The following is a 287,244-nucleotide window of genomic DNA, read 5'->3' as shown; positions in this document are numbered from 1 at the left end:
CAAATTGTTTGTTTTCTTATTGTTGAGTTTTAAGAGTTCTTTGTATCTTTTGGATAACAGTCCTTTATCAGATGTGTCTTTTGCAAATATTTTCTCCCTGTCTGTGGCTTGTCTTCTCATTCTCTTGATCACTGTATTTTTCTCCTTTTAGTGATTTCACTTAAAAAATTCTAGGGGTTCCCTGGTGGCGCAGTGGTTAAGAATACGCCTGCCAATGCAGGGGACACGGGTTCGAGCCCTGGTCCGGGAAGATCCCACATGCCGCGGAGCAACTAAGCCCGTGCGCCACAACTACTGAGCCTGTGCTCTAGAGCCCGTGAGTCACAACTACTGAGCCCACGTGCCACAACTACTGAAGCCCATGCGCCTAGGGCCTGTGCTCTGCAACAGGAGAAGCCACCGCAATGAGAAGCCCATGCACTGCAACGAAGAGTAGCCCCCGCTCGCCACAACTAGCGAAAAGCTCTCGTGCAGCAATGAAGACCCAACACAGCCAAAAATAAATAAATAAATAAAATTAAAAAAAAAAATTCTTATTTGCTTGCATCTATTGAACTCCTATTCCATGCCAAGCCTAGTTGTAGTGATACTGTACGTTGGTGATTCCCTGTCATGATTACTGGAGAAGTAACAGCTACCTTTGGTGGAAAGTTATATAGGATGAGCTCTAAAGTCCCTGTGACTCTAATGTCTTAGGGTTCTAAAAGTCAATAATTCTAAGATTTTAAAATTCAGTAATTCTCACACTTTGTATATTTTATCCTAATATTCTATTAGTTTAGTATTCTAAAATTCTATTCTTCCCTGATCTTATGCAATTCTAAAACTTCTAGGAAACATATGCTCACCAAGGGGGGAGGGGGGGTGGGATGAATTGGGAGACTGGAATTGACATATCTACACTATTGATACTATGTATAAAATAGATAACTAATGAGAACCTACTGTATAGCTCAGGGAACACTACTCAATGCTCTGTGGTGATCTAAATGGGAAGGAAATCCAAAAAAGAGGGGATATATGTATATGTATAGTTTATTCACTTTGCTGTACAGTAGAAACTAACACAACATTGTAAAGCAACTATACTCCAATAAAAATTAATTAAAAAAAATAAAACTTCAAGGATACAAGTCACCTTAAAGCTAGTTTATAAACTTAATTAGGTTAACATTCTAGAATTTAAGAATTCTGAGATCTTACTCATTGCATTTTCTAAAGTTTTATGATTCTTAGGTTCTATAAATTAAGAGCTGTGAGACTTCAGGGGTTCAATTTTCAAAGATTTCTCTAATTCTGAAATTCTATGGTTCCGAGTTCCTATAAAGCTAGGATTTTTAGATTCTCTTGGTCTAATATTTAGAGCTTGTAATTCTCAGATGCTGTTGTCTTATCTCCTAAAATTCTAAAATAACGTGGTTGTAAGTTTCTCTTGAGCAAATATTCTAAAATTCTCTTACTCCAAGATTCTACGATTTGAGATTAGGCCTCTTGCAGAATCTGCAGCAGGAGAGATATCTCTGAAGCCAAATAATCACCCTCCCAGCCCTTGGTCCCAGTACAACCAGCTCCATCCCAGATTCTCCTGGGACTGACCAGTCCAGTTCTAGATTCAGACCAGGATCCAGCACCTGGCACTGGAATAGAACTCAAAGATCATCAGCTCTCGATGGCCAGCTTCGCCACATCCTTGTGCCAAGACGCGAGAGGCTCCTTAAATGCACTGAGGGCTCGTTCCCGTGGACCCATGAGCTGTCACAGGCATGGAGAAGCTGCTTAATTAAATGAGCGGCCAACATCTGGTAGATGACAGGTCCTCGAGAGAATAGAACACAGGACCAGTAAGTTGTGTTGAAGGTTTCTTAGCTGGCAGGCTTCCGAATCTGGTGTAGATGGAGAGCTCATTCTTCAGACCCTTTTCCTCCTTTCCTATTTTGAAATTTTGCCTGGAGCCAGTCCTTGCTAAAGGCCAATTTTCTTCCCCATCTACTTACGATTTATGGTCCCTCCGGGTTGCTGTCTTCGCTGGGTAATAGAGATGAGAGAGCAAAGTGGGTGATCATTTTGAGCAAGGGGGGATGTCAAAGCTATTTCTCCCAATCCTTCCAGTTTCTTCTTCTCACTTTCCTTACAGCTCTTGGAGAAGATGTATCAGGCAGGGTTTTTTTCAATTTCAAATACAGAACCCCACTCTGCCAATTAGGATCGTATTTGGCTGCGTGTAACAGAAATGCAAGTACAATAGTTTAAACAAGCAAGGGGGTTATTTTTTTCACAGGTGAAAAGAAATCCAGGGATAAACATTGCATTTGTAATCCAGACAGGAAAAAGGTGGAAGGGCAGAGAGAAAGGGCAAAGAGCCTTCTTCCCAGGCTCCCAGGGTCTTGGCTTTTTCCTTGAGAATGAATGTGCCTGCCAAGGACTGCCACTCATCTCATTGCCTAGAACTGGGTCACAGGGCCACTTAGAGCTGTGAAACAGTCTGAGCAAATATTTCAGTTAGCTGCACTGCTGTCTCAAACAAAATCAGGATTCTGTGGATAAGGAAGAGAGGAAAAATGGATCCTGATAGGTGACCAGCAGCATCTGCCATAACAGTTAAAACTTATGTAACTAAAAAAAAAAGAAAATCCAGGTGTAAACGGGTTTCAGGCACAGCTGGATCCAGGTGCTCAAAGACTGTTGTTCGATATTGCGGTTACTCTGTATGGTTCCACACCGGGTGGCAAAATGGCTTCTAGCAACTGCAAGCTGACTTTGTTGTTCTAACAGGTTAGAAAACCCAGGACAGGAGAACACTTCTCTCTTAGCAGCACTGGGACCATACATCCATCTCTGGCTACTCCACTATGGCTGGGAACAGAACTTGTGGTGGAAAGTATACTCTAATTGACCAGGCTTGGGCAGTGTCCCTTCCCTGGAGCTGCAGGTGGGGTCAGCTCCAGTGAAACCACATAGATGGAGACCATGGGGGTGGAGGCAAGCACAAGTAGGGAGGGATATTGGGCAGGTAAAGTCACCTGTTTCCACTCTAGGATGGACATGTGCTTTCTCCATTACTCCCAATGAGTGTCAACAGAGGATCAGCCAAGTTATTGAATCCTGAGTCGTGAGTCAGAAGATTTGGGTTTCATTCATTCATTCATTCATCAAATATTTCTTATTCTTTCGGTGTGATTCCAAGTTCATCACATCCCTTTTTAAAGACCTCAGTATCCCTTCTGGGAAAGGTGCAGACCTTCATAAAACACTATCATCATTAACACTGTAGGCTCTGGGGTCAGAAATCTTCGTTTCATTCTAGGCTCTGCTGCTTCCCAGCTCTGTGACCTTGGACAATTCACTTCCCCATTTGGAACTTCAGTTTCCCCAATCTCTATAATCTTACCTACTCTTAGAGCTGTTGTGAGGAGGATAAAGGAGGTCATGCATGTAAAGCATGTAGCTAGATGCCTGGCCCATAGTTAGCATTCCATACATGGTGGCAATCATCACCATCATCCTCATTATTAATATTATTACCTGCCTCGGGACCTTGCTCCAGGAAGATTCCCATAGAGTCTCAAAGCATCATAGTGATTAAGAATAAACCCTCAAACACCAAAGCTCAGTTCCCCCTGCCTACCCCTCATCTCGCCCCCAGTGACCAACTGCCTTTTCTAGCTTTTGCTTGGGCTGAGAGTCTCCCCCACTAGTAGCTTGGGGGACAGTGGCTGACCCCTTCTTTAAATTCATCTCCCTTAGTGTTCCAGGGCCATCCCTGTTGGAAAAAATGACTCTCACAAAAGATCCCTCAGCAGCAATTATCTAAATGGGAGGCTGGGAGGGGGAGAACCATTTAGAATCCACTTCATTGCGGGATTAGCTAATTAATTAACGGTTTCACTGACAACTCGTAGGAGAAGTGTGTGTTAAACAGGAGCTCAGTGGGGCGTGATTTATAGACTCTGACACCCCCCATCCCTGGCCTCTCCAGCCAAGCCCCCTCCCTCCCACCGACCCATGGCCCCCACCCTTCTGCTCACCCCCAGAGCAGGGAAGCCTGCGGAGACCCTCTTGGGAGCTCCCCCTGGAGTTCTGGGGCTGGACTGCTGGCTGGCTTGGGGGGGAGGGCACGTGGAGATGACAGAAGGGCGGCTGGGGAGGGGGTTGGGCTGGGGTGACAGGGAGACAATGAAGAGATAACAAGGCAGCTGAGGCTCCAGGGGTGGCTGCATCTGCCCCTTGCCCCCAGCCCAGAGCCACTCCATCTGTGCCCGTCCTGGCACCCAGGGCCCCGTAGGCACCTGCTGGTCACGGCTGCTCCCTGCCTCCCAACAGTCCGGGGCTTTTCAGAGCCCCACCCACTCTATTCGTGGAAAAGGGAGCACTGTTCAGGGAGCTTAGAGACCGGGCTTCGACTTTCTCTCGGGAAGGGGGTTTTCAGAGGACTTAAGGTAGGTGAGGGATGACGAAGGGCAGGGCGCCAAAGCAGGGTGAGAAAGGGAGAAGCCGGAAGTGAGGATGGTGTATGCCTGCCAGGGCATCCTGGATCAGGGTTTCTCCAAACATGTCCCACAGGCCACCTGCATCAGCATCACCTGGGGGGCCGTGGGTCAACCATACGCTTGACCCAGATAGAGCATGTACCAACGCGATATCAAACTCGGGTGTGGGGTCAGGTGTGTATGCTTTTAAAACCCTGATTCTGAACGCGTAAGTGCCTGACTGACACATCTGCTAAAGGAGACCACCGATTTGGTCCACACCATGAGCCAGGTAAAGCCCAGCCCCGTATTCCAGCTTTGCATTCTCTTTGGTACCATGGAAGTTCTCAGCCGGCTGCGGGGTGAATGTGGAGGCCCTGAAGTTGCAAGGCAAATGTTCTGCGTGCGGACAGACAGGCTTTTTCTGGGAAGAGGATCTGGGGCATCCATAGACGCTCTTAAGCTGTGTGTGACCTCAGAGGACGTGAAGCGTCTTCAGATTAGCTTCTCTGAATTTCAGTTTCCTTGTCCGTGATTCTGGAAGAATCATCTCAGTCCTTCACACCGTGGGCCGATGTGAGCAAGGACACCAGCAGAGAGATGGATGCTCCCCAGGGCAATGCATGAGACTCCCCTGAAGGTTCTTTCCATCGGTCCCCCATCCTCTCCCCCCTCCAACCAGCACCCCGACACTGAATCGGGGGCCCCACTGAATCTCAGTCTCTAGGGGTTTTTTCACCAGGTGCTGAGAGAGGAGCCTGGCCTGGGTCATTTCCCCCAGGGAGGTCCTTTCTCCAAGGAGATGGACTATATCGTGGGGGTCTTGACGGGAACCATCCCGCCAGGGGCATGGGGGCATGAAAAGAGAGGAAAGGGGTCCATGCCTGTCAGAGCTCGGCACAGAGCCTTCTGAAAGAGGACCTGGGGAGTTCATGCTACCCTATGGGGTAGGAACCATTGCACCCATTGCACCCATTGAGCAAACAGAGGCATTAGATTAAGTAACAACGTTAGTGAGAAATGGAGTTCAGTAAATGTTTTACATACATATAAACATGCATATGTTATATATGTATTATGTGTGTGTATGTAAAATACCATGAAACATATATCCCCAAATTAGAACAGTTCTTGGCACATAGTAAGGACTAAGTACATGTAATTATTATTATGCTTTATGTATATGTAAAGCAGATGACACTAAGAGCCTGACATTCATCACTTCCTTTAGTCCTCACAATGGCTCCCTAAGGAAGGTAGTATAATGCTTCCCATCGCACAGAAGAGTCAAGGGAGGCACAGAGAGGGTAGGAGACTGCCCCAAGGTCACACAGCTAGTGTTGGTGGAGCTGGACTCTTCAAAGTGGGTGAAAGGGGTAGGTTGGCGGTCAGAGCCTGACCTCATCACTACCAGACCCAGAGCCCCCATGCTGCTGGGAAGCCTGTGTGAGCTCCAGGCCTGCTCACCCTGCCTCATCTGTGCGACCCCTTCCGGTCCCTAGTTTCAGCCTCCCAGACCGAGTCAGGCGGCGACCTCCGCCCTCTGAGTCTGCAGGTGGGGAGGTGAGGCTCAGAGAGGGACAGGGACTTGCCCCAGGTCACACAGCACATGGGGGCAGGGCGGGAGGAGAACCTTGACCTCCCGCCGCCCTTGGCCCTCCCCAGCTCAGAGTTCAAGGATGCGGAGAGGACCAAACGGGGGTTAAAACCCACTCAAACGCGAAAAGCAGTCCCGGCCGCCCCCAGCACAGGCTCGCCCCCAGACCGCCGCCTCCACCGCGGCCGGCCCGCATCTGGGCGCAGGGAACAGATTTCCCGTTTCACACAGCGCACAATGGCCCGCCTCAAAGGCGCGCCGCGGGCATTGTTCCGCCCAGCGCCCGCGCGTCCTACCTCCGCGCGCGAATTAACCCCCGTCACCCCCGCCATTGTCGCCGCGCACTTCGGGGCCGGCCACAAAGGCGCCAGAAAACCCTGCCGTGTTCGGAAGGACGGGGGTGGGAGTGGGGGTGGGGTGAGGGTGGGAGGGAGCCGCCGGGATGCGAGGTAGGGAGGGGGCGCAGGGAGGATGGGGAGAGGACCTGGAGCAGGGGGTGGGAGGGAGGGAAGCAAGCCGACGAGGCGGTGCGGAGGGCAGCCTGGACGGTGGGGGGGGGGGGGTGCAGGGGAGGGAGCTGGAGCAGGAAGCGGGCTGGGGGGCGCAGCAGGATGGGGGAGCCTGGAGCAGGGGTGGGGCACAGGCAAGAAAAGAAGGGGTACTTGGAGCAGGAGAACGGAAGGGAAAAAAGGGGGGCAGAGCAGGTTGGGCAGGCAGGATGGAGGGTGCTTGGAGCGGAGGGAGCGGGCTGGCCGCATGCGGGCGGGGGCGCAGACCTGACTGCCTTCCTATCCACCCCCTGTCTTTGGGTCTCGGGTCTCGGATTAGCTTCCTTCCTTCCTTCCTTCCTTCCTTTCTTTCCTTCTTCCTTCCTTCTCTCTTTCTTTCTCTCTTCCTCCCTCCCTCTCTTTCTCTGTTCTTTCTCCCTCTGCCTGTGTCTCTGCCTCCCTGTCTCTCTTTTTGATTGTCTATCTCTCCGTCTCCCTCTTTCTGTCTTGATCTTTGTGTCTCTATTTCTTTGCCTCTCCCTTATCCCTTTTCATTCCTCTCTGCCTCTCTGATTGACTGTGTCTCTATCTCTGACTGTCTCCATCTCTGGGTCTATCTCTGTATTTCTTATTGTCTCTATCTCCCTGCCTGTCTGATTATCTCTCTCTGTCTCCCTCTGTCTCTTTCTCTCTGTTTCTGATAATCTTACTCTGTCTCTCTTTGCCGCTTTAATTCTCTGTCTCTGTGCATGTGTGTCTGTCTGTCCGTCTCTCTCCAGGACAAAGAACGATGCCCCTGGTGGGGACTCTCAGGCCCTGCACTTGGGTTGCCCACCACCCCCCATCCCCCCCTCCTCCCATAAATAGTTCTGTTGATACCTCAAGAAAGAAGGGCATGGGTGGGGGCTTCTTGGAGCCCATTGTACAGATGGGGAAGCTGAGGCTCAGAGGGGTCGTACAGTGATTACATGCCCCACCCTGCCCTATTTTCCAGAGTCAATATTCAGAAAAATAACCAAGTTGTCCAACAGTGACCTCTAGCATCCTGGGACATTTTCCCTCTGTAGCTGGGCCCATGCCTTGGGTCTCCCCTGCAAGAAGGCTTCCAGGTCCCCAGCCCCCAGCTCTTGAAGACTCCAACTCAGCATCCCCTACTCAGCTGTTAATGCTTCCCAGACTGATCCTGCCCTCTTGCTGGGGTGGGTCCTTCTCTGGGGCCTCCTGCTGCACTGCCAAGGGGGTGGGGTAAGGGGGTGGGACTGAGGAGGGGGGCACGCTGGCTGGGGTGGCTTCTGCACTGCTTCTTCCCCCCGGGGAGAGACAGCCCCCAGCCAGGCCTGCTGCGGGTTAGATAAGGAGCAAAGCCACACTGCTCACCCTCCTTTTTTGTAATCTCCTCCTCCACCACTACCCCTCCCCAGCACCAACTCCCCCATTTTTTTTATATCATCTTTATGGCTTTGGAATTATCTGGGCTGACACTGCATTCGTTGAGCCAAGGGCAGGTTGGGTCGCAGGAGACAACTTACTCTTATGTGTATATATTCTCTGTGTCCCCCAGCTCCCACTCCTTAGTGGGGACATTGGGAAAGAGGGAATAAGGCAACTGGCTGGAGGGGAGGTTGGGGACAACCAGTTCAGGGCAGAAAAGAGATTTTGAGTGCCAGAAACCATGTGGTGGCAAAGGCCAGTTCTCAGGCAGCCATGGTTGAACCTCCGCCCGTCCCCCCAGGTCACCGCCTACCCCTTTGATGAGGAGAATCCTCTAAGGTCTAAAGAGGCACTACATGACAAAGGAAGTAAGTTTTATCTGTAAATATTCATTCCTTCCTTCTCTCTTCCTTCCCTCCCTTCCCCTCTCCCTCCCTCCCTCCCTTCCTTCCTTCCTCCCTTCCTTCCTTCCTCTCTTCCTCTCTTTCCTTCCTTCCTCCCTTCCCTCTTTCCTTCCCCAAAATAGACTTCAAATTTCAGAACGTGGGTTTGATTGTCACCTGGTTTGAGTCCTGGCTTTTGCAGGCTGTGTGACCTTGGGCAAGTGGCTTCACCTCTCTGAGCCTCAGTGTCCCCATCTGTAAAATGAGGACAACAGTAAAGCCCATTTTCTTTCGTATTATGAGGATTAAATGGAAAATTAATGGAAGTGCTTGGTACGTCACTGAGTACATAGTGAAGGTAGAATCATTACTGCCCGTAAAAATTATCACTTTTCTCGCTTGCTGTGTGCTTGCTGTAACCAGTGGCACCCAGAGACGACTTATACAGCCTCTGCCCCTAAAGGTGCTCACTGACACGAAAGAGTGGCCCTCCTAGCAACCCATTAGGTTTTTTGTTTTGTTTTGTTTTTGGGGTTTTTTTTGCTATGCCGCACAGCTGGCGGGATCTTAGTTCCCCAACTGGGTCTGAACCCGCGCCGTCTGCAGTGAAAGCGCCAAGTCCTAACCACTGGACCGCCAGGGAATTCCCCCAAGGTAGGTTATTTTGAATAGTATTTTATTTCTGGACAGGAATACAGATGTGTTCACAGTGCTTAAAAGTGATACCGAACTTCCGAAGCAGATAAGTTAGGGGTGATTATTCTCATCACAAAAGGATACACTACAGGGATTTTTGAAGTGGTGAGGAAGACTGGAAGTGTGGAAATGTTAGCTGGAGCTTGCTCAGCCTGGCTCCGCCTGGACCAGTTGATGGCACTGAAATGAAACAGCGCCTGGCCTGAGATAGGAGCTCTGGGTTTGCAGGTCCCCACTGACCGGCTGGGCAGCCAGGGGCAGGCAGCTCCCCTCTGAGTCTAGTTTGCCCTCTTGCATGATTGGACTGGATCCCATGTCTGCAAGTGTCTCACCTTCACCCTTGGCCAGGGCGCTTTCACCACTTCCCTGGACAATCGTCTCCCCACTGACCTCTCTGCTTCCTCCCCTCCCCTCCTCCCTGTCCCCTCCCTTCTCCATATGACAGCCACAAAGATCTTCCAAAAACCTGAATTAGTCTCCTCTGCTTAAAACCTTCAAAAGCTCCCCTTTGTCTTCAGAACCAAGTCCTTATTTTGGCCTTCGAGGCTCTGCATGAGCTGACCCAACTCATCTCATCTCCTCCCACTCCCTGCCTTGCCCACCTAACTCCATCCCCTCCAGCTCATTTCTACCTCAGGACCTTTGCACTTGCTGGTCCTTACTGGGACACTTTACCCCCGGCCACCCTGGCTCGCTCTTGTCCTTAAGTTCCCAGTTGAAATGTCATCATCTCATGACCACCCAATCTAGCAGACCTTTAATACTCATTCTCTCCTCTTTGTCTTATCTTTATTATCTTAGTTGTACTTGGCACTATCTGATATTATCTCGCGTCTTTGCTTGTTTCGTGTCTGTTCCTCCAACCAGATTGTCAGCCAAGGGCAGGGACTGGATCTGTCTTGTTCAGTAGGCATCCCAGCACCTTATACAGGGCCTGGTGCATAGTAGGGCTCAGTGGGCACTTGTCAAATTAGTCATTGAACCTTAATGCTTCAACACACACCTTCTAGATGCATTTTTAGTTATTCATAAGAAAGTGAGTGGTTTTCCTAACTTTTGAAAAACAGAATGTGGCACACGCAAATCCAGTCACACAGGACAGTCTCCTTGAGCACCTGCTTGCAGGCTGCCATGCTGTCTCGAGCAGAGGACGAAGGAGTGGGCTCCCAAACAGTCCCAAGGTGACAGGTGACCCTCAGCCCAGCCCACTCTGCCACAGCTCAGGAAACATTTGCTGAGGTCCCATCGCCGGCAATCTTGATGGCAAATTATTGTTTTCCTTTGCAGGATCTGGGCCTGCCCGCCGTGAGTCCCATGATGGAAAAATGGTCACCAGCAACCTTCCTGGACAGTCCCCTCAAGTCAGCTTGGCCACACAGTTCTATAGTGACTTTAGTCAGCCAAGAAACTGGAGATGCAGAATGAAATAAAGGCTCTCAGAGAGGCTCATGGGAAATGCTGAAGGTCTGTGGGAAAAGGAGAGGGTTATTCCAATGTGGAGGGTCTGGAAGGATGAGGCTGGGACAAGGTGGGGAAACGGTAGGCAGACAGAGTGCATATATGGTCCCTTGCTTGGGGAGGTAAGACTGGATCTTTGCTTTCTGATTCTCTTGCTTTGAGTTGATTCTGAGACTCTCAGAACACATTTGCCTGATCACCTTGAAATGATCATGTAAAGTAGGTGCTGGAAGGGATCAATATTTATTGAGGAACTACTATGTTCTGGACCCACATAAAATATCTTATTATGTCATTTTCTCTAATCTTCACAGTAGCCAGTGCCAGCCAAGTATTGGTATCCTCGTTTCAGGGACTAGGAAACAGAGGCTCAGAGAGGCTAAGTGACTTTTCTAAGGACACACAGCTAATGAGTGCTGAAACTGGGATTTGAATCCAAGTCCGTCTGTTTCAGAGCCAGTGCTTGCTTTTTTCATTATATCAAGATGTGTCCTAAGCTCGGGAATGGAGATAATGGAGATGTTGGGAGGGAGGAGGGACAGAGGAGGGGTGATGCTGGGCAGTGTGATAGTGGGGATAAGATTTGGGAGGGCTGGAGGGAGAAGGGGTTTGGTTCCTAGGAGATATCCTGCATCGGTGTTCTCTGCCCCACTCGGCCCTGTCCTCTCTGTCCCCAGCCCAGAGCCTCTGCTGGGGGGGTGGGGGTGGGGGGAGGGGAACTAAGCATCATGTAATTGCCCTGGCTCTTCTGTGAAATTTGTTTTGGGACACATTAGTTCCAGTGAATTTAGCTGAACAGCGGGGAGCCCTGAGAAATGATTTGCAATTAGCCTCAGCCCCACGGCCCCCCGTTGGGACGTGAGACTTGGGCACCGCGTGGGGAATGGCCAGGGGGTGGGGCCACCGCCCAGTGCCCCGGGAGATGATGCAGCGGTGGCTGAACTTGAACATCTCAGACCTGACTTCTCTCTGAGCCTGGTGGGGCCTGGCTGGAGCTGAAGTAGGGGCAGTTTGCTCCCAAACCGTCAAGGCCGAGACCTAGCCATGACAGAGGGGCGTTAGGAATGACCAGATCTGATCTCCCCCTTCGCAGAGTGAGTGCTGGATGGGCCTCCTATCCCAGCGCTCTAACCATTGCACACTCCTACCTCTGTAGGGATGGCACCCGGAGCATCTCTTTGCAATCACTGTGCCCCTCTGTGTCCTCAGCACTGTGCTGGGTGCTTCCCCTCTGATCATAAATCCTCCCTAACAGGGAGGCAGGGAGATGACTCCTATTTGCAGGTAAGTGGATGTTCAGAGAGGTTATGGGATTTTTGCAGGGTCACCCAGGAAGTGGCAGGAGGAGGACTTGAACTCGGGCCTGTTGGACTCTCCAGGTCATTACAGCTGCCTCTTATGGTGACCCCTAAGTGGAGGCAGAAGAGGGTGGTGATTAAGGCCCACCTGGTACAAGTCCCAGCTCTGCCACTTTCTGGCTGTGTGATCTCCACCAGGTCACTGTGCTCTCTGAGACTCAGTTTCCTCATCTGAAAATTGAGGGTACTACTACCCATGTCCTAGGGTTGTTTCTAGGATTAAATGAGAATATAAGGCATTATGGCAGCAGAAAGGGCTCAATGAATGACAGATATTTTATTATTATTATTATTGCATCCCAATCAAGCTTAACTGGAGAAGAGAGAAGAGGGGGAAGCATCCTGTGGGGTCCAGTGGGTGGACTGCCTGCCTGCAAACGTACCCTCCCCAGCAGTCAGGCCCCTCTGCCCAAGACCAGGCTTTGAGTGGGTGTGGAAGTAATCAAGATAGCCCTGGCCTCACATGAACACTCTCTAATGCTTCTGGAGTGAGCCAGGTAGGAGGGACCATGAACCATCATGGCATGCAGAAGTGAGCTGAGGTGGTCAGGGAGGCCTTCCAGGAGGAGGTGGCCTTGATCCAGAATTGTCCCTTTAAGATTGGGAGAATCCATATTGCACAACCCCAGGGGACACCCTTCACATTGTGTTCCATGTCATACAACACAGCGACTCTAATTTTGATAAAGATGGCAAATACTTGCCCCATGCCAGGCACTGTCCTATGCACCTTACAAATATTATTAGCTCATTTGTTCCTTATAATAATCTTACAAGGTGGCTCCTATTATAAGCCCACTTTTCAATGAGGAGGAAAGTAAAGCAAGGAAAGCTTTTTTCCCTGGTCACACGGCAAAAGGTGTTGTTGGGAATCAACCCAGGCCTAGATGGTTCTAGAACTACCCTAACCACTACACTCCCCTGCCTGCTTTCCCAGTGCCTTTCTTTCTCCATTCTGCTGGTCACTTGCCATGCACTGTCCTCCCATGAATAAGCAGGCAGGGCAAGAATATCAGTCGGGCTCCCCACATGTCATGAGAACCCCGGGTTCTCAGGAGTGCCAGGGACTCCATCCTAGAGTCTAACCTCAAAGCCAGCCTGCTTCCTTTTTGGGGTGGGGTGTGGCCAAGCATTTTTCTAAGGCGGGGGCCCAAGACGCTGAGGCTGTTTAGGGATTCTCATGTGAAAAGGAAGGAATAGCTGTTAGCTGTCAGCTGTCATACCTCCCACCATTCCTGGCACAGCACCTGGCACATAGTAGGCCTTCAGCAAAGTGAACTTAGCAATCTCAGGGAGAACATTTCCCACTTAGCCAGGCATCTCAGAGACTTGCCCAATCCCAGCTGGTAGCAGAGATGGGAAGTGCATGATTTCCAAGCCAAAGTGAAGGAAGGAAACGAGCATTTCTTAAACTGCCTCTTCTGTGTTACTCGGTTTTAGAAGAAAAAGCCAGGCAGTTGCTGCTGGGGGCCTTCATGGCACTCAGAGGTCTCCGTGAGCTGGGGTGGTCAGGGAGGGCTTCTGGGAGGAGGTGGCCTTGATCTAGAATCGTCCCTTAGGATTGGGGGCTAACATGGCACAACCCCAGGGGGCTTTCACCTCCCTCCCCATCCCAGGCCAGAGAGGTAGGGCAGTCCTACAGATGAGAAAACTGAGGACCAGTTGGTTTGATGTCATGCAGCTAAAATGTAGGATGCCCAGCCATCCTCTCTTGACTGAGACTGTCTGTTTTTAGCACTGAAATTCCAGCATCCCAGGAAACCCCTGAGTCTGGGCAAACTGGGATGGTTGGTCACCCTGATTTTTAGCCACTGGACTGGAATTTGAACCCAAGACCACCCGACCCCCTCAGCCCCCCTCTCCCCAGCGCCATCCTGCATTTTCCATCCTGCTCCTCCTTCTCTTCTGAATTCATCAGCTCCAGTGCCCCTGGTCCCCGGAGTACTGCCCTGTCCCATGCCTTCTGCGGATTTCCCCAATGCCCAGGGCTGTGCTTTCTCTCCCTCTGGCTCCTTATCTTCCCTTGTCTTTTTGTGGAAGAAGAGATAAAAGTAATTCTTATGGCCGCTTCTCCACCGGCAGCGGCCAGCCCCGTCCCCCTCCTGCTGTATTTCCCTGGCCCGGCCAGATAAAGGGTTAGGCCTAAGCACATGTCATTTTCTTTGTGCGAAATCAATATTCAGCAAAGTTTATCTGCCCGACATAGCAGAAAGTGCTAATTTCATCCGCGTCAATTATTTTGATGAATGTTCATAATGCCCAGGGTGTGAGAAGTAGATAAAAGAATTACTGGAATAACGCACACATACTCCACACACACACGCGTACACACACACACACACACACACACACTCGCCCAGGAGTTCACACTGGGGCACCAGCAGACCCGACAAGGGGAAGGAGTTAACTGACAGCTGTCCCATCCGCCCAAGCCGCTGACGATTCAAAACATCTTGGGAAGAGGGAACAGGAGTGGGGTCTCTGTACCAGGGTGTTAGCGGTCTCTGATTTTTAGGATAGTGCAGTGATTCTCAATCTCGGGCAATTTTGACCCTAGGAGACATCTGGCAAGGTCTGCAGACATTTTTGGTTGGGGAGGGAAGATGCTGCCAGCGTCTCATGGATAGAAGCCAGGGATGCCGCTAAACATCCTCCAATGCCTAGGATGGACCCCATCGCAGAGAATTATCCAGCCCACATTTCCATAGTGCTGAGGCTGAGAAATCCTGGCTAGAGTTATTTTTAAATTTTATTTTTAAAAAGTATCTCTCCATAAATATATGTCTCTAATTTCTAGCAGTAATGACAAGGAAGTACATGTGGGTTTGTACATACAGTTTTTAAAAGACAGGATTAAGAAACCAGAGGTCCTATGCTAAATACAAGAAAAAAAATCTGTATTTATTTAGGTAATGCCACCTCCTTGGTGATCCCCTAGGAAATTTACAAAAATAAGGACAAATCTGTTTTAAAAATACTGGCCTGATAGAAATTCTCACAGCCTATAAGCCCCTGGCCAAGCAGTTGTCAACCGAGTGGAAATGCATGGCACTTGCGGGGAACTAATTCTGGAGGTTCTGAGAATCTTTCCTGGGGGTGTATGTGAGACTGAGCAGGTGAGAGGGCCCGGCCTGCACTTGGGTGCCCCTGTCACATGAGGGTGGAGTCACGCATCACTCTTGCTTGTTCGCCATTTTGAGCCAGACACGCATAGAGACCCGGAGGACCCTCTCCCCTATACTTAGAAGCAACCAAATCTGAGCATCCTGTCCGACAGTACTTCTTAAACTGTCATGTGCTCATGGATCACCTGAGGATCTTATCAAAATGCAGTCTGATTCTGCAGGTCTGGGGCTGGGCCTGAGACTGTGCATTTCTCACTGGCTCCCAGGTGAGTCAGGCTTCTGGGAGGACCACACCTTTCTTAGTGAGGTCAAAGGATGCACTATTGTCATCAAGGTTGGTTAACATCTTAAGTCACCTTTTGGTCTATCTCTGGGCGTAGTAAAAATACTTGCAGGTAAATATTTCTAAATCATGCATGTCTAGGAGACCACGCAGGGAAGATGTCCTTGACTGCTAGCAGGTGGTGGGCCAGACAATTATGACTTGAGTTAGACTTCTTGGGCTCAAGTTTCCACATCTTGACTTACTTTGGGCATTACTAATTTTTTGTTTATTATTTATTGTCTGCTTCTCCCTGTAAAAATGTAATTTCCACGCAGACAGGGACCTTTGTCTGTTTTGTTTGATTGCTATACCCCCAGCCCCTAAGACAGTGTCTGCCTTATGCAGGCCCTTAATACCTGTTTATTGACTGAATCCATGTGCCTTAGTTTTCTTACCTGTAAAATGGGTATGATAACAATCACATCAAATTCATAGGGTAGTTTAAGCACTCACTAAATGTTGGTGATTATTATTATTATCATTAACGATTACTATCCTCATTTACATCTCTACTTAGCCTCCATGCATATTTTCCAGTTACTATCGCTGCCTAACTAAAAAATCCCAAACATAGTCGTTTAAAACAACCCCAGATTTTATGGGATGGGAATTCAGACAGGGCACAGTGGCGATGGTTTGTCTCTGTTCCATACTGTCTGGGACCTGGGCTGGGGACCCTTGAAGGCTGGATATAACACAGCTGCTGGGGGCTAGAATCGTCTGGAAGTATCTTCACTCACATGTCTGGATGGAAACTGGGCTGGAGTGACTCAGAGGAAAGGTCTGTCAACTGAAACACCTACACATGGCCTCCTCGTGTGACTTGGGCTTCCTCATAGCATGGCGGCCTCAGGGTAGTCAGACTTCTTACGTGGTGGCCAGCTGGTTGGTCTTTTATGACCCAGTCTGGGAAGCCACACGTCACTTCTGCCCTATTTGATTGGTCAAAACAGTCACATGCCCACCCAGATCGAAGAGGCAGGACATAGATGACCTCCGCTCAGTGGAGAGCTGTCAAAGAATTTGGGGACCATGTGTTAAAATGTCCACTTGAGGTATCTGATATATACATACTGTGCAACCAGTTTTATTTTCCCAGGATTTGAGCACACGAAGGCAAATGCCTTTTCTATTTGTCCAGCCTAAACTATACGTCTTGGCTGAGGAGCTACCTGCAATGTTGTGTTAGGGTCCTTCTAAGTCCATTCAAGTCAGCCTCCGGGACTTGTAGAAAACGCCCCACCTTCTAACAAAAGTCAGCAGCACTTTTTTTTTTTTAAAACAAATATATCTGAGGACGCTCCTTCTAGGAGGAAATGCTGAGTGTCGATCACATAATATATGATGTTGTGAGCAGATGTCATGATATTATATGATAAAATATTATGAGCAGATGATATGCTATTTATTATGAGCAGGTGATATATGATGCCATATTATGATTACGGATGATGATGTATTGTGTATCCTGGCATATGCGGGAGATTATGTATTCACACGCTCCGGTGTGAAGAGTCTGATTTAAGAACTCCCTTCGACTTAACCTACCTCTGGCTCTGCCAATCAAAGTCTCTTTCACTGAGTGGGACAAAGGATCAAAACTCTTCAATCCTGGGCACTAAGCTACGTGTGGATTTGGGATTTCTGGGGATTTTAGGCCCATGGGCCACAAATTCTGAACATCCTGCCACCTGCCCAGGGCTTTGGGTCTACAAAAGCTGCTTTTCGGAAATGTTTGTAGCAGGAGTAATACTGAGGATGAAATTGCTGTGAGCCAATGGCTGGTCCAAGATATATAAAGAAAAAGCTGGATATACTCACGATCTTGAAACTAAATTATAAGGAACAAAAATGGAATCAAAAAGGAACATGTGAGAGTCAGAGCAGGATCCCTTTAGAGTTCATTTCATCAAAGCAACCATCAGGTGAATACCAATGCAAATACTCTGAAGATAAACAATCACTCCTCTCCAATTTGGAGGGATGGAGAGAGCAAAGAGGGGTTTGAATGAGTAGCAGGTCTGAAAACTAAATATCCCCCAATCAATAAAAATCCATTTCTTTCATATAAAATTCTCAATGAAGGCCTTGCATTTCTAAATGCAGAGATAAAATTCACTGGGAAATAACAATTGCCAAGGTAATAAGGTACAGTGCCTTGGGATGTGGGCTCCGAAGGCAGGTGGCCTAAGTTCAAATCCAGGTTCAACCACTTCCTGGCTGGGTGACCTCCAGCAGGTTACAGAACCCCTCTGTGCCTCCATTTACCCATCTGTGTAATGGGCACGATGGCACTTCCCATCTCACAATGTGGTTATGAAAATTTAAGAGAGGCAAAGTGCTTTGGGCAGTGCCTGGCATGTACAAAGCACTCAGCAAATGCCCAATTTCTGTATTATCACCAATGAGCCTATTTAATCAGCAATTAAAATGCTACGTTCCTTAAAGACAATTCCTCTTCTGACATAGCTGAAACATGCTCCCAGAAATCTTGCTGCAACACCAAAGCTGGGCCCAGTGCATTGCTCTCATTGCTGGAGCAGAGGTGGATTTATGCCTGAGGGAGGTGGCGTTATTGCAAATGGTAGATTGAGTGGAGACTTCGGCAACTTCGGTGTAAATGAAACACTTAAACTTGTGGACAGGGACTTGCCTGGTGGTCCAGTGGTTAAGAATCCGTCTTCCGATGCAGGGGACGCAGGTTCAATCCCTGGTTGGGGAACTAAGATCCCACATGCCACGGGGCAACTAAGCCCGCGCGCCACAACTACTTAGCCTGCGTGCCTCAACTAGAGAGCCCTCGCGCTGCAACGAAAGATCCCGCATGCCGCAACGAACATCTTGCGTGCCGCATCTAAGACCAAATGCAGCCAAAACCGCCCCCCCCAAAAAAAAACAAAAATAAAAACAGAACAAAAACGTGTGGACAAACTACTATGTATAAAATGGATAAGCAACAAGCATATATTGTATAGCACAGGGAGTTATAGCTATTATCCTTTAATAACTTTTAATGGATTATAATCTGTAAAACTACCGATTTGCTATGCTCTCCACCTGAAACTGATATAATACTGTAGATCAACTATACTTCAATGTAAAAAATTTTAAAAAAAGAGAAAAAAAAAACTTGTGGACATTATGGTCCCCATTCGTGAAGCCTCTACTTTTTTTTGCAACCTAAGAGCTAGACTCTTAAACTCAGAAGAAAGGGCTCTGACTGATTCTCATTAAAGTGGACATGACTGCCTTTGGTGATTCAGAGGAAGGACCCAAAGACTGGTCCCTTTTCATTCCCAAACTCTCTCTGCCCCCTCTCCCCTGGTGCACAATCCCATAGGGGATAGTCCTTCATCTAAAACAGGGTTGCACAACCTTGGACCAGATAATTCCTTGCTGTGGCGGGATGTCCTGTGCATTGTAGAACATTTAGCCTCATCCCTGGTCTCTACCCACTAGGTGCCAGTAGCGCCATCTTTCTTAGTTGTGACAACCAAAAATGTCTCCAGACACTGTCAAATGCCCCCTGGGGAGACAAAAACCAACCCTCCCCCCAGTTGAGAACCACTGATCTAAAGATTTCCAAGGTCTTCAGAGTCCCCAGCTGCCACCTTTATGGCGACCAATGAGTACCTTTCTTGGTGGGCCAAGGCAGGTTTGGTGGGCAAAAGAGGGGCAAATCCATAGGCTAGGTTTCCACCCATGCCATTGGAGTGGGAGGCTCTTAACACAGCACTCTCAGATTTGATGGATCAATTAGATAACAAAGAAAACGTCGGGGATCTGAGCAATTAATAAAGATCAATGAAGAGAGGTAGTGAGTATGATGGAGAAAGGAAGGATTTGGGAGACAGAGTGGGCTTGCACCTTGGCTCGAGAAACCTTGTTATTCAACTTCCCAGGTCCAGTTTCCCTAACCATAAAGTGAGGATACTGGTGCTAAAGACTTCTCCGGAGATGGGGATAACTGCACAGGTAGCTTATATGGCCGTGCCTGTATGTTCTAAGGTGTTCAGTACTAAGAAGCTGTTGTTATAGCTTTATCTACACAGTTGCAAACCTCTGTATCCTGCAGACATTTGTAACTATATAATCACTTATATCATTTTAATTTCATGTCTGTCTCCCCACTGGAGCCATGTTGGACTTACTGTCGAATCTCTACTCCCAGCACAGAGTCAGGCCCGTAGCTGCTATTCTGTGTTTGCTGAATGATTGCTAAAAATTGAATAAAACTTTCAGGTGCGTCGTACACACAGAGGGAGCTCAGATCCTGCCAGCAGTTAGATTTCCATGCCAGTGTCAGGGCAACATGGAGGTGTCTCAGTGTTAATACCCTCAGCCGTGCTTTGTCAGCACTCATTATGTACCAGGCTTAATATGAGTATCAGTTATCCATTGCCCCATAACAAATTAACCTAGTAGCTTTAATCAATACACACGTATTATCTCACCTCTCTGGGGGGGGGGGGCGGGCGGTGAGGGCTCCAAGCACAGCTTAGCTGGGTCAGAGTCTCTCACAAGCCTGAAATCAAGGTGCTGGGGTCTCATCTTGAGACTCGTCTGGGGAAAGATCTGCTTCCAAGCTCGTGTACCTGGCCGCTGGCAGGATCCCATTCCTCATGGTCTGTTGCTGCCCACAGGCCCTCGCCACATGGGCCTCTCCATAGGGCAGCTCACAACTTGGTAACTGGCTTTATCAAAATCAGCAAGAGAGAGGGTCGGCTGGCAAGATGCAAGTGACAGTCTTATGTTATAGCATCAGGGAAGTGACATCTACCACCTTTGCTGTATTCTTTTGCTTAGAAGCAAGTCAAGGCCCCGCCCACCCTCTAGGGGAGGGGACTCCACAGGGTGTGAATCCCAGGAGGCTGGCATCATTGGGGGTCAGCTTGGAGTCTGTCTGCCACAGCATCCTATGAGCATTATCTTGTTAAACCCTCACCACAGCCCCGTGGGACCGTCTTATTACCATCCCCATTTTACGGATAAGGAAAGGCAGTAAGTTGCAGGTATCACAATGACAGCGTGGTTCAATCAACAATGACCCAAGGGGACAGTATTGCAACTGTAGTATCTGTGATCAGTTAACATACTTGAATGTTTTACTATTCATTCTAAATTTTAAACAGATCTTTACCAAACGGTTAACAATGGCAAGGACCAGGTGGAGGGATGGGGAATGATTTTTTTTTTCACATCTTTATTGGAGTATAAACGCTTTACAATGTTGTGTTAGTTTCTGCTGTACAATAAATTGAATCAGCTGTAGGTATATATATATATCCCCATATCTCCTCCCTCTTGAGCCTCCCTCCCACCCTCCCTATCCCACCCCTCTAGGTTGTCACAAAGCACTGAGCTGATCTCCCTGTGCTGTGCGGCTGCTTCCCACTAGCTATCTATTTTACGTTTGGTAGTGTATATATGTCCATGCCACTCTCTCACTTCGTCCCAGCTTCCCCTTACCCCCCTGTGTCCTCAAGTCCATTCTCTACGTCTGCGTCTTTATTCCTGCCCTGCCCCTAGGTTCATCAGTACCGCTTTTCAAAATTCCATATATATGCATTAGCATACGGTATTTGTTTTTCTCTTTCTGACTTACTTCACTCTGTATGACAGATTCTAGGTCCATCCACCTCAGTTTCGTTCTTTTTTATGGCTGAGTAATGTTACAAATATTACTCAGTTTCGTTCTTTTTTATGGCTACAAATAACTCAGTTCCATTCTTTTTTTATGGCTGAGTAATATTCCATCATATATATGTGCCACATCATCTTTATCCATTCATCTGTTGATGGACATCTAGGTTGGTTCCATGTCCTGGCTATTGTAAATAGTGCTGCAATGAACATTGTGGTAAATGTGTCTTTTTGAATTATGGTTTGGGGAATGATTTTTTATGAATCTCATTATGTGTTTGTCTTAAAAGGAAAGCCAACAAAAATAGTATTTCTAAAACAACACACAGAGATCAGATGAGTAGAGGGCAAGGCTGGCCTTGAGGAGGTCCAGGGCTGATAATCCCTTTGGCAATCGGGTCAAGGGCGGGGGTCAAGGCTTACCTTTCTGCAGTCTTCCCAGCGCTCTGTCATCTCATTCAAAGGCCAGATTCTCACCCCAGCCTCTCAAATTCTCTATTCTAGGGAGACAGAAACCAACAAGGAATTTCCTCATAGGCTCAATAGCATCCCGAGAAATCCAAAGACCAAGGGATTTTCTTATTAGTTTTGCTGTTATTGTTGCTCTGTTGTTTCAAATAAGGGAATGACAAATGTCATACAAATTACACAATTAGTTCAGAATGTAGTTTTAGCCCCCAAACAACACTAGAAGCTGCCAAGAAAAAAAAAAAAAAAAAAAAAAAGAAAGTCAACAGTCTATTGAAGAACAATTTCATTTAGCAGATAATTTAGAATCTTGTAATTATTTTCTTAGTTTTCTTCGAGCCAAAAATGCGAACAGTATTGCAGAGATCTCACTGCTGTTGCTAGCTAGGAGAGTGTTTGCATAATTAGCAATGTGGCTCTTTGGAAGCGCAGTATAGCTCTTCTTGTTTGGAAAGAGGGGAATGAATTCTCTGTGGTGTCGTGTTTGTTGATGTGGGTTTTTAAAAGTGTCACAACTAATATGTCTCTGGACTTGAGCCAGATCACATAATGTTTGGCAGGCGGCGTTTGGTACAGGCAGGGAGGAGGAAGTTTGGTGAAAGGCTGGAATCCTTTCTGTAAATCTTGGGTGGTGAGGCCTGAGTCTTAGTTTCCCAACTGGGTCCCACGTCTGGACCATGCGTGAGATCACCGTCTGGTTATGAGTTCAAGTTCTGGGGGCACAGGAAGGTTCATGGCCTTGGTGGGTCTGGAGCTGATCATTCCTTCAGCGATGGTGTGAGGTGCAGCACCAATTTAGGAGCAAACCTAAATTCTGCTTCTAATATGCAGCCTTTGGGAAAGGGCTAACTGCATTGTATTAGTCAGGATGGGCTAGGTCTTGCTGTCACGACAAACAGTCCGATGATCTCGTGGTTTAAAACAATGAAGGTTCATTTCTCATTCATTCCACTTGCCCAGGGCAGGTCAGCTGGTGCACCTCTGCTCATTGGATTCACTCAGGGATCCAGCAGGAGGACGCTGAGATCTCACCATTTTACGATATTGACATCTCAACATACATTTCCAAGATCTGTACACCAGAGGAAGAGGACAGTGGGGGCTAAGCATCAGGAGATAAATGCTTTGGCCAGGAAGCAATGCAGTTACTTTTGCTTATTTTTAATTTGCCAAAGCCAGTCACATGATCACACCTAATTTCAAGGGAAGGGGAACTTGTAACCCCCTTGAACCTGGAACTAGAGACCTGGATATTGATGGATATTAAAGATGTCTACTACATGGTTCTTAGAATGTTGGGGATCAGAGATTTGGGGGGAGGTCTGGGAAATGGGGTGCCCAAGAGTAACTTCCTCCAGAATATTAAATTTCTCAGTTATCAGTAGCAACATTCCCACCACCATCCTTATTGTTTTTGTAGTTCTTTATATTCTCTACAGGGTGTCCACAAATATCTTGCTTAATCTTTCCAATGCTCACAATAAGAACTGACATTTTCTTTTACCATGAACCACATACCAGGTACTTTACATAAGCTGTTTCACCTAATCCTGTGAGCACTATATTACCATGAATCCCCATTTTACAGGCAGAACAGCTGAGGCTCAGAGAGGTTAAGTGACTTGCCCAAGGTTGTACAGCTACCAAGTGGCAGAGTTAGGGTCTGAACCGAGGCAATAAGTGGCTAGTCATGCTCCCAGCACTGGCCCTGCCTTTCTCTAAAGGAGGAGAAAAAAGAAGTATGAAAAGTGACTGGCATGGCTGATTACAGAAAAATCTTACTTTCTAAGCCATCCACCTTTTCCCTTCCCCTTAGTTGTATCTTGGTCTTTCTCTAAGACAGGCATTAATAGGCATTTGAGTTGGTTTTCTGGATGCTGCGTGGTGAGGAGGGGGAAGAGACCTTGAAGAGATGTAGAGTGGCCTCGCTCTCAGGGAGACAGCAGCAAGAGGGTCTTCTCTCTAAGGATCCAGAGGTGGGAGGGGGCTTCTTGGTGAGCTCCAGAAGGGCAGAGGTGATGCCGCATCTGCCTCATTGCAGCCTCAGCCCCATCTGTTTTCCTGCAGTCTCCAGAGGCTCATGACCTGACCCCTTTCATCAGCACTTAGAGAAAGGAGTTTTGAAACATGCTTGTGTCAGTAAGCCCCCCAAAACCCTGAATCAGAAGGAAATGCCTTAGAAGAGCGTTGTTCTACAGAACTTTCTGCAGTGATGGAAATGTTCTGCACTATCCAGTGTGGTAGCCATTAGTCACTTGTGGCTATGGAGCACTTGGAATACGGCTAGTGAGACTTAAGAGCTGAATTTTTCATGTTATTAAATTTAAATTAATTTAATTGTAAATAGCCACATGTAGCTATGGCTATCATATTGGTTAATGCAGCTTTAGGACAGCGATTCCTAAAAACAGAACACGCCCTTAAGTAGTTCACAGAACTTTAAATAATCTTGAATTACAGGGTGAGAAATTGTTCCCTTTTTCTCTTGTCTTCCTCCAACCTTGGGATTCCAGCGAGGAGAAAGTCTCCACTAGTGCTGATGGGTCTTTAGCATCTTTCTAACAACTGCTCACCTCTCTTTTTAACGAAGGAAGAGCAGAAACAGCCTGGAACAGCCTGGAACCTTCAGCAGGGAAAAACATTTGGCTTAAATTAATAGCATAATTTTGTTGTTGTTATTTGTACTTATTTATATGGTTACTATCAACTTGTGACAAGAGAAACTGGTTTTCCATTTATGATCATGACATAGTTTCATCTTAAATTAAAATTTTAAAAGTTAAAAAAAAAGTTCAATAGCAGGATGACTGGAGTTAATAATTCTGTATTGTATACTTGAAAGCTGCTATGAGCATAGATCTTAAATGTTCTCACCGTAACACTTCATCCCTATCAGATGTTCATCATGAAATCTCTGCTTGCATGCCACCAGTGATGGGGAGATCACTCCCTCCCAAGGCAACTCCTCTCGTCTTTGGACAGCTCTGAATTGGATTCACAGGGCTCTCCCTGTCTCTCTGTGTTATGTGCTCATTGACTGTCTTCCAAGGGACAAGTAGAGAAGTCGGGTCTTCAAACCCAGGTCATCTGGCTCCAGAGTCTGTGTTCGCGAGGCCACGCCAAACTCGTGGTTTCTTCTGGCCTCCTCTGTGGCATTTTCCTGAACTCTTCTCCACCCAGCGCCAAAGTGATCTTGTAAAAATGCAGATGGATCCCGTTTATGTCACCTCCCTGCATGAAACTCTCCAGTGGCTACTTCTGGGCTTCCGGTTTAATAAAGCTCCTCTCCCAGTTCCTACCAGCTCTCCAACCGGATCTCCTGCAGCTTCTCTCTGAAGCTCTGCTCCTTCACACCAGCTCCTTGCCTCCTTGGGGTCTTTGCACTTGCTGGGCTTTGGAGAACCCTGCCTGTGCCTGGCTCTTCACAAGCCTGGTTCCTTCTCAGCCTTCTGGGACACCTTCTCAGGGATGCCTGCCCTGATTCCTCCAACACTGCAGACCTCCCTCTGCAGTCTTGACTCCTTGTTAGCCTCGGTCAGCGCGCCCTGTTGATGCCCGTTATCTCAACCTCACAATCGGCCGCCGTTTCCTTTTATTGGTTGATTTCCCTGCCTGTGGCCTAGCTCCCCTACTAGTCTGTGAGCTCCAAGAGGGGATGGGGCTTGCTCGTCCCTATGTCCAACCCCTAGCAACCAGCACAATGCTTGGCCCATAGCAGGTAATTAGAAAAAAAAAAAAAGAATGAAGTAACCATTGCTATTTTGATTCCCATTTTACACAGTAGAAAATTGAGGTTCAGCAAGCTTGAGGAACTCTCCTAATCACCCATATATAGTGTGTGTGTGTGTGTGTCTGTATGTCTGTGTGTGTGTGCATTGCAGGGGACGGGGTGTGGGTTCCCAAACTTCACCCCTTACGCAGGACCGCCTCACCTAGACCATTCTGCCTTTACCTGTGACCCTAACGCACCAGAAAAGCTGTGGCTAGGAAGAGATTGGCCTGGGGGTGGGGGGTAGAATCAGAAAGATAGAAAGGAGTGAGAGAGAGGCAAGGACACAAGAAAGAGAGGCCGAATTTGGAGCGTGGAGAGGTTGTGGGATGGGATACATAGGGGGAGAGATTTTTCCCATCAATTAACACAGGCTTCATAGAAACGGAAAGTATTCCTGGCGGCCTTGCCCTCTTAATACATCATATCTCTAATCCCCGGCGCCCTCTGACCTTACCCATAATCCCTCCTCTTTTGTGCTGTTGCCTAAAACCTTCCTACCCGGGACCCAGCGTTACATCCCTGGTGAGGTCTGAGCCGAAGAAAGACGGTGGCAGGGAGCGGGGGTGGGGCGGTGAAAGAATACATTCTCCCAAGTGTTTGACCAACAAAATCCAGCTAAATTCCCAGCCCGCGCAGTAAACTGTTCTTCTGAAAGGCCCAGGAGCCTCACCCCGTCTCTTCGGAGCCTCCCCAGCCCCTCCCCTTCCCTCCTTGGTCCCCTGCCGTCGCAGAGACACAAAGCTGGGCCCTGGATTATCTTAATTTCCATATGGAGAGCTGTGTAAGCCAGTTCAATGCATGGCCAGTCATTTTGTTCACAACTTTGCAGCAAGCAGGAGCAAAAGCCGCTGGGAAATTAGCCATTCATCCTATCTCACCTTGTGTGCGCATGCATAGATCAGTAAATACAAGGCACGGGGAAATCGAGGCTCCTTTGTTAATTACCAGGTCGGGTCCTGGTGCGGGGTCTTCCCTGACATTTGCTGCAACTCTTGATTTTAAAGGAAAAAAATACATGTGTGTATATATACTTTTGCATTTGCTTTTAAGCAGCATTGGGGCAATCAGGTTTTTATGCATGTGTGTTTCTTATAATTGGGCAGGCAAGAGGAGTCTTGTTTGTAGTCTTCTTATATCTCCTTCCCTTACTTACACACACGGGGAATCCAGCTCGGCTTACCGCCTTACACATACACACACACACCACATCTCCATCCTATGTACACATACATGCACACCGTCTCCATCCTAGCTACAAATGCACACAATCACACAGTCTACACCTCCCCTCAATCCCTCCCGGGTCAATTAAACCTCTGATTTGGGTCACGCCAGTTGACAGTGCCTCTGGGCCCCCTCTCTCATGACCCCCGCAGGGTCTCCCACCTTCCATGCTGCCCCTGGCCTTTCCCACCCTGGCATTCTCCCAATGGGTGAGTGTCCTGGAGGGCTTCTCCGGTCAGCCAGCCCCCCCTGCTGTCTCCCAAGTTCCCTGCACCTCCGTGGACCCCTCTTGCCTCCCTTGGAGCTGGAGGCCTCCCCAGCTACCCCTCCTGACCCCCAGCAAAGCTCCTGCCCCCAGGGAATCCAGGATCTCAGAGGTGGTAACTCCCGTCCCCCTCCCCTCTCTCTGCCTTCCTGGGGTCTCTGCACAGCGTCGCGTCGGCCCCACCCCATCACCAAACTCAGGACCAGGAAGGTTCTTGTGCCTGGGAAAGGGGAAGAAGAAAGAGCAATGGGGGTCTTTGGGGGACAACGGGAGAGAAAAGGGAAGACGGCTAAAGAAATAAAAATACCGCTGGAAAAAGCTTCCAGGAGGTTCAGAGAGGTGCAGACAGAGAGGGAACAAAGAGAGGACGGGAGGGCTGGGGTGGCCTCCTGGGCATTTGGGGTTGGCCTTTCACAGTGGATGAAACTCGATGTCATCCGTTCAGGCCAGGCAGTGCTTGGGCTGGATCCAGAGGCTGGAGTGCAGCTGGCCACTGGTTCCACAGGCCCCTACATCCATCTGAGCACCACTTGCCTCATCTGAGAAGTGGGCCAAGGACAGGACCTAGCTGGGGGGATTGCTGTGAAGATCAAGTGAGCAATTAACCAGGGCCAGTGGCTGGTACGTTAGGCACACTCAGTGAATGGGGGAAGCAGAGGCGGCAGAGTCTGGAACAGAGGAAGTGCTCAATTAATGGTAACAACCGAAGTCTTTCTTACCACAGTGCCTGGCATCAAGCAGGTGCTTAAAAAGTGAGCGCGATTACTATCATGGCTGTTAGTGTTATAATTACTAGTCTAAAACCTCTATGACTATTACTATTTCTGCTACGTTACAATGCCTGGAATGTACTAGGTGCTTAATAAATGGTAACTAATATCAGACTATTAATCAAGAAACCCAGGAAAATGGCCCCAAGCACAAGGTGCCCTTCACAGGGAGAAATGACTCCGAGGGGATCAATTTGGCCAAGAAGGCTTCCTGGGGTGGGCACATCTCAGTTGGGTCCTGCAGGATGAATAAGAGCTGACTGGCAGAGGGAGGCAGGGACCCTCAATGATGTGTATGACTAGGACAGGACAGAGTGAGGCCACTGGGAGGGTGGGAGGAGCGTCCACAATGGCTGGTGAGGGAAGACTCTGCCCCAGCCGCCCGGGGAAGCCCCCTAGGCAAGGAGGGCCTCTGCTTTTTGCAGCAGCTGAAAGTTTGGGCTCTGAAGTCAGATGCCTGGCAAGTGACTTTACCTCTCTGAGCCTCAGTTTCCTCATCTATAAAATGGGGGTGATAATGGGACCTCTCTAATAAGAATGATGGAAAGAGATTGATTGAGTTGGTGTGTGTAAAGCATGAAGCACAGTGTCTGCAACCACTACGTGTGCGAAGAATGGTGGGTATTGTAAGTTTGATATTGATCCCCCCCCCCTCCCCAATATCCCATTTGAGCATTTCCATGCTGACTTATTTATGAAGAACTGGAACTTCCCTTTCGTGGACGCAGGCCTGTTTGTGAAGCTGATTTGCAAACCCCAACCATTGCTGAGACCCCACCTCCTTCCGCTCCCCGCCTGACACCCTCAGCTTCATCCTTGCCCCCTTCCCGGCCTTTGCACATACTGATGCCTTTGCACATACTGATGCCTCTGCCTGGAACACCATCCCCCCTCTTCTCTCTGGTTTGCTCCATCCCATCCTCTGGGTCCTGGCTTAGAAGCTGGCTCCCCTTGGAAGCCTTCTGGGCTCCCCAAGTTAAGAGGGTCCCAGGCCCTCTTGGGAGCCCCTCTGGTTCTCCATGTTTTCCATCAAGCACGTGTCACTCTGCATCATAACCATCCCTGCTTGACTGTGGGCAATATAAGGTCAGAGAGCACACAGCAGGGGTCTGGCACACAGTAGGCGCTTAATTTTAAAATGTCTAGCAGGGTAACTCATCCCTGGGGAACCATTTCAAGATTTCTGGGCCACCTCCTGCAGAGCCCCCATGATGAACTCAAATTAATGGCCATAATGTCTTGATTTTCTCTTTCCGTGAGTCTTTAGCTACACAAGCTGCTCCAGAGCCCCTGCTGGACTTAGGCATCATCTCCAGGGGTCCACATTGAGCCCCTCCTCTTCCTCTTCCTCTAGGAAACCTTCCCTGACCCCCTCAGTGGCACATACTTGAGTTCTCCTCTATCTGCCAAAGCCTGTTGGAGTGGCTTTTCCATCTGGGTGGCTTTAATTCTTCACACCCTAATTAGGGGCCTCCACAGCTGACCTTCCCCTGCGAATTCAGGGCAGGAAAGAGTGCTCTCAGGTGAGGAGATCTGTGTCCCTCCATTTCTGGAGTAAGATTTCCAGGGCATGGTCCTGGATGCCCTAGTTATGGACTCCGAGATCGTCCACCAGTTACTTAACCTCTTGGTGCCTTGGTGTTCTAATCTGTAAAATGGGGATAATGACTCCTACTCTGAGGGTTGCTGGGGGATTAACTAAGCTCAGCTGCTTAGCAGAGAGAAGAGCTCCTGATAAACCCAGTGGCTGCACAAAGGCATCCTTTTGTGGCTCTTATAGCACTTAGGACAAAGCCTAGCGTGCAGGAGATGCTCAAGTAATGCCTAAAGAATGCACAAGGAAGAATGTTATTTTGCTAGCTGGATGATCTCAGGCAAGGTTCTGAGCCTCAGTTTCTGCATCTGTAAAATGGGATGGACCTACCTTACATGGGTTTTTTTATTGGGCATATGGCATAAAGTAAATAAAACATCGGGCCCCAAGTAAGACCAGAATGAATAGAAATACCTAACATGATATTTCCTAAGTGCCAGGCCCTTCCATTAGACATTGAATCCTCCTAGCAATCCCACGACAGAGGGACTATCATTATAACAGATGAGAAAACTGAGGCACAGAGAGGTGAAGCTATTTGGCTAAAGTCACACAGCTTGAGTGGCAGGGCCGGAAGGCAAACCAGGCGTCCACGACGACACTCTCTTTCCTACCATGATAAATATTCCTTTTTGTGCCCCCCATGTTCTCCCATTAGACCACCAGCTTCAGGATGGAGTAGAGGGATATGGCTGGTGTACGTCTCTTCTAATAACTGCATTCTCAGTGTCTACAACATGGTCCTGAAGATACTGGGACCATCCTGTGTCCTGAACACGTACAACACTTTGCCGTCCTGCAAAAGCACGTTCTGGGAAAAAGCATCTCGGGTTATTTAAGACTACAGGCTTTGGGGCAGACAGACCTGGGTTCAAGTCTCAGCTATGACTCTGCTGTGTGAACTTGGGCAGATGACCTACCCTCTCTGAGCCTCAGTTTCACATTTGTGACCTGGGGAAGAATAAGCCACCTTTCCCTGAGAGAGCTGGAGCGTAGATTAAATGTGCTAGAGCCACGAGGCTCCTTAGCACATCACAAGAACCAGAAGTAGCCCATGGCCCTCCGGCTGGAGAGAGAGTCCACAGTCACCTCGTGCAGGGTCCTGGTCCTATGTGTGGAGGGGCAGGGTGGAGATTCCGAGAGTGGCCCCAGAGGGCTTTCCGTCTGCTGCCCGCGCGGTGTCAGGCGGCGGGTGATGGATCGGCCCGGACACACTCCACAATAGCTCGCAGACACTCTATTACCCGGTGATTGTCCGCCGGGCGGCCCCGCTCGGGCCGCGCTGCCACAGATAATGGCTCAGAACAAAGATGGCAGCTGCTTTGTAGGGGAACAGATTTGTGGCCAGTTGAGATAAAATAAAGAGGAAGGAGAAAAGGGAGTGGAGACTGCGGTGGGGAGCAGAAAACATAAAAGGAAGAAGGAGGGAGTGAGGCGAGAGAACGGAGGGATGGAAGCCAAGGTGTCTCGGGGAGAGAAGGGTGCTGGGGCTCAGGCTGAGGACAGAGAAGGGTGCTGGGGCTCAGGCTGAGGGCAGAAAATCAGAGGGCTGGCTCTGTCCAATAATAATGACGGTAACGGGGGTGATAATCATAATGGGGGTACTGTGCCGCAAGCTCTCGGCTCTGTCTGTGGAAAGGGCCCCTGAGGAGTAGACTGAGCCCGTCAATTTCTTCCTTGTCCTCACTCAGCAATAGCAGTGCTCCGGCCGCTTGCCTGGGGCTCAGGAAGGGGTGAGGTCCGGGCCACGAGGTTCCTCCCCAGTTAGGAGGTCCGGTTTCCAGGCCCCCATCCTTATTCTAGGCTCAAAGAAGGCGGAAGGCTGGAGCAGGGTGAGGGTGTAAAGGGACGCTGATCCAGCTAGGGTAGCTCCTTTTTGTTTTGTTTCATTATTATTATTATTATTTTTTCCTTTGGGGTATAGCTCCTCTTAAAGAGCCCTGCAGATCTCTACTCAGTGACTTCGGTTGATATCTCATGGGCCGGCCTAACCACAAGGAAAGCCAGAAGATACATTCTTTCCACTGGCCCAAAACTGCCGGGAATAAAATCCAGACTCTTTAGCAAGGGAGGTAGGGAAATGATGGTGGGTAGGCAATTAGCTGTCTCCACCACAGGGGCTTCCTAGTGAGCATTTATTGAGCAGGTATCGTGTATCTTGACCTAGAGTAGCTGATGGAAGGCCTCAGCTAGAAAAGAGGCACCATGATCATCCGTTTGGCAGATGGGGCAACCGAAGCTCAGAGAGTTGGAGTGTACTGCCCAAGGCCACACAGCAGAGGCGGCACTCACACCCAGGACTGTCCCAGGCTGAAGTCCATTCTCATAAATACAGCGTGGTCCAGATCCCTGCTGGTTTTCTCTTTCTTCACTCAGAGCGGCTTCGAATGAGGCGATCATCTTAAAATTCAGGGCTGGGCTGGGGTGGGGCAAGAAAATGGATTTGGGGTTTTACGGAGGGAGAAGCAAGCATGCAGGAGGCGTGGAGTGAGGGCAAGGATGGGGTGATGATGGTGACAACAGTGACAATCATATATCTGCCGATCATTTCACTTTTCAAACCACTTCCTGGCTAGTATCTCAGTGGAAGTTGACAGCTGCCTGTGACTGAGTGAGGGCAGCTATCAGCAGCTCCATGGAACAGGTGGGGAACTGGACACCAGCACCCCCAACCTGAAGGAATGAGTCAAGCCCGGATCTGCATGTGCCCATGCTGTTTTCTGTGCCTAGAAGGTCCTGCCCTGTGGTGTGCCCCTCCTCCTTCTTCAAGGCCTGGCAGGATGTCCCTTCCTCCAGGAAGCCTTCCCAGATCCCTCTGCTTCCTCTTGGGCTTGTCCATACCTGAGAGACCTCTGACCCTGGAGAAGGACGGTGAGCTTCTGGATGGCAGGGATGATGTCTCCTTTCCCCATGTGTCCCCCATGCCCTGTCCAGCCTGCAGGTCTCTGGGTTTGCAGGAGGTGGAGTAGAGCACCTGCCCTTTGGTGACTTAGGGACGTGAATCCCATGAGCAGGGCGACCTCAGGTGAATCCCTTCAACTCTCTAAGCCTCAGTTTCCTCATCTGTCCACTGGGGGTAATGATCCTGTGGACCTTGACCGTGGGGATGAGATGAGGGAGTGAGCACTGAGTCAGCGCAGAGCTGGCACATAGTAAGTGCTCAATAAATGTCAGCTCTGCAGCAATGTGGGGACGAAACTGACCCTACCTCTCAGGGCAGCTGTGTGGCTAAAGGAACAAGGCCACTTGAATAATGTGCTCAGAGTGGAGCCCAGAAGCAGAAAATATTCCTGGCAGCCTTCCTCTCTTTCCCTGGTGTCTTCTGACCTTACCCACAATCCCTCCTCTTTGGTGCTGTTGCCTAAAACCTTCCTATCCCGGACCAAGCATTACATGCCTGGTGAGGTCTGAGCCAAAGAAAGATGGTGGCAGGGCGGGGGCAGGGACGTGTGTGGTGGAGGAATACATTCTCCTGAGTGTTTAACCAGCAAAATCCAGCTAAATTCCCAGCCCTTTCAGTTCTTCTGAAAGGCCCAGGAGCCTCACCCCATCTCTTTGGAGCTCTGAAGCCTGGCCTGCTCAAGGGTATGGTCTGCACTGAAGACCCACCATGGGGGTGGAGCATGGGGGTGGCCTGAGATCCAGGCCTCCCCGCATTGGCCTTTCGAGATAACTTTGCAGCAGGCCAGCTCTTAAACGTTGGAACAAATTCCACTCATTTGCTGTACTTTTAACCAAACAAGTACGTGCCATGTGATCTAAGCGCCTACTGTGTACAGGACCCAGAGTCTAAAGCAGCACCGATGATAGAATCGGAGTCACGTGTTATCCTTCCCAATGTCCCGTATCCCCATTTTTAAAAGTAAAAGAAAATGGGTGCCATGAATTTTACTACTATGCTTGATTTAACTCAATACATTGTATTTCCCAAATATTGCATTTCCATTTCAATCTGCAATCAATAGAGAAATATCTTGACTGTGACATTTTACATTTTTTTTCTTTTCCCAACTAAGTCTTCAAAATCCACCGTGTAGCTTGCATGAACAGCCCTTCTCAATTCAGGCTCCCCACAGGTCACACACTGAGTCACCACATCTGGCCAGTGGCTACCATACTGGGCAGTGCAGTTCTAGGTGGAAATGGTGTTCGCACTGGACTGTAAACCAAGTAGTTTGGGGATTTTTAAAATTTCATTTTTTGGGGCTTCCCTGGTGGCGCGGTGGTTGAGAGTCTGCCTGCCAATGCAGGGGACGCGGGTTCGGGCCCTGATCTGGGAGGATCCCGCGTGCCGCGGAGCGGCTGGGCCCGTGAGCCACAATTACTGAGCCTGCGCGTCTGGAGCCTGTGCTCTGCAACAGGACAGGCCGCGATAGTGAGAGGCCCGCGCACCGCGATGAAGAGTGGCCCCCGCTTGCCACAAGTGGGGAAAGCCCTAGCGCAGAAACGAAGGCCCAACACAGCCATAAATAAATAAATAAAAACAAATTCTTTAAAAAAAAAAAAAAAAGCAAAATCTCCTCCTAATATAAATGGCATATAAAACTAACATATTAAAAAAAAAATTCATTTTTTTTTTTCCCCCCCAAGGAACTCCTTTATTTATTTATTTATTTACGGCTGTGTTGAGTCTTCGTTCTGTGCGAGGGCTTTCTCTAGTTGTGGCAAGCGGGGGCCACTCTTCATCGCGGTGCGCGGGCCTCTCACTATCGCGGCCTCTCTTCTTGCGGAGCACAGGCTCCAGACGCGCAGGCTCAGTAGTTGTGGCTCACGGGCCTCGTTGCTCCGCGGCATGTGGGATCTTCCCAGACCAGGGCTCGAACCCATGTCCCCCGCATTGGCAGGCAGATTCTCAACCACTGCGCCACCAGGGAAGCCCCAAAATTCATTTTTTTAAGAAAGGATACACTGCACTCCATTCTGTAGCCAGTATCTCTCCCTATATATAGATCTCTTTCTCTCTATCTCCCTCTCTTTCTGTAGATAAGATAGATAGATAGATGATAGATAGATAGACAGGTAGATAATAGATCTCTCTCTCTATATATATATATTTATAGTTCTCTCTTTCTGTCTGTATATAGCTGTGCTTGCTTTCTTTAAAAATAAAATATATCTATATCTATCTCTATAGAAAGATTGTATATATATTATATATATACATATTTAAAAAATTTTTTCTAAAGTTATACAATTTTTATTTATTTATTTATTTATTTATGGCTGCGTTGGGTCTTCGTTTCTGTGCGAGGGCCTTCCCTAGCTGCGGCAAGCGGGGGCCACTCTTCATCGCAGTGCGCGGGCCTTTCATTATTGCGGCCTCTCTTGTTGCGGAGCACAGGCTCCAGACGCGCAGGCTCAGTAATTGTGGCTCACGGGCCTAGACGCTCCGCGGCATGTGGGATCCTCCCAGACCAGGGCTCGAACCCGTGTGCCCTGCACTGGCAGGCAGACTCTCAACCACTGCGCCACCAGGGAAGCCCCTATTATATATATATATATATTTTTAAGCTGTTGAACCAGAACATTCTTTGAACTGTCCCTGAATTGTTAGGCGATTTCTTGGTCCAGAGGACGGGGCCACCGGGTCCCCTTCAGGAGGAATTGCGGCGTCCTTCTCACCCCAGAGCCGGAGTGCAGTGCCTGACTCTCTTCTCTGGAGAAAAAAGATATATAACGCCGAATGTTGTGAAATTTGCCGCTGGGAGAACAGCTAATTTTTCACACCCAGACGAACTGGCTGGGTTTGTTAAAGCCCAAGATAATCAAATAATCATTATAACTCATCTTCGCCCCTCCTGTCTTTCGCTCTTTGTACCATTAATGTCCCAGTGGGGAGCAGCTCTGGTGAGTTCAGACCTAGCCTATTTAGATAACCTTCCGGTTGGTCTTCTGAGAGCGAAATATCCCTCCTGGAGTATCTTACAACAAATGAACCAATCCCCTCTAATCTTCTTATCGTTGTAGCCTCTGCTCCAGGCCTGGTTATCTCGCAGGCTTGCAAGAGAGAAAGAGTGAGAGATTTATACATATATATTTATGTTTGATAGAAATTTCTATAAATATATGTATATGCATGAAATAATAAAAAGGAGGCACCAAGCAAGAGGCTAAGCTCTTTTCTCTCTCTGCCCAGTGAGGCAGCCCGGCTGCAGCCAGCTGGCCCCTCTGCCTGGCCCGGGAAGCGTGGAGAAGGTTCTAGAGACTGGTGCGTGCTGTGCTTCCTCTGCCTATGTTGGTGAGGCTGCTGGCAGGGCTGGGGAGGGGGCTGGACTGGTCAGTGGGGTAGGGGACCAGCACCCAAGTGGTCGGCTCCCCTGGAGACCCGCCTCCCTCTGGCAAGGAGGTTCACACGTTCACAGCTTTCTCTCCCCTGTTTTCCTGTCCTCATTGCCGTCTGTATCTCTTCTTGTCATCCTTTTTCTTTTCTATGTTTTCTAAAGCTCTCTAGAGCTCCCTTCCCTCCACCTTCTCTCTCATTCTCTCCCACTCTGGCTGTTTCTCTGCCCCCTCTCTCTCTCTGTGTCTCTCCCCCCTCTCTCTCTGGTCTCTCCTGTCTCTGTCTGCTTCTCTCTCCTGTGTTTCTTTCCCTATGTCTCTACCAGCTCTCCCACCTCTGTCCTAGCCCATTCCTCTCTCTTTCCCTCCCCACCCTCCCTACCAGCCCTTCCCTGCATTTCCCTCTCTCCAGACCCTCCCTAGAGTCCTCTATTCCCCCCTCCCCTCCCCTCCTTTCAGCCCCCTGCATCCTGGTCCCTCCAGCCTCCCTCTGCCACCTGCCCCAGCATCTCCTCACACTCGCTTTATCTCCCTCCACACCCCCTTCTCTCACCATCCCCCACCGGTCTCACCTCCATTCCTCCCTTGGCCTTAATTTCTGATTAATATGTTCTTAGCCAAGGAATGAGAGAGAGAGAGAGAGAGAGACAGAGAGACAGAGAGAGAAGGAGGGAGTGAGAAATCTTCTAAATAAATCATTTCGTCATGTGAAGAGCTAATCTGCAAATGACGGTCGCTATTTATCGAGTTTTTAGCAGTGCATGTTAAATAGTGATATGGAAGCTACATTTACAAAACCCCATCGGAGCTCTGGAAAGGGATTTTTAACTTCACTGCCCAGAAAGAAAAATGGTGAAGACCAAGATAAGACCGCTTCGAAGCTTTGGCCCTGAACTGTTAGTGGGAGCAATTAAGCAGGCAGGGGTGAGGGGGCAGGGGCTTGCAGCAGCTCCCCACCACCCCCCTTCATCCCCCAGCCAAGGGCAGTCCCCTCCACCCCCGCCCGACTCACCCCTTCCCACCAGCCGCTTCTATTTCATCCCGGAGCAGTGAAAGTCCAGGTCTGGAGTCAGAGCCGGTGGGGTTTGAACACAGCCAGTGCTGCTAAGTGTGTCTCATTGGGCAAGAAACTTCATCTCCCTGGGCCTCGGTTTTCCCATCCAGTTCCTCAAACAAGAGTGCTTGACACTGAAGGCAAAGAAATGTTACCTCTCTTATACGAAGGGGAACTTTCAGAATCAAAATTAATGGTAATATCCAAAGCAAAATTGCAAAATTCCTTCCAAATGATTTTTTCACAGAAAATTGTCTTTAATGTGGGATGTGGGTGCATTTTCACGTATTGGATACGCTGTGGGGTGGGCTTCCAGTTGTGACTGTGCTTAGGGCCCCCTGCCCCAAGTTTCTTAAATAGCTCCAATGCTGCTGCTACTAATAATAATCTAATAATAATAATAATACAAATAATAATAATGATAATAATATGTTTCCCTCTTTTTATGTGTGTGCCATGTGCTGGGGACACTGAGCTGGGCTTTGCATATGCTATTTTATGTGATTTTAGCTTATTTCTTTGTCTCTCCACCTCTCCGTCGAGAGATTAGGTGGAGATTATCGTGCCTCACAGGACAGACATGGATAAGATGTGAAGTTTACAAGGGAAGAGACTGCAGCTCAAAATGATCCCATCCATGAAGGTCAGGCCCGATGCTGGGCTCTGAGGATTCTTAGTTGAATGAAACCCAGGCTTGAAGCTCGGAATCCTCATATGCAACCAGGGAGAACCCAGCTAGAGCTGCCCAGCAGTGGACCAGCATGCTTTGCAAGGTAGGGAGCCCCCCATCAACTGGAAGCAATCAAGCTCAGACATCCTAACCCAAATTCCTCTGTTGAGCAGGAAGGTGGATTTGATTCTGGGGTCAGACTGACCAGGATTTGAATCCTGGCTCTGCCCCTTGCTTGGAGAAGAAAAGTAAATCTGTTCCTGTCAGTCTTCCTGGCTGTGAAATGGGTGCGCTAACACCTCAGAGGGAGGATGATTCGAGGGCTAGAGCTAGTTTATGTAAAAGGCCCTGGCAAGTAGTAGTTGCTCACTAAATGGCAGTGATCATTATTTCCAGGTCTTCTGCTTGCTGGTCTCCACAGGGCTAACAGAGCAGACAGTGATGGAGGCTGACTCACAGGAAGGTAGCTGACTTGGGTCTCTGAGTCCAGCTATTGGCTCCCACTTGCCCTGTGATCATGTGCTTGCTGGTCCTCAATTTCCTCACCTGTAAAATGGGATGATTAGGGGAGATGTAGGGACTGTACTCACATGATGGGAGGGTCATTGGCAGGAATAACATTAACAGCTACCACTAATGGTGCACTGCCAGGGATTTGCAGATGCAGGGTAAGTGTGTGGCCCTGGGTTCAAGCCCCAGCACTGCCACTTCTAGCTATATGACCTTGGATAAGTCACTTCACCTCTCTGTACCACTGCACCTCATTTGGGAAATATCCCTGCCTCTTTGAGCTGTTCTGGGTGTTTGAGTCTGGGCTCCTTACCTAGTTGTTCTGCTCCAGGTGGGCAGGGCAAAGGTCTTGGGCTTCTCTGTGATCCTCAGGGCTCAGGGCTGAATGCACAGTCAGGGTTAGGAAATAGAGTATTTGTTGGGTGACTGATAAATATGCAAATATTAACTACAGCAAGAAGCTGTAGCAGATACTGCTGGCTGCCATGCATGTCACTCAGCCCCACCCCGGGGCTTCAGAGGACAGTTCTCAAACAAGCTGATGGGGTCTTACCTCCAACACCTGCCTCTGTCTGCCTGAGGGCTTCCTAGGGCTACAGGGATGAGCTCCATCCCCACAAACGGTAGGTCAGAAGTGCCAGGAAGTTAACGCTCCCAGAAACAACCCCCATCAATGACCGATGAGAGTGAGTGGACAAAGTCCCGGCTTCCTTGCCTCTCAGAGGCATGTTCTCTGAGGCCTCCCAGACATCTCCAGTGGGACTGAGCCCCCGTGGCCCACAGCAGCTCATGAATTCATCCTGTACTGGTTTTCTTTTTTTCCCTGTCTTACCGTCTCGCTCTCTCCTTTATGCCTTTTGGCATCATCTCTCAAAGAAACTACTTGCTCCCAATCTTTGTCTCAGGATTTGCTTTGCAGGAACCCAGCCTAGGAGAGTGTTTTACATCTGCATTCCACAGAGACTCCTAAGTTAACAAAAAATGTTTTTACATTTACAGCTCTGATCAGCACTGTGAAGAGATACAAGGGATGCTGAGAACTTCTAAAGAGTAGGTCGGCCCTAGTCTCAGGATGGAGGTGACGTCAAACAGAGATCTTAAAGGAAGAGAAGTTTACAAGGGGGCGGGGTAAAGGGCTGCCCAGGCAGGAGGAGCAGCTTGGGCAAAGGCCCTGTGGTGGGAGGCACATGGTACATTTTTGTCAGAGAGTGAGGGGGACATGTGCCCCCCAACTTACTGTGTGATCTCTGGGAACTCACGTCACATCCCTGAGCTTCAATTTCCCCATTTATCAAATGGTCCAAAGCTACCTGCTCCTTCCCATCAATTCCCCAGAACGTGATGTAGGAACTTAGAGGTTGGAAATGGTACAAGTGGCCCAAGAATAATAATTCATGTATTCTCTTAATGGCCACTGGTTGAGTTTTTAACCACTGAGGCACCATGAAGGGCCCATCTTTGTTCCCTGCATTTTCTCCAAAGCCTTTTCCCTCATGGCGTGACATTCCAGTGGAGGAGAGTGTCCAAACAAACCAGATACACAAAGAGCTGCAAAATATTTATATATGCAGTGATGAATTTTATGAAGCAAAATGAAGCAGAAGGTGGAGGCAGTGTGGGAGAGGGGACCTACTTTAGATAATAAGGCCTCTGGGAGCAGAGACTTGAAGCAGATGGAGGGACCCACCATGCAAATATCAGAGGAAGAGCAAACCAGGTAGCATGGACAGCAGGTGCAAAGGGCCTGAGGCAGAGTGGCTTGTTGGAGGTGTAGTGAGGAGGCTGGTATACCTGGGACACAGTAAGCAAGGAGGTGTGGGAGGGGTGATAGGAGTGGAGGTCAGAGAGGCTGTGGGAGTTCAGATCCCACAGGGCATGTGGGCCTAAAGTGAGGAGTTTGGCTTTTAATCTGAGGGAGTCGAAGATCTGGGAGTCGAAGCTGGGGTGGGTGACATCATGGGATTTATATTTAAGGATCATCCTGGCTGCTGTATGGAGAATGACCCATCAAAGATAGAGACAGGGAGGTGATTGATGAGCCCCCTCCCTAATCCACTTCCCACCCGGTTACATTGGATCCTGCTTCCCACACACACGTCCCTCCAATGCCCAATCCCCAGGCCACGCGCTGGCCAGGGAGTGATGGGCTACAAATGAGTGGGCAGGCAAGCGCCTCTAATTTCTGCAAGCGCCGTGGGTAAAGGCTGTGGCGATGTGCAATTAAGCTCTGAGCTTTAAAAACACGGTAATAAGGGGCTACGGGCCGAGGAGGCGGCCTGGTAATTTAAATGACATCCAGCTCGAATACGGAGTGTCTAAATGTTCCCTTCCAGAGATTTATATCAGCATAGACCTGCCTCATTCATTTCTTTAGTTAACTAGCCACTTATTGGCACGTCCTCCCAGCCGCTCTCTGATGAAACAGACAGAGGTCTGGGTGGCCGCCGGGGGCAACTCCATGCTAGGCTAGCCGGCGGGGGGGAATAATGACTACGGTGATTATTCGCTTGTGCTGAAAGCCTACTGTGTGCCTTGCATTCAGAGGGTCTATTGCAAGAATTAGAAACGAGGCTGTACATGTCTGTATGATGTATCTGCTTGTGCACATGAGGCACGGGGAGGAGAAATGACAAGTTCAAGGTCATGTAGCTAGTGAATGGGATAAAACCCAGGTCTCTGGGTACCAAAGCTGGAGCTTTGCCAGTGACATAACACTGAATATCAGTTCCCTGCTTTGGGTCCTGGGATGCATGGCGGTTTCCCATCTAATGGCTGTGCAGCCATCAGAATTTGTCTCACCACCTCTTTCAGGTTCTCCAACCTGGGTGGGACTTTATAAATCCCATAGGCCAGGGCTCTTAAAATCAGATGCCTCTAGGAGCTAATAAGGTGATGAAAGAAATCTAAGAGGGACGTGTGCGAGAAGTGGTTATACCTCAATTTTTAAAAAAGGGGGAAAAAATTAACACAACATTGTCAATCAACTATACTCCAATAAAAATTTTTTTTAAAGATATAAAAAAGAGGAAAACTAGAAGGTGTCAAAGATGAGGCAGCATCGAACTGAGCCTTTCTCTTCAGTGGCATGAGAAGGGTCAAGAGAATTAAAAAGGAATGAACAAAAATCTATAAAAACTCGCAAAAGATTTTCTATGCGCGCAATCTCCTCTGAACTAAAAAAAAAAAAGGAATGCCTTTCTCATTCTGCTGCTCATATTAGTTAATGTTCCTTCTCTGGACCACTTAAAATTACTATGCATAAGTACATGGTTCCTGCCCCACACTTTAGAAACAACCGTACAGGAATAACCCTGTGCCCTGGGCTGAGTGTTCTCCCCACCTCATCTCATCTGATTGGGAACACGCACTTTCAAGGCAATTATTATTATTGCCCCCATTTTACAGATGAGGAAACTGAGGCTCAGTGAGATGAAAGAATTTGTCCCAAGTCTCCCAGTTACTGAGTGGCAGAGCTGAGATCTGAACTGTCCAGAATCTTCAATGATTTTGTCACCCCTTCTCCTCTGAAGCCTGGACACCCCACAAGAGCCCTGCCAAGGTGTCATCCAGGCTCTGTGCATACCTCGGGGGGTGGAAGCAGACTACCACTCCAGGTGACTTGTTCCGTAGTTGGATACTGAGTGAGCCCTGGCCCTGGTGCCCTCTGTAGTCACTCTTAATGATATGTCCACCCTGGTGGCATCTGGGGGTTGAGGTCACCAATAATTCCAGCTGGAGGAAGGGAGAGTCCCTGCTCCCGAAACAGACCCCAATGGCCACACCCCAGCCACTGCATCCAGAGTCTACTTCTGCCCCGGGAGCTCCTATCCTGGAGGTCTGGGGTCCTCAGCTTGAGCAGAATCTTAGGCTGTGTTGAAACTAACATCCCTGTGGCCTCTGCCCAAGGTCTCCAATCTTGGGGACACCCAGAGGAAGCAGGGCCCTGTCCTCCATGTGGAAACCTTTTATGTGCCCTTTGGTTTATAGACATTACTCCCCCTTCCCAAGCCTCAGTTTTCTTATCTGGAAAATGAGGATTATAGTGGCAGTTTTTTTCAGCTGATTGTGAGGGTCAAATGAGAGTTGTGGGTGGGGAAGCATCATAAACTGTGAAGTGCTGTTCAGCTGTGAGTTCTGTTGGTGACGCTGTTTTAGTTGTACCAGCAGAAAGCGGGTGCCATGTTAAGACCTTGAGAATTGGAGTAAGACAGACCTGTACCCAGTACAGTATCTGGTGTGTAGTTGGTGCTCAGAGAGAATTTGCTGGAGAAAGCCATGAGTCAGGGCTCTGCCCCTCGCTAAGCTGTGTGACCTTGGGCCAGTTGCTCACCTGGCTGAGCCTGAGTCCCTCTTCTGTACAATGGCGATAATAATGGTACCTCCCCCATCACCTTGTGGGAGGTTTAAAAGTGATAATGCCTTAAAGCTGGACTTAAACTTCAACCTCTGCATGGATCACCGGGGACTTCTAAAAATGCAGCTTCTGATTCACTAGACCTGGGGTGGACTTGAGACTGTGCATTTCTAACCAGCTCCCAAGTGTTGCTGAGGCTGCAGGTCTGTGGACACACTCGGAGCAGCAAGCCATTAAAGCACTTGGTACGTTACAAATGCTCAATAAATGCAAGTGATTTTCAGCAAAGACTGAGCATTTCTACACCCTTAAAATTTTGTCTTTCCAGAGTCTTCTCTTCTCACCCAGACCCCTTCCCGTCTCACTGCTCCCTAATTCTCCTCCTCCCTGAAGGACAGCAGGTTCCCTTCCCTCCCAGAGTCCCTCAGCCCCGTCCTGCCCCCACATGCTTACAGGGCCTGTTTAACCCCTCCAGCCACCGGGGCAGTTTCCTTCTGCCCAGAGACGCCTTGCGTAGGTTTTTAGGAACAGCTGCCAGCAGCTGAGATATAATGACTGCCTGGAGAGTCGTTAGGATATAATTAATATTTGCAGCACAGAGCTGTGACTGCTAAGCTGCTCCCGCCCACAGAGCCGGGACCTTCGGCCCTTCTCAGGACAAGAACCCCAGATTCTCAGGACAAGAACCCCAGATTCTCAGGACAAGAACCCCAGATTCTCAGGGCAGCAGCGTCCTTGGGGCTGGAGGAGGACCCTGGATGCAGGGGTTGGGGTGTGGTCAGTGGGGTCTATTTCCGGGGACTCTCCCTCCACCCAGCTGTCAGAGTTGGTGACTTCTGGAGGCTGCCAGACTGGACACATCATTAAGAGTGGTCAGAGGGCCCCGGGGCCAGGGCTCAAGGTGCCATAGCCCCTCCTCGCACCTGAGGCCAGCTGGCCTTTGACGGTTGCCATGGTGATGGCCGTCCCCAGTAGTGGGGCAAGGACGTTGCAGCAGCAGCAGCAGCAGCAGCTGTGTGTGAGTCTGTACCAGCTCCCCTCCGGCTTTCCATCTGTGAGGGGCAGACATCACAGTTACCACCCTCGGCGCTCGCCCTGGAGGCGGCCCCGGCTGGAGGCCAGGCTCTGGTCTGCCACAGGGCATTTGGTTGGCACTGTGACTCTGCTGGAGCCTGACTGCTTTCCTAGCTCAAAGGCTTAGCAGCTTTGAGCCCCCCATCAGGTGATCAAACTTTCTGAAGCCTCAGTTTTCAGGTATATCAAATGGGGTTAATCACAGAGGGTTGTGGTTAGGATTAAATGAGATAATGTGAGCAAAACACTTAGTTCTCCCTGCGGATAGGACCTTGTTGCTCCAGGCAGTGGGTCCCAGAGGTTTAAAAGGGAATGGACTTCTCCTTCTATGGTGTGGACTCACACCATTTATTAAGTGCCTATTGTATACCAGCACTGTGCTCCATGTGTGACAGACATTCCTTCCCCCGCCGATTCCTTCCTGAACATTGTGTGTCTCATCTCATTTAATTCTCCCACTCTTCATGTACATTTGGCCTTATCGTGCCCACTGTACAGATGAGGAAACCGAGGCTCAGAAGGTCAAGCCACTTAGATTCCCAAGGGCACACAATACAGACATTGCAGAACTGGAGCTCAAGCTCCCAAACCCACGCTTTCCCCTATACATCACAGTTCTAATCGGCTTCCTGGTTTCCAGGCAGACCTGTATTCAAATCCTGCCTTTATCACATCCTTGCTGTGTGACCTTGGTCAAATACCTTTCTGAGGCTCTGTTGCTTCTCTGTAGAGCGGGGATAATAGCAGAGCCTGCTTTACGGGGCTACTGTATGGATTAATGTAGAAGTGTGTGGTGTTTAGTAAATGTCCACTAATGGCACCTGCTATTTTCATTGTTGTTATCATTATTATTTCTCCACCTGTTGGGAATTGGAACCCATAATCTCCAAGCTCCCAGCTCAGGCTCCCATCACCATGTGGGGATGGCCTGGCCTTTAACATTTTGGAGGGGCTCACGTGTCTAGATGAGCCCCTTTGGGGAAGGCGATGGCAGGAGGGGCTGCCATTTCTGGATGCTCTCAGCCCACTTTCTAATCATCTGCCTGTTCCCGCCACGCAGCATTAGGCGGGGGGGTGTGAGCATGGAGGGGTGCCAGGGAGGGAGGGGGTGGCTTTCCCTGCGAGGCTGCCTTCTGTCGCTAGACAAACAAACACACAGCACCCACGCTCGCTTGGAAATGGAGCGAGGCGTTAAATACAAGCAAACAGCAGAGGCTGAGGTGGGCGGACGGCCGGCTTCCTTGGACCTCGCTGGCCACAGCCGCCCGCATGGCTACTCAGGAAGCAGCTCACGTTCCCTGGTGCCTGCTGCCCGCAGCCTGGGCTGACTCAGCACCGCTCCAGACAGCGACTGGAGGTTCATGCGGGCTGCAGTGTTTGCCTGGCATCTGCCACTGCCCCACTGGAGGGCAGCGAGGGACCTCCGGAGGTCATTGTGGTACCCCTTCCCCAACTGCTGAGCAGCATTTCCAGATACCGAGTAGCCACTGTGTGCCTCAGACTGCAGATCCCCTCAAGCGTGGCTAAGACCCCCCAACTACTCGGAGTACATCATGGGTACTGCCTTGGGAGGAACCCCAGCTGGGGAGACAGACAGGCCTGGGACCACACCCCAACTCTGCCACCCCAATGCTGTGTGACCTTGGACGAGTCACCTCACCTCTCTGAGCCTCCCAAACCTCCCTATTTGTAAAATGGTAGGTAGTATCTACACATTGGTTCAGGGATTAAAAACCAAGTATACAGAGTTCCTGACATACAGGTGGGCTTGATCAATGATGTATGTTAGCATGATCATTACTATTTACTATGTCCCGAACCTCACTTCCCAAATCTGCCCGATGAGGATAATTACGTACCTACCCCAAAAACAATGAGCCCATGTTGCTGAATATATTTTTATTTTATTCCTTCCTTCCCCTTGGCCAAGTAACAGGGTAACAATAACAACAACAACAATAATAATAATGGCTAAGATTTTGGAACACATATTGATTTAAGCCAGCGCTATCCAATAGATAACCATTGTGACCGTTTAAATTAAAATGAAATAAAATGAAAAATTTGGTTCCCTGTCGTACAGTCACATTTCGAGTACTCAATACCCACATGAGGCTTGTGGCTACCACGTCAGGCAGCGCAGATATAAAACACTTTCATCATTGCAGAAAGCTCTTTTGGACAGCGCTGGTTTAGATCAGCATGTCTCACATTTAACGTTGCATAGGAATCACGTGGGATGAACAGGGTTAAACGCAGACTCAGTTTCGGGAGGTCTGTGGTGGAGCCCGAGACTCTGCATTTCTAGCTCCCCAGGTCTGCAGACCACACTTTGAGGAGCAAGGGTCTAGAGCTGGATGCCGAGCACAGTGGCCACCAACCACACGTGGCTGTGGAGCACCTGACACGTGGTGGATCCAAATTGAGATGTGCCCTAAGTGTAAGACACACAGTGGGCTTCAAAGACTTAGCGCAAAAAAATGTAAAATATCTCGTTAATACTTTTTAATTGATTGTATGTTGAAATAATATCCTAGACATACTGGGTTGAATAAAATATATTTTCAAAATTAATTTCAGCTGTTTCTTTATACTTTTTCTTTTTAATAAGGCCAGTAGAAAATTCAGAATAACGTATGTGGTTCACATCTTTCTATCGGACGGCAGTGATCTCAGTCCTGAGTGCTACTTAGGAACGATCTCATTTCAGATGTATAGTTTTAACCCATATCTCTTTAACTCTGCCCATTCTCTTTTTTCGCCTGTCCCTGAATTGTTTCCTGAGCATTTTTGACTCCAATCAAAGGGTAAAATCCTTGATAAGAGAGGCTGTGTCAGTCTGCCCCCTTTCATCCATCACAGCACAAAATGTCACCTCCACTTGTGTGAATCTGTCTTGCCCTAAAGAAATAGTATCTTGCTTGACCTTCCTTTATGGAACTCTCCTCTCCCCCATGCTCAGGTCACATGTCTTGAATGGGGCTCACCCTCCTGGTCTCTGTGATTGGTCATGTGCCCCGGGTTTGACCAATTAAAACATTCCATCCCCAGATCATTGATTGGCTCAAAGAAAATCACGTGACCCGGGCTAGGCCAATGAGATGCAGTCCCTGAACTTTGTTGGACTTCCCAGGAGATTTTGACAGGATTTGAAGCTCATAAGAGGATATAAACCCGGAAGTGCGGGGCTAGGCTGGTTGAGCCTGAAAATGAAGTCTACTGAGGGGAAAGAGATGAGTCCTTGACACTATCTGAGCCCTGGAGGCAGCCCTCTCAATTGCCTGGCTTCATCTGGCTTTTCGGTTAGATGAGTCACTAAACGCTCCCCCTTTTTATTATTTATGAAAGTTCGAGTTGTGTTTTTGCCATTTGCAACCTAAAGAGTCTCAGGACCAGATACCTAAGAGATGTCCAAGAGGGACTCAGGTATTTATGTCTTGGCAAGAAGGGGGTGGAAGATAGATCAAGTCCAAATCTTAGTTGGATCAGGCAATGGCTGGGAAGTGTCTCTGGGCATGGGGAACACCGGAACTGGCAAGGGGTAGAGTCTTTAGTCAACGAGCATCTTTTCTCATCCTGCTTAGAAATAATGACCACTATTTCTCCCTGTGAACAAAAACAAGACAGAAGAGAACTGAGTTGACTTGAACTTGGAGTGTTATTTTAAGTCAGAGAATGCTGTCCTCCCTAAGAAAGGCAAGGAGGGTCTGAGGCTGCTGTGTCACAGAGTGTCCCGGAAAGAGATGGGGGGCGGTGTTAGGGAGAGGACGTTCAAGAGGGGACATTAGTGGGCAGGACCCTCTACTACCAACCAACACTGTCCCTTAGACTGTAAACCCCTCTGCCTTAACCTCCTCCTGGAACCTTCTCTGATGGGTGCTGTGTATTTTCCAAAAATGGCCATGGCCATATTTCTGACCCCACATGTTCCCACTTATCACAGAGAGCCTCACCACCGCCCAAGCAAGAAGTGGAGTCTATTTTCCTGCCCTTCAACCCGTGTGAGTTTGTGTTAGCTTCAACAAATAGAATGAGACCAAAATGACACTGTATGATTTCCAAGGCTACGTCATATATGGTTTCCACTTGACTCTCTCTCTCAGGACACTCACTCTGGGAACCCAGAAGCCATGTTGTAAGGAAGCCCAGGCTACACAGAGAGGCCATGTATAGGTGTTCTGGCTGACAACCCAAGCCAACAGCCAGCATCAACCTCTGGACAGGTGAGTGAGCCACCTGCTGTGGATTGAATATTTGTGTCCTCCCCAAATTCATATGTTGAAACCCACCCCCAAGGTGCTAGTATTTGGAGGTGGGGCCTCTGGGATGTGATTAGGTCGTGAGGGTGGATCCCTCATGAATGGGATTAGTGCCCTTATAAGAGACCCCAGGAGAGGTCCCTTGCCCCTTCTGCCATGTGAGGTTACATTGAGAAGACAGCCATTTATGAATCAGGAATTAGGAAATCTGGTTCCCAGCAGGTTTTGGATTTCCTAGCCTCCAGAACTGTGAGAAATAAATTTCTATTGTTTATGAACTACCCAGTCTATGGTATTCTGTTACAGCAGCCCCAATAGACTAAGGCAGCACTCTTCAGAGGATTCCAGCCCCAGCCTTCAAGTCTTCTAGCTGATGCAGAGTGCAACGGAGATGAGCTGTCCTCAAATTGCAGATTCGTGAGCCAAATAAATGCTGTCATTGTTTCAAGCCACTGCATTTAACCAATAGATGTTTGGTATGCAACAATAGATGACCAAAACTGGCACTCCCCATGCTGATTGCAACTAGGTATTTGCTATTTTAAGGAGAAAGGGAGGAAGTGTCAAGTTCATATCCCCGATCTCATTCATTCATTGAACAACCATTTATTGAACTCTATTCAATAGTAGATGCCTGGACAGGACTAGGACAGGGAAGTTTGCTGCCCTCATGGAAATGATATTCTAGTTGCAGGGAGAGATAGACTGTTTCAGAGTCATTGATGCTATGAGTATGATTAAGCAGAAGTCCATGAAAGTTGCTGGTTTAGGGGTTGGCAGGGAAGGATTCTCTTGGAGGGGGTGACATTTGAACCTGGAGGGTGAGATGGAGCTAGCTGTGAAGCCTGGAAGAAAAAGCCTTCTAGACAGAGAAGATGGAGCAAGAACAAAGGTCACGAGGCTGATAATTCTTGACTTTCCTTGGAGGTTCAAGGTCTAGTTCCATTACTAATTCCCTCTAGGAGAGCCTCGTTTCCTCATCTAGAAAATGGGCACAGTCTACCCAACTGCCCTGAGCTATTGTGAGGATGGTGAGAACACACTGATGGGAATGCCTGTGGTTAACCCAGTCTTGCCAGGTGTTGTGGGTGTGGGCTACTGGTTGACTGTGAAGTTGGCGTGGGGGTGGGGTGCTCCACAGTTGCTATGGAAATGGCCTCTGGGATGCTCTGGGGTGTGAAGGAAGATGTGAAGACACGAGGAGGGGGCATTCCTCATGAGGAAATGGAGTTTGTGAGGCTTGTCAGAGTAGAACTGAGTCCCTTGATTTTAAATAATAATGCTAGCTTAGAGTGACCCAGTTCTTACAAGGCCCTGGTACTGTTCTGAGCATTTTCCACATATTATATCAGGTTAATTCTTATCATAGGGGAGAGGTTCCACTGCTGTCCCCATTTTCCAGAGGAGATGCCTGAGGCTTACTATGCCCTCTCAGCCTGATATCTCCCCTGACACGTTGAACTTGTACATTTAGTTGCTGGCTTAGGGCAGGGGTCCTTCCTGTTTTGCATCCTCCTGCGTGTCTGCACCTAACACTTCCTGGCACAAGTGAAGCCTTAATACATGTCAGCAACTGTTATTAATAACATGCACTTATTTGTAGCAGTTTTCTATCTCCCGCACAAGAGTGCCAGCTCCATGTGGGCAGGGATCTTGGTCTGTTTCACCCATCCCTGTCTACCCAGTGCCTAGCACGGTGCTGGGCACACAGTAGATGCTCAGTGAATACTTGTTGAACGAGAGATTATATGCCTTTGGTTGAGTCCTGACTGATCACCGACCGGGGTGAGATCCATCGGCCTGTCCCTTTAAGGACCTTGTCTTCCCTTCCCCTCTCGTCCCCAAAGTTAATTAAGTGCCCTGCCTCTGCAGGGTTAATCCTGTTATCAGCTGCCTGACACACATTAGCTGTGTGTTTACTATTTGTGGTCTGTGTCCCTCCACCCCCACTTAAACTGTCCGCCTTATGCATCGCTGTATCACACAGAGCCCGGCACACAGTAGGTGCTCAATTCATTTGCGTGGAATGAATGAGTTGACATCTCCCTTATTACATACCCAGGCAAGGAGAAGAAGAACCATTACCCAATGTGTTCAGACACTGGGAGACAGTGTGATGAGGGGGACTGATCTGCCAGTCTGCAGAGCAAGCCAGGACCGGATTCTTTGTCTGGGAGGGGTGGGGAGTAAATGTCGGCAAAGCCTGCTCCCTAATGCAGGGTTTGGGGACACAGACCCTATTGACAGGCAGGTATAGACAGAATGGCCTTTGACGTTCCTTCTTCAAGTCCAGAACATCCGTGTTTGGGAGATGAGGCCATGCAGGAAAGCCTTTCTTTCTGGATGTGACCTTTAAAGCCAGCAGCCTCTGATAGTATGTGGGGCGTTCTTGGCCATTTTCAGACGTCCTTGGCTCAGCTACGCCATCTCAGCGACAGCTGCCCCGAGCCGGGACGAGGACAGGTCTCAATGTCCTCAGTTACTGCTGGAACGCCGAGTGCCCCTGAAGTGGAGGGGGAAGCTGGCCCTGTCTGACTCAGGGCTGGGTAACTCGGCCACCTGGGACCCTGGCCCATCTGGAGCATGGGTGGTCCACTGCCCCCCTTCCTGATGGACACAGCAGCTGTCCTCCTTCTTTCCCTGTCCCCCACCCCATCTCTTGTTTCCCTGCCTGCCCAGTGGCCTCATCCCAAAGGGCAGGTCCTGTGTCCTCGCTGGAGCAGGGCTCTGTGACCCAGGTCCACCCAACCCCCGATGGAGCGCCCACGTGTCTGCCGCCTCCCGGGCAGGTGTTCAGCAGCAATGGGCTTCCACAGAGACCAGCCAAGCCTGAGCGTGTTCCTAAGACACACCAGGGCCAAATCCTGCTCAGTCACCTGTGCCGTGCATGTCCCTGGGCACGCGACCTCGCTTCTCATCTGTCAAGGGGAGTGTCACGGTACCAACGATGTAGGGTTGTTTTGAGGATCTTCCTGGGTCGGGGCCCCTAGAAGTGGAGCCTGGGTCAGGGATGTGATGGAAAAACCTGAACAGGAAAGGACAGGGGAAGGAGCCCAGGCAGGGTGTCCCCCCTGCCCCCATCCCCCAGCCTTGATCTCATCCCAAGGGGCAGAGAGGGGCCCTGTCCACTTCCATGGGACTTCTTTTACGGTTCAGTGTGCCCATCCCTCAGCTGCTGCAGGTGCTGCTACCCTGCATTCACTCCTGCAGCTTTCCCGGGAGGATCGCCCCCGATGATTGGAGCTGCCTTCCCGGAAGTGCCTTGGAATCACATCAGCCACCCCAAGATAGCCAGGGTAGCCTGTAGCGAACGACTGACTCATGTGGGTACAAAAGCCCCATCCCCTTGCCTCAAGGTGGGACAGACTCTGCAGTGCAGTTTACGATCCAGAGCTCCCCTGGGGATCAGGTTGGGACTAGATGTCACACCTTTGCTTGGCTTCTCCCCCTGCCCTGTCCTTCCTCCCTCAGTCCCCTCGAGTTTTCACCTGAGAGCTTTCTCATTCAATCACTGGCTCCTTATGAAGCCCCATCACAGGTCTGTTTCTGGAGAACCTGCCTAGTGTTCCCTAAGACAGAGACTTCAGACAAACTCTTGGAAACTCATGGATTGTTGAACCACAAATTGGGTCTAATTACCCTGTTTTTGGCCAAGCATTTCAACTTCCTTCTCAAGAAGCCCTGACAACACTGGAGATTCAGGAACAACAGTCAGATGTTACTGACAATCGCTATGGGGTCTAGGACAGGGCCTGGCAGATACTGGAGGATTCAATAAATATTTATTGAGTGAAAAACCGGAATGAATCAACGTTTCTAGTGCTGGGGAGGCGGGGGCTTCTGGAAGGACAGAGTGTGCAACCGCTTTCCTGGAGCAGATATCCAGGAAGTACACAAGCTCAGGGACAGGCTGGGAGTATTGAAATGCGGGTCAGGTGCTCAGATCTTCAGAGGTTCAGCAGAGGCTTAGCCTAAGAGGCGGCAAGGTCCCAGAGGAGAGCCCAGACCAGGAAGGGAGTCGTGATCACAGCAAAGATTACAAGAGCTTGTTAAACAGAAAGCCCTCCTGGCAGATGGTCAGCTGGCTCCCAGGGCCCAGACGTGGGAAGGAAAGTCCTTTCCCATTAGGAATCCCAGAGGCCTTGAGACCACTGGAGCAAATCATGCCTTCCTGAGCTAACAACAAAAGCAATAACAATAATAATAATGACAAAGCAGTTAGCAATTACCATATCCAACCCTCTGCATGTATGTTGTTTGTGCTTCATAATAACCCCTGCAAGGGACACACTATCATTCCCATTTCACAGAGGAGGAAAATAAGGCTCAGAGAGCGGAAATGATGTGCCCAAGGTCACACTGGCGGCAGGTGGTAGAGACACCACAGAAGCCATCCGAAGTGGCACTGACCTCACAGCCTCTACACTGTCGGCAGGGGCTGAATTTAGAAGGATGGTAAGGAATGGGTTGGGAAAACTGAGGCATAAAAATGATTAAAGATGTTGTAAGATCAGAAAATATCTCCGGATGGTTACAGAAGAGACCAATAGTAGTGGTTGCCATGAGTCGGAAGTAGAAGGGAGATTTTTACTACGCACATTTTACACTTGTTGACTGTTGAACCATGGTGCGGTAGATGACCAAACTGGCCCCTCTGTGTTCATCCATCCCCCCCATTCACACCTTCTGCCGTGAGATTTTGTAGTCCTCGCCCACTGTGATTCTGGGTTCATTCACATAACTTGTTTGGCTAATGGGATGTTAGTAAATATGACACAAGCAGAAGCCTAAGAATCACTTGCACGATTGGGCTCACTCTGATTTTGCCCAGAGCCATGAGGACAGGCCCTGGCTAACTTGCTGGAGGATGAGAGCCATGTGGAGCACAGCTGAGTCACTATTTATTCCCAGATCAGCTGACAGCCAGCCGAGGCCCAGACGTGTAGATGAGCCCAGTCAAGATTAGCAGAGCTGCCTGGATACTGACCACCGCACCGAGGTTTTGTGATCGTTTGTTACCCAGCATTATCGTGGTCATCGATAGCCGATACACATGGAGGTGCACTGCCTCTTCTGAGATGAAAAAAATACAATTTAAAGTTTAAATTTATACATAGTTCCTGCCCTATATGAGACCCTGAAATATAAGGGTTCTCCTGCTCCCCTCAAATGTATCTTTTCCATTCTGACTTTGAGGCTTGTATTTAAGCCTCAGAATCAAACTCACTTGACTGTTCCTCTAAACGCCACTTTCTCCAGGAATCCCTCCTTACCTCCACAGCCCCCGGCATGGCTGCCAGGCTGATCCTTCTAAACCATAGTATTATTATAGAGAGCAGTGAGTGTACGGTTAGTGCTGACCACGGCCAGGCACTGCACTAAGCACGCTACGAACGCCATCTCATTTAATCATCATTATACCCTGTAAGGTAGGTGCTCCTATCATTATCCACAAGTTATAGCTTGGAGACTGAGGCCCAGAGAGAGGGAGTCAGTCGCTCAAGGTCACACAGCACGCAAACCCCAGAGCTAAGATTCAACCACACAGCTGCCCAGCTGTGCTCCTCACACCCACCCTGTTGGGCAGCCCATCTCCAAGCTGCAGGAAACTGTCCTTCTTTTATTATATCTGCTTTGCCGGCTGGAAGGGGAGCCTAATGCTCTCATTGGTCAGCCTGGGCGTGAATAGCACGTATTCCAGTCTCATCCTCAGAACAGTCCCGGGAGGCAGGGACATGGGGAAAACTGAGGACCACTTTTAATGACTAAACTGACCTGACTGGGGGTCACATGGCTAGTCAAGCACGGAGTGGGGACTAGAGCTTGGAGTCTGTGCATTCTGGGTCCCGGGCTCAGCAATCACACACTGCACAGTGTGAAGGTCCTTATACGTATCCACATTTCCCCCTTCTGTGTCTTTGCTCAGCATCTCCCCTCCTCCTGGGGTCCTCTTTCCTCCAGAGGGCACAAGCGGAGATTTGAGGTCAAGCATTCTGGGGGGGGGGGGCGCCTAGGATATGTTTCCTCCCTCCCTCCCTCCCTCCCTCTTTCCAAAATTTATTCAACAAAAATGCATTGTGCACCCATTCAACGCCAGGTACTCTGCTTGACTCTGGAGATATGGTGGGAGAGAAACAGACAGGGACCTTGGCCTTGATCGTATGGAACAGCAGGGAAGACAGGGACTTAACTAATTGTTCAGACAATTAACTCGTTGCAGTTGGGGGACAGGCTAAACTAATTGTTCAGACAATTAACTCATTACAGTTGGGGGACAGGCTAGTGAAAACATGAAATGTGTCAGACGTAAGGCAGAGTCTGAGTTTAGCCCTGAAACTGGCTGGGTTGCCTTGGGTTGGTTAGCTGATCTCTCTGTGTCCTGGTTTCCTCATTTGGGGACCGTGAGAGTTAAAACGAGATGACCAAAAGCATTTAGCACAGAATTGGCCCCTGGTAGGCGCTCACGATTATTGCTATTGCGGCTGTTGCTGTTATCTCTGGACCCCGGCTACCCCTTGACGGGAAGCTCCCACCCGCGTGGCCATCTTATCTGGGACGAGGGCTAGCTTCAGTGGCCCTTCTCTAACCCTCTGAATTTTAACCCATCTTTAATGCCGCTGGAGGAAGGAGCTTTGAACAGGAACCAGTTCCGGCTGCTCCCGCTGTCCAGCGGCCAATCCTGGTCTTTCAAGGGTGTGACGAGTCTTCCAAATTCGCTCCAGGGACCTAATGTGATTGTCTAGCTTCTGCAGCTCTGCTGAGACGCCTCAGCCTGGGGCTTCGGGCTGGGCTTCCAGATGCCCCTAGAGCAGGGGGTGGGGGGAGGGGGAGGGGAGGGAGAGGGGGCGGGGGGGAGGCCCCAGGGGATGCTGATGGGAGACCAGCAGGCCAAGGAACTGAGCCTGGAGGGAGCAGAGCCAGGGTGGAGGAGGCCACGAGGGAGCACCTCCTATGTGCTTGGCAGGACCCGCCCATGAAGAGACCCTTCCTCAGTGTTAACGGGGTCATGTAGACATAGTCGCCTTTGATGACCAGAACTTGGGGCAGGGAGTCCCGATGCCTAGGTTCAATCCTACACTGAGTTGGTGCCCTTAGGACTAGCACACGCTAGGTCTCAGTTTTCCCCATCTGTAAATTGTGTATCTCTCTTTTAAGGCATATCGTTAGTTCTGTGTTGGAGAGCTGACGCTCTGGATCTGAACTGTCAGGCTTTCCATCATTTAACGTCTGTGTGCCCTTGGGCCGGTTGCTTAATCTCTCTGTGCAGGTTCTGAGACCATAAAATATTGATAGGCATAAAACCTGGCTCTGTGGCCTCCCAGCTGGATGACCTCAAGCAAGTCGCCTCACCTCTCTGAGCCTCAGTGACCTCCTTTGTGAATCAGGATCAAAGAGAACACCTAACGCCTGCTTTATGGGGTTGTTGCGAGCATTAAATGGGATGACACTTGGCATGGGATAATCATGTTAGTGTTGATGAACTCCTGCTATTATCTTTTCCTCCAATCTGTCCTGGTTTCTCTTCCTCCTGTCTCCTTCCCTCCCTCCACAATCATAAACTGGGCATCCACCGTGACTCAGGCACTTTCCTTGGCACGGTACATCTCTAGAATTATTTTAAGAATCAAATGTACCAAATGGGAAAGAGCTTTGCGATGTCAAGGCTGATCTGTCATGGAAAAGAAGGGGTCATAAATTCACACGGTGGCTTGTGGTGACTTCTTTTTCAGCACACTCACATCTAGGGTCATTAATTTAGAGCCCTGACTAGGATTGCTATCATATGGGGCTGTAGGGACATTGATATTCACCAACCTCAGTTACTTGTGTATCACCCTCATAATTGTTATGATTTGCCATAGCCAAATACCCCATAAAATGATGCTTTATAACATATTTTGTTCTGAATCCCACATTTTAAAAAAATGTAAATATAACCTTAACCTAAGTGATACTGTTCATGAAACCAAAAGTTTGATGGGCTGGCACACATTCAACTAAACACTTTGCTATTAAGTGAAATAATATCCACTCCACCCCCCCCCACCCCCCCCCCCCCCCCGCAAAAAAGAGCTTCCTCGTGGATGCCATACCCTAACAGTATCTAATACCAGGCATTACCCTCTCACCATTCAGCTAAGTAGAAAACCCTTTGATTCATTGCTTCATATTTATTAAGTGCTATCTCCTTTCCCCAAGCCTAGGGCTTGCTGTCCTATGTGGCTGTAATGACATTAATTTGATGGTGCTAACTTCAGTTACTTGTGTATCACCATCATAATCATCATTATTATTCTTTCTTTGCCATAGCCACACGCCAAATACAACTATTACTCATATTGTTTTGGATCGTTCTTTATTCTCCCCCCCTTAAATTTAGCCTCAACCTAAGTAACATTATTTATGAAATCATGAATTCGGTGGGCTGGTTATGTATTTCTTTCTCGCATACATGAAAGTGAGCACTTAGCTGTAAAATAAAATAAAATGTTTGCCCATCGGCCACCCCAAAGCGTCTCTAAGTATGCCATTTACTAACAGTGAGCTGCTGTTCCATGCATTACTCTGTTTCCATTTAGCTAATTAGGAAACTCTTTGAGTTATGGCTTCCTATTTACTGAGTGTGACCCCCTTTTTCCAAGTCTTGAGATCTATAAAGGCATAGGAAGGCCAAAGCTCTGGTCTGGAGTGACATGGCAAACCCCGGAACTCAGGAGTCCTGGTCCTTGGAGCCCTCCCTGTGGCCACGGCATCCCCAGCCTTATTCTGACCTGCTTTGGGCTCATTCAAAGCACTGTACAGCCCCCCTGCTTTCCCATCCTTATCTTTCTCCTCCCTGGCGCTCAAAGACACAAAAAGGGTTAACATCCGTCTCCCACTCTTCTTGACACATCCCACCCTGTGTTCTCCTGGATAATCACTAGCTTCCCTTGAGCAATGACCTTGCCCCCCACCATGGGGGCTATCAAGAGACAGATATAAACACCTCAAAGTTCCCAGCTAGTTCCCTTAATTGGCACCTTTCTGTTCTGCTTTAAATTAATCAAAGCCAGTCCGATATTAATACTGTAGGGGGAATTAAAATCATGCAACGCATTAAAGATGTAATTTAAAATTAATAACTCATAATTATTTATCATGGCGTATCAGTGGAGCTATGAATTTTCCCTTCTAACCCAGCGCACATCCTCCTGCCTTTGCTTTTAATAGCATCTGGACCATTACTGTGCCCAGCCTTGGTTCTTGCAGACACCCAACGTAAGAGATGTAATTCATTTAATTTAATTTTGGGGGGCTTAATTGTGGTAAATCACTACTTAAGAAAAGACATCTATTTGAAAGGATAAATTGGGATAATTTAATAAAAGCTGGAGTGAAGAAACCCAAGGACTTAATCACGCGCTATGGGTTTTGATCAGAGAAACCCCCTAATTCTTCGATTTATTGAGAGATGCGAGATTCAGTTTCAAAGTCTTTAAAACAATGGTACCATTCAAAAGGTTTAACGAACAATGGCAACAACCCACATGCCCGTCAATATGGAATCAAAGAAATAAACCACGGTCTGTCCATCCAATGGAGTACTATGCAGTCATATAAAAGAATAAGGATGGATTATATATATTGATATGGAAGTATTGCCAGGACATATTAAGTAAAAAAAAAAGGTTAGGACAGTGTATAGCATGCTACTATGACAAAAAGAAACTATATATATGCAATTATGTATATAGAGAGAGTATCCCTGGAAAGAATTGTAAGAAACTGGTATCATTGATTGCCTCTGGGGACAAGATTGGGTATCTGGGGAACAAGGGAAAGAGGAAAAGTTTTCATTCTTTATACACTTTTGTGGCTTTGGAATTTTGTACCATGTGCAAGTACTACCAATTCAAACAGATAAAAAATTAAAATTGTAATAGCAGGAAAGATTTACCAACTTGGGTCTTGCAGACCTCACACACTCTCACTCTCCTTTCCAAACACTTCGCTGTGCTCCATGCAGCATCTCTATTTATGAGAATAATTGTTATCATGCATCATGTCCTCTCTGGACTGGTCACTATGCAGACTTCATCCTGCTTGGTGCTTACATCAACCTGGTGAGACAGGTCTTATTAACCCCTTTGTCTCCAACACTTTTTTTTTTATAAGCTGAGGCATTTTTTAAAAATTAATTATTTATTTGTTTGGTTGCACTGGGTCTTAGTTGCAGCAGGCAGGCTCCTTAGTTGCGGCACGCGAGCTCCTTAGTTGTGGCATGTGAACTCTTAGTTGTGGCACGCATGTGGAATCTAGTTCCCCGATCAGGGATCGAACCTGGGCCCCCTGCATTGCGAGCACAGAGTCTTACCCACTGTGCCGCCAGGGAAGTCCCTGTCTCCAACATTTCATTATGAAGTTTCAAACCTAAAGGTGAAAGAATTTTTCAGTGAACACCCACATTACTTTTTCCAGAGCATTTATCACCATCTGACATATTAGATAGTTTTCTTATTTTTCCCTTGTTTCCTGCTCTACAAGGAGAGGAATTTTTTTTCAGATATAATATATATATTCAGATTATTTTCCATTATAGGTTATTATAAGACATTGACTATAGTTCCCTGTATCTGTTAATAAAGAAAAAAAGTCTATATAATATTGCAACCCATACTGTTAATCCCATACTCCTAATTTATCCCCTCCGCCTTCCTCCTTGGTAACCATATGTTTGTTTTCTAAGTCTGTGAGTCTGTTTCTGTTTTGTATATAGATTTATTTGTATTATTTTTAGATTCCACATATAAGAGGTATTGCATAATATTTGTCTTTATCTGACTTACGTCACTTAGTATGATATTCTCTAGGTCCATCCATGTTGCTGCAAAAGACAATATTTCATTCTTTTTCATGGCTGAGTAATAGTCCATTGTGTGTGTGTGTGTGTGTGTGTGTGTGTGTGTGTGTGTGTGTGTGTGTGTATTTCACATCTTCTAAAACCAATAGTCTGTTGATGGGCACTTGGGTTGTTTCCATGTCTTGGCTATTGTAAATAGTGTCGCTATGAACATTGGGGTGCATGTATCTTTTCAAACTAGAGTTTTCATCTTTTCCAGATATACACACAGGAGTAGGATTGCTGGGTCATATGGTAGCTGTCTTTTTAATTTTTTTGAGGAACCTCTATACTGTTCTCCATAGTGGCTGCACCAACTTACATTCCCACCAAGAGTGTAGGAGGGTTCCCTTTCCTCCACACTCTCAAGGAAAGGGGATCTTCATCTCTGTGGCTCACAGCTGTATCCCAGGACCTAGAACAGTGCTGGCATAGTAGGTGCTCACTAAATGTTAGCTGAATGAATCACCCAGTGATTCAAACTTAGGCATCGAGCCTGGCACACACGAGGTGCCCAGACAATGCTTAGGACATAAATGACTGACCCAGCCTGCCCACGACTGGGTGCTGGCTTGTGTCTCTCCAGAGCCCCAGGGGTGTCTGTGCCAGGCAGCCAGGGTCCCCGCAGGCTGATGTGGCAGCTGGAGGCTATGCTGGCTCTTAAGTAAAACCAACACGGCTCAGCCCCTCTCAGTGCCTGTTGACTGCGGCCAGAGGTGGAGAAATCAATATAGATTGGCTTTGGAGGAAAGGAAAAGAAGAAAAGCCCTTCTCTACTTCATCGAGGAGGCAGCCCCAGAAAGGACAGGTGGAGGGGCTGACCAGCAGTGTCACAAACAGCGTGCACTGATCTCTGCATTCCTGCCTCGCGCTCGGCTCCTTGAGCCGTTTGTATAGATTCCCTTTCCCAGGCTTCATTCATAGAGATGCTCAGCTCCGGACACCCTGAAAGTTCCCCCCAGACCACATTTTCTCTGCTCAGAGTATTTATCGCAGGCAGGAAGACGCCACGTCACTCAACAGGTCTGCCAGTGTCTGACACCAGTGTCTGGATGCTGGGGAGATAGCGGTCAAGACCGACAAAAATCTCTGCTTTCGTGGAACTGCCGCTCTAGGGAAGGAGACAGATAATGAACAAGATAAATAAATAAAATGTGTAATGTGTTATGGTTGTAAATGTCAAGGAGAAAAACAAATCAGGGACAGGATAAGAGACGGTGGGTGCAGGGTTGCAATATTATATATTGACATTTTTTTTTTCTTTATTTCTTTGGCTGCGTTGTGTCGTAGTTGCGGCACGCAGGATCTTTGTTGAGGCACGCAGGATCTTTTTTGTTGCGGTGCCTGGGCTCTTCGTCGCGGCGTGTGGGCTTCTCTCTAGTTGCGGTGTGCGGGTTTTCTCCCTCTAGTTGTGGCACGCAGGCTCCAGGGCACGTGGGCTCTGTAGTTTGCAGCACGTGGGCTCTCTCGTTGAGGCACATAAGCTCAGTAGTTGTGGTGCATGGGCTCAGTTGCCCCGCGGCATGTAGGATCTTAGTTCCCTGACCAGGGATTGAACCCGCGTCCCCTGCATTGGAAGGTGGATTCTTTACCACTGGACCACCGGGGAGGTCCCCTGTATATTGACATTTGATGAAGGAGCAAACCATGTGCTTATCTGGAGAAGGAATGTGCCAGGAAGATGGAAGAGCCAGTGCAAAGTCCCTGAGGTAGGAATATACTTGGAGAGTTTGAAGAATATAGAGGGGGCTGCACTTTTGGAGTGAGTGAACAAGGGGAAAGTGAGTGGGAGGTGAGGTCAGAGAGGTAATGTGGGTGTGTGTGTGTGAAACCACTCTAATGGCTGATATTTTCTGATTGAGATGGGAAGCCATTGGAAGACCTTGGCCAGGGAATTGCATGGTGGCTTCCATGCTGTTGGACGAAGAGAGTGGCAAAGGCAGAAGCAGGGAGGCAAGTTAATTAGGAGGTGGTTGTGTTGGTGGCTTGACTAGGGATGTAGCAGCGGACGGTGTGGACTCTCATTCTTGAATTCACCCCCAAACTCTTTCATTTAGAGCTCATTCTCTTTGCTTAAAACATCTTATGAAAAGAAACATAATAACTTGTGGCTGGAAAATTCCAAGAGGGTAGGACCTCCTATTCCACTTTCTTCTGCAGCTTTGACCTCATCTTTCTTAGAACTTGACAGCTGTCCACACAAGCTTTTGTCCAGGCCACCATGTCTTTCCACCCGAGCCACCATTTTCTCCTGCTTGTTCCTTGCTTCTCGAACTTACATCTACCCTATAATGCCCGGGCGATTCCACCGAGTGCCCTGGTGCCAGCAGCCCTGTCGTTGGAGGGGCAGAAGATTTGGAGGCCGGATGGGATGGGAACTTTTCTTTTCCACAGGAAGCCTGCATGATGTGGTGGCCAAGGGCAGTGACTCTGGAGTCAAGTCCCCACCCTGCCTCTTCCAGGCTGTGTGCGCTTGGGCAAATGAAGAACCTTCTCCGAGCCCCGTAGCCCTCTTCTGCAGAATGGGCATAATAAGAGTACCCCCTTCCAGGGTGGATCCGAGTTTGGAGGGGCCTGAAGCTTATACAATTTTGGAGGATCTAATTAAGAAAACATTTAATTATGAATAAAAAATTAGCTACAGAAGTGAATATTTTTTTTTTAAAAGGAGCCCGTGCAAGTAAGAAGCCCTGAAGATTAGGCTTCAGAAGTGCCTCAGTAAATCCCCCTTGATCACCTCTGCCCACCTCAACCGGCCACTGAGAGGATTATATGAGGCGATGCTCATAAATTCTTTAGCTCGGGGCTGGGCACACAGTTCTCGACAAGTAGTGCGAAATGTTGAGGATGAGAAAATAATCATAATAACAACAATGACTATTAGTGTGGAGTTTGCATAATTGTCTGAGCAGTAGACCCTTGGGCCATGGGTTCAAATCCTGACCCTACCACCAGCATACACGGGAGGACATGGAGAAGTGGCTCGCCCTCTCTGTTGAAACCTCTGGTTCCATCTGCAGGGGGTTAGACCAGGGCAGCAGAGACCCGGGGGTCCTCCCCTCCAGCCTTCCCAGCCCCCCTCCCTCCTCCAGCATCCCCAGAAGCGGGGTAGGGGAGAGGGGGGAGGGGAGAGGAGCCCGAGGTCTGGCCCACAGACCTTGCCGACCCTGGCTGCTGTTATTTCTGCCTTCTCCGGGTTAGTGGGAGGAAACGGATTAAGGGCTTGCTGGGAAAAGTTTTGCCAGGATAACAAGAGCCCCTCGGAGGGCCAAGGTCCTCACATGCTCGCTGGAGGAGGGAGGAGGTGGGAAAGGAGCTGGAGGCTGGGGGAGGAGAGGGAGGAGAAGGGCAAGAGGTTGAGGGAGAGATGGGGGAAAGAGAGGGAGGGGGAGGAGGAGCAGGAAGGGAAAGACAAGGAGAAGGGGGAGGGGAGGAGGGGGGAGGGGGCAAGGGGAGACAGGGCACTTCTCCACTTGCTGGAGAAAGCCTGTCAATGGCAGATGCTGGATTTCCCAAGCGCACCCATTCCGGGAAGGACAGACAATGTACACACGCAGAGACTATCGTATAAATGTCAAGCGACATTTATACACTCCTCAAAGACCCCACTGCACCTTGTGGCCCAGGGACACCGAGTTAGAAACCGCAGGTGTGACCTGCAACTTCCTTTTACAGATGCACAGACTGAGGACAGAGACGGGCAGAGGTCATGTCCGTATTCGTATAAGATACAATCACTCTTGCCTCAGCGAATTGAGTGCTTACTATATGCTTGGCGCTTTATTTTCAAAAACTAACGCCTTCTGTTTATTTAGGTGTTTGCGGGCTCTTTTTTTTTTAAATTAATTAATTTATTTTTGGCTGCTTTGGGTCTTCGTTGCTGTGCACCGACTTTCCCCAGTTGCGGCGAGCGGGGGCCACTCTTCAATGTGGTGCATGGGCTTCTCATTGCGGTGGCTTCTCTTGTTGCAGAGCACGGGCTCTAGGCGCGCGCGGGCTTCAGTAGTTGTGGCTCGCGGACTCAGCTGCTCCGCGGCATGTGGGATCTTCCCGGGCCAGGGATCAAACTTGTGTCCCCTGCATTGGCAGGCAGATTCTTAACCACTGTGCCACCAGGGAAGCCCACGATTTACGGGCTCTTGTGTTTCTCATATGTCTGAGGTATATGGATCTGTCCCTCTATCTGCTGAGGAAGCTCAAGTTGGCACGTGTGTTGGCTGGAGCAGCCCCTCAGCACCTAATGCGTCATATCTCACTTAATCCTGACAACAAACCCATAGTAATAAGAACGTCTGGCATCCAGTTCATTCTTGCTGCCTACCTGGCACTGTACTAGTTGCTTCCTGTGACTGACTTCATTTAATCCTTACAATAATTCCACGAGGTATCAGCGAGCTTTGCTGTTCCCATTATGCAGATGAGAAAATGGAGGTTCAGGGATGAGCTGACTTGCCCAAGGCCGCCCAGCCTGTAAGTGGCAGAGCCAGTGCTGAAACCCAGATCTGTCTGACTCTAGTGCAATTAGTCAAGTGTCACATCCAGACGTGGGAGGATGGCTGGGTAGGTTCTTGAGAACAAGAGGTAGATATAAACTACAGCATGCAGAATTTAAGTCAGCTTTAGAAAGGACTTCCTGATAATCTCATGGGCCCGAGGGGGAGTTTCAGAGGTATCCCTGAAAGAATCAGACTTTCCTCTCTGTCCTTGCTTGGAGGCAGAGGGGTGGCCCCCATGCCCTCTTGAAGTCACTTCCAGCCTGGATTGAACTTAGAGGACCATGAGTCTCCCTCTGCCTCTCAGAGCTTGGATTAGTTTGCCAGGACTGCTGTAGCCAAATGCCACAAATTCATTGACTTAAAACAATACAGATGTACTGTCTTACAGTTCTGGAGGCTGGACGTCCAAGATCAAGGTGTCGGCAGAGCCAGCCCTTCTGAGGCTATGAGGCAGAATCTGTTCCTTGTCCGTCTCCTGGCTTCTGGTGGTTTGCTGGCAACCTTTGGTGTCCTTGGCTTCTAGGCACATCCCCTTGATCTCTGTCTTTGTGTCCGCACGGCATTCTCCCTGTGTGCGTGGCTACACCCCAACTTTCCCTTTTTATAAGGACACCAGTCATATTGGACTAGCACCCATCCTAGTGACCTCATCTTGACTAATTACATCTACAACAACCCTATTTCCAAGTAAGGTCACACTCGGAGGTTCTGGGTGTTAGGACTCCAACATATGACTTGGGGGCGGGGAGGGACACAGTTCAGCCTATAACAGAGCTCCATCAGGGTCCTGCTTTCCTCCTAGGCCCAGGCTCCAGGCTGGCCTGTCCCCTCCTTGGTCCCCTCCCCTGAGGCCACACATCTCTCTATGCCCATCCAAGCCAGCATGGGTCTCTTTCTTCCCTGTTCCCTTCTCTCTCCTCCCTGTCTCAGGACACTGCCCACCCCTCAGGACACTCTTGATGCCCAGACCAAGGGGAGGTGGGGGATGGTGGCTGGAGCAGGATTGGGGGGCAGGGAGAGCCAGGGGAAGGCTGGGATGCACTTTTATGAAAGGTGGTCAGGGTGGCCTCAGAGAAGGAATAGGATTGCAGCAAAGACTTGAAAAAGGTGAGAGTTTGCTATGAGGCTCTCCAGGGAAAGAATGTTCCAGGCACAGGGAAACAGACAGTGCAAAGGCCCTGAGGTGGGATCCAGGAGCAGAGTCAGCCAGTGGCTGGAGTGGAGTGAGGGAGGGAAGGAGAAGTGGGTAGCAGGGGGTGAGGGTGGCCAGAGGGGCCAAAGGCAGGTCACACATCCCCTTGTGGGCCATGGGGAGGACCTCGGGTGTTTCTCCGAGTGAGATGAGAGCCACAGAGGGTTTTGAGCAGAGGAGGGACACGATCTGACTTATTAGGTTTAGCAGGATACCTCTGGTGGCCATGGGGAGAACAGACCGTAGGAAGGCAGGGTGGATGCAGGGAGACTGGACAGAAGGCTATTGCACTAGTCCAAGCATGAGATGATGGTGGCTTGGACCACAGGGGTTGCAGTGAAGGGTGGTGGGTGGGATTGGGTCTGTTCTCGATGTTTCAGTCACACGCTCATTCATTCACTCATTTATTCCATTATTTATAATAAATATTTGTGAAGATCCCCCTCTGTGCCAGACGCTCGGGATACTAAACATTAAGCGAAACAGACCCAGACCCCTGTCCAAATGGAGCGGAAGTGTAGCGGAGAGACAGATATTCATCCAATAAGCATAAAATAATACAGTGCTGTACACAGCAGGAAGACTCTGAGAGAGACTGTCACGGCTACTTGCCCCAGCCTGGGGACCTTCTCCTTCAAGGTATTCATCACCCACATGGAGAAACTAAGGTACCTGGAGGGGAGGTGACTGGCTGAACGTCACACAGCACGTCCCAGGCAGAGCTAGGAAAAGGACCCAGCCCACCTCTCCCCCTCCCTGGGTTTCCCAGAAGGTGCGTGTCAACCACCCATCACCACTTCTCCAAGCCCGGGCCTCCCCGGCTGCAGCCAGCCGTGGTTTATGACCCCCAGAGGCCCCTGCCAAGTGTCTTGGCGGCGAGGCCCTGGGCCACAGGAGATGGACTCGCCCCGCTTGGGCCCAGGCGGCTGCAGATCGATTGTGCGTGCGCCGCCCTGATACTCCATCTCATTAGGCCCTCGTTTTCATCTCCCGGCTTCCTGGCAGCCTTCAAATTATCCCATAAAATTTATTTACTATTTCATGAATACATAAGCAGCAGGCAGGCACAAGCTTTTTATATATTTACACTGTATATATTTCACGGGAGACTTATAGCTGTCTCTAAGGCAGAGAAGGGGAGACGGGGAGAGAGCAAGCAGACGGAGTCGGCAGCTGGTGGCAGAGGGAGGGAGGCGGCAGGGAGGCACACGGAGGCTGGGCAGGGACGAGGCCATGCCGGGCTGGCCTGAGGCTGGGGCAAGGGAGGGAGGGGAGCCCCACTCGGGGGCACTCATCCTGCGGAAGTGGAGGCAGGGCAAGGGGCCTGGGGTGTGGGGATTGGGCTCAGACTGATGCTCTGGTCTGTGGTTCTGGGGTGTGAGACTCCAGCTTTGGCACATCCATGGATACAGATGACCGCAGGGCAATTCTGACCCTAGTCAAGCGCTGGACCCTCATCCTGGCCCCAGGTTAAGCCCTGACTCTTGCTCCAGACCGAGTCCTGATCCTGGTTGTAAACTGAGCCCTGATCCCAGCCACAGACTGAGGCCTGATCCTACTCACAGACTGAGCCCTGCTCCCAGCCACAGCCTGAGCTCTTTTTATAGCCTGAGCCCTGAACACAGTCACAGATTATTCCTGACCCCAGTCACAAACAGAGCTTTGATCCTGCCCAAAGATGGACTGCTGACCTCAATCCCAGACTAAACCCCAACTCTAGACCCAGACTGAACCCTAACACTGGTCCCAGACTGAGCCCTGATCCCAACCATAGACTGAGCCCCACCCCAAGCCTTACACGGCTCCTCCCCCTGGCCTGCATCTCACAGTCTCTCTTGTGCACACACGGAGCAAATGAAGAGCTCACAGCCGCAGCCACAGGCCCCTCCTCCTCTCTGTGGTCTGTGCAGTGATCATCAGTAGGGATCATAGTGTCACCTGACTGGTACAACCAGAAACCTCTTCTCCTCTGAAGGCAGGCACTCTGGATCCTGCCCACCCCTAGTCACCAAGATTTCGCCCTACAGAAGGGTCCCAGGGCCCAGAAGCTGGGGCCAGGTGAACAGAACATGGATTGGCATATGAGAAAACCCCTCACAGGGGGCCAGGCCCACAGTAGGCACTCAATAAATGCCTGGTGAATTGAAAAGTATGAGCTTTTCCCTCTCCTTCTGCCTCAGTCCTCTAGAAAATTCTCGTCATTCTGACACAGTCGGATGGCAGTTCAGGACCCGTAAAGGACAGAGGCTGTGCCCAGGGGTTACTCTGGAGTGGAATCCTGACTCCAGTATCAGTAGTGTGACCCTGGGAGAGTCCTCCCACTTTTAGTGCCTCAAATTACCCATCCGGGGAATGGGAAGAGAAATCCAAGCTTCTGTGTGTCTCTCTTGCTAGCTCCTCGAGAGATCTGGCTGGTCAGAGGCTCCAAATGCCGACCCACTGTTCCCATTCACTATCATCCATTATTTGTCCACTTACCTTCGTCATCATTGTCACAGCATCATCATTGCTGGCGTTTATTGAGCACTTACTATGTTCCAGGGCCAGTGCCTTTACTCATTTTAATCTTCATAGTAACTCTCTAAGGTCAATTCCCACTCTTTCACCTCTCCATGAGTTTATTTATTGACTATCCATCTAGTGATCTCATGTATCTCTCCCTCTCCCCATCCTTACTTCCTTCCATCCTTCTTCCTTCCTTCCTTCAAGAGGCCATCCAGTGCAGTGATTAGGAGCATGGGCTCTGGGTCCAGACTGGCTGTTCAAATTCTAGCTCATCCCTTACTAACTGAATGATGTGGGGCAAGGTAAGTAATGCATCTGTTCAATGGAAACAGTAGAAGTTCTTCCCTCTAAGAATTGGTGCAGAGATGAACTAGTTAACAGATGCAAACAGATGCTTAGAATAATGCTTGGCAAGAGTGAGCGGTTAGTAAATGCTGGCTGTGATTATTCATAGAGCCAGTGACTTACCCACATGCACCAAGCCCCTTCTCTGTGCTGGATACCAGGCTTTTAGTGATGAACAAGACACAGGACGGTAAATACCGACAATGACCATTGGCGTGGTCACTGTGTGCAAGGCACTTTATACTTGTTATTTATATCCTCTCAAAAGCCCCATGAGATGGGCACTATTGTTATCACCACTTTACAAAGGAGTGAACTGAGACCCAGAGAGGGTAAGTGACTTGTCTGAGGACACACAGCTCATAGGTGGTGAAGCCTAAATTAGAACCCAAGAGGTCCAGCTGTTGAGCTTGTGTGCCTAACCATTGGGGAACACTTTCACCTTGCTATCACATGCATTCAAAGTGAGCAGTGCTCTCTGAGAGGGTGTGCGAAGGACTATGGGTGGGAGAATGAGCAATGGGTGGGAGGGTGGGAGTGAGGTCCATTGAGCCGGACCACCCAACAGAATCTTCTGGACTCCCTTCATAAACAGCCAACCCCTAGGGATCTCTCCTGACCTGCCTGCTTTCCTTGTGGAGCCCTGACTCTTTCCTACCCTCCCAGGGAAGTGGTGAATAAGCACACCATGGGGGCAGAGACTATAAGAACCGTCCCCTCCCAGCCTCCCCCTTGCAGAGCGGCGCTCTATAATTGCACAGAACTGAAAGCAGAGGCAACACCGGGCCGGCTCGCCGACACATGCAAAGCCTGGGCTCCAAGGCACCCACTTCATCGTAGCTTCTTTGTCCGGACCATGTAGCATTTATTATTAATGGTAATAATAATTATAATTGCTTATTGATCTCCCCCAATGCACCCGGCACTCTACCCAGCACTGAATTCGGGTCACTGCCCAGCAGACTCACAAATCTATGCCGAGTGCGATGCACCGCATAGTATCGGTGCTCAATAGATGTCCAATAATGTGACCACGTCCGCATGTAGAGTCCCTGCCTGCCACGTCCAGGCGCGCACACTTATCTGGTTCATGGCTAAGCAGACAGCCTCTACTTCAGCCACATGGAATCAGTCTCTGACCCAGAGGCATTTATTATTTGCTTTATATTTTTAGCATTTGCCATGGACCATGAAAACGCTCTCCTGGAATATAAGAAAAATTAAAGGAGGACACTCTGGTCTTCAAGGATTATCTCGGACTGCATTTCTTAACCTTTAACATGCACTTGCCTCACTGCATCCTTGGAAGAACTGCCGTTTGTTGAAACGCCTCAAAGGACAGTGGGCAAGGCAGGGATGATTATCCCTCCCATTCCACAGATGAAGACGCTGAGGCCTGTAAAGTTTTGATTTATTCAGGCGTCCATTCAACAAGCATATGCTGGGTGCCTGCTATGCACCAGACACTGTGTTAGGAACACCACGGACAGGGGATCAGGGGCTCACCTGGTGTTGCTTAGCCATCACAGAGCACCAGGATCCCTCAGGGATCTTGTTAACATGCAGATTCCTGGGCCCAGCCCACAGAGATGATGATTCAGTGGATGTGATTCAGGGAAGGGCCAGGAATCTGCATATCAGAAAAAAACAAACAAACAAACCCCGAAGGTGACACCAATTCAGAAGGAGAGGAAGATTCGGGGCGGGGCAGGACAGAAGGACGCACAGGACCCAGGGTCGAGGCTGAGATGCACCCCAGTGTGAGGGCTGGAGCTCCCCAGCCAGCGGTTTCTTGGTCAAGGTTCTTTCCCTGCCCTTACGGCCATCGGGTCTCCCATTGCCAAGATCCCCACCCATTGCGTATCCCAGCCTCAGAGCAATCCACATCACCCCAATAGGAGATTTTTCAGGTGACTTGGACCAGGCAGGGACTGGAGCTGATAGGTTTTAATTTTACAATGTACCTTTCAATTTGTAAAGCAATCTACAGTTTATAAAGTACCTGCCCACATTTTGAAGCACTTCCCAGTTTAAAGGACTTTGCAGAGTGTTCTCACCCTCATCACCTTTCATCAGCCGTCCTTTAAGGAGCCTCTGCACCCGCCTTCAGCAGCTGAGGAGACTGAGTCTACAGTAAGCAGCCCAAAGGCCCCAGTGAGCTGGCCTTGACTAGAACACACGAATCTCTACCCGAATTCCCAGCTCTTTCTGACCAGGGAACCACAGAGGACAAGACATTGCCCAAAGGTTCCTCCAACCTCTGAGGACCAAGCCTGCCGCCCACTGATGGGAAAAATGCCCCAGCCCCGGGTGGGCCCATCTCCCCATGCCTCCCTCTCTCCTAGTATCCTCGGGCTCCTGGCACTTGGGACGACAGGTCCGGGTTACTGGATGAGGCTATCTCCCTGCACCCCTCCCCCGACCAGAATAGCAACCCACCTGAATAGCAACCCTAGCCATTTACATCTCATCGTCACAGCCCTGCAACATGGGATCTTTATACCTGTTTCACAGAAGAAGAAACAGAGGTTCCAGGAGGTCAAGTCGCTTGCCTGAACTCACATCTACTAAGCAGATGTGGCAGACCTGAATCCAATTCTTTCTAATTCCTATGTTTGTGGCCCTCACTGCTAAGTCACAGTCTCCGCCCTGTCCCGGAAGGTCTGGATTCTTGCCATGGGACTCAGAACCATCCTTGCGTGAGCAGGGACGTGGGCCGGCCCCTCCATCCACAGCTGTCCTCAAAGCTGAGGGAAGGGGGCTGCATCTCGTCATTCAGACCGCCACCTGGTGGAGCCCACACCGCTGGGAGTTTGGAGATGCTGTTATTACTGAAGACTACAGCGATTATTAATTGCAGAGGAAAACAGGGGAGACAGGAGGGAGAGAGAGAGAGAACTTTCTGGACCGAGAGAGCCCTGTGAAAGATTCCTCTGTCGGCCGTATGGGGACTAAGAACAGACTTCCCCACCCTGTGGGCTTATGCTTAGGAAATGACCAAAGAATAACCTAAGGAGATCAGGCTGGGACTCAGGAGATGCGGGAAGGTCACTGGCAGCTCAGAGCCTGTGGGCCTGAAACAAACCAGTCCTGGGGGTCAGACAAGCCCACCGTGCAGAGTTGGGCAGACTGGTCCCTGCACAAAAGTCCCAAGCCAAGAAGATGCTCACCAAACCATTTTCCATGGCCCAGAGCCATGCCCATCTGGAAGAAGGGAAGTCTTTTTCTAGTTTTCACCAAGGTGCCATATGGGCTTGCTAAGGTCCTGGTTCAGAGGCAGTGAGAACCTGGTGACCCACAGGAGCTGCCCGCAAGCTATCAAGAGTCTAGAAGGAGAAGGCTTAGTTTCAGTCCCACTGAATTATAGGGGAGAGAAATGAGAAGGAAGAAAATGGGGAGGGGGAAGGTTATCATTTTGTTTTGACTTTCTAAATATCCTCAGCGGCTTGAAGATGAGAGCCATCGGGCCAGGTAAATACTTTTTTTTCCCCCCTGCATGGCGCGGCACGCGGGACCCTAGTTCTCCTACCAGGGAATGATCCCATGCCCCCTGCAGTGGAAGCATGGAGTCCTAACCACTGGAACGCCAGGGAAGTCCCTTTATTTATTTTTTAAAAATTTTCTTCTTTCATAATGAAACTTACCTTCTTTCACTTCTGATGGGAATAATGTTTTAAAGTGGTTTTCACTGGTGACTTTCCTTTGACAGTTCAAAGTCTAAAATGGAAAGTTGAACCCTTCTTAAATCCTCTGGCTGTCTAAAATTCCTCTCTCCATCCATTCACTTATCCATCCACCCTCTTATCCATCCATCCACCCATCTACACCCCCATTCACCCAACCATCCACCCATTCGTCCATCCAAACAATAATCCATCCACCTAAAAATGCATTCATTCATTCGTTCATTCATCAGCTTAGATATCCATTGAGCATCTACCACGTGCCAGGCCCTCTCTAGGCAATGGAGATCCAGTGATAAACTATGCAAATGGGATCTCTGCCCTTATGGGGCTGATATTCCATTGGGGAAAAGACAGATCATAAACAAGTCAATAAATAAGCAAGATCATCTCATCAATGACAAGGGCCACACTTAGAATTAGGACATTTCAATGTGCTAGAAAGGGATGGAGGCCTAACTTAGACCACGTGGTCAAGGATGGCCTCTCTGGGCGGGTGACACATACACGAGACCTAGATGGCAAGCAGAGAGCTCTTCCATGAGGCTAATCACTCACTATTTGATCATTACAATATGGCCATCAACATGGTCAACACTAAACCCTGCAGAACTTTTTTTTTTTAACCTGGAAATAAATATTCAGAGCCAGGGCCAGAGTGGTTGACAAGGTCGGCCTCTCAAAGAGACAGGAAAAACACACCTGGTCTTTGGTAACTGTCTTGAGCTGACATCAAAAACCATGTATTGGGGCTTCCCTGGTGGCGCAGTGGTTGAGAATCTGCCTGCTAATGCAGGGGACACGGGTTCGAGCCCTGGTCTGGGAAGATCCCACATGCCGCGGAGCAACTAGGCCCGTGAGCCACAGCTACTGAGCCTGCGCGTCTGGAGCCTGTGCTCTGCAACAAGAGAGGCCGCGACAGTGAGAGGCCCGCGCACCGCGATGAAGAGTGGCCCCCGCTTGCCACAAGTGGGGAAAGCCCTCGCACAGAAACGAAGACCCAACACAGCCAAAAATAAATAAATAAGTAAATTAAAATAAATAAAAAAATAATGCTTAAATCATCTTTAAAAAAAACAACAACCATGTATTGATTATCACTGATGACAATGACATTCTCCGTTTTGGGGGGTGGGGTAGAGTGCAGTGAGGTGGGAGGATCACGGGGCTGGATCCCCCATCTCTTCCCCTGCTGCTGCCACTTCTAATCCCCTGATTTCAAGCTGCTGACCACATGGCCCTTGAGATCCGAGCTATAAATTCTGACTCTGTCATCTATAAGCTGTGTGACCTTGGACAAGTAACTTTGCCTCTCTGAGCCTCAATTTCCTCATCTGAAATGGACATCTCCCTGTGTCCTTGCTTCTAAAATGTGTCTTTTCCCCCATATTTTAATGATTCTGAAAGCAAGATAGGTTTTGGAATGCACACAGTTTCCTGGGAGAATCTTGTTAAATTGCAGATTTTGGTTCAGTAGGTCTGGGGTGGGACCAAGATGCTGCATTTTTCCCGAGTTCTCAGGTGACAGCGGATGCTGCCAGCCCATGGACCACCTTCTGAGTAGCCAGGAAGTGGTCGCCTTATACATTTAATGTGGTTGTTATTAAATCAAGGGAGCAAAGCTACAGTGGATGGAATTTTCGATTTCAGGAAATGCATTAACCCTGTGTTTCATTTTATCCCCCCAGTAACCCCATAAAAATGTTTGTAAAGCACCCAGCACACAGCCCGGCACGTTGAAACCATTAATAGATGTTAGCTCACTCCTTTGAAAACCTCCCGCACTGGTGCGGGATGTGAAGGCGGTCGCTGGACTTGGAGGTCCATCTATAATTGGATGCGATCCCCATGGGGCCCAAATGTGGGACGGGGCGGAATGCTGGCAGGCTCCTCAGAGAGAAAAATGTTAATTCCTCCCGCCATTCCCCACACCCCCCAGTTTGGGGACGTGTTTGATCAGGCCCGCATCAAACAGCACGTTTGCAACAAGACAAAACAGAGCGTAGGGGACTAGTAGATCGTGTTTGACTCGGTCCCGCTCACAACCCAGCCACCCCCAACCCTGACCTCCTTCAGATAGACGCGTGCGAATGCTTGTTTCAAGCCACGCAAACTGACAAGCACCTGGACGATTCTGCCTGCAGTTAGGAACTCAGAGAGGAGGGGCGGGGAGAAGCGGGAAGGGGAAGCTGGGTTTTATTCAGGGACTGGGGACGGGAGAGGGAGAGATGAGCTAGGAAGGAAATGGGGACGTACGGGGCTCTTTTATAATCTTCCAGCCACTCATGATAAGAATGCCACCTTGCAAGAAGCATATTCAACTTTGCACCTTCCGGTGCATTCTCTCATCTGATATAGGCGACAGGGTAAGAAGGCGTCAGTAAAGGACCTTATTATCTTTTATATCGCAGCTGAGGAAACTGTGACTTGGAGACTTGGAGGAAATGATCCACAAGCGAGTGGTAAACTAGATTCAGCGGATGCAGGAGGTCCAGGGTAGGGCCTGAGACTCTGCATTTCTAACAAGCTCCCAGGTGATGCCAATGGGGCTGGTCCTTGGATCACACTGGGAGTAGCAAAGACATACTGACTGATATATTGAAGGGACACAAACCAGGAAATTGATCTGCTGCTACCCCAGAACTTCGTCATTTATTTATCTTGGCCATTGGTATTGGGTATTTCTCATCGCCCAGGCGTTGCATTGATACCACAGAGGACAAGACAGACCTGCTCACTGGCCTGGTGGAATTTAGACCAAAAGCAAATAAGTTAAACTCCTACAAATTGTAATAAGACTGGTTATGCTTATAGCGCATTGCAGTACATGACATTTAGGAGAGGAATGTAGCATGCAGCACGACCATTGCAAAGAGCCTCTAATCAGTGTACCAAAGCCAGGACGTTGGCAGTCAGGTTCAGGTCCCAGATCCCCCTTGTCCTGGGTGTCTCTGAGCCCATCATGCCTTGATACACCCATAAAAGTGGTGAGAAAATCAACCCAAACCACAGCGTGGATGGTGAAGCCCCAGCCCTTGGTGCCATGAGACTTAGATCTTTGGATTTTTCACGTTGACAGGACGTCATCTACCCCAGTGCTTTCCTGTCTCCCTGGGCATCAGAATCCTCTGGGCATATGGATGCCAGATTTAGCAAATACAAACTCAAGATGGCCAGTAAAATTAAAATTTCAGGTAGACAACAAATAAATTTTTTGGTAAAATTATATCCCATGCAAAATTTGGGACATACTTACACTAAAAAATTTTGATTTGTTATCTATCTGAAATTCACACATCTAGATCTTATTGGCCGTAAGTATCATCAACTGCACTGACCTTTCTCTGCCCCAGCTCCCTATCAGCGCATCGGAACTGTAAATGTCCTGCTGTCACCCTCTATCTATCCACCACCTCTCCAGCTTGGGTCCGGGACAGCTGGGGCCACGAGAGGACGCTTATCCCTAAACGATAGTCGCCCCCCACCCATCTGCCACGCGGACAACTAGGGGCAGGGGGCCCTGATGGAGCACCTGTGAGGGCCCCCGTCGTGGCCTCACCCTGGGGCAGCAGCGGTAGCAGCTCTCACGGGTGAGCAGGCCTTCTACCCTCACATCTGCCTCACTCTGCTTGATACGTTTCAGAGTGGATCCATTTATACTGGGTAATATATAGGCCCATCAAGGCGGCACTGGAGTGGATCCTGCCTTCCCCTCCTCCTCCTCCTCCTCCTCTTCACTGGCCCCTGGGGAGCGAGGGAGGGAGGGCATAAATTCAGCCAAATAGCTTCACTAGCCTCCTGCCCTTCTCTGGGCCATGCCAGATGCAGTGGGGCCTGTAGGTGGTGGGCAGCTCAGGAAACATGCATGCCTACTATGTGCCAGGCACTGTGCCATGTACCTGGGATCCAAGGATCAATGTTCCATGCCATCTGGGAGTATTGTGGGAAGGATAGGGGATGGGTAGAAAAACAAGGACAGAAGGCAGCACAACGTCACAGTCTCTTTGCATTCTGCTGTCATCTGCTTATTATTCAAATATTCCATATGAAACGGTCATCACTATTTCTGCACTTACCCAGGGGTGGTTGGGAGGACTCAACATGTAGAATGTCCAGCATACTGCCTGGCACATGGCAGGCCTTCAATAAATGAGAAGCAGTTTCGCTGGAGGGGTGCTGTCTGGGTGAAAATTCCAGCCCCACCTTGAGCAAGCTCTGAATGTCTCCTAACCTCTGTTTCCTCATCTGTAAAATGGGGTGAATCATAGTAAGTCCCTTATCAGGTTACCATCAGGGTGAAACGGGTTGACACATATGCAAAACTCTTAGACCGCTATGGGGCACGTCTGAGTGCTGTGGAAGTGCCGTTGTTTTTATTGCATGGGAGCTGTTGGTTTTATTTTCCTCAATGCAGCGATTCTTTGGGAGCTTGAGTTTTTACCTGGGAAGTGGGGATAATAACAGTACCTACCTTAGAGGTGAGGATTCAAAGAGATCCTGCATATAAAATGCTTGACCCGGGCTTGTTGCTTAGTGGGCATGCAATATGCTATTAGTAATTAATATAGGTTTTCGTTAACCCAAAGCTTGCATTGGAATCATTAAAGAATATGACTTCCCCGTCCTCCCAAGGTTCACAGTCTAATATTGTGACATATTAGGAAACCAACATGGTCTTAGTGCTGTAACCATATAAAACAAACGCACGTGCATCTGGGTAGCTCTGATGGGAATGTCCAGCCTCGTTGAAGGCAGAGGAAGCATCCTGGCACCTCCAAGCCTTTATCCTGGCTTGTCCCCTGCCCTGCGTGCCTCTTTTCCCTGTGTTAGTTTCCTGGGATTGCCGCAACAAATGGCAACAAACTGGGTGGCTTAGAACAACTGAATTTTTTCCTTGCACAGATCTAGAGGCTAGAAGTCTGAAATCAAGGTGTTGGCCAGGGTGGTTCCTTCTAGAGGTTCTGAGGGAACGTCTGTTCTACATCCCTCTCTAGCTCCTGAGGGCAGCTGACGATCCTTGGCGTACCTTGCCTTGTAGATGCTTCACTCCAATCTCTGTCTCCGTCGTCTTCATGTTGCATTCCCTTCTGTGTGTCTGTTTCAACTCTCCTTCCTTCTTTTTTTTTTTTTTTTTTCATGAAGACACCAGGCATTGGACGGAGGGCCCACCCTCGTCTTGAGATCCTTAACTAAGTACATCTGCAAAGACCCTTTTCCGAATAAGGTTACATTCTGAGGTTCCGGATGGACATGAATTTGAGGGGCTACAATTCAACCCTGCACACTCCCTGTCTCTTCTTGCCAAACTCTCTACTTCCCTTTCTCTACCTCTCCTCTCCCAGCTCTTGCCCCTGCATCTCCCCTCATGATGTTTCTGCCCCTTTAGCCTGCAAGGAACTGGGTTCTGCTCACAGCACAGGATACGTCTGACTCAGAAGAGGGCAGCTGGCTGCTAACCCCAGCAAACCCAGAGGTGAGTAGACAAAGGGAAGCCCACATACCATATGTCTGAGATCTAAAAGTTATAAATCGAGCAAACAAACTCTTAAATAAAATATGTTCTATCCTCCTGCCTGGACAAATATGCCATCATAACAAACCGGAAGGCCAGCTTTGAGTCTTGCATCCTGAGACTCTGGACAGTTCTGTGCCCACATGAGGTGGCCCAGAGACAGCCAGCCCCTGGCCCACAGCCTAATCGCAAACAGGTCAGGATTAGGGTGAGGCAAAAAAAGTGCAGTCAGGGCTTCCCTGGTGGCACAGTGGTTAAGAATCTGCCTGCCCATGCAGGGGACACAGGTTCGAGCCCTGGTCCGGGAGGATCCCACATGCCGCGGAGCGAGTAGGCCCTTGCGCCACAACTACTGAGCCCGCGTGCCACAACTACTGAAGCCTGCGCACGTAGAGCCTGTGCTCCGCAACAAGAGAAACCACTGCAATGAGAAGCCCGTGCACTGCAACAAAGAGTAGCCCCACTCGCCACAACTAGAGAAAGCCTGTGCACAGCAACGAAGACCCAACACAGCCAAAAATTTTAAAAAATAAAAGAAAGTACAGTCAGATCCTGTATTTATTTAACACTTGTGTTATTTTGTGTATCATGGATTCAAGCACATCAGGCTAATGGCTTCATATGTATCATTTCATTTAATCTTCACAAAAGGCATAGGAGGTACTATAATCATCCCCATTTCACAGATGGGAAAACTGAAGCCCAAAGTCATACCACTAGGCAGTGGTAGGGTTGGGATTCACATCCAGGTCTGTATGATTCCCAACAATCAATGCACTCAAACTTCCCCTGGACTCAGCTTGTGCAGAAAGAACCCTTTTCTTCCTCCCCACCCCTGCTTGCCTCTTCCCCATGAGGTGGGGCCTCCCATACATTTCCCTTGCCACCACTGGCCCCGACCCCCTTTTCTTTCTCCCCAAGCCTCCACAAAAGGTGCTTTCTCTCTTCATATGCCATTTCGTGCGGCACAAATAGGCTGGCACTTCTGAAAGGAACTTTATTTCCTTTTGGCTTTCCCTCAGCTTTGTAGTGAAGAAAATAGAAATTGCAAAAATATAGACAAGTTCTCAGATTGCAGATTTCTGATCCTGAGGATTCCCTCCAGCCAGGACGGGTTGGCACCACTGACTGGCACCATGCCTGGCTTCCCTTCCTCCCAGCTTCAGGCCCCCACCTGCTGGGCAGTATCTCGTCTCCCATCCTCAGCAGAGGTTTACCTAAAATTAACAGTATGTGATGATCTTACTAGTAGAGGATGTCTGTGCTTTTCCCTTTACGTCTTCTAATGTTAAAAGCACCCCAATTTTCTAAGGGGAGCCTCAGCTTGCTTGCTCTCAGGCCAGGTGGCCTTTATAGGGCTGACCCTACCCCCAGGTCCTGGGCTAGGCAGGTGACCCCAGGCAGGCCAATGAGAGTACCACATCCCCTTTCCCCATAGTGATTGGTTCAGGCAGAGGCACATGACCCAAGATGAGCCAATCAGAGCTAAGGAACAGGGATACCTGATGTTTGCTGGTGCTCTTGGGTAAAAGTCGCTCTCATTTTTGCTGTGTTTGGTGCCTGGAGCAGCTGGGGGCCATCTTTGCCAAGCTGTGAGGAGAGGCTGCCTGAGGATGAAGCCAACTCAGAGGAAAGCACAACTTTCAAAATGAAAAAGAGACAAATTCTTGATGACATTGTTTCAGGACCTAGATCCAGCTGTACCTGAAGTCATAGATATAACTATAAACTTTTCAGTCAATGAGAAAAATAAATTGTTTTTGCTTAAGCCGCTTTAAACTGGGTGTCTATCTGGGACTTCCCTGGCGGTCCAGTGGTTAAGACTCCACGCTTCCACTGCAGGGGGCACGGGTGCCATCCCTGGTCGGGGAACTAAGATCCCGCATGCCACGTGGCACGGCCAAAAACCAGACAAAAAATAATAGTAATAAACTGGGTGTCTATCACCCCCCAGCTCAATCAATGCAATAACTAACATTTATTGAGCCCTGTCTTAGTTTGGGTTCCCCTAAAAGTAGAGCCTGAGATGAGGACTTGAGTGCAGATGATTTATGTGGCAGGTGATCTCTGGAAACAGGAGTGAGGGACAATGGAGAGTGATTCAGGGAAGAAGGAGAGTCAATATAAAGGTGCATTACTGAGCTTGCTAGTGCAGACAACTGGGACTCAATTTCTCCCCGACATCCTGAGGAGTGTAGAGAATGCCTTACAGAATTATCTGTTGAACAGCAGGAGGTTGAAGCATTATCCACTGGCTTCTGTCCTCCACTGAAGGGCTGACCCCAGGAGAGATGTGATAGGCAGAATAATAGCACCTAAAGCTGTCCACATCCTGAACCCCAGAACCTGTGAAATGTTGAGCTACATGGCAAAGGGGAATGAAGGTTGCAGATGGCATTAAGGTTGCTAATCAGCTGACCTTAAAATAGGGAGATGGCCCTGGATCATCCTGGTAGACCCAGTGTAATCGCGAGAGTTCTTGTAAGTGGAAGAGGGAGGCAAAAGATGGACAACCAGAGAGATGACAGTGGGAGAAGGACTCAGCCTAATGTTGCTGAGTTTGAAGATGGAGGAAGGGGCCACGAGCCAAGGAATGTGGGGCAGCTTCCAGGAGCTGGAAAAGGCAAGGACGCGATTCTCCCCGAGCCTCCAGAAGGAATGCAGCACTTGATTTTGGCCCGGTGAGACTCATGTTGGACCTCTGACCTCCAGAACTGTAAGATGTAAGTGTGTGTTGTTTCCAGCCACTACGGTTGTATCTATCACCTCCAGCTCAACCAGTGCAATAGCTAACATTTATTGAGCACTGTCTGAGTTTGGGTTCCTCTGAAAGCAGCACGGGAATTTGATACAGCAGTCACAGGAAACGAATACAAGCCATAACTTAAATGTCCAGGCTACACTGTGTATAGCTGAGTGGGTTCCCATGGCATCAGACAAGACCTGGGACGGGAGGAAAGACACACAAAGATACGCTTAAGAAAGGATGGTGTCAACAAAGATGTGAATCTCAGCTTGCTTGCACAGACCTGCACTTGATTAGAGGTGGGCCGAGGGGATGTGGCAGGAGGAACCAGAGGCAGATGCCACAAGCAGTCCCCATGGGCCAGCCACTGTGCCAAGTGGGCCACATGCAATATCTCGATCATGCCTCTATTCAAGTCAAAAGGATATGCAAATCCCCTGGGCCCCCAAGGGCCTCTCATCTAACGGGGGTTCCAGTTCAAGGGTCCCCTCTTGGTGTGCAGCTCACTGGCACGGCAATGTTGAATGACCCACCTACTCTCAGAAATGATCAAATGACCTCTCCCTGCCTCACAGGTTGTCAGCTCTGCCTGCCTCTTGGCTTTTCCAGGAGTCACCCTTCAGGTGCCCACGTCTAATCACAGTCTAACCTCCCAGTAGCAAAAATATCCAGGAATAGTAAGATACGGAAACAGAAACAGAAGTGGATTATTCTTTCCTCTGGACCTGGAAATGAGTAAACTGCAGCTGGGTATAAGACAAAACAGGGAGTGGTGAGGACTGCGGCAAACTGGAGACTGAGGCTCTGCCTAAAAGTGGTGACTGCTACTCATTTCCAGCAAGCGGCTGCCATGCAGAAGCGCAGGCCCAGCTGGGATAGACTTTCCTGGTTTTTTTTTAAGACCCCAGAAATCCAAATATTTATATGAGGTCTCCCAATTTTTAAATGTTGGCAACAAACGCAACTAAAAATCAAAACTGAATGAGGCAGACAAAACTCATCGTCCACTGACTCACACGTCTCATTTTATAGATGAGGAAACTGAGGGTCAGAGTGGAGAAGTGATTTGCCTAAGATTTCATGGGAAGGGTCAGCCTGACCCATTTTCCTGAGACCAGAAAGCAGGCAGTGCCTCTTCTCTGGGTCACTAACCCCAGCCCAGGAATTCCAGGCCCAGGAAACTTCCCTGTGGGTGGGGGAAACCAGAGTGGGAGGTGGAAGAGGAGCTTTTTCTAAGTGCAGGGCTCGTCTGGGGCTCCAACATTCCTGATGCATTTTATAGAGGCTGGAGAGTGATTCCCAGTGCATGGATCCAGCAATCCTCTTTTTCACTTTGGTCTGTCGTCTCTCTGCCTCTGTGTCTCAGTGTTTCTTTCTGTCTCTGTCTCCGTCTCTTTTAGCAACAGATGCTCTGGCTTGGACCCCTTCTGTCTCTCTCTGCATCTCTTTTTCTCTATTTCTTGGTCTTTCTGTCTCTCTTTGTTTCCCCCCAGTCTCTTTCATCTCCCTCTGTCCCTTCTTTCCATGTCTCTCAGCCTATTTCTTGGTCTGTATTCTTTCTGTCTCTCATAATCTCTGCCCCTTTACATGTCTGTGTGTCTGTCTCTCTCTCTCTGTCTCTTCCTGTTTCTCTCCCCATCCGTCTCTCTCTGCTCTTCCATGATCTCTGTCTCTCCCCATCTCTGCCACTCTCACTTACTCCCCTCCCACAGCCCCCCGTCCCCCCAGGCCTCTCCTCTCCTGCCCTCCAAGTCCCTCTGGCCACCATGGAAAGGTTACTGTAAACGGGAATGAAGCCGAGGGCAAAAGTAATCAACCCCCAGACTGACCTCCGATCCCGCTCCCCACACCCAGGCTGGCGGAGCCGAAGCCCCGCGGTCTCTGGCTGCGCCCCCTCCCCCGCCACCACTCCCGCCCCCCTCCCTCTCCACCCCCAGGTCCCCTTGCTGACAAAAGGCCTATCTTCTCTCTGCCTAAATGATTTAAATTCTAATCAAACATCATTTATAGTACATCTCAGAGCCGTCTCCTGGGAGCTGCTCCCACATGAGACGTTGCCATGGCAACCGGGGGGTCTTGTTTCAGAAATGTCAGATTGTATTATTGTCTTCACACTTCTCTGATAACCTAGTGTCTCTCTCTCCCGCTCCCTCACTCACACCACCATCCCCGGGATTTTATTCCTCCTCTCTCTCTCCCTCTCCCTACCCTCTATTCAACCCCCCACCCCCAGGCTCTTCCCAGGACCCCCAGCCTTCCTCTGGCCCCAGGAGAAAATGGCCTGATCGATTTCATCCCCAGCCTCTCACCAGGCCCGACGCCCCCTCCCGCGTCTCTGGCCCCGGGGCCTCCCCCCTTTGGGAAAGGTGTCCCCCCCACCCCTCATCTTTGGCAGACACGCTGCCCCCTCTAGGGGTTTGCTGGAGTGCTCTGGTGTCATTTTATTTTGCTAGATATGAAAATGAGACATAGATGTTTCCCGGCGATGTGTGTGTGAAGTTCTAATCTGGCTTTTCAGAATTTTTTTTTTCTTTTGGGGGGAGGGGATAGCAGTGGAAGGAACCAAGCTCCTAACAGGCTGCAAACAGAGGGGTAGAGTATGGGGCAAAAGGTGTGGTGTGTGGGTGCACGTGCTGTGTGCGTGTGTGTCCGTGTGTATGCCTGCGTGTGTCTGTGATGTAGAAGGCACCCTTCACAGTCTGGCTTTGGCACCTAACACCTCTGAGGGTCTGGGCACTGCTTGTTTTCACATGGTCCTTCTAGAACATAAATGGGCACATTTTACCAAGTTTCTCATATTCAGGTCAAGTTCATCATTACCCTGTCTGCTGTCAAGACGCAGTAGCCCTGCAAACGGCCCAGAGAGATTTTTCTACACCCAACAATCCCCATTCCACAGATGGGTACAATGAGGCCCCAGAAGGAGCAGTGCCGTGATTAAGGACTGAGGTCCCGGTAGGGCCAGAGGTGGCACTGCAGCCCGAGCCTTGCCCTGTCGGGACCCTGGGAGACGGGCAAAGTGTAGGTGGGAGCTGGAGCCCCACTGTCCTTCGGAACCATGGCTCTCAGGAGGGGGCCAGGCCAGCAGCCCCACCAGGCCCTGCAGCGATGCTCCCTGGGTGCCAGGCTCTACCAAGCCCTCTACAAGAATCATGTCCTTTAATCCTCGTAACAACTAACAGGAGGTACTATTATTATTCCCCATTTTGCAGATGGGGAAACTGAGGCTCAGAGAGGTGATGTGAGACAGCCCGAGTTGGCGGAGGTGGGATTCAAACCTAGGACTCTGTGGCCCCAAAGCGCACCTTTTCCATTCACCCTGCTGTTTCCTGTGGTGGTGGTGGTGGGGGGTGGGGGGGCAGAGAAAGCCCTGCCCCTTTGAGCACTGAATACATGATGATGGAGGACCCCGGCTTTGTCCCGAACATCCAGAGGGTCATGTCATGGGGCAGAACCAGAGCTGGAGGGACAGGCGGGGCTTAGAAGAGGTGGGGGGGAGGACAGTGGTTTCTGGACACAGCTGAGGGTGTCCGCCAACTGCAGTGACCAGGAGCTGTAGCATGGAGAGTAGGACCCGGGCTACAGCAACCAAAAATCAGATGCAAAATGGCCCCAAGAATCTTCCTCCTCCATTTCCCAGATGGGGAAACTGAGGCAGGAGTGGTCAGGAAATTGTGTGAGGTCCCAAGGCTTATAAAGGGCAGCAGTGGCCCTCAGCCTGGTCTTAGTGACCCTGGTGATTTCTATCGTGTGGTTAGGAGTCAGAGGACAAGGGTCTAATCCCAGCTCTGCCCCTCACTGGCTCTGTGACACTGGGCTCCTTACCTAACCTTCCCAAGCCTCCGTTTCCCCATCTGTAAGGTGGGAATAACTTATAGGGTGGAAGTGAGAATTCCATGAGTCAATCCTCGGACAGCACCGGGGTGGTGCCAGGCCCGTGGGAAGCCTGGTTAAGGTTTTCTGTGTGATGATGTTTCTGCAGCCATGAACACCCTCCTGGGATCCAGACATCTTCCTCACCCGATGGTTCGTTTCTTTTTAATGGCTGCGTTTGGCCAGGGACCGTCCCCCTGCAGGAGTTCCAGAAACTGAGATCTCCTATCCCTGAGCTTTTGGGGATCAAACCCTTAAGACGTGCCAGTTTTCCCCTTCTCCTCTTCTTCTGGCCAATCTCCCAGTGAAGTGGGGACCGGGAATAGCAGTGAGTAGGGTCGGCGTGGGCCTTTCCTACCCACCCCGTGTGCCTGGCACCTCTGCCACCCTGGACCCAGCACACACTTCGATCCTGGCAGAGACCAGGGCGCGCCCCCTGTGCTGTCATGCAGGGCCATCTTGAGTCTTGATTTTTGACGTTTTCATTTTTCACTGGGCTCCACAAAGTATGTATTGACACGTGGTCCTGACTGACACATAGGTGGACGCAGAGAAAAACAATGCATTGGCTTTCCGGGTCCTCGCTGTGTCTGTGGGTCTCTATGTCTCTCTGCCTCTCTGGATCTCTCACTGTCTCCCTGGGTCTCTCTCTGTTTCTCTGAGTCTCTCTGGATCTCTCACTGTCTCCTTCTGTCTCTCTGGGTCTCTGTGGATCTCTGTCTCTCTGGATCTTTCACTGTCTCTCTGGGTCTCTCTCTGAGTCTCTCATTGTCTCTCTGGGTCTCTTACTGTCTCTCGGATTTCTCTGTCTCTGCGGGTCTCTCCCTGTCTCTCTGGGTCCCTCACTGTCTCTCATTGCCCCTGGTCTCTGTCTCTGGGCAGAGACAGCGTGTGGGAGTGAGGGAGAACGAGAGCAGCGGGGCAGCGGGAGGAGCCGGCAGGAGCGGGTGTTTGTCCAAGGAACCGCATTGATCCCGTGGCCGCGCGGCCATCGGAGAAATCCCGGACTCGGTAATGAACCTCCCCACACGCCGCTCGCAAAGCACACACCAGCCCTGGCCCCAGCGGTTAATATTTAACTGAATAAGGGCCATAAATATGGAAAATGGGACTTTTAATTAAATAAGCAGCTTTTAAAAGGGCCCTTGGGCGGGAGAGGCTTTTGTTTAAATATGATTGATTTGACATGTCCTTCCGCTCTCACACTCTCCCGGCTTCCTTCCGACGTTAACTCTTGGCCTCGGCCCGGGCAGCAAGTTGGCGGACGCCGGACTCTGTCCTGCTGGAGGAGGGGGGTGCGATGGACAGCAGGTGCTCACGGAGGCTGGGATTAAACCTCTGGCTGTGTGGCCTCCCACATTTGGGTTAAACCTCATCAGAGGCTGCCAGCATTGGAGGGAATGTGTATTTCAGCTTCTAGAAGGAGTGAGCTAGTGGGAGTGAGATGCTTCCAGATTCCGCGGGTGCAGGTTCCCAAAGACCTGGGTTTAAGCCACCACCCAGCTGTGTGCCCTTTGGTGGCCTGCCTGGTGGTCCTTCCCCGTGTGCCTCAGTTCCCTCATCTGTAACGTGGGATAACAATATTACCTACTTCACAAGGCTGCGTTCAAATTAAGTGTGTTCCGGTCTGTGCTGGGGCCTGTAGAATGTTCCTTCCCGAGTGTTTGCCAGGATTATGGCTGGAGGCTGGGTGACCGCTGAGAGGCCCAAAGAAGCAGCTTGGAAGGCACATTTCTCTGCCCAGTGCCCACGTCATGGCTTTGCATCCTGTAATTGCACAGAGCCCGGTGCTTAGAAGGGCCCCACGCTTGGTTTCATGCTCTGTTGTCCCCATTTTGAAATTCTTAATAATTTTTGAACAAGGGACCCCACGTTTTCATTTTGCACTGGGCCCTGCAAAATATCCGGTTCTGCCTATACCCATCAATAGGCCAACAATCTTGGTGGCTTGAGGGGTAGTAAGTCATCTGAGGAGCTTGGGACTCTCAAATTCCAGGGCTGGAAGGAGAATCCAACAGGAGTGCCTCCTCACTGGTGGCCTTTCACTTTCAAAACTTTCCCCCAAAAGAAAACATATCCTATTTATTCTCAAATTAATGTTTATGAGGCACTTTCTACTTGCCTGATTCTGTGCATGTCTGACCTCAGAATCCTATTGGTCTCCCCAGTTCCTGGGTGAGGGACTCGATGCTCAGAGAGACCAAGTCATCCTCCTGGGGTTGCCCAGCTAAGGAGCAAGCAGAGCCGGGATATGAACCCAGGCTTCTTTGCCTCCAGTGCCCATATCTTAAGTCCCATGTAGTTTTAGCCTGATGCAGGCCCATATCCTGGGACTCATGTCTGGTTTGGTCCTGACTCCTCTGAGCTGACATAGAAGTCACTTCCCTGGATAATTCTGCCATCTTCCATTGCCTAACGGGACGGGGGCGGGGGCAGGGGGGTGGGGATGATGGTCACTTGGTTTCCGGATTTATCAAGATGTCCCTCCCCCACTGTTTCTTCCTCTTCCTAAGTCAGATAAGTTCTTGCTTATTCCCACTCATGGTCCACCTCTTCCAGGAAGCCTTCCCAGATATGCTCTGCTTGTGATGGTGCATCCCCTTCCTAAATCTTCCAGTATTGGCAGCACACTGTATTTAACCATACTCCTTTGTATTGTTTCTGCAACCGTTCATTCATTCACATAGGCAGTTACCATTTATTGATGACCTATTCCTTTATTTCTCCAATTTTAAGATCAATTTCTTTTTTCTTTTTAACATGTTGAAATTGAGCTGTATTACATATATAATACCTACATCTATTTTTGGGAAACACTGTAATTAAATGGATGGTGCCTCTTACAATTGATGGAATTTTCAGACTCTGAAAATAAGAGTTTGTGCCCTGTGCTGGGTGTTGGGAGGATTGGAATAAATCAGACAGACCTGCTTGCTACCTCCTGGAAGCTTACAGTCTAGTGCAGATAATATTTCATTTTTTTCAGATAATATTTTAAAAGCATCCTTCTTTTTAATTCTCAGTACATCCAGTTCTGACTTGTTCATGCTTTTACAATTTTATTTAACCCTCTGCCTCTTCGTGGCTCTGTGGCCAGAAATGTGTTCCCCTCCTCCCGAGAATAAGTGATTTCAGAGAAGGAAAGCATGATGAGAATTGAACACACTTACTGTGCCAGGCACTGTCCAGTATCATCTCACTTAATCTTCACTGAAATCCAATAAAGTGAGTGCTGGAGTGATCACTCCCAGTTTGCTGATGAGAAAATGAGGCCCAGAGATGTTGAGTTACCGGCCCAAGGTCACACAGCTAGTGAGTGACAGAGCCAGAGTCAAACCCATGCAGTCTGGCTCCAGAGGCCACACCCTTAATCTTAACTCTTTTGACCCTTCTTTCATCCTCTTCCACCCCCGTGTGCACCAGGCCTGTCACAGAGAGGAGTTTCAGCTGAATGTCAGTCAATCCAGGGCTTGGGGCGTCAGCTCCCATCAACACAGGAGGGGAGAGCTGCCAGGAGAAAATGGAAGCAGACTGTCTTCCAGAAGGGACCATAATCAAAGGCATCATAGAAAGATCTGGAAGGACCCAGAGCCTTTTTTGGGGGGGGTGGTTTTGGTTTTGTTTTTTGGTTTTTTGCCGCACCGCGCAGCATGCGGGATCTTAGTTACTCAACCAGGGATTGAACCCACACCTCCTGCAGTGGAAGTGTGGAGTCTTAACCACTGGACCACCAGGGAAGCCCTGGAAGGACCCAGAGAGCTCCATCATCAGGCTGGCCTGGTGCTCTTCGTCTAGTCACATCCATGGGCAAACCTCTTCTTTGATGGGACGTCCAGAGCCAAGTTCCCCAGTGCCAGCTCCAAGGAGAGTTGATGGTTCATGCCCTCTGTCTACAGGGCAGCCAGTGGGCTGGGTATGGGTCAGTAAAATTCCCCATCTTGCCGTACGGACACGCCTGTTGCCATGGCAACTCCTCCCGGGCATCACCAGGTTCTGGGTCTGTTTCATGGGCTCCGTGTTGGGGGTAGGCAGGGCTGAGACTAGTGCTGGTTTTGGGTGGAGACAGCAGGGTAGAGACACAAGGCCATTTCTAATGCTCGGTAATTTCTAACTACCAAGTTCTAGTCACTCATGGCAGGGACAAGGGCAGTGGGTGAGGTGGCTGGACTCCTCCCTTGTGAGGAAAAAAAACCTGTGTGTGGGACTTCCCTTGTGGTCCAGTGGGTAAGACTAGATCCCACATGCCTGTCGCAACTAAGAAGTCCGCACGTCACAACGAAGATCCTGCGTCCCGCAGCAAAGACGTGGTTCAGCCAAAATAAATAAATAAATATTAAAAAAAAACCCCAAACCTGTGTGTGTACACTTGGGAAGGGACCTCCCTCCTAGACCATCCCTCCCAATACCCCTCAGTGAGCTCTAAGATTCCACCTTCCCAGTTTCTGTCCTATCCATGCTTTATTTCCCACTAGCACCCTAATTCAGCCATCAGCATCTCCCTCCTGGATGACGGCAAAGATCTCCTAACTGTCTCCTTGGCTGGCAATCTGCCCCCACATATCCACGTTCTACCCAGAAGCCAGCTAAGCTTTCTTGAGTTGAAGGTTCTCCCTTCTTCAAGCAGGAAACACTGGCTCTTGCAGCCGTCCCTTCACTTGGCCCAGGCCACGTCTGTGCTATGGGCAGTGCGACTCCCGTCAGGCCCTGGGAACGCCAGGAATCAGGGAGCTGGGGAGCAAAGGTCAGGGCGAGGCCAGCTCCTTTTGACGTCAAAGAAGATTACGAGTCCTGCTCTCAGAGCTGAGGGCTGGGGCCGAACTCAGCCTGTGATCCCAAATGAGCTGAGTTCAGAGGTCACCAGCTGGCTCCTTTGTGTGTCAATATTAACACGAGAGTCACCTAATTGGGGTGGGTCAGCCAGTGGACACAGCCAGGATGCACATCTGGAGAAAAGAAAGGGACTGATGGTCCCCCAGGCACTGTGTAGGGTGCTTGACATTATATTAATATTCCTACTAATAATCCCAATACAGAAGTAGCAGAAAATAGCAGTAGCCACATACATTGAATGCCTATTAAATTCAGGCTTGGTTCCTGGCACTTAATTAAATTGTCTCATTTTTCCAACCTCCTTGTAAGTTAGGTTTTTTTGCTACAGCCAAGGAAACTGAGGTACAAAATGGATACATCAGGGGTCCAGGGTCGCACAGCTTGAGTGGAGGACAGGGACTTGGACCCAGTCAGTTTGCCTCCTCCCAACACTGGGAGGCAGGGATGACCATCTTCCTTTTATTGAAGGAGGAAGTGAGGATCAGAGAGGGTTCACGGTTGTCCAGATCCACACAGCTAGCCGGTCAGCGGCAGAGCTGAGTTACGAACCGTCCAGAAGTATGACTCCTCCGGAGCCTGCCATAGCATGGTGTCTCCTTATTTTTAAGCTCATCCCTTCCACAGATTTTTTGAAGGCCACTTTTGTGGCCACTGTTCCTGCCTTCCTGGTCCTAAAGGGGTAGTGAAATTTAATTGACTAATGGATGCAGATCTGCCATCTACATGGCTCAGACTGACCACGTAGAGACCCCAACACCCATCTCCCTTGGTTTCAGGATAGCCGGACCCACGTGGACACTTGCCGAAATCATGGCATCCTGGTACCTGTCAGACACTCACTTTGCGTAGGCTGAGTGCTCAGAAACACCCCTTGCCTCAAATGATTGGAAACTGGGTTCAATAGCAGTTAATACAACTAACATTTCTCGAGGGTCTGCTATGTGCCGGGCACTGGGCACATAGTGGTGAACAGAATCCAACACTTCCCTGCCCACCTACAACTTACATTCTAGTGGAGGAGTGGACATAATCAAATAATCATGCCTGTAATGACACATTGAAACTGTGACAAGAGCTACCAAGCGTAGAACAATTTCATGGACCAACTGGACTTGGCCAGCAGGATTAGGGGAGGTAACCCTGACAAAAGGACCCTTGAGCTGAGAATCTGAAAGATGAGTAGAGGGTAAATCCACAAGGAGGGAAAGGAAGGGCATTCTGGGTAGAAGGAATAGCTCATGTAAAAGTTTAACATACATTTTCCCATCAAATCTATACTGTGATGGGAATATTAATATCCCCATCTTATAGAGGAACACCTGAGGCTTAGAACAATGGGAGTCTTGCCTAAGTGCAGGGCTCTGATCTTAATCCAGGTGTGTCTGATGCCAAATTTGATGTTGTCTCTGCTGTTCCACACTGCTGCTTAGAAACGACATCATGTGATGGTGGGAGGAAAGCCTTCCCTGGGAAAAAATAACGCAAACAGCTTTTTGGGTTTCTATGGTGAAAACCCAACTCAAACTGACTTAAGACAAAAATTTTTGTCTTATGTAGCAAAAATCCAGGAATAGATGGCTTCAGGCTCAGCTGGATCCAGAGGCTCAAACAATCATCAGGGCTTGATGTCTGTGTCTCTCTTCTTCCCTGTTTCTGCTTCCTGGGTGTTGGCTTCATTCTCAGGCTCCACATGATAGCCCCTAGTAGTCCCCTGCTCAGCCTTCCCCACTGTTTGCAGTTCTGGAATAATGAGAGACCCCTCTTTCTCAGCCACTCCAGAAAAACATTCCTGGACTAGCTCCAATTGGACCAACTTGCTCATGTGCCCCTCCCTGAACCAATCAGTGTAGCTAGGGGACTGAAATGTTCTGATTGGTCAAATCTGGGTCACATGCCCATCCTAGACCAATGAATGAGGCCGGGAGGGATGAAATATTTTGACCAGTCCTGAGTCATGTGATCACCCCTAGATCTGAAGGTGGGTCAGCCTCACCCAAGCTCTGTGGACCTGGAGTTGCAGAAAGTGGTGATGCATTTACGGAAGAAGAGGGAATGCCTGAAAGGCAAAAAATCCATGGCTGGATCCCCAAAGGAAGCAAAATAGAAAAGACCTTCATCACCCCTTAAAATCAAGCTGGGTTTTACTTTACACAGGGAACACTCAAAAAGATGATTTAATATGCACCTTCATGATGGCTCATCAGGCAGGATCACAGACCTTCACAGATCCTATCATCTCTCAGGCTTTTGTGGTTTAGTCTCCCATTCTTTCCTGCACCCTGCTGCATGCCGGCTTCTGTTGGAATTTAAGATGCCCACCACCATCGGAAGCTGCGGATCTCCCCCTGGATAGTTTATCCATCTCATCTGGAAACTGGAGATCATTATAATACCAACGTTACAAACTTTAGAGGTCATGTAAATAAATTAATTTAGCCCAGTGCATGGGTCCATAGTTAGCGCTCTGTCACTGTTAGCTAACAGTATGAGCTTTATGATGCCTGTTTTGCAGACACAGAAACTGAGGCAGAGAAAGGAAACACAGCTTGCTTTAGGCCACACAGTGAGTAATGGAACCAGACACGGCCAGATGTGGGTCTTCAGAGCCTGTGCTTTGTCATCTCGCCTCTGGAAGGGTGCTTCTGTGTCATTTGCTGTGGTCTTCCTTTTAGCTGCTGGGGTCAATTCATGGAATGAGGTGCACTTATGCATACCTCATTTTATCATAATTACGATTGAAAGATTCCTTAGACATCGATCCAGCTGCCCATTGGTAAGCAGAGGGAACGTATGCAACATTAAAAATTAATAATTTAGTCTACGATGCAGTACATGAGAATCAGAACTGAGAAGTCCAAGAGCAATCTGGGAGGGAACCACAGGGCAGATGTGGGAAGGAGACATCCCACTTCTGACACCTTCACAAAGTTGCTCTAAGTGCTCTCAAAGACAGCCATTGATCACACTCTCATTGTGATCAATGGCTACTCTTTCCTGAGCACCCGCTATGTGCAAAGTCCATTAACGTAATCTCATCAAACCATCCAACAGCCCTGTGAAAGAGATATTATCATGTACATTTTAGGGATGAGGAAAAGGAGGCTCAGAGAGGCAAGGTGACTTGCCCAAGGTCACAGTTACAATGTAGCACAACCAGGATTTGCACCCGGGTCTATCTACCTCTGACTCAAGGATCAATTTCATAACCATGATCTTCGGCCCTCTTTCAGGATGTCCCATGATTTACATAGCTGGTTCTTGATCGATCAATGCATAATTGGTTTCCAATTTTTTAGCAGCACTAGGCATTTGCATGACTCTAAGAGTGAGTGCTTCCTTAAATTTTACACCCTAGGCACCTCACTTGCCTCACCCTAATCCTGGTCCTGTGTTTTTAGAACAACAGACAATACCTTGATTCAACAAGTCTTTACTGAACACCTATGATCTTAAGTGACTCCCTTGCTAGGCAGAGCCTGGGACGGGGATTCACAGGAAGTGTTTTACTGAAGGAGCATTTGCAGGAGAAATCTGTGAGAGGTGAGGGGAGCAGGACGGAGCAGGGGAAGGAGCTGGGTGAAGATGTGGTTTTAGCTAGAGTCCCATGGGGGAGCTCGGGAGGGTGAATGGTCCCACAGCGTTGCCCCAGCTCCTGAAGCAAGTGGTTGACCTTTTGTATTCCTGTATCAACCAGGCATTGGCTGTGGGCTGCGCTGGGGGACAGGGTGACAAAACCCACTACTCAGCGGCAGCTCCCATTGGCAGAGGGCGTGTCTCCGGAAACGGAAGGAGCTGAAAGCCTTTAGCAGCCACTTCAAGAGTTGGGGATGGGTGCTGGGGAAAGGTGATCTGGGTGGGTTACCAGTGGCATCTGCTACACCTACGAGGTGTCAGGCACTATTTGCCCTCACGGTATTTACCCACTTCTTGGAGAGTGGCTGTCATGTGACTAACATTCGGGACCCATGATTGAATCTAATTCTCCCTACAACCCTATGAGGCAGAAACAGCCCACTTAACAGATGAAGAAGATGAGGCTCTGTTGGTACCCAGAGCTGAGCAGATTGCAGAGCCCACCTCGTGTCCCACACTCCAGTCCCCAGGCCTGGCTACCCTCCTGCCGTGCTGTCCGCAGCCTTCAAGAAGGTCAGCGGCCAGGTGGAGACCCAGCCAGCAGCAGGCAGGAGCTGCAGCAGAGGCCGGCTTTAATGGCCCTGGCATTGTCTGACATTTGGGTTTCACTCTCTGTGTGAAGTGCACTAATTACTCCTGTTCATTCAGGAGTCCAACTTAACTACCACTTGGATTTTATGGAGTTCTTTGGGGCCGCCAATTCTGTGTGACTTCTGGAGACCACGGTGGCAGGAGGCAGATGTACCTTTTCCCTCATCTACGGCCGGTGACTCCCGGGGACTCCGGCCAGATCGTAGCCACGCGCTGGGGGGGCCTCCCTGGCCCGCTCTCTCTGTGCCAGGCACACACACAGCTCTGCCATCCCCCAAGCACCCCAGGAGACAGGCACAGTGCCTCATCCCCATTTTGCAGATGAGAAAACAGATTCCAAGAGCGTTGGTAGCCTAGCTCCCCACGTACAAGCTGTGTGACTCTGGCCACCTCTCTGAGCCTCAGTTTCCTCATCTGAGGAAAGATGGGGGTAAAAGATGGAGGTAAAAACAGTACCTGCCTCCTAGGTTGGTTGGAGGATGAAATTTAAGTGCTTAGGACAGCATATGACGAGTGGAAAACTCTGGGGACAAGCTGGTGATTATTATAAAGGTGACTCCAGGGTCACTTTGGGACACTAGTGAAGGTCCTCACTGCCCCAGGCTCTGCTTTCTCCTCCCCACTTGCATCCCTGGAGCTTTGCTCCTCTCTCCCAAATAGCAACTGCTCTTAATCGCTCCCACCTCGGCAGGTGTCCTGAGTCCTCATGACTGGGGACCCGCAAGACTTCTGCCTTTGGGGAGAATACTAGGCACTAGATTAGGGAATCACTTTCAGGGAAAAGGAGGGGTCCTAAGTCCCCCCAAAACCATCGCATGTTAGAGCAAGAAGGAACTGTCTTGTCCAATGACCCTCCCTCCGTTCCCATGCTCCATTTTATAGACAGGGAAATGGCATCAACCAATATCTGTTGATGAATGAATGAATGAATGAATGAGTCACATGTGAAAAGCTGGGGCAACACAAGTCAAGCCCTGGGCTAGGGGCTGGGGTTGGGTGATGAGCAGAGCTGCCTGGTAAGGTCACTTAGCCTGTGCTTTGCACACATCCAGGGGGTGCTGGTCACAAGCCGTGAGGTGATAGGTGGCCTTGAAGGAGTAGGGTGGTGGCCGTATGTCTAAGACACAGTCTTTGCTCCTAAGGATCCCATGGATAGGTAGGGGAGACAAAAGACAACCATTCGTCATGTTAAGTGTGATCATAACAGTGGGAGGAAGCCTCTGCACAGCATTTTCTGAGCACCTACTACATGCAAGACACTGTTCTAGGCGTTTCGTTGAATCTTCTCACTAACCCTGGAAGATGGATATTACCACACCCATTGTACAGATGAGAAAATGGAGGCTCAGAGAGGTTAAGCAATTTGCCCAAGACCACACAGGAAATGGTTGACATAGAATCCAAACCTAAGCTCACCTTGTCCAGAACTGTGTGTCCAAGACAGGGGAGTGCCCACTTCTTTAGGAGAGGAGGGGATGTGAGGCCGGAAGCTTCCCCTCTGGAATGTGGCGCCTGGGATAGGCAGCGGCCACAGCAAAGTCCACCCAAGTCAGAAGCTTCTTAGCCAACTCCCTCCTCCTCCTCTGAGCCTCCTCCTGGGATGGGATTGAAAGTGAGCTTAGCCCCTTTGTGTGTGTCTGGAAAGCGGACGTTCTGCCCCCATGGGGGCTCTGGCTTCCGCTCCACCCCCCTGCCTCTCCCCAAATTCCAGTGGCTTTCAGCGTCCCACCAGGCCCTCCAGACAGCTGACATTTTACACCGCCCCTGTGGTCAGCTCTGGGCAGTGATAACAGGATTAGCCCCATGGAGGCAGATCACTTAATTAAACTTGGGGAGGAAGAACGCTGTCGCCTCTCCTCTTTGCAGCCCTGGGGAAGGGGAGCTGGGGCTCCTAATTGTCCAGGCTGAGGGATTTTACCACCCTACCCCACCCCCATCATTAATTCTGACCCGGCCAAAGGCCAAGAGCATCCATCCATCATCCTTCCACCTGTCCGTCCATCCCACAAATATTGACTGAGATCCTCACCTATGCCTGGCACTGTGCTATTGCAGGGATAGAGAAATGGTGGACCAAACTGGCTTCCACGCTTGATTTGGCCAAGAGATTATTGCAGAAGTTACACTACACCAGCTCCAAGCCTAGACCTCAAGAGACCTTGCAGCTTCAGCTCTCTCTCGTAGCCCTGACTCCACCACCTGGAGACTGAGCCTAGGCTAACCTGCTACTGGAGTGACTATATGGGGGAGAGCCAGGTCCTTCCAGCAGAAGCCATTCTAGCTCAGCTGAGCCTCAAACATGTAAGAGAGGCCAGCCTCCATCAGCACCCACCACAGACCACAGAAGCATGAGAGAGCCCAGAGAAAGCCAGAACCGTGACCCATAGACTCCTGAAGCAATACTTAATGCTTATTGTTTCAAGCCACTGAATGTTGGGGTGATTTGTTTGGCAGCATTATTATAGCGGTAGCTGACTGATACAGCTTCTCCTTGCCTTTTGTATTAAATCCAACCTCCCCCTGCACCTCATTTCTTCCTGCTCTTTCCTTCCCTCCCTCACTTCGATCCAGCCATGTTTGCTTCCTTGCACTTATTTCCTTGTAAGAATCTAGCTTTTTCCTGCTTCCTGGTCCTCCCAACCATTTCAATCTGGCATATGGTAGGTCCTCAATCAATATCTATAGTATGAATGAATCAACAAAGGAACATGGGGCTTACCACCCAGTGGAGGAGTTGATGATACCAAATCACAAACCCTACATGCTATGAGGGAGAATATCAGGGCAGGAGACGCAGGCTGTCCAGAAAGGTTTTCTGACATCTGAGCTGAGGTCTGAAGGCTAAGGAGGCATTGATTAGGTGAAGAGGGCATGGAAGAGCATTTTAGGCAGGGGAATCAGCAGATGCCAAAACCCTGAGACAGGAGGAACATGATAACCTTGAAGATTTGAAGAGAAGTCAGAGTCGGGGGTTTTGATTTTTTTAAATCAAAGAGGAGGAGGGGGGAGAGGAGGAGGGAGGTGAGGAGGAGTGGGGGGAGGAGGGGGAGGAGAGGAAATGATGTGAAATGACGGAGAGCCAGCACTTTTGTAGACCCGTGGTCGTGATTATACTAGGCACATCCCCCTGAGTATTTCTAATCTTCCCGGTGACCCTGAGAGGTATCACAACCTGCTCTTTGCAGACAGGGAAACTGAGGCCCATGGAAGTAAAGTGACTTGCCCAGGGCCACACGGTGGGTGGTACAGCTAAAACTAAAACCAGTTTGTCTGACTGTAGATTCTGTATTTCTCTTTAAAAGCTTCGGAGACATTTTTTTAAAAAATTATTATTTATTTATTTATTTTTGGCTGTGTTGGGTCTTCGTTTCTGTGCGAGGGCTTTCTCCAGTTGCGGCGAGCGGGGGCCCCTCTTCATCGCGGTGAGCGGGCCTCTCACTGTCGCCGCCTCTCCCGTTGCGGAGCACAGGCTCCAACGCGCAGGCTCAGTAGTTGTGGCTCATGGACCTAGTTGCTCCGTGGCATGTGGGATCTTCCAGGACCAGGGCTCGAACCCATGTCCCCTGCATTGGCAGGCAGATTCTCAACCACTGCGCCACCAGGGAAGCCCAACATTTTTTTTTTTTTAATGCATGAGAAATCGAGACCCTGAGGCATTACCCATTGTTAATGTGGGCGACTGTTTGTGGTTCCCTTGTAATTTTCTATCGTTTCTGTTGTTATTATGATTGAGAGATTACAATATGCCAGACACATTATATATGTCTCACTTCATCCTCTCAATAACCGTATGAGATGGCTCGTGTTCTTATCCCCAGTTTACAGATGAGGAAACTGAGGCTCAGACAGGGGTGCGATTTGCCCAAGCCCTCCTTGGGACGGCCCTGGGATTTGAACCCACTCCCTCGCACCCCCAGCCTGCAGGCTTCATCTGCCTTTGGTGAACATCAATGCTGTTACCTCCCATATCTTGTGTTTTTATGGTCCAGATTCTCCACAACGTTCCCATCTGTTATCTCCGGTGTGGGTGAGGGGTGCAGGTGGTGAGTGGAGTAGGGAGTTCTTATCCCTCTTTTCTCGATGGGGAAACTGAGGCCTGAGGAGGGGAAGGGGGGGCCCGTCCAGCTTGGACAGCAAGGCTACCCTCCCTCCCACCCTCTGCAGCCTTCCCCCCCTCTTCCCGACCCCTTGATCAGAGCCCAAAGCCCCCGTCCCTCCCTTGCGCCCTCCCCCGGCTCATCCCCTGAGGGAGCGCTGAGGAAGACAGTGATGGATTTGGACCAGCCTTCATTTTCATCCTCTGGCCTCGCATCCCGGCTGGTTCCCCCACCCTCCACTTCTCCTCCTGCAGACGGATGACAAGTGAGAATGCCTGTGACCCAGAGAAATTATCTTCCCTTCTCTTTCACTGCATAATTTTCTGCCCTCTCGTCTGGACAAGCCTGGGTGATTTTTAGCTACAAAAAAAGGGGGGAAATTATCATTCAGGAAAAAAAAAAAATAGAAGGAGGCTCCTAGCTAACCGACAGACAGGCTGTCTCCTGGGTGAAAATGAGAATTTCCTGCCTTGTGAACTCTGGGGGACTTGGGGGGGGGTGTTCACACTCGCAGGGTGATTGTGGGCACCCCGGAGAGTGAGGCCCATGGCTCCGGCAAGTTCCAGTGGCTTGAGGCAGGTGCAGGTTTTTCTGGGGGCACCCCAGTGCCCACCCCCCATGTGGGTGCAGACCTTGAGGAAGTCAGGGGGACACAGCATGGCCCTTGGTCACCTGTGAGCACCACGGCATCACCTAGCAATCCAGTGTCACGGTGCCAGGGACCTGGGCAACTTTCCCCCCAGCTTGTGGCTTTCTGGAAGTTTCTCTCCCCGCCCCAACACACACACATGCATAGGCACACACAAGGTCACATACTCAGGGCCTGCTCACGGGTCAGCAAGAAAAGTATTATTGACTTTGTTTTTCAAAATCTCTATTTGTTTTTTGATTGAAAATTTCAAGCATTACAAGTAAAGGTCCATCTGTTTTCTCAGGCCTGTAAGTAACCACTGCCTATGGTTTAGTGCCCATTTTTCCAGACTTTTCCATTCAAACATCATGATTATAAGAATGTACACAGACACACGGACACACAGATACATGCACACACACATGCAGAGAACTCCCTGAGTTCTTCACCTAGCACTGCCACTTACTGTGTGGCCTTAGGTAAGTTACCTAACCTCTCTGAATTTGTTTGCTCATCTGTAAAATGGGCACAGTTTTGGATTGTACATGGCAGGGAAAATTTAATGAATCAATAAATGTCATGTGCTTAGAACAGTGCCATGCATTTAGGATGTGTTCCATAAACATTAGCTATTATTTCAGCTTTCAAATTATGTACATGGAGCTCTGGGACTCTATGGGGGTATTATTATTACTCTTCTTATGGAGAGAATCTTACTCGATTTATGAAGCACAAATACACACACAGCACATAGAAACAGACCTAGAGTGTATCTGTGGTATTACAGTCTCGTGGGGGAGGAAGGGAAGTGATTAGGGGGAAAAAATGTCTAATAAGTCTCCTGAGAAGGATGATAAAAAACAAACGCTGAGAAACCTTGCTGTAGCTGATGGAGAGAAGTGCGGGTCAGGAGCTGTGGCCTCTGGCAGAGAGAGACAGTCATGGTGACCCCACAGCAGGGGGGCTGGAGAATCTGTACCCCAATCTCTTTCTCCTTCTGCCTCTCATCTTCTTCCAGGGCCTCCTGCTGGCCACACACACCTGGGAGCCTGAAAGGGGGTCCATTGATGCCAGCCTCCCACGCACACAGCAGGTGGAGAACAGAGGAGAGTAGATCTGGGCAAACGGATGGTGTCCGGCATCTGATCCTGAGTTAATTTCTACCACTTACAAGCTGAGCGATTTTGGGTCAGATCCATTTGACACCATTTTCAGCCTGACTTCCCAGCTCCCTGTTGGAAACTTTATCCCTCTCTCCCTCTCTGTCCAAGAAATTGGGTCAGAAAGTGTGTGGTTCAAAAGTGGATATGTCAATCATGGTATTTGGGGAGCTTGTGGCTTAAGAAGGAGTTAGGCTTGCAAAATGGACAGTCACCCTGCAGGGAGGTGAGTCGAGGGAGGTACAGAGGTCATGTGAGGGGAGGAGAAGGCAGAGGAGAGTCTAGGGAGAGGATTCCCAGCTGGACTAGGCCCTGAGAGTTGGGTAGTGCTCTTCACACTGAGGCTGGTCTGCCTCTGTGCCTCCGTTCGTGCCATTCCACTCTGGAATGCTTATCCTTACACTCTCCATCTGCTTCTGTTTGACCCATCTAACTTGAGATCCATCTTTTCCACAAAGCCTTTTCTTCCATGAGGTCTGTGCCAACCTCTTGCTTGAGATATTTTGGAACTAGAGACAATCCCAACTTTCAATCATTTCTGATATCTTATCTCTTGGAACAGATGGAAAACATCTGGACGGAGGGAGGCTAGGGCTGTTCTTGAGATGGAAGTCCCAGGGCCAGGCTGGAAGCTCCATGTGTGGCTGTGGATTGGCTCACCAGAGCAGCAGTTCTCAACCCTGGTTGCTCATCAAAATTACCTGGGGAGCTTTGAAACATCACCAATGCCCCAGATGAGTTATTTCAGAATCCCTGGGGGTGGGGTCAAGGCATGTGTTTTTAAGAAACTCCCCAGGGAATCCTAATATGCAAGCAGGTGCAGGATGAATCACATAACAGGCTTTATAACTGGGTGACACACATGTGCATCTATGGTCTTCCTTTTCTAAAAAAATTAAAATGCACATATAACTTAAAATGCACATTTCCACGAATTTTTACCCAGGTAAACACCCATGTAACCACCACCCCGATCAAGATATCGAACATCTCCAGCCCATGGCAGCCTCCCTCGGGTCCCTCCATCACTCACCCTCTCCCCAGGGGAGCCGCTGTTCTGATTTCTATCAGTAGCCCTTAGTTTGGCCTCTCCTTGAACTCTGGACCAATGGAGTAACAGCCGTTTTGTGTCTGGCCTCTTTCACTCAGTGGAACACTATCTGTGCTGTTTGGTACATCATTTGTTTCTTTTTCATTGCTGACAAGTATTCAGTTGTGTGAACATGCCACAGTTTATTTACCCATTGTACTGTTGATCGACATTTGGGTTGTTTCCAGTCTTTAGCTACTGCAACCGAAGCTGCTCTGAGCATTCTTATACAGATGTTTTTTGTGTCTATGTCCTGATTTAAATGGTATCTTATTCCTTCCTTCCTTCACCTTACACCCCCAAATCTAATTTTTGATGGTAAATGTTCGTAAACCAACAGTTCATTTGTGCTCAGAAAAGGAACTTAGGATACTATGTGGCCACATCCCTGCAACAGGAGAAAGGACAGAGCTGCAGCAGAGCAGGGCAGAAAACAGAACTGAGTCCAAGGTACGTGGGGTTTCTGCACGTCTACTAGCTTCTTCCCTGAAATCTTTGTATTTTCAATAACACCAAGGCCCTGGGATACTTCCTCCAAACTACTGTATCTTAAAATGATTTTCAGCATTCGTGCCACTTCAGGCGTGGAATGATCACATCCTGGTTGAGAGGCAGCTAAAAGCACACTTCTTAGCAGAGAACGTGGCCATTACGATGTTCTTGATTCTCAGTCCTGGCAGCTACCTCGACATCCACGTTTTACGTTCATAATCCTTTGCACCCAGATAATTTCAGCACCCAAGACAGTATGGACATAGTAGGTCTTCAACACATGTTTGTTGATTGAATGTCAACCTGCCACAAGCTTAGGCAGAGAGCTGTGAGTTCAGCATCTGAGCTGCAGCATTGGCTCCTCCCCCTGGGGCACGACGGCTTCTCTTGGTCCAGTTGGACCTTGACCTCAGCTGGGACCTGATTAAGGGAGTAGAATCAGGATGGCCCTGATGCCAGATTCTAGGAACCAGGGCTCCACATTCATCCCATCTGTGTCATCTGTGTTTTCAACCATTGCACTTCTGAGGCCTCAACTCTAGGATATCTGAAGTTTGTGGCTACTGTATGATTTCTATTTCAGTGCATACCTTCGCTTAACAAGGATTTATGTGGGCCTCTTGAGAGAACACAAAACACTGAATAAATGTTGTTTTTTTTTCTTCTTCTAACATTGTGTAAAGAATTTGCACATTCTCATAATTTTTCTTTCTTGTTCCACACATTTACTGTCACAATGTACCTCAAACCCAGAAACTCAGGGAATAGCACGAGGACCTCTTCAGGGCTTGTGCAGAAAAATCTTCTTTCTCTCACTCTTTTTTTAAAAAATTTTATTTATTTATTTATTTATTTTCGGCTGTGTTGGGTCTTCGTTTCTGTGCGAGGGCTTTCTCTAGTTGTGGCAAGCGGGGGCCACTCTTCATCGCGATGCGCGGGCCTCTCACTATCGCGGCCTCTCTTGTTGCGGGGCACAGGCTCCAGACGCGCAGGCTCAGTAGTTGTGGCTCACGGGCCTAGTTGCTCCGCGGCATGTGGGATCCTCCCAGACCAGGGCTCGAACCCGTGTCCCCTGCATTGGCAGGCAGATTCCCAACCACTGCGCCACCGGGAAGCCCCTTGCTCACTCTTTATCACCTTTGGCTCTTTCTCCATCAAAGTTCAATGAACACATGAATTAAACCCCAGAAAGCAGTCTTTCTCAAATGGTGACGTCTGTCCACCAAACTTGCTTTTGGCTAAAATAAGGATCACATGTTTAAAAAAAAAGGATCTATCTCAATCTTGATTCATTTCCCCTTAGCCCTTCACAATTAATATGGAATTTGAGGTAGAGATACTCAAGGAAACAGTAGGTTCATTTTACCATCAGACATGGCTCTTCCACACCTGGAGCTCCATGTTAGAATCTCAAGGCTGCTGCTTTTGAACTCAGACTCACCCGTATTGTTATTCACTTCTCTTCAGCCCCAATTCCTTACTCCATGTACCAGCCCAGGGATGCTTTTGACAACACATAACAGAAAATCCAACTAACTATATCTTAAATGAATGGGGGCGATTCTTCTCGTATAACGAAAAAATCTAGAGGGAAGTGTGGATTCAATGGCTTGCCTGTCTTTGTGATTCTCTTGGCCTTTCCCTCAAGGTTGCAAAATGGCTGCTGCAGTGCCAAGCATCACATCCAAGTTAAAGGCAAAAAGACAGGTGCTGCAGTTTCACTCTTTATCCGGAAAACAAAAACTTTCCTGCAAAGCTTCTAGCAGATTTCTGCTTAAGTCTGATTGCTTAGAACTGTCTCTTAGACGCCTCTAGCTGCCAGGGGGAGTTGGGAAAGCAAGTGGCGGGCAGCACAGGTGAAGGAGATTGGAAACAACCGTTTATCCCACAGCATCTGCTGCATCCTGTTTCTACCCCACCTCCCACGCTTCACTGTTGGAACATTTATGTCTTTCCTGTTTGAATGAATGGTGAGTCCTCGACGGTTGCCTCTAAATATCTCTCGAGTCCATTCTTGACATCATCCACTATGTTCCAGGAATGCTGGCCAACTTTCTGTCCTCAAAGAAAGGTGCCCCTGCTTCTTTGGACTCATTTGTCTCTCTGCCTGACATACTGCCTCTCCCACCTCCACTTCCGTCATGCATGGGTGGTTTCTTTTCAATCTTCAAGTCTTGGCTTAAATGTCACTTCCTCGGAGTGGCCTTCCCAGACCAAAGTCGGCCCTTACACTAGCCCTTATCCCTACGTGAAATTATACGTGTATTTGTATAATTTGCCTTTATCATCTGTTTCCCCATGAGACTTAGGGATGTCGGAACTTTCTGTCCTAGCAGTATGTCACTGTGCAAACCACAGTGCCAGGCTCCCAAGAAATATTTGTTGAACGAATAAGTGAAAAGGAGGGAAAAAAAGTCGATAGTCTCAGAACTGTTGGCAGATACTGTCAAGTGGAGACTGTGGTTCAAATAAAACCAGACCTTTAAGTAACAGCAGTTTTGTTAGGAGTAAAATGTGTGTATGCAAACACATCCACGTGGGTCCACACACAGACTCCAAAATAAAACAAAACAAGAAGAAAAAAGTAGAGGAATTTTGAGGCATAATAAAGACACCCTCACACTTCCCATCAGCCTTTTTGCTTCATTCCTATCTTGAGGACCACGAAGGGGACGACAGGTCGCATCAGTGGGCAGATTAACAGAATTAATCATTTGCAGCGCTCTCGTATTTTTAAGCCCCAATGCATTTCTTTTTATGTGGCCCCAGTGTTGCTAGTTTGTGGTAATCGAACCACGGCATGTGGCACCGGGCTGTATTTCACACAAAATGCAAGTGGGCACCTTTGTGCCTGAAAATTGCCAAGCCCCCCTTAGAGGGGTCTCAAGGCACGAGTGGTTCCTCGCCCATGAAGGCCACTGTAGCTGCCCTGCCTTCACTCTGGCAACCTCCCACCTTGATGCTCCCCTTCTAAGAGATAATCTGCATGCAAAGGTCTTTCCCACTAAACTTTAGCCCGTCGACGCCAAGACCACATCTCTCATCTTTGCCACCCTGGTGCCTGGCGCCGAGTGGGTGCTTATTAAATGCTGGTTGCGTTCTTATTGGGACCCCACCTTCTTCCAATCTTTTGGAAGACTCTGCCCCTCCAGTAACCCCACACCCTATTCGAAGCTCTTTTTTTACACAGGATCTGTGGCTCTGCCCCTCGGCATCCAGCCTGCAGGAGCTCTGCAGACACAGACCTGCGGGGGCAGCTTTCAGAACGCTGGGTGCAAAGTCCCCGCTCCCGTGTACGCAGAGCAAAGGGAGCTGATGCTTTTTGAAAAAGGAGGTTAGAAAGAAGCTTGGGGATGTCTCCCTCAGCCCCTGCTTTGGCCTCTGGATTTGCGAACATGAGTTACAGGTGAAGGGAGACGTGCGAGAACCCAGCGAGCGGAGAGAGGAGCAGGGATCAGTGTCTTCAGTGCGGTGTCACATCCCATCCAGAGCCCCCTGGGGAGGACGCCCAGACCATTCTTCATCTCCTTCCTTCCTGGACGACCTCCGCTGGCCGTGACATCCCCGTCCCCGTGCACAATGCCCAGCCCCTTCTCCCGTTGCTGGGTCCCCTCCGTCCAGCCAAGTTTGCTTCTTCGGGACCTGTTGCCACCCGGATTCTGCTCTGGCCCCAACTTTCGAGGGTATTCAGCGAAGGGGAGATGAAGCCCTGAGCAGCCATAGCTGGGGCAGAGCCGACCTCTCTGCGTGCCTGGGTGGCCCCAGGGGATGTCCAGGGAAGGTGGCAGCAAACGGGTGGGACTTGGGCAATATCTCCCCTTTCAAGGACGGGAGGGTGACCGTCTGGGCCTTGTCCGGAGCCCATGGAGGAGGCTCAGGGCTTTTTTTCTCCAGCGACAGCCATTCTCAGAACCAGAAGAGGGAATCTGAATAAAGAGGAGCTGCAGGGAGAGAGCTGCCTCCCCGCCCCAACTGCGGTTTCCAGGCGACACGCGGGCTGTCGCGGTCGCTGTCATACAAACCCTCTTCCCGTAAGACGGCAGGTCCCATGGGGAGAAGGGGTGAAGTGGAATATTTTATCAGCCGTGTACATATGTAACCAGAAATGGGGCTGAAAAGCAAAACCTCGTTTCCCTGAATAGGGGGAAGGAGGGCGGGTGGGGTGGCTGGAAGGGACTTATCTCCACGAGGTCAACAGCCAGAACACAGATGCGACCGCGGTTTTCACCCTCCGTGTTGTCAACTCGGAAAACCTAACACCGAGGGCTGTTCTGGGGATGAAGTTTAAAAGGCCTCTTGTTTTTGTATTAAAAATAAGAATCTGATATGCAGAGAAAAGGTGAAGAAAAAGCAAAGAATAAGAAATATTTAAAAACTGAGCAGGAACGGGAGCGCGACTCTCCGAGAGGGAACGGAGCTGGATTTCCCATTCAGGGGCCTTTGCTCGCTCGTGGTTTGAGGACAGTTTTGCTCCTGTGGGGAGCAAGCCCTAAGTGCTGGCATCCTGGGGGCTGAAGTTCCAAGTTCATTCTGCAGCACGGGCGGGTCAGTGGGGTGCTTGGATGGAGAAAGTAGGGCTTCCCCTCGGGGTCGGAGGAGGCAGGAGGCCGTCCAGGTACCCGGAGTGGAAGGTACAACCTCTCCTCTGCTCCGAAAAGGCAGCATCTCTACCCTGCCTCACTGAGTGCCATCCTCCGAGGATCTAAAGAACGAGGGGAAAAAACGAAATAAAATAATGTGCTGAAATACTTGCTTTGCCCAAGGATTTAGCGTGAAAGTAACCAACCCTGCGAACAATCACCAACCCCTTTGCGCGGGGAAAGTAACCACTTGCACGGCGTGTCATAAAGGAGGCTGGTTTATTTGTGCAGCTTAGTCTTTTGTGCTAGTTGGGGAAATTGAGGGGGAGAAGGCAGAGACCCACAGGCTGGCTGGGAGGCAAGGATGAAATGTTCTTTTTTTTTTTAAGTCACTCTTTTTAAATAAATAAATAAATTTATTTATTTATTTATTTTTGGCTGTGTTGGGGTTTCGTTTCCGTGCGAGGGCTTTCTCTAGTTGGAGCAAGCGGGGGCCACTCTTCATCGCGGTGCGCGGGCCTCTCACTATCGCGGCCTCTCTTGTTGCGGAGCACGGGCTCCGGACGCACAGGCTCAGTAGTTGTGGCTCACGGGCCCAGTTGCTCTGCGGCACGTGGGATCTTCCCAGACCAGGGCTCGAACCTGTGTCCCCTGCATTGGCAGGCGGATTCTCAACCACTGCACCACCAGGGAAGCCCTGAAATGTTCTTCTGATGATCAGTCTTATGCCCATTTCCAAAGAACAGAGCACAGACACGATCAGATGGGCACACAGCACATCCTCCAACAGCTCTGCCCAGACTCAGGCTGGGGTCTTGCTACAAGCTCATTCAGAAGTTTGTGAGATTATTAAAGTTAAGCAAAGAGGGATGGAGCGTAAGCACGAGAGAGAGAGAGAAGAGGAAAGACCGAGAGAGAGAGAGAGAGAGGGAAAGAGAGGGAAAGAGAGAGAGAGAGAGAGGTGAGAAACGCCAAGAACCCATCTGGGCAATGCATCACATTGAAATTGCCCCGCATTAAAAATTCACCAGCCAGTGAATTTTCAAGGGATTTGTAGTAATTAGATGACAAAATGCTGGCAAATCTCAGGCTTGCCAAAGATGTTACTCAGGGGTCAAAGACTCGACACTTTCGGCTGGGTAATTTGTAAGTGTCAATCACTCGCTGCCATCAGAGAGGAGGGAGCGATCTAACGGCTGCATTCTAACTAAGTCGAGGCGCGAGCCTTCAGCCGGCCGTCTGCCAGCAAACCCCAAGACCCCGCGGCGCTCGGCTCCGGCGCAGACAGCAGCTGCAGCCCCGCCCGGGGCTCAGAGCCACGTCGGCCGACCCAACTTTCCAACTTCTTGACTGATTTTATTCCCCTTTGTCACTTTCAGAAAGCAGCAGCAGCTTGCCAAGAGTTGGACATCCCTCCTTCATGGAGGGGAAAGCGTCCTGTGGCCGGCCACCACTGAAGGTTGAAACGGTGACTCTCTGCACCTGGACGGGCCCCGGGGCCTAGTCTTCTCATCTGTGAAGTGGGGCTGAGACTCACCTGGCAGGGCCGTCCTTACTGAAGGAGGAAGAACCCACTCTGTACCTGCCAAACCGATTCCTTCGCTCGGTATCTGCCCGCCTTTGTCCCAGGAGCTGTGCTGGGCTCTGAGGACTGGGCAGTGACCAAGAGGACACACCGGCCCCCAGGGAACATTCTAGTTGATGGGGAGGAGGAACGGATAATAAACAAATCAACAGAAAGCACGTCAGAGGCTGTTAAGTGCTAGGAAGAAAATGAAACAGAGTCAGGAGGATTAGAGCGTGTCTGGGGACCCTACTTTATATGGTGATGGAAGGAAAGACCTCTTGGAGGAAACGAAGGCACGGAATGCTCACCAGAGGGCCTGCGAGGCCAAGCCCCGAGGCCCGAGCTGGACGATTCTGTTCTGAGAATTATCACGAGCCTGGAGACTGGGACGAAGGTAGGCAGGGATACGGCGGGGCTGGGCCCCCGAAGCCTTGGATGCTTTGGGGCCCCACGAAGCCGGGCTTGGTGCAGCCCAGACTGGACAGTCCCTGCTCAAATCTGATTTGGGTCCTAAGGGGAGGGAAAGCACCTGGAGGTGCCCATATGTGGCGTCCGGCCTGCCTGTGGGCCTGGGCCGACACTTGCCGGGGGATCTCATTTCAGCTGCTCGCGCTGATTGAAAGCAAGCTACAAAGGGGACCAGTGAGCTGGAAGGTAAAATGACGCTATCAGGATGGCGGCTGGCCTGGAACTGCCTGGACCCCAGACCAGCCTGAAAAGGAGACCCTTTTCGAGATGATGGGTGCAGAGCGACCCCTCTCTCCCTCACTGCTCCTGCCCATCAAGGTATTTTTTGGAAAGAGCACTGGCTTTGGAACCAGACAGATTCTGAGCCCTGAAGGCTGACTCTGCTGTTTCTGAGCTGTGTAACCCTGGAGAAGGTATTCCATTTCTCTGGACCTCTGTTTCCGCATCTGGGCAATGGGCACATGAGCCCCACTCACACGGTACAGACAGGTGTTATTCGTAAGAATCTGGCTCAGGGGAGGTTCTCAACAGAAGCACTTCCAACTCCAACATAGCCCTGATAAACAAAAGATGGTCAGACTCTGGCTGGCCGCTTAAAGAGTATCCCAATTAGCAAAAGAATTCTGCGGCTGAACCACACTTTAGGGGTATAAGCCAGGGGGCAAACCTCTGCTTTAAAAGAGCTGAAACAGGGTGTCTTTGTATAGCCTGCAGCCTGGTTTGCAAAATAAATGTCCAAAGTGGAATCTATATGCTGGGGATATTTATGTATTTGGCTCATATTGGGTCCAGGGAGGGGCCAGGGCTGGGATCTGTAAATCACTTTCTCCCTTGAGCTCTTCATGGTTATTTCTCATTTGTTGTTGGCAGGGGCAGGGCGCCATGCAGGGTGTATTTCTTCCTCTCACCCACCTCCTTTCCTGGGTCTGGGTCTCCATCCCAGCGAGCCTTTGCTGCAGGTTTAACTGGGCTGTGAAACTGCTCAAGGGGAAAATGAGAAACTACCCAGTGTTTCATGGGAGGCAGTGGGCTGGGCTTCCCGAGCTCCGATGGCCAACCCTCACCACTCCACGGAGCAGGGATAACTGCAAGCCCCTGGACCAGGACGCAGGTGCCTGCGGCACCCACCAAATCCACGCCAGACTCCCCTGCAGTTCGGAGGCCCGGAGGCCCACTTGAGATGCAGATGAAAATTAGCAGCAGCAGCAAGTTGGCTCAACTATTCCCCACGGCCCCTCGTTAATATCACCCATCTTTGTAGTTTCGACTGGGGAGTTTGGAGCTGACCCGGCATCTGCTTAAGAATCAGTGGGACGGAGAATCGTAAGGCAAACAACGCTGATCCCATGGAGCTGTCGTTTATTGAGCACTTACTGCATGCCAGGCGTTAAGCTGAGGCCCCTGGTGAGCTTCGGCTCAGCTGATCCTCACGAGGACCCAGGGATGGTAGGTGACTGTCCCCTCATCAGTGGGATCGTCCCTGAGCCCATGTGAAGGTGTCCCCCTCCCACTTCCAGTGCCATCTCCGTGCTGTGATTTCCAGCCCTTCTCTCTGCCTGACATTATATTACAGGCACTTCGAGGATGGACCCAGGCTTTGTTTGCGATGAAGGCAGCCGACCTCTTTGCCTCCCTGGGTCACAGAGGCTGTGGTTTTTAAACTACCTGTTTGTTGCCCTGAATCAGAGAAAGAGCCGGTGTAGGGGGGAGGGGCCTGGAGGACCCTGAATGCGTGTCCTGGCTGCTGTCTCGGCAAAAGAGGCGGTGGCTTGTGCTGGCCGCATAGCCTTCTGAAGCCGAGGCTAAGCTCCGGACGACCCAGAACCGCAAGTGCATGGCTTCCCTGCCCTTTGCACAAAGGACACACAGACACGCATGCCTCATCAGAGCTGGGAACCTCCCCAGTGCCCCTGGAGCGTTCCCCCCCATCTCAGCAGTCTCAGGCTGCCACAGCCTGAACTGTCTGCTCCTGCCCAGCCTGCGGGACCCGAGGGGCAGGGGCTGTGTCTGCCCTCTTCCCCATGGACCCCGGGACCCGGCCCAGGGAAGGTGCCAGTCAACATTCTGCTGAATGAATAAACGCGCGCACTCTCTCTCAAAGGCCTCGGCTGGCGGTCTGGGGCTTGGGGATGAACGTCAGGGAGACCCAGCAGGAACACCCCAGCCTCTCCGGAGCTGGGAGACTCTGGGGCTGTCCCCGGCATAGCCTCGAGCCTCAGTTTCCCCAACTGAAAAATGGGGGGAAAGAGCAGTGCCTGTGGGTTGCAGGGCTCTGGTGAGTATTCAGCCATAGATCACTGGACTTCATTTTATCGTTGAATCCCCAGGGCCAGAACTTAGCTCTCAGAGAAAGATGGCTGAGTCATGAGGACGCAGACCCCAGCCCTGAGACTGTCGCAGGTGTGCCTGGAGGGCTCAGGGTCTTCTAATGTGGGCCCCCGATTACTCAAGTCCTTGCTCTGCGTCGACCTCCATCCCTGACAGAACGGACTGCCTTTGGAGACACAGCGCGGGTCCTCTCTGGGCGTCTGAACACGGAAGCTGCACCCACCCCCACGGGGAGGACGGGGTCGGGGGGCGGATGTTGCTTCTCGGAACGGGTTTCGTCCTAATAATTAGGGACTGTGGCACCAAGGCGGCACCACACCGGGAAAGTCAAGGATGCAGTAGGATGTAATCTCTGCAGACGCCCCGCGAGCTCCGGTTAAGAGTCCAAACACTCCTCCAGGTGCGAGAGGAAAAGGGACAGGCTCTGGCTGCCAGCAGCCTGGCTGGAGGGGAGCTTCCAGCTCACAGGAACGGGCAGAAAGGATGGTTCAGAGCCTTGCCAGGCTTCCTCAAATGGGTGGGGCTGTGTTTCCAGGCAGAGGCAGACACGGAGGGTCAGGACGGGGTGGGGAGTAGAGGGGACGCAGCCTGGAGGTGAAGAGCACAGCCCGGAGTTGGCCGCCTGCTTCCGACCCCAGCTGACCCTGGAGCTGTGTGGTCTTGGGCAAAGCACCTAACCTCTCTGGGTTTCTGCTTCCTCAGTGGAGATGAGGATGGTGATAATGGTGCCCATCTCGTGGGGAGGTGAAGGATTAAGTAAGTTAATCCGTGGTTAGAGCAGTGGTGATTATGGTCACTTAGGATGGTGGATGAACCAAGCCCACAATGGGGGAGGCCAAGAGAAGGAAGGAAGGACCCTCCCCCAAGGCCCACAGTGTGCCAGGGGCTTTATGTCTCTTTCAGCCTATGGATGGGGCCCTGGCTCCGAGGGGTGCAGTGTCTAGCCTGAGTCACACAGCGGGTGATCACCCACCCAGGCCCGCTCACTGAATCCTCTGAGGTGGGCGTTCCTGTCATCCCCATTTTACAGAAGAGGAGACCGAGTCACAGAAAGCCAGGCCACTTGGTCCTGAGGTCACAGAGCTTGTCGTAAGCGGTGGAGCCGGGATTTCTACCCAGCAGTCTGGCTTTTCCCACCCAGCTGTGCATGATTCAGATTCCCTGACCTCAGGCTGCGGGGAGGGTTAGTGAGCTTGTCACCCACGGGAAGTGCCTGCAACTCCCAGGACCAGCTCTTCCTCACTTGGTGACGAGGGGGTTGGTCCTCCTGGGATGGTCTGCCCCAGGCAACCGGTCTCCCCTGGGGTCTCTGGCTGGACCCCGTAACTGTGGTCAGGAGATCCCTGAGGGAGAGGCTAACTCCTCTCCCTCAGAGTGGCCGGGTTTGGGGTCCCAAACCCTCAATGCCAGCCAGACGCCAGGGTGGGTGCCAGCATCCCTGAAAGGCTGCATCCCCTCTCCCAGCCCCTTCCGTGTGCTCTGTGTCCCGGGCCCAGAGCCTGCCCCCAGCTCCCCCGAGGGCGCTGGCTGCTGTGAGGGGACCCCTGCTCCCCAAGCCGTCTGGCAGCCCCTTGTGGGAGCGAGTGGCCACGGGCCACCTTGCCATCTGCAGCCCTGCCTTCAGGTTTCCCAATTCCGGTCACATCGTGCCCACAACCTGCCCGCTGCCGCACGCCATTGCCACTCTCCTTCCCCGGCCCTGGTTTGGGGTGAAAGCCTTGCTTATTAGTCAATCTGGAGCCCACTTACTGTGAATTACCAGGCCTGATTGATATTCATGAGTGGATACATCTGAAACCTCAGTCAGCTGCCACGTGACTCTGCCTGGGGGAGGCGGCTGCTCTGAGGACGCGGGGACCTGAGTGGCCCCGGCGCACGGCGGCGGTCCCCGGCTGACGGCCGTCCATGCCCAGCAGTGGCCGGGACCGGGAGGTGCCAGCAGGGTTTTCCAGCCCGGATGGTGGCGGGGAGGAGGGGCCGGGGGCTGGGGCGGAGGGAGGCCAGCAGCCGGCCGCCCCAGTTCCCACTGCTCCACCTTTGCACGGCCGTTCCTCCCACCTGGACCACCTCTTCCTCTCCGCCTAGCTACCCCCTCCCCCCGCAGCTGGGACATCACTTCCGAGAGGTGCCTCCCCAGCACCCCCATCTGAGTCAGGCCCCCCAGCATTATTCTCCTGGTGCACTGCACTGTGCCCGCACGCACACACACTGCAGGGGCATTCCGGTCTGCAATCTTGTTTTCTGGTGTTTGGGGTTGAGTTCCATGGGGACCTAGTCTTGTACCCCTGGCTCACCATCTGGTGCCTGGCACAGGGTAGTGTTCAGTAAAACTTGGTGGGATGCATGGTAAAGTGCTTCCCCCGGACTAGGCCCCGGGCTGTGGCTCAGCCCACATCTCCCCTGGGCTTGAAACCCCCTGGGAGGGACAGTGTATTCTCTGTTTGCAGAGAGAGCAGATGCAGAGATTCAGGAACCTGGGAAGCAGAACCCAGGCTGCTGTGATTCTCAAGCCTGTGCTTCAGGGTTAAAGGGAGGAACTTAACCTCTCACCCCCAAGGGCTTGGGTTTCTGGCAAGTACCGTGTCTTGAGGGTCCGGGGGCTTTTGCTCCAGGCACGATGCTGTGTAAGTAAATATTGACGATCAGCTCAGAGAACATGCAAACCCCTCTCCATTCTGAAAAACCGCTTTGCTGAGTGGGGGCTGAAAGCATAGATCTGTCTATATGCTTCTTCGCAGATCAGATACCCAGCTGAACAGAAGAGAGATGCGGAAACTGGGACTGCTTTCCAGACGCTTGGAAGTTCAAGTCTGGCCTCTTCAAGCAGGAACAAGCAGCAGCTGCTTTACAAGCCCACCCCTGCAAAATGAGACGAGGTGGTGTGCCCGTCCCTGATTCCTGGCTTCGAAGGCCAGGGCAGGGAGGCCTAGGGATTGGAGAGGGGTCAGTATGCAGAGAAATGAGGCTAAATCCAAACTCCGATTTCGAAATTCAAACATTTCCCAGAGAAAACAAGGTTTGAACGGACTGAGTCTTGGGAACCAGAATGAACGTTTTTTTGTTTTTTGTTTTGAAACCCGAGGGCTTTTTTTTAAAAAGGGGTGGGTTTCCCTGGTGGCGCAGTGGTTGAGAATCTGCCTGCTAATGCAGGGGTCACGGGTTTGAGCCCTGGTCTGGGAGGATCCCACATGCCACGGAGCAACTGGGCCCGTGAGCCACAACTACTGAGCCTGCGCGTCTGGAGCCTGTGCTCCGCAACAAGAGAGGCCGCGATAGTGAGAGGCCCGCACACCGCGATGAAGAGTGGCCCCCGCTTGCCGCAACTGGAGAAAGCCCTTGCACAGAAACGAAGACCCAACACAGCCATAAATAAATAAATAAATAAAGTAGCTATAAAAAAAACAAACTTTAAAAAAATAAAAAAATAAAAAATAAATAAAAAGGGGGGGTGGGGCAGGGATGGGAACAACGTCCCATGTACTGGGTGCTCGGGGCACTGTGCGGAGGGGCCGGCTCCCCTTCCTCGAGGAGGATTGGGGTGGAGGCTGCCCGGCCGGAGGGAATCTGTCAGTGACCCCTGGGCAGCTCTGGGGCGCACCTGGCTGTGACGATCAGAGGGCAAAGAGCACAGAGGATATTAACTCGCTGGCCCAGTGACACCCGGGGGCTTGATGAGCGCCATCTGGGTCCCTTGGCAGCGCGAACGCTCCGGAAGAGAGAGGATTCATCTCGGAGTCTGGGCTCACCTGCCTGACTAGAACTTTCCTGGGTTTGGCAATAAAGAGTCTCTGGATGGCCTGCTTCTCCAGAGGTCGGACTAGGGGCGACGGGGGTTCCAGCAAACGCTTAGTGGGCGCCCCTCCTCCCCTCCACTTGTGGACAAGCCCTTGAAGTCTTCCTCTGGGGACAGAGCACTCTGCGCCATGAGGAAGCACTGTGGCAGCAACAACCCTGAGAGGCTCAGAGGGAGGGCACCTGAGTCTTGGGTGGCCAGGGGGCACTGCTCAGAGCCAGTGGTGTCGAGACACGAAGGATGAGAAGGCGGGAAACGGTGGGGGAAGTGGGAGACGAGGTGTCCCGGTCAGCCAGGCCACAGATGGGCGCTGGCACTAAGATGGTCCCCAAGGGAAGGGATGGGTGCTGGGTATGTTGTGTGTGGGATACCGACTGCACTCACGGCCCGCTTTTCACCCCCTCCACCACCACGTCCATGCATTTTGCTAGTCCCCGCCCTTGCTGACTTTGAGCTCCACCATGTGACTTGCTTTGGCCAACGGGGCAGTAAGCAAACCTGCCTTCGCGTGTAAGCTGTGTGTAAGCAACAAGAGCCACACGCTTCTCTGGGGTTTTTCATTGACACCTAGTGCTTGGGTCTTAAACCCGTTATCCAAATTCTTGGGTTAAGAATCCATGGAAAGATGTGGTATGTGTGCGCAATGGAATATTACTGAGCCACAAAAAGGAACAAAATTGGGTCGTTTGTAGAGACATGGAGGGACCTAGAGACTGTCATACAGAGTGAAGTCAGTCAGAAAAACAAACATTGTATATTAACGCATATATATGGAATCTGAAAAAATTGGTATAGACGATCTTATTTACAAAGCAGAAATAGAGACAGACGTAGAGAACAAACGTATGGATACCAAGGGGGAAAGGGGGAGGGTGGGATGAATTGGGAGATTGGGATTGACATACATATACTATTGATACTTTGTATAAAATAGATAACTAATGAGAACCTACCGTATAGCACAGGGAACTCTACTCAATGCTCTGTGACCTAAATGGGAAGGGAATCCAAAAGAGAGGGCATATATGTGTATGTATGGCTGATTCACTTTGCTGTACAGTAGAAACTAACACCAGATTGTAAAGCAACTATACTCCAATAAAAATTAAAAAAAAGAATCCACGGAAGCATCATGTTTTTGGATCTTTGAATGGTGCTCATGTGGGGTTGAGTTCTAAAGTCAGCTCAAAAGGTGAAAACCAGGGCCAGTGAAATTGATCTTGACAACGCCCCATGAAGACGCCGGGCAGGAGCCTGGCTGATTCCCACACTCCCTCTCCTGCTTCCTGCAGCACGAGGACCCCCGTGTCTTAATGGGCGGACGGCCTCCCAGGAGAAAGACTATTTCCCAGTGTTCCTTGAAGGCAGGTTTGACCATGTGACTCTGTCCTGGCCAAAGAGATGCGGGCAGAAGTGACATGAGATGGCCCAGGCTGTGTCCTCCTGCTGGCCGGGTCCTGCACAGAGAGAGCCCTCCTGGCCGTGTGATTCAGAGGCAGCCGGGTCCCTGCCACTGTGCAGTGCCCTGTCAGAGCGAGGCTGCTCACCTTCCCAGTGTCACGTGAGAGAAGTCAGCCTCCATCTTCTTGAAACCACTGATTTTGGGGTCTGTCACAGCAGGGGAAACACACTCTAACACACCGTCTGTCTGCAAGGCCACCACAGCTGGCTGTATCTCTAGCTTGCTGCTGTTCTTTGGTTGAGCACCAGGTAAAGAAGCTGGCTAGCATTTCAGAGTCGACAGAAGATCTCCCAGCTCAAAACTGTTGTGGTGAGATGCTTATTCTCTGAGGGCTGGGCAACTGAACCCAAGAATAGAAATACTGGAGGGGGAGGGGCATAAGGGCTCTGGACTCACATCCCAGCTCCTCTGGGAAATACAGTTCGAGAATCATTAAAGGAACGAGTGTTTTAGGCTATGTCTTATGTGGCCCACCACTCCTCAAGCGTCCTTCCTTCTCCCAAGCAGCCAAAACTTTGACTGTGGGGCGGTGGCCAGTGAGGATGCCTGGAGGCAAGGGGGCCTGCCTTGTTCCAGCACCTTCCTGGAGTATTAGCCGTGCACGGCTCACTTCAGTCCTCAAGCCTCAGTTTCCTCACCTGGGCAACGAGAGCGACAGCCTCTGCCTTGTCGCAGCCGAGACTCAACCCTGCGAGAGCACCTTGTAAACTGCGGGGCGACACACAGACATGCGAGGGGGCGGTGATATTATCGCCTGGCATCTTTTTGGGGGGTCCAGGAGAAGGGAGGGCTCCTGACAGTCCCTAGGGAAGGCAGGAGCAGCTGCCATCCAGAAATCTGCACGACTACAGAGAAATGTTTGCTGTTGGCCTGAGCCCAAGGATGGGGCACTGCAGCCCCAGTGGATCGTTTTCATGAAAGCTGCAATTAAGGGGAAGTGGGGTCTATTAAAGAAGCTGGAGGGGACGCAGCCCTGGCTTCTGGCGATGCTCTAATTAGATTGCAGGGACCCTCTTATTTTGCTGCTGAGCCAGAAGGCCCTGGGCTCAGGGCTCGTGCTGGGTGGTGGGTGATGGCGAGAGCCTGCTGGGGCCCGGGGGCACGCCTTATGCTGGGGAACGGGGTAACTACGGCGAACGCTTGTACGGTGCTTGCTGCATGGCAGGGACCATACTGTACTGACTTGATCCTCACAACTCCAGGAGTCATATGGCTGTTGTTCTCAGTTCACAGATGAGGACACCCAGGCACAGAGAGGTCGAGCGGCAAGCTCAAGGTCATGCTGCAGGTAAGTGGCAGAGCTGGGATTCTGGCCCAGGGAGCCTGGCTGGGTCTGGGCAGAGGTGGCAGGATGGGAAGGGCACAGAATGGGGAGCAATGCCACGGTGTGACCTTGGGGAAGCCACCCGCCCTCTCTGGCTCTGGCTTTCTGAGCTATAAGATTAGAGGGGCTTGCTTTATATCAGGGATTGGCAAACTCGATGTTAAGAGCCAGACGGTAAATATTTTGGGCTTGCAGGCCATGCAGTCTCTGTTTTAACTACTCAGCTCTGCTGCTGCAGCAGGAGGGCAGCCTAGACCATCTGTAAACCAATGGCCATGGCTGTGTGCCAATAAAACTTTATTTATACAAACAGGCAGCAGCTGGACCTGGTCCACAGGTCCGCAGCCTACCAGCCCCCAGATTAGATCACTCATGTCCCTTCTTTACCACTTTTTTTTTTTTTTTTGGCCAAGCTGTGTGGCTTGCAGGATCTTAGTTCCCTGACCAGGGATTGAACCCAGGCCCTCGGCAGTGAAAGCGTGGGGTCCTAACCACTGGACAGCCAGGGAATTCCCTTTACCACTTCTTTGTATCACATTCATGTTCTTAATAATTTTCTTTATACAAATTCACTATTTTTTTACCTCCTCCTTAGAACTTGGCAAAACCATTGGCTTGATGAGCTAGCTGTATATTTCCAATTGTAACATACATGTGAAAATAAACCCATAAGTTAAAAATTAAAAAAAATAAAGTTTATGGGCTGCCTAAAATCATCTCGTGTACCACGGAAGCCTGCACTCCATGCTTCATGAGACATGTTTACATCAGTGGTTTTCCAACCAACTCCTGACGGGGAGGATGAACACGTGGCGGGGGGGAGCTTACACCCTGACTTTGAATAGAGCGGTTCTACTTTCCCTGTTTTCTACATTGGGGTTCTGCATAAGACTTTTGCTTGGAAAACGGGTCCTGTGGTCAAGAGAGTTTGGAACCACCTAAAAGTGGCTTCAAAATGAACTGGGAACTGGTGAGCTTTGGGCGAGGACATCCCAGCTCTGCCTGCACGGGGCTGTGAGCCTCCACGCTGCTTCTTAGATTTCCTAAAGAAAAACAGATGATTTCCTGTAACACCTTTGGTCCAGCCCTCTCTCCTGAACTGGAGACACACATCCTCCGGGAAGCTCTCCATCTCCACCTGATGGCTCTCTCCAACTGAACGCGTTAAAAACCCAACTCCTGGTTCCCCTCTGGGCCAGCTCCTGCACGTGGCCTGTCTCAGCACATGCTGACTTCTGTCTCCCCGGGGCTAAGGCCCCAAACCATGGCGCCACGCAGCCCACAGCCAGACCTCTAGTCTGTCCCCTGGGCTCCACCTTCAATACATCTGGGACCCGGCCGCCTGTCACCTCCTCCGCTGGTTGAAGCCGCCACACCTCCCCTGGATTACGGCAGGGGCTCTGCTCTCCTCCCCGGGCCCTGGGCTCGGCAGCCAAGCTGAGCCTGCGCAGTGGTCTTTCCAGTCCAGGGCCCTCGCTCCCGCTGCCCCTCTGTCCCTTCCCTCCCGCTCTGCTCTCACGCCTCCTCCTTGGGGAGTCCTCCCTCGGTCCCTCCGGACACCCGGTACAGAAAGCAGCCTCAGTAGCACCAGAGGAGAAAACATCTGCTTGCTGTCTCCCCACATCCCACTGTCAGCTCCTGGGGACCCGGGAGTGTCCCTCCCAGCACCCAGGGCTGGGCCTGGTGCGCAGCCGCCAGAGCAAACATCTTGGGATGCACGCGCCCAGGTGTTTCGGGTTCAGACCTCTCCTTGGGCTCTGCAGCAACAGGAGCCCCCGGGGATGAGGTCACAGGCTCTGCCTTCGGGAGGTGACCGTCCTCCGGGGGTCTCGGGGGTACCCCATCACCCCCACGCTCTACCCTGGTGCCCTCCACAGCCCCACTGAGCCCCAACATGCGCCCGTGCACTGGGGATTGACGGCATTCCATGGTATTAAAAACAAAACCAAACAGCATGTTAGGAGTTCATGGTAAGTAGGTGCTGAGCAGGAAGAGCCTCATCAGGGGACAAATGACTGGATGCCTTTCATTCAAGCTGCCCTGAGGTTAGATTTTGAGTTCCGGCACATGCCGGCCTTCCTTCCTGAGCCTCAAGCTCCTCATCTGTAAAATGGGGACAGCAGCGCAGCCCGCGGCGCAGGGGTGAGGAGAGGAGGGTGTGCATTAAGGCCCCAAGTGGGGCCAGGCTCTCCTGCGAGCACGTGCTGCCCCGCTGCCCTGGGCAGGAGTGCTCGGGGCGGGTTGGAACTCGGGCTTCCCGCTACCTGGAGCTGGGCGCGAGTCCCGGGGGCAGCCCCTTGCGCCGTGTCACCTGGGAACGTCACCTGCCCCTTGGAGGCTCCACTTCTGTAAATCTCGTAAACTTACCTCCCACAGCTGCTGGGAGGACAAAGTGGCGTTCGTTCCTTCATCACATATTTACCAAGCACTTCCTACCCGAGAGGCACAGGAGATGCGGTGCACACGGAAGAGGCACGGACCCTGCCCTCCCGGAGCTGACAACCCCAGGAGGGAGGACAGACACGAAACCACGACACAGACAACCATTTACAGCTGTGACAGGGGCCAGGGAGGCGCTTAGGTGTTACGAGGGCATCCAACAGGGGGGCCTGGCTTGTCTGGCGTAGGGTTTGGAAAAGTCAGCTAGGGGAAGGTGCCTATTTCAGCGGCTGGGGCAAGATGGGAGAACAAATTTATTATTAAGCCAGGATTCTATTAATGTGTTATTATTAATACTGCTGAAAAAAATGATCGCATATTATTAGTGAAGCTCAGCAAAGAGAACCAGAGAGGCTTTTTCGTGGGAGGGGAGCACACGTTCCATTTCTGCAAGGTGTACCAAAGGGTTAAAGTCATTTTCATTAAAATTCAAATTTCAGCAGGCGCTCACTCTCCCTTCGCCGTCCTTTGAACGTTTGACTGGCAACCATTTCATATTTCAATCTCGGCAGAACAAATTGAATTAGATGTTGAAACCAGACTCGGCTCTGTTCACCAAAGCCTGCATGCTCGGCTTGCACTAATCCTTTCCTAGCTGCTGCAGAGCACAGACGGGTGCTGGGAGGGACGGGCCCTGCCACAAAAGACAAAAGAGCCCAAGGAGGCGGTAAAAGGGAAGGAGGAAAAACACGGGGGCAAAGGCCGCTCGAACTTGTCTTCTGCCTGATTCTCGGGTCTTCAAGCCCAGGAGACAAACTCCCGTGTGGATCCAGGGTTTCTGTGCCTGCATTCCTGGCACCCAGCACAGTGCCAAGTGCAGAGGGATGCCTAGTGTTCGACAGACGAATGAATGAATGACTGGGGGTGAGGATTAGCCGCTGGCTTTGAGGACTTAACTCCGCCACCCTCTGCCTCTGGCCTGTGCCGTTCCCCGGCCTTTCCTTTCTGAGACACTGCAAGATGCCGGGCGCCCTCCCAGGGTCAAGGTGCTTCCGCTGGGACCTGGGCTCACTCCAGTCCTGTGATCCTCCACACCAGCCCCTGCAGAGCGTGCACACTGGCCGGAGGATGCCAGCTCGCGTTTCCCAGGAGGAAGGGGGCAGACTTCACACCCTGGGATCACACCATGGCTGAGGGTCTGTGGAATGGCCTACAAGTGCTGACACAAGGGTCCGAGCCTGGCTTCCAGTCTGCTGTGGCAACGGTATTGGTGCCCACGGGTAACCCCAGGATGGAAAGGGTTAGGAGTAAGCACAGAAACACCAGTCGTTTCTGGGGGAGGGGCTCACTTATTTTCCAACTGCAACACGGCAACCGTGGGCCCATCCTGAGTCTGGCTTTGGCTTTGTATGAGGAGCAACTGGGTAAACCACGTCTCTGCTTGGCCTGCTCGGGGGCTGCTGGGCAGAGGTCACCCCCTCCAGGCTGCCTTCCTGGATACACGGGCCCCTTTCCACTACGACCCACCTCAGAATGCTCATCCTTCCTCAGGTGCGACCTCCGTGCTTTATTTCTGGAATTTCTCTCCTACGTCTTCTGGTGGTTTGGGACCTCTGATGTCCCATCATCATTCAAACTCACCTGAAGCCCCCTCCCTGAAAGCTCCCCCCATGCCCCACTGCTCTGGTGACAACAGTGACCGTCAATCACCCAGGGCCTTGGCTCCAAGGCCCGGAGTCTCCCCAGTTCACCCGGCACACATTGGGTGGATGCTTTTCTTCTGAAACGCTTTCACGCCGTCCCTCTCCCTCAGAGGGGGAAAGACGGGCCCTCCTCTGGGCCAGGCTAAAGACCTGGCTTTATTTTATTATTACCTAGCTATACTTTTTATTCCAGAATACCAATAATAATGACGATGATGATTATGATAATAAAAATGATGAGAGCTTTAGTAGTTCCTGTTTAAAGAGTTACTTTCAAAGGCGTGGGGACAGGGCTCAGGATTACTGAGACACTTGTTCAACCTCCAGGCCATCCCCTGCGCCAGGTGCTGTGCCTGAAAGGACCAGGGACGGGATCGGCTGAGGAGGGACACGGGGGCAGGGGCTGGGCAAGGAGAGGAACGGAATGTGGCTACTTTCGATAAGGTGGTCGGGGCTGTCTCTCTGAGGAACGGAGGGAAGCTTAAACTAATATCTCAGAGTGGCTGGTGGAGGTGGGGGAAGGAAACAGGAAGAAAGCGGGGGCAGGGTGTCCCAGGCAGAGGAAAGAGCAAGCGCAAAGGCCCTGGGGTGGGACTTGCTGTAGAGGCCGGAGCGCAGCAAGTGAGGGGCAGGGGCAGGGGAGGCAGGGCCTTCTTGCTCGTCCTGGTGAAGAGTGTGGCTTTACTCCAAGTGTGCACGGGGGGGGGGGGCAGGGCCGAAGGGATTTAAACTACACCCCCCCATGATCCAGCTCATGGCTGCACGTGGAGAATGCAGTGCTCCTGGGGGAGCGTGGAGTCTGCCGTGGGCGTTGGTGAGAGCCAGGTGTGGCACGAAGGTGGGGGGACGGGGTACCCCCCCGAGATCTCTAGGGGAGTTGAAGCGACTGCTTCTATTTGCTTCTGGGGGGGCCCTTCCACCCCAGACAGTAAGCCCCCAGGGTTGGGGGTACAGACGCCAGGCTGGGACGGGCAGGCAGGAGGGAAGGGGCCACAGTCTCCCTGAGCGCAGCTGGCTGAGTGGCTGGTGGTTTTCCCTCCTGCCGCTCCCTCAGGCCGTCAGCTTCACGACCCCCTCGCTCCTCTGCTGGTCCTGAGCTTTCTCTGGGCTCAGGCCGCGGCTTGCTTGCTTTTTCTTTTGGACACAGGGAAGACAGTAAAGCATGAAGGTCAAGAAAGACCCGAGGCCCTGGGGTCAGATTCACATCCTGCAGGTGCCTGAAGCTCTCTGGGCCTCACAATACCCCTGCTATATGGAGGCGCCGTTAGCACCAACCCATTTTAAAGATGAGGAGACGAAGGAATCGAAGGTTAAGTCACTGGCCCACGCTCACAAGGCTGGTGAGTGGCGGATGTTACCAGGGACCCAGAATGGTCTGAACGCAGAGCCCGAGCTGGCATGGCAACACCAGGAGGTGGTGAATTCCGATCTGGGGACACTGTAGTACCTTCAGTGAAGTCGGTGCCAAGGTCGCCTCCCCCCGTGCCAGGCCCACGGGTCTGCAATCTTATTTAACCAGAAGAATCCACGTGGCCCTTAACGGGACAAGCAGTGGGGAGGGAGGGGGTGGACCCCAGCCCTGTCATCCCTGGGACCCACGGAAACTTGGGAGCCTGGTCACCCGAGGGCCCCCACGCAGGCTCTGTGGTCTGATGTCGGGGAGATGCCTCACTATAAAAGCTGGGAAGGAGCCACGCCGGGTCTGTGTCTTTTGCTTCCATTATGTCCCAGGGATGACCTAGGATGGATTAGGAAGCACCTGCCCCCCAGGGAACTTGGGACACGCTCAGCCTCGCAGGGCTGTCAGCGCTGTGTGGTCTTGCTTGGATTCCAGGCCACTCCGAAAACTGCTTGATGTGGACTGAAGCCTCCTCCCAGAAAAATACACAGACCGAATTTTACACAGCAAGTCAGAAGATCCCTGGGCTCTCACTCGGGGCCCCCAGCTGCCCCAAATGGAGAAGGAAACAAAAACGCTGACGAGTGCTTGCTCTGGGCTTTACTTGGATTGACTGATGTAGTCCAAGCACTGTCCCTGAGGTAGGTACAAGATCACCCCCATTTTATAGAAAGAGAAGCTGAGGGTCAGAGGGGTCCTCGCTGGCCCAGTCACACAGCTGGGGATGGCTGGGCTGGGATTCAGACCCAGGGTAGACGGGTTATAGCTCTTTCCTCTCTACCATCTGCCTCCCGGTGTGTGCTGGGTGTGAATCTCCAGGCGGGAGTAGGTGTGGGCACCCCAAGTCTGGGATGAGCCTTGGGACACTGCTTGCCAGGGCTGGGGGCCTGTTTGCGTTTCACAGGGTCCGCAGCCTGTGGGCAGAGGGCGTCTGCCGTTAGTGACGCAGCCGGGCTCAACCAATGAGCCAGTGTCTGGGTTTGGAGCTTGGTGCCTCGGGAGTGGCCCCATGGTCAGCGCGGACGGAAGATGCTCTGGTGACTAAACCAGGGCTCATGGTCCCAAGGGGCGAGGAAGGGGCAGGACAGAGGCCACGTCCCAGGCTGTGAGCAGTCCCGTGGAGAGACGGAGGCGGGAACTCCAGCTTCGCAGCCCTGGAGGGGGGAGCAAGAGCAGAAGCTTCTGGAGCCCGCCTTACACGCTCAGCACTGTTCCTGGCGTTCTTCACGATCATTACATTTCTTTCTCGCTAAAGCCCTCTGAGGTGGGAACCAGTTAGTGAGGAGGAGACTGGGCCCAGGGAGGTGAGCTGACTTGGCAGGGGTCCCCAGTCTGTGCCGGGTGGAGCGGGGCTTCATGCCCAAACAGCCCAACTCCGGAGAGCTGCCTTCAGCCTGGTGAGTATTCCGGGCTTGTGGGCAGTGGGGCCCGAGGGTCCTTGCGCCCATGTAGCTGCGCACCCCGGTGAAAGCCCTCAAGTCCCTCTGCACCCCGACCTTCGCACCGGCACGGTGGGGCCCTGCCTGCATCTCAGGGTTGCTGGGAGGAGGAGCAAGAGGGGGAACTTGTGTGGGAACCGCCAATGGCTGGGCTGGACGCAGGGCTCGGTGGTTTCTGCCACTTCCAGATCCTTGTACTGCCACGAGGGACTGCCCGGCACAGTGGCATCCTGCGCCTGTTCTCTGGCCCTGCAGTGCCGGGCACAGAGCAGGCGCAGTCAGTGTCTGGGGCCCGGGATGCCCGGGCAGGGGGCTGAGGCCATCGTCCCCTCCGACCTTGGACCAGTGGAGGGCGGGGCTGCCTGCTGCTACTCCCAGCCGCCGTGGGAGGGGGCGCAGAGCTGGAGCGGCTGTGCCCCGTCCCCAGGGCTCTGGAGCCACGTACCCTCGGTGCCAGCTCACAGCTGAAGGGTCTGCTCCTCGCCGTCGTTCTCACTGTCTTCCAGCTGCTCCAGGATCTCGTCCAACACCCCAGACCGCTTTTTCTTCGGGGGTTCTGTGGGAGCCCAGATGGCAAGAGAGGAGAAAAGAACAGCCGAGAGGGTTGGGAGGCAGGAAGAGAGAGATGACAGAGAGGGAGAGGGAAGGGAAGAGCAAAAAGGGAGCGGGGGGGAGGGGATTCAGGAACAGAACAGAGGGAAGGGGTGGGAGGTGGGAGAGCAGGTACAGACACGGGTGGGGGGAGAGAGACGAGACAGAAGAAATAAGCAAAGACAAGAAATGGGGGGAAGGAGGATCAAAGGAGGTATGAGAAAGGGGAAGACAGTGCAGAGCGGGAGACAGAGAAACACGGAGGGTCAGTCTCTACTTCACCAGGGGGCAGCCTCTCTCCCAGCCCTGTTGGCCACCCCTGCCCATCTTCCACCCACCGAGGAAAGCAGGGAAGAAGGCCCTTCCCGGCAGGTCAGAGGTTAGCGAATCTCTGCCTGATGTAGGGGGAGCCAAAACCTCCAGAGGTCAAGTCAAGCGAGGGCAGGGCTTGGGAAACAAGTTCCTGTTCTCTTGGAGTCGCAGACTCTTAATGGTATAGTAGGTGGCTGGCATACAGTAGGTGTTTAGTAAATGCTGGGTGACTAGATGCTCAAGGACTCCAGAGGAGGCATGGAGGGAATAACAATTAGAGGTGGCTTTACAGAAGAGGGGCTATTTGACCTGGGCTTTGGAGAATGCAGAGGAGTTCTCTGTGAGGAGACGGGGAAGGGGATGTAGATGCACAGTGTGAAAGGGCATGGTGGGTTCGGCAAAATATATGTCCCTTGGGTGCCAAACACTATTGATTATCTGCTCCGTGCTATGGCTCTTCTCAACAATCCCATGGGTAGGTATTATTATTTCCTCTCACAGGTGAGAGCACTGAAGCATAGACACGTAAGTCTAAGGTCACTCAGCTAGGAAGTGGTGAAACCAGGACCCAAGACACACCAAAGCCCACCGTCTTTCCTCTTTTCATAAACGTCGCAGGTGCTGCCCAGAGACCGCCAGGGAGACAAAGGGGGGAGGGGGGAGGTGTGCTGGTCCCCTTGGCCCTCCAGGAAGGGAATGGGGTGGGGGGTGGGAGGGGGTAGGCTCTGGGCTTAGATTGACTCTGTCAGTCCCTCTGCTAGTCTAACCACTCATTCATGGTCAGCCTCACCCCCAGATAACGCTGGCCTTGTTTTGAGGCAGCTGTTGGATGCTGTCCCAATAGCCTCTCCTTCCCTGGTTCAAACAACACCTCCTCTGTGAAGTCCTCCGGGTGGGACACATTGCCGCCGTGATCCTTAGCTGCCGTCTCCCCACTGGGTCTGGGGCTCCTGCAGGCAGCGGGTCTCCCCAGAGCCCAGCCCAACGCTCGCCCTCAAGATGGAGTATCTTGGGTCTCTGCCAGGTGGTCCTGGACAAGCGACTTGGCCTCTTTGAGGCTATTTCTCCATCTCATTCCTAAGAACCTGACCTGGACACTGACCCTTCTCCTCTTCTCCACGGCCACCTGCCTGACCCGAGCACTCCCACCTTCTCAGCGGACTCTGCTTCCGCCCTCACCCTCAGGGCCACCTATTCCCCCCCTGACAGCAGCCCGAGGGATCCTTCCAGAACAGGCGCTCCTGCTCTGCTCCGGGAGCTCTGCGTGGTACTCTCGAGGCACTGCCTGGGCCGGCCCCTCCCAGGCCCGCGAACTGCGCACCCACCCAGACAGCCCTGCTCCCACGCCCCCTCCTCAGAGAGGACTCCCCTGGCCACCGTCTACAGGTCCCCGCTCTCCAACCCCTCCTCACTCCACAGCGCTGCTCACCACACGGCGGGCGCCTCTTCGTTTGGGGACAGAGCTTATCCCGTTCACGGCCGTGTCCCCTGCCTTAGCACACTGTCTGGCACCTAGTGGGTGCCCGTGAGCAGCTGTTGAACGAGGGGATGAGCGAATGGGGCAAAAAGGGGGGACGCGGAGGGGCTGGCCCCTCGGGGAGGGTGAGGAAGGGGTGGGAGGCCCGCCCGGCCGAAGCCTCAGGCCATCATCACCATGTCGTTAGTCATGAGGAGGGAGGGGGGACAAGACGGGCTGGGGCGGACACCTGCTTCCTTCGCCCCCGCCGCCCCCTCCGGGTTTCCAAATAATTGCCGGAGGTGCGTGACGGTCTCTGGAAATTGAATCTTTGGGCAGGTAGTAGGAGCCGGGAAATAGAAGGGCAGCAAAATAGGACCTGCGGGCCTGTCACTGATGCCCCCCCTCCCAGAGGCTGACGATGGGGATAGGTCTGAGCTCCCGGGACGGCGGGTCCCTGTTCTCCTGGGCTGGCCTGGGGCCCGAGGGGGTGGCCAGTGGAGCAGGAGCCACGACGGTGGCAGCCGCCGCTTTCACCTTGGCAGAATTGGTGTTCTTTCCCACGGCTTGACCATGACTCTGAGACTGGCAAGGGGGCAGGTGCCAGGCACACGGGTGGTTCTTACCCAGCTGGCCCAGGAGCACCCTGCAGGCGGTGACTGGGGCTTGAACTCCCGGTGCCCCCAGTGTCCAGCACAGGGCACCCCTCGGGCACCAGCCCACCTGGGGGACCTTTCAGAGAAGCACGGCCCAGGGTCACTAGCGGCCTGGCCAGCTCTGAGGGCCTCTCAGCCATCTGAACATCCCGAGCACCGCGCTGGCCTGGCTCCACCAGACTGTGAGCCAGACTGGGAGATACCGTCCCAGGGCGCGGCACACAGTAGGTGCTCTGTCATCATTTGTTGAACATAAGAATGGATGAATGAATGACTGAGTGAATGAATAAAAAGGGGCACCAATGTGGGTAACTTTTAAAAAGTAAAACTGCAGTTGTCGGGATAGCAAACAAACAAATGGAGTGGCGGGAAGAGAGGCACCGAGACTGGGGAAACTGAGGCCCAGAGGGAGGGGGGGGGGGGACATAGCTGGAAAAGGAAACACACACAGGATGGGCACTTTACAAGTGGTGTCTCACCTTAGTTTCATAAACCCTCCGGAGGCTGGTGTCATCACCCCCATTTCACAGGTGGGAAAACGGAGGTGCAGAGAAGCGTACACACCCGAGGCGCCCCCCACCCCGAGCTAACACGTGGCAGCCCCCGGATTCCACCTCAGACGGTCCAGTCTGCAACCCATGCATGCTCTGTGTTGTGCTCTGTGGCATCTCCCGAGGGGCCCTGCCTTGGGGGCAGGGCCAAGATCACGCAGGACCCTGTGGTGACAGGGCGTGTGGCCACCGCGTCTGGCTTTGACTGTTCCCGAGCTGGGTGACCTTGGGCAGGGCACGTGCCCCGTCCGAGATTCAACCCCTCATGTATAACGTGGGGGGACGGGGCTGTTCCGCCACCCTCCCTTCTCTGTGGCTGCCTTCTGCTGCCGTGCTGACTCCCCGGGAGGTGAGGGCTCCTTCTTCCTGCAAAAGCCCTTCAGAGCCCCCGACTTGTCCCCAGCACCTATCGTAGCAGTGCTCAGGAACAGTGGGCACTGACCCCACAGCCCAAGCATGGACTGGCTGTGAGGCTGCGAGCAGCAGACTTAGCCCTTCTGGGCCTCAGTTTCCTTATCTGTAATATGGGGCTACTAGGAATGCCTACCTCCTGGGGCTGTGGTGAGCACTGAGGAGAGAGAAGCAATGCCAGCACGTGGTTAGGGCTCCATGACGGTGCTGAGACCACCATCTTTGTTACTACTGTTCACATCAGAGGTGTTGATTTAATGTGTCCTCTGCCATTAGGCCAGGGAGCACCAGCAGGGCAGGGGCTGTCACAGGAAGGCCAGTACACAGTAGGTGATCAATAAATGGTTGTCCAGTAAATGAATGAAGTGATTCGGCTGGTCAAGGCCAAAGCAGGTACGATCCCCCCTCCTCCAGCTGGAAACCAGAGAGGCACAGGGGTCTCCACTGACGGCTGTGGGGTGAGGGGCAGGCAAGTCGTTAGCGAACAGCTGACTCCACGACCCCCGGAAGTCAGACAATCTGAGGTCCCAGCTCTGCCACTTAACGCTCGGTGACCTTGGGCAGGTCACTTGTACTCTCTGGGTCTCGGCTGCCTGTCTGTACATTGGGGGTGGAGACGCGACCTCCCGGGGCGGCGGCGAGGATCAGCGAGTTCACGCACGGAGCCTGGCGCCCCAAGGGCTTGGTACCCTGGGGCCTGGTGTATCTGGCTCAGGCCGGGCCCCCAGCGCCGCCCCGCCCCCCAGAGGACACGTCGGGCCCCGAGTTCCCACCAGACAACACCCAGCACCCCCCGCCGGCCCCTCCCGCACGCGGAGCGCCCTGCTTGCCGGGAACAGCTGCTGAAATCCCATTTCCCCGACATCAAAAGCCTCAGTGGGTTTTCACCGAACAAACATAATGCAGAACCGGAGAAAGGTGTAAAATAAATAAACGAAACAAGCTGTGCGTTCTCTTTCAGTATTACAGCTGCACCCGGAGATAAACAACAAGTGAATGTCACCAAACATCAACACCCAAGAAATTAACTTGACAAAAAGCTCAGCCGTCCCCCAGCAACCCCCCAGTCCTGCCCCCGCCCCCCTCCCCACTCTCCAGCCACCATTTTGCATTTCTGGAGTTCCCATCTAATGATTTTATTTTTCAATTAATTCCTTGACAGAACGCCAGCCCGCGTCTCTCTCCCATCCCTGGCTGGCGCTGTCGCCCTGCGCGCAAGGCACGGGCAGGCAGGTGGAGGGGGGGCGGCTGTCGGGAGGACAGGGCAAAGCTTCAGGGCTGGTCGGGGAGGAGGGGATCCTGAAAGGAACCCTGAGAGGAGGCAGGTGTGACCGGCCGGGGCGGCCGGGCTCGGAGTTGATGGCGTTGCCGGCCGTAGCCAGGCTGCCCGGATCGGAGGGAAGCCTGCTGCCCCCCGGCTGAGCCACCTGGGGCCGAGGCCTCCCCTCTCTGTGCTCAGTCTCGGCAGTTACTGAAGAGCGCCCAGCTCCTGGGGTACTGAAGAGCACCGAGCTCCTGGGGTACTGAAGAGCGCCCAGCTCCTGGGGTACTGAAGAGCCTCAGAAGGGCACAGACGCTGAAGGCCTTTACGACAGCGCCCGGCACGCAGGAGACACGGGGGAAAGTGACCGCCCTTACTGTCGTTAATGGGTACTGTTACTGAGAGCGCGTGGGCAGGTCACTTCCCTCCTCCATAAAATGGGGATGGCGGTACCAGCCCTTGACAGATGCAGCGGCCGCGGTGGATGCCCCCTCCTGACGGTCACCTGCAGCGTTAGCGGGCAGCTCTGGGACATATTCATAGCTCCCCGCCTGGAGGGCTGGGAGCTTTCTCTGGCCACAAGGGCACGCGTGGCCCTGGCACAGGGTAGGCTGGAAGTGTTGGGGATTTAAGCCCCCTGGAGAAATGTCCCAGCTCCCTCGACTCCGGGGGACAGTTCTGAGGCAGGTGCCACACGGCTCTCAGGGGTCCCTGTGGGCTGTACAGTGGGGCCTGCTCACTGCATCCCCCAAACTGGCTCCCCTCCTACCTAGCTGGTCAGGGGCTGCTTCCAGGGAACCCAAGCTAAGACACCATTGTCTACAGGTGACCAAATGGGATGAAGCAGGGCCTCATTCGGCAGGCCCACTGAAGGGCATCTGGATTTGCTGACATCACGGAACGTTAAAAAAAAAACTTAGTTGCTAATATGTAAACACAAGAAAGGCTACACAAGAATCTCCATTTCTAGTTTCTCTTGAAACTGGCTGATCTGGCCACACTGGGCCCATGTTCCCACCTAAGGATAACGAATGGGGTGTGTGCCAGTTGCCCCTGGAGATGGGAGGTCTCGTTTATTTGGGTGTTTTCTGCCTGTTCCTGGAGGTCCCGAGCTTGCTACTCCCCGAGACAAAGGGCAGGCGAGGCCTTGGCAAACTGTAAAGTGCAGGCCCGTGTAGCAGGTTTCCCCTGTTAAAACCGCACCTGAGGCGACTCCAACAGGCTGGGGGGGGAGGGGGGAGGGGGAGCAGGTGTGCCCCTCTCTCCCATCTGTCCCTCGAGGGGAGGAGAGGAAGGAGGTTAGGGTTGAGAGCGGAGGGCGGGATTCCAGGTTGGCACAAGCCACCACAGCCTTCGGACTCAGTGGCCTGCTGCCCCAGGCCATCGGGGGGCACAAGCAACCTGCAGTCCCCACCCTTGGGGACATTACGGTGCTGGAGACACAGGATGAGGGTCTTGCGAGGGGCCGGCACCCTGAGGGCTGGCCTGGCGTGTGAGGCTGCCTGATCCTGGGTCCCCCTGCCTCCCAGGCTCCAGACTGGCAGCCCCCATGGGCAAAACCCTCAGATACCCCGATGGGTCTGCCTCCCAGGGTTCTGTTTACAGCAGGCGCACACTAGATGATCACAGAATAAAGGGCACTCTTCAGAGAGAGGATCAGCCCGGCTCCTAAGACCAAACGAGTGGCCCTTTCTCGGTACCAGGAGGCTGTTTCATGGATGTGCCTTTTCAGAACATAGCTGGCCCCCAAGAACCAGGTGTGATCCGAAAGCCCCTGCTCGGGGCTGGCAGACGGGAGACTGGGCCCCAGGCCCACCTCTGCCACCTCAAGGATTTAAGGGAGCCTCTTAACTCCATTCCTCAGTGTTCCTGTTTGTTAACTGGGGACAGTGCCTGCTCTCCTGATCTCAGGCCTTGAGGGTTCCAGCCTTCAGTCATTCACAGCAAACAGTCATTGAATATATACTCTGTGCCAGGCCTGGTGCTGGGGATACAGCCGCCAAAGGAGAAACTGAACCAGCAGCCACGGAGGCCGTGCTGGGGTCCCAGGGCGGGCAGAGCTGGGCTCTGAGCTCTGTCACTCACTGGCCCCAGGCCGTCTGATCTACTCGAGTTGCTATCTGTAGAAAGGGCATGGCAGTAGTGCCCGCCACAAGAAGAGTCAACAGATAAGGCTTGGATGCACACAGCCCAGTGCCAGGCACACAGAGGTGTTGAGTCATGTTAAAAGTAACAACGCAGGTATCGTCCAAGGACACCCAGAGAGCGGGCGGTACTCAGGAAACTTGGGAACCTAGCAGGCTGAGCCGGGGCCGACCGTACATGAAGGCAGAGAACCCTGCGTCCTCGGGCTTTGAGCCCAGCTTCTTTGGGCTCCAGGCATGGGCTGGGTGTGGACTCAGGTCTCCCACGAGCCGGGTGATATTACTGCCCCGTTTTCCAGATGCATAAGCAGCTGTTCTAGGGCTTGGGGAAGACTCCCCCGAATGGGGCCTTGAGCGCAGATCAGGCTGGTCCCAGGGTCTTCCCGTCACCCCACAGCGATGCCTGTGGTCCCGTGGCTCAGCTGCCCGCCCTGCAGGGGGAGACGCCAGCCCAGACTCCTCAGAAGGAACTTCTCAACAGGGAAGGCGTGAAACAGACTCAGGCCGCATGGCAGCGGCCCAGTGCCTGCATCAGCCATTTTTTCAAGAAGCTTTTGGTTCCCAACCCACGGCCTGACAGAATCATCTGGAAAACCTCAGATACCTGGACCCTACCCCCAGAGGTTCTGATGCAAATGGCCTGGGGTGGGCACTGGCTACTGAGACGGCCGTGACTACAGCCGTTGTGAATCACAGCGCTAAGGACTCTGGCTCCTGTGAAGCAGGAAGCCCCGGTGCCGCCCGGCGGGTTGATCTTGCTCTCTGCTCTGGGCATCCAGGGCACACAGGAGTTCCAGGCAGCCGGGCTGGCGGCTCTCCATCCACCAGGGCTGGTGAAGGTGCCCGGCCTGGATTATTGTGGATTCAGCCCCTGGTAGGGCCGTGGGGCCACCAAGCCTGGGGACTCTGGGGCTTGGTCCTGCATGTGTTTGCATTAGTTACAGGTGCTGGAGCGGCCTGTGCGGGCCAGGGAGGCAGGGGAGTGTCCAGGGGAAGGTGACTCATTGCAGAGGACAAAAGAAAAAGAAACCAGGAGAGGCTGGAAGGCGCCCCCCACCGCTCCCCGCCCCACTCTCCTGTCTCGGGCCTGGAGGGATCTTCCTATTTCTAGGAGGTTGGTCGACATTAACTACCTGTCTGTCCCTTTTCTCTTGGCAAAGGCCCTGGGTTGGGAGTAGAGGCTAAAAGGAAAGAATCAGTAACATCGTCTCGAGAGGCCAAGGTGGGATGCTGTCTGTGCTAGGATAAGTGCGAATGTGACGGAGTTAAACGGTCTGGGTGGGTGACTATAGGGAGGGCTGTGGACTGCGGCAAAAGAAGAAGAAAAAAAAGCCCATGTAACTCGACCCCAGCTACTCTATGTGAATGTAGGACCTGGGGTGGTCAGACCTGATTTTTCAAGAGAGGCCAGAATCTTGACTTTCAGGTCAAATCCTCTGATAGCAAAATAGTGACAATTAATTAAAAAAAAAAACCACAACACTTTTTCTCCCCCTTATCTTCTAGGCAAAATAAAGATCTGTGATCTCAGCTGACAGCTCACCAGTGCAGCCTCTGATTTACTTTCTCTCTCCTCTCTGGCTACAAAACCCCACTGGTTTCACTTGTGGTCATGAAGCAGTAATAAAAACCTCCTCGTCTGTGTGTTTTCCTTGGGCTTCTCAGGCCTGGGCCAGCCTACAGTTCAGAAACAAACCCGGCCACCCCCTGTCACCAGCCACAACCCTGGAGGCAAGTCCACCCTCCTCCTGACCCTGTTTCCAGCACTCTGGTCCCCAGGTCCCCGAACCCTCATCCAATCCGGGCCCAGCCCCTTCCCCTCCCAAGTTGCTCTGAAATTCTCCTTCTGTCAGTTTAATTCCATGATAGATGAGGAAGAGCAGGAGAAATGGCCCGGCACAGCTGGCTTCCCCGTTAGCCCTAGCAGGGATTCCTGGCCTCACTGGCGACAGCCGAGTGAAATGTTTGCAGAACGCAGAGAACACAAGTCAATAACAATTTAGCTGGATTGGGAGCAAGTACCTTCCCCGCACGGACAGCCGCTCCCGGGGGAAGGGGGAGAGAGTGTGCAGGATATTGCCGAAGCGCTTGGAAATATTTCCAAAACACCACTCAAAGAGGCTCGGGGAGTGGGGGGGGTGGAAGGAGGGAGGAGGGGGAGGGGGTGACCTGGAGGACAAGGACACCTGCTCCAGCTTGCTCCAGGGCCCCCCAGCCTCCCTAGCACCTCTGCAGGGAGAAACAGTCGGCTCTCTGAACCTGGCTCCCTGGCCATAGCTCAGCCATTTGCACCATTGCTAGCAGTTGCCACCAAGGAGCCACCTTGACTCCTGCTTCCTGATTTTTCTTCTCTCGATTCTGCCTGCATCAGCTGGGGTGGCCTGGGGCATGTGAGAAAGAGTGGGTCTCCCGGCCAGTTTCAACCTCTCTCCTGCTGCTGCCCACCAACAGGGCTGGGAGCAGGAGAAAGAACAAATTCAGCACCCTGGACAGGGGCGGGCATCCACTTCCAAGGGGGCAGGGGTGCAACACCTCCTGGGTGGCCCTGGGTGCCCATAGTGACCTTTCCTCTGTCAGGACTCTTTGTGGCAATCCGGGACAGTCCTCCCTCACCTGCCTTCCGCTGGAGCCTCTGACACCTCTGGAGGAAGGGCTGCCACAGCAAAGCCTTAAGGAGGGAATGCGAGGCACCCAAATGGAGGAATAAAAACGAGGCGAGGGCAGCCTATAGGAACCTTCTGTCTCCAGGTGGCTGGAAAGATCCATGGCAGAGGGATATTTTGAATAATAAACTCTGTGACTTGACATACTTGCTTGAACTTTCCTGACTGTGATTTTTAAAGCCCGATGATTATGTTTTCAGGGCCAAGATCAACGAGGCATATTTGTAAGGGCTGGCACGGGGATAATGGGCTCTCCTGGTCCCCAGTCTTTTGAAAATGTGCCGTCCTGTGAATGATTAAGTTATGGTGCGGGGGGGGGGCGGTTGGTGAACTGTTGCAGGCTTTAAATATCATCTGTATGCTGATGACTTCCAAATTTATATCTCAGCCCAGACTTCACTCCTGAGCTCCCAACTCATAGATCTATCTGCTTGACATCCCATGGGGAGTCCTAATAGGTGCCTCAAACCCCATGCGGCCGGATCACTCCCACACCCACCCGCTCTTCCCAGCTTCCAGGGCCTCATCATCACGCAGCACCACCATCCTTCGAGTGGCTCGCTCTGAGCAAAGATCTCTGTACTGGCCTTAATTTCCCTCCTGCCTCCCAGAAGTCTGGCCAGCTCTACTTTTACCACATATGCTCAACCCACTGGCTTCTTTCCACCCCTCCTGTCTCCGTCCCTGCTCAGACTACCGCCTTGGCTTGCTGGGACGACTATAGTGGGACTCTTACTCCGTATTCTTGCTCCCCTACAATGCACGCCCCATGTAGCAGCAAGGATGAGGTATGGAGTGTAAATCAGGCCATGGTGCTCCTCTTTTTAAATCTTCGAGGGATTTCCCACTGTATCTTGAATAAACGCCAGGCTCCCTGCCCCACCCCACAAGACCCCACCAGGGAGCCCTTCTGGCTTCTGCAGCTTTGTTTCCAACCACTCTCCACCCTGGACTCATTCTCTAGTCACAATGGCCTGCTTTCAGCATGCTTCTGCCCCAGGGCCTTTGCACCTGCGGCTCCCTCTGCTTGGAATGATTTCCCCCCAGATCCTGGGCTGGCTGGCTTCTTTGAATCACACAAAAACACTGACTCCTCGGAAAGACTTGTCCCAACCACCACATTTGGAGTCTCTCCTCCCTCTTCACACCCCCGAGTGTATGATATTATCTTTTTGCATTTCCTCCACAGGGCTTGCGATCATCATAACTTTCTCATTATTACCTTTTTCTTTTTTTTTTAAAATCATTTATCTCTCCCACTCAAATACTAGCTCCATGAGGGCAGGCACCTTCTCTTCTGTTTGCTGCTTTGTCCTCAGTACTGAGTAAGGCTGGATAATTAGATGATCAATGGAGAATTGAGTGAGTGAATGAATGAAGTGGGAAGCAAGGCACTGCGGCCTCTGTTCCAGGAAGAGCTGGGGATTCTTCTTTTTTTAAAATAAATGTATTTATTTATTTTTGGCTGCGTTGGGTCTTCGTTGCTGAGCATGGGCTTTCTCTAGTTGAGGCAAGCGGGGGCTACTCTTCGTTGCGGTGCATGGGCTTCTCGTTGTGGTGGCTTCTCTTGTTGCAGGGCATGGGCTCTAGGCGCGTGGGCTTCTGTAGTTGTGGCATGCGGGCTCAGTAGTTGTGGCTCGCGGGCTCTAGAGCACAGGCTCAGTAGTTGCGCCGCACGGGCTTAGTTGCTCCGCGGCATGTGGGATCTTCCCGGACCAGGGCTCGAACCCGTGTCCCCTGCATTGGCAGGCGGATTCTTAACCACTGCGCCACCAGGGAAGCCCGAGCTGGGGATTCTTAAGCAGAGGACTCTAGCCGGGAGGATGCGGGTGGGGTTATGATGCCTCTAGAATTGTATGTTCTCTGGGGAAGGGGGGTTATGTGGGAGGAATTAGCCACCCGTGGCTTTAGACAAAAGAAGCGCAGCCATCTCACAAGCCCTAGGGGCTGTAAACTTTTTCTGTAAAAGGGGAGATAGTAAATATTTTAGGGCTCTGCGGGCCACAGGGTCTCTGTCACAACTACTCAACTCTGTCCTCACAGTGCGAAGACACAGCTAGAGACGCTACGTGAAAAATGGGCATGGCTGTGTTCCCCCCGAAAGCTTTATTTACAAAAGTAGGCTGCAGGCTGAATCTGGCTGTGGGGCTGTAGTTTGTAACCACGGCCCTACCTGGACTGTGGAGCCCAGATCCATTAAAAGGGGGGATAATTTGAAATTTAGGAACTGCTGGGGATGTAGGGAGTGGCGAAATACAGTGAGCTGTTCTGCGGTGTGCAAAGCTGTGTGCCCTCAGGCAAGTTACTAGACCCCTCTGGGGCTCAGTTTGCACCTCAGAAAAATGCGAACAGCACCTCTTCTAAGGAGCTGCAAGGCTACAATGAGAGTGTATGAAACCACCTGGCAATGTCTCCTGCACACAGTACGTCCTCGACCAAGCTCTCTCCTGTTTTCTTTTTCTCCTGACTTCATCTTTAAAAAGAAGGCACACAATTGCCTCTTTCAGACCAGTGGTGTTTCGAGGGTCAAGGTTAGGGCCACCTGGCTGCACACCACGCAGGGCTCCTCTTGCAGTGCCCAGTACACATTAGACGCTCCATTAGAACGGGCCCTTCTGACGATCTGGGCTTTCATCTCTGTTCGTTTATTCACCCCACCGATTGTTAGTGAGCACCTACTCTGGGCTAGATGCAGGGCCAAGGCAGCGGACATGGAGAGGGCCTTGTCCCCTGGAGGATAAAGCCTCTCGGGGAGTAGGGAGGTGAAACCACCACACACACGAACACAAAGTTCAAGGGAGACGAGGTACGCGGTGCCACAAGGGAACTTTCGGGGAAAAGTAGAATCTCTGACACTTTGGCTGAGATCTGAATCATGGGGGGCTGGGGGCCAGGCTGATGGGGCAAGGGCCCCAGGAGTCGGGCTCCCTCCTTCCTGGCTAGGAGGGCCACCGTGCTGGAGGCCAGTGACCGATGGGACAGGCGCCCACCGTCTGGGCCTGAAGACGGCAGATCTCGCATCCCAGGCTGGCCTGGTTCGGCCGAGGGTGGGGGCGGGCGGGCGGGCGGGCGACGGCAGCGCTGCCAGCCACTTGCCATGCCGGTCATGTCTGCGCTCCCAGCTCCGGAGGTGAGAGGTGCAGCCGCTAACCACAGCCCATCAGTCCTCCCAGCTGGAATAAGACAACGCCGGGAAGCAGAGCCACGCTCCCGGCCCAATAAAAGCCTGTTTGCCTAGGCCTCCCTGGCTGTGCCCGCTCGAAAACAGAGGGCTGTGCGGGCGGATTGCTTCCGTACCATTATATTCTTTCGGCGGCACTCGCAGGTACTGCGGCCTGCCGGGGCCCTGAAAGCTTCTCGATGCCGCGACCCTGCTGGTTTGTAACACGCTCCGGAAGAAAAGGACACAGCCAGTGGCCGACTTTCCTCTTTCTTCCCTCTGCGCTCTCTCTTTTCACCCGCCCGCACGTGAGGCACTGAAGAATAGCACTTCACCTGCCGGGGGCTGCCGAGCTGCAGCTGAGAAGGCTGATTCCGGGGGCCGGGAAGGAAGGCAGGGAGAGGACAGGGGAGAGGAGAGGGTGGCTCTGAGGAAGAGGGCCGTCTTGCTCTTCCCTTGGCCCAAGCACCGCTGTCTGGGGTCAAGGGCTTTGCCTACCCAGGGCAGCTTTTTGAACAACTTTCAAAGAGCTGCCCTCGGCTGTTTCATTTGATGGGTATTTCGTAAGCATCAACTTGCAAGGGAATATCTAATGCCCTGCCACGATACAGGGACAGTGGGTGAAATGAAGACCCTCCTGCTTGGGGAGGGGGTGCCGGCGGGGGCGGGGGAGGTTTGAAAAGAGCTTTTTTGGCTGCGGATAGGGAGCCTAGATAAGTGGCGACGTCCAGACTGGGTGCTGGGTGTGTTTAGTTCCCACGACTGCATCGGAAAGCAAGACATCACGCACTTTTACCGGCGAGGAATCCTCTCCTCCTCCTTGCTGTTACTGTGTGCTAATCATAGCCTGCCACGTGCCAGGCATGGGGACAGGTGGCATCTACAGATGCAAACGTACCGTCCTGAGTGCTGCCCAGGTGATGGGCTATTCATTCTCATTCATTCTCCCTCCCTCCCTCCCTCCCTCTCTCACACGTTCCTTGTTGTCCGGGCTCCTAAAAACCGGGGTTCCTCTTTATGTCTCGTTCCTCCACCCAGAGAGCACCCTCCCTCGGCCTGGAGCCACCGGAATGCAAGGAAAACAGGGAGTGTTCTTGGCGGCCCGGAGAAGGAAGAAGCATTAGCGCCTTGCAGGGGAGGGGAAGATAAGTAATACTTGCTGCTTTCTCACTGTGCACCGAGAGCTTTGGAGGCCTCGTCTCCTGTGAGCCCCCCAATTCCCCTATGAGGTAGGCACCCTAGTCCCACTGTACAGATGACAAAGCTGAGGCCGAGTGACTTACCTGAGGAAACAGAATGGACACGAGGACGCACACTGGGGTGAAACGTTAAGGGGTAGCGGTGCATAGCTGCTCATATGAAGCCAGCAGGGTGGCTAAGAGCCCAGGTCTGACTCCTGACTCGGCCACTAGTAGCTGGGCGCCCCTGGGGAAATCATCTGCCCTCTCTGTGCCTCAATTTTCTCGTCTGTGAAACTGAGGATAATGATGGTATTTACCTCCCAGGATTCCACAGGAGTAATACCTGTGAAAGCCCATAGATAGTACCTGGCATGGAGTGAGGCTTAACAGATGAAAAGTTGTCATGGTAATAATAATAGTAATTAGTATTACCTGGCCTGAACTGCACATGGAGCTGTGTGTCTTGACCTAGGCTTGTCAGGGACCAATGGAGGCGAGAAGGGCTGGTCACAGGGCCTGGGCAGCTCTCGGCCCACCAGCACCCCACCCCCACAGCCTCCCCCAGGGGAGCTGGATCCCAGAGGCAGAGGTGAACTCTGATTGTACCGGCCACAGTAGGGCCAAAGCTGCTCTCTATTTCTCTGGCCACCCCCCTCTGTCCCCGAGGGCAGGGGCAGCTCAGAGGCCACGGTGTCGCCAGCAAGCTTTCTGCTGGGTCCCGCCCAACGGTTAAGACGCCTGCCTTTCATTCCGAGGCCCACCTTCCACAGGGAGCCCTTTGTCGTGGCCTCGGTGCTCAGGCTGGGCAAATGGGGCTCGGGGCCTCCACCTGAGTCCTGAGTGCCTTCCTGGCACAGATCAGGGCCGGGGGAGGGAACTGGGCATGGATCCCACCTGCCCTCGGAGTCTGCCAGGGCCCTGGACGCTCTGAACAATGCGGATTTCAACACAAACAAGCGGGTATTTTTCACCACAGGGAAGGGGCAGAGCAGGGAAAAGGGTCCAGTCAGGAGGGCAGGAGGCCAGCAGCCCTATTCTGAGTATTCAGGGCTGCCGTGGGCACCCCGTTTCCAAAGACATCAAGCAGACAATGGGGTGGGTGGGTGAGAGGGCTGACACTTCCAGAGCACCTGTTCTCAGCCGACTCGTCTACCCTGTTTCCCCCCGCGGTGTCCTGCTTACTTGGGAAGGATGTAGGGAGCAGTCACCCCAAGGACGGCACGCTGTAGCCAGACTGTCCGAGTTCAATCCCTGCTTCTACCACTTACTGCCTGTGTGATCCTGGGTAAGCTACTTCATCTCTGCGTGCCTCAGTCCCTTCATCTGTAAAGTGGGGTGATTAAGGGCATCTACCTCCTAAGGGTGTTGTGTGGGTAAAAAAGAAAAAGGGCAGCTCGCGCTGCTCTTGTTATTGCCCTGAGCATCTTCACCAGTACTCCATAAGGCAGTACCCTTGTATCCCCATTTGTAAAACGGGAAACAGAAGCCCCAGGGGCACAGTGACTTGCCCTGGGACACTCAGCTGGGAGGCTACAGAATCCAGGACTTGTTGATTCCAAAGTTGATGCTCTTCCTCCCAAAACTAACTTTTTGGGGACCACGACCTGATAGAAAATCTGATGACAACAAAGATCCTCTTGCCAGAGAGGTAAACACACACATACACACACATACCAGATAATAACGTTTCTGGGTGTTCACAGCCCCTCTGAGGCCAGCCCTAGACTAGGGCCCATGAAGACAAGGTGTCATGGATTCTGGGTTAAAAATCCCTGTCTCATATCTTGCTGTGCTCTGGATAGTGTCCTTTTGTTTTCTAAGGATTATCATGTATTTGTTTGGAAACAAACAAATGTGCGGTATAAATATGATGGGTAATTGTTTCAGACTCTTCGGGCCCTGAACTTTCAGGCTACCTCTCTGCTGCCTTTTCACGCCCCAGACAGGTGAGGCCAGCTAGAGGTCTGACACTTGGCCATGTTTGCCAGTGACCCTTCTGGACGGAACACATCCCCACCAAGCCAGGCACTGCTGGTCCTGCCCCCCAGAAAACAGCCCCCCACCTCCGCCCTATGCCCTGACCTTTGTGGGTCACCACAGATGCTGGATATTCTGTTTGGTGCCGCCAATCCCTCCCCTGTCCTACTCCATCCCCTGGAAGGAGTCACTGGGGAGCCTGGCCCTCTGGCTGACGGATGGGCCAACGCGAGACCCGGGAGGAGAGCAGAGCAGAGAGGGGGGCGAGGGGGCTGCCGGCATATCTTCCCTGGCTCCCTCCCTGCTTTGGTTCAGGGCCCTGGCACTGGCTGCATCCCTCCAAACCTGGGGACCAGCTGGCCATCCCCAAGGCCTCTGCTCTCCCTGGACCCCACATCACTTCCTCCTGCTGCCCCTTCACCTCTGCACCCTGCCCCCACCTCTGCATGGCAGGCTTGGGGTGAGTTCTGTTCCCTGCTGGGACCCTGACATCCACCCGCGGTGCTGGGGAGGGTCTCTCAGGGCTCCCTTTCTGCACACTTGGTTAGCTCAGAGCCAGGGGCCCCTTCCAGAACCTCGGGGAGGGGGGGAATGTCCCCTCAAGGGGACTCAAAAGAAGTACAAACACATGGCTGGGCTCTGACAGCCAGCGCTGGCCTTGGTGGGGCCTTTTCTCACCTCTGCACCTCGGTTTCCTCATCTGTAGATGGGGACAAGGTTACACGCACATTGCAGGGTGTCAATTCTAAAGGGCCCCCTATGTTTCTCATTATGATTTAGTATCCATTCCCTCCATTTCTGGAAGGGACCCTGCACATTCTGGGCTCAGGGGCTGGATGAGTCAGGAGGAAGGAAGCCGTGCAGTAAACACACACACCCTAGATCTAACGAAGGCCCAAGGCTTTTACAAGTGGCATCTGCTAGTATAATGCCATGCGTGGGGTTGTGGCAGGGCGGGGCGGAGGGCTCTAGAGCTGGTCTAGAGTTCAAATCTCAGCTGTGCACTTTCTAGGCTTTCTCATGTCTTGGGCACACGGCTGAACCTCTTTCTCTGTCTGTTAAATGTAGACAGCCGTGCCCGTGGCTGGAAGGGTTGCCGTGAGGATGAAAGAGACAACGCGTGTCACATACAGAGGACGGCCCGGCACAGAGGAAGCCCTTAATAAACAGTAGCTTTCACGAGTCCCTTTAATGCTCGGCTGGTCTCAATTCTGTCATCCACAAAACGGGGCTAATCAGGCCCACCTCACGGGGCTGTTGGGGCATTAATGGGAAGATGTATGCAAATAACCTGCTGTCTTTCCTGATATTATTATTGTATTTGCCCCTGTCTGGGCCTCGGCCTGCAGCTGATAGGGGGAGATAGCCAATCCCACAGAAACGCCTCCAGCCGAGGCTTTCTGCTGGGGTAAGGCAGTAAATGCTGTCTTTGGAGCTCAGTTTATTGAAGGGGGCTGGCTGCTCTCCAATGCAGGGCAGGACTGCTGAGCCTGCACTCCCCCGTGGGGTGGGTGGGCGGGGGGCAGGGGGACGGGAGAGTCCCTTACACAAACATTTGCCGATGGGTGCATTTAGGCCGGTCAATGGCTGTCGATAAGGATAGGCTCTCCTCCTGCACGGCAGGATTTGGGGACTTATTGAGTTGTGTGTTTGCGACTGTGTACTTAGCCCTGATGGCTCTGCTTTCTCGTTTGCCTTTGCTTATGTATTCCCCAGCCTCGGACTGGCCCAGGCTGGCACGGGGGCCCGGAGATGAACCAATCAGTGACAGAGTTGACATGACGGCACACGACGGCACGCTCTCCACCCTGGGGGAGGCGCCAGTCCAGCGAGGAGAAGAATCGTTAAGAAATACAGGACGGGGACTTCCCTGGTGGCGCAGTGGTTCAGACTCCACACTCCCAATACAGGGGGCCCAGGTTCAATCCCTGGTCAGGGAACTAGATCCCACGTGCATGCCGCAACTAAGGAGCCCGCCTGCCACAACTAAGACCTGGTGCAACCAAATAAATAAATAAAATTAAAAAAAAAAAAAAGAAATACATGACGACGTGGCAAGGAGGTTTAGGAACACAGGTGGGAGAGCAGAGGACGGAGCCATTACTGATACCTGGGGGGTGGGGGGTGAGGAAAGGGAAGGCTTCTGGGAGGAGGTATCATTTGAGCTTGGCCTTAAAGGCTGGATAGGCATTTGCCAGGTTGGAAAAAAAAAGAAAAACAAAACTGAGAGGCAAGGCATTCTGAGCAGAGGGAACGGCACATGCAAAGACACAGAGTTCTGCCTGGCATTTGGAGACAGTGACCGCCACCGGAGGTGTGGTGGGGAAGGATTAGGCAGCAAAGGCCACTGGGGTGGGCACGGGGGTGTGTTCTGAAGGGTTTGGCAGGTGGAGCTAGAGTCAAAGGGCTTCCATGCTCTTTCTAGACAATGTGCTAGAGACGGCGAGGCCCGTGTGAGGCCTCTGGCTGCCCTCTCCAGCCGCACTGGCTGCCCCGTTTCTCGATGTGTCACACTCAGGCCAACCCTGGGCAACCCTCCTGTGGGCACAAATGTCACCTCTGCGGGGAGGCCTTTCTGGACCTAGCCCCTTCCACCTGGACCCAAAGCCCCCCGAGGTCACCGCTGCACTCCTCGCAGTGGGACATGGCAGGGGCTAAGTATTTTCTGGGGATGGGCTGCATTACTGGCGAGGCTGTGTGACGCCACCAAGGTGTATAAGAGGTGGAGCTAGGTCCTGTGACCATCGGGGCCCGGGCAGGAAGTGGAAGGCGCTCAAACTGGATAACTGAGGAGGGTCCAGTAAACAGGTAGCAGGCGCAGGGAAATCGGGGCAAGTGGTCCCTGGGTCAGCCACCGGACCCTGGACAGAGAGTGCTGGGTGCAGAGAGCCACTGGATGTGAGCTGTGGCCTCTGGTGGCAGTGACAGCCAGCCGGCAGTAATCAGGCAGGAAGTTGTGGGGGGGGGGGTTGGATAACCACCCTGACCCAGGCTATTCCTCTCCCCGATTTCCTGCCAGGCCTCCCAATGACCTGACTTGACTGGGAAACCAAAGGCGCACGCAGGCCACCAATGCCACCCACTCGGGTCAGCACCTCCCACTGGCACAGAGAAGCGTATGGATGGCGGAGGGTAGATCTGAAGGGGATGGAGGGAGGACCAGGAACCTGGCCCCCGCAGCCCGGCCCGTGGACGGCAGTTCTCTTACCGTGGAAGTGCTCGGCCGTCTTCCGCCGCAGGGTCTGCAGGCTCACCTCGGAGTCGGCCCACTCCAGCACCAGCCTCCGGCCGTACAAGTGGGTGCTGTGACACAGGGCGTTGAAGGCCCTCTGGAACGAAACAGAGAGCGTGAGCAGAGACCCACCGGCAGACGCTACAGCCTGGTCTCCTACCCGCCAGCACCGCAAACCTAAAGGCCAGCTCTGGCCCCGCGACACCTGCTTCCTGGTGCGGGTGTAGGGAGCTGATGGGCACTTCTGTTCCATTAGTGGGTTACGTGCCCAGGGACAGTGCTGCCAAGTGGCCGTGCGCTCAATACATCCGCTGTCCGGGCTGTGACTGGGGCCTGGGCCGGGCAGCCGGCTTCCCTCCCGTGTTCCATCCCATCTGGAGACGGCGACCCCGTTAGGCGGCTGGCCTCCCACCCGGCTGCCAGGGGCAGTGCCTCTGAGGAAGCCGAGCCCATCCGGCCCCTCGATGACAACCACGCGGGCCCTTCACCGTCACTGGGCGGCACCGTCCTCCGCCGGTCCTGGGGATTCTGTCCCCCATCTCTCTCTGCTGCCCTCTGCTGCGGCTCCCTTGGCCGCCGCACTGCCGTGGCCCCCCCAGCCACTGGCTTCCGCCCCGGGCTCAGCGGCCTGGGACCTGCACATGTTCTTCCCTCCTGCTCGTCACTCTTCCTGACCTCCCCCCGCACTCTGCCTACTTCCCTCTTTTTGACTTTTGTTTTGTAACAGCTTTACTGGGATAGAACTCACCATACATACAAGTCACTATCATACAAGTCACCCGTCTACAATTCAATGGCTTTTAGTCTATTCATAGAGTCGTGTGACCACCACCATACCTATTTTAGAACATTTTCATCATCATCACTGCAAAAGAAACCCTGTACCCATTTGCAGCCACTCCCTATTCCCCCTGCCCCCCAGCAAGCACCAGTCTACTTTCTGTCTCTGTGGATTTGCCTATTCTGGATACTTCATACAAATGGATTCATATGGCACCAGTGAGTTCCCTCTTAAACATCACCAGGTCTAGAGCTAAATTGGCTCTGTGCTGGGGCTCTTCCCAAAGCACCCCTGAGGTACACAGAGGCCACTGCACTTGGTAGCCAGGAGCTTGGGCTCTGAGGCCACCCTGCCTGGGCAGGGCGGGTCCTGCACTTCCTAGCTTCAAGGCCTTGGGCAAGTTAAATGAATCTCCCTGGCCTCAGTTTCCTCATCTGTAAAATGGGAATGTTAACGGCACTATCCTCTAGGGTTCTACAGAAGAAGACAGAGTTAACATGCAAAGTGCCCAGAACCCTCTGGGGGCACACAGTAAGTGCTCAATAGATGCTAGTTCTCGTGAAGGTGGTGTTGCAATTTCTCTTGGCACAAAGGCCTCGGGTTAGTGCTAGGTTGAAGGGGCGGGCTCCCAGGCGCTGTCAGCACCAGGGAGCAGCAGTGGCCGGTGGTGGCGTCTTGGTCTCCGCTTCTGGGTTGCAGGCAGCGCCATCTGCTACGAGAAGAGGCGCCGCGGGGTTTGCCCCTCTTGCTTCTTTGATGCTGTATAACCAGGGGTCTGGATTGGAACCAGTCCCTCTCTGGTCTCATCTGCACTGTGGCTGTTAGAGGTTGGACTGGGTCCCCCAAAAGAAGAGATGTGGAAATCCTAACCTGGCACCCCAGGTTGTGACCTTATCTGCAAACAGGGTCTTTGCAGATGCAGTTAAATTAAGACGAGGACATCCTGGAGTACGGCGGGCCCTGATCCAGTGTGACTGGTGTCCTTACAAGAGATGGCCATGTGAAGACACAGACAGGGTGAACGCACGTGACGAAGGAGGCTGGAGTGATATCCACAGCCAGGGAATGCAGGCTGTCACCGGAAGCTAGGAGAGAGGCATGGAATAGATTTTCCCTGAGAAGGAACCAACACTGCTGACAAGCTGAGCTTGGACTTTTGGCCTCTAGAACTGTGAGAGAAGACATTTCTGTTGTTTTAAGCCACCCAGTCTCTTACAGCAGCCTAGGAAGGCAACAGTGACCTTGGGTAAGCCAACTGCCCCCCCAAGAGCTTCAGTTTCCTCACTGTAAAATGGGGCTAACTGTGAGACTTACACACCATCAGCCCCGAGGGTGGCAGAGAGTAGGTATTTGATAGACGGCTGCATCTGAAAAGCACCGGTGCGAGGTGGGTAGGACATGCATCTTTTAAAAATTAGACATGGGGCCAAATTAAAGAAATGCTTTTGTTCTCCTTCGTGCTTTTCTGAGAAGGGCCAGGTGCAGGAAACTTTTTCTTTCCTTTGTTTTTTTTTTTAAACGTTAATTTAAAAAACTCTTTCTGACTGCCAGCAGAGCCTCTGCATTTTTTTTTTTTTTCCCATGCGGATATAAAAATGCATCTGGACTCGAAGCTGAAATGGCCCATTCAGAGCTTTAAAACACATGCGTTCTCAGCTGGTGAGGCAAAGAAACAGCCTGACTGGGGGAGCTGGGGTTTTAAGAGGGGGGAGTGAAGTTGGTTGGGAGTCTGGCGCGGCGGGTACTCCATCCTGGTGCCAGGGTCCCTGAGGAGCTGCGGTCCCGGGGACACGGTCGGATGGGGGTGGCCAAGAGGCGGCATCTGGTAGGAACTAAGTCAGAGTTAGAACAAGGGGGTACTGGAGCCTGGCAGGTGAGTCTAGGCGAAATGCCCCAACTCCAGCCGTCACATCTGTGTTTCTTTCTTACCCTTGGAAACCCACTTTCCATTCCTGTGCCACGCAAAGCCTGGAGCGGTCTCTGTTCATTACAGGAGTTGCTAAAAATTCCCTCCCCCAGCCTGTCTCTGACATCACCCCTTGCAAATTCTCATCTCTTTGGAAGGGCTTTTCACTCTAAGAGGTGAGGGGGCACGGCAATTAAGACTGGGGGCTCTGGACCTGGGCTACTATGGTTCAAATCCCTGCTTCAGCACTTACAAGCTGTGTGATCTTGGGCAAGCTGCTTCACCTCTCTGAGCTTCAGATTCCCCATGTGTAAAATGAGAGGCAGCAGCAAAGAATGGATGCACAGATTCAATGAACTATTAAGTCTGACGGCCACACTGCCTGGCCCATGGTAATTCTCACCTAAATGTTGGCTGTTGTTATTATGATGTATGCCCTCAACTTCCCATTATCACTAAAGAGCAGGAAGAATGGTAAGTAGGGTACAAAAGCTCTTTTGTATTTGAGGTTAGAGCACAATGTGTGAATCTCCAAAAACAGCAGAATTACCCTTCTCGGTTCTGGTCCCCTCAGGTTAATAGGAAATCAGGTTGTGTTTCCAGCCCTAGTGGTTGGAATGTGGTGGCCCCAAACTGTCGCAGGCAGGAGCACAGTGATTCCCGGCTAAAATCGGCCTTGGATAATCCCGAGTAATTGTGCTTCATGCAAAGAGCCTGCTATATGTGAGACCCGGGGAGGGTGACGGGGAGACACAGCCCCAGGGCCTTGGCGCTTTCGGGCCAGTGCAGGGGAAGGTTCCAGGCACAGCCCCGGCCTCTCTGGCCTGCCCTCGTCTAGCAGCTTCCTCCCAGGTCTCTGTGCCTACACTAGACGCCACTGAAACCCACACCACCTTCTTCCCAGACAGAGACTTCCCGAACCTCAGCTCTAGGGCTGCGGTCATCTCGGGGTGCCCGGGGTTCCGCGGAGCGCTGGGCGCCGCAGTGGAGGAAGTGGAAAGTTAGCTGTTCGAAGCCCTTTGCTTCTCTCCGAATCCTGCGTCTGTTGCCCGTGTTCCTCCCTTGCCATCCAAGGGCCTTCGTACCACGGATTAGAGATCTCCTGGGTTCCAGAGAACTCTAAGCACTTGACCTCAACCTACTCATGAGAACAGACATCATTCTCCCATTTTAAGGAAAGGAAAACTGAGGCCAAGGTTGGTATGCAGGTCAAGTTCCTTCTTACTTTGCCTTTCAGCCTCTACTGTTCCACCCCTGGGCCTTCGTAACATCCCCCTCAGCCTCGGAAGGGCTCCCCTCGTACAGACTGCAGCCAGGTGCCCTCTGCGTGCCCTGCGCCCCCAGCCTCCTTAAGAACACCTGCCCCATTAACGCCTGCTTGTGTGCCGGGCTCCCTGGCTTGACCTTGAACCTTGGAGGGAGGCCTCTATCCTGGCTGCCCTTGGCACAGAGCTCCGGACAGAGCGTGCTCGGTAAATATCTGCAGGGCGAACCGTGGAGCAAGACCTTCACAGAGGGTCGTGAAAGCACGTCTCCAGGCTGGGAGGGACGCTGAGGTCGGCCCCGGCTGGAGACGGAGGGCTGGTTTCGATGTCCTGCCCTGGCTCCTCCAACCCCTGAGATTCAGCCCACGAGGGCAGCAGGGAAAGGAGCACGTCTCGCCCACGACTGTCCTGTCCTGTACAAGTGGGAGGCTCTGCCTTTGGTTAGGACAAGAGCTGACACATACACAGTCCTGGGTGCGGCACAGAGACGGACAGGAGGCCCTGCTCCCAACATGCGTGACTTTGGGACCTTGGGATGGGAAGAGTCACCTGTGCCACTAACACCCAATCGCCCAGCTGGGTCAGTGCCGAAGCCTGAAGGTCTAGAACAGAACTCTAAGGGGGCACTGGTTTGGCAAAGAGGAGGATGCTGTAGAAGACGAGGCCCCCGCCGGCCACTTCGGGGCCACTTCCTTCATCATCCGATGGGCCCGTGCTGCTTATTCCTGATCCTCCCCTGCACCCCTTCTCCGGGCGTTCAGAGCTGACTCCCCTGGAGGGCATAACCAGGGCTCGCTGGCCTTGGGTTCCATTTAGGACGAGCAAATGCGAGTCGCCGGTGAGAGGTTGGAGGGAGGGGCAGAGAGGTCGGGGGACCTTCTCCCTCGATCCCTCCCTCCAGGACCACAGCTCCTGCCGGTGGCCCCTCCTTGACAGCTCAGGCTCTCACCTGTCCCTTTAAGGTCCCTTAGCCTAAGGTGGCGACAGCTCCCACTGCCACTGGCCCTGGTGGGGGTGGGTCACATCCCTGGCGAGCCCCCCCGAGCCCTTCTTACCCCTCCACGTATCTCTCTTCACTTGAACCATCTGGGGTTAGGTTCTGTTTGCTGACACAGATGGTCGCCTGAAGCCCCTCTGTCTTGACCCGGGGCAGATGGACTGCCCCCTTCAGAGAGCAGGTCTTAGACAATGCGAGGCCCGACAAGGGCTGCTCTGAGCAGGTCTAGCCGCAGTCCGGAGCTGCCCCATCACCCGATTCTCTGCCTCAGCTGTCTTGGAAACACACCTCTTTCATCTCCTCTGACCTAAGCCACCAACTGTGGGCACCGAGAGCCCTGGCCTCCAGTGCCGGCTAGACTGTGACCAGGCCTGGCAGCCACCTTTCCAGAACAGGGAAGGCGCTGGAAGGCTGCCAGCTCAGTGCCGGGCCTGACCTTTCTGCGGCTCTCCCTGGAAGACGGGCTTCTGCCTCCTGGCAACAAAAGCCCATTCGATGCCCTTGGCAGGGCTCCCGTCCCAAGGGCCATGGCTCCCGGGCCGGGCTGAGGCCAGGCCTCCTGTCCTGAGACGTCCAGGGTATCTCTCAGCCCCTCTGCTGTCTCTCGCCGAGCGGGAGGGCTGCATCTCTCGGCAGATGCCAAATCCACCTGAACACGGACGACGCCAGCCTGTCCTAAACCATCTGTGCCCCTAAATCCTGGAGGAAGCGTGGCCAAGAATGACCACGTGGCCCAGAGCACAGCAGCGAAGCCCAGGGAATGGGAGCACCGGCCCAGCTGGGCCTGCTGGGGGCTCGGCTCTCTCTCTGCCGAGGGGCTTGAAAAACAGGGGCCTCTGATTGCTGGGAGGACAGTCTGCTGCCCTGGGATGTTTTGTATCGTCTCCTTGCGGACAGCGTCCTGTGCGCTGAGGGAGAGATCACTTTTGTCCCTGTGCCAACGCTCCTGGACGCCTGTGAGCGAGCTCCCAGCAAACCTTCCAGCTACCTCTGGCCTCCGCTGGGGAAGAGCTGGTCCCCAGAAAAAGTGGGGCTCTTTGCACAATACTGGTAACTTCAGCTGTGGGCCTCCACTCAGCACCTTGGGCCACTCCGACTTACGATGCCGTGGAGCTGAGGGCAAGTTTCTAAGAGAAACACCCGGGGACTTGTTTTCCGGGCTGTGGCGTCTAAAATCTGAATAGATGAATAGATGTCTTTTCCTTGCACCCATCCATCCACTCAGCTCAATCCAATTCAACTTAACATCCCTGGAGGACCTACTATGGGCCAGAATGAGGGGACTAAACAGGAAGGTGACGCACCACCTCTGACCTCGGGGAGAGAGAAAAAAGCCACTAGGAAAAGAGGGCCAAGCCAGGTAGCCAAGGGCCAGAAGTGACAAGGCAACGAGGCCGTGGGGCCCGGTAATGGCCTTGGGCTCCACAGGGGGTCGCAAAGCATGGTCTTGTGCTTTCTGGCTTTGATCTGGCGAGAAACTTTTGAGTATTCACTTTCTCAACTACAAAGTGGAGGTGCTTCAACCTTCTTGGTGCTGAGAATACAGAAGATAATGGCCATTCATTTAACCCAGCGCCCGGCACGCGGGCAGGGCCTGATTCCCGGGACCTGTGATGTTGCCCTTGGTAGTTTAGTTTATGCATTTATTTTTTTGGCCGCACTGCACGTCTTGTGGGATCTTAGTTCCTTGACCAGGGATTGAACCCGGCCCTTGGCAGTGAAAGTGTGGCGATCTAACCACTGGACCGCCAGGGAATTCCCAGTAGTTAAGTTTTAAAATGATGATTACTTAGTGCTGCTGGGAGGGATAAAGGCTGTCTAGCTCAGCTGGGCGGGTTACCTTTCCTGGGGAACTGGTCCTGATCGCTGAATAAATGTGAAACGAGGACATCTGAACCTGAGGCCTTCTCAGAGCAGTGGAGCTCCGTGGCCTCTGACCCCACAGGGGCTGGGCAGGCCTCAGGGCACACGGAGGGACAGAGGGATGCAGCCAGCAGATGGGCACACTGCGGGGCGGCTCATACCCCAGTGATGAGGGATGCACATCTGCTAGCCTGAGGAGGGTGGCTTGTCCTGATCCCGGGTTCTCAGCCCATAAATGTGTTGGCTGAGCCCGAATCCATGCCTTGAAATGCAAGGCTCAGGATTCAAACACGTTTTCCTTTACCCCTGGGCCCTGATGGTAGGAACTAGGCAAAACCTGCAATTAAAACACAAGCGCGAGTGCACACACCTAACACAGACAAGTGGGGATAGCACCCCAATTCCTGGATTTGTGTCCAGTTAACATTTCAGGAGACAAAAAGCAACTGATAACTCGGCTTCAAAGCACAGCGCCTCTGCCCCGCGGGGCCCGGGACACTCTGCTGTCTCTGCCTCCTTTGGTGCCCTGTGCCGCGGCCTGTGGTGAGTGCTTGGCACGCAGCTTTCCACTTAATCTTCATGGCTGCCTCAAGGCGCACATCATTTCCGGTTGCGGCATGAGCAGCCTGGGGTGTGGGGACATGAAGCCCCTTGCCCACGTTCACGCAGATGGAAGGAGGCAGCTCTGACTCCACGGGCCATGCTGCTAACCACCGTGCCGCCCTGCCTTTCTAGAACATGGGCTGTCTAGGGAGGACACAGCCCACGGAGTCTTCATTTCCCTGGGGCCACGTCCTCTTCAGACTCTGGCTGCACACCCTCGGGGCCCCCGGGGAGGCTGTACTCTATGCCCTCCTTGCACTCAGGTAAGCAAACGTGTGTGTGTGTGTCTGTGTGGCGTGCACACCATCCATCGCTAGTCTGATGGCGATCGCCGTTTATGGCGCCTGCCCCGTGGCTGGGCACCCAGCGAGAAGGCGGCTGTCCCTGCCTTAAGAAGCTCTGTCTTGCTCATCGTCACCTCTTCCCACCACTGGTCGCGTTTCAGCGGAATCTGCAAGGCGAAGGCCATGGGTGCGGAGAGGCCTGATGGGACCCCCCCCCACGAAACTCTCAGCATCACCCCAACTGGGGTGGGCCTGGGGCCGTGTCCACGCCCCCCTCTCCCCGGGGAACCATACAAAAGTGAGACGTGAGAACGGAGACGTTAACTGGCGCGACTCCCCAATTAAAGCTGCGGTTGTTTACCAGTGAGAAGAGAAGAGCGCTGCCTGCCAACGCCGACCGCCATCCCAACTCCCTACTGCCGGCTCCCCCCAAGTGTTTATTTAAGCCAACACATTGCTCTGCTAATTGGATAACATTCCGTGTGAAAACAGACCTTTTAAAACAACAGCAGCGGCAGCAAATAAAAACAGCTGCAACTGCAAAAGTACAAAGGCTCGGTGGGCTCGGGGAAGGGAGAAATTAAAGGCGCGTGCGTGGGGGAAAAAAAAAAAAAAAAAAGGAATGTTCTGGTTTCTGGGCTGCAAGTCTGCTCTTTGCCTTCTTTCCCTTCTTCCTCCGTGACCAGCCGGTCCAAGTAAGGACAGAGGAGGTGATGGCTTCTAAATGGAACCCCAATGACTATCGGTGGCCTCTTGGCCAATGGGCACAGCTGGCTGGGAATCCCAGGTCACCTGCCCAGGTAGAAAGCTGCTGCCTCCAAGGCTTGGGAGGGTTGGCAGGAGACGGTGTGCGGCTCTGGAGGCCCCTAAAGGAATGCCCACTCCTCCTCTGGGGGCCCCGGAGGAGCTGATTTCATCCTGGGCTTGTTCCCAAGAGATGTTTTAAGGGCCAACCTCTTGGCCTTCCTCCAAAATGTCTAATTGGTGAGTTGCTGGGGATGGGTGAGAGGTGAGGGGTGTGGTGTAGAGAGGAGGGGGCTGGCGCACGGTTTGGCCACAGCTGGCACTCAATTTAAGTGACTACGTGAATGAAGGGAGGAAGTGCTAACCCGTGGACTTTGGAATCAGATCGACACGCGGGGTTTCCCAGCTCTGGCAAGTGGCGCCATCCCTTCGAACCTCAGTTCACCCATCTGTCAAATGGCTTCCTACCACTGATGCGTACAGATGCCCAGCACCGTCCCTGCCAAAGACGGGCTTTTAGAAGTTGATGGGTTTTTACTGACGCCAAGAGGCTGCCCTTCCAGAAACACCATCAGGGCCCAGAGAACCACGTGGCGCCCGAGACACTGCAAACATCCCTACACACAAGAGCAGACCCAGGCCACCACCAGGGAAGACCAGCGCATTTGGGACTTCCTGTCTGCCCTCATCGACCTTTGTCCCTGCTTCCCTCCAGCACGTGGGAGAAGGTTCTTTGAGAAAGGTGGGCTCATCACACTTGGAGGTTTAGATAATAATAACAGCAGCCCTTTCAGGGGGACCGACATTCATGCCTGGGACATTGGGGGCTGGTGAAACGCCCTAGGTTGGGACAACATGCCAGCTCACGGAGCCTGTGACTGGGGCTGACGGCCAGGTCTCACCCCTGGTTTAGCATCTTAGCAACAGAGCCAGGTCCTGGCTTCCTATCGGTTCCCGGGACCCTGCACACACGGAGCTTAACAAGCGCCTGGAGGAACCGGGGAGGGAGTTATGCAAATCTCCAGCTGATTCCAGGGCTGCTGCAGCTTGGGATGAGACAATGGGTGTACGGTGTACATGTCACACACAAAGCCAGCTCAGCCGGTCGCAGGAGCCTCTGGCTATTGTCATCAGTTGCCTGGTTACCCTGAGCTCTTCGCGGAGCCTTGCGCTAGGATTCTCTTCCCTGTTTGGGGCGTGTGCTCGACCCAGAGGGGCCTGACGGATGACGGAGTTTCCCGAGAACGTGGGGGGTGGAACACGGGGTCTTGGAGCAAGGTCGGAAGACTCAGAATCCCTGGGGGCGGGGAGGACGCAGATGACCTGTGCTTGGGGCCCAAAGAGAGATGGGGGTGCTGAGCGGATGCCTCCAGGGACCAACCAGCGTGCCCGATTCTCTCCTCAGCCAGCTGGCGAAGTGGACTGGTTGGTGCCCAGGAAAGAGTACTGTGCTGTGAGTCGCATACCCGGGTTCACAGCCCAGCCTGGAAACTGCTAGTTTCGCCACTGCTTTCCAGACCCAAGGTTCTACAATCAGCCTCTGCTCCCTCCCCGCCTCCTGCCCCTAATATGTGTCCACTCCCCTCATCTTTTCCTCCCTGTCTCCTCTTCTCCCCTCTGAGGACCGCCTGGGGCCCCGGGGCACAGGAGGCTTACACCTCCAGGTTCCAGCGCTGCTGATGCCACAAGAGGTACCGACCACTATCTTCCTGGAGGACGCCCCACGGCAGGAAACGGGGCTGAAGCCCTCGGTGAGGGAGCCGAGTGGTCAGGGTTCAGTCAAGCACCGGGAAGGATTTCTAAAGCAGGTCTTCTTCCCTGAAGCGCTTCAAAGGGAGAACCGCTGGGGGTGGGAGTGGGGTGGTGGGCGGCGCTTGTCCCGAGAAACTGGGGGTCCTGGAGTTTCCCCTACCAGCCCTGGGATTCCCACGAGTTCCTTCTTTTGAGATGAAAAAGAGGTCTCCGGGGGTTTCTAACTCAATGTCTCCTTCCAGCATTGCTTTCCCTCTTCAAACTCACGCCCGCCCTCGAGCTAACCAGATATTTACAATATTCAGAAGTCTATTCACCAATATGCAGCGCACACGGCTCTATGGCTCAGTGGAGAGGGCGAAATGTTCCACTCGGGAGACAATAAAGTTCTTCAGACAGACGGGGAGAAGGAGAGGGAAAAGTCACGGCAGCTTCTCCGAGAAGCAAAAAGAGCAAAGGGATCTTTGCAGGAGAGGTGCGCTCCCGGTGGGCTCAGACTTCATGGGAGACACCAGCTCGCTCAGCGGCGGCACAAAGGGCCCGAGTCCTGGTGCAGTGAGAGGCGGGGATGGCGGGGCCGGGACAGCTCTGGAGCCAGGCTGCCGCCTGTCGGAGGTGAGGGGCCGCAAGAGCCAGTCCTGGAGGGGCTGTGGGTTGAGCCCTCGCTGTCCTCGGCTGCCCTTTCTCTTCCTGGAGCCCAGGACGGAAGGGACAGAGGGGGAGGAGCCACCTCCATAAGTCAGCAGAAGGCTGTGCTAGGCTTTGCAAAGAACATTTGCAGCCTGGCTTCCGGTGCCAGGCACTAGCCAAGCGGGCACTGGCACTGCCCTGCTACCTGAGAATCTCCCCCCCCCCCCACGCCCTGTTCCAATGACCCCAGGGAACAAAGCTATATTGACTGCATCCTGGCGATGGGAGCGTGGAATTTCAAGGCTGGGAGTCCATGCCTGGTCCAACCCTCTGGGCCCCGAGAGCCACGTTAATTCTGACTTCAAGCTCTGGAGGGAGGCTGCCTCATGGAAGAAGCTACTAGTTGGAGGGGCGTAGACAACTTTTCTCTCTGCTCCTTCCCTTCTTCTTAGATCACCACCATCACCATCCTCCTCCTCGTCACAGCTAACAGACGGAGCTCACGGAGGCCAGATCCCGTTCTAAGACTTATCATCTCATCCCAGCCTCACAACGATTCGGTGAGGGAAATTCTATTACCGTTCTATAAGGGGGAAACTGAGGCACTTAGAAAGTAAGTCACCTGCCCAAGGTCACATAGCAGGTAAGTGCTAGGATTCTGGCTGCAGAGTCTGTGCTCTAACAGCTAGCCCTTGCACTGGCCCTTAATAAGAGATGTTTCTTGGGGCAGGGAGTGAATCCCCTTTCATTTCTCCCCTAATCGCAGTCTCACGCAGGAACCCCGACATAAAACAGATGACAATGGCCCTACACACTCACAGAAGCTCAGGGCTAGATGGACGCAGTGGAGAAAGCGCTGCCTGCACCCCTCTCTTCTCTGTCCACAGATGGAGGGCTGGTGGCTCTGAAGGGACCTGGGCTGGTGGGAACGAGGAGGAAACAGCTCACTCATCTCGAGCACCGTGTGCCAGGACCCGTGTCACCATCTGCCTTCGTCCTGTGGGCGTGGGACCTGTCATCATTCCCATTTTACAGATGAGCAGACTGAGGCACAGGGCAGGGCTGGGAAAGCCAAGCAGCCAGCAGTAAGTGCAGTGCTCTGCACGGCTGTTCCCTGGCTTCTCTCTGAGCCAGTGGGGGGGACCCCGCAGGTGCCTGCCTTGCTGGTGAGCGTCAAGGCCGTGGGCCGGCTGCACGCAGGGGTTGCGGTCCCTCCTGTCATGACAGGAGGCGAGGGGAAGACTGCCAGCCGAGAAGAAAGAGGCGCAGATGTCTGGACAAACATGGCCACGTGTCAACAAAGCAGGCACTTGAGTTCAAGACGCTGAGACAAAGGTGGCTGGCAGGCCTGCTGAAGTCCTGGGGCACCCTCTCTGCCTGTGCGTGTTCCCAGGGCCCACAAAGGCCGCAGCTGTGTCCCTGAGATGACACCTTCAGCTCCACCCACAGGGCCTCTGGCAACGCCAATTTGCTGCAGGCCAAGAGTGTGATTCCAACAAATACTCTGCTTTTCTGAAGATGCCTCCTCAGAGGCGGAGGGGATCCCAGCCATCAGTGACACGTGCCCCGTGCTGTACTGCACCCTCAAGGGAAGACAGGCCAGGACGGGGGAAGGCTGCCTGTGGCACAGGCTCTCGGAGGGAGCCCACGAAGCCAGCGCCATGGCCCCCTCCCCCCAGGATCCTGACCTGGGGCGGTGAGAGCAACAACCACGGACGCAGCCAGAACCCCAGTCACACAGCCTCTGCCCCCTGTCTGCTGCCCGGAGGACGAGGACCCAGGACCTACTGCACCAAGCCCACACCCGGAGAGGCTGCCTTGCTTCAAAAATAAAAGGTGGTTCTGTCTCCAAGGAATTCCGTACACGTGCTTACACACAGCAGCACTTGCCTGGCCTGAGCGCACCTGAAATCAGCACACAACAGAAGCCGCAGGCACCAGCAGGAAGAAAAGGGGGAAGAGCTGTCCCCGCGGGTTCCCACTGGGGTGCCTGGCGGCCTCCTCTCCGAGCGCTGTCCCCTGGTTCCCCTCCACACTCCGTACAGCCTCTCCCATGCTTTCTGTCTGACCTGGAGCGGCCCGGGACACAGAACTGCCCCTTCCTCCAAACACAAGGCCCACGGTCTTTTCTTCCAAGGACATTGTGCAAATTAGCAGGGCTGGGGAGAGGAGGGGAGAGAAAACCCGAACAGGGAGCGGGGGGGGGGGGGGGGGGGGGACGCGCCCATGTCTGTGAAGAGGCCTTGCTGCTTCTCCCACAAAGGACCCAGAAAGGAGAGGCCAGGAGGGAGGGGCCCTGGTCTCACCTTGGCGTCCTGCTTGGTGAGGAAGTCGACGAAGCCGAACCCTCTGTGCCTGCCTATCCCCGTCATCTTCTTCGGCAGGCGGACGGTCTTCAGCTCCCCGAAGGTGCTGGGAATAAAAACACGGGAGTTTCAGAATCGAGGCCTGCAAAGGGGGCGGGGGGAGGCAGGATCGATTCTCACCCGCTAACCCTTTCCAGTTAGAAGAGAGGATGCCCGCAGATGCACACGGGGGGGTACGTGTGCACAGCCAAGTGCACGAACACTCGTGTCAGTGTAAGCTCCCCACTGGCCAGCACGTGTCCTGGGGGCGTGCGTGGGTGGCCTTCTCCCTCCGGCCTGGCCATCACGCCGGCAGGGAGGGAACCATCAGACTGGGTATGCCGTTCCTCTGGGGATGGAGAATTTTCCGTTCCTCTCTGTCGGGCGGGCAGGCACACTGGTCCTCCCCTTGCCTGGGGGAGCAGGGGTGAGAGGGTGGGGTGAATATCCAGCAAGGGGGATCCAGCCCCGAGCATGCATGGCTGGGCTGGGGAGGCACTGGCCAGGCCAGGGCCCCGGACTCGGGGTTACCACGGACTCCCCATGGACCCCCACGAATCTGAGTAAGCAGGGCGAGTCCCTTCTCCCAGAGCTGGGACCTGGGATGGTTCTTCAGCGCTTGGTGCTTGAATGCCACACAGCCACGCCCTCTAAACCCCACTCCTCCTGCCTCAGGGTTTTGATATCTGCTAAGCCAAAGTCAGGCAAAGCTGACTTTGGAGGAGAAAAGTCAGGTGTCCCCCCCACCAGCCAACAGGGATCAAACAGGTAAACACGGCCTCCAACCACCTCCCCAACGCCCCCTCTCCCCCTGGATAAACCTTTGAGAAATTCCCGGACAAAAGGACTGGGCCTCCCTTGCTTTCCTGTCTCACTCCCCCGCCCCCAGCCCATCCTCAGGTCCACCATTTATCAAACATATACGCACAAATTGCTGCTGATAAATATTTAATGTGCGCGGCATCTGAAAGAGGTATTATTTTATTTGAAAATCTACACACACTTGCGGGCGCCCGGGCACACGCACCTACACACGATGGTGCAGGATGCCTCGGGGCCAGAGACCGATCGGGCGAAAGACGCAGTAAAGGCCGTGAGCTCTCGTGAAATGATCTAAGCTAAAGCTGTGGAGTTAACCCGCAGCCCTGCCAGCATGACCAGGCATCTGCCAGCCCAATTTCTGGAGGCAGGACGGTGTGTAAATGCGGCATTATGAAGCCTCAAAATGAATCTGCACGTCTCCTCGGCACTCTCCCCGGCAGCTCCGCTCCCCCTCCCGGCGCCTCTCTGAGCAAGACACAGAAGCTGGGCTGCTGGCGCCACGGCCAGCCTCCCGGGGAGCGGAGGGGCTGCAGAGGATGGGCAGTGGAGGCCTGTCAGTCATCGCAGCCGCCGGCTGAGGCTCGTGGCCCACCTGGAGCGGCCCAGAGGCTGGGCAGGTGGGGACTAGCCCGAAGGTGAGGTGGGAGAACCCAGCGGAGTCCTGCCCACAAACCCTGCTTTATTCTGCCACCTAAAGGCCGACACGCCCCACGACAGACACGCTGCCTCTTTTTCCAGCGAAGCCCCGCAGCCTCCGTCAAGGCTGGCCTTGGACACGGAGGGCAGGGGACACACATATTTTCTTGCAGGCTCCTTTGGGTAAACATAAATGGCGCTTTGGCACCAAGTTCTTCAGAGAGCCACGGGGACTCTGGGGACGGTGTATCTGATGGATTCAGACCTGGTCTGAGAAGGCTGAAGGGCACAGGGAGGCCTTGCCGAGCACCCGCTGTGTGTCTGGGTCATGCTGGGTGCTGGACAGACACGGCCACAGACAACCTATGGGGTGTGCCGGTCTCTCCGCCTGACTCTCCACCCCTGCCCCAGCCTCCGGGCTCTCAGGCCTCGGCTTCCGTGAGCAGCCTTGGCTGATCTGCTCTGGGTGGGGATGGATGCCCCCCCCCCAGCGGTCAGGGCCCACTGTGCTTCAGGGCGTTGCGGTGTGGACGCCTGGGTAAGGCTCTGCCTTCCCCTGGGGCTGGAATTCAGCTCTGCGAGAGTGGAAACCACACCTATCTTGCCCATCACGGGATCTGCAAGCAAGGTGCCCCAGGCCTGGCTCAGAGTGGACGCCTGGAGGTAGTTTTGGAACGAAGAAACAGCAGCCCTGGAAGGGGGAACACGACCACTGGGATGTCACACCTACGCTCAGAGGGTGGTGATGAGGATTCCACGAACCAGGCCACGGGCCACATACGAAGAGCACAAATGTTAATTAGTATTGGTCTCACCGCCCCCATTTTCAGATGAGGAAACTGAGGCTCAGGGAGGTAGCGGTTCTTGCGAGTAGGTGGCAGGGCCAGAGTGTGAACCTGGGAGTGTCTGATGTGAAGCCGGAGGAGGAGCTCTCTCCGCTGCACGACGTTTCACCCTCTTCAGTTATCTGGAGGCGACCAGCCACTTTCAGGAGCGGGGCCTTCATTCTGAGGCTTGGCCCCGCCTGGCACGAAGAAGGAAGGCCGTGTACGGGGGTGGCGAGGATTGCGCCGTGCAGGGGGGTTCAGTGACTCGCCCAAGATCCCAGGGCAAGCGAGGCCGACTCAGACCCAGTTCCTCCTGCCTGCACTGGGTGCAAAGCCCCTGCCTCTGCCCACAGGGGCTCCAACTTCCCGTCCCCTGATGGTCTCAACGGCCCCTGCCCAGTTCTTCTTAGCCGTGGCTCATTTCTGGGACCTCACCCGTGTGTGTGCGCATGAGAGACCGAGAGAGGGAGAGACCGGTGAGGCTAATTCCTCCCTCTCTGCAGCACACTGCAAGCGGTGGACGCTCTATGCATGGTAAGCAGCTGAGGGTCCGGAGAAAGGCGAGGAAAATAATTAAAAGGTGGAGAAAAAAAGCTGATGAGAGAAGCCGAAGGAGCCATGCTCACGTGGCCCGGAGAAGCGGCATTTGGGAGCTTGGCAGGGAAAAGCCGGGACGGAGGGGCATCCTCGATCCACGAGGGAGTGAGGGTGGGGACCAGGGAGCTGGGGGGCCGTGGGGGAGGTCACTGCCCGTCTGGGGTGTCCAGACAGACATCTGCCTGGCCAAGGAAATGCTGTGTCCCAAGACCCTAGGAGCTTAAAAAATCATGACACGAGAGAGCGAGGGCTTCCAGAGCAGCTGGAAGATTAGGGTTAGATCTTAGAAAGAACTTCCCGATTCCCGTGAAGCCCCGGAATGAATGGCTGGAGCTTCAAGACACCGTCATTGCAGCTGTCACCCCAGTGACCGATGACAGAGTGTCTGTGGCGTGCTAGGCCTTTTAAATATACCGTTTCTAGGTACAACAATTGTGGGGTAAGAGTCACCGCCTCCTATTTTTACAGATGAGAAAACCAAGGGCCAAAGAGGCCAAGTGACCTGCCCAAGCCCCACGGCCCGGGACTCGAAACTCAGGCGAGCTTTCCCTCCCGGCTCAGGAAGGATGGCTTCGGCTGCTTGTGTAACTACTGTGTGGGAGAAAATAAAGCCGATACTAATGATCTCAGAGAGATATCAAAAGAGAATTAAAAAGAAAAAAAAAAGGTTGGGGCGGGGGAATCGATGAAGTACCTTTAGCTCCTTGGAGATAAGCGATATATAAATACCAGCCATTATTAAAGTTCTTATCTGACAGCAAAGCCCACGGAGCCATTTTTAAGAGCGGCTTTTGCAGGAAGTTCTGCGTGTCTCCTGGGAGCAGAGGCCTGGGCGTGGCTGGGCAGGGCCACCAGGGACCAGAGAGGGAGGAAGATGACGGGGCACCCAGGAACCAATCCCCCCCTTCCCGCCAGCCCAGACTCTACCACTTGGGAAGGAGACACGGATGCTCCCCACTGTGTAGATAATAGAAACCACAAAACAGCAATTACTGTATCAGAAGCTGTGAATAAAGAGGACATACGGGGCTTTTAAACATGGCCCTCCTTCCCTCCCCCACTATGCTCACACTTCAGTAACAAACTCACACCTCACTTTTCCAATTATTTCATTCACCTCGGGTTCACCAATTACTCCCCCACGCCGCAGCCCCGCCCCGCTCCGCCACGCCAGGAGCACGTGACTGGTGGGGATCCGTGGGTTTTTGACAACTGGAGTTTGTTGTCACGTTTTTAATTTCTTTCGAGGTGCAGTGGGGGTGGGAGGGGGAAGAGGAGGAGGAGGTGGGGAGGGCACACCAAGGTGTGGAGCGAGGCAAGCCAATTATGCCTGGGCCTCGTAAACAAGTCCAGGCATGCAAATCGTATTGGCACACAGGCCTGATCGCAGACACAATACGTGTGTGTGTGTCTCGCGTGTGTGAGGGGATCCCCTCCCCTGGCGCCCTCTGACTGGACCTGCCACAGCCCTGGATGGCAGCTGCTCGGTGGCGGGGGGGGGGGGGGGGGGTTGGCTCTGCTACTGAAAGGGATGAACCGTCCTCTCTCTCCTCCTTGACTGAAGTGATGGGATGGGGTGGGGTGCGGTGGGGACAAGGAAGTGAGGGGGAGATAGAGAGAGCCCTCCAGAGATGCCGAACCTGATGATTTTGCAGCTGTGCTGATGCCTGGGTTTGGGGGTTTAATGGGCAGGCTGGGAGGCCGGCCTAACCTTCTAGCCCGCACGCTGACACCAAGGAGGGGTCGGGCACACCCCAAGGAGCCTAGGCCCCCCTGCTCCCTGGACACAAGTCCTTATCACTCTCCTATTTGGATCTGCTGGAGGAACCAGAGTCCCAGCAGAAGTGCTGAGTCACGTGGGGAAGTCTGTTGGCCTGACTTCTCTACACCTGCACTCAAGGCACTGCTGAGGGGAAAAAAAAAAAAAAAATCAGCTGCCACAACAGTGTGGTGTGAACAACAATGAGATAAAGGGGTGGTTTTGTGATAAGAATAAACTGCAGGCCTCTTTCTGTTCCTTCTGTAGTAAGAAAAAAGGGCTAAATCTCTTGGCATCGAAAAGCCTTTCCAATATACCACCACCAATCTTCTAACACACACACACACACACACACACACACACACACACGTAATATCCATTATTCCCCCTGTCCTTCTCAGTGCCATGTGCCCCGCGGTGTGTTAAATATCAGCTATACATGATCTCACAACAGCCTTATGACCTAGGCACTGCTATTCCCATTTTATAGATGGAGAAAACTGAGGCTCAAAGAAGTTATGTGATTTCTCCAAGCTCACCCCCTGAGTCATTACCTACGACGGGGGTGAAGTGACTTGTCCAAGGCCCCACAGGTGGTAATGAGCCAAGCTGGACTCCAAGTGGGCAGTTTGTCCCTGAACTTGTGCTTTGCTCACTGGAAGTTTGTGTGGTCTGTCTTGTCTATTAATAATTGGCCAAAGGGATCTGTGTGCAAGGTGCTTGGGGGAGGCAACGGTGGGCCAGACATCAGCTTTGCCTTTAGGGACCCTTGGCTGGTAGGGAAGAGCTACAGGCAGGCAGCGAGCCCCCTGCTGCCCCACAGACCAAAGAGGACTCTGGGATCAACCCCCCCATCTCAACTGCTTAGGGTCCACAGCCTGGGGCTTCTGGTCCCCGCTCACTGCTCTCTCTTCCGTGCCCGCATCCTAAAGAAGGGTCCACCATGAACTCACGGAGTAGTTCCCATGGGGTGAATGAACGTGGCAGGATGGCAGCCGCTCTGCCCGGTGCCCCGTCTCGTGTTCCCCTTTCCTTACTGAGTTGCCGTGTGGCTAAGGGCCCCAGGTGAAGCAGGGTGGAGGGACAGACAGGCTGAATGGACATCTAGAGACAAACCCATCCCTCCGTCGACGACAGGTGGTTTCTGCAGCGGAGGGAGGCTGGGCAACAGGACCCATCATCCAAACCTCCCGCTCCTGGAATGTATACAAAGCAAAGGCTTTGGTCAAGGCTGCCTTGTCCAATCCTGCGGCCTCACAGATGGGGAAACGGAGGCTCATCCAACCACACTGGCTTTCTTCCTGCTCCTGAAGCCACCAAACTTAGGCCAGGACCTATGACCTTGCTCTTCCCATAATCCAGAACTCTCCATGCCTAGCCGTTCCCACCACAGACCCTCTTGTCATTCAATCTCAGCTCGAATGCCACCTTCTCAAGGAGGCCTTCCACTGCCACCTTATTTAACGTCACTTCCCCGCGCCACCAGCCACGCTGTCACATCTGAGCACCGTCTGGAATGGCTTGTGTACTTATTTGTCTTTCCCTCCCTGTTCTAGAGACACAAAGAACACTCTAAGACGGCAGAGTCTAGTCTCTGTTGTGTCTGCAGAACCTAGGCCTGTGCCTAGCCCACAGAAAACACTCTATAAACATTCATGAAAACACGCACTTGACATTGACCGAGTCCTCCCTAAGCGCCGGGTCTCCATCCTTCACCCGAATCATCTCACACAATGCATACGCTATCGCGATGGCACCGGCACGTCCGGGGCCAGAACACCCAGTCCTTCTGTCCTCAGGACACTCTCTCATGTTCTACAACCACACGTTATTACAAGGAGTGTTCGGCCCCCAGGGGCTCCTTCCAAAGTACCTGCATCGATTCCTTCAATTGCAAGCAGTGAGTAACAGCCAGCAAAAAGGGGGCCGGCCGGATTACTCACCAAGGAACTAGTGCCGAGACAACGGGGTTCAGAATCCTGCCCTGCTGCGTAGGAGAGAAAAGACATCGTTCCCTCCACACAGCCCTGGCTGAGCTGCAGACAGGAGTGGGGAGTCTCAGCGAGGCTTCACCTGCGGCAGCTGCTCCCCCAGCAGGTTATGCGGGTGAGGTGTGTATTGACCCCGGATCGCGCCTCTACTCCACCCAGGGGGGCGTGGAGAGGGGGCAGTGGCTTTGGGAGCCGTTTCATGGCTCAGAGTTTCTTCCTCTTTTGTTCTCTCTCGCTTTTTAAAGAGTACCTTCCAGACTGAACTTTTCCAATTACTCACTGCTCATCACGGTGAGAACTGGATGTAGAAAGGTTACCTTATCACCACTGGCGCACTATTCCTTTCATTTTTGCCTCTTGGAGGCTGAAGAATGGCCTGGTTTCCACGGAAGGGAGAGAGGAGGTGTGGAGGACAGTGCTTAGCTTTTCTCAACAGCCTTTCACAGGGTCCTCTGCAGGCAAGCGTGACCCTCTCGTTTTCTAGATGAGGAGTCCCGGGGATGAACGGTTAAATGGTATCTCTGAATCAGAGTCTGGGCCCGAGTTCCAGGCAGAGCCCGGACTCGCCCGAGAGGCTCTGGCGGAGGGGACCTGGCACTGGAAAATAGAGGCTTCCTGTCGTGGCTCTGCCTTCACCTGCCGTGTGACCCTGGCTGAGTCGTTTCCAGGCTGGACTGATAATCAAGAAAGAGGGGGGGGGGGAGGAAGCTGTATAAAAACATCTTGAGACGTGCCAGAGCCAGGATAATGCAGGGGACAGAACACTGGTCCCCAAGCAAAGACCTCTGGGGCCAGACAGATGACGGGAGGGAGCCAAGAGAGCTGGGGGCAAATTGGCAGAAAGGCCCCCAGCTCTGGGTGATTCTCAGACCTGTAGCAAGAGTGTCATCCAGGAGCTTGTCAGAAATGCAAAGTCTCAGCCCACTCCCCTCTTTCTGAATCGGAAGCTCTGGGGGAGACCCAGCAGTCCAGGTGGTAACAAGCTCACCTGTAACAGGTGAGGGTGATCCTGCCCTAGGTTGAGGACCACTGTTCCACCAGAGCAGGCAGGGACCCCTCAGCCCCAGCCTGAACAGCCAGCTAGGCCCAGGACTGGCAGATCTTTCTTCTAAAGAAAGCTCTGCAATCCAGATTCTTTTAAGAAACGGGATTTTAAATATTGGTATCAAAGTCAAAACATTTTCAACACTGTGTTGCCAAAGATACCAGATGCCCCGTTTTTAGCATCTGCACATGCAAGCTCCGTTCTGATTCAATTCTAAGAGAAAAGAAGGGCTGGTCTACTTCCAAAGTGATGGAATTTCCCCCCCTCCTTATTACCTCAGACTGGGGCCCAGCCCTCTCCCTCCTGGCCCCCTGCAGCCTGTCGGCCCCCTTGGTCGTCTATGTTCACGTAATGTGGGATTCTAAGCTCCTTGAGGACAGAGAGGGTTTGCCCATCACATTTGCCCCGCAGCATCTAACCAGGCGTGGACACCTTCGTGGCTGGCTACACGGGCACTGAATCAATTGCCCCTCACCATTCTCCAGGACCCAGCCCCAGGCATGAAGCATGGTAGGAATTTTAATGTGCCTCGTCATTCGGATGTCATGGATCCTGCATTCACTTGGCGACTATTTCCTGAGCATGCCCCACGTGCGGGCACTGCGCTCTGTGCTGGGACAGAACGGCGGGCCAGACGTGCCCGGGCCTCCATGGGGCACAGCCTCTTTCTTGTTGATTATAAGCCGGTGGTTTTCATTTTTCAACCCCCTAGGGTTGGTGCACATCCTCAGTAAAACACTTTTGAGCGTTCATCTCCAATATATGTACACTTTTAATTTATAAGTGACGTGCACATGTACTGCTGTTTCACTGTATACGTTCATCCTTAGATATTTAAAACATTTAAAAGAATGAGATAAAACAGAAATAGAAATGGAAATTGTCATGATTTCCTACTGCTTCCCCAACTGACAGTCGTAGGCACTTTTTAGAGTCCCACACCCTTTGAAGGCACACAACGGATCAGGCATTGTCCTAAGTATATTTCATGTGTAACCTCATGCCGTCCTCAGCAGTCCTGTGAGGCGTGGATCATGGACCCATTTACATACGGGGAAACTGAGGCTCCAGCTGCTTAAGGGATTGGCCAAAAGTCAAACCTAGGCCTGAAGAAATTCTAAAGCCTGTGCTCTTAACTGTTGCTCTGCACTAGAAGGGGGCCATCTGTGCACGGCTGCAGGGCTTCAGAAGAGCTGCAGGCTGAACACTGCCTGCTGAATCTGAGTATACTCCTTAGGCAGATCATGTCAGAAAAAAAATTTCTGAAATCAGAGGTAACTTTTAAAAACAACATTTCTCAAACTTGTCCTGAAAGTTGTTATTCGGTATTCTGGGTAAAAAGCATTCTGAAATTAAATACATTTGGGAGAGATCTGCCTAAACAGATTTCAGTAAGCTTCTCCGCTGCAGACCTTGTCAGTCCCTTTAAGGTATTTGATGCAGGGAGGATTTATCTGGAAGAGCGAGAGAGAAGACACAGCATTTCTCAAACTCATCCAGCCATTGAACCCCTCCTCCCCTCAAACAAGAAAACCTATCAGCACCTCCTAAGACACTGTTATTCCACGGAACACAGTTGGAAGATTCAATTTGGAAGAGAAAAAGAAGTAAGACAGTCACAGACCTCAAGGTGAAAGGCCTTTGCCTTGAATACTCAGGTGAAACCTCGAATTCGCCAGGGACCATGCAGAGTGGGGAAATGCTGCAGGAGTCTGGTTTTGACAGTGAGGGGTCGAGTCACACGTTACTGAAAGAACCTAAGTTTGGAGTCAGATGTGAGTTCAGATCCTAGCCCTGCACCTGACGTCACCTTTCTGAGGCTCAGTTCTGTCACCTGTAAAATGGGAATAATCAGCCCACCGTACAAGGCTGCTGATGCCATGGTTCCTGGCATGTACTGGGAAAGAAGAAAGGGAAGTTGTTATCAGGAATGCCCTTGTCCTTAACACGGACCTGTACTGGCGCCAAGCGAGTGACACCTCCCGAGCCCTTACGATGTGTCAAGTCGAAGCTGAGAAGGAGCAGGCTGGGCTGGTCTCTCCTGGGGGCTCCCCAGGGGTTTCCAGCAAAGAGATCTGGTAAGAGGGCCAGATGTGATGTTGTGATTCTTGGATCCCTGAGAAAAGAAGCAGTTCTCCATCTTATCCATGTGTCCTACTAGTGTTGCAAGATAATTAGAAGAAATCGTCCCCAAGGAGGCATCGGTCAGCCAGACCCAGGCCCCTGTGTCTTCCCTCGGGCCGAGCGAGCCCAGTGGAACAGCTCGTGTTCCCTCTTCCTTTCGGAAGGAGAGCATCAGGACGCAACCTCTGGCCTGGGGCGTGCATTCTGGTCAGCTCCACGCCTCTGCCGGGGTAAGTTAATTGAATATACAGTGGACGCTCCCCGCCACCTTCTCCCTCTCTGGTCTCAAGTACAGCTAATCCCGTTACAAGAAAATAAAGTGGATAATTCAGGCTAATGAAATCGTTACAAGAATGTGGCCAGCCAGAGGTGGACCTTCAGAACCAATTTAACACCCTTTGGTGTCGTTATTCTCAGTACAGAAAATGTTTGAGAGGAAGGAAAAAAAATTAGAAAGAAAAAAAAAAAAAAACCCAAACTCTCCCAAACCAGCCTCCTTCTGGTGGGCTTAAGTGTGATTAAAGAATTAATCTGCCACATATCTTGCTTCTTGCAATTATCTCTGTGGTGCCCAATATCACCATAGTAACTCCAGAAAATATGAGAGAAGGTAGAGAGAATCCAGGAAGTCCGCAGGCAGGGTTACACTTGTCTATAACTTGATACCTTTTGCTCTGCCCATTGCTGCTGCCACTCAGAGAAGGGCCACTCCCGGGCCTCCACCTAAGCACCACACTCGGAACCCTCTGATACTGGATTAGATTGTACATCCCTGAGGTCTCTATGAGGCAGGAGAGGGTGGGGTTAGCTCCCATGCAAAACGGGGCAGGTAGCTAGACCCCCTTTCCAGGGTGGCGGCGGGGTGCTGGGCAGGGAGATACCCCTCGCCACTGGTCCACACCCCTCGTGCCGCCCGCTGCCAGGTCACGGCCAGGCCTCCTGAGAAGGCTGAATGAAGGGTGGCCCCTCTACTTCTCAGCCCTCACCACCTCCATCAGCGGCTGCCCCCTCCTCTGCCACATCTACGCATACACAGAAAGGGCCCCTTCAATGTCATTTCTTTTTTTTTTTTTGCCACGCCGCATGGCATGTGGGATCTTAGTTCCCCAACCAGGGATCGAACCCGCGTCCCCTGCATTGGAAGCGCCGAGTCTTAACCACTGGATCGCCAGGGAAGTCCCTCAGTGTCATTTCTTTTGGATCCATTTTACCGCTCAGAACTCTAAGGAGGACTGCATGTCATGAGCCCAGGTTATCTCCGGTTGATTCCCATCAGGCCCACACTATTCTTCCAAACTACCATGGCCTGTTCTAACATCTCAAGCTAAGGGCACAAGTCTTTCAGTGATCTAAGTGGCCCTAACTGGAGACTGTGGAGGGCAGGCGGACGAGCACGAGGACGTGAAGGGAAAAGGAGACGCCAGGTCTTACAAATACGGGGAGAACTTCCACTGAGCTTGTAAGGTTCTCAAGGGATCTTAAGGGGCACATGTGGATAGGCAGAAAGTTCTAGTCGCCGGGGGTTTAGAAACTCTCCACTGATGGTCCCCCTATTCTAAGTGCCAAGCAGCAGCCCACAGCCACCAACACTGCCTTCCACTTCTGATTCACCAAGAGGAAGCCATCCCAGGGAGATTGGAGATGGACCACAGAGCAGCTCGGGGCTGTCAGGGTGCACCAACGCGCATGCCTGCATCACGGCTGCAGGGCCCCGTCTCTTCCCATCTCTCTGGAGCAGCACAAGGTGGCAACTGAACATCCAGACAAGTCTCTGGTGTCCCGACAGCATCTCTAGGAAAAGGGGCGGGATGGTGGCAGCAGGCCCCTGCATGGGTTCAGGAACCAGAGCACGAGTGGGATGCGAGCCAATGCCACCACTTAGGGGCCGAGGACAGAGACTCGGGGAGCAGGGGGCTCAGAGCACAGCAAGTCACATGTCAGCAACGCCATGCAGCTCCTGCGGCCTGAACAAGGAGATGCTGTGCGCATTCATTCTACAGAGAATCCAGAAGGAAGGAAAGAACCCCCCGGGCAAAACAGAATGACGCCAGGAAGCCCACGCACTAAGCTTCTGCCTGTCACCCATGGGAAAGCCCTTGACCCTGCCCCCTCCCACTGAAAGCCTATTTAACTTTTACTTTACAAACTTGTTTAATTTCTTGTCCCAGAGCAGCTGAGAAGGGCAAAGGGGTTAATAGGGGCAGGTTCCTAAAAAGGCCTCAAGAAGGGAGGGCTGACGGTCACAGATTAGACCAGGGCCACGCGTGCTTCCTCTGTAAAGGGTCAGATAGTAAATATTTTTGGCTTTGCAACTACTCAGCTCTGCCACTGCAGCGTGCAAGCAGCCAGAGACAACACGCAAACGAGCGGGCATGGCTGCATGCCAATGAAACTTCATTTACAAAGACGGGGCTGGCGTGTGAGCCTTAGTTTGCTGACCCCTACATTAGTCCAAAAAACCAAAACGTGCTATTAAAATGACTGGACAAGCACAGCAGCCCGGGGCTACCAGGTGCAGGGCAAACAGCAGACGCACCTACGCAGCCCCGATCTGCCCCGTGCAGTGCGGCCTGGGCTCAGCATCACCGAGGCAAACATACAGACCCATAAGCCCGGTTGCTGCCCCGCAAAGGGGCAGAGGGACAGACTGCCGGGGTGGAGGACGCCGAAGGCTTCCCACCTGGTCTGCCGACCTGTACCGGCCTTGCATTTGCCATCACCTGACTCACTCCTCTTCCTGGATGTCATCGACGTGACATCCTACTGTGCATTTTGTTCTCTGTTTGCGTACGGTCCTCCTTCCTTGCTGGACTGCTGAGTGGCCAGCGCCCAGGATGGGGCTAACGGTGCCTGGCGTGCAGTAGGTGCTCAGCACAAACCGCATGTGGTCCCTCTTATGACCCAGGTCCTCAATATCAGAAACAGGAAACAGAGCGGGGAGGGGACCAGGTACCTGATGCTTTGCTGGATGCTCTAACTCACTGTTCAGAGCAAGGCCCAGGGCGGCCGCGCTCCCAGGGTGCATGTGACACCGAGGGGGCGTCTGTCTGAGCTCAAAGGGCTGCATCCAGGGCTGTCTGACCACGGACGTGGAGTTCCCCAACTTCCTCCTTTGCTGTGCTATGTCCCCACGCTACGCGGAGTAACCCACTTCTGCCCCCCAGCCCACTCCTCAGGTTCTCGCTGGAGCCCGCCAGCCACTGGGAACCTGTCAGGCAAATGATGGAGGAAACAGAAAAAGAGGCCAAGGAGATGTTGACAGATACGGAAGGCAGCGTCTGAAGAGCTCAGCATTCTAGAAGCTTCTGACACCTGCCGTTAGGAAGAACACTCCAGACCCCCACAGCATGAGAAAGCTCTCCACCCCCTTGGCAAGAGTCCCGAGCATCCATCTAGCCCTACTCATGGCTGGAAAGAGGCAGAGAGTGCAGTCACCGTGTCTCCCCCCGAGGCCCCAGACCGACAAGTCACCGTTGGGAGGGGACCACTTTTCTGGTCCAGCGGGGCTCAGACTGGAGTGTGCCTCAGATAACCAGCCTCGGCATCGGAGCTTGCGAAGAAAGCCAGCCGGTCGTCACCAGGGGATGACAGCTGACACACCCTTGCAGGAGATGCGAGAGGTAAATCCACAGCGTGGGCCTTCGATGGAAGGCCTTGGAGGCCCTTCCAGGGGCCTGTGGGAGACGGAGTGGAGGACGGTGATTCACGCTGGCGAGCCTGCCGGCGCCGAGGGGGAGGGGAGGCGCTCACTCCGGCTGGGACAGATATGATTTTTAAAAGCCTGGGAAAGAAAACAACAATAAAACAACCGGAGCTCAGGCTGGCTGGCAAGTTTTCAGAGACAGGGAGAGGTGGAAATGGATTTGTGAGGGAGAACCATTTGTTTGGGGCCAAATAAACCAATGTGGAGCTTGATTCAATTACAGGAGGGAAGAGGAAGTTTAGAATCTGATGGGCCAGATCAGCTCGGTGCTTTGTGACCACCTAGAGGGGTGGGACAGGGAGGGTGGGAGGGAGACGCAAGAGGGAGGGGATATGGGGATATGTGTATATGTATAGCCGATTCACTTTGTTGTACAGCAGAAACTAACACACCATTGTAAAGCAATTATACTCCAATAAAGATGTTTAAAGAAAAAAAAGAATCTGATGGGACATCAGGAGCCGAGAGCCAAAGGGGCCTGACTTGGGCTCTGCATGGTCTGGAGTCTGGGACAGAGAGAAATGGGCTCCGGAGGGCTGGTTCCAGCGGCCCCGGGAGGAGAGGGAATGAGTCTGAGGTGTGTGGACGTGAGAGCCACGGTGGGTCCCTCCGTGGGGCATATCTTGGTGTGTGCAGGTGTGTATGTGGGGTTCTTTCTGTGATAAGAAACCGAATCAGGGCCAGACAGGATTTGGGGTGTAAGAAAACCAGGGAGCCCCAGGCAGAGGTGAGGAGAAAGAGGAGAAAAATCAGCAGTCAGTAGGGAAAGGTCCCCTCTGCAACAAGCACTGTTTATCTCACCAGCGAGTTAAAGGGCATCATTTGCAAAGTTCAAGAGGAGGGAAGAGTCGGTTATCCTGTCTCTGGCTTTGTGCGTTGCCGCAGGCCTGCTGCCTCAGAAGAAGCTGCAGCCACATTTCCGCGTCTTCCGGGGCAGCGGGGGAGGTGAGGGAGGCACAGCCGAGATTCACACCCCCAGCCCCTCTCCTGCGCACAGAGAGGCAGCCAGGAGGTAAAGCACCCCATATTCGGGACGGCCCCCACTCAAACAGGGAGAGGTCAGAGGTCAGAAGGCATAGATGGTGCTATAAGGGATACACAGGGGTTACGAGCACAAGCCTGGGGGTCAAGCTGCCTCCCCCACTCTCTGCCTTGGCTTGTTCATCTGTAAAATGGGAATAACCTCCCCCCCCACCCAATAGAGCTGTGGTAGTCCTTAGAGGAGACATTATACCTGAAGCATTTCACACAGAGCTGGGCTCCTAGTGCGCGCTCACTAAGAAGCAGAAGGAACAAATGCAGGGGTGAACGACAGAGTCCATAAAGGGGATCAAGTGAGGCCGGTAAGGATAATCCTCCCGGGGAAGTGTTCTGGCATTTGTGTTCTCTCCTGTCCTGAGCCAGCGGTGAGGGGTCCTGGGCCAGAACTGGACTCCCACGTCACAGATGAGGAAAGGCAAAGGCCCCTGGCCCTGCCTCCCTTTAAAAGGCCAAGTGGCAGAGAAGGCACTGGCAGCCGCAGACTGATGCCCTATTCACCCAATGGGCTGCCCTGGGGCCATGGAGCTGCTCCGTCTCATCCTCTCCAACTCGAAACTGGGAAGCTCCGTGAAGGTATGGTTTGCACTTCAGGATTCTGGGGGAGCGATTTTCCTTTGTGGGGAGAACCCCCTCCTCTCCACCAGCACCACTGCTGTGTTCCAGGGTCACTGAAGGTGGATGGGCGGGGAGGAGGTCAGTTACTGTGGCAGAGACGTCACTTTCTCTCCGATATCCATGGCTATTCCGGTTTTCAATGACAATGAGGAAAAAGTGACTGGTTCTTTTAAACCAGGAGTTGGCAATCTACGGCTCACGAGCCAAATCTGCCCTATTACCTGTTTGGGTCAATAGGTTGTGCTGGAGCACAGCTATGCCCATTTGCTTACGCCTTATCTAGGGGTGCTTCCGAGCTGCACAGAGCTGAGTACCTGTGATGGAGACCACGCAGCCCACAAAGCTGAAAAGATTTACTCTCTGGCTCTGTATCAGGGTTCTCCAGAGAAACAGAACCAATAGGTTATATATAGTTATACAGAAAGAGATTTCCTAAGAGGGACTGGCTCACACGATTACGGAGGCTGAGAAGCCCCACAATCTGCTACCTGCAAGCTGGGGGCCCAGGAAAGCTAGTTCTGGTCCAAGTCCAAGGGTCCGAGAACTAGGGGAGCCGATGGTGTAAGTCCCAGGCCAAAGGGTCAAGAACCGGGGGCCTCTGGTGTAAGTCTGGTCTGAGTTCCAAGGCCCAAAAACAAGTAGTAGCGATGTTCGAGGGTGGAAGATGGGTGTCCCAGCTTCGGCAGAGAGCAAATTCACCCTTCCTGCACTTTTTTGTCCTAATAGGGTCTCGGATGGAAGGTCTTGGATGGTGCCCGCCCCCACTGGTGAGGGTCGTCTGCTTTACTCAGTTCACCGATTCAAAGGCTAATCTCTTCCAGAAAGGCGCTCAGAGACCTCATAGACAGAAATGATGTTTTACCAGCTCTCTGGGCACCGGGTGGCCCTGTCAAGTTGACCCTTAAAATTAACCATCACAGGCTCTTCACAGAAGTTTGACAACCGCAGTTCCAGACCAATCTCACCCCCCGGCCCAACGCCACTCCACTCCGTCATCGCGCCATCACTGTCCCCCAGCTCAGGGCCTCCCTCCCGCTTGGCCACATCCTCCTCACGTCACCCTGAAAACCAGGTGTCCTTACCTCCTGGCTCCTGGGTTACTTGTTTTCCCTGATCAGGTATTTACAGGCAGACCTCGTTTTCCTACGCTTTGCAGATACTGCATTATTCTTTTTTTTTTTTTTTTTTAGCAAATTGATGGTTTGTGGCAACCCTGCATTGAGCAAGTCTATTGGTGCCATTTTTCCAACAGTATTTGCTCACTTTGTGTCTCTGTGTCACATTTTGGTAATTCTCGTCATATTTCAAACTTCTGCATCATTGTTATATTTGTCATGGTGATCTGTGATCAGTGTGATCTTTGATGTGATGATTGTAACCATTCTGGCATTTTTAAGCAATACGGCACTTTTTTATTTATTGCTTTATTTATTGAGGTCGCACCGCGGGGCTTGTGGGATCTTAGTTCCCCGACCAGGGGTTGAACCCGGGCCCTCGGCAGTGAACGTGCCGAGTCCTACCCACTGGACCACCAGGGAAGTCCCAATAAGGTACTTTTTAATTAAGGTAGGTACACTGTTGTTTTAGACCCAGTGCCGTTGCACACCTAATAGACTACAACAGAGTCAAAGCATAACTTTTACATGCGCTGGGAAACCAAAAAATGTGTGTGACTCACTTTACTGTGATACTGTTTACTGAGGTGGTCTGGAACCCAACCCGCAATATCTCCGAGGTCTGCCTGTATGCTCATGGGGCGCTATTAGAGGCACTGAGAAAATCCAAGCCGGCTGGTAATTAGCGAGGTTGGCAGAAAGCATCCCTAGGCCTCTCCGCCTGGCCCTCCCAAGGCATCGTTTGCCCAAGGGGGCCTAATGAGGGATGGTTTCCCAGGAGCCTGCCATCGCAGACGGCTGGGCCTGGCGTCACCCCAGCAGCCCCGCACCCAGCTTTTCTCCACAGGACCAGCAGAAGGGAAGACCCGGCCGGTCACTCTGCCCCGGGAGCGACGAGATGCGGTGCTCGGAAGATCCCGGTGCTCCCCCCGCCTCCCCGCCACGCGAACACCCTCAGCCTGACCTTCACCCAGCCAGCGCGCCACGGACAGTGGCCTCCCAGGCGGTAGGAAGGCAGTCCGGGGTCATCTATTTCTAACGTTGGAAAACTGCTCCCCAAACTAGATCCTCGCCAAGATAGGTGATCAAGTGGAAAACAAAACAAAACAAGACAAGACAAAAAAACAACAGGTGCCAGAGAGTTAAAACAAAAAGTGGCGGGAAGAAGGCAGTACACAGGTGCGTATATGTGCACACAGTATTATTTCTGGAGAGAAACATAAGACATCAGCTGCAGCGGCTGCCTGTGGGGAGCAGCACGAGGGACCAGACCCTGCGTCACCTGCCCCGCGCCACGCTGGCGTTTGGCTGCAGCTATGGTGGCCGGTCCTCGTGAGCGCTCAGGTTCCCCCTCCCTGCCAGTGCCCCACCTCCAGCGGCCCCCAATCTGCCCCAGGCGCTTGCTCAATCCCAAGTGCAGGGCAGCCCCAGCCCCGCGGGGCAGTGCTCAGCTGGCAGGACACAGGCTCTCAGGCGGACTGCTCTGGAAAGGCCTCCTGTACTGTTCTCAGGAGTCTCCGTGGGATCAGGCCCTGGTACTCAGAGCAGTGGCCTCGGTCACACCCCTGTGTATGGCTGCTTCTTCCCCGACCTCCCCTCACTGCTCCCCGGGTCACCTGCCAATACACTCTCTGTCCCTAAATCCTTCTCCAAGCTTCTGGCCTGGGGAGAACCAAATGAAGATACATACTTGCCATTTATTCTATCCCTTTTTATAGCTGTTATACTATGTGCATGTTCTATAAAAATAATTACACATATGTATAAATATAATATTTATATATACTATATGTATATGTAATACACCCAATATGTACAATTATATATACATGTATACAATTTGTGTGTATATATACACATATATATACATACGCTCATACATACGCATATATATACACACACACACACACATATATATATATATATATATATATATATATATGTTTTGGGCCACGTCATGTGGCTTGTGAATCTTAGTTCCCTGACCAGGGATTGAACCTGCGCCCCTTGCAGTGGAAGCGTGGAGTCCTAACCACTGGACTGCCAGGGAATTCCTTGTATATATTTTTCTAAAGGGGAGAAAGGAGACCCACTGACACCTCAAATACTGATCCCTTCAACCATACTTGGATTGCTACTTCATTTCTTCCTCTTGAGAGTTTAGTGCTAAGAAAATAATGTTCTCCCTTTGATCCAGGTATTCAAGAAGCCTAGTGGGACCACTTGTTTCCCTTATTCCCTAGGCTGCCAGGGAGCTCAGGCGACATCCAATATTCCACTGCAGGAACCCTCCAGAGGCCAAGGTTTTCTGGCCCCAATACTGCCCTCACTTGCACAGACTCCTCCCTTTGCCCCTCTCAGATGCGCTATGGAGGGCATCACCTAACTCCCCTGTGGGCAGGTTGGAGGGAGGGGTTAGAGCATTTCTTCCCAGCGTGCTTGTGCTTTGCAGGCCCTTCTCTGGCAGCAGTTCTGATACAACGACAGCCCCCCCAGGCAGCCCCTCCTCCACGCTGGACCACAGACTGGCTCCCCATCCCAGGGGTAGTGATGAGGGCTGCCAGATAAAACACTGGACACTCGGTTAAACAAGAATTTCAGATAAAGAACAAATAACTGTTCGGGATAAGAATGTCCCCAATACTGCATGCAACATACTTACACTTTAAAAGACCCACCTTATTAAAAAATTTTTTTAAATCTGAAACTCAAATGACACTGGGCATCCGGTACTTTCACTTGCTACCTCTGACACCTCTGTGCGACAGATTTCTGCTGTTGATCTTTGGGTGCCTCCTCCCTCACCCCCCACCGGTTCCTTGTGGGTTCCAGAATCCTGCCCACACCTGTACGGAATGTGTTCACTGGAGTACTTAAAGCAGAGGCATGAGTTCCGTTCCCAGTTGGCACACTGGCAGATAAGAAGGCTCTTGTTCTGTTAGCCCTGTCCGAACGAGGGTCCTCTTTCAAGTGGCTTCAAATTCTTTGGGCGCAGGATGACGTAGCGGCCACGCCTGGTTAGACTCTGAGTTAGAGCTGCGCTGACTCAGGCCTGGAGCTCGCCTGCCTCCGTCTCCATGAGGTTAGGTTTTTCTCATCCTTCGAGTCTCAGGTCACAGTCACCTCTTCAAGGACGCTTTCCTCAACCACATGAGCTATGCTCCAAGGCACGACCAACCCCATCACCCCAAAACGAGTCAGCCTTGCGTGTATCACTGTCTGATGTCCCCTTCCCCACGCGTACATCAGCTCTGCCAGGGCGGGGATCTCACTGGTCTTGGCCACCTATGTACCCCCCATGGCCCTACCATGCACTCCATATTTCGAGAAACCAATGAATGAGGGTAAAAATCAGAACTGCAAAAAGAAAGGGACCCTCTCTGCCTCCCCCTCTTCCTGAAAACACTGCTGTCATCAAATTTCACTTAGCCTGCAAACGCCCTTTAGTTTTTGGCCTGTCAACTTAGACACCTACGAGTCACCCCCCAAATGCCCCATCCCCCCAATTTGCTTTGTTACACAGGCAACCCAATGGGTGTGTGGACATGGGAGGGAGCTTTCAAACACTTATTGTCTTGGATTCTCTGCCTGGCCCTGATAATGACTTTTCTCGACCAAGTTTCTCGGTGAAAGAAAGTGACAGAACCAGAGGCAGGTACAGTTGCCATAATACGGTCGTCGCGGTCATTTAGCCTGAGCGCTGGCTCCCTTGGAATCATTTAACGATCTGTCGTGGGAAGGGAGGACGGAGGATGAGTGTCGTGTGGCCTGACGTGCCCGCCTCCAAAAAATAATCGAAGTTCCCGCAGCCAGAGAAGGTCCCCGGTTGGAAAGATGGGAGGGTGAGAACATTCCTTACAAGGACCCAGGTGGGCATGCCTCACCTATCTATCTTTGCAGGAGAGAAACTAGTGAATTTGAAAAATCGTAGGGACATCTACTCCTAACTGTGCCTTCCTCTGGCCTCCAGTTACATTCCTTTTATATCCAGAGCCTGGAGGGTCTTTCTTTAAAGCCACTGCTTGTCAAAGCCTCTGAGTGGCTTCCTCCCTCCTTCAGGGGCCCGTGGCATGGAGGAAGAGGAAGCTGGGAACGGGAGAGGACAGGAGGGCAAGATGCTGTGCTAAGCAGCAGTTTGGATGGTGGGTGTGGACAAGAAATGGAGCCACATTTGTGGCCCCGTGACCTCCTGTCTCCCTGACTTGAGAGGAGGTGGCTTCTAGGAGCTGGAGAAAACCCTTCATTCTACAGACCACTGTCGCTTCCTTACACCACTGACTCCTGAGATAACAGGGGACGGGGAATGGCTCTGCAGGTGGCCAATTACCCCTCTGGATGGAAGCCAACCCCACCCCATCACACAGGTGATGCACGCACCCTGCGCCCCCCGGGGGTGTGTCCAGGACTGCACCTTACTGACTGTGCACCCGGCCAGCACCCGGGGTCGCTGACCCTCTCATACTCAAAAATCCGCCATGAAACCTCCAGGCCCCATTAGCAGGCAGGGTCCTGGTGGCCTCTGTGGGCCTCTCTGGGAGGTCCAGTTTGGACCTGTCTGCGGATGTGTCCTCCCCTCTCAGGTGAGAAAATGCTGGAAGTCAGGGTGCCAGACACTGAACGGCAGTAATACAGGAGGAGAGGCACTGCTGGGTCCCCTGGCTCCAGGTGAAAAGAAAACCTCACTCATCTTGGAATGGACAGATTAACAGGCTGCCTGGCTCTCTGCGTTTTAACCAGTCATTTAGAGACATAGGCAACCTGGCCCGTGGGGCTCTGGGACCTGGAACAAGTCACTGACCCCATGTGTGAACTGGCCTCAAAGGCTGGGTCACCTCCACAGGGGTTCACGGAAGGGCTCTGCAAACTGTAAAGCCTTATCCCAATCCGCCATAATTCTGTGTTCTAGCAATACTCTTCCCCCTCCGGGGTAAAGGACCAGCATATTTTACTTTAAAAGCGCTCCAAGGTCGTACTAAAAAGAGTTGCAAGACAAAGCCTGCTTAGTACCAGGAGGAATGAGAGAAGGCTCTGGAGCTGGCGTAAATTTTAAATGAGAGCTCTAGGCAGAGGGAGAGGGAGGGCTCAGAGAGTTATGGGGAGGGGAGCGGGACCAAGACCAGGGACGGCTCCAAGGAGTGGCCTGGGGGTACCTTAGCCTTCAGGACTTCCACTGGTCAACCACCTATTCTCTAAGTAAGACATGTGCTTCATTACCATGTGAATGCAGCTCCCAGACGAGTGCCTGCAAACACCCTACCTCTCCCACTGAAGAAATTCTGGAGCCCCCACTGCTTCCAGACACTAAGATTCCGACATCTAGCAGGTAAAGGGCAGGGATGTTGCTAAACTTCCCACAATGTGCAGGACAGCCTCTATCACAGAAAATTATCCAGCCCCAAACGTGCTAAAACCCTGGCCCAGCGGCCATGAGACCCCTGAGCACACCTGGCACCCAGATCTTGGTATCTAAATACCACCACCCACTGAGAAGAAATAGGGCTCCTTGGAGAAATGGCTGATTCCAGGCCTGGAGCTGAGAGAGTACAAGATGAGTCGGCAATATCTTGCTAGGCCAGAAAATAAGGAAGTACTCAAAAAACAAAAAAAGAAAAAAAAGATAGGGACATGTCAAAAGGATACAACCATGCTTGAAGGGGTTCCCACTGGTCTAACTGGGGACAATTTCAATAACACAATAAATAATGATAATCATGGGTTATGACTCATTGAATAACCCGAGTCCATACTGATAGAAATCAAATAAATAAATAAATAAATACAGGGCCCGGGGGAACGGGTAGAAAAGCCCTTCCCAGGAGGAGAATATCAACTAATAAACACGAGGAATGAATGAATTACAAAATCACCATTTGGTAGCCAGCTTGGTAATGAATAATTCAGGCACGCACCGTCAGTGGATGCTAAAAGCAGTACAGTGAGCCCAGACACAGGATATTTGTAGAGCCCCAAAGCATCCCCCAAGATATTTATTAATTGCAAAGGGAACAGAAACAGGTTAACAGTGGCGAAAGCTGGCAGAAACTACTTTACCCAAGTGATCAAAGATAACATCGCCAGCAGTGGGACGAATTGGATGTGCCTCCTGACACTAGGCACTGTGGAGGACGCCACTTCCGCGGTGTCGCCACCAAAGAGCCGCAATCCAATCTAATCTAATCCAATCTAATCCCACAAACCCAACTGGGGGACCCAACCCAAAACAACTGGCCAGTAGACTTCAATATTGTCAGGGGCATGAAGGACAAAAGAAATGCCAGGTAATGCTTCCAAAATTAGAGGAAACTAAAGACAGGCGAAAACGAAATGCAATATGTGATCCCAGGATGGATCTTGAATCAGACTTTTTTTTCCTACAAAGGACATTATTAGGACAATGGACAAAATCTGAATAAGGTCTGCAGATTAGATAAGACGGCTGTATCTAAGTTAATTTCCTGATTTTGAGAACTGCACCACAATGATAAAAAGAACCTTGTTTTTGAAGAAATACACTATTAAATATTTAGGTGTTTAAAAAAAAAAAAAAAGCCAGTACCCAGAGGTTCCGCTTTAATTGGTCTGGGGTGGGGCTCAGGCTTCCCTACAGCTCCCAAGGTGATCTGGGTGTGCAGCCAGATCTGCGGTTGGTCCCCCCGACTTGCAGCCCACCGCCCCGTCACCCATCCAAGCTGGGGAGAGAGAGACGGCACAGAATGTTGCTCTACTGAGATTCTGAGCTGGGGGACTTTACTACTAGGCCTGTGATGCTTTTTGTAAAAACTCAATGCTTTAAAAACATTCCCTTTGAAATGCCATTATATAACCAGTCTGTTTAATGACATAGCATGTAAACAATCCTCAAGAAACCAACAGCACATCACCCAAAGGGTATTTGCTTTGCAGCCACTTTGCACATTTTGGCCCCAACCTAGTCTGGCTTTAAACCTGACCTTCTTCTAAGTCCACATTCCAATGGTCACTGACTCAGCTGACGACACGGGTTCATGAAGAACGCTTTTCACTATTCATGTGGTTTTAGATTCTTGGCAGGTACAACAATCACTGAAATTTCCTTACATTTGTATTCTGTACTTTTTCAAAGGCCCTTTACGTGCATTCTCTCTTAAGAGTCTCAAGAAAAACATCTGAGGTGGGAGGACAGTTATCATTTCCCCCCATTTAACAGATTAGGAAACTGAGGCTCCAAGAGGATCAGTGAGCAGAGTGGTTGAGTGGTTTGGCCTCTGACAGGTTTGGGTTTTAACTCTTGTCTTCCCTGGTTCTTAGCTGCAAGTAAGGGATGTCACCTCTCTAAGCTTCAGTTCTCTTCCTTATCTTTAAAATGGAGGTAAAAACACTGACCTCCTGGGACTGCTGTGAAGATTAAATATGAAGAGGGATGTGCGAGAACTTACATTGGCACTGGGCACGTGGTCATCACTGAACACAAAATTAAAGGCAGGGATTTTTAAGGGAAGGGGCGCCCTCCCCCCCCCCCCCAAGGGATCTGTGGGGGCTGCTTTTGGTTGTCACAATGAAGGGAGACATCACTGGCATTGACCAAGTGGCAGCTATAGAGGTGAAACACTCTTTAGGCATGAGATAGCCACCCCACTTCGCATGCCAACAGCACCCCTATTTAGAAACTCTGGGACACTCAAAGCTCCTCTGCTGTTTCCTCTGCAAAAGGTCCCTTTCCCTACAGTCCAGGGTTTCTCCACCTCTGCACCACTGACAGGATGGTGCAGGGCGGGATAATTTGTTGCTGTGCCCTGTAGGATGTGTGGCGGCATCCCTGGCGCCTACCCACTAGAGGCCACTAGCACCCTCCACGTTGTGACAACCAAAAGTAACTCCAGACACATTGCCGAGTGTCCCCTGATGGGCACAAATGCCCCGGGTTGAACACTCCTGCTATAGATAAATAGATGCATCATGAGGATGTAGCTCTTTTCAGCTCTCTGGTACCAACGGGCAAGGGAAATCAGTAGGGATGAGGTGGGTGCACATCTATAACACGCAAACCACCTTAGTCCCAAGTCTGACTGCAGCGGCCGAAACCCAAAGTGAGAGACCCCCATTGTGGAAGTCTGAGTTGATCTGGGAATTTTATGGGTAGGAAACAAGAATGACACATGGTCTCCCTTGTCGGGTACACAAAGATTACATTCTCCTGCAGTCACTGTGCCTTTGAGATTAGCCCCGCAGGCCTTCAATTTAAGGCAGACGTGTGCTCGCTTCCTGATCACAAAACATCTGCTTTCTGGTGTCACTGACATTTTTTCCCCCATACTTAAAAAAAAAAAAGAAAAAGAGGAGAAAAGAATGAATTTTAAATGGCTTAGGTAAAAGGCAGTGAATACAAAGTATTATTTATTCCCCTGCCTGGATGCACAGCGCTTAGAAAGAAACACGTGGAATGACTGATATTATGAAGAGAGGAGACTCTTCAAGGGAGAAGGGAAAACACACGCATTCCTCTGCACTTCAGTCGAGCAGAGGGAGAAAAAAAGTAACCATAATTGATCAGAGCTTAGAGCGCTTGGTTCTCTGCTCGGCGCCCCCCTCCCCGGCTCCCGGCTCAGGGGCTGCATCCACCCCGGCTTTGCTGGCTGGCAGCTGGGACCCCGGGAGTGGTAACCTCGCTAATTCAATAAATGAACTCTGACAAGCCTAAATGGTTGTTTAGGGGGATGGATCCTCTCTCATCCCCCCTCCCTCGCTGCCCAAAACCTCAAATAAAATAAATTAAACAAAACACGAGACACAATCTGAGTCTTTTACAGCTGCCTTCTCTAGCGGGAGTCAGAAAAATGCTAAGGATTCCGGAGGCTGCCGGGCTGAGCTGGGGCTGCCTTGGGGCCTGGAGTGGCTGGGGTGGTCTGCCTTCTGCGCTCTTCTGTTTGCTTTTTCTCCCTTGGTGCCCTGGTCCCCCCTGCTCCTGGCTGGGGAGGGGGCGGGGCAGGCTGGGATGTTACTCGACACACTGCCATAGGAGTCTTCAGCCAATCGGAGGCGATGGCAGCTGCCTGCACCTTGCTGACAGCTGCTGTCAAAACACCCTCACGACCGGCGGCTCGATAATAACTCGTAAATGAGAGACAAATGAGTGACTTCGTGAGTGGGGACGAGCCGCCGTCCTCCCCCACCCCACCGGCTTCCGAGCACGGCGGGGAACGCTCGGAGACGCTAGGGGTGAGTACTGGCCACGGTGGGGGAGACATGGGTCAGGAAAAAGCCCCCAAGCCAGCTAGACATGGAAGACTGTCCCCATTCCAATTCCCCTTAAAGGGGATCCCACAGGCCTTTAAAATGGGTCCGACATCCTTCCCTGAAGGGGTGCTACACACTCCGAGATGCAGCTGGATGTGCTGATGGAATCTTTTGAGTGGAAACAACCCCCGGGGGTCTTTTCCGTCCACCCACCCACCCAGGGAGGCTGTATCAGGAGCCCCAGGGAGAGAACCGCGGGCTCCTTCCCAGGATACCTCACTCCCCGCCCTGCCGCCTCTCCCCACAGTCCACAGCCGGGCCTCTGGGCTGTGTTTTTATTATCAGGCCAACTTTTTCCTTCAAACTTGGGCTGTTACTCCCCTGGGGAAGCCAACATTAGCACAACTTGTTTAGAAAAGCACAAATAAGCCCCAGGGAATACAAAGCATGTGGTCAGCACTTCTCCGTGTTTCCTAGGATGGAGGCGGCTTAGGGCAGCAGAGGGGCAGGCGGATCTGAAACTTCCTTCTCGTTTTGCCAGGGCCAGCCCTTGCCTGGGATCTAAGGCAGGGCTAGGATCATCCAGGTGGGAGAGGAGGCAGGGGCTGTAACATTCATTTGCTTGAGGATACAGAATGCCTCTGAAAATTCCAGAGTACATGCCATACTCAGGAGGCCCGTAGAAATACACTGTTTTTTTTTGTTTTTTGTTTTTTTAAACCCTTCTGGGTTGAGCTCGGCTGTATTCAGAGAAGCCGAGGTAATGGCTCAGGCTCGGGTGAAAAAGAGCGCTTTTGCGAACAAGCCATTAAAGGGACTTTATTTAAATTCAAGGTAGGCAGAGGATAATTGTCCCAGGGAAGTGCAATCATGCCGCCTGGATTAAAACCTCTTCCACATGACTCTTTCCTCCCACTCATTTCCCTGCAGAAAGCCTTTATTCCTCCGCCCATGTGTCGGGTAAACATTTAGCTTACTCCGTTTTGTGTGCGACAATGCACATCTTGAATAACCCCGCCTGTGTCACCCGTGCCTACTTTAAAGAGTAAACTCCCATAAAGAAAGGATCAGCCCAGTGTAACTTACTCTGTGAGCTGAGCCATTATAGAAGGCTTTTAAGTGCTACACTCGGAAGGACAAGAGGCTCTCAGCATCCCATGAATAGGTGAGGAGCCTATTTGGGGGTTACGTCAAACCTCACCTATAGAGCCGGGGAAAGAACGCAGACTAGAACTCAGGCTCGGGCCTCGGTTCTGCCACTTAACCAGCCACGAGACCTCAGGCGAGGCACTTAACCTCTCTGACCTGCTGTCTCCTCATCTGTGAAATGGTGATATTAATACCTGCCCTGCCTGCAGAGGCATATGAAAGAGGATGAGGGAAGGCACCCACAAAGGGGATTGCTGTGTCTCGTGGTGGGGAGATGGGCGGTTTTCTCTGGCTTGTGCTCAATTTCCCGAAGACTCTGGAATGAGGTTACTTTTCTAATCGGAAGAGAGGATTTTAAAAAGAGTAAAACTCTGCCTTGCTAATAACAAAGAAAGATTCAAGAGAGTTCTGTATATGACAGAGTTTTGAAATTCTATAAAGTGCTGAGCAAAAGAACCCCACTAAAGTGGTATATTGTCCTGTCTCCGTTCAGTGCAATTAGATTTTTTAAAGGGTTGGCTTTGGAGTTCAAGGGCAATACGGAACAGAGATGGGGCAGAGAGAAAGCTAAGAACCACTCAGAGGGTTTATTACAAGTGAACTGGGTCTGGAGTTTGACCAGAATATTTCAGGAAATACCCTCCACGCACCACTACCCCCTGGTCCCTGAAACTGTGATAGAGCAACAGACAGCTGTCTTATTTTGAAGAAGTACTTTTCCTTCTGAATCTAAAGCAATCTTCATGCTCACGTAGGCGATCTGCCAAATGCACAGTAATGCAGAGAAGGAAGTAAGAAGTGCCATTCAATTTACCAACAGCGATTGTTATCTTGGGGCATTTCCTTCCAGTCTTTTTTCTACGCGTGTTTACTCGGAGATCACATGGTACCCTATTTGGATTTCCTGCTTCCTTCACCTAATTGCCGGACAAAAGCATTTCCCCTCTCAGCGACGCTCTTTATGAACGCTGTTGATGACTTTCTGGCATTCCGTTCGTGATTTACTTAACCCATCCTCCCTCACTGCTGAATAGTAACATTTCCAATTTTTCCCTGCCATAAACAACCCTTCATGGAAGATCCCCGCACAGCAAGCCTGTTGATATGTCCAATCATTTCTTTAGGGTAAAACTCTAGAGACAGAATCACTAGATCAAAAGGTATGAACACTGTCATACAGTGCTGTCCAATATGGCAGCCACCACTGTGCGTGACTGTTGCAAATTAAAAGGGAAAACACTGAATTTGCTATTTAAGGTTCAATGAAACAACACTGAAATTCAGTTCCTCAGCTGCACAAGCCGTGCTGCAAGTGCTCAACGGCCACACGGGTTAATGGCTGCCATATTGGACACGTTTCCATTGTTGCAGAGAGTTCTACGGGACTGTGCTGCCCTTGGCATGCACTACACACTCACAGAGGGGGCCAGCGCCGTAACACAAGCTTGGCACTCGTGACCGGCACCGGGTCTTCCACCTTTTCCTGACCTGGCACCATCTTCTTTCTTTCACCCCCCACCCCCCTCCTTTCTATTCCCTTCTTTCCACGTATGACTTAAGACTTCTCAAAACTTCTCAGAGATGCACCTTAACCCAAAGGGCAGATGAGAATAAATGCCCACTTCTAAAGACTCAGTGAGTATAAGGCAAACTTATCTTGTACTCATTTTAACGTTTCGTGTAAACTTTGCATTCTGTTCCACAACAGGGCTGTAAATTTGTGCAAAAACATTAAAAAAAAAAAAAAATCATCCTGTTAGTCCCTTGGGAGCCCTGCACGGGAGCAGAATCTCTTTAGAGGGCTGGGTGGTAGCTCAAGAATTAGCAGGCGCTGGTGCTTTTTTTTCCCCTTCTTGCTTTGGTTGCTAGGGAGCTCAGACTTAAGTACCGCTTTACTGAAGGACTCCTCAGCCTGGGAGTTGTAATATAATTTTCTTCCAACTGACATTTTTCTTAAACTTCTACACTGACCGAATTGAGGTCTTGTTCCTTCCGAAAGTAGGTGAAGAATCTACTTGCAAGTAGAGGTAAAAAGACAAGGTTCCTATACAGATTCCTAGGCAAGCTGCTGGCACCTTGAAGCTCCTTCAGCTCTCAGAGGTTCCTTTTCCTGAAAAGGGAAGAAACTGTACACCTATTCCTTCAAACAAGGAAAGGTCTGGGCTATGACTCAGGCCAGTGCTGCCTGACTGCAGAGTCCAAACTCTGGCCAAAAGTGTTTTGCAGAAGCTCAAGTGGGATGCACCTAGTGGGACGATGTTAAAGTCACGTGATGCACCCCCAGATGTCCATGAGCTTTCCGATACTGGATAAGGGCTGCCCCTTTCTCTAAGCCTGCTTTTCTGGCCAGAGGACAAAGCCTGTCGTAGGGGACGCCATACGCAGTGAGAGTCGCTCAGGCCAGCAGCCAGGATGCCCCATTAACCAAGGCTTCTGCCCGGCTTGCGCAGTGGTAACTGATATTCTTAATGATGACCTGGGGCCCTGCAGGCCCTGATCGTCAAACATTCAATTACACTCCACCGAGTTCCAAAGTTAAGTAGATTCTACTCTATTCTAATTCCTTGGAAATTGGATTGGCCATCCATGGTATCGATGGTAACTCTCCATTAACCTGAATGGTGGGTCTGCCAGGAAGCCCCATCCCTCAACTTGGTTTGGGTTGGCGGGAGTTATAATACGTCAGTCTGTAAAGGATGACGGAGCAGGCTGCTGGAGACTCGGGAACAGGGGAAGGCTGCTGGGGGGAGAAAATTCAGCCTGGGCTGGGACTCAGAAGTGGCTTTGCCACCTCCCAGCCCTGTGACTTTCCCCACTCTGAACTCCACTTCCCTCATCTGTAAAATGGGCTGCATGATTCCCTCGGAGCAAAGAGATAACGTAGGACATTAAGAACCAGGCAGAGCTACGGGGACTAAATCGGAAAGATCGCCAAGATACGTTTCAGAGGAGGGAAAAACGCTTAACGATGCATGAAACAGGGCACCATTTCGGTCTAAATGGACCCAACGCAACTGCGTATGTTGTCTTCAGGTTCACATATATATGGAATGCACAAGGAAGGATCTAGAAGGAGGGTTGCCAAACTGATAATGTAAGTTTCTCTGGGGAGGAGGGTGGCACCAACCAGGCGTGGCAGTTGATGAACGAGGGTTTTGGCCTTCATTCTTTCTTTCAACAAGAAAAACATATTCCTGTTTTAGTTATGCAACTAAGTTTTATTTTTTTAAAAGAAAAAGATTAATAAAAAGAGAGCGCACACACGAGGAACTGACGGTTGCATGGAAGGGATTCAATTAAGGGCGAACAATTACCATTAGGTTGAACTAAGTAGAAGTGTTGTTTTGCAGGTCAAAGTTGACCACATACTGGCATGCTCATACAGTTTAACCTAATATCTGCAGGCTAAGGCGTACCCCCCAATCCCGCCAGACGGCCAGAGGCCACTAGAAGGAGGAAGGGAATTAAAACAAACCACACCAAACCACACACATAAAACCCTGGGCCCTGGGCTCACATATCTTCCCTGCAATGTGCTTTGTTCGCCAGTGCAGGGAAAGCCGGGCAAATCCTCCCGGGCCGCAGCCCATCACATATGATGTTGTGAGAGCTCAGAGGGATTTCTCAGCTGGGGGCCGTGTACACTTCAAAGGCTTAGGGCGGTCAAGGCTGTCCTCTGCAGAAATCAGGCGGTCAAGGCCGCCCCCCTTCCCCATGCCGGGGTCCAGACTGCGGGTGCTGGCCCTTGCCAGGAACTCTGTGAGGCATGGATACTCAAGTGAATTAATTTCCTTCTAAGACTTTTATGTTTTGGATGCTTCACGACACCCCTTTGAGATGACTGCGGGCAGCCTGGGGTTGTTCCAAAATCTGAGCTGGGAAATCAATGTTGTGAAATGCGTTTTACCAGCAAACAGAAGTGAAACGAGGGGAGGCAGGAGGCGCAGGCTAGTCATCTTGGGTACCAATCCCACAAGTGCAACGTCTGCAGAGCTGAAACGGAATCCTGCGGCCAGCACAGCCTTTCTGGTTATATTGTTATAAAACAATCTCTACTCTTTATCGAGCTGTGATTGGTACCAAACACTAGGCCACAGGTTCCCAAACTTTCTTGGTTCATGCACGGTGCCCTGATGCCTCAGTAATTTTCTCACGGCATTCCTAGGCCAAAAGAAACACCTAACAGTTTGGTTATAACAGCTTGATGGTCTAAACCATTAATAGGTCTAAACAACTAATTAGTAGTGGTTGGCACCATGGCTGCTGCTGCTGCTGCTGTTTTTCTTGAAAACCTAAAATAGCCCTCAGTGCACCTGTGTGTTCACTGAGGCACCCCGAGGTGCCTCGGTGCACAGTTTGGGAACCACCTCACTGGGCTAACGGCTTTACTTTCATCCCCTCATTGAATTCTGCCAATAACCCTGACAGGTATGTACTATGGTCCCCATTTTACAGATGCAGATACTGAGATGCGGGGTATTTAAATGACTTGTCCAACTCTGATAGCGGGTGATGGAGGAGCCAACATTGAAGCACCGATCTGATGGACTCCCAGGGGCACCACATTCAGCTGTACAGGTTGAATACTGAACAATTCTGGAGGGGGTCACAGACTACAGTGCTGGTGCTCTGAATCATGAAGCTAACGGGTGGTGCTGGATTTAGCACAAAGCCCCCGCACTGAGCAGCCTTTTGTTTTGCCTTCTATGATCACCTCGGCCCCCATCCTTTCCCCAGCAAATTCAGATGGGGAGGGCAAGCTAAAGAGCTCCAAAAGCTTCATTTAACTTTGGGTGACCAAAGCCAGATGAGTGACTCCTACAAGCATGAACTGCATAAAAACCAGTGGCATTTCAACCATAAGCAGGCTTGGCAGGGAAAAAGATCTACAGGTCTAAGTGGACCCCACAAGTACCTCGGACTCAGAGCTTGTACTATGGTAAGAGCCTCCTTAGTAGAACAGAGTTTCTCATCGTGAGGTCTACTGCCTCTCAGATCGATTTGGGTATGTGTATGAGGGTAGGGGCAGGGATGTGGAGAGGATTAGCTACTTTTGTAGGATAATCTTAACATTTTCTGTTTGCATTTAGATAATGTAATTTTTAATATATGTGCATATATGTGTGTATTGTAACAGGGCTGTTAAGAGTCTTGGTATAAGTACGCTGACCTCAGAAGACCTGTAACTGGAGTAGATAGCACTCAGGGTAAGAGCAGACGCTGTATCGTGCAGAACTGATGTTTACACGTACCGACCTGCAACAAGAGATCGATTAGCCAGCATGAACAATGAAACACTTTTCTGTCCTCAAGTCTACAAGAAATTGGTTATCCATTCATTGATATTTTCAATGACACTATAATGCTAACTTTTATTTTTAAGTGATCAAGATGACTTTACAGAACCACTCAGCGACACTGCCCGAAAAGGGGTGTCTGATGACTGGCTGAGATTTAGACAAGTGAGAGGTCTGATTATGCTGAACCGGCAAATAAAGCCTTCAAACCGGTGTTCCCGTCCTGCACGTACTGACTTATGCAAATAAGCATCCTCTGCATTAGTATGACTGACGTAAAAGTAGCGAAACCGATTATAGATCTGGACCTGAGGCTACAACTTTCTAATATTAAAACCCACATTCTGAATTTGGTTTCCGCAAAACAACATCAGCCATCACACTAAAATAATGTTGTTAATTTGAATTTTATTGATTTTGAATTTTGTTTGTATTTAATTTGAAAATGTGTTTTGGTTTTATGGTCCTAAGAGAACCATGAGCGTAAGTTGTCTGTTTATTCTGGGTTTTACATTTGTACATAGTTAAGTAGCATAGTAATAAAAATATTTACATCATCGCTGTGTGGGGAAGGACCATGAGATTTTTCTTTTTCTTTAAATGGAGGGCTCTTTATACATTTCTCAAGTTTGAGAAATACGGTCGTGGCCCATGATTTTATGAAATGCTCCTTGAAAATAAAACCCTTCCAGAGACCTTCCTGTCGTTAAGCTCCATCACTTCAGAGTGTCCTTGGGGAGGACCAGAAAGATAAGGTAAGCTTCCTAAGAGCATTCGGCTAGTTAGTAGCAGGGCTGGGAGTAAGCGGTGCCCTCCTAGTGTATTCTGGGAGTTCTGGGTACCAGACACAACATCCTCTGGACTGCAGAAGGGCCAAGCACTTTACCAATATCGTTGACCTTGTCCTTACGGCAAACTGGATACAGTTGTTAATCTTGCCATTCTACAAAGACGAACGCTGAGTCCTGGCGAAGTTGTCACCAGACCAACGACGTGTATGACCTGGCCTCTGCTGTGAGGGTTTTAATGGAGTGAACCTTGTATCCACTTCTCCTTAAACCAAGACAGTCCCTTCCCTTCTGGGAGTTCACGTTTGTTTCTGTAACCCAGCACCTGGCAAAGCCCCTGTCTCATTAGAGATGCTTCGTAAATATTTGCTAAACCCACGGGTTATTTCTTAACTAAAAAGCAGTGTGGCAAGACCCCTTTTCCATGGAAAGCTCTGAGACAGGAGAGGATTCAGAACCTGTCCTTACTCAGAAGCCTCCCAAGATTTCCTGGGGCTCCCTCCCCGCCGCCTTTCAGCACCAGGGTGCTGGTGACACACAGCACAATTATGGGTGGCCACAATGAGCTGACTGCTGCCCTCCCAACAAGCCCAGACAAAGCGCGGAGACCTTGTAACTGAAAAGGCACTGAGTGCAGAGAGAGGAAGTGAGAGCAGGCGGCTGTGGTGGGAATCAGGCACAAAGCACCCTTCCCGTTCCCCCACCCACCCTCCCCTGGGAACCGCACGTTCCCCCCAGGGTGCCCCTTTCCACCGTCTGGGCTTTGCCAACTACTCTGCAATCAGTCTAGGCGTGGGGCGAAAGGAAATGTCAGCTGTGATGGGAGACCAAATCTACGGAATTGCAAAGGAAGGAAGAAAACAACGAAAGAAGTATCCTCTCGACTTTCAGTTTATTGTTATTTTTTTAAAGAGGAAAGCTAAGTCCACTTCCACATGGGCTGTGGTTTGGGACTGCTCTACCAGTCAGTCTGGCAGACAGAAACGTAAAAGCTCTGGCGACACGCGATAAGTACCAGAATCTTCGGCGAATACCTGCGGCTGCTTGCCTATCACAGACGTTGCGCCCGTGTCCCTGGCAGACATTGCTAATCAATTACAGTGCCATTTCCTGCGGAGCCCAGGCAGCCTCACAATCCTCCAAGACAGAACTCCGGCAGCCGTGGCCAATGGCTTTACGCCGGCTTGCGAGGGGGAAGCTATCTGCTCTGGCAGATAGCTCTGGCTGGCCTCGCCCAACCCCACCACCGATTCACTCAACCAACAGAGGCTCTGAGAAGTCGCCAAGTGCCCAAGGTTACGTAGCGGGTGCCAGGCGGAGCTGGGCCAGAACTCAGGTCTCCTGACTCCCTGGGCCGGGTGGTCTCACGTGGAAAATCACACTGGCTCCTTTCCAAGCTGACAGCCGACTTCTGATGACCGGGGGACAAGACGGCATGGAAAAGGAGAACTCAGGTAACCTGAGTACCCCACCTGGGCAAGCGCTGCTTCGTCCTGGTTTGTGCTGCTGTCCCTTTTACATCCTCTGACCGGCGCTGGGTGGACATACTGGTAGGCAGGGAGCAGAATCATACAAAGAGGGAAGCAAAGAGTTTGGCGTGGGGTTTTCTGCACAGCAGCCCTCCGAAATGAAGCAAGTGTCACCCAGAGCACATCTCTACCAGAGTCCTCGGGGCTACGTTCCCGGGATCTTAAATGGGGGGACGCCTGCTCTGAGAGACAGGGCTCTGTGCCCAGCCTGCGGGACAGAGAACCTGGAGGCGCCCAGTCGGACAAGAGCCCGGGGGGGTTCCCTGGGTTCCCTGGCTCTCCGAAAAGGGTGCAGAAACACTTCAGCCTCACGTGGCAAACAACTGAAGCTTTAATACTTTCCTATAGCCGGGTTCATGCCTAAACCTACGACATGAAAAGAGATCCTAGGAGGTGAAATATACTTACTAGACCAGCCTTTTCATCTCCTGGGGTTCAATTAGCCGAGATTTAAGTTGTAAGGAGGATACAATCTTTACACAAGTTGCGATGATTTCTCTTGCCCCATCTCCCTTCCACCCTGGCTATTAACTGTGAGGCTGCCGAGAGTTCATTTCCTTCTGACCACAGAGTCAGAGCGCCTTCCGCAGACACCACAGCCCAGAGGATTTTCCTTTCTCTGGCAGAACGGACTCTACTGCTGACATACTTAAGGGTGGAAGTGTCTCACAGGGAGTGAGCCTGGCCTCCCATTCCATCAGAAATCCCTTTCATAGCATCCTTAACAAACAGTCACCTTAGCCTTCATTTGCTTACGCCTTGTAACGGGCAATTCACTAATTCAAGAAGTGGCCTTCTTTTATCCGTTATGGATTGGGATATTCGTTTTCAAACAACTTGTTATTTTAAGGTACTTACAGACTCACATGCAGTTGTAAGAAATAATCAGAGACATCCTATATACCCTTCACCCAGTTTCCCCTAATGGTAACATCTTGTAAAACCATAGTACAGATCACAACCAGAAAACTGACAGTAATACTATCACTGACCTTACTCAGATGTCACCAGTTTTGCATGTATTCATGTGTGTGCATATTTAGTTTATGCAATTTTATCACATGTACACTCGTGTGACCACGACAGTCAAGACACAGAATGGTTTCATCACAGGATCCCTTGTGCTACCCTTTTATGGCCACACCTCCCTCCCTTCTTGCCTACATAATCCCAGGCAGCCACTAATCTGCTCTCCATCTCTGTCATTCTGTCATTTGAAGAATGCCATATAAATGGAATCATGCAGTATGTAACCTCTGGGGATTAGCTTTGTCCACTCAGCATAATTCTCTAGAGATTTACCCACGTTGTTGCATGCATCAATGGTTTCTTCCTCTTTAGTGCTGAGTCATAGTCCATTGTATGGATGCATCACAGTTTAACTACATGCCCACGGAAGGACGTTATGAATAAAGCTGCTATGAACATTTGTGTGCCGCTTCTTTCCTTCCAACAGCTTTACTGAGATGCAATTCATATACCATACAATTCGCCCAAAGTGCACAATCCCACAGCTTTCAGTGTATTCACAGAGTTGTACAATCATCACCATAGCCATTTTAGAAAATTTCATCAGCCTTCATATCCTTTAGCCATCACCCCCAACCCCTTCCCCATCCCTAAACAACCATTAATTTACTTTCCTTCGCTCTATATTTGTCTATTCTGGATGTTGCATATAAATAAAATCATATAATATGTGGTCTTTTGTATCTGGCTTCTTTCACTTAATGTTTTCGAGGTTCATCCATGGTGTAGCAGCTCTCAGTACTTCATTCCTATTTATGGCAGAATAACATTTCAGTGTATGGATAGACCACATTTGGTTTACCCGCTCATCAGTGGTTGGACATGTGTATAGGGTTTTTTTTTTGGCCACGCTGCACGGCTTTTGGGATTTTAGTTCCCCAACCAGGGATTGAACTCGGGCCCTTGGGCAGTGAAAGCGTGGAATCCTCACCACTGGACCGCCAGGGGATTCCCGTGTATCGGTTTCTGTATGAACACAAATTTCCATTTCTCTGGAATAGATGCCCAAGAGGGCAACTGCTGGGTCACGTGCTAAGTGCCTGTCTTGTTTGTCCGAAACTGCCCACACTCTTTTCCAGGGTAGCTGTATGTACCATTTTACATTCCCACCAGCAATGCGCGAGGGATCCAGTTTCTCTGCATCCTCGCCGGCATTTTGTGTTACTCTTGTTTTTTTGCTTTCAGCTATTCTGACAGGAGTGTGCATCTGCATGTTTTTCCTCTGAGCGGAAATCTGATTCCCAGTAACATCTGCTGTGCGTCTCCGCCCTGCAGGCTCCTCTAATCTGCTACAGCCTGGTTAGTTCACACCTCTCCCCTCTAAACCAAGGGACCCCCACATTAAAAGCTGGATCCAAGATGTGGTCACACCACAGGGTGGGGAGGGGACCTCTGGGATTTGGACCATGTAAGTCCTTTGAGCTGCATTCTACAGCTGGCTCGTGTGAACCCTGGAGTCCATTCAGAACCCCAGATCTTTTTCCCAAATAAAAAGAGGTTAGGCAAGGACTCCTGCATTCTGTCTTTGGGACAGTCCCTTAATGGAAGAATTCCATTCTTCCGCATTTTTTTGTTTCTGCCTTGTAACTATAATCATCTTCCCAGGTGGGCCCCTCATTTTCTTAGAACGTAGTGATCCCAGAGGCAGAAGCGGGCACTTTGAAACGGGCACAGTACTTAGCTCACGGTGAGCACATGTTACGTGTTTATAGATTGGTCTTGATAAGCATCATAGACATGGAAAATCACAGGCATATTCCAAGGACTTAATAGATATGAGCCACATGGATACGTGAGAAGAGGCACGTCTCTATCCCTTGAACGTGCCACGGGAACAGGAGCAGAGAAAGGGAGTGGCTGGGAGCATGAATCCGACTCTGCCACTTGCTCGGGGTTTTATGACTGTGCAGCCACCTGCCTCATCAGCGGCTGTTCCCCAGGCTTGTGCGGGAAGAAACAAATGAAATCATGAGCACAAAGGCACTCCAGGCCCCGGCAGGGCCCGCTGGTAAGGGCTGTGCAAACATCCGGAGTACTGTCAACAGTCCTCCCTCTCACGGCAGAGAACACGCCCATGAGGGATACTGACAGAGCGATGCGGCTGCTACAGCTGACGTCCACGCAGCTAACAGGCGGCCCCGAACCGGAGGTGTTGCCGAACCCCCAAACACACGCACACACGTGGACGGATCAACTGAGAAGTGCAACTCTGGCACCACGCCGTGGCCCCTGTTATGTGTGATGCATCGAGGGTGAGGAAAGGGTGGGCGTGTGGAGTGGAGCTGACGCCTCCCTCGGACTGCCCTGGCCCCAGATCGTCCAGCTCGTTGCTTAGGACCTAAATATAGGGGTCATTCTTGACTCCTGTTTGCATCACGGTCCTCATTAAAGCCATCAGCAGGATTCTGAAAATGCACCCCCCGGCACCGATCTGGCACCCCACTTCCACGGCTGACACCTGGTCCAAGCCACGATCACCTCTGGCCCAGGGGACTGCGAAAACCTCCCTTCGGGTCTCCTCACGAGATATTTCACAGATGGAAGTCAGATCCCACCACTCCCTCCACTCAGAACCTCCAGCTGCTGAGGAATAAAACCCAAAGACCTGAAGAGCACAGGGCCGAGAACAGCCGAGGCAGTCTTGAAGAACAAAGACACCACAGAGCAAGCTATTACAAAGCCACAGTAATTAAGACAGTGCGTATTAGCACAAGGGTAGACAAACAGACCCGTGGAACAGATTAGAGAGTCCAGAAACAGACCCTCGCATACACAGTCACCTGATTTATGACAAAATCAGTACTGCAGAGCAGAGGGGAAAGAATGGTCTTTGCAATAAATGATGTTGGACCAACTGAATCTCCATGTGGGAAGAAAAAATGTCCCTTGATCTCTACCTCACGCCATACACAAAAATCAATTCCAGATGGATTACATACCTACCTGTGAAAGGTCAAAGATTTTAGAGGAAAACATAGGAGACTGTCGTCATGAGCTTGGAGGAGGCAAAGATTTCTTAAATAGGACACAAAAGGTTCTAACCAGGAAGCGAAAAAATGATAACTTGACAATATTTAAAATTAAGAGACTCAGTTCATCCAAGGACACCACTAAGCTACCCACAGGATGGGAGAGGGAGGGGATGCAATCATATACCCACCAAAGGACTTGAACCCAGAATATATAAAATTATATAAAAAGTAATTAAGAAAATTAATAAGAAAAAAAGACAATCCAATTTTAAAAAATGGGCAAAAGACTTGAATAGGCATTCTACAAAAGAGTATAGCCAAATCATGATAAATGTATGAAAAAGCATTTGATTTCCTTAGCCATCAGGGAAGCACAAGTTAATATTACATGACGATGCCATTGTATACTCACCAGACACGCCTAGAAAGAGAAAGACACACACTACCAAGTGCTGGCGAGGACAAGGGGCAACCAGAACACTCATGGAGTAAGGGCAAGCTGATACAACTACTTCGGAAACCTGCTTGGCAATATTTACTGAAGCTGAAATACGCACACCCCATGACCCAGCAATTCCACTCCTACAGGTACAACCTATAGAAGAGCATGCACATGGCCACCAACAGACATACACAAGAATGTTCCCAGGAGCACGTGCTACTCAAAAAAGACAAAATGCTGCAAACTACACATTCACTGAGTCCAAATGTCCCACTCTGGCGGGGATGCTGATTGATAGTCACGGAGGCTACGTACACACGGGGGCAAGGAGGCATGTGGGAAACCTCTACATCTTCCTCTCAATTTTGCTGTAAACCTAAAACTGCTTGTAAAAAACAGTCCTACAACAAAACAAACCAAAAAAAAAAAAAGCCCCAGCAAAGTCAGAGGAGCAGGGATACCTCTGATGAGAAAAGCGGGTCAGAGTGGGGACGTGGTTTGCAGAAATGAACACAGCAATTCTCTGAGCTGAGACCTTATCTTCAGCAGGGTCAGTGGGGCTATAGCTTTACCTGTAATGTTTGTATGTCTCATAAAAGGGGGAAGAAAAAAATACCTTATGTGTGTAATTAAACCTAGAAAACAGAGCCAAAACCCCTTAGGGCATGCCCCATCTCCCTGCAGGCCCTGGGTTTAATTTAGTCCGGGGGTCAGCAAACTTTCCCCCCATAAAGGGCCAGATAGTATTTTATAACCTTGTGGATCCTCTGGTCTTTGTCATAACTACCCAACTCTGCTGCTGCAGCCTAAAAGCAGCCAGTGACAACAAGACAATGAATGAGCATGGCTGGGTCTGATCAGTGGATGCAGTGCCTTTTTAGGGTCGCTCTGCGGGGGTACACTTGGTGGGAGATGAGCGGGGGTGGGGAGGCACCTGGGGACAGCTGCGCCCTCCTTACCCCACCCCCCTTTCAGAACCTGGCTGAGGGTTTTCTCCGCCACCTCCCCCACCCCCAACCCCCCTTCTGGAATGGTCCAGGCTGGCTCTTGTGAACTGCCCAAGCCTGTTTTTTGCAGAGTTTCTCCCTAATGAACGGGAAGTGGCCCCATGCGTCCCGGGCCCCTGCGGAGAGCAGGTTACAGGGCTTGCAGCTTTTGGAAAAGAGCTGCTGACAACCAGGAGTTAAACGGGCAGTGACCCTGCCACTGGGCGGGGGACAAGGGGGGAGCGCGTGAGAGGAACTCGGCAGGCAAGCTGTCTTCAGCCCTTCCTCCATGGTCACGGTCACTGCGAGAGGAAATGAGGAGGAAAGGAGGCCTGGGACAGACGGACACTGCCCACAAAGTGGGCACAACAGGTGCACCGGGGACAGGAGATGCAAGCCCAGTAATTAAGGCCTCCGGACACCTGTTGTGAGCTCACCCATTCACACCCCTGGCAGGTGGTTCACACCTCTGAGGAAGAGGGAAAAAAAAGGCTCAGATGAAAAGCTCTCCATCTGTAGCCTGCAGCCGAAGGCCTAGCCTGCCAGAGATGGCGGCGTTTCTGCCAGCGGCTCCCACTTGACATCCCTGACCTCCGGGGACAGTACCCCAGGGGTGGGGGTGAGGGGGCTCCAGAGTGAGAAAGACCTGGCTGTGCCGCTTCAGAGCTGTGCGACCCTGGGCAAACTCCTTAACCTCTCTGTGTCTCACACGCCCTATCTTTATCAGATTCCATAGGGCAAGGCTTTGCACAGTTAAATCTATGTGATCAGCAAACATTTACTGAGAACCATCTACGTACCAGGGGCCTGTGGCCACTGCAGCAAACCAGGCAGCGTGTCTGGGGGTGGGGAGTGAGGGACATGAAACAGCCGCATGGACAGCACTCCAAGGGGAGCTGTGAGGCGGGCTGGGTGGAACGGGAATGGGGGCCGTGGGAGAAGAGGACAGGCCAAGCTACCCTGGCTGGGGGGGTCGGGAGTGAGCCAGCGGAAGGGTGAGCTGAAGGCCTCATTTTCAACAGCAAGAATTCCAGCTAACTCTGCTTGCTCTGTGCCAGGCACTGTTCCCAAAACCAATCCTTATAACTGCCTGCTAAGGTTATATGTCCTCTGGAGGTCTATGCCCATTTTCCAGATGAGGAAACAGACACAGAGAGGGTAAGTGACTTGCCCAAGGTCACACGGCTAGGAAGTGGTGGAGGTGGGACATGAACCCAGGCGGGCTGGACCCAAGCTGCATGTCCTTATCTGACTGCACTGTAGACTTAACGCTATACCATCATCATCACCTACGAAGGATGCCTCTGTGCTGTGGACATTTTTCAAATCGAGGCCAGCCTTTAAGGGGCAGGATGGCTGAATGCGATACATTACCCGGGGCGCTTGTAAGTGAAGTCGCAGGAGGGGGAGGGGCCAGAGAGGGGCTGTCTGGTCCCCATATCCGCTGTGACGCTCAGCCAGGAATCATGAACTCTGTGTCTACCAGGCTGGTGGGTAAGAAAGAGCGAAGTGGGCCGGGTGGGAAGTTCAAGAGCAGGTGTGAGCAGCCACTACGAAGAGCAACGGCCCAAGGCCACATAGGAACCCGGGCCTGACGGAGTCAGATCTGTCGATTTTTTTCCCAGGTCAGAAACCAGGGTTGGATGTGAAAGCCCATGCTCGGCAAATACGGGACACCAACTCGTCCCCGCCACCCTGACCCCAACACTGTGTGGGCCCAAGTAAGCCACACCAGGGGCCGCACCTACCCTGCTAATTTGCAACCTTTGCTATAAGGAGAGAGGCACTGAATCAACGACGGCACCTGCTTCTCAGGTGAGCCTTTCACCGCCTGGGGAGGGAGGAGAAGTGGGCGTGACTGTCAGTCCCCTCCTGCAGATGAGGAAACTGAGGCTGGCCGACTGCCAAAGTACACTCTGGCTCCGAATCTCCTGATCTTTCCATTGGTTTTCGGGCAGGATTGGCTACATAGCTTGCTGGGCCCAGTGTAAAATGAGAATTTAGGGCCCCTTGTTGGAAAATTAAGAATTTCAAGATGGCGACAGGAGAGCATGAAACCAAGTGTGAGGCCTTGAGGGACTACACAGGTCAGATGTTCACGAGGCTGGCCCTGTCTGGAGAACCTCTTTCTTGGAAGATCACTGCCTTCCAGAAACCAGGTGCCTCAAATCAAGGCTGCCCCTGGAGTACAAAAGAAATGCGCAAGCTGAGGGTCCTTCTAGCAACAGCCCCTTGACCTCTCTGTGCCTCAGTTTCCTCATCTAGAAAATGGACACAACAATAGTTCCACCAGGCCGGGCTGTTCTGAAGACACACTGATACCATGAGTGCCCAGGATGTGGTCAGCTCAGGGTCCGAGGCCTCCTAGGCGCTCGCGGGCACTAGCCACCTGGTTCCCAAGGGGTCTTTGCTATCTCAGCGCCATCACTTGAAATGTGGGTGGCAATGAGACCCTTCCATCAAATGCTTTGGCTCTGCACACACGCGCTTGTGCGTCAGGACGGGAGGCCCTGAATGCAGAGGCTTCCACTGAGCGAACGGACTCTGGCTCCATGGAAGCATCCGAGGGGCTGTTCTCTGAACCACACTTCTGCCCTGGGGTCTTTCAAATCCAGGCTTTCGGATGGAGGCAGAAAAAGAATAAAAAAACAACTTAGCTTAGGGAGGGTGGGAGCAGGGGGATGCCCACGTTACATCTTTCTTCTTCTGGAATCGATACTGACTTAAGACTGTGGGCACCTGCTGGGTGAGCCGAGGACCATTCCCATCCTTGCTCTGGTTGTGGGCTGAGGCGTTGGCTCCCTGCATCCATGTGTACCCTTGCACGGTCTGGGGAACCCCGGTTTGTCCTCCACATTTCCTTTCAGGGCTTGAGGAGGACCAGCTCGGCCTCGCCCTGTGTCTCACATTCCTTACTGACCCTCTCTGCCCCAGAACCTGGCTGGAGGGGGAGAGGACTACAGTGGAGGGCGCGGGGAGCTGGGAGGGAGGGAGATAATTAGGGAAAAGAGGAAAAAAAAAAAAAAAAAAAAAAAGGATATGTTGCAGAGAACTTCCAAGGATTCAGCACTACTGTGACACGGGCTCTGTCTAGAGTCAGACCTGCCCTGGGTTCAAAGCCTGGAGCCGCTGGCTTTGTGCTGTTTAATAACCACAGCTAATGCTAGCTAACTACCCACTCCATACCAGGTGCTGTATTAAGTGCCCCACATGCATAATCTCACTTAATCCTTTTAACAGCCCTTGAGGCAGCCACATGGTGAGGGAGCTGGGTGCCAGCCCGAGCCATCTGACAACCCAGTGGGTAGGGATTTGGGCTCTGGAGCTGGTTTCTTCACTGGGAAATGGAGCCGATGACAAGCACTCCGCGGGGCTGTAATCAGGCAAAGCGCTTCAGCCCACGGTGCCCGGCACAGAGGTCGCGCTCGAAAAATCTACTTCATGATAATGATAAACGCTAGCATCATTACCACAATTCGTAGCACATGTTATCACCAGTATCATGACTACTGTTTTATGCCAGGGGAAAACTGAGGCCCAGAAAGGGGGCGGCAGAGAGAGAACTGCCGTCTCCTAATTCACTGCTGTGTCTACTCTCTGACTTTTCTAAAGGGCGAGCCTCGAATTGTCCCAGAGGACGATCCCGCAGAGGCATGGATCTGCAGGGCCTCCTGGCACCCACCGGGCTGGGTTTAAGGGGTTGAGGTGTGGTGCAGTGAGGCCCGGATGGAAGGCTGGTGGCCTCCAGGAAAGGCCCAGGCAAACACCGCCTCGGCTGAGAAACCACTGCCCCCAGTGCACGGGCAGGGCCCCCAGCGCACGGGCAGGGCCCCCAGCGGCGGGGGAGGGCGGGCGAGCTGCTGTCCCCCAGTGGGCTGTCTCAAGAACCAGACCGTGCCCTCCCACGGCGCTGCACTCATGCCCTCACACCCTGGGTGTGTCACTGTGCGACTGTCACTGTCGCTTTCCTTCCTGGTCCTTCACAAACAGTGAATTCCTTGAGAGAGGACCCTGTCTCCCCTGAAATGGCTACGTGCCGGGCGCCTAGCACAGTGCCTGGTGCAGACGACACACGTGCGGGATGGTGGTTCCACTAAGGGATAACAGCATTCCTCCTCTGCAGCGCTGCTCTGCTGCTTAATAAAAGATACAGCATAGGAAGGCGTGTAGCAGAGCCCAACACACAGCGAGCTGGTGATTTTGATTATGCCCGGTGGGATAACTCCATGAAAACTGCCTGGCGAAATGGACTGGACTGGTTCCCCTAAACCCTGACATCTTCCCCTGGCTCTGACCTTTGCCGGCCACTGGCTTTGTCTGAAACTGGGCCTGTGCTTTCCTGGCGGAGCTTGTCTCCCAGAGAAGGCTCACAGCGACCCCTGCTGCCCGCGCTCGGAACGGCCTCAAACCCCCGGCCAGAACGCACAACAAAGCCAGGCTCCAAGCGGGCTCTGGATTTCCAGGGGTTGATGAAAACTACCACCAGAACAATGGCAGGAAGACGAGACACCACATGTAATGATGTTCGGGGGACACTAATTCCCTGTCTTCTCAAAATAAACATAAAACGTGAGATCAGACAGAGCGCTTTTCCCTTCCCGTCGCGGTCTTTTGTTTCCCTGGATAAGTGTCATCCTCAACAGACTGCGGAACCAAGCGAAACTGTCATTTCGGCAGGATGCTGTTTCCTGATCAACACGTGCTGCTCAGAGCAATCCCGTTTTGATCTGGCAGTTCTTAAATTGGACTCTTTAAAAAGCAGGAGCATGGCTGAAACCAGCGGCCGTGCGAGGCTCGGGATACATACCTTCTCGTGACGGCGACCCACTCCTCTTGACTCGTCTCCCCAGACGCTGGGAGATGGAAAACAGCCTCCTGCAGATGGTGACCCCACCTTACCAGGCTGTTACTACCACGCAGGGGACCCTGGGATCATAGCTAAGACCCTGCTACTAAGAAATCGACAGGGTCCCCGTCTTCGCATCAGCACTGGGCGAATGTCTGTTAATGAATTGTGTGCCAGTGTATGATTTAGAATGGGGGGGAGGACGAGAGGGATTTTTAAAGCAGACCCTTCAAGTGGTTCCCCATTCTTTACACCACAGAGTAGGAGCAAAGAGGGTAGATTTCACACAAAGATAACACTAACTTTCCAGTCTCCAAAATCTAGGACTTCTATTTTGCAACCACAGCTGACCTGGCAAGATGCTAACTGGTAATCCTAATCGGGATTTAGCTCTCCTGATCTTCACGCCAGAACCGGACAAATGCAGGTTAAACAAACAAGGTCTAGTACACGGAATCCTAAATGTTCACCCCTATGCAGGCCACAGGGCTGTCGGTCCCCAGAACACTCCTAGATTGCAGCCGAGCTTCCGTGATCTGCTTGGTTGGGGCCGATGTCATCTGCCTTAGGTTCTGAGAGCTAGAAGGGTCTGTTCTCTGTGCCACACAGCACACGCCTGGAGAGTGCCCTGGCTTTATAAACGTTTCCCCCTTATGCCCTCTCTCTAAAGACGTTTCATCCAAGGCTTGGTGCTGCGTGATACCTAACTTATCTGAAAAACCAAACAGTGTTAACGTACTGGCACACGGGTTGCAAACTCGTGGCCCCTGGGTTATATCCGGCCCTCAGGTAGACGTTGTCCCACACAGAGTGTTTTTAGAAAATGAATTAGTTTTCCAACTCAAGAATCCAGATTGCCAGTTTCTCTTTCAAAACGCGGGAAGAACTGGTCCTACGACATCTGCGTCCCTGCCCAGCATCTCCGCTGGCCCTCCAGTCGGCCAGTTCCCACCCAGTCTGCTCTGCCAGGCTGTTTGCTGCCTGGCCCCCAAGAGACCTCTGAGTTTTGACTCCTGTGCTGTAGCAGCTGCTGGTGGACTGCATTCTTTCGGCAGGCGATCCTCCCTCATCTCAAAGCGCGCTTTCCATAGACAGCAGTGCAGACCAGTGCTGCCCAACCCTGGCTGCATATCAGAATCCCCTGGGGCGCTCTGATCCAAATACCAGCATCTGGGCTCCACCCCTGACCAACCGATTGCAACTTTCTGGGGGCGGAGCCTGAGCAAAGGTGTATTTATAAAAGTCACCAGGTGATTCAAATGTGCAGAGAAGGTATTGGGCCACTGGCTTAAACCAAAGGATGACTTGGGAGGCAGGATTTCAGGCAGATCATGGGCAGAGCTGGGCGTCAGCCGCCTGGGTTCCTGCCCCTCCTGCAGGTCGCTGGTGGGGATGAAGAAGACTGACTGCCCTGTTTGGACATGTTTCTGCCCAGCGGTCTGGAGAGCAACGTCTGAGATTAAGGGAGACACATCAAAGGCAGCCAGAAGACGACCCTTGAGAGGCCACCACGCTGGCCTTCGGCAGACCATCGAGGACCCGAAGGCCCAGCAGGCTCCCCCCGACACGACGGCCCCGCGGACCGGACCAGCGCCTCTCACCTGAAGAGCTCGCGGATCTCGCGGCTGTCAGCCTGGAAGGGGATGTTCCGCACCAGGATCTTGGAGGTTGTCTGCTTTCTGGGCACTTGTTTCTGCCGAGCGGATGTCAGGGCTGGCCTGGAGGGTCGGGGGAAAGGCTTCAGGTCATTCGGGGCCTCGGCAGCTGCTGCCCTCTGCTGACTCCACCGGCCCCCTGCCGCCCCAGCCCCGATGCTCTGGTCCTCTGCTCAGGTGAGGGACTCGAGGACTCTGCGTGGACGCGGCTGAGAGGAAAGGGGAAGGAGGCGGGCTCCCCTGGGTGGCACGCAGCCTAATTATCTTCTCCCCCCAACAGCTGTGGATGTCCCGTCGGCACATCCTACCCTGGGGTGTCTGCTGCCCTTCATCTGAGACCCTCAGGGGCTAGCAGGGACTTGAGGACAGAACTCTGATGGGGGTGGGGGCAGTCTCTCCCTAAACCCAGTCTCCTCTGTCTCTTTCTTCTCCCTAAACCCAGTCTCCTGTCTCTTTCTTCTCCTTAAACCCAGTCTCCTCTGTCTCTTTCTTTGCAGGTGCCCAGAAAGATGCCGGCTGGTCCCAAGGTCTTGTTGGAGACATTTCCTCACGAACCCGAAGCGCAGCATCCAGGGGCCTGGAGCAGTTTCTAACCACGGAGGTGGGTCAGGGCTGCGAGACGAAACTCTCTCCACCTGAGGTTCAAGGCCATCCCGAACCTGTGCCCCTGCTCTTCCAGGGAAACCCTCCACTCCATGGAAGCAGGGGAGGGTCACGAGCACAGCTGTGAGTTGACAGTCTGGGTGTGAATGCCCCGTCGGCCACTTAGGATCTGTGTGATCTTGGACAAGTTATTACTTGGCCTCTCTGGGCCTCTCAACTGTATTAACAGGCCTAATAATAGTGCCAACCTCATCGGACTGTTTGAGGATTTAATGAAAGACACGTCATAACGCTTTGCACTGTGCCTAGCACAGGGTAAGCGTTCCATAAACGGCAGCCGTGATTATGAGGACGGTTATGACTCACTTCCTTTAAGTCTGCTCCAGGTCACCTCCTCCCTAACTGTCTCCACTAAAATAGCAGCCCACTCCCACTCCCACTCCCACCCCTGGCTCGATTTTCCTGGCACTCATCACTATCCAAGAGCATATTACATATTCAGTCATGTTTCTCTTTACGGTCTGTCCTCTAGGGCTGTGCCGTCCAACGCGGCAGCCACCAGCTGCACGTGGCTAACAGTTAAATCGATATTAAAATGACACAAAATTAAAAACTCAACTCCTCGGCTGCTGGGCTAGCCAGCCTCCAAGATGGCTCCCAATGGTCTCTGCCTCTTGGTATTAATGCCCCTTGTGTACTCCTCTCCTGCTCTGAGACTAGGTCATAAAAGACATTGCTGCTTCCTCCCTATTCTCTCTTGGATCACTCGCTCTGGGGGAAACCAGCTGCCAGGCTGTAAGGACACTTGTGCAAGCCTAGGGAGAGGCCAACGTGGTGAGGAACTGAGGCCTCCTGCCAACAGCCATATGAATGTGCCATTTTGCAAGTGACTCCATCAACCCTAGTTGAGCCTTCAGATGAGACTGCAGCCCTGGCCAACGTCTTGACTGCAACCTCATAAGAGATGCCAAGACGGAACTTCCCAGCTAAGCTGCTCCTGAATTCCTGCCCCTCAGGAACTGTGAGATAATAAGTGTTTGCTGTTTTAAGCTGTTAAGTTTTGGGGTACTTGGTTATGTAGTGATAGATAATTAACACAGTGGTAGTTGCCACGTTTCAAGAGCTCAAATGCCACGTGTGGCAAGTGGCTACCACGCTGGGCAGTGCAGATGTAGAACATTATAGGATGTTTTCATCATCGCAGAAACTTCTATCAAATAGCGCTGCCCTAGAATGTAAACCCCACGAGGAATCTCCCTCCCCAGCTCCTGGGAAGAATGTCTGGTGCCCAGTAGGCTTTCTGTAATTTTTTGTTGAATAAAAGAAAGACTAAATGAACACTGCCTAGGAATTGAGAGCCTGCAAGGTGACTTCAGCCTGACTCCCTGGAGTCAGGGGACTGAGAAGAAAGACCGGCACCACTGGCTGAGTGATCACGTGCTGGGCATGTGCTAGATGCTTCACGCTAGATGCTTCACGCACAGCCTCCAGTTTTCACATTTTACTTTATGGGCAAAATCACCCGCCCAAGGTCACACAGCCCCTGGATTAGAACCCAGAGCTGCAGGGCACAAAGCTTGGACCCCCCCCCCCAACTCTTAATTCACGTTAGCTTCTGGGGGCTCCCACACCAAGTTTCTTCTGGCTAAGGATGCTCAGCATGGAATGGACTGGGATGGGTGGACACCACCAGAGGTGGCCGAGGCTGGCTTCACAGGTAGCATTAAAAAACAGAGAGAGAAGGAAGAGGTAGTGGCCGCTTCAGGTCAGCTCACTGGCAGCTAATCTGCTCAACGACCACAACAAATGACCGACTTGCTGAAAACCATCAAATAAATATCTTAAACCAGCCCAAGGATTGTTAGAGGCGTCACTTCATCACCTGAGGCGGACAGATGGGATTGACAATGACAACAATGATAAAGGCTGACCCCAGGTACGCGTTACATGCCGGGCACTGTTCAAAGCACCTCCAGTGTATTAGTTCAATTAGGACTTGCAAGGGTGAAGATGTAGGGGCAAAACTAAAACTCCCAAGAGACCGCCACTACTTTAGGAAACTGGTCATTGGGTCCAGTGGTCTGCCTCCATCTCTAACATCTACTGAATCTCTTTCAAATTAAGTGGAGGCCGTCTCTGGGCACCACTGTCCAGCTCCAAGAAAGAAAGCCCCACAACGGGAGACGTGTAGGTTTTATCACTGCTTCTGGTTCGTCCAAGGATCCAGCAACTTGCAAGTCTCCCTGGGTTTATCTATAGGGCCAAGATAAGTGGGTTTTGCTTGCTTCTCCCGCCTGTGTTCCTTTTGTTATAACAGATGTGTACTAACACGTTTACTCCGGGGACTGGCGTGGTCCCAGTTTACCAGGGAAATGGGTATCGGAGCTGGCATGCGGGACACCTCCTTAATTAGGAAGGGGTCCCAGGGTGAGGGGGGGTTGGGTGGGGTAGGATATTCAAAGACCATGAGACACCCTCCAGGGCACCGGCACCAACACAAAAGGGACGGACTCAATCCAAGGAAGAGGGGGGCAGTGTAGACTCACTTGGTGGCTCGTTCTGAGATCCTCACTTCCAGCTTGTGGCCATCCATGACGTGACCCTGAGAGATGAGACAACACAGCCTGTCCCTCTGTCCTCTTAGAAGCACTCACCCGTAGCCCTGTCCTTCACCGGAGTGGGCTTCGGCTGAGTGAGGGGAGAGAGAACTTCGAGGGGGCATTGACTGTTCCCAGGAGACAAGCCCGCTGGAGTCAAGGACAGAGAAGGGCTTTTCCTGGAAGTGGTTCCCGCTGAGCCCGGGCAGCAGCTGGTGGTTACGGAGACCCAGCCCTCCAAGTCCTCTGGAGCCACGAGTGGGCCTTGACCTTTAAGCCATTCAAGGGGCACAGAATTTTCCATTGTTTATAAGCATTTTCAGGCAAAGTAAGCCCCTTTGGTCTGGCTTGCAGAGAGAGAGTTTGGTTTGGATTGTATGCTGTTAAAAAAAAAATTCTAAATCACAGCAGAGATGCATCTAAAGCTAGGCTCTTAACATGGGTCCCTTAAGGCAAAACTGGTGTATTAGCAAAATTACCCTTGAAAATCCTTTAAGTCTCCCATAAAATACAGCACACGTAGCTTCGTATAAACAGTTCTTTGCGGTAATATGCCCGTATGTAGCACACAGCGAGGCACAGAACATAACTCTAATGTGTGCAAGGTAGAATCTGACAGGCTCCTGAATTACACGGAAGAGAAAGACAGACCACTGGGCGTGCAGAGCTGAAATCCAGTTAAATGAGTACACGACATCTAATGACAAAGTTGGATTTCAACCTAAGTGTCCATCATCGGATGAATGGATAAAGAAGATGTGGCACATATATACAATGGAATATTACTCAGCCATAAAAAGAAATGAAATGGAGGTATTTGTAGTGAGGTGGATGGAGTTAGAGTCTGTCATACAGAGTGAAGTAAGTCAGAAAGAGAAAAACAAATACAGTATGCTAACACATATATATGGAATCTAAGGGGAAAAAAAAGGTCATGAAGAACCTAGTGGCAAGATGGGAATAAAGACACAGACCTACTAGAGAATGGACTTGAGGATATGGGGAGGGGGAGGGGTAAGATGTGACAGGGTGAGAGAGTGGCATGGACATATATACACTACCAAATGTAAAATAGATAGCTAGTGGGAAGCAGCCGCATAGCACAGGGAGATCAGCTCGGTGCTTTGTGAACACCTAGAGGGGGGAGATAGGGAGGGTGGGAGGGAGCAAGATGCAAGAGGGAAGAGATATGGGAACATATGTATATGTATAACTGATTCACTTTGTTATAAAGCAGAAACTAACACACCATTGTAAAGCAATTATACTCCAATAAAGATGTTTAAAAAAAAAAAAAAGTTGGATTTCTAGTGTCTCTTGAAAAAACGACAAACAAAACAAAAAACCAGAGAAGATCTGGTATGGCTGGGGCCCACCTGCCCATCAGGCAGTAACTGGCTGAGGCCAAGAAGTGGCTGCCCCGTTAGAAGGGGCACGGGTGCCCAGGTTCTGTTCTGGGTGATGCCGGCCCCGTCGCTAGCTTACACAGCTAGCCTGGCCCCGTGGGCATGTGAGGTGGAGAGCAGAGAGCCTTTCCAAGTGCGAGCAGAGGCCCCAGAGGCCATCCCTCCCCATCACCCCACCCAAGCCCAATTCAGCCCTCCCTGGAGTTGCTTTGGGCCAAAGGGAGGGTCATCAAAATTCTACAGAAACGGTCATATCGGCTAAGTGCCCAGTTACATTTCCTATAACCCCCAAGGCCTTTCGCTTGACTAGCAAGCTCTACTGGGACAGACTGCATCACCTGGAGGGTCCCTATAAACCCAGGCTCCACAGGGAGGTGGGCCGGTATGGGTGCCCTTTTCACCCGGTATCCAGCCCAGCTGTGCAGGCCCAAGCCCACGTCTCAGAGAGAATGGGAGCTGGGAGGGTGGGTGTGCAGCTTGCTACGCGCTCGCTTGTAAACTTGGCCCTGGTCAACTCCATCTAATGCTGCCGCTGCCTGGATGGCCTATACAGACACGTGACATTCTGAATAGGGTTTAAAAAGGATCCTGGACCCCCTGGAGCAAGCGGGCCTCCAGAAAGAAAGAGGCTCGTGAGAAAGCACTGTTCCTTGTCCCCTTCCTGCCACCGAAGGGCCTGGGGACGTGGGGTGTCAGGGAAGGTGCTGAGGACATGTCTTAAGCTGAGGCCTGGCCCACTTTGGGGCTCTGTTCTGCTCCCTGTAACCTCAGCTCCCTTCCTGCCATCCAGGGCCCTGATCTGTCCCTGCACTTTGACCTAGCAGGAGGGCATCGCTCCTTTCTCAGTAGGACATGAGTCTGTTTCCCAAACACCTCTGCGTTCACCCCCCTTCTCCCCACTTTCACTGCATCCACCCTGACCTGTGCCTGGAGGACTCAGCGGTCTCCCACCTGCCCTCCTATGATCCACCCTCCATACAGCAGCTGGAGAGACTGTTCTGCAGCAGAAATCAGATCCTTCCCCAAAGTGCTCCAAGCCCTCTGATGGGATCGCACTGCCTCTATGTTGAATTCCACAGTCCATAAAAGGTCTGCAAGATCCAGCTCCACACACCTCCCACCCTGTACCCTGTCGCTGCCACACTGGCCTCTTTCTGCTCCTCAAACATAGTAAGCTCACTCCTGCCTCAGAGTCCCTGCCTCAGACCCTTTGCACGTGCTGCTCCGAGATCTCTGTGCAGCTGGCTCCCTCTTGTCAATTAGGTGTCAGCTCAACTGTCACGTCCTCAGAGAGGGCCTCTCCTGACCACACGATCTAAAGTAGCCTTCCCCTCACCACAGTGCCTGCTTTATCTGCATCCGAGCACTTCTCAGGACCCGGTCTTGGCGTATTTCTTCAGAGGTCTGCTTCACCCATCTCCCTGAGGTCTGGCACAAACCGGGCTCTTGATCAAGGGTTGCAGACTGAAGGAATGCATTGCAGTGACTGTGGGGAGCTGAGCAAGGTTCAAGGCCGTGGGCCACAGTCCCCTAGGGAACTGGAGAAAGCAACGGGCCTGGGAAGATGCGGACTGATCTGCATTCCCACTCAATTTCAGAAGATTGACGGGATACCGCACTGCCTGCCTCGCGCCCCCGTGGACCTCGGCTGAGAATCCCCACTTACCTGGAGCTGTTTGAGAGCTTTCTGGGCCTGCTCCGGTTTCCTGTATTCCACGAATCCAAACCCCATGGACAGCAGCACTCCTGAAAGAGAGAGAGGTGGGAATCGTACTGGGGCGCCAGGCAGGGGGGAAAACAAAGAAGGTGCACCAGACCAAGTTCAAGGGCTCCAAGGGGCCCCTCGACATTCTCATTTCTTCATGCCCCTCTTTGTTCCCAAAAAGATCCCAGCTCCCGGCTTGCCATTTATTACCAGTCGTCTTGAAGAATCAGCCAACGAGGTTATATAGCCGCCACCTGAGGCCCAGCTGACTATTAATTAACAGATGATCGACGTGATAATTAACTTCATAATAGAATCCCGCCTTTGGGAGGGAGGGATGACCATCGCCATGACAAGCGGCAAAACCTCTACCCGGGCAGTCCCCTGCTTCCATACATAATGCATAAAACGAACACATGCATCAAGGTCAAGTGCGCCGAAGGCTTACTCTTTACAAAGTATTTCTGACCACCCAGTTACACCTGGTTCCTGGCTTTCAGACATACGGTTGGGAGAGGGAGGTTGTGACCACGTTATTAGAACTCCTCTGGTTCCCTATTGCTGGGTCGTGAGTAGCATGAGTTCAGATAGCCAGGGGTATCTCCAAAATTTATAGAGAACCTTGCTTCCTGAATGTAAATATGCGTAACTGGGGGCACACAAGAATAAGGTCTCTAATTACACCTTGCTCTTTGACACGAAATGTGATGCATGCCTCCGCCCCCGTGGTTCATGCTGATTTACTAATTTTACTCTCTTATTTTTTTCACCGTTGAACTCAAAGAGGGTCGGCTCAAGGCTGATGGGCCCAAATGAGGCTCAGAGGTCACCACTGTTGACCCAGCAGTCCTCGTGTTTGTCTGTATTGTTTGTGAGGCTGTGCCCCTGCGTGTTTGCATTTCCACTCACAACCACGTGTTATAAAACGAGGGCCCAAAGCAGGAAGAAATTCCACAAACAGCCCAGACAGGGTTCTGCGGGCGACCGGAGGGAGGTTCACAGAACTGCTGGCTGGTGGGTAGCGCCACCCCGTGGTGACTTTCAGTATTTGTTTTCCAGTGGATACGTGAAAACTCTGTTCTGAGGGTCAAGGCTGGAGGGTCTGTGCCCGTAGGATATTTAAAAAAAAGCTCATTAAGATGGTGTTAAAGGCAACTACAGAGAGTCAAGTTCATTGCCGATTCACTGACGCTGTGAAGATCCATTCTGCCCTTCTCCTGCCCTGGAACGCTGATGTCTATAGAGAGCACAACTTGGGCTCGCCGGCCTTCTGGTTTCCTGTTTGGTTTACCCAAGTGGGTGGAGGAGGGAGAGTTGGGGCCCCGGTTCTTTCCACACACCCCATCGCCTTCCCGCTTTGGCGTGGTTCTGGCAACGCCAGTGTCCAACCCACACCTTTGGCTCTGCCGGTGGCCCTTCTTCTGTGGCTCTGGCCACACCACTCCCTCCCCACAGCCTCTGGGCTCCGCAGGGGAGGGGCGTTCTCCCACATGATCCACTGCCTCGACATTCCCCTGTGGGTCCCCTCAGCCCAGCCCACACCTGGGCACTTGGCCCCTTCACTACAAACGTCTCCTTGACAACCCCAGCTGAGCGTGCTTTCTGGTTCCTGCTGAGACCCTCGCTGATAACAGACACCGTCTAGATTCCCCCCAAGCTGTGATGGATGAGCCCCAGAGAGCAGGGCTCTCAAAAAAGACAGTGTAGATTTCAAGAGCTGCTCATGACACTGAAAGATCAGGTAACTGTTCTAAAGCACGCTGAAGAGTGCTCCCGAGGGCCGAGAGGCAGGCTCCGCAGAGCGTCTGACTGCAGAGATGGGCACAGTGACACTACAACCTGCAGGGACAGCCCCGGATGGAGCTGGCGACCCCTCTGCCAGCCTGTCTCACCCCCCAGACTTCAGGGGTCACCTCTTTTCCTGAACTCCGTCCCCAGCCCCCCCAAACTGAACCTTCACGTCATTCACTCAGTGCTTAGCTGCCTTTCCTTGTAGCCTGGACTACATCTGCGGTTCCTGGTGAACAGGGATGTTACGGTTTGAACTGTGCCCAGCCCCCCAGTGTGCATTAAAGTCCTAACCCTCACATCTCAGAATGTGACCGTATTTGGAGATAGATTCTTTACAGAGGTAATCAGGGTAAAAATGAGGTCCTGAGGTTAAGCGCTAATCCAATATGATCAGTGTCCTTATAAAAAAGAAAAGGGGTGGTGGTGGACTCTGAACGCAGGACAGGTGTACACAGGAGAATGCCACGTGAACATGAAGACAATCACTTACAGGCCGAGGAGAGAGGCTGCAACAGATCCTTCCCTCACAAGCACACAGAACGAACCACCCCTGCCCACACCTTGATCCTGGACTTCTGGCTTCCAGAACTGTGGGGTAATAAACTTCTGTGGTGGAAGCCACCTAGTTTGTGGTGCTTTATTATGGCACCCCTGGCAAACGAATACAAGGAACTCCCCAAATTCTATGCCACCTGTCTGCTTCAGACCCTCCAAGGCTCCTCTGGCAAAAAGCCCAGACTCCTCTGCCTGGCAGAAAGCCATTCTGTGATCTGGAATCAGCCTACCTTTCTAGGTGCATCTTCTGCCTCTTCAATATATTCCCGACCTGCCACTATGCCCTCTCCCGCCTCCTTCACCCACACCCCGCTCCCACCAGCTGACTGCTCTGCCTCCCTACTCTCCAAGTCTCGGTCTGACGTGGAGACCCCTGGCCTGGCTCCTGTCCAGCCAGGGCCCCCTCTACCAGACCCCTTGTTGCTCTGTGCTGTAACCACTAGCTCATTAGTCTCTTAGGACACAGCCGCGGGCCGGCCCAAGTGGCATCCCTACAAATCCCGCCAAACTGAAGGGATGGGGACCGCACAGCTGTGAGAAGGCAAGGAACCATGGCCTATCACCTGCAGGAAGCCAGGGCTGGAGAAGAAACAGACGAGACGCCAAGGGACTCGTGGCAACGCCTGAGGCTGACGGGAGAGATGAGGGTGGGGTCTGCGTGGCCCAGGCACCCAGGGGCCAGTGACGTGCGTGGCTGATGACTCAGCGGAGTGTTCCAGATGTTCTACATCTGGGTCATTTCTCTTGGAAGGGAAGAGGAAAACCCCACGACGGGTCTGTTCTTGCTCTTCCCTGGGAGATTTCCAGAGCACAGAGATGCTGGGATCAGGGAGAGGCTCTGCCACTGAACAGTGTCGACCCTGCCAGCCCTCTAATCACACTGCTCTGAAACCACCCCTGACAGTCCAGGGTGGCAAAGGGTCTAGGTTCAGAAGAATCTGACACGCATGGCTGCTCCCACCGGAAACCAGGAGTCTCCAGGGACCCAGAAAGAAGGACCATTTTAGACGAGCCAAACGAGAGAGTGTGGGGCTGCCAATGCTTCAGAATGAAAGAAGACCCTCTGAATAAGCAAGAGAGAGGTTGCTCTCTCTTACCCTTACCCCTACCCAGAGAGACACTGCTTCTTTCAGAATTGCTCCTTTCTGACTGAGAGCGCCTGTGAAATACCTGCTTTGTTCTTCTTCTTGGAAATGGAGCACCTCTTCACCACACCCACTTTGGAAAACACCTGGAAGAGAATGTCGACATGTATTATCAGAAGTTCTGGGCTAATCCCGCAACCTGGTATAGGCGTGTCTCGAAAGACAGAGGGGACCAGGCAACCGCAGGCACGGAGAGGGCAAGAGTAAGAGCAGAGCTAACCCCTGGACGTGCTTCCGTGGCCGGGCCCTGGCCAGAGCCCTCCGCCTGCATGAACTCATCCAGCCCTTGCAGTGATTCTACCAGGTAGGTGTTACTACCCCCATTTTTCAGATGACAAAACTGAGGCTCCAAGGGGTTAGAGATGCACCCAGGGTCACAGAGCTGGGAAGCCCCGGAGCTGAGATTTGGATCCAGGCTCCAGAGCCCAGGTTCTAAACACCGTGCAGGTGGGGGTCCTGGTCAGACACTAGGCTCCCCAAATTTGCCCTAATATCATCTCGGGGGGTCCCCAAAATATCTGGAGGCACTGGATCATGGCCTACTTTAAGTAGCTTGGACAGTCCCTTAGGGTTCCCCGTAAGGGCCGCTGGGCTGGGCCCTGGCTCCCAGTGTCCAAGAAGGACCTGCGACACCGAACAGTCCAGGGGATCACCGAGGGTCACGCAGTGGGGAAGCTGGGCCTACATTTAGAAGCTTGGAGTCCACTGACCCAGTCCCGACCCTCTCACTGCCCCTGCATCTAACGCCAATTAATGTTTAAAACTTTCAAAAATCACATTCTGCTCTATTTTTCCCTTTAGTTTTTTTGTCTCTCTTGCTAGAATTTGAGAACTGACCAGCGCGAATTCCTGTCCTCCTGGTTCACTGTGGTGTCTTCCACAGCACACACAGGGCCCAGGGAGAGGCAGGTGCCGGTCACCGTTCACTGACTGAGTGAGGGGGAAGCAGAGGGGAGGGGGGGGATCCGGACGCAGCTGACATTCACTGACTCTCTTATTCTGACTGTCGAACACTTTACTTGAATTATCTCATTCATTCTAATCAGATCTTCCAAACAGCTCCACAGAAGATTCTATTAATGCCCCCATTTTACAAATGGGGAAACTGAGGCACAGAAAGGCTAAAGGACCAGCCCAGGGTCACACTGTTAGCAAGGAATGAGGCTGGGACCCAAGTCCAGGCAGACTGACCCTTAAGCACAACCCTCCACTCAGGATGCTGTTAACAGGAGCCCTGTGAGCCGGACGCTGCTCGCCACGGTGCCTCGAATGGGCTGTGTGACCCTAGGTCAGTGAACTGACCTCTCTGAACCTCAGTCTCCACATCTGTAATATGAAGAACCTGGACTACATCATTTTGGCTGTACCTTCCAGCTCCAGAGTTCTTTAATTCCAAGGATGCTCTTAGGCTGAAGCTTGGGCACATCTTCCAGGAAAAAAATGGTTCCCGTTGACGACATCCCCATACCAGATACAGGGGGGCCAGCACAGCAGAAATAAAAAACAAACCCTCCGCAAGCTGGTTTGACCTCTTCAAAGCTATCTAGCCTTTGGACACTACTAGTGTGTGCCTGTTTGTAAAAGCAAACTCAAACCAGACCAAAACGGATTCAGGAAGTAGCCCAGGAAAAGTCCAAGGGTGGGTTTCCCATTGCCCCAGAGGGCGAACCTCTGCCCTTGAAATGCTGCTGCTTTTGCCAGGCACCTCTGCTGCTGTGGTGGCTTTTCTAACTGGCAAGTGACAGTCACATCGGAGATTTAGCCAGAGGGTCCCAGCGTGCAGGCTCTGCCCTCCTGCTTCACCTCGACACCCTGGGCTTTCCCGCCAATGCAGGCTGGCCTCCTTGCCACCCATCCACCGCCTTCCTGCCTCTGGGACTCAGTGGACCCCGTCTCCCCTCTTGAATCCAGCTCTAGGATTTCAGAGCTCAAAAGAATTTGCAGAAACCAGTCAGTTCAATCCTTACGGCCTTCTTCCTTTCCAGAACCAGTTCATGGCTATCAGGCTGCTAATCACCAATTCATGCATTAAAAAAAAAAAAAAAAAAAAAAAGGCATCGAGCATTTATTCTGTGCCAAACCCAGTTTACAGAAATGGAGACTCTCCCCATGGACAGTTCTCAGTCCAGTGGGGGAGCTCGCAGACCCCAGTCCTTTGGCACTAGAATCCCCATTTCCAGATCTCTGGCCCAATTCCTTCTAGAAGCCCCCCAGCGCCTATCATTTGGCATTTTCCAAACGCGTACTTGGAGTTCCCCATCCTTTTCCCCTCCGCCCCCCTTCCTATGAATGCAAAACTCTCAGCCCATCAGGGACTCCAGGCAGGACTGCCCCTCCTCCAGGTTCACCCAGTGCTGTGTCTTCTGCACGTTCCCACCAGGCCAGGAGGGTGTGCTGGCGTTTACTTCTGGGTGGTTACCCTCGCAGACACCATCTGGGGAGGGGCTTTGTTTTCTGACTACAGCTCTCACACCGCATCCCAACAGGTCCCCTTCAAGTGCATGCGGGCGCCCCTCCCAGCCCCCAGACTGGTCTGGCCAGGGCTCCGATCTCCGGGTGAGATGTCTACTGGACAGCTCGGTGGAGGTGTCAGTGGGGTGGCTCTTGGCTGTTAATCTACACGCTGCCACGAGTCACACGTCCAGGCAGGATAAACACAGGGACCACATCAGCAGGCTGGGTCTCCCGCCCCGCCCGCTCCCTCCGGGCCGAGCGGTCACTCACTCCCTTCAGCGTCTCCTCAGTTGTGTCGAAGTGGAGATTTTTGATAAACAGAGTGCACCCGGGAAGGCTCTCCTCCTCCTCCTCTTCCTCCTCCTCCATCTTTGCTGAAGTGTCGTGTGCTGTTCCTTCTGTTGGCTTTTCACCTTCTGGGGTCTCGGCGTCTGCATGGGCCACCCCCCCCAACCAAAACAAATCTGTTAAATTATGCCTTATCTGCCTAAGCCCCGGAACCTAAAGCACAGAACCTGCCAGACCCAGGGGGTTCTGTCTCCAAGTGGGCAGCGTCAGGAAGGGACAGCTTGTGCTGGGTTTTAGCAACTCTTGGGGGGTGGGCTGAGGGAGGGGAGAGACCGCCGTGCTTCCTGCCTCTGTTTTAAAGAGAAAAGAGTATGAAGCACAGACCAAAACCCAGGAGCCTTAACTTAGACTGACCCCCATTATATAACCCATATAATTTGAACTTCAAAATAAATTACTGTGAGCTGCAAACGTAAGTGACATGTTCTTTTTCCTCAAAAACCAGCACTTAGCGAACTTTCAAAATAAAATGCAACTTAAAACTGCAAAAATTACAGAATGGGAGCAAAACTCAGAACGTTCTAAATACCCCTTGAACCTAAGGGATGTTACGTTCATTTAAAATCCCCAATATACATAACTTCAGGAAGCATACACATAAGAGTATGTTTTCATCTATACAAAATATATTCGATTCAGAGTTACACATAACAGCGAAAAACTGAAAAAAAGACAAAAACCCACTATATTCATAAACAAGAGATCTGGAGAGTTATACTGCCACCAAAGGCTAGACTAATATGTAGTTAAAGATGATGTTTCCGAAGAATGTTTAAAGACGTGGAACGATGCTCGTGACAGAAAAATTAAGAGAAAACTGAAGGTGCAAAACAACATACGACGTGACCGCAATCACGTTCTGTACCCAGAGCTTACGAGACACATACGCAACAAGAGAAAATAACGTGCTCCTGGTTATTTCTGGAGACTGTGATTACAAAGGGCCCCATCCTGTCACTCCCACCCCTGTGACACGCCTACTCAGAAGGAACAGCATTGCAGGAGGAGGGAAGGGCAATCGTGAGGTTGGGAGTTAGCAGGGCGTGCGTGTGGCTGCAGCTCAGGATGGAGCCCTGGTGGAGAACGTGGATGTCACCCGAGGGTGCCGGAAGCCTCACAAGGTTGGAGGTGGCGTCGTGACCTCCTGAGAAGTTCCGCTGCTGGAAACATGTGTTCCGTCTCGGTCAACCTCCCCAGTTTTTCACATGATCGGGGCCTGGGGACAATCATCTTTTCCCCCACGTTCAAGCTCCGGAAGCTCCTCCCGTACCCCCCGGGGAAATCAAACCCCATCTCAGCCATTCTCCAAGATGCCCGCCCGCTCCCACCCTCATGGTTCTCAGCATGTGGCCCCCGTCCCTCCCCTCAGGTCTGAGCCCTGCACGCACCGACCTGGAGCGGACGGGGACACTCCATTCTCTCATGCCCACTTGCATGCAAGTAGTTCAAGGCCAAGGGAGCTTCTGGGGCTTCAAACCCGTCCCCCACGCTCTCACGCCGAGCACGAGAGCCATATCCATCGCCCCGGCCCTCTCTGATGCAAGCCTACTGCTGGCCTAACTGAACTTCAACCGCTTTGTCATAAAACAACCCTTTCAAGCCCTACTGGAAAGAGCGACAGTGAGGATGTTGCCCGTTTCACATCAGCTGAACGGGCGGCCTTCGCCCTTCACACTCCCTCGGAGGTGAACCCAGAATCCAGACTCTCGCTCCAGGACAAAAAAGAAGAAATCTACATAAAGGCTCCTTCCCCCACCCAAGAAACTAACGCGATTTACCCAACAAGGGACTCCGTGGTGTGGCCATCTGTCCTCAAAACCCAACTTTCAATGCAAAGCAGGGCAGAAAAAGTATTACTAATGATGGGGAGGCAAAGCTAAGCAGACAGGCCAAGACTCCAGGTTCTGAATGAGAACTTCGATGGAAAGGAAGACCAAGCCCCTCAGCTGCGAAAGGCACCCACCCCACCGGCTCGCCTCACGTCTGACGTCTCGGAGATAAAAGGAGAGAGGAAGGGATGCCAATCAGATGCCCCACTGCGTGCGGGGACCGGGCTAGGCCTGCGAGGATGCTATCTCACCGCCGACCATGGCAGCCGCGTCACAGTAAACCGGGGGTCCACGGCAAGTGCTGGAGTCCGCTGCCTCTGACCTCTAAACCTCAGGCATCTTCAGGTTGGGAGAGAGGTTCACGGGGGACTGGAAACATGTTTTTTGTAGAGAAAAGAATGGTGGGGATGACGCTGACCGGGAGGGCGCTGTGCCGGCTTAAGGGGCAGCCCGTTCGCGGCACCGGCCAAGTGCCGTCACGGGGGCACATCAACCCGAGTGTGGTCAGGTGTTCAGAGCTTTCACGAGAAGCCGAAAATCCAGCTTTTTATGGGAAAACCCACATCTTAAAACCCTTGGCAACTAACTCAGTGGCATGTGGCTTCTGTACTAGGCAGTGGTCAACAGATTGATTTAAACCAGCTTATGGGCCTTTGTGCTCTGCTCCCCACTTCCAGCCTGGCAAAGCCCAACGACCCTTCCCTCTGCCTCTCCCAAGGGCCTGGAATCCAGCCAGTCCCCAGCGTGGCACCCCAGGGATGTGAAGCCTCACAAGGACGACAGCTCCGGGGAGCCCAGGGGCTATGAGCAGGGCCAGAGTCCACTCCTTCCTGCCTCCCTGCCCCAGGAGCAAGGGCTGGTCTGCTTCAAAGCATTTCAAAGGTCACAGGCCCCTGCCCAGGAAGTGTGATGTTTGGGTTTCGTGACAGAGCTGAGACGAGTTTGCAGTCAGGGTTGGCACCCCAGGAACAGACAGATCCCTTCCCCGGTGGGTGAGCTGCCCTCAGTCCCAGCCCAGGGGGAACAAGAGGAGACTGCGAGGACGGCCAGGACCTATCACCCACCCGGGTGTGCAGCTGGCCTGGCTTCTCCCACTTCTGTTAAGTCAGCCAACGCCCCTGACCCCCAACATCCGGGAGAACATCCAGCTTGAAATAAAAGACACGATTAAATGCAGCCTGGCTTTGCTCCAACAGCACAGAGAGGTCCCTTGTTTCTCCAAACCTCTGTGTACCCAGCCACCGCCTCCCCCAATCTGCGACTCCCCCTGGGAGGCTGGAAGAGCTAACAAGACAAGGGCATCCCAGTCTCGAGATCTGTTGAAAAAAGGGGGCCTGAAGAAAACGAGAAGGGGGCCCACAGACCGCAGTCAGGAGGCAGCGCAGAGCTGTGAAAGCGCACGGCCTTAGAAATGAGAGTGGTCTGGGTCAGGGTCCCGGTGACGCCACTCACTAGCTGTGTGCCCTGGGTGACTGGCTTACCCACGCTGCCTTAGCATCGTCACCTGGGAAATGGAGCCACACACACGCGCGCACACACACGCGCGCGTGCACACACACACACGCGCGTGCACACCCCCCCCCCCCACACGCACACAGACTCCCCTTTTCTCTGCTGGCTTCTTTGGAAATTCGAATGTCTGCTACTCCATCCGCACACTGGGTCCCTGGTCCAGGGCACCGTTGCCTCTTGCCTGGATGACCGGGTGTTCTCCTCCCTGGTCTCCCGTCGGCACCCGTCCCTGGCCTGCCAGCTTCTCCCATTCTGTCTCCTCGCCTTCTCCATCCAGCTGCACCAGCCTCTATTCTGACCTCTGAGCCTGCCAAAACCCATCCCTGCCACAGGGCCTTTGCACTTGCCATCTGTCTCCTCTGCCTGTCCTGCTCATCCCGTTTTCCCAGGCCTGCTTCTTGTCAGGTCTCAGCTCAAACGTCCTCCCCTCCGAGCTCCTCCTGTGCAGTTGTTCCCAGCACAGGCCTGGCCACTTGCCATCAGAGGCCCCTGGGTACCCTTCCTTCAGAGCCCTTACCCCTTTCTGAAATCACCTATCGGTTCACTTCTCTGTGTCCCCCAACTGCAAGGGGAGCTCTCTGAGGATGGGGCCACATCTGACTCAGTAACCTCTGCATCCCCAGCACTGGGCCCAGAGCAGATGCTCCAAAAATATTGGTGGATGATGATTTGCTACACAAATGGCACTTAGTGTGACCGACAGGAGCTGCGGGGTCACAGCTAAGAGCACCGACCTGGGAGCTGGTGGCTCTGGGCACAGCCCAGCTCTTTCCAGATGTGTGACTCTGCATAAGTCACTCAACCTCCCTATGCTTCCTTCTTTCCATTCCAAAAAGGAGAAAGACAATCACAAGGTCCACTTGCAAGACAATTATGAGAATTAGCGCACAGAAACCCAGTTAAAACAGTGTCTGGGCCAGGGGAAAATGTCAGGAATCCCTACCTCCACAGGCCCATTGCCGGAAGAGGCAGGCCGGCCGGCTGCAGGCTTTTGAGAAGAACCGCCAGCGCCCCAGGTCTGAGTGCCGGGGACTGTGTCTCTGCCGGCCACATCCCTGGGAAGAGCTTCTGCCCCGCTCAAGTGGCCAGGCCCTGCTATGACCCATGCCCATGTCCAGAGAGGTGTGGAAACGGCCAAGGGCCAAGGACGAAGCCAAAGCTCACTGTTAAAAGTGCTTTTGTGCCAGGCTTCCCTGGTGGCACAGTGGTTAAGAACCTGCCTGCCAATGCAGGGGACACGGGTTCGAGCCCTGGTCCGGGAAGATCCCACGTGCTGCGGAGCAACTAAGCCCGTGAGCCACAACTACTGAGCCTGCGCTCTAGAGCCCGCGAGCCACGACTACTGAGCCCACGTGCCACAACTACTGAAGCCTGCACGCCTAGAGCCCGTGCTCTGCAACAAGAGAAGCCACCGCAATGAGAAGCCCGCGCACCGCCACGAAGAGTAGCCTCCGCTCGCCGCAACTAGAGAAAGCTCGCGCGCACCAACGAAGACCCAACGCAGCCAAAAATAAAATAAAGAAAATAAATAAATTAAAAAAAAGAAAGAAAAGCGCTTCCGTCCCTGGCCTCAAGTGGGGTGACGACAGGAAGACTAGGAAGGAAAAAGGAGGCATCACAAAACGAACAGATGTTTGCCAACGACATCACCAGGAACCAGGAAAAGTGGGAAGAAGAGCAGGACGGGGGCAGGGACGGGGGCAGGGGCGGGGGTGCGGGGGACGGGGTGAGGGTGCGAGGAAGGCTCACAAAGCAAGGTGGGCTGGAGGGGGCTGGGAGAGGCAGGGGGGAATACGCGTCCATCTGTAGTTGGCACAATAAAATCCAGTCACGCATCACCACATGGGGCTTTATTATAATCAGGCCGCAGAATTTACGGTCGCTCCCTCCCCCTTCCGGCTCTCTGCGCAGAAGGCTGACAGCAGAGACTGTTATCAGTTGCAAGCAGCTTTTCAGGACCTCCCCCGACTTGGAGCCCTTTATCTGGAGGTGAGGGTCTTGGTTGTGGGGAGATAAAACACACTGTCCCCCTCCCTCGAGAACGGTACAGAGGACGGAGGGCTTTGCCGAAAAGAAAGGGGGGGGTGCTGGTGAACAAAAAAAAACCCCTCCGTCCACTCCCCTCCTGCTCGCCTTCCTGCGGCGCCTGAGAAAATCCAGGGCTTGGGGGCTGGCTGAGTCCCCGGGCAATGGGGATGAGGGGCTGGGGAAGCTTCAGGAACCCTGTGCAGAGGGGCGGGCGTTGGGGGGAGCAGGTGAAAAGGAACAGCTCGGGGACCAGGGAGGGGACCGTGTATGTGATACAGGTAAGAAAAGGAACAAAAAAGGGCAAAGGGAGGTTCGCGAGATGAGCTCTGTGGGGATCTGCCTGACGACACAGGACTCAGAGGGGTTTGAAATCAGCACAGGCGTGCACAACTTCTTGGCCCCCAATCCGAGCTATTAGCTACAACTACTGGCTCCCTCCTCCCAGCTCCGAGGCCTCCTTTGTGTGAGTGACGGCAGGACCCTGGACAGCAGCCCCCTAAGCGGCAGGGCCTGTTGGGGACAGTCTGTCTGGGATGCTCTCAACACCGGAACCTAGGCCCGGGCACCCAGGGGACACTGGGGGCAGGCAGGGGCAGCCCTCTACCTTCCGACCAGGGCACACTATCTCTGCAAAGCCTCCCCTCGCTGTGCTCCAGAACATTCTGCACCCAGGGCCCACTTCTATTACTGTGACATCTCAGCTAACCCCAAACAGCCCCACCCATCCTCCTAGCGGCCCGGGAGCTTCTGGGGAAGCGGTATGTGTTGGGCCCATCTTGGTCGCCCCAGCTCGATGGCTGGCATCCAGCTGGTGCTCAGGGCTGAGTTAGAGACCATACACTTCACCTTACGTTGCTGAATTAGGACGAGGGTCAGAGTAATGGTGACTCGGGCGGCTTCTCACTGAACTCTCACAAAGGCCTTCTGCCTATTTTACAGATGCAGAAACAGCCTCGGAGAAGGCTGGTGGCTTGCCCAGTCACAGGGCTAGGAGAGGACTTCCCCAGGAGCTGTAAGCCTCACATACGGAGGACCCAAAGTGCTTAACGCAGGGCCTGGCATGGAGGAAATGCGGCTGTTGCCTGTGGATTCGCTCAGCACCTACTGACTGCTCTCCCACCAGACGCCGGGCACCTTCGTGGGTGCCCGGGCACGGCAGTGCACAAGCAGACGAGGTACCCGGCCTGCGGGATGGACGTCTAGTGAGGGAGTCAGACAGACAGACACTGAGGAAGGGAACCCATAACGACACTCTTCTGGGCAGCAATAAGCCTTTGAAACAAAGTTTAAGGGTGAGGGGAGGGGGTGGGTATAAATCAGTACCCATGAAGGGAGCCACGGCGATTATGCGATGGATGGCGCCACATTCTGATGCTTAACTAACGATGGAGAACAAACCTGCCAATGTCACCAACTCTACTATGTGCCGGGGCTTGGGACACAAGGACGAGGATGGCCCAGCCCCTGCTCTTCACAGGTAAAGAGAGACAGAGAGGCACAGAAACCCTTCTTCCTGCATTCCTTCACTCCCTCGACTCACATTCCTGAGCTACCCCGTGCCCGGGGCCCTATGGGATGCTTGCGCCCAGCAGTGAGCGAGACGGCCACTCCCTGCCCTCGCGGTTCACTGTCTGGCTGCGACGGATGTTAAACAAGTAAAACAAACGAATAAACAGGATAAATACAAACTGTGACGAGTGTCACAGAAGAAAACAACAGAGCGAAGGGAGGGAAGCACCGGGACACCTGCAAAAGAGTGTGGCCACACGGCAGTGGCCCCCCGCGGAGGCGCCATACTTAGTGGTCCCGCCAAAGCTAGGAGAGGCCTCTGCTGGATCTGTTTCCAGGGCCCTTGCTCCTGGCAAATCTGTGCTTTAAAGGAGGACTTGCTTTTGGCCAAAAAACATTAGTCATGTCCAAGTTTAGTAACTGAAGTTGAAACCAAGGTCGTTGATAATTTGGGGGTGATGGCTAGTTAAGAAGAAACCGTGACTATATAAAGAGAATTCTTTTTGATGGAAGCATAAGCATGTTGGAAGAGAATGCTAATCCAAATCTGTGGACAAAAATAACTCATCAACAGGGGCTAGTGAGGGGCTTTTGAAAGATTTATATCAATGGTCAGTAGGTAACCCCAATGGCTAAGGGATGCTTTCGGGGGCCTCAGAAAGCAGAGACTGAAGAATTTTCCTTCCTGACTGAAGCAAGGCTTCTAGACCAGGGGGTCCCAAATGTCTTGTAGTGACTTGGGCCAGTCCTGAAGGAGGTTTTACCGATCCAAGATGAACTGGGAAATGCAGCCAGCCTAGGGAGGTTTATGGACAGTGAGGTCTATTCAATTAAAGGACTGTTCTTTAAATCTGAGAATTCCGCATCCCCACCCCCATTCTTTTATGAGGACCACGGAGAGGGTATACGGGAGATGTATTTCTTTTAATCCTTATTTAAATCAACCGGCAACCCTATGGTGAGATGGAGGTACGGAGGAGGGATATTACTGATGGGCAAGATCTCAGTGTCTGGGTAAGGGTGTTCTTCAAAGCTTTTCTAAAGGTGTTCGCTTCTAGGATGGAGTCATGGTCCCCTAAGTGGTTCTCAGTCGAGGGCTGCACTGCCCCCTAGAGGGCATCTGGCATACAGGGAAGGGGTGTTTTAGACTGTCACAATTACAGGGGCACTCCTGTAAATTCAGTGGGCAGGGTCTGCAAAATGTCTTACAATTTGCAGAACAGTCCCGACAGTGAAGAACTGCGCTGCCCTGAGTGCCAGGAGCGCCCCCTCCTCACCCGAGGGTGAAGCATCAGTTGAGGGTTGGGTCCCCGCCTCCCTTCCTTTTCCTGCCTTTGCAGTCACTGGACACCAGAGGGCGCCATACCATCCCAGGGACCCCGGAGAACAAACATCTCCAACAGCCCTGCTCATCCATCCTGGCGGATGTATCAATACGAGCCAGAAGGCTATTTTCTCTTGCTCTGTTCCGAATCCCTATTAATAGATTCTAGTGGGTTTTTTAATTTTTCCTTTCACAACCTATACTTGATAAGCCAAGATAGTCGGCTACCTTATGCTGTATCCAGAATTTTCATGCTCTTATTTTTTTTTGAGGACATTTTACATGCCTATAAAATCCAAGAGACGGGGACCCACCAGTCTCAGGATGAATACAGAACTTTAAAAGAAACACCTGATAAACAATTTAGTGCTGCCCCCTAGCGCTCCGTCCTTCCCCTGCCTGCTGCCCCAGGACATCCAGATCTCAGACCCAGCTCTTACCTGTTTCTGGCTCCATCCTGTCCTTTCCGGCCGGCTCTGCTGGTGCATCTCGGGGTTCTTCCTTCTGTGAGGCTGGGCTGGAAAAGATGCCCACTGGAGCCCACTCCAGATACAGGGGGACGTGGTGGAACTGCAGAGACAGGGGCGGGGGAGGGACTCAGTCCACGACACAGACCAAGAGCCTGAGGCTCAGAGTACAGAACTCTAGGTGCTGCCTGCTCCCCTTGCTGCAGCTCAGGGTTCAGGTGAGAAGCTGGAGCGTCTGCTGTCACTGAATACGTCTGCATCCCCCTGTGCTTTCTCTAATCAAGAGTGTGGACAGGGCGTGGGACGGGGGAGCAGAATCACTGATACAGGGCAGCCCTCCTGGAGGAAGTGCAACGGGGCCGCCGGACACCAACCGTGCTTTCTCTCCCTCCGCATACGTACACTCACAGGCAGTGAGTATACACATACGTACGTGCAGAGAGGTTTTTTTTTTTAAAAGAAGGATAAACAAGACACTGACAAACAGTCAGCAAAGCATTAAAGTCCTTGATAAAGAGAAGCTACTTGCAGTGGGTTGCATGGTGGCCCTTCAAATGATATGTCCACGTCCCAACTCCCAGAAGCTGTGAATGTGGCCTTATTTGGAAAAAAGGCCTCTGCAAATGTCATTAAATAAAAGATCCTGAGATGAGATCATTCTGGATTATCTGGGTGGGCCCTAAATCCAGTGACAAGCGTCCATGTACGAGAAAAGCAGAGGGAAGATTTGAGATGGAGAAAAGAAGGCCATGTGGACAGAGGCAGAGACTGGAGCGATGCGGCCACGAGCCAAGGGACACCTGGAGCCACCAGGCACGGGAAGAGGCAAGGAAAGATCCCTCCCCCCACCCACAAGAGCCTTTGAAGGGAGAATGGCCCTTGGACACCTTGATTTTAGACTTCAGACCCCCAGAACTGTGAGAGAACACATTTCTCTTCTTTTAAGCCACTAACTTGGTAGTAACTTGTTATGGCAGCCACAGAAAGGAATACACTAACACATATAACTTTTTCTTCCTTGTGACCAAGAATCAGGAGGTAGCCCACCTACAGAATTGACTTTCAACTAATTGTAGGTATAAGAAATCCAAAGCGCCAAGGATGATGGTTCAAAGTCATGGGGGAATGGAAAGCTGAGGAAAGCCAGAATCGGCAGGGAACCAAGGCAGGCTTTCCGGGGGATGTCTTGAGCCTGCCCCTCACACTCCCCCGTCCAGAGGTGCTCCCAGGGGCGGGGTGACACTCACAATCCCGACAGACATGGGTGGTTTCCAGCACGTGCTCGCACATGCCAGGTCTATGCCAAGACTGTCCGCCCGTCAGCTCCCTCCGTCCTGTCCCTGAAGCGGGGCTCGGGCGGCCCTACCTTGGAGTAGGCCAGGTGTCGGAAGGCCTTGCGGGCCTCCAGCGGCTCCAGGAACTCCACGATGGCCGTGACACCGCCCTCTGGCAGCAGCACGCGGCCCAGGCTGCCGAAGCGGCCAAAGGTCTCCTGCAACTCGGCCGCCAGGGTGCCGGCCGGGAGGTTCTTCGCCAGGATCACGGTCTTGCTTCGCTCAGCGGCGGCCTGCAGGGAGGGGACAGCTCACGTGGGACGATGGAAAGGAGGGTCACTGACCCCCAACGCCAGTACTGATCGGTGGGTGACTCTGGACCAGGCGGCCACGTGGGACCTCGGGTACCAGGCCCTTAGGAAGCAGGTCCAGGAGACCCCACCCTCTCGGGCGCGCCACCCTGTGGATGAGAGGCGGCCCCGAGGACTGGATGAGGGAGAGGGCTCTGGAGCTGGACCCCCCAGGTCAAATCCCGGCCCCTCCACTACTGAGCCGAGGCAAATTCTGACAGCGCCCAACCACAGCCCTCGCTGGACCTTGCAGAACGTTCCAGCCCAGGGTCGGGACCTGCATCTCTGTGCTAGGGGTCTTTTCCCGGATCTGCAGAACACCTGACGCCACACGTGAGAAGTTAACACCCCGTGGGAGCTGCCCGTGGCTCTCAGGAGTTGGCGTGTCCCCTGTCCTTTGGGTGGGACAACTCCGAGTTGGGCGGTGTCCCCCACGGAAAGTGCCAGCCCACTGCTCTACCAGTGGCACTGACTGGGACGAGCATGCCCTGTGCTGGCCTCCCCCCGCCCCTCGTCCCTTCTCGCGTGTTTTCTGTCCGGTGAACTACTTGCGCTTGAATCTTTGTCTCAGTCAGCTTTTGGAAGAACCCAAACCAAGACACCAGATATATGGCCTTGAGAAATGCACTTGAAATGCATTCAGCCCCCTCACCTGACATGAGGACACGGCACCTATTTCATGGGTCGTCCCAGGAAAGGAGTCAATCAAAAGGGTTGACATAGGCACGCTGCTTAGCAACTGCTAACGTTAGCACTTATTTTATTATGAAAGCATGTTGGATGGAGCATAAAAGAGCCAAAAAAAATTAACGGGAGAATTCCAGGCACAGGCCATATCTGGGTACGAGTCTCAACCTGGCCACCGATCTAATTTGAAACCTTGGGTCAAGTGCTTTCCCTCTGGGCCTCAGTTTTATTTCTTTATTTTCTTTAGTTTTATTTTACGTTGGAGTATTGTTAATTTACAATGTTGTGTTAGTTTCAGGTGTTCAGCAGTGATTCATTTATACATATACATATATCCATTCTTTTTCACATTCTTTTCCCATATAGGTTATTACAGAATACTGAGTGGAGTTCCCTGTGCTATACAGTAGGTCCTTGCTGATTATCTATTTTATATATAGTGATGTGTATTTGTTAATCCCAAACTCCTAATTTATCCCTCTCCCTCACATTTAACCTTTGGTAACCATAAGTTTGTTTTCAAAGTCTGTGAGTCTGCTTCTGTTTTGTAAATAAGTTTTTTTTTTTTTTTTAGATTCCACATATAAGTGATATCATATGATATTTGTCTTTCTCTATCTGACTTACTTCACTTAGTATGATCATCTCTAGGCCCATCCCTATTGCTGCAAATGGCATTATTTCATTCTTTTTTTTATGACTGAGTAATATTCCATTGTAAATATGTACTACATCTTCTTTATCCATTCCTCTGTCGATGGACACTTAGGTTGCTTCCATGTCTTGGCTATTGTAAATAGTGCTGCAATGAACATTGGGGTGCATGTATCCTAACCGTTCTTTTAAGGTGAAACTCTTCAGATTTGGTGAGGCTGAGGAAACAGTGGTTTGGGGGTCAGAAGCCCTGAGATTGAGTCCAGGCTCCTGCCACAGACTCACTGTCTGATCTTTAAGTCCCTTCCCCACTCTCTGGGCCTCAGGTTCCCAGTCTGCAAAACGAAGGAGAGGATGTCAGGTGTTCTCAGCGGGCCCTCCAAGACTTCATCATCCAGACACCTAAGAACTTCTACCTCGTAAGGAATAAGCACGTGGAGGAACCTTCCCCTATGTGATTCAAGAAAGGTCTCAATCCCGAAACAGATAACAGGTGCTCTTAGTAAGGTGCTAGGTCGGGGAACAGGATGCTTAGGGCCGCCCCCCCCCCCACCCCGTCCTGTGTAGAGAAACTCTTGCTTACAGCCCCCGAGGGACACCATTCCGATGGGCCACGAGTCTGAGCTGATGACCTTTCTTTCTTTCTTAAGCGACAGTTGCAAAAGTTAATGATAATCATCTTTGAAAGGCCTGACCCTCCCACCCATCCACATGTCCGCTGATGTAAGACTCCGCCCCCGGCTCTCCAGGGGCGGGGCGGCCCGAGCCCTGAGCGGCTCGCTGGGCTGAGCAGTGGGCACTCACCTGGCTGAAGGAGTCCAGACTGACCCCATTGTCGAGGAGGAAGCGCCGCACCTCTTGGACGAGCTGGGTCTCTCCCAGCGCCACGCGCACGGCCACGCTGCCCTTGGTCTCCTGCGGGAGGGAAAGGGAAGATGCCCTGTCGGCTGTCGGGCAGGTGACGGGTCAGCTGTCCCATCTCCCAACAGCCTGAGGAGGAGGCTTGCACGGAGCTGGACCCCGTGGATGCCCCCGCGGATGCTCCCCCCGTGGACACCCACTCCGGCTTGACGGCTCTGGGTTCTGCGTCTGTCAGGGTGAATCAAGAACCCCACGCCTCACCTCCAGCTTCCCCTCCCCCCTCTCCCGCCTGCTCCCTCCCCTCCAGTCGTATGTAAGGGTCTCATGCCAAGTTCATTCCCACCTGAGGGCTTCTGTGCGCTCACCTCTGCCCTCCATTCAATTTCTGTTAGAATGTCGCACCCCTGAGCAGCCTGCCTCGCTCTCACACCCTGTCCCCTCACTCAGCTTAAGCCTTCTTCAAGCCATCACACCAACATGCGGCACCTTTGTTAATGAGCTAGTGTCTTCCTCTGCTGGAAGGCTCTAGAAGAGCAGGACTGTTTCCCTTTAGGGCCCTGCTCTCTTCGCAGTGCTCAGGGCGCTGGTGGGATCTGAACCAGCTGCAGCCCCTCCCGACTGGCTGAGGTCCGGAGCTGTGCGGCCAACACGGTGCCCACGAGCTCAGCCACTGGGCACCTGAGACGCGGCGCGTCTGAACCCAGTGTAAGACACGCACTGAATGTAAACACTCAGTGAGGGAAAAGAAAGCAACGCAAGACAGCTTGTCATTTTTTTATATTGTGGATAATGAAATAATAATATCTTGGCCATATGGAACTAATAGAATAGATTCTATTCTGAAAAATTAACTTTGAAAATTAACTTTGCCTGTTCCTTTTTGCTTTTTAAAAATGTGGCCACTTGGACATTTACAATTCTGCGTGGGGCTCGCGTTCTATTTCTGGGGGACAGCGCTGACCTTCAGCATGGGGAAGGGGCAGGGGCAGTAAATGACGATGGCCAGTGAGTTTATGGATCAAATCTATGGATATCCTTTGCCTGCTGGCTGAAAAACACACTCCCAGGTTTTGCCAAAGATGAACTTGGCCACGGTCTAACTGGAGACACAGCATTTAAAAGAAGGTATGTGATCTGGAGAAGCCAAATGGACGGAGGGGGAAGGTCGGAAGGAACAAGGTTAGACTTGGGAGAGGGGGAGGGTCAGAGACCTACGACCTACCCTGTGCTCATCTCAAAGACCTGGGCTGGCTGGGCCCAGGAAGTGGGTGGGACCACCTTTGAGGAGTGGTTCAGAGCGAGGGCGGTGGATTCGGGTTGACCTGGGGTCACCCCACCTCCGCCTCTTTCCAGGTGTGTGACCCTGGGCAAGCGCCTTTGTGTCCCTGGGCCTCGATTTCCTCATCTGGGAAGTGGGGCGAGAGAGGAGCACCGCAGGCTAAGTGCTCATCGTCAGTTACTTTCTCCATGTGGCTCCACGCTCGCCCACGAGAAGCCAGGGCAGGGTGGACGCTTCCACGGGGTAGGCCCCAGAGGACAAGCTGGTGGACAACCCCAGCCCGATCCCGCCCCCTCCCCTGCCCAGAGCCGGGGGCACATCAGACAGGGTGCCCACTCACGTGGTCAAACACTTGACTCTTGGTGGCGCTGTACTTCTGGGCGATGGCGTCGGCCACTGCATTCGGGCCCATGAACAGCGTGTTCCAGTTGTGAGAGCTGAGTCAGAGGTAGAACAGAGAGGTCAGACCATGGCTGAATGGGGGCAATTTTTTTCAGATGCAAAGCCTGTAAGAAACGAGCTTGTGGGCCTGCCTTCCTAAGTCCCCGAAGCCTCCTCCTCCCCCATCTTACTTGGCGTGGGCCAAGTACCAGGGCCTGAAGACAACAAGAGCCACGATGATACTAATAAGCCCTAACGTCTGTCAAGCGCTTACTCGGCACCAGGGACCAAGCACTTTGCTTACATTGACTCAATCCTTATGACACCACAAAAGTGAGGCACCACTGATCCTTCCCATTTTGCAGATGAGGAAACTGAGGCTCAGCAAAGTTATGGATGAGGGGCTAAAGCCACCATGAGGAGTCAGGGTACCCTGGCGGCTAGGAAAGGAGGGGCGAGGGCAGCCAAAGCCTGGGTCAGAGGCAGGTATGGACCTGGAGCTGTTGGCTTTGTCTTTTGACTCTTTCTTCTTCTTGTAAGACGATGATCCTGGGGTGTCTGCGTCCTCGCTGGCCTCCTTCTTGATGGTGGATGGTAACACGTGGAGCATCCTGCCCTGGAGGAGGACAAGGGGAAGGGGGTAAAGATAGGAAGGGGGCAGGCGCTTCTACATCCTGCCCCGGGTACGTCGGTCTCTCCACGAGGGGGCTGGACCCAGCACTGAGAACCTTGTCGCAAGACGGGGGCCTCGGGCAGGATGCCCACGAGGCCGCCCTGAACCCAGAACGGGGGCCTGGCCATGTGGCACAGGGGCCTGACTTTGTGACGGGGGCCACTTGACAAAGCTTCACAGAGGACGCTGGTCGGTTTGTAAGTAACACCTGCAGGGCTCCCCACCCGACTCTGTCCCCGTGAGAGTGTGAGCTCCACGAGGGCAGGAGCCGGGTTCAGCCTGCAGCCACAGGGGATCAATAAATCATGAATGAATGAATGAATGAACGAATGAACAGGAAAGGGAGGCGAGGCAGCCTGGGGCTTCGGCTTGTGTGCTAAGCATGTTATTTGGAAGAAAGAAGCGTTTCTTACATTCTACTGTGGCCATTTCAAGGACTGGGTCAAAACTCTTTCTTTCCTTACTCCTTCCTCTTCCAAGTGGTATTTTGAGAGAGCAAGTTCATTTAATCCACAGACACTTTTTAAGGGCCCACTGTGGGCCAGGTGCTCCTCTAGGGGCTAACGATAGATCGGTGAACAGGACAGAGCAGACCCTGCCCCGTGGAGGCAGCTCGGATCAGGAGGCGGCTTCACGTGCATCAGGTGTGCTTCCCTGGAAGCATGGGTGCGGTTTCCTGCCTGCGCGCACACGCACACGCACACGCACACGCCCACAGCCTCCCCCCATCACCCGGGCCCGGCAGCCGCCCGCCACCCCGCGGGCCATCACCTGGAACACCTGCCCATCCACCTCCGCGTAGGCCTTCACGGCGTGCTCCGGGAACATGAAGGTGACGAAGGCAAAGCCCTTAGGCTTCTTGGTCAGGCTGTCGATGGGGTAATGCAGCTCAGACAGGGGACCTGAGGGTAGGAAGGGTGTCAGTGTCCTGCAGGCCAGAGCTGGGTGAGAAAATTCTGGGCACTAGTCAAGCGATGGGTTTTAACCAGGGAGAGCGTGGAGCTGCTGCTGCCACTTGGCCCAGGACAGAAGGTGGCAAGGGGCTGCCCTGAGACCCCCTCATGGGTCAGGGTGTCCTTCCACAACACTTCGTGTGTCTCTTCTGAGAGCAGAGGTGTCTGGCCTGGACCCTGCCTTCATCACATACTATACGTGTGGCCTCGGGCAAGCCACAGGGCTTTACAGGCCTCAGGCTTCTCACCTGTAAAATGGTATCGTTAAGAATACCCAGCTCGGAGGACGGCGGGGAGGGTTAAACGCACTAATACGTGTCATGTCCTAAACAGTACCTGCTGGTGACGTAGGGCCACAGAAGTGTCTGCTGGGATATTATCATGATGCTCACATTAAAGTACACACCTTCCACTCTGAACACCAGGGTGTGACCAAGTCCTCCTTCCCGGGCTTTATCTTCCCGGATGGATACTTCGAGTCTATTGACGACCCCCTTTCCAGTGCTGCCCAGCCCTGCCATGTAAACCAGGGCACCAGCCTGTGCGGGAGGATCTGGCAGCAGGACAGCAGGCCAGGAGGTGACACCAATTTGCCTGATCGCGGAATCCTACTCAGGGCCTCCTTGTCCGGAAGACAAGCACTCGACCGAGCTCGGATCCCCTGCAACCCACAGCTGGTCTCCGAAGAGAAGCGGGCAGACGCTCCGGGGGATCTTAAGAGCATCTAGACCTCGCCCCGCCATTCTGAGCCCTAACTTCCTTCTCTTCAACAACCACGACCTTACAAACAAGCACAGCCCCGTGTGCCAAGCTGAACTACAGGCCTTCAAGTCCGTGTCCTGCAAAATAATGCTAGCAACCACGACAACAATGAAAATGGCCCTCACTAGCAAACGCATTTGGATCTGGAGAGCAAGATTATTTAGACAGCAGAGTTCAGACTGGGGAGCACTTCATATCAACACACACAGTGAGTGGGCTTCCAAGACCAGAGCAAGGGTTCAGATACCAGGGACATCTCAGAAAACTGCACCCAAACCCCGTCAGTTCTGAGTTTAGCGAGTGAGAGCTAAGGGAGTCTGGGTTCAGACCACGAAAGGTGCCTGTGATGCCATCTAGGACTTCGAGTTCCGCTGTCTACACACTGTCTGAATCTTCACAGCAGCTCAGAGATGGCGAGGCCCATTTTATGGATGAGAAAACTGAGGCCAGAGGGGGACGTCATTAGCCCAAGGTCAAGAGCTGCAGGAGGCAGATGGGGACTCGGACCACCCGCTGCAGGTGCCTGTGGTGAGCCGGAGGCCACGTCCCTACCGTATTTGGAGAAGAGCTTCTCCAGGTCTTCCTCGGAGCTGGTGTAGGGCAGGTTTCGCACAAAGAGCCTCCCAGAGTCGGCCAGGTCCTCTTCCTCTTCATGCTCCCCGAGTGTCCGGCCTTGCCAGGGTTTGGCGCTATTCTCTGGGGGCGCCTTGGCTGCGGGAACGTTCTTTTCCCTAAACACCTCGATGTAGCGTCCACCTGCACAAGGAGAGGCAGTCAGGGCCCCAGGGGAGGCCTGGAACCTGCCAGCTTCCAGATTTTGTTGCTGCCTTCTGGAAGCCATGGTGAAGGTGGCTGGTGACAGCGCCAGACACCAGGCTCTGTTAACCAGGGTGGCGGCCCCAGCCAGTGCCGGGCCTCAATCTCACTCATCCTGCGAGCTCAGCTTCAGCCCAGGGGGGAGGCTGCCTGGGCCGCCTGGTCCATGGGGCTGCATCCTCCCAATTCCAGGGCACGGCCCCTGGCACTGCCCTGGGAATCACCTCATGTGACAGCCCAACCCTGAAGAGCCACCTTGGGCTGCCGCTGAACTATGTCCATGCGTTGCCCCGGGCACCTGATTAGACCACGACCACCACCATCACCTCCACATGCACACAGTAGGCGCTCAATAAATACCTACCACCTGACTTGCTAGCAAGACTGCTTAGGTTTCTCCTCTTCCCTAACAGAACTTGTGTCTTCACAAGGGGTCAATGGCTGGACCTGAATCACCTGTCCATACCAGGGACAGGCCAAAGAGCACGTCCTTGGATATCTTGTTCAGGTGACCTCCCAACTCCAGACCCTGTACTTGCTGTTCCCTGTACTGGAACGGCTCCGCCCCACAAAGCCAGAGCTGGCTCCCTCTACCCCTCTGGCTTTTGTTCCAGTGTCGCCAGCTTAGTGTGGCCCAAGCTGACACGATCCTGTTTAAAATGCGCCTCCTCCAATCCCGACCCTCTCCTGCATTTGTCCAGAGCACAGCCCCTCTGGTTACCACCTGTCTCTCCCCTCTCCAAGTTTCCTCTACAGGAAACTTAGCCTAATCTCTGCCCCAGGAGGGTGGCGGCTTTGGTCTGTTCTGCTCACGGCTGTATCCTCCGTGCCCAGGGCAGCGCCCGGCAGGCACACAGCAGGCCCTCAATATAACCTTACAGAGTAACTGAATGAACGAACCCCTGCCACCACGCGGCGTGGGACCGCCCGGCATCCTTACCCATGTATTCCCTGTTGCATTTCAGAGCTTTCCTCACTTCCTCTTCACTGCTGAAATCCACAAAGACGTACCCTGTGAAAGGACCACGACAAAGGTAAGGTCTGCAGGCCCTGCAGACAATCGTGGGAGTCACGGAGGAACACCCACACTGCGCTAGGTGTTTGGGGGAATCTGAGCAGAAAGTGGGAGGAAAACCTGTACTTTTCGCCCAATCTCCAAAATACAGACACTCCCTGATGCCCCCCAGGCAAATCTCCCTTTGTAGGAAGCGTTCCGAAGCGGGACGGCCTTGGCCTCCCTCCCAGCCTCACCCTGTCCTGACCAGTGCCTGCTCCGTGACCTTCTCTGGACAAATGCCTGTGGTTGCAGTGCTGCAACCCAGCTCGGCACCAAGGGGCCACCTCCACGGTGACTGCCCGTCAGTGCCCGCGGCCCTGACTTGCACAGACGAGCACGTGGAGTCTTCCCTAAACACAAGAGGCCTCGCCTCCCCACTTTCCTAGAGGAGTTAAGTGACGTGCGCACGGACACACAGCTAACGCGTGGCAGTGCCGTAACCTGCGCCAAAGCCCATGGGTTTTGGTCTCTATCACAAGACCCTCCCCTGGGGGACTGCAAAAGCCCCCACCCAGCCCACCTGCCCCTGGACCCTTCCCTCACCAGCCAGGGGACCATCCTGAATCCGATCACGGCCTCCCCTTGCTTTGAGCCCCCAGTGGGCCCCCGCATCTGGGCTAAAGGCCGCAGTCAGTGCTGAGCCCCCAGGCCTGGGGGCCGGGCCCTGCCTGCACAGGTGAAAACCTCCTACTAGGCTGCCAGCGGCAGGGGACAAGAGGCAGACCCCTGTCCACATCCACAGAAGTGGGGACCACAAATAGGAAAAAAGTAGTTGCCCTCCAAACATCTCCACAGTTCAACTGCCCCAACCTTCCAGCTCCAGCATCTGCCTCTCCAGCCCCCTCGGAACAGCCCAGACCTCACCTGTTTTGTTTCCATGGGCGTTTCTCACTATTCGAATGGCCACCGGTTTCAGGGGTGCCAGGAACTCCATGACATTTTTCTGTGAGGAGATGAAAAGTTTTTTCCCAAAAGTGCAAACCGAATAAAGAAACATGGGTCAAATTTCTGAATTGAGAAAGGACACCGAAGTGTTTCATCTTTTGTAGTCTCTCTCTTTCCTCTAAATTATACACATCTTCTCCATCGTAAATTAAAACCGCCTTGGAAAAGAAATTTGTTTTTAAGTTGGAGAAGAAACAAGGAATGTAAATATAGAACAGTAATGGCACCATTAGTATTTTAAGGTATTGCTTCTGATCTTTTTTTTCCTAAGTACCTTTTTACTTAATTGGGGTTAAATCCAGCTTTTTTCACGTCTCATCAAAGCATGATTATTTGTCCACATTACTTCATGGGGATGATACACATAGAGTACCGTTGTACATGGCTCCCGATTTTCTTAACTACTTCTCTATTTTTTGGACGTGAGGGTGATTTAAACTCTTTTTAAAACATGTGCAGGGGCTTCCCAGGTGGCGCAGTGGTTGAGAATCTGCCTGCCAATGCAGAGGACATGGGTTCGAGCCCTGGTCTGGGAAGATCCCACATGCCGCGGAGCAGCTAGGCCCGTGAGCCACAACTACTGAGCCTGCGCATCTGGAGCCTGTGCTCCGCAGCCAGAGAGGCCGCGATAGTGAGAGGCCCGCGCACCGCGATGAAGAGTGGCCCCCACTTGCCGCAACTAGAGAAAGCCCTCGCACAGAAACGAAGACCCAACACAGCAAAAATAAATAAATAAAAAAACAAAAAAACAAAAAAACAAAAAAAACAAACAAACATGTGCAAACACACAGAGTACAAAATTTAGCAAATGCTGAAAAGTCCCAAGAAGAAAACAAAAATGGTCGTAACTGCAAGGCCCAGATCACTCTTGTTGGCACTCCAGACAGGGCCACGTGTTCCCTGATTGGGGGGGGGGGGGCTGTCCCCAGCTGAGACCCACTAATTTAACCACTTCTCTAGTGATATAGCGTAGAGGTTGTTTCCAGTTTTCTGTTTTTATAAATAAAATGACACAAATTAATACATTAATTTATAAATAAAATAAGAATTAGAAAATGCGGCAGTGAACATTCTTGCACTGACCTCTTGGTGTACCTGGCTGATTCGCCTGTAGTGCAAATTCCCAGCAAGGTAATTGCTAGGTCAAAGGTACGTACGTATATTTTAAATTCTGACTGATGCTTCCAGATTGCCTTCCAAAAGGCTTCACCACACACTTCCCCCAACAGTGCGTGAAACAATTTATTACTGAACTTAAAAAATTTCTGCAAAAGTGTAACCTTCCTGTTTTGATCTGTATTTCTTTAATTATGAGTGAACTCAGGCATATTTCCCAGCCATTCGAATTCTTTCTCTTAGAATACCTCTTATCTTTTGTCCACTTTTCTATTGGGTCATATGTAGGTCCCAATATCTACTTACCTATTTGTAAATTAAAGAAGCAGGTTTTGTCTGTTGTTTGTGTTATACATGTCTGTTGTTTGTCTTTTGACTTTATGACAAAAAGTTGCCTTAGAGAAGTTTTAAATGTTATCTAGTCAATTAATCCATCTTTTTCTTATGACTACCAAGTTCTGCAAACTGCTTAGAAAGGCATTCTTTTTTTTCTTTTAATTGAAGTATAGTTGATTTACAATGTTGTGTTAGTTTCTGGTGTACAGAAAAGCAATTCAGTTATGTGTGTGTATATATATGTACGTGTAGACGCATATATGTGTGTACATACATGTATATATGTGTATGTATACACGTACCTTTCCATTACGGTTTATTACAGGATACTGAATACAGAAAGGCATTCTTCATTCCAAGATTACAAGTAAATTCAATGCTTTCTCCTAGAACTTTTATTGTCTCAGTTTTTTAACTTAAATCCTTGATGCCTTTGAAATTTAGCTTGCTATGAGGAGTAAGGCTGGGCTCCACCTTTTTTTTTTCTTCACAAAAGTTAACTGGTTGTCCCATTACTATTTATAGAAAAATCTCTCTTCTCTTCATTGATATGAGACACCCTATCCTAAACTAGATGCTTATACATGTGAGTCTATTTCTGAATTCGATTCTATTCCATTAACCTGTCAACAACTTCACCTGAACCAAACTGTTTTAATTACTGTAGCTTCAAAACATGTTTCAACATCTTGCAGGGGAAGGGTCTATTCCCACAGGATGTTCCCAGCTGCTCTCCGGGATCCCACCCCCACCCCCCCAATCCTGACGAAACTCTGTGAACCCACTGAATTTATTCATTCATTCACTAATTAGGGAGGAATTGGCATTTTTACTTTCTAAGAATGTACGGCTTTACATTTACGTAAGCATTCTTTTAAATCCCTCAGTGGAATTGAACACTTTCTTTATATAGAACCTATAAAACCTTTATTAGAATACCTATAAAGCCCCCAATACATAATTTTCATTAGAATATCTAGAAGTAGACTGCCTTTTCTTTTCTTCCTTCCCTTCCTTCCCTTCCTTCCTTCTTTTCTTTCTCTTTCATAAAAGTAATCTTTTTTTCCATTACATTTTCTCTTACCATTTGTGGAGAGGAAAGAAGTGACCATTTTTTGTGTATTTATTTGCAAAAGTCCATCTAATGTCCCCTGTCCCCACTGAAGCACATGATTTTCTGCATGGTTGGTACTGACAGAACTCTGACTCTAAATTAGCAGACAATTCAGATAGTCCAGTAGAACCCAAATGCTTGTTACTCCGAAATCTGATTAAGTTTTACTTAAAAAAGTAATTAGCAAATATACAGGCTCAAAAAAGGTGAGTACTTTGAGAAAAAAAGGGCATAAAATATAATCAGGCACTTTCCAAAAGAGGATACACACATGATATACAAACGTGAAAGAATGATTGATCTCACTAATAATTTAAAATATAAATCAAAATAAAATGCCATTTTGACCTGTCAAGTTGATAAAGATTAATACCCAGGGTTCACAAAAATGGGCACTCTCATTCTCTGCTAAGGGAGTATAAACTGGCCAGGCTTCCAGAGGGCAACTGGCACTCTGTATCAAAGCCTTAAAAATGTACTGAATGCATGCATGTGCTTGTGTACAGTACTTATCTGGAGCAAGGGTTGGCAAACGATAGCCCACAGGCCAAATACTGCCCACGGCCTGCAAGCTAAGGATGGTTTTTACATTTTCCAAGGATCATCAAAAAAAAAAAAAAAAAAAAGTGCAAAGGAGACCATATAGCTCACAAAGCCTAAAATATGCACTAAATGATGTTGATAGAAAAACATCTGTTGACCTCTGATCTCAAGAAATGCGCTGACTGCATTATTATTCAAATCAGCAGAAGACTGGAAACAATCCCTATGTCTCAACTGAGGAGGTTGGGTGAGTGTAACACAGTGTGTCCAGAGTAAAGAATAGCACGCAATGTGAAAAATGATGCTGTAGCAGAATATTCAATATTCAAAGATATTTATGACATAACGTGATGAGGGAGGAAAAGAGTTTCAAAATAGTTCCTATTGTAGGATTGCTTTTTAAAAAGAAAAGACACAGGACTTCCCTGGTGGTGCAGTGATTAAGAATCTGCCTGCCAACGTAGGGGACACAGGTCAAGCCCTGGTCTGGGAAGATTTCCACATGCCGCGGAGCAACTAAGCCTGTGTGCTACAACTACTGAGCCTGCGCCCTAGGGCCTGCGAGCCACGACTACTGAGCCCGCGTGCCACGACTACTGAGCCCGCGTGCCACAACTACTGAAGCCCACGCGCCTAAAGCCCGTGCTCCACAACAAGAGAAGCCACCTCAAGGAGAAGCCCGCCCACCACAACGAAAAGTAGCCCCCGCTCGCCGCAACTAGAGAAAGCCCAGGCGCAGCAACGAAGACCCAACACAACCAAAAATAAATAAATTAATTAATTGAAAAAAAGAAAAAGAAAAACACAGGTCAACGTTTCTATACAAAGAAACAGATGTCTAAGAAGATATACTCAGAATTTATTAGTGGTTGTCAGTGTATGGGATATAGACGTGGGGGACTGAGGGGAGCTTGCCCCAGTTTGCCTGGGACAGTCTTTACTCCTGTAGTAATCAGACCTGTAGGTAATTAGCCGTGCAGCCTGGTACCCCATCTGGTTAGCACTTCTCTCTCAACACAGTTTGGTTGGCAATTTATAGAGTGATAGGTAATTTTTACTTCTTGTTATTTAGCTACAGTAAAAAACATTTCCTATGCTGAACTTCTACTACTTTCATGAGGAGGGAAATTGACAAAGTGTTCTCTCCTGTGTAGACCCAGAGTCAGCAGACTACAGTACGCAGGCCAAACGTGGCCCGCTGCCTGCTTCTGTAAATAAAGTTTTATTGGCACCCGGCCAGGCCTATTTGGCCACCTCTCGCCTCGGGCTGCCTCTGTGCTACGACAGCAGGGTTGAGTAGTCGTTAACAGAGACCATACTGATCACAAAGCCTTGAGTATTTACTAGCTGGTCCTTTTTAAATTTTTTAGCAGAAAAAGTTTACCCACCCCTAGCATAGATGACTGGTGAGTGAGACCACTCCTTCTTGGTCTCAATATAGCCGGCCCTGTTTCCTGACCTTGACGATGCCCAAGATCCTATGTATCAGTCTTTCTGGCCCCCAGTCCCCTCCAGCTGAAGTCCCCAACTGATCCTGAAGCTCCCGTGCGGCAGAGCCTCCTGGGACCCTCGCCCTTGTCTCCCGCTCCCCGGGGGCTCCTCACCCCGTCCCGTTACTGGCGCGTACCTCTGTGACGTTGAACGGGGCTCCCCGCAGCTTCACGGTGTGGGTGATGGTGGGTTCCTTCTGGTTGGCTGGTTTCTCGGTCTGAGTGATGGCAAAGAACAGAAACGGCCACGGTGAGCTCCCTGGTGCAGCCGCAGGAGGTGCCGACCCGGGCGTCGCAGTGAACGCTCCAAGGCCCCTGGCGCCAGGGCCAGCTGGCCATGCCGGAAGCATCGTGCCTGCCACGGACGTGGAGTCTGGCCAGAGCCTGAGGTAGGAGGTGCCAAGCCTCCATGTGCCCCTGAGATGAGGGCCGGAAGCACAGGCCGGCTCGCTGGGGGCCTGCTCGCAGAAGGAGCAGACCTCCTGGGAAGGAGCCCTGAGGTACGGTGACACGTGCTACCACTTATTTAGGGCTTATTCTGTGCCAGATGTTGTACGAAGCACTTTGCAGACACAGCTGTCCTCTCGAATCTTTGAAACAATCTTACAGGGTTTGGGATGTCTTCTGTAGTTTTAGAATCGAAACAGCTCTGAAAAACCTAATCTTCTGGTTAATTCGTTTGGTAACAAAACCTGCCCTGACTTGGACTCATTTGCCGGCAAAGCCCGCTCTGAGCTGTTACGTCACAATTTAGGGTTTACGTCTATCCCAAGTAGATGAGTAATCATTTCTAGCTTCACTGCAGAAATAGTCATGTGCTTTTACGGGGTGCTGCCCTGGATAAGTTATGGGGTATCGCCCTGAAATCTGGAACTTGTGATTTCCAGTGCGCACCCAGATGCAGGGGTTTTGGAAACTGGACACAGAGACCCGTGCTCTGCTGCACATCACCTCAGATGAAGATCAGAGGCCCGAAGAGAAGCACCTCACCCCATCCCATGGCTACTCCACATCAGCGCTGGGATTTGAACCCACGGCTCCCTGACTTAGCCACACTCGACTACCTCTTTAGAATATACATCTCTAGGAGAAAAGGACAGGAGGTGGCAATTAGAAGGGAAAGAGAATGAACGGAGGGAGGGGGAAGGAGAAAGAGGAGGAGGGAGATGAAGGAATGAAGACCCAAAGGATGTGTGAAGCTTCCCTAAGCAGAGAGGACCCCCGGGTGGAAGACGGGGCGGCCATCCCCAGAGGAAGCACCCACATTTATGATCTAGACTCCAGAGCCCAGCAGACCTGGGTCTGGGTGCTGACCCCACCACTTCCCAGCCGAAACCTTGAGCAAGTCACTTCCTTTCTCTGGGCCTCAGTTTCCTCACCTGTAAAAGGGGACAAGAATCCCCATCCCCCAAGATTCCCATGAGATTCAATGATAAATGACACGCCAGGTACTGAACCTCACATGTAGTAAGTGCTCAATTAATTTCATCTGTTATTGTTGATTACGGGCTCACACCTGTCTACCTTGCTAGTAACTACAAAGTACAATATGCTTGGGATACTTTTTCAGCTCATTTATGCCCCCCTCCCCGCCAAGTCAAGAGGGGCAGGCAGCCTCTGCGTTAGCGATAGGAAATAAAATCAGAGAGGGAACATGCTTCCCCAGGGTCACACAGCAAGCAAGCAGCAGTACCGAGACCTGAAGGCAGGTCTCTGGGCCGCTGAGCTGTCTTTCCCCGATGTTACAGGCCCCGACAAAGGGGCTGCAGGGAACGTGGGCGAGGGCCAAGCAGACCTCCTCCCTCCCCAGGCTCCCAAGCTCACCCCGATCCACACGCACCTCGGCTCGGGCCGCCTCCCGGTCCTGCTGGGCGGGGGTGGTGCAGGAACCCTCTTCCTCGGCCTCGCTCCCCTCCTCGCAGTTCACGGCTTCGTCTTCACTCTCCCCTGAGGATGGCGACTCGGCCTCCACCACCTTGGATTTCAGGTAATCCATGTCCGACAGCTCCTTCCGTACGGCTGCCTTGGGTTCGAGGCCGCTGTCCTCCTCTGGAAAACCGGAGAGGTTGGGAGCCGGTGACGGGTGTGAGCAAACGAGAGGGCTGGAGGGCAGACAGCATGGGGGTGTGACCGATGGGTGGCACGTAAGGTGCCAAGCCTGAGGTGACCAGGGGCCCCGTGCCAAGCAGCCAGTCCCCAGTAGGTCCTTGAATAAATACCGTCAAATGGGGAGAAAGTGATGGAGTTTTGACAGTTTCCGTGCTACACGCTGAGAACTTCGGGGTTCCCTCACCAGCCTCGCCAACTGCGAGGCTGCGTGACTTTTTTGAGCCTACAGAGAGGACTCTCACTCCTTGATCAAAACACACCAGGGGCTCCCAGATGCTCTCAGGGTGAAACCCAAACTCCTCGTCGGGCCCGGTGAGCTCACTGGCCTCTCCGCCGGCTCCCACTGCTGCAGCCACCCTGAGCCATGTGGAACCCGCCCCTCCAAGTTCCTGTTTTTCCTTCCCTCTGCGCCTTTGCCGTGCTGTTCCCTCTGCCTGGAACCCCTCCTCTCCCCCCATCCCTTCTGAGTCCCACCAACTCCCAGTGAGTCCTTCGGATCCCAGCTTTGCACAGAGACTTTACCAGCCATAAAACTCGCGTTAAATTCATTCCCTCACCTTTTAACCAAAGTCGATTCCCGCCCCACGACCACGGCACTCACCATTCTGAGCTACAATCGCTCACAGGTCCATACGGCCCCCCCATGACACCGTGACTCCTTTCTGAGGACAGAGATTCACTCCCTCACCTCCTTTGCTCAAGGGCCACCTCCTCAGAGGCCTTCCCTGGTGACTCTCCCGTCCCCCTTTCCTACTTTCCTCCCTTTCCTGCTTTCTCCCTGCAGCACTCGCGTTCATATCATATACTAAATAGGAGACCCATGTCTTTATTGTTTCTCTCCCCGACCAGGGCGACACCTCCACGGGGGCAGGCTTCCCTGTCTTTTGCTCACTCCTATATCCCCAATGCCTGAAGCAGTGCCTGGTACACAGTTGGTGCTCAATCAATATTTGAGTGAGTAATCAACTGACTGAATAAGGAACCAGGATCGGTCAAAGCCGACGTACCCGCACGCAGGATAATCACAGCTCCACAGGGCAGCGTCTGACTTGCTGTCTCCTGGGCCCGGCGCAGAGGGGCCTCAGGTCACGTGCTCACAGGCCCGGGCGCTGCAGGGCGCGCACTCGGGCGGGGGGGCACACCCTTACCTTCCGGGGCCTCCCCGGCTCCCTCCTCCTCGCTCTCCTGCCCTGAGTCGGAGTCGAAGTTCAGGTAGTCGTTGGCCAAGTTGTTCTTCCCTTTCGAGGGCTCAACGTCCAGGACATCGTTCGCCCAGGTGGCCGCCTGCGCCCGCTTCTGGTGAACCGACAGGAACTCCTGGAACTCGTTATCTTCCCTCAGCTGCAGGCGCCGGCCGGCAGGGAAGCGGGAAGAAGGCAGAACGGGCAGAGAAGGCTCAGGCAGGGCTCACCCTTGCTAACTCTTCGGAGGGTAAGCGCATCTTCCGAGGCCATTTCCCCCAGTCTCTAGAGGACCCCTGGGGCCAGCTGGGTCAGTCCCAGGGAGGGTGGCGTGGACTCTTCATCAGACAGAAAGACGAAGGAGCCACAGCCACGGCAAGGCGCTGCCTGCCGGGCCCGCCCTCGCTGCCCGCCCTCCGCTTGTCACCAGGACAGACTCACCTTCTCCAGTTCACCCGCTACCTTTTTCTTCTTGTCATCCTAAAAACAGAAGGCACAGGTGGTGAGGGTCACGATGAAAGGAGATGGAAACGCACTGCCCTGGGAGGGCTGCTTTCGGGAAGCATCCGAGAGGGATTCTCAGGTCCCTCCCCCTCCCCTGCCTTCCCGGGGTGACCACCCTGCTGACACCCGGATGTGGCCAGGAGTGACCATGCATGCACCTTCTTAGTTTCTGGGGAGATGGAGTCTTTGTCTTTCGGAGGTGGCTTGGACTGGCTTGCTTTCTGGGCATGCTTGCTCCAGGCTCGGGGCTTTGTCGGGTCCCCAAACGACTTGCAGAACTCCACCTGCGAGGGACAGAGAGGGGGATGATGACACCTGCCACCACGCCCGGCACAGGCCATTCAGCCACTGACTGGGCGAGTGGATGAATAATGTAGACCAGTGCCGCTCACCCTGGGACCGGCAGCATCCCCATCACCTGTAAGCCTGCGAGACCTGCAAATCCTTGCATCCCCTCCCCCAGCATACGGAATCAGAAGCTCTGGGGAAACTGTTTCCGCAAACGCTGCAGGGGATTCACAAGCATGGGAGCTTGAGAACAGTGCGGAAGACCAAAGATGTCACGGTCCGGAAGGGGACAGGCTTTGGACTTGAGCGTGGAGAGAAAGAGCCAGTGGGTCTCTGTTGACAGGCAGGAGAGGGCAAGATTCACACCCACTCACCGTGATCCGGGACATGTCGATAAAACTCTTGTTGAAATGGTTCAGCGCTGTTTGGGCCTCTTCCTCGGACTTGAAGCCGATGAAGCCGAACTTGCGGAACTTGCCGTCTTTGGTGAACTTGAGGCTGCAGTCTGTCAGTGTGCCGAAGGCAGTGAACAGCTGCCGGAAACGCTCCTCCTTCATCTAGGATGGAAGGGGGACAATGAGGGGGGGGAGCCGGGGAGCCCTCAGAGCCAAGGGGACAAAAAGGGCTGGGAACCTGAGGCCCTGGGATTACCCGGAGGTGACCTTAGAAGGGGCGGTGGCAGAGCATGCTTTGCAGCTGGACCCGGTTCCAGCTCTGGCTCCAACACTTACTCGCTGTGTGACCTTGAGCAAGGCCCTTCCCCACTTCACTGATGAGGAAGTCAAGACTCACAATGACTGCACTGAAATATTCCTATCCTGTGGGCTGCTAGGAGGCTAAGGAGACCTATCGTATAAGCAGCCCAGCATCATGGCTGCGGCATAGTAGACACCTAATAAATGCCTGTCACAATGATGTGTGAACTAAGGAAATGGTAAACTACACAGTGCCTGCTAATTGTGGTAGAAAGGAGTATCCATCTTTATAGCTTGCTTTTAGGACTCCTCATAAGCATGGCTCTATGTCCCTATACTGAGCTCTCACTTTCATCTCTTGGCTTATTTACCCAATGACTACCTGCTGACTCCCACTATGAAAGATAAGAAACCTACATCATCTATTCCTCCCTTCCAGTCTCTGTTATTTATTGGTTTTTTTTAAACTTTTTATTTTATATTAGAGTATAGCTGATTAACAATGTTGTGATAGTCTCAGGTGCACAGCAAAACGACTCAGCCATACATATGCATGTATCCATTCTCCCCCAAACTCCTCTCCCATCCAGGCTGCCACATAACACTAAGCAGAGTTCCCGGGGCTATACGGTAGGTCCTTGTTGGTCATCCGTTTTAAATATAGCAGTGTGTACATGTCAACCCTAAACTCCCTAACTATCCCTTCCCTCCACCCTGTTATTTATTGTTTTTAATTCTTCCATCATTTATCCTAAATAGTACACTTAAAAAATATCTATTATTGATCCATTCGTCAGCTTCAGATAGCGTCTCTTGATGCCTCACTCTGATGGATGAGGATTTTAGCATGGCTGCCCTTCCTTCCCCTCTCAACTACCGTCTCATTTTGCTTCTCAGTATGGCTGTGTCTCTTACCATTGCATGTCTTGTTTGATGAATGAAAGAGTTAATAACAGTAGTAGTAGTAGCTAACGCTTTGAGAGCTTACTATGTAATTACATTAAGGGTTTTGAGATGAGGAACTTGTCAAGAGATGCAAGCCGTAAAGATGGTTACTCCTGGAGAGAGATGGAGGATAGGATGGAACAAAACACTGTGCTTTTCGTTTTATACTGAATTTAAAAAATCGTATGATAGGTGCCCCCCCATCCGCCGGGGGGGGGGGGGGGAAAGGTAAAGTTAAAAAAACCACAACAATGAAACAGAAATGGTTTTATGTTCTCACTCTTTCTAAGGAGTACACAAGATCTCTCATGCCATCCAAACGGCACATTTTGTATTTTGGGAATGAGTTTACTGGCCACACCAGTCGTGTAGGGGCCTCTCTATCCAAGAAAAGTCATAGTGAAATAGATACGGATGATCCACTTGGGCACAATGCACTAACCGTCTGACACCACACGTTCAACTATTTCTTCACTCATTTATTCAGCATGTATTTACTGGATACCTACCACGTGCCAGGTTCTGTGCGGACTCTAGACGGAGACAAGTATGACTGGGTCACCCCTCCCCACTTACTCGGTAAGTGGTTTAAAGCCCTGCACACTCACTCAGTTTTCTTAGACTATTTATTCCTACTTTCCCTAAAGGCGGGAGTGGGAACTGGAACGCAGGTCTTCAGTCTACTGCTCCCCACTTTCCTCCCAGACGGTGTCCCGAGTGGGAGAGGGATACAGGCGCAGTGTCTGACCCAGTCACGAGTCAACCCAAAACAGCGACTGACAAGAGGGCTGTGGGAGCAAAGGCATTCGACACAGCGTGGGGGCTGGCACGTCCCGGGGAAGGAGGTGTCCGGCTGGGATCACGTACCATCGGGCCGGCTGTGAAACCCCGAGCAGGCACTGTCCCTCTCTCCCAAATGTCAACTGGGAATGTGCCGAGAAGCCTGCCCCTTTCGGGCTCTGAATCCTCCGGGAATCCTGCCCGAGATCGAAAGCCCCTCAGTTCTCCTCAGGCACCTCCCTCCCAACCTCCAGCTCCTAGCTGGTCCCAATTTCAGATTCTCAAGCCCAGGCTCTGTACTCACCCCATCTGGGAGGTTCTTCACGATCAGTCGCGACATGGCGCACGGTCCCACTGTTTTGATTCCAGCACAAATGGCCTGCGACTACCACCACCACCAAATTTCACGCTACCGCTCTGGGCGCCGCCATCTTCCGCAAGCCGGAACCGAGTCACGTGCTCCAGGCGTAGCCCGCCCCCTCCGGAAGTAGGCGCGGCCAAAGAGAGCAACCCAAGGAAGTTACACCCTCCAAGGGGTGGGCCTGAGCGCTTGCATTCTGCGCAGGCGCAGGCTGTTCGGCGGTGCCTGGAGAGACCAACGTAGTGGCCAGGCCGCCAGGGGGCGGTGGTCCCTAACATTGGCGGGGGACTGCCCGTAGGCAGAACAGCATTTTAGCTCTGCTTAGGCTCGGAAATCGTTTTAGCCACTTCCTGTACTTAAACGGGATCCTGGCCCAAGATAGTTAAGATGCATGTCAAAGGAATAGTTTCAATGAGCCTAGGCTCTTGCATCTTCCCATACTAAAAGTGCTAAAATCATTAACTCGAGATGTCTGTTTTTGTGATTAGCAGTAATCTTTTGATATTCAACGACATTTTGTTTTCCCCCCAAGCGGAAAAAGTCATATATCCTGTCATCTCCCTTACCTCTTTGGAACAGCCCCTCAGACCTATCTGAGAAGCTGTATCCTCCTGGGCTGAAGTCCTCAGTAAGTCTGCCGAATAAAACACAATTCTCAATTTTTAGATTGTGCATTTTTTTTTTCAGTCGACATAGGATTATGGGGTGTATTGGTTCCCTACCACCTACTACAAGTTTCCAGAGACTTAGTGGCTTAAAACAACAGAAATGTATTCTCTCACAGTTCTGGAGGCCAGAAATCCAAAATCAAAGTGTCAGCAGGGCTGAGCTGCCCCCGGAGTCTCTGAGGGAGGACCCTTCCTTAGTCTCATAGCTTCTGGTGGCTCCAGGGGAACCTTGGCTTTGTGGCTGCATCACGCCAATCTCTGCTTCCGTCTTCACGTGGTCTTCTCTCCTCTGGTGTCTGAATCAATCTATCTCCCTCTCTGTTCTCTCATTAGGACACCTGCTATTGGGTGTAGGGCCCATCTTAAATCCAGGATGGTCTCATCTCAAGATCCCTAACTTGATGTCTCTAAAGACCCTTTTCCAAGTAAGGTCATGTTCACAGTTTCCGGGGGAAGGATGTTGGCGTGCCTCTTCAACCTATTACTTGAGGATTTACTTGCTTGGTAGTAGGTTACTCTGAAGGTCAGACTTCGCCCTGTCCACATCTTACGTAGACTGTCTATTCAAAGAAAACACACACACCCATGTAAAAATGTACCCTCAAGCCTAGAGTAGGTGACAAGGGGTCACTGTGTTTCCAAGTCATTCGTTTATTCAACAGCTATTTATTGATATGTATGAAAGTGCTCTTTAATTAAATGACAATTAGGGGGTTGTTTTCTGCACACCGCAACCCTGGTCAGAACAGGCCGGAGCAAGCTTTACGAGGCAGCGCTGAGATCTTAGCCTTTTATGAGAGGGCAAGTGTGGGTTGCCCAGCCAGGCCTGGTTTCACGTACTTTTCTTTTTATTATTTTCAGGAACTGCCTTTATTAAAATGTGCAACTAAACGTAGCCCTCCCTAAAGAAATTCACAAATCAGAAGGCCTTTCAAAGGTATTAAAAGAAAATGGAATGCTCTCGGCTAATCGCACGACCCAGCTCTGGGCCAAGAAAATATGGCCCCCACATGTCAGGGAAAGGAAGAACCATTCCTGGGCTGTATATCCCTGGGCTTTTAATAAACAGCTAGGTTGTAACATTATTATTAGCCTTCCTGCTTTCCTGCCTTCCCGTTTTGTCTCCGGCCTCCTTTTCTCTCCCATCAAATATTATCCAGGGGCACCTGGCCCCCACCAGGCTGGGCTCTCTGATTAGACACGGGGATTTAAAAAATAAAAAAAAAAAAAAGCAGGTAAATCTAAAATCTAAACTAGCTCCAATCAATCACGGCTGCCTTCACAAATGTACTCAGGCAATGAGAAGTCTGTCTAGGCTCTGTAGTAATTAATGTCCCACCAGGGAAAGGCCGGCCGTGGGGAGAGATCTTGGAAAGGTTGGAGGATGGAGAGAGGAGAGAAAGTTGGACCCTTGATTTCCTCCACATGAGCCATCTAATTATGAAAAAATGTCAGACAAACTCCAATAGGGTAGGAGGGGAGACATCTTACAAAAATCCCTGACCGGAACTCTTCAAAATTGTGGAGGTCATCCAAAACCAGAGACGTCTGGGAAATTGCCACAGCCAGGAGCAGCCTCAGGACACAGGAGGACCCAGTGGAATGTGGGATCCCAGATGAGATTCTGGAAAAGAAAACGGACATCAGGGGAAAACTGAGGAAATCCAAACAAAGCACGGACTTCCATTAGTAATAACATATCAACATGGGTTCGTTCCTTGTGACAAACGTACCAGAGCAACGTTCACAGTAGGAGAAACTGGCTGCAGGGTGCATGGGAACTCGAGTATCCTCACAACTTTTCTGTACATTGAAAGCGATTCTAAAATAAAGAGTTTATTAACTATCTCTTTAAAGAGACATTTTGAAGATTAAAAGAGAAGAATGAAGGAGGTCAGTATCTATAGAGGTGGAATAATTGCCAAGGCATATTATAAAAGGGCAAAAAGCACGGTGCACAAGGATATTCCCTTTGGTGTAGAACAGAAAGGTGTGGGGGTCTCTCTGCACGCCTGCTTCTGTACGCTGGGCAGCAAACCGTGTCCTGGGCCGGATGTGGCCTGTCGCCGTTTTTGTCATGGCCTCACAGCTGAGAAGGGTTTGCACATTTTTAAGTGGCTGAAAAAAATAGCAAAAGAAGAATCACGTTGCATGACTCGTGAAAATGATATGAAATTCTCATTTCCCTGTCCATCAATAAAATTTTATTGGAACCAAGTCACACGTGTTCACTAATGTCTTGTCTGTGGCTGCTTTTGGAGACAGCAGAGGTGAGTCATTGCGACCAAGGCCATATGCCTGCGAAACCGAATCTATTGACTGCCTGGCTCTTTATAGAAAATGTTTGCTGATCCCGTGCTTGGCTATCTCTGGGGGAATAGATGAGAAATTGGTAACAGTGATTTCCCCTAGGAAGGCAAACAGGATGGCTGGGGGAAGGGGTGAGTGTTTGATCTATTTTTTAAAAAATCTAATTCATTTACCAAATGCAGAAGCTGGGCTCTTTGGGGCGCATGGGTTGGGGGCTTGAGACATTTTAAGTAGAAAAGGTAACGCCACAAAGCATTTTAGGCATCACTTATTTGACTGTTTAGAAGGGCTTTCCAAAGGTAGCGCTCTGGTCACGGTGGGTCGGCATGCTATCAGGGAAGGCTTCCTGGAGGTGGTGAGCCTTGAAAGCTGGCAATTGACGTGTTCGGAGGGTTATGTGGAGAAGGGGCTTAAGGCAATGATGTGATTAAGTTGGGGAGGAAGAGTTGGGACTCCACATTTTGTCCCTGATCCACGTGGCAACAGTGTTGTAAACTAGCTATTACCCACGTTTGTTTGTTGAGAGGAGTAAAGGGAAGTGTAAATGTCACAGCTCAGAAGTTACACAGCCATGATTCCAATCCAGCTCTGATGGAGCGAGTGCTAGGATGACCTCCGTTATTCCCTCCCTTTCTCCACATCCTCGGCGTGGAGCCTCAGAGTTCTTCCCATTGGGAGAGAGCCCGTTTCCCCTTCTTGCATCAGGACCCGCTGGGAGAGTGGTACTAAGCAACAGAATGAGGCAGAAGCAGCGGGACCACATCTGAGCCTTGACGACGCGGGGCCCGTGTGCTGCCACGCTCTCTGGGAGCCCCACGCACCCTGAGGACAAGGCCAGGTCAACCTGCAGGAAGAGAGACACATGGCCTGGTCACTCCACTGCCCCCGGTGACAGCTACCCGATAACCAAAGAGGATCTGGTTTGAAAAGACAGTTCATTTCTTGACTTCAGCCTCAAGGTCCTACGAGGTCCATCTGCTGACCTCCGCTCCCCTTCCACTCAGCTCTGGCCACACCAGCCACTTCTGCTTCTCAGATGTGCAAACCTTGTTCTCACCTGCCATGGGTTGAATTGTGTCCCCCCCCCCGCCCCCGCAAAGATATATTGAAGTCCGTGGAACCTGTAAATGTGACCTTATTTGGAAATGAGGTCTTTGTAGATGTAATTAAGTGAAGGATCTGGAGATGAGGTCATTTGAGGTCATTTTAGATTTAGGGTGGGCCCTCATTCCAATGGCCGGTGTCCTTACAAGGAGCCCACGTGGAAACACAGACACACAGGGAGAGTTCTGCATGGTGACAGAGGCAGAGCCTGGGTCATACAGCCACAAGATGAGAATTGCCAGCAACCATCAGAGTAGAAGAGGCCAGGAATAGATTCTCTCTCAGAGCCTTCAGCAGGAGCATGACCTGCCCACACCTTGATTTCAGACTTGTAGAGTCTCCAGAACCGTGAGAGGATACATTTCTGTTGTTCTAAGCCACCCAGATCATGGTGATTTGTTACAGCAGCCCTCGGAGACAGACACATCACCCCAGGGCCTTTGCATATCCTGGCCTCCCCCTTCAACTCTTCATCTGCCCAAGTCCAGCTCATCCCAGGGGCCTCAGCTTAAATGCCCCATCCTCAGAGAGGACACCACAATCTACGTTAGGGCCACACTGATTTGGCCTCTGAAACCACCCTCCACCTCCCTCAGCCATTTGTCATCCCATAGATATTCGCTTGTCCACATTTTTGATGCCTGTTGCCCCCAGACAGAAGCCTCGCTGGGCAGGGGCTGCCTCTGCCTCTGCTCGCTCGGGTGGGTGATGTGAAGGGCCGCCCATCTCCCCTTCCATGAATTCAGGATGGTTTGTAGGACTCCTCCTCAGCGGCAGGAGGCTGCCTCACCCCGTCCTGCATGGTCCTGGTCCAGTGACTGATTGATGTGTGTGGGGGAGCGGTTATAGAGGCCCAGCCTCCTTGTCCAACTAAGGGCAACCCTGAAGTCTCAGCCCATCTTCAGAATTCTCTGGAAGGTCAGCCGAAGCCTCTTGTGACACCGCAGCACAGCCTGACTTCTCCTTCTGCGCACTCCTGCTTCCTTCCCTTCTCAGGTGCTCCCTGTTCCCAAGATCAGTGCTCTTGTTAATGTCCATCGTGTCCTCCCCCCACTCCCATCCCTTTCCTGCTTTTCCTTGTTGGGTAAGAGGCTTCTTTACTCAATGGGTCTTCGTGCCGCCCATTTAGAAAGCCTGTCTGCAGTTCTAGAGACTGGCCAGCAGATGGCGCCAGAGGATCATGTATAAACACGTTCAGAGCAGCGGAAACAAGGGGAAAATCCTTGTGAACCTGAATCCACAGAGCGGGAGGTTTCAAGGACACTGTCCACTGGGGGGCAGGACCCCCAGACATACGGGCCTAACCTGGTCACAATGGATGGGGCTTATTCCTGATTTCACCCCATTAGGGAGACAGAACCCTGCATCCTTGCCAGCAGAACCCTGCTCAACGGAGCGCCTGGCTAGAGCTTGCCAGTAAATATTTCTGGATAAACAAGTGGATTTGAACCCAGAGGAAGTGCAAGAAAGCTGTCTAACTGCAGACAGCAAGAGGGAGAGTTCTGTCTGGGAAGGAAGGCAAGGACACTGCTGGTCCGGGTAGCAAGCAGGGAAAAGGCCATGGAGGTCTTGAAGATAGTTTGATGTAGGGACCATCTACAGAGTCATGGGCAGGGTTAGGAGATGCCAAGGATCAAAGGCACGGATCTGCGACAGGCTGAGAAATGGCCCCCCACGAGATAGCCACACCCTAATCCCTGCAAACTGAGAATACTACCTTATGTGGCAAAAAGAAAACAAAAGAAAGAAAGAAAAAGAACAGGGAAAAAAAAGTGTCTTTGCAGATGTGATTATTTTGAGATTTCTGTGTGTACCTAGAAGAGGGAGGCAGACGGAGATTTGAGTCCCACAGAGAAGACGAGCGATGCGAGATGGGGAAGAGGGAGATTTCAAGGCGCAGCCTTGAAGATGGGAGCGATGCAGCCACAAGCCAGAGAATGTTGGCAGACACGCGAGGCTGGAGGAGGGAAGGGGCGGAGTCTCCCCAGAGCCTCCAGAGGCAGCTTGGCCGCACTTGACACCTCAGTGTCTGCCCAGTGAACCGGATTTCGGACTTCCGGCCTCCAGAACTGAGAGAATAAGTGCGTACTGTTTTAAACCCTCAAGTTTGTGGTGATCTGTTACAGCAGTCACAAGAGACTAATACAGAGACATTGCTACTCCAGGACTGAAGAGGTAGAGGGAGGGAGGGAGGGGGGCGACCGGGGGCTACTTAGAGAGGAGCTATGGGCACAGCGAGACTCAACCACTGTCTCAAGACACGGCCCAGGCTGGGCGTGGGCGGGATCGAACTGCCTTTTCTCCCGCCTCCGATTGCCTGATGGTGCCTCCCATTGGCTGAGCCCGACAGGCGGGTGAAGGATGGATAAGGGTGGGGCCTGGGGGTCAATGGACCATAACGAGCGCGCCAGGTCTGTGCTCGCAGCGAAGATCTCCCATTCCCAGGACAGCCCCATATTTTGGTGGATTTTCCTTTCTTTCACAGGACAACGTATATACCTCACACTGCGATGCTTCTGGAACACTTTCTTGAAGTTATCTTTAATGATTAACTTATCATTTCTGATTTGGTTAAAATAAAAAAAGAATATAATAATCAGTATCGGTGATGGCGTTGGGAAATGGACATTCTGTAATATTCTGAAAAACGTTGTGCAAAATTGTTACATTTTGGGGGGAACATGATTTGAAAACCACATAGGAGACTTTTTCACAACAGTTGCATTTCTTGGAGTTTATTTTAGGAAGTTATTTAACCCATGCATGAAAGCTTTGAGTATGTGTTGTACACAATAGTGAAAAATCAAAGCTCTAGAAATGTCCAACCATCAAGAACTGTTTAATACTTTAAGAAGAAATTTTAAAACTCTGGTTAGACTACACAGTGAAATTCACCAAACTCCTGAAAGGAACGCCATGAAGAGATGTTTGACACATATTAATTGGAGGAAGAGAGCAATATTCCAAACATTATGTACAGTGTAATTCCATTTTGGTTTCAAGACAGTGCAGTACACTTTTATTTTTACTGTAACAAGTGTCTTGATGATGACTTCACAAATGTAGCCATTTTTTTATGAGGGGACCACTTGTGTAAAAATATATCAAATGCACACATTTATGCTTCTCTATGCATAGACTACTTCTGGGAAGATACCTAAGAAACTGGCAACGGTGACATTTATAACAGAGGGCGTCCACACTCCCTCGGCACTGACATCCCAACAGCTTACTTCTGCAGCCCTGTGTCTCCCCTCGGAGGGCTTTCTACAAGTGCAGGCCCTACACAACCTTGCACCAGGCAAGCTCTTGCGATCATTCTCACCTGCTGAAGTGGATGGATAAATGTCCCAGATTCCCTGGCCCTCGGTGAGAGGGGACATCTCTGAGGTGTGATCTATGTAGTCTCCCAGACACTTCCAGCCTGGCTGAGCCACCACTGTCCACAGCAGCACCAGGACCACGTCGGGACTCATGACTCCTCTGGACCCTGGACACATTTGGAGGACTTCTTCCCCCATTCGTAAAATTATATATATAAGTACGTGTGTGTTTGTGTGTATATATACATGTGTCGCTATATATGTGTGTATACATGTATGTGTATGTCCTGTGCATAATAAAAGATACATATATTTTGTGCACGTATGTACAACTATGTTATACATACATTATGTATCTATATATATAAATATAAGTTCACATATATTCATAGATACATATAGCAATATTTTTATATATACACAAGTATAACACATGCTATATAACATATATGTGTATATACTACATAACATATATATGTTATACATATAGGATGTGTAACATTATAGTCATATAACTATTGCAGTAGTCATATACCCGTTTTATGACTGCGTTGATATAAAGATAAATATAATCCAGGCTGGATTCACTACTTTTTATTCATTATTATTACCTTCATTTTTTTCTCCTGACTTTAAAATAAATTAACCCTAAATGACCCCATGACTCATCACACCATCTGTTCTCATGGGATTGCCTTAATGCAGTGCCCTCCCCAGCTCTGTGAGTTCTTTGCTATTATTATTATTGTTATTGTTATTATTATCATCGTTTTGTGATAGGAATCGGCTCAGAGAGGTGGGAACAATGCCCGTGGTCACACAGCATCACATGACACTACTACTGCACATCATGAAGATAATAGTCATGTTTATTGAGTATAATGTGCTGAGGACTGTTTGCAGTGCTTTAAGGTGATGCCTTGGTTCATTTTCATATTAACCTTCCCTATAAGGGAGGTACTATTGTGATTTCCACTTTATGGATGAAAAGGGGAAGTGACTTGCCTGAGGTCACACAGCTAGACAGTGGTGGTGCCATTTGGCACTTGACCCTGTGCTTTTAATTACAATGTTGTACTGCCTTTCTCACAAGCAGAGGCAAAGTATTTGCCCATTCAAATACTTGTTAAGTTCCTAGCTCATCCCAAGTGCTTTCCATGTGCGATCTTACTTATTGCTGTGTGAACTACTGGCTTCAAGAACTATTATTATGCCCATTTTACACATGAAGAAAGTGATGCCCAGAGAGGTAGAGTGACTTTCCCACAGTCATGCAGCTGGAAAGTGGCAGAGCCTAATGTGAACCGGAGACCCTCTGACTTTGGAGCTTGGGCTTTTGCTTTTGATTCTGTCTACAAGGACAGCACACTGGGGCAGGGCTTGGGAAATTAAGTGCCAAGCCCAGAGGGCATGAGAGAGGCAAGTCCAGCCTGCCTCCTTTCCAGACTCTGTCTGCCCCTGGGACCCAGCCTCACTCACACAGCTGCCAGGGATCAAAGTCCTCTCCGAGATGTATTTGCTGCGAGTTCTAAACAAACGGGTGTTAGCATGTAGCTAAGAGAAACACTGGGAGGACACAGTGTATGAAAGCCGACTGGCCTTTCAAGTCCTGGTGATTGATCGGCTCCCTCTTTGGTCTCATGCTCTCAGGGGCCAGGATGGAGGGGTGGGCAGACTCCAGCTCTGGAGCATCGAGGCAGAGCGGTGGGCTACCAAGCTGGTACCGTCACACTTTCTCCAGCCTCTAGAAAACTCCCCTTTTAGCCGACAAGCCCATAAAACCAACACTCACAAAATAATAATGAAAAACTACCATTTACTGATGGATTACGCTAATCACGCTAAGCACTTTAAATGCATTTAAGCCAAATCACAAGGCATGTATCTTTATTGACCCATTTTACAGACGAGGCTAAGAGCACACAGCTATTAACCAGTGAGGCTGGATTCCGCTTAGCACTCAGCGAATATTGATTGAGCAAGATTGCGGGACACAGTTCCTTTCCTCCAGTTGTTCACATTCTTCAGGGGGCGACAGAAAGAGAAAGAGACCCTGTGATCCAGCGTGATGAGTATTCAGACAGGGCTAGGCAGAAAGGATGCTCAGTATGGGTAGACCAGTTGTTTATACTAGAAATACTCCCTTCTGATTGAGTCAAAGTCAGTTTTGATGGGGTTTTTATCCCAGGCTTGCTGTTTAGATTTTTTTTTTTAATTTTAATTTTTTATGAAGTATTGTTGATTTAAAATGTTTCAGGTGTACGGCAAAGTGATTCAGTTATACATATATATATCTATTCTTTTTCAGACTCTTTTCCATTACAGATTATCACAAGATATTGAATATAGTTCCCTGTGCTACACAGTAGGTCCTCGTGGTTTATCTATTTTATAGTGTATATCTGTTAATCCCAAATTCCAAAATTATCTCTCCCCTCCCCTTTCCCCTTTGGTAACCATAAGTTTGTTTTCTATGTTCGTGAGTCTATTTCAGTTTGATAAAGAAGTTCATTTGTATCATTTTTTTAGATTACACATATAAGTGATATCATGATATTTGTCTTTATCTGACTTACTTCACTTCATATGATAATCTCTAGGTCCATCCGTGTTGCTGCAAATGTCATTATTTCGTTCTTTTTTATGGCTGAGTAGTATCTCATTGTGTGTGTGTGTGTGTGTGTGTGTGTGTGTGTGTGTGTGTGTGTGTATATCACATCTTCTTTATCCATTCCTCTGTTGATGGACATTTAGGGTGCTTCCATGTCTTGGCTATTGTAAATAGTGCTGCAATGAACACTGGGGTGCATGCAGAGTTTTCTCCAGATATATAACCAGGAGTGGGATTGCTGGGTCATATGGTAATTCTATTTTTAGTTTTTTGAGGAAACTCCATACTGTTTTCCATAGTGGTTGGACCAATTTACATTCCTACCAACGGTGGAGGAGGGTTCCCTGTTCTCCATACTCTCTCCAGCATTTGTTATTTGTAGACTGGTGATGGCCATTCTGACCAGTTGGTCAGATATTTCGAATATCACTCACTCTTGGTGGTTTCTATGAATGCTTGGAGGGCACAGAGGAGGCCCTTACCTCTCCAAGCTGCTCAGTGAAGATAAACCTTGAGGGAGGGTGAACAACCCGTGTGTGCAGAGCAGAGGTGCGGAAGGAGGAGGCATTCGAGGGCCTGAGATGCTTGGTGTGCTTGAAAGATCGCACTGGACACATAGATGCAGGTCCAGAGTGGACCTTGACCTTGCTAGGGCGTTTGGACATTCACCAAAGAGCTCTGGGTTACCCCATCAAAATTTGGGGCAGGGGAGTGGTATGGTAGAGCTCATTTCAACCCCCTTGACCGTGTACGGTTCCCAGCACCATGTGAAGTCAGCTCCTTGCGCCAGGACGTGGTTCTCGGGTTCCAAACTATACAGCAGTGACTTCTCTACCACTAGTCGTGTCTTAGGAAAAATTTGGGGACTGAAGGCAGATACAGCACCTAGTGAGGAAACACAATTAGGGTGTGTGCTGCAGCTCGCCCTTCTATTGCCAAGGCTCAGGATTCCCGTGATGTTTGGGCCTTGATCAGGGGAAAGAAAAATGAAGTGGCTGGGTTTTCCTAAACATATTTGAATGGAAAAACATGTGTCCTGGAGAATCTATGAGATAATTCCCTTAAAGGGCTCTGCACACACACTGACATACAGTCAGTGCTCAATAAAGGGAGCCATGATTCTCATCAACATTGGGTAGTTCTCAGCCGTCTGCCCAGTGAGGTCACCATCCATCCCCCCCATCAGGGCTGGAGTCGGGGCTGAGACCTTCGTTTAAAGCTTGTAGCATCAGTAGAACAGGATTCAAATCATGTACTTTTTATTCCCCATAGAATGATTTCTCTCTGCTTACATGAAACTTGCATTTTATTTCTTTATGTACCTGGAAGACGAGGCATCCTGGTGGCTCTGAGGCCAGGCTTAGAGGACAGTGTGGAACTCTGATCGGGGCTGGGGCGACTGCAATTTAGTGCAGGCATTAAGAGCACAGGTTCTGTGCTTATATGTTGATATTTCAAATCCTGACTCTACCACCGCCTATAGTATGTGCTGGTAAATGTTCCATAATGGTTCTCTGGAAAAAACAAAATCCTGACATGTAGCATTTGCCAGTTACCATGGTGTAAATACTTCTATTGTGGCTGATTTCTACCCATGTCACTGAATGTGGAGTTGGGAAGAGATACACAGTAACGCCCCACTGTATAAAATTTCTACCAGCCAGAAGTAACCACAAGAACAAAGATAATGGCAAAATGTCGTAAGACAATTAGGAAGGGATGAGTTTGGAGTAATTGCCTTTGTTTGGAACATAGTTTATTTAATTGTAAGTTTCTAGAATTTAATTTTGAATGATGGCCGTGTTTAACAACTCACAAAAGTTCCTGAAAATTGAACAATCAGCTCTCAAGAGTGGGTGTGGCCAGCTCCAGCACACCTCTGTCACTGGCCCTTCAGTGTGTTACTTTCTGCAGCTGGTAAAACCAGGATGATACCACTGATGACGGTAGTTGTGAGGGTTAGAGAAAATGTATGCACAGGGCGTGGCACAGAACAGACACTTAAAAATGGGAGCTGTCATTATCTGAGGTTCAGTTAGAGTTTGTGGCCTTGGGGTTTCTGAGGATGGGGGCACAGCTTTTCTAGCACAGCATATGTTTCCATTTCTCCCATGGGAAACAGAAACTGGAACAAGGCAGGGAGATGGGTTTGCCACTGCCAGTCAGATGACAGGTGCTGGGGGCTCCTTGTGTACTTCAGCTCAATTTTTCCAGCCTTATATCTTGTCTATCTATCTATGTATCTATCTATCTATCTATCTATCTATCATCTATCTACCTATCATTTATATAGTTATATCATCTTCTAGAAAATTGATATCCAAGTATCTACACCATTTTATATTTTGCCTAAATTTCAAAATTCTTATTACAAAAATAGCATATACTAAGTCTGCAAAATAGAGATAAGCCAGTTCTGGAATCCAGCAAACATTTACTAAACTTAGGTACTATTATTTGAGAACACGCCCATACATTTTGTTGAATTGATGAAAGAAGATGAAAAGTAAATGTTTTCTCTCAGCCCAGATACGACTACTGTAGGTTTTCTGGTGTACGCGCCTCTACTCTGTTCCCATAACTGTATTAAAAACAAACAAACACACACACACAAAAAACCCAAAACCAAAACTCCCACGATTATCTTGTACATGCTGTTTCACGCTCTGCTTTTTACTTAATTAATTGTAAACATAAAATTCAGCTCTTGACGACCTGCAAGAAAAGATGGAGTCAATGGGGCGAATCATGTAACTGCAGGGAATTATTGTCATTACAAAAGCTACTGGCAACCTCTACATTAATCTCTGAGATTTTGCCTCTGATCTCCTTTTGAGGTTCGGGCCCCTGAAGCTTCTGCGTCTTCAAAGTTAAGCTCGTTGCATATCTGCCCCCGCATCAGCTGCTCTGCGCAGCGCCGGTGGACCCCGGTCCTTGTGAGACCTGCACCGACAGGACCAGCACCCCGGCCGGGTGGGGGTGGGGGGGGTCGCCCATCGCCCCGCCGAGCCCCGCCCCCAGGGCTGCCCTGCTCCATCGGTCACGTGTGGGTCCCTCCCACCCTCCCGCCTCTACCCTACGTGCGTCTATAATCTTGTGCTCTGGGGAGGGTCCGGGCAGCAGCTGCCTTTGATCAGCCCAACATCTGGGAGACTCGGCACTTCAAGAACGCTGACTGGTGATCAAAGATGGGAACGCTGTGACAGCGGAGACTTGGCAAGGACCCAGCCCGGCTAAATGCACTGGTGGGGGAGGGGAAGGAAGGACAGAGGGAGTTGGGGGGCGGGAGCGAGGAGCAACCCACCCAACCACAGGGGCTGAGCGGCGGGGGCAGTTAGGAGCACGGGCTTTGCTTCTTGACCTTGACTCGCGGTGCCTCAGTTTCCTCCTCTGCAAAATGGGGATAATAACGTGAGGACAAAATGAGTTCAAAAAAGAAAGAGCGCTTAGAACAGAAGCCTGGATCCCAGTTTGAGCTCATAAATGCCAGCTGTTGTTGCCGTGCTGTTAGGGCTCTTCTTATTCCTAGAGCCAGGTCTGGGAGGGAATGATAGAGTCTGCATAGTCCCCAAAGCTGTAGTGCCTACTAATTTGTAATGATCTATTTAGAGCCTCAGTTTCCCCATCAGTAAAATGGAAAACCACACAAGATGTTGGAATTCAGTAAGGATTATTGCTTTCCATTTGACTCATGGAGAAACCGAGGTCTCGAGATGGGAAGTCATGCAGCCAGGAACCAGCCCAGTGTTTCACCACCTGGGAGCTGGCCCTAATTGGAGGGTTGGGCTGCTGCTTGGGGGGCCCAATGCTGAGTCACTGGTTTTTTTGCTCAAGCCAAGAATTCTCCCATTATCTCCTACAGGCTGGGTTCAATAACATTACTACCAACAGCAGCAGGTTATAATTTTATTTTATTTTATTTTAGGCTTTTGATTTCTTATTAAAGTATAACATACACACAGGGGAATGCACATATCACCACACTGAATTGTCCCAAACCAAACACACCCATGGAACCAGCGGCCAAATGGAGAAGCAGAACATGCCCAGCTGCCCCCTTCCCCAACTCCCGAAACTCCCTCTTGAGCCCTTCCGGTCACTACCCTCTCTGTGGAAACTGCTTAAGTTGCTTTTATGGATTGCATGCTCACCAGGAACTCAGAGGGACAGGAAATGGCCTGGCAGGCATTGGCCTCACCTAAACCTTGCAACAACACTCTGAGGCCAGCCCTGTTAAAAATCCCTATTTTACAGATGAGAAGACAGAGGCACAAAGAGTCTAACGAAATTGCCCAAGGTCACACACCGGTCAGTGAGGCTTCAAAACTTTAAGCCCTGGCTGTAGGGCTGTGAGCTCTTGCTGTTATACGGATGATGCCTCTTGGAAGTGGGTCAGTAGGCAGAGCGTTTTTAATTTTTGGGGGGAGAGGGGGTGTTAGGGGAGAAGCAAGCTTACATACAATAGTTGTGGGACACATCAGGGCTTTTGGGAAATAGAGCTGTTCAGTGGCCCTGTGGGCTTTTATGGATGCTCCTGAGTTCCCAGTAAGCCGTGGCCAGTGGCTTGCTCTCGGGGACTGGACGCAGCCCCTGGACCTCTCTCCTCTCACCAAGTTTTTCCTCCAAGAGCTTCATCAGTTCACAGAGGGGACGTGCAGATGCACCAGGGAGAAGCCCACTCCCCTTTCCCTGTAGTTTTAGCCTACAGAATACCTTAGCCTGGGTCTGAAAACAGAGCCTGAGGCAAGGGTTCATGTGCAGGCATTTGACTTGGGAACTGATCCCAAGGAGCAGGAATGAGGGACAGGGAGGGAAGGAGAGCCAGTGTGGGCATGTGTTACTGATTTGGCCGTGACTACAGGCAACCGGTGTGGATTCCGCAGGACCTAGGAAGCCTCATGAAATGCATCTCAGAAGCCTCCGCCCATGGCATAAAGAAGGGAAGCGTTTCTCCATCGGCTCCTATCCCCCATTGGTCAAAGTGACCTCATGACTGTTAACTGCCACCCACTTCTAGGTTGTACCTTGGTGAACCGGTCCCCACATCAGTGGCAGGGGCAAGAGGGGGGACTGAGTAGATAGAAGAGGTGCACAGAAGGTCTGAAACCCTGGATGCCACTCTTCCCAGAGTCCATGGGCTGGGGTTGGCTCATGCTCTCCATAGCCAACTGGTCAACCCCACTCGTATCAGTCCTTCCCCCTCCCATCCTCTACCCTAGTGAGCATACTCCCTCCGTACCGCCTCTGACAGCACAACGTGGCACCTGCCTGACTTTAGGACATCCTTAAATTGTGTATCCCAAATATTCTCATGTTGAAGTTCTAACCCTTAGTGCCTCAGAATGTGACCTTATTTGGAAATAGGGTCATTGCAGATATAATTAGTTAAGATGAGGTCATGCTGGGGTAGCGTGGGCCCCCAATCCAACGTGACTGTTTTCCCTCTACAAAGGGTAAATTTGGACACAGACATGCACGCAGGGCAAACACCACATGAAGATGAAGACAGTGATCCAGGTGAAACAGGTACAAGCCAAGGAATGTTGAAGATTGCCAATCAACCCACCAGAAGCTAGGGGAGAGGCAAGGAACAAACGGATCCCCCCTCGTAGCCTCAGAAGGGACCACCCTTGCCGACACCTTGATCTTGGACTTCTAGCCTCCAGAACCGTGAGAAGAAATTTCTATTGTGTCAGCCACCCTGTTTGTGGTACTTGCTTACAGCAGCCTTAGCAAACTAATAAACATCCTAAAATAGAAAAATTCAGTGCTGCCAAGGAGAGGAGATTCTCTTCAGGTGTGTTTTGGGTCATGGGCCACCCGCATCCTCAAACAAAACAACAGACCCTCTCTACAAAGATCTCATGTGCACGTAGGATTTTGGAAACAACTTTGGGCAGTCCTCAAATATCCTCAAACCCATCCATGTCTTAAAAGACATTCTGGAGACATGTAACTGCTCAGAGCAGTTTCAGGCAGACATGAGGAAGCATCTCTGAGCTGATTAAGTCAAGTGGATTTGATATACAGATGTTCTTTGTATGAACAACCTTTGTTGAAACATAAATCATGAGAAGGGAGAGAAGCCCAAAACCTTTCATGATGGAAGGAGTGTGAACGGCAAGAACTGTGGGTAAGGGGTTGGCACAGATAGTGCCCCTTGAGTCATGTCACAGCTTCCGGCTCCCAGGAGGGGCCCACCAATGCTGGTCCCTTTCTGCTGGCCCCCAGGAAAGGGAAACATTTAAGCAGGATCTGGCACTTGCAGACCAGAAAAAGTTACATGGAGCTGTTCATTTTAACCAGATTACCCAGATTTTCAGCAGATTTGCACCATCAGTGCTCCATCCAGATTCCCGCCACCCCCCCCCCGCTTTTTTATTTTTTTGCATATCTGTGCGGACATCCTCTAGCTTCCGTGAACTTTTGCTCCTCGCATCTGCACCTGGAGCTGTCTTTGGAGGTCTGCTCCCACGCTACCGGCTGCCCTGCCTGCAAACCCAGAGGGCTGAGGTGCCAGGAGATAGACTACACCCCGGGCACCACCCTTAGCTGATGACAGACTGGTCCAGGAGCATGAAAGCTCGGCTTCTTTGCCTCGATGAGTTGAGAGGAGCTCTGAGGTATCATTTTTACGCTCCCAAGCTCCCCACAGGATCAGGCTAATCTGAGGCTTCGTGGAAACCTCACCCTGGCTTGGCTTCTTCCCTGTTCCCCTTCTGCTTCCCCCGTCACCTATTGCTTCCTCCTGGAGCATTTCCTTCATAAATCACATGCAGAAGACTCCTAGTGTCCGTTCCTGCTTCTGCGAGTCTGACATAAGCGGGATGGTTCAGTCCGTTCAGAGGATCCCAAATATCTTCTCAGATATCCTGGACTGTCTCCTGTGGGCGTGACCCAGATTGTGCTTAAGTGATAAGAGGAGAAAGAATAGCAGGAGATATTATTATGAGAAAACTTTTATTATTAGGGAAAGCTTCCTTCCATTCTAAGGTGATCAAGGCAAGAGGTCTGACAATAAGCCAGAGTTTCTCCATCTGGGCACTATGAACATTTGGGCTTGGGTGATCCTTTGCGGCGGGGAGCTGTCCTGGGCATTGGAGGATGTTAAGCTGCATCCTTGGCCTCTTCTCACTAGATGTTAGTGACCAGCTGTGACCACCAAACATTGGCAGATGCCCTCCAGTTGAGAACCACCGCATTCAACCAAGACCTGAGCACTGAGTAAGACTTAGGTCAATGAAAGCAGCGTCCTACGTAGAGGAAACAGCCTGTGCGAAGTCCCTGAGGTGGGAAGAACTCGGATCATTGAGAAGAGAAGGGAGGTTAATGTGGCTGAGAGCAGTGAGTGAGGGGGGAGATGGTCCAAGATGAAGCTGGGAAGGGGGTCAGGGGCCAGATCACGCAGGGGCTTGAGCGGCAAAGACTTCAGATTTTTTTTTTTTTTTTTAAACAGATTGGCAACTTGCTTTTTTTCAAATATTATTTATTTATTTATTTTTGGCTGTGTTGGGTCTTCGTTTCTGTGCGAGGGCTTTCTCTAGTTGCGGTGAGCGGGGGCCACTCTACATCGCGGTGCGCGGGCCTCTCACTGTTGCGGCCTCTCTTGTTGCGGAGCACACGCTCCAGACGCGCAGGCTCAGTAGTTGTGGCTCACGGGCCTAGTTGCTCCAGGGCATGTGGGATCTTCCCAGACCAGGAGTCGAACCCGTGTCCCCTGCATTGGCAGGCAGATTCTCAACCACTGCGCCACCAGGGAAGCCCCAAAGACTTGATTTTAACTTAAAAGCAATGGGAAGCCACAGAAGTGCTTCCCCCTAATTCGATGTATAATTATTGAATGTCTACTCCATGCCAGACACCGTGTAAGTGAAAGTCAGAGGAGGGCTTTCAGAGGAAGAATCACAATGAGTGGTGAGGTCACCTCCGTATGTGAAATTGTCATTCCCAGCTCCAGACTCAGGAACGTCATACTGATGTTTTGAAATCAGCCACAGAATTCAATAAATATTGCAAATCAGGACTTCACCCACCATGTGCCCCACGAGATCGTGTTATCTGCAACCAGAAACAGTTTTACATCTTCCTTTGTAATCTGGTTGCCTTTTCTTTTCTTCTTTTCTTTTCTTTTCTTTTTCCCTCCCTCCCTCCCTCCCTCCCTCCCTCCCTCCCTTCCTTCTTTCTTTTTTGCCTAATTCCCTGGCTGCAACCTCCAGCACAGTGTTGAATAAACACAGCAGGAGTGGCCATCCTTGTCTTGCTCCTGATCTTAGGGAGAGTGGGGAATGCTTTTAATTAGTCTTTCATCATTAAGCCTGTTGCTTGCTGAGGGTTTCTTGTAATCAGGTTGAGGACGTTTGCTTTTTTCTTTTTCCTCACAAAAGTGTTCAATTCCAGAAGGATTTGCACAGGAGTGCCTTGAGCTGACCTTTACTTTGAAAAGCCCCCACTGGCTGTTTAGAGGAGAGTGGCCTGCAGGAGGCAGGAGTGGAGGCAGGGAGGCCAGGGAGCAGGACGTGGGGTCCTCCGGGTGAGGGATGCTGGTGGCCTCAATGCTGGTGGTGGCCGTAGAAAGAAGGGTAGATCTTCAAGAGACACAGTGGTGGGAAAGGTGACACCGAAGGGAGTGCACCCGGCCATATGCATTGTCCTAGCTCAGGATTTCTAGAAGCAGAGTCTGAGGAAGGGATTCAGGAAAACTTGATTGATTGCTGGAGACCGCTGGGTCAGGGAGAGGGAGTGAGGCAAGCAGGAAGGGACAGGGATGGGGGCCCAGTCAGGGTGTGGCCTCAGGTGAAGTCTGGCCTCGACCTCACCCTCGGGGGACTCTGGAGCATAACTTGCATTACAGAGTTGCCCCCCAGTTCAGTCAATTATCAGCTGCTCCCAGTAGGCGGGGCACAGCCTCCCAGGGGTGTCCATCTCTGGACGAAGTGGCTCGATTCAGTCCAGGTCAATTTCCCAGGGGAGGTTGTACGGTTGTGAGCCTCCTGAAACACCCGGAGAAGGTCAGGGGCAGGTGCATCAGGGATAAAGGGGATGTGGGCGGGGCTTCAGCTCCATCTATCACGTTTATGGAATGTACATAGGGCTCCATGTGGTGCCCAACAGATCCAAAGGGGTGTGGGACTAGTTTTTGCAAGTGAACCGCCAAAATCCTTGAAAAGATCAGGGGTGGCCTAGGAGTGTGGGTGTTTGGGTTGACTAACCAACCCAACTGCTTTTCCCAAGACTGAGGGGTTTCCCAGGATGTAGGACTTTCAGTGCTGACCAGGAGAGTCCCAGGCAGTAGTCACCCTATTAGTGAAAAGTGACAAGGCACCTAATACATAGGATTATAATAAAATATGCTTTACCTACAGACTGCATGCAGGTGACATGCCTTTACAAAGTCTATTTCTAGTATTTATGTGGTGATAAACCGACCAGCGGGAAGCATTTTCCAGACACGACCTAAATTTCCTCCTAAAGACATCAAAAGATGGTAGTTTGGTGGTGGTTAATTCAAGCCCCTGTTTTGAAGGTGGGGAGATATTTACAAAGTCCTAAGGTCTCCAGTGCCCAAATCACATGGCCCACGAGTGAAAGGCCCCTCCTCATGCATCTGCTCTCTAACTGCAGTCTGGAAGTTAGAGGGATCCTGGAATTCAGATTTCCCACATAGCCCATTTTTTTAAACCCCAGAATCTCTCTCTCTCTCTCTAAAAAGAGAGACTGACCGACTTAGATCCTGAAGGTTTCAAATTTCTGCTCCACCAGTGGCTCCAGCCTTGAATCAGCTCCTTCTACATAGACAGGAGATGCAAATGCCCGTCTTGTGAACTGTCCCCCAGACCCTCTTCCCTGCTTTGCCAAGATACACAGTCTCCACCTTTCCTCCCGAGCCTGGTGCCCAGCTGTCTCGGAGAGAATGAGCCACTTGTGAGTCCTACAGGGCAGCCCTGCCCGGGGTGGTCCATTGGCACGTCCAAGAGCGTGACCTCCTCTGCCCTGGGCTCAGCTAGCTCCGGCCAAAGCTGGCCTGACTCTCCCAGGCTCCTGGGTGGCTCCCGCCCAGGAGAGGCCACACTACCTCCCACTCTGGTCAGAGTTCTGAGTTTTCTTGGAAGCACCTGATGACAATTTTCAAAAACCTTATTTGACTTCTTTTCCAAAAAGAGCCCACTAAAACACCCTCACAGCCAAAGGAAATGCATCTTGGTTGGGGACCGCCCATGCATGGGCAAGCTGATGAAGAGAGATTTTTTTTCTCCCTTCTGCCTAGTGTTTTTTTTTGTTTTTTTTTTTCTAATTGAAGTGTAGTTGATTTACAATGTTGTGTCGATCTCTGCTGTACAGCACAGTGACTCCGTTTTACACATATATACATTCTTTTTAAAAAATATTCCTTTCCGTTATGGTTTATCGCAGGAGATTAGATATAGTTCCCTGTGCTCTACGGTAGGACCTTGCTGTTTATCCATTCTAGATGTGATAGTCCTCTCTGCCTAGTGTTTTGAGAAAGTTGACAGCAACTCGGTTTTCCGTTCTCAACTTTTAGGGAAGTTTTTATTTCTCCTTTCTTTCTCTCTTTCATTAAAGTATAGTTGATTTACAACGTTGTGTTAGTTTCAGGTTTACAGCAAAGTGATTCAGTTTTACATACATATATATATAAATCATTTGTTTTCAGATTCTTTTCTATTATGGATTATTACAAGATAATTGAATATAGTTCCCTGTGCTATACAGTAGGTCCTTGTTGGTTATCTACTTTGTATATAGTAGTATCTGTTTATCCCAAACTCCTAATTTATCCCTCCCCTCCCCCTTCCCCTTAGACAAACCGTAAGTTTGTCTTCTATGTCTTTGAGTCTGTTTCTGTTTTGTAAATGAGTTCACTTGTATCATTTTTTTTTTAAGATTCCACATATAAGCGATATCATATGATATTTGTCTTTCTCTGTCACTTTAGTGATCGCCAGGTCTGTAGATCCTGGGAATATCCCAGTTTATCCCCTCTCCTCCGTCAGACTCTGTCGGCTTATGGTCCCTCCCTTTTGAATGGAATTTGAGTAGGAACCTGTCACAGCAAATGTAGCATGTTGAGGATGGGTGAGGTGTGAAGGCTGAGAGCCTACACCTGAGTCTGTGATGTCCAGAACTGCAGGCGCTTTGCCTGTGTGAGATGAGACAGGAGCGGGGGAGGCTGCCTTCTGCTGCAGAGGAAAGTGGTGAAATTGAGCAGCTCCAAATGCCACCTGGGAAACCGTCCTCTCCTAATATTAGCTGCTGTGGCTGAGGCAACCTGGCCAAGTGCATCACACACATAAAAGTGACCTCAGCCCCCGGTCAGGACAGACCAAAGACTCAAATTCCTGGGCTAGGAGGTGTCTTGGGCTGGATGCCCCCGGAAGCAGACCCTGAGCCAAGGAATCAAGTGAAAGTATGTTTGGGAGGTGATGCCAGGAAGCCCTGGGCAGAGGGGAGGGCACTGAGATGGGGAAGATGCAACTGGTCAGAGATGGAATCAGGCCTGAGGCTCCAGAATCCCTGTCTTTCACTCTCCTTTCCCAGTGGGAAAAGCCTCGGTTTGGTGACTGGGCAGCCCTGTGCTTAAAAACAAAACTAAGTTGTCTGAAGTGCAGCATTGTTTGAATACGTGTATGACATGGTTAGTTTGCTCCAGCTGCCATAACAAAGTCCTTAAACAGAAAAGAATTTTCTCGCAGTTCTGGAAGTCTAAGATCAAGGTCTCGACAGGTTGGATTCTTCTGAGGCCTCTCTCCTTGGCTTGCAGATGGCCGTCTTCTCTTTGTGTCTTCATATCAGCTGCCCTCTGTGTATGTCTGTCTAAATTTCCTTTTCTTATGAGGATACCAGTCATATTGGATTAGAGCCCACCCTAATGACCTCCTTTTACTTAATTACCTCTTTAAAGACCCTGTCTCCAAATGCCAGAGCATTCTGAGGTCCTGGGGGTTGGGAGCTTAACATATAAATTTCGAGGGGACACAATTCCACCCATAACACATGTTGACACTGGCAACTGTATTGCAAACCGTAGGAACCCTTTTACCCAATATTAGGATGGCTGAGTTTCCAGTTCATCCCTGGGGGTGTATTTATCCTCTACAATGCAGCCATTTACTGTATTTCATTAAGAGACTTGACCTAGTGTATAGTACAGGGAACTCTCCTCAATACTCTGTAATGACCTATATGGGAAAAGAATTGAAGAAAGAGTGGATATATGTATAACCGATTCACTTTGCTGTACATCAGAAAGAAACACAACACTGTAAATCAACTCTACTCCAATAAAAAATTTTTAAAATAGAGACTTCTGGTCTGTGACATCCAACATATGCCATGCTGAGGCCATCATCCTGTGAATAGTTACTGAATCCCTGTTGGAAGTAGGGGTTTAGGTGAACGAGGAGGAACAAATGCCAGGTGGCTTCCACGAGCATCGTCTGCAGGGATTGAGATTGTCATAAATCCATAGCTCTCAGACTCCGATGCACGTAAGGGTCATGGGAGGAGCTCTGAATAATCCCGGTGCCCAGGCTCCACCCCTGACCAATTACATCAGATTCCCTGTAGGTGGGACCCGGGAATCAGAATTTTTCAAAGCTTCCCAGGTGATTCCAGTGTACTGCCAAAGCTTGAGAAACACCTTTTTTTAGGCTAATGTGTCCCCCAATAATACTTTGTGGTTCAAAGTAAAAGAATTGAGAAGGCTCCCGTCATAAAGAGACTCTGTGATAATTCATATATAATGCAAATGACTCTTCCTTAAGGGATTTTGGGGGTTTTATTCCCAGGGTAGGGAGGGATTCTTTGCCCTCTACTCAGGCACCAGCAGTAATTTGGTTTCCGTGTAAGTTGGTCCCATTGCCCCCTCCCTCTGCTTCTCTATATGATCTCTCTGTTCCCCCTACTCTCCACCTCTCCACACCGTCTCGCCGTCCTTCTCCATTCCGTTCTGTGTCCTGCAAGGCTGACCTATATGAACCATCAACATTTGGCTTCTGGCTGATTCTGGCCATAATGGAGCCTTGCCAGGAGATAAAAAAAGGGAGAATGAAATCAGGGTATTGACTTGTGTGGGTCCCTCCCTGGGAGGTTGTCTTGGGATGACTGAAGTTTCCTCCCTCATAAAAGCCATGAAAATAATGTGATATGTTTTTAACCGTATGCTCTTCAGCCAAAGTCTTGAAGCTTATTTGTGTGTTTAACCAGAGATGAACAGGTGATCAAGAGGTGTTCATGGCACACCAGCACCAAGCTGAGACTTTCCCGTCCATGTAATCCAAAAGATGGAATGGGAATAAATGAATGAGTTAGTGAACGTGGAATTGACTTTCCCAATGTTATTTGATGCTGTGCCCATGCAACATATCCCTTCCCGAATCCCCCGTGGGAGACGATGCCCATATAGTTTAAAATGTACCTGGGTTTTGGTTTAATCAGGTCTCATAAGACACGCAGACACAGCCATGACTACCATGAAGGAAAACATTTCTACTCAGAACTTCCGAGAAGCAGGAGGCATGGCATGGCACTGCGGGGCCATGGGTACGCACCAGGGTCTGTCAGGAGGCGGAGTCAGTGAGCGGAAAACGTGGGCAAGAGCCTTTCTTGTGATTTCTTCGGGAAAGGCAAGGCAAGACAAGGCACAGTAAGCAGGCTCAAGATGGGTTAGTCTGAGTAATTTCAGCAGGTTCTGGGGCGTAGGGACTGTCCCTAGTTGCCTGGTACCTGGCCCTGGGGGTGATTAGGGCAGGGGGATAGTCACCTGGGGTGTGAGAGCCCAGTAAAGGAGAGGGTTGGGGTGTAGGCTCTGGATTGGTTGGTTTGCATAGATACACTTGCAGGCAAGTCCTTTACTGTCTCTAGGAATCAGCTAGCCCTGGGCGGGGCGGTCTCTCCAGAATAAGTATGGCTTCCCAACATCAAAACATCAGAAAATATAGCAAATGAAAAAATGTGATTAATACACCTGCCTTGCAGCAACCTTGCAGAGAGGAATAGGGAAGGCAGGGTGACCTCCCCCCAGGCCAGGTGGAGGTCTGGTTAAATTCCACCTATCGTAAAAGTGGTCATGGAGTTGCTAATGTCCCCAGGTGGCACTTGTTCCCCAGAGACCAGAACCAGCCAAGGGCTGGGGAAAGGGAAAGGAAGGAAATCAAGGCACCAAGGATGACCAAGGAGCACCACGTCCAATCAGACAGACAGGTGGAGAAGACTAGGTGGCCAGGTGACAGTCACAAAACGGGCAAACCCTGCCAGGGACCTGAGAGTCCAGAGGATCCCAGTGTCCGAGACCACCCAGGATCAGACTAGCATCCAGGGAAGAAGGAGAGATGGACGGCAGGGAAGAGAGAGAAGAAAACAGATCCTGAAGTGTCTGGTTGGAGAATCCTGGGCTGTTCTGCAGTCTCACTGTTCAGATGGGAATGCTGAACCAGAGAGGGCATGGGACTCCCCCACGGTCACACAACGAGGGCGGGGCAGAGCAGGGACTGGGGCTCTGGTCTTTCAGTGACAGAGGCATCCCTGTGGGTCCCCCATACTTCCTTTCTATACGCAGCTGAACCCTACTGCAGGTACTGCCTGGGTTTCCAGCTTCCCCTAGAGATGTGAGATGAGAGGGCATCAGCTCCGTGGTGGCCCCCTCCAACATGTCCCCATCACCTCAGAGTCTGGGGCAGAACCTTTCTCTGCTTTTGGCTTATTTTGCGTTCACACACAAAACCCAGCCCCAGGACCTTAGCTCCCTGAAGCTGATCCTTAGTGTAATTACCTAGTGCCCAGGCTTGGCATTTGTCATATGCTGGGTACCCATTTGAATGTGTCCGTGCTTTATCTCACTTGCTCCTCACTATAACCCTAGAAGGTAAGTTTTGTTATTATTTCCATTTTACACAGAAGGAGACTCAGATCCATTCTGCAGATATTTCCAAAAAGAAGAGCAAGTGGAAGCCCTTTTCCAGACACTGGGTTCAATATGAGTATTCGAGTTGCTTCCGTATCATGAACTTCCTTTCATTCAACGCATGCTGCTAGGCACTTAATATACACGATGCCATCTCATCTTTGCAACAACTTCATGAAATTGGCACCGTCAACACCCCCATTTAACAGATGAGGCAGAAAGAGGTGGTGTGTCTTACTCAAGGTGACATGGCCATCCAGAGGCGAAGCTGCGGTTTGAACCTAGGCCTTCCTATGGCACGGTGACTCACTAACCTATGCTGTACAGAATGCAACTTCTTAGCCCCACCTCTTTTCCTTTCCATCTCCCTTCCTGCTCCAGCGTCCCATTGCCATGGAAACCAGCTGCATGCAGCCGTAGCCAGACAGAAACTCACCTCATCTGTCTTTCTCATCTTTTGCTTTCTTCTCTGGGCTTCTCTGCCCACAGCAAGAAATCCTTCTACCATGTGGACACCTACACATACTTGGAAAACGCAGGAGTTAACATTCTCTGGGAAAACCCTTGACTCACGGGGTCAAAAGCGGGTGGATTAATACTCCCCATATCCTCCTCCTGTGACTTGGGTGGAAACATTTGAGGTGTGTTCTACGGGGTTCCTCAGAGGGGGCCCAGGTGGGACTGAGCCCAGGTGTCTTTAGGGCACCCAGCTCAATAATGCACCTTTGAGTTGGCTTTTCCTCATCCCTATTTCACCCATCCGGTCCCTCCCCAGACCACCCCCTGCTCCAACTACCTGGGATCACTTCCCAAAATAACCTTCATATTGGGCTCTGACTTGAGGGCACCTCCAGTAAGACAGTTCGTACTGTTCATCTATTTCACAGTCTTCCTCAGCGTCTGACCGTTGAGGCTTTCTGTTCTCAGGCACTGTGGGAGCCTTTCGTTCTCTGCATGATCCTAAGGTAGTTCTTATTTTCCCCTCGGTACAGATGAGGAAGTGGCGGTTCAGAAGGGTTAAGTCACTTACTTGCTCATTTGGTGTCAATGACCTCACGGGGGTCTTGGGACGTTTCCAGGATTTGAGACGTACTATTTGCTGGGCACATGCTTTTCTCCCTCGGACTCTGCAAGTCTTATGAACTCACTGAAAAAGAGCATGATTCTCAGAAGCAGGGCTTTAAGATGTTTGAGAATCTTCTGAATCAGTGGTTCTCAGCTTGGGGTGATCCACCCCCACCCCTGCCCCTGGTGACCTGGGGACATCTGACAACGTCTGGAGCCGTATTTGATTGTCACAACTCGGGGTGGGGTAGCTACAAGGGTGGTAGGCAGAATAATGCCCCTCCGCCCTGCCCCAAAGATGTCCATCTATTAATCCCTAGAAACCTGTGAATATGTTACATGGCAAAGGGGAATGAAGGGTTCCAGATGCCATTAAGGTCGCCAGTTGGCTGACCTTAAAATAGAGAGATTATTCTGGATTATCTGGATGGGCAAATGGAATCACAAGGGTCCTTAAATGGGGAAGAGAGGCAGCAGAAGAGAGTCAGAGGAAATGTGACCACGGGCCAGAAGTCAGAGATACGCGCTGTCGCTGGTTTGAAGGCAGAGCCAAGGAATGTGGGTGGCCTCTCAGAGCAGGAAGAGGCAAGACAATGGATGCTCCCCTCGAGCTTCCAGAAAGGAATGCAGCCCCGCTGACACCTTGACCTTCATCCAGTCAGACCCGCGTCGGACATCTGATCTAAACAACTGTGAGATAATAAATGTGTGCGGTTTAAGCTGCTGTGTTGGTGGCGATTTGTTATAGCAGCAATAGAGAATGAATACGACTGGCATCCAGAAGCCAGGGACGCTGCTACCCCTCCTCCAATGCCTGGGACAGCCCCCATCACCAGGACTTCTCCAGCCCCTGCTGTATGAACACGTGATCATGGGGTTTAGTTTACATGGTATTCTTCAGATCTTTACTTTTTTTCCCCAGAAACTTTCTTTAATTATCATAGCTGGAAGTAATCTCTCCCTCCTTTGAAGACCTAGATATTGCATCTCAGTTATGATGTGTACCACATTCTCTTTATTATGAGACTGATACTTGTTGTTTTCGTATCTCTTTAACCAGATAGTAAAGCTCTCTGTGGTCCCAAACTCTGTTGTTACCCTTTCCTGGGACTCCTGTCCCCTTCCCCAGTGCCTGGATCAACCCCCCGCCCCACACATTACAGTCCTGTTCCTGGAGTCGTTCAGTCCCGGACTCAAAGCCCATCTCAGCCACTGGCTCAGCTATTAGCTTCTGGACAGTGCACACATTATTCATGCCCACTAAGCCACGGTTTTCTCAATTGAAAACGGGAGTAATGTATCCCACAGAGGGCTAGGGTGAGTATTGAATGTGACGATGCTTCTCAAATGACCTAGTCAATTATTTGGCACGTGGTAAATATTCAGCGATTGTTAGTTTTCTTTCAATACACAGTGTGTGATAAATAAGTGCTTGCAGAACAAGTGAATATATGAATCAATGAATGATCAACTGGCAAAAAAAAAAAAAAGAGAGAACTATTCCAGCCCCAAATGTCCATAGTTTCAAAGTTGAGAAGTTTAGGGATTATAAAGATTGGCTGGGGGTGGAGGGAGTCACAGGTCCCATTGGGAATTGAATGAAAGTTAGAAGCTTCTGCCCGGATTAGCATCTCATAGGAATGTGTACACATGTACACTTTGCATTCAGCTTCAGGGGGTTCAGGGAAGCCCCTTGGGGTCCACAGGCTCAGGTTAAGAACTTCTGTTCTAGAAGAGGAACATAAGCAAACTCTTCCCAGGTGCCTGGTGGGAGGGATAACCTGGAGCAACCGGGGAATCCTATGCAATGTTGTGGAAGCTGAGGGGAGAGGCACCTGGACTTCAATCCCAGCTCAGGATAGAGACTCGATATATACACGGGCAGGACAGCGATTAAAAGCCAACACTTTTTGCAAAGACTTCTTTCTTTTTTTTTTTTGCACAATCCAATCAGAGATAATCTGGTGTACTGCTGAATAAAAGTCTAACTATCATCACATACCTTTCTAGTGACGATTAATAATAATGGTTGTGTGCATATATTAAGATGAAATAGGAAAAAGGCGATGATGGAGTTTGGATGGGATAAACCTCACCGTGTTGTTGTGATGTTCAAATGAATTCATTGATGGAAAGCATTTTGACATTGAGTCTCTACAGGAAATTGTTCTTACACCTGATTTTGTTCAAGTGTGCTGTTGGGATTTACACGAGACTCACACACCTGTATAGACTATGTAACGTGTGCGTATGTAGCATGGGGCCATCCGCCATGGAAGCTTGTAGTTATATGATGCCCAGTGGCTCCCATCCTCACCGACCACCTCTGTGTCAAGATTCCACCCGTTGGGGCAAATGGACCCCATTTTGTGCACAAGGAATAGATTCTGAGTTGGATTAGACACGGTTCCATGTGGGGACACATCTCCTGGACCAGGGTGCTGAAATGTCATTGTATGACAGGGGTCTGAGTGTAAAGCAGAAATTGGTACAACATAGTATGGGGGCTTGGAGACAGAAGCCATTGCCAGATGTTTGGAAAGGGGAACCCTGGCAGGCTTCACAGAGGTGGTGACATTGAAGAGAAATCTTGGAGGACAAATGCAAAATACTCACGGACAAAGAAGAGAAGGGACAGTGCAGACAAAGGGAGTATCACATGTGTAATTATGATTTTCAGATCTCCCAGACAGCCCAAGGGAGAGATGAGAATACATAGTTTTTCCCAAAGTGTGGTATACTTACCACTGGAGGCATAATAAAAATACAACAAAGGAAAAAGGTTTCGTTTTTACCTTCTGTTTGTGACTAATAATTACTGGTTTTCCATTTTATTGTACTGATAAAAAATTAAGTATTTATTATTTATTTATTTTTTTGGCCGCACAGCGCGGCTTGCGGGATCTTAGTTCCCCGGCCAGGGATTGAACCTGTGCCCTCGGCAGTGAAAGCATGGCGTCCTAACCGCTGGACTGCCAGGGAATTCCCAAAATTAAGTATTTAAAAAATAAAGTAAGGACTTCCCTGGCGGTCCAGTGGTTAAGACTCTGTGCTTCCAATGCAAGGGGCATGGGTTCAATCCCTTGTCGGGAAAATAAGATCCCACATGCCACGCGGCATGGCAAAAAAATTTAAAAAATAAAGTAAAAGAGGCCAGTCCATTTAAAGGAGGAAAATCATACGTAAATAATTTGGCGTGACAAAATTATTAAAATGGTAGGCAAATGACAGTTTGTTTTATCTACAGCTGTATAACAATCTACTCCCAAATTTGGTGGCTTAGAGCACCATTTTATTTTGCTCACGGTTTTGTGGGTCAGAGATTCAGGAAGGGATGAGCTGGGCGTTTCCTCTGTGATTCTCTTGGGTCTGCTGGGGTGGCTGGGACAGCAGGACGGCTCTTTGTTCCTATCTGGAGCCTCAGAGCTCTGTGGCCTGCCCCACTCTCCATGTGCTGTCTTATTCTCCAGGGCCTCCCCGTGTAGCTTGGGCTTCCTCACAGCATGGGGGCAGCGACTTGTAGCAAGTGTTCTGGAGACCCAGGGGGCAGGTGCAAGGCCTCTTGTGACCTCTTATGATAGCTTTGACTATCCTGATCAAATTAGTCCCTAAGGCCAGCCCAGATTCAAGGCGAGGAATATAAGACTCCATCTCTCCATGGAGCAGCCATCCTTAAACCATCACACAGGCGTCATGTTCTCTAAGTCCATTCTGAGCTCACACTCTGTATTCCACTTCTCTGTGTTCCATGAATCTTGTAACATTTAAATTCAGCCTTGCACATGGGTGTCCTCGGTGTAGCCCCAATTTAGGCAGCAAACCCCTCGTGGGTGGAGTTTACGGTTTAGACTTCTGGCTGGCTAGGCAGAGAGCAGTCTGGGCTCTCCTCCCTCCCCCATCTTTTCCCGATGGTGAGAATCTTCCTTAGGAGTCTTGGGGGAACAGAGTGGGAGCTGGGCATCGTGTCTTATTGGAAGCCTCCTCCTTTTCCTCTTGCCCTTGCTGTCACTTCTGAGTTACTCTCAGAAGTAAAAGCTCTCTATGCCCTCCTGGTCTTCTCTCAGGCAGCCAGGAAGGCAAGCATAGAGATCTGGGCTGCTCAGGCAGAAACAGGACCCCGGAATCAGGGAAGCAGAAACCTTCAGCAGCCGAGAAAGGACGGAGATGAGTACACGGAAGCTGGAGGGTGCTGAGGGCAGGGGGCTGTGGTCATCTCCCCAAGGGGCTTCAGAGGCCTCTGGGAAGCTCTTTTCATCCCCCTCCCAAATCTCTCCAGCATGCTAGCCCACCTCTGTGCTGATACCCCTCCATCAGAAACTAAGTCATAGAGAATCAGGGAATCCAGTGACAGGGAGGAGCTTTATACTTGGGACCAGAGGATTTGGGTTTGAGGACTGGCTCTGGCTTAGTCCGCCAGCATCATTGTTGAGTGCTTAAGGATAATAATGATGGTGATGAGGGGCTTTAAGTGCTTATGATGATGGATGAATGCCTTCTAAGTGCTTTACTTGTATCAACTCCTTTAATCCTCATAACACACCTATGAGGTATGGCGTTTTAGTACCTCCACTGTACAGTTGAAGAATTGAAGGCTAAGATTTATGTGTATGTGGGGAGCATGGAGAGAGAGAGAGGTGGATGGATGGGGGAGGGAGGAAGGGAGGGAGAGAGAGAGAAAGAGGGAAAGATAGGAAGAGGGAGAGAAGAGATAGCCATCTAGCCATCTATCCACCTGCCCATCCATCCATCCATCGTCTATCTATCTAAGAGACAGAGACAGATAGACGCTGATTGGGAAGAACTTGTTGCTTTTTGGCTAAGTGTGGGCCAAAGCGGTTCAATTTATCTTTCTTCCTTGGAAGGGGCGTCTAGGGCCCACGACTGGGGGCATGAGGGCTCAGGGGCCCAAGTGTTCATAGAAGGCGCACAACAGCCCCAGAGGAATAGACTCTAGAAAAAGTGTGGGAGTTTGAGTCCTGGCTTTGCCGATTACGGCGTGGATTTGGGGAGAGCTATTTAGCTCACTGTGCCTCTCTTTCGTCATCAGGCTGGAGAGTTTGATGTGAATCATGTGCAGCCTCAAGCACAGTGCCTCGTACTATGTAGTAAGTGCTCAATAAATAAGGTGAGTGCTTGGCTCAAAAAGTAACACCTGGTTTAATTTTAGGATGCCTCATGGCACGCCTCCCTCCTCCATGGAGAAGTCAAGGGGCTTATAACAAACATCAGTGGGGTGGGGAGGTAAAAATAATTACACCTGCATTTCACGGGGTGTCTAGGGCAGCACGCAAGATCCCCTGACATCTTGTTCTCACCAGGATTTGGATTCAGGGGGGCTGGACTGAGGCCGAGGACTCTGCTGCATGGTCCACACACCAGCCTTTGCGACCAAGGGCTTGGGCGGCATCTCAAATTCAGGACTAGCTTCCAGTGGGTGACTGTTGGCAGAGAGACTGGGGAGGCGGTAGGATCAGGACACCCCTGTATCTCTCAAATTAGGCCAGGGTCCCGCCACCCAGATGGCCTACTCTAACCTGGAATGCCCTCTTTTTACATTGAAGGCGTGGTCCTGTGTTAGGATGCAGGGCAGAGGTGGCAGAACGGGAGGAGAGCAGGCTTTGAACCCAGACAGACCTGGCTTCAAACCCTCAGTCCTCCGCTTAGCAGCTGTGTGAACTTTGGTGGAATCACTGCCTCTCTCCTAACCTCAGTGTCTTCCCAGGTAAGATAGGGGAAAGGAAGCCTCACAAGGTCTCACAAGTAGCAAGGGCAGAGCCAGGGTGAGGGCCAGCCTTCTAACACCCACGCACAACTGTTACCAGATCTGTGGGTAGGTTCCTACTGTCCTATGAAATATCAGTCAGTTGATTGTTGGATGGGTTTAAAAATGCTCCTGCAGGAAGAGGTGGCAGGCTAGATTAGTAGAAAGCCTACCTAATGGTCTGGAAGGAGGAAGAGGCCAGAGTGGGCGGGGCTTGCTGGCTAGAGCAAGTGGCTAGCCGCTTGCCTGAGGATGGGGCTGCTGACGGAGTGTGAGGCAGGGCTGGATTTCTTGAAACACCTGCAGGGCACCTACCAAGTGTCAGGCAGTGGGTGTGACAGCATCCCATGTGGGGGGCATTCTAAAATGCATAGGGGTGTTTCCCCTAGGGGCTTTCAAACTTCCCACCCCTTCTCCAGATTTCACCCTCACCACATTCCACACAGATGCTGAGGACAGGCTTAGAGGAAGAACAGGTCCCCGGATGAGCCACATACAGTGTGATTTTTGCCTGTTCCCTTCACCTCCAGTGGGTAGGATTCAAGAGGCAAGTTGTTGCCCCATTTAACAGAAAGCAACATCGAGGCGTGTAGTGTCTACAAGATTGAAATCCTTGTCACGTTGGCAGCCGCTGACCCAGATCAGAGAACTGACCCAACCCCAGGAAAGGTGTCCCCAGACGGTCTTGCCCTTCCACTTCCAGCGGGGGCTGCAAAGTCCCCACTTTTGAGGATTTTTATCTGCAGGTCATGAATGGACTTTGAGGAACCAGAGTTCAGTGACTCGCCTTCTGTCGGACACAACTGAGTCATTTGAAGCTCATCTAGTCCAACCTCATTTTATAGGTGAGTAGACTGAGGCCCCCCAGGGGAGGCTTTCTTCTGTAATAGTATGATAAAAAGAATTTTTAATCTTTTTGTAGGACAGTGTTTTTCTCCAGAGGAAAAATAAAGCATTTAGGCTTATCAAATGTGGAAAATGCAAATAAGAAGGATATTAAAAATTGCCTATAATTGATCTTACCATTCAGGTATAACCATGCAACATTGATTTAATATATGACTCAAAGGACGTAACATGTAGATTGTGTCTATTAAAGATGGATCAGTGGTACATGATTGTTTCCCGCCCAATTTTTCACGAACCTTTTCCACGGACTCTTTCCAAATCCTTCAGAGAGCTGTGACATCAGGTTGAATGGCCTCTTGAATTGCATCAGATAAATGAATCAATTCAACCAATCTCTTGTTGTGGCACATTTGTGTTGTTTTAATTTTTCACCTTCTTATAGACGCTGGGAAGGAATAGCTGAGTTGCATTCATGGGAGTCTCTCTTTCCTCTCTCCACACAGGGGGGAAAAAAATCCCTCCTACTCCTCTCTCTTCCCCATCAGTCGTGCCCTTTTCTGTTGGAGTTGTTTTCAAGTGAGGCGAAATTTGGCCACAAGGGGTCCTTCATACTCTTTAGGCGGAAGCAACCCTTTGTTCCGAGTAGAAAGGGATTTGGTGCCTGAGAAACTCTGGTTTGCAGCTCAGCTCTGACGTTCGCTCTCTCCGAGGCTTTGGACAAGGGATTCGACCTCTATGCATCTCAGTTTTCCTGTCTGAGGACCGGGGAGAACACTCCCTTTAACCACATTATCTAAGCATCACAGCCACCTTGCAGGGAAAGCGTTTGGCGTGGTGCCCGGTGCACGGCGGGCACTGGGTAAGTGACAGCTTCTTACAATGTGCTCAGTTCTGCTACTCAATTCCTGGAAAATGGGAATTAGAAGGGTCCCCAGATCATGGGGGTCGTGGGCAGGATTAAATGAGATAGTACACGTAATGTGCCAAGCCAAGAGTTTCAGTTGATTGAATTGTTAACTTTTTAACCATTAATAGATAATTTTGTGGTTTTTATTATTGTAAGGTCCTTGTCTGCTGCTGTCCCCATTTACAGAAGAAGAAAGGAGCCTTTGACAGGAGGTCAGGAGGGGCAGTGAGCTTTCTGGGGACCTAGGAGTTGATCCCCCTTCCCCCCACCTCATCCTCTGCTCACTGCCCAGGGGCATCTACTAAAAATGTCCTGATAGTACTGCCGTGTTGGCTACCCCAAGAGCAGCAGCTGCCCCAAGGTCACAGAGAGACCCCCCAGCGTGAAGTATAAGTGGCACCCTCCCCCGCAGCTGTGCAGCAAAATGACCCAGCTCCTCGCCCGTCTCCCCAGAAGACCAAGTACCCACCCTGCAGCACAGAAGCCCCTTCAACAGTCCTGCCCACACTGTCTTCTCTCGTTGGGGAAATTCATCCAAGCGGCCCCTCATTTTGCAGGGACACTTCCCACCTGACACCAACTCTCCAAGCGGTAGCAATGGGGGATGCTTTCCCAGCCTCTCCCTGGCAATCGTCTGGGGAGACTTAGTTATCTATGGAGCCCGGGTTTGAAACCAGGTCCAGTCTGAGTTCGACACCAGAGCTCTTAAATACTATTTGAAAGAGAAGTTACTGGAAAGAGTAAGCACTTTATAAATATTGGCTCTGTTCTTATTATAGATAAGAACAGAGCCAATATTATATGTTATAATATATAATATGTATAAAACATATATATGTACATAAACATAGACAAGAGAATATATATAAATATATATGTATATCTATATCTATGAGGATATAGCTAAGAGGTTAGATGAGAGAATATATGAATACATACATGTACACATATAATCTTACACCCACACAAACAATCTTTTGATCCTCTCAACAACCCGCTGCGGAAGGTACTATTATCCTCATCCCCATTTCACAGATGAGCAAACAAAGTCCCAGAGATATCAGGTGCCTGTCTTCAGAGTCCATGCTCTTAAGTGTGCCCTCTGCTGAGGAGGCTGTGACACGGTAAAGCATTAAAGGGGTCCGTGCAGTGCCCGGCACTGAGCATTAAAGGGCTCAGTGCCTGTTGGCTGTTTTCCTAGGAGGCTCTGAAGAGCCCAGAGAGGCAGTCGAGGGGGTTCCTCCAGGCTGATGCTTTTTAACTGACCTTCTGCGGGGTGGGGGCGTGGAGCTGGGTTATCTCACTGTGGCCTTTCAACCTCTGGGAGGGCTGGGGTCAGGGCCGGGGCAGCAGGCCTGCTGAGGGCTGGAGGGCTGGGCAGCATGGAGCCTGTCAACGTGAGACATCCCAGGAGGACCGCTGGGGAGGGCCCAGGGGGCGGCAGAGAGGTGGGGGGGACCGTGGCCTGCAATCCACCATCCAGCCTGGGACAGCAGACTGAGGGCAGAGCGGCAGGCGGGAGGCCAGTGCTGCCCCCTCCCCAATGCTCCCTCTTCGACCAGCCGCTCTTCAAGGTTTTAGTACTTCATTTTGTAACCGTGAATAGCGCTCATGATCTCTCTTTAAGGAAAAATGTGAAATGCAGAGGGGGTGTATCATCCTATCACCCTGAGCTAAACAATAAGAATTGCTGGACGTGTGACCTTCCCAAACTTCTTCCTCCTCCAGATAAGAAACATATAGACACATAGGATTTGCCCCCTTTTGCAAAAATTAGATCACATCAAACTGCTCTTCTGTGGCATGCCTTTTTCACTGATAGATCCCGGACATTTTTCAAGTTAAAATTCATGGGTCTGCCTCGTTCTTTTTTAGGCGCTGCGTAATATTCCACACTGTGGCTGTGTCATCACTCAGCCGTTTCCCTGCTGATGGGCAGGAAGGTCACGCCAGCTTTTCTTCATGTTATAAAACGTGCTACGATCAAAACCCTTGCCCGTGTTCCTTCAGCCCTTACTGCTACTTCTAGAGCTCCAGAAGTGTGTCAGAGGCCACAGAATTTTTGAATTGTAGTCGATTTTTATCAGACTGCTTGCCTAAAGGGCTCTGGCAATTTACACCTGGTCCGCTGAAGTGTTTGTTTCTATACAGCCTGAGTGTTATCCCTCTGTGTGTGTGTGTGTGTGTGTGTGTGTGTGTGTGTGTGTGTGAGAGAGAGAGAGAGAGAGAGAGGATATCAAGGATCAATGAATCTGGTAGATGAAAACTGAAAACAAAATTATATTTAAGACTTGTATGTCATATGCCTTTGAAAGCAAATGTTCTTCTGCCATTTTTAAAGGGAGAAGAAAATAAAAATCATAGTATTCTAGTCACACTACAGCCTGTTTCACAAAGGAGATTGCGATCTGAAAGGGAATGGCCTGGCCCTGCGACTAGGACAGTGGTGTCCAGAAGAAGGGACGCAGCCTGGGATGGGGGTGGAGGTGGGGACTCAGGTGCACGTTGCCGTCAACTCGACGATCCAAAGGGCGGGATGAAGTGCCCAGGATGGAAGGAGTGAGAATCTTCAGGTGGCGAAGACTCCACTGGCTTGCCCCCCAGGTCCCTGGGGTGCCATTTACTCTGCCTGCGTCCCCATCACCGCCAGCATCTGTGCCCTTGTGCTTCTATTGGCCCGAATCTAGACCTCACTCAGGGAGACGGCCCCCCGGGGCACTGGAGTTGCTCTGCCCTTGTTGCCAGGCGGATTGAAGAATCTAGGACTCCGTGTTTTCCAGGGGCGGCCCTTAGGCTGTGATGGATTGGTGGGTGGTAGAGAAGCCCAGGTCCCTCGCCTGAGTTGGGACAAATTCAGAGGTATAGTTCACACTCCAGAGTGCCCTGTGGGATCAGGTTGAGACTTTGCCCGAAATCGCATCCTTGCTGGACCCCCTCTCCTGCCTCTCCCTCTGCCTTACAGGTTTCTCCTGGGGACAACCCATTAATAAATACCTTGCACACAAGTCTTGTCTCGGGCTGTGCAGACCTGAGGCACCGGAACGCTGGCAATACCGCGAAGCCCTCTGTTGGGAGCATTGTCTTCATTCAGCCGTCATCCAAACTCCAGACGTCAAACTCCCACACGCTGCTGCAGAGCAGGTAAAGTCAGTCTCCCAAAGCGAGTGTGACAGTGTGAACCAGGAAGCCTAAAGACTGTATCCTTCTTGCACTCGTCATTCTACGTCTAAGAAAGCAGCCTGAAAAAAGAGCTGTCACTCACTCCACCATTTGCCAACTGGGTAACCTTGTACAATTTGCTCATTCTCTATAACCCTCAGTTTCCTCATCAGTGAAATGGAATAGTAATAGTGCCTATATCATGAGCCGGTGAGAATTAAATAAGGTAATGCATTTCATCGTTTACATCCCAGGGCCTGAGTAAAGAGTAAATGCTCAATAAATGCTGTTGTATATCCTGCTCACAGCATGGTGGGCATTTATGTTTCCCAAACTCAGGGATTAATAAACGGTCATGGCAATTTCTTATTAAATGCCATCATAATAATATGATGGCATATTATTAAGTAGAATTTTTTTTTCCTGGAAGAATATAAAGGACTCTTAGCATTGGTTATTTGGGGGAAACAGGAGAGGTGGGTGGTGGTGATTAGAGAGGGAGGGCTTTTCCTTTGGATTTCCTTCCCTTTTGTACTGACAGTCTTAAAAATAAAAAGACCATCAGAAAGTGTAAAAACCCAGTGTCAGCAGGGGTTACCCAGGTGATGACACAGGGCCCGGCCCATGGTAAGTGTTCTAAGTTCTTTAGAAATATTCAATCATTTCACCTTTGCAACAACTCTGTGAGGTAACTACTGTCGTCATCCTCATTTCAAAGGGGAAAAGGAGGCACAGAGAGATTCAGCAACTTGCTCCAGGTCACCCAGCTGGCAAGAGGCAGATCTGGGATTTGAACCCTGGAAGACTGGCTCTAGAGTCCGTGCTCTTAATCATTAATGACACTGATAGCTTTAAAACTTTCATTTTGGGAGCACATACTATAGAATGCACTGGTCCTCCAATCCATGAAACCTTACTCATCCACGTGCTGGACTAATGACCATGGGGATGAAAATTCCAGGGCTTGGGACCAAGTCTCTGATTCTGAAGCGATGAACTATGTGATCTGAATCTTGGGGAAGTAATGACCTAGCCCAGGACACTGGAAAGGCCTTCGGCTCCAGGTCTGAGGCTCCAAGCTTGCCGCTAGGAGTCCCTGAATGGAACCCACAAGGGCTTTGGGGCTCAGGGTCTGGAACACACCTGGCCAAGTTGCAGCGCTTCACGGTCAGCTAGGCTGACACAGGAGACAGCCGTGGTGGGCCCTGGGGGAGAAGTTATTAGACTCAGACCCTCGCTCCTAGGCCTGGATCATTCTAGAGCTGGAACTAGATTTTCACCTGAGATCTTGTTGGCTGGCTTAAAACCAAGCCCTCCTAGGCTGCCACTTCAAGTAACGCTTGAAATGGGTCCTGGAGCAGGTTATGTCATCCCTAGAGCCCTGGTCAGGACCTCTGCTCAGCAGTACACTAGAACTTGGCAGCCCCCTTACCTGGCCCTGAGCAACTATAAGGTCAGAGGCTGAGTGCTGACTGAGACCGCCGTCTGGGTTCCAGGAGATGTTTTACCGCATTTCTAATGAATCTACAAGAGGCTGGAGTCATAACTGGTCAGACAGGGGCCTATGTCGGAAGAGTCTGGGTGGGGGATATGACTGGGGTAACCTTGGAATGACCTTGGGGCTTTCCCAGGCTTGCGCTCAGCTGTAGTCTGGGCTGGGGGTTCACGCTTGTCTCTACAGTGCTTGTTTCAGCAGAAAGAAAACGTGGGGTCAGATGGTTACCCCACCACTCACTCTCCATGTGATAACATCTGAGTCTCAGTTTTCCCCTCTATGACTAGAAACAACTACTTCTCTCATTAGGACTGTCATGAGCTTTAAGTGGAAGGTCATGACCATGGCCTTGCACGGAGTTAAGTTCCCAGCTCTCTCATAACTCATACTTATGATCACCTGGGCACAGGAGGGCAACCTAGTGACATACCAGATGTAGGACCAGGAGAGAAAAACAGATGATCTATGAAAAAAACTCGGCAGAGTTTTAATGAAAGTGAAAAGAAAGCCAAACAAATAATATAGGAAAACAAAAGCCTCTGTTGACCCTCCCCAGACGTTACCACTGTAACTTGTTTGGGAAGCTCTCCAGTCTTTCTTTCAATGCATTTTTTTATATTTCAAATATAAATGTACATCTAGATAGTCTGGAAAGTATGTTTTTTGAAAAAGAGGATCGTATTCTACCTATTTTGCAAGTTAGTGATTTTTATGTAATGCATCTCAGAATGGGGTAGAACATTTCAGCATCAATATCTATGGCTCCGTTAGCATTTCGTCCTATGAAATACCACTCGGTAGTTAGCATTCATTTAACGGTTCCCCCTTTGATGAACACCTAGGTGACTACCTACTTTCTCCTTTGGAAGTCATTCTGCACATGAACATCTTGTGCTTGTTTATCTTTGTGCACCTGTGGTAGTATTTCTATATGATACATCTGTTGACTCCCCCTAAAGACCCCCCAGAGAAAACCGTAGGTCAAGAAGGTTAAGTTTTTTTTTTTAAATTTTTATTTTACATTGGAGTATAATTGATTAACAATGTTGTGTTAGTTTCAGGTGTACAGCAAAGTGATTCAGTTATACATATACATGTATCTATTCTTTTTCAAATTCTTTTCCCACTTAGGTTATTACAGAATATTGAGCAGAGTTCCCTGTGTTATACAGTAGGTCCTTGTTGGTTATCTATTTTAAATATAGTAGTGTGTACATGTCAATCCCAAACTCCCAATCTATCCCCGCCCCCCTTTCCTCCTGGTAACCATAAGTTCGTTCTCTAGGTCTGTGTTTTTGTTTTGTGCTATACAGTAGGTCCTTGTTGGTTTAAAATAGATGACCAAGAAGGCTAAGATTATGAGACTGACTGCAGTAAGGGACAGTAGTAGCCGTGTCTCAAAAGGGAAGTAGGGCAGAGTATTGACAGGGTATTAAAAGTTGGGCTGGATGATTCTAAAGTGGGTCTTGCAGGGCAGGGAACGGTTTCGAATTTGGCAGAGCTTATGACATGATGGCTCTGGATGGGTGGACACAGTGAGGCTAGGCTTTAGGGTGAATCTTGATGAGCAAATTGTCTTGGTAAGTTGTCTAGTCTTGTCTTCAAGGGGCAAGTATGTCCTAAAACCAGCAGCTGGTTTCTGCTTGGCCTCAGCATTGTTTCACGCAGGAACAGAAATTGATGTTGGTTTCAATTTTCAAGGCCTGCAAGGTAAATTTTTGGGTCAAAAGTATGACTGCTTAGAACTGCCAGCATATAGCAAGCAATAATAAAAAGCAGACCGACTGTTAGTCCATTTTATTGTTGTTTTTCTTTACAGATGAATGTGTCTTCTTATTGCCTGGGGCAGCCACTTCACTGTGCCCCTCCCTTAAGCCCCCCACAGTGTTCCGGTGATTGGCACAGAAGTATTTTGGAGAATTGGCAGGAGACAGTAAAGTTTAAAACAATACCAACGATAAAAATAATTCCTTTCTGCTGTTGCACATACCACCCCTCCCAGTACGATACGGGTTCCAAGTTATATTTCTGCCTACAATGTAAGAGGTTAATTACTTTCTTTAAAAACAACTTTAAAAGTGTTGGAATAATTTTAGATTGATGTCACAACTGCACAGATAATACAGAGAATTCCCGTAATCCCCTCGCCCCTTGTGCTGGCATCTTCCAGCATCATGGAACGTTCATCGAAACTGAGAAAGCTGGGACTTCCCTGGCGGTCCAGTGGTTTACACTCCGTGCTTCCACTGCAGGGGGTGAGGGTTTGATCCCTGGTCAGGGAAATAAGATCCCACATGCCGCGCGGCTGAAAAAAAAATTAAAATTATTTTTTTAAAAAAAGTGAGAAACCAACTTCAGTACATAACAATTATCTAAATGTTATTCAGACTTTATTCAGATCTCACCACCTTTTACACAATCGTATTTCTTTTTCTTTGTTCCAATGTCTCATCCAGAATCCCACATTGTAATTACTCATCTTGTTTCCTCCGATCTATGGCAATTTCTCAGTCTTTTCTCGTTGTTCGTGACGTTGACTGATTTGAGGAATACTACTGGTCAGGCGTTTTGTAGAATGTCCCTGAACTGGGGTTTCGTTGACGTTGTCCTCATGATGAGACTGGACTGATGGGTTACTGGAAAGAAGACCACAGACGTGCAAACCCCGTTGCTCACCTGCCCTCACAGGTGGTGGTAACCTTGACCACGTGGTCAAGGTGATGTCTGCCGGTTTCTTCACTGTAAAGCTAGCATTTTCCTCCTTTCCACATGCTCTTATTTGTGGGGAGTGGGGGGACGAGGGGAAGGGGTTAAGCCCCGCCTCCTGGACATGTAGGCATTTACTTATTACTCTTTGGTTTCTCCTGTAATGAAGGTTTGCCCCACTTCCCTCATCACTCACTTTTGTAAAAAGAGAATTTCTCAAATTCCACTAAAATACCTATCTTTCTCCAAGATGGATAACAGCATGCTTGATGAATTGAAGATCTCCACCCCGCACTCCAATTTCATTCAGTTTGATTGATTGGCGTTTCCCCAAAAGTTCTCAAGCAGGATCCCCAATATCCCCTGAGCTCCTTCTCAGAGTTCTCTGAAATCCTCCCGGGGTCAGGCATCAGCGGGGGAATTGGGTAGCATCTTAGATGCGGCTTCTCCAGCTGTGGCCCCTGGACCAGCGTCACCTGGGAGCTGGTCAGACGTGCAGAGACTCAGGCCCCTGAGTCTGCCTGATTCAGACTCTGCATTTTAACAAGTCACCCCCAAGGTGACTGGGGCACAGGTCCATCATTTGAGAAGTGCTATCTTAGGATCCCAGGGTCTCCGGAAACGGGGCAGGGAGATCAACTCCAAGCAGGGGGCGGTCCCATCTCTATCAATGCCGCACCTGCTGTAGTTCTGGCTGCATCTTGCTCAGCTGGAGGACGATTTGGAAGAGCAGAAGTGAGGGTCACGGAGGTAAGGCGGGAGAGGCAGGTGGAGCAGAAAGATGGCTCAGGGACAAGCCTGAGGTTGGAGGAGGGCTGGCGGGCTGGGGAAGGTGAGCGAGAGGCGGATGGTATCAGCATCACTGATAGATGAGCGTGTGGTGTCTGGGATGGCCTTGAGGAGACAGATGAGGGCAGGGACCCAGTGATGGATGAGCTGGGGTGGGGAAGGCTGCTTGACAGCTGCAAGGAGCAAAGGGCTCAGGGTTCAAGAGTCCACTGTGGGTGACAGCAAAGCCCAACAGCCACGAGAGAGTAGGCGCTCCTCTCTTCCTGCAGCAGTTTTCACAAAAGCTTAACTACGCCATTATCTCTCTTAAAAAAAAGTTTTTTTGAAGTGTACAGTTGGGTGGCATTCAGTACCTTCACACTGTAGTGCAACCATCACCATCATCCACCTCCAGAACTTTTTCATCTTGCAAAGCTGGAACTCTGTACACACTAAACAATGACTCCCCATTCTCCCCTCTCCCCAGCCCCTGGCAACCACCATTCTACTTTTTGTCCCTGAGTTTGACCCTCTAGGAAGCTCATATGAGTGGAATCACACAGCATCTGTCTTCCAGGATCTCTTTCCATCTTCACGACTGCCTTCTGAACCAGAAGGAGCAGGAGATGTTAGTCCCATTGTAGAGATGAGGAAACTGAGGGTTGGGGTGAATCACTGAGCCTGGATCTCACACCTAGTAAGTCAATGGCACACTCAATAGAATTAGGGAGACCGGGAGACCATCCTGGCTCTGCTGTGGAACATTCTGACCCACCAGCCATGAAGGTGGGCTGGAAAAGAAAGGAACAGGACTGAGGGGACATGTGGAGGTGGGGGGATCATCTCTGAGATCAAGGTCTCCGAGAGGAATGAATGACTGTAGCTTCTAAATCTCCCCAGCACCTGTCTTGGTACCCGCCACATAAAAGATGCTGAGATATTTGTTGAGTAAATAAACTGTGGACTATTTTCTTTCCCTTTTTAACGATCAATAAGAATGAGTTTGCTAAGACAAGATGGGGAATCTATTCAAGGAAGCTTGGGTAATAGAAATGTGGTGGCTTTAGTAAAATCAAGTTCACGGCGAATTCAGAAGGCTTTCTTGGATTTTGCTGGGTCTCCCATGTTTGTCGCTGATCACTCAGGGCTATATGTACACATGTGCCACCCAGATGCCAGGATTCAGTGTGCCTTGAATGAAGCCATTTCATGTTTACCTTTTGAAATAGAAATCGCAGAATTCCCTGGCGGTCCAGTGGTTAGGACTTGGCGCTTTCACTGCCGGGGCCCGGGTGCAATCCCTGGTCAGGGAACTAAGATCCTGGAAGCTGCGACGCACGGCCATAAAATAAAAATAAAAATAAAATAGAAACCTCTGAAATGCATGTGACCTCTTTCCCAAAAAAGGCAGAGTCACTTGGAGGCTTTCATGATGTGTTCCAGCTAATTCAGACACCAGACGCTATTAATTGCCTGCCAACCACATACGTACCTTTAAAAACAGGGATTACGTTTAACTTCTTCCTACCCTGTCCTCTAAACAGCTTAAACTTATTTTACTAACGATGATATGTTTTTTTCCACTAGCCCGGAGGTTGGCAATTTTTCTTCTGTGAGGGGCCAGACGGTAAATATTTTGGACTTTGAGGGCCGTACATTCTCTATTACAACTACTCAGTGCTGCCATTGTACGTTAATGAATGAGCACGGCTGGGTTCCAATAAAACTTTATTTACAGAAACACACGGTGGGCCAGATTTGGACC

The 287,244-nt window shown here is 51.3% G+C and overlaps 1 protein-coding gene across 4 annotated transcripts; it reads right to left on the bottom strand.

The window, feature by feature from the left end:
* Positions 1–118,864: 118,864 nt before the first annotated feature.
* Positions 118,865–243,920, bottom strand: RBM19 (RNA binding motif protein 19). 4 transcript variants are annotated; one of them, XM_068563194.1, is made up of 25 exons: positions 243,777–243,920; positions 241,427–241,609; positions 240,923–241,048; positions 240,702–240,740; positions 240,228–240,420; positions 238,811–239,019; positions 237,108–237,188; positions 232,291–232,369; positions 231,310–231,381; positions 230,106–230,309; positions 228,610–228,740; positions 227,660–227,781; positions 227,125–227,221; positions 225,449–225,559; positions 223,046–223,246; positions 221,653–221,782; positions 212,933–213,093; positions 210,234–210,294; positions 206,679–206,758; positions 203,556–203,611; positions 200,353–200,469; positions 154,187–154,292; positions 141,032–141,152; positions 121,906–122,016; positions 118,865–121,175 (listed from the first exon to the last, which is right to left on the bottom strand). In XM_068563194.1, exons 1-24 carry the CDS (start codon positions 243,810–243,812, stop codon positions 121,919–121,921), a joined length of 2,814 nt encoding a protein of 937 aa, XP_068419295.1. In that variant the 5' UTR covers positions 243,813–243,920; the 3' UTR covers positions 118,865–121,175; positions 121,906–121,918. The 4 variants fall into 4 exon arrangements, with proteins under 4 accessions (XP_068419295.1, XP_068419296.1, XP_068419297.1 ...); XM_068563195.1 differs by having other exon boundaries at positions 118,865–120,935; XM_068563196.1 differs by lacking the exons at positions 118,865–121,175; positions 121,906–122,016; positions 141,032–141,152; positions 154,187–154,292 and adding an exon at positions 167,342–167,807.
* Between the last annotated feature and the right edge of the window lie 43,324 nt (positions 243,921–287,244).

The sequence above is a fragment of the Eschrichtius robustus genome, chromosome 14 (genome assembly GCF_028021215.1).
Source record: "Eschrichtius robustus isolate mEscRob2 chromosome 14, mEscRob2.pri, whole genome shotgun sequence".
In the NCBI taxonomy this organism is placed as follows: Eukaryota; Metazoa; Chordata; class Mammalia; order Artiodactyla; family Eschrichtiidae; genus Eschrichtius; species Eschrichtius robustus.
This window is presented reverse-complemented; position numbering and strand designations above follow the sequence as displayed.

Coding starts and splice junctions, on each gene's coding strand:
- RBM19 (XM_068563194.1), bottom strand. CDS start 243,812: ATGTCGCGACTGATCGTGAAGAACCTCCCAGATGGG. Junction 228,741..230,105: donor GAAGCTCTTCTCCAAATACG/GTAGGGACGTGG, acceptor TCCTACCCTCAG/GTCCCCTGTCTGAGCTGCAT. Junction 203,612..206,678: donor AAGCTCTCAAACAGCTCCAG/GTAAGTGGGGAT, acceptor CTCATCTCTCAG/GGTCACGTCATGGATGGCCA.